Source organism: Corvus kubaryi, unplaced genomic scaffold, assembly GCF_017639235.1.
Source record: "Corvus kubaryi isolate FWS band 111438036 unplaced genomic scaffold, C.kubaryi_AGA036_p1.0 37256, whole genome shotgun sequence".
In the NCBI taxonomy this organism is placed as follows: Eukaryota; Metazoa; Chordata; class Aves; order Passeriformes; family Corvidae; genus Corvus; species Corvus kubaryi.
In genome coordinates this window covers 6,835,911-7,056,431 of record NW_024581076.1, presented here as the reverse complement: position 1 = coordinate 7,056,431, position 220,521 = coordinate 6,835,911, and the positions used below count along the sequence as shown (strand labels likewise).

The window sequence follows — 220,521 nt, the reverse complement described above, 5'->3', positions numbered from 1 at the left end:
AGGAGAGGTACACTTTCCAAGGACATCCTGGAAGAGCATGGCTATGTACTAAAAGAGCTGCCCATGCCCATTTTGACATAGAAAGCGTAAATTATATGGATTGGTGTGAGTCAGGCTGGTCATGTACTGGCAAAGCTAAGAACCATTTTCATCCCCTTTTGTTGGTTCCCCATATCATTTGGGATTGATGTTTGTTTTGGGGGTCGGTTTTGGGGTTTTTTTTGTTCTTTCCTGCTCCTTCTAGCTCCACAAGTAGGGGATGTCACTAAAATCACCAAGTTACCTTAGCAGGAAAGCAGCCTTTATGTTTCTCTTGGGATATTTCATGCATATCAGCAAACTGAAAATAAAAAAGGGAAGGTCTCATTGATGAGGACAATCTGAGGCCAAAAATATGAGGGAGACAGCCATCTGCACATTATTTAAGGGAAGTGCAATCATAATCATTCTCTCAGGCACCTGTAAGGCCCTTGCAGGTGAAAAAAATGTACTGCTTTTCAAGGGAGTACAAATGCTTGAGGTGCTGCAATGGTTAATAAACAGGGATATTACATGGGCAACCTTTATCATACAACACATTGTCATTAAAGTAATTATATTGAAAAGGAAATGACTCTTTGGGTGTTATTTCTAGCTAGATGAGGCCCTGGGATTTGCCCAGAGTGTGTAAATCAGGATCAACACAATCCCTGTAGGAATGTTGACCAGTAAATTAAACCGAAAATAAAAGCTGAAGAAGAACAGCTTCCTGGGCAGCATACAATAAAGATGGGGCTTGGCCCATGACTTAGTATATATTTTATCAGAACCATGTGTATCCCTGTTATGCCCTAATAAATGTGCCACAGGACAATGTGAACTTTGAGACACACTGGCACAATAGTTTCACACTGAAGGACTGGACATAATTTCCTTTTCCCTGCTCTGAACTGCTAAATAGTCAGAAGGCAAAAAGAGTCTAATTAGAGATGTGAAGGTTTGGAAAGGAACCAGAAATTTTCAAGAAGAAAACCCTCCTGCTTCCAGTCTGCACCACAGTGTTTGGGCAGCTGTCTGCCATGGAAAAATGGAAAAGAAACTTCCTGGGGTTTTTTTTTTTTTTTTCCTTCTCTTTTATCCCTTCTGAATAATATTAAGACTGAGCAGTTGGACTTGTTCTTGTACAAATCTTCAAACTAACGAAGTACATAAAATTTAGGTTAAAATTTCAGTCAACAGTTCTAGTAGTTTCAGACTCTGGTTTATTAGTGCTCAGAAGAAAAACTTGACCTATGCCAATATTTCAAAAGGCATAATTTATATGCTCTACAGGAGAGGCAGTGATTGTGATTATGACCTTCTAGATGATGACATGCACTATCAAAGAGACTGACCTTATTCTGAGTTTGGGCTTTATATCTAAAGCTACTCTTGGTCAATAGGATGTAGTGACAACTATCTCTATTTTCAAAAAAACCTTATTTTCAAACTGCATTATCTTGTGAGGCATCTAGTGACACAAAATTTCTGAGCCCTGTAACTTTAATTTTCCTCTTTGTTTATTTGTCCGTAATGGATGGGGTTTATGTTTACCCATCCCTTTCTTCTCAATTTTTACCTTAAAATCATGTCAATAAACAAAACATACTTAAATGTATTATAGTGCACAGCTGTAGCTATTGCAGGAGAAGGGACTGTCATAATTCAAAGTAATCAATTCCCATGTATTTATTTCATAGTTTTATCAAACAGTAATTTTTATATGCTAGCTAAATAATACACTATATTTTCATATGCTAGCTAAATAAAAGATTCCTCATTTGTAAAGGAATAAGTACAATTTAACTCTGTTTACTAAGTGGTCAGTTACTAAATATATGTCATTTTACCCTCATAAATAAAGATAAAACACTGTGATTAAGACTAGGACTTCCAGTCCTTACATTTCCAGCACTGACACACGTCTCATTCTTTCTATCTAATGTCTCTTGAGTCATCATTTATAATCAAAGAGGGTGCTGATGCTACTGGGTCAGAGAAAGCATTCAACAGATGAGAGTTGAAAGATTACCCAGTAAAGGAGAACCTGGTCCATTTCTCCCTGCCACTCATTCATCCGGTGCTCTCCACTGTGGTCACATCTAGGGAATAGATAGTTCGACATTACCTAATTTTGGAAACTCAGCAGCCTGTTCCAATGCCTGGCCACCCTCTCAATGAATAAATTCTTCCTGATGCCCAACATGAATCTCCCCTGGTGCAGCTTGAGGTTATGTCCTCCTCTGCCATCAGCTGACTGGGAGAAGAGGCCCACCCCACCCCACTACAGCCTCCTTTCAGGAAGTTGTACAGAACAATAAGGTCTCCTCTGAGCCCCCTTTTCTCCAGGCTAAACACTCCCAGCTCCCTCAAGCTGCTACTCACAGAACTTAAAATTTTGATTTATATTTTCATAATATTTCTATTACTGGGAAAAAAAAAAAAACCCAAAACCTCTTTTTGGTGGCAAACACAGCCTTGAAAAAGAGGACAAAATTTAAAATCCTCTACTGCAGCTAAACATACCGAATGTTTAAAGTATTTTGCACCTTAAAATGACACATTCCACTTTTTCAAGGTCACTGAATCAAGAGGGAAGGTGACTGGAGAGAGAACAACACATGAGTTCCAGATGTCTCTCCTAAAGCTTTTCTGCCAGTAGGAGACGAGCTTTCCCTTTTGCAAAGTGCAGATGCGTGGCCAGGTCCAGAGCCACCTCCCTTCCTCACACATGACATACACATGGACCTTGAACATCATCTGAACACACAACTCCCACAGAAGTCAGCAAGCACAGGGAAACTCAGGCCTCAGGTATTTATTGCATGTCTAACTCGGCATCACATCATATACCTTAGGCCACGTCCTACAGCTGCTGCAGTGAACCGATTTCCCTGAGTTCCCCCTGGATGGGGTATAAGTAATGAATGGTCCCAGAACTGATCCAGCTTTGACCAATAGGTTGGATCACAAGCCTCCTCAGATCTCTTCCAACATGAATTTTCCTATGGTCCTAATGTTCAGGTTCCGTGGATCTAACTGCAAGGGTAAGAAAGGGTGGTGGAGGAAAGATGAACAGCAGAGAGACAGAGGCTAATGTTTAAACCACAACTGATGACGATTTCTTATCTTTCAAGCATTAGATTCTTTGTGCTAGAAATTTCTACCTCTTCTTCCTGAACATGAAATCAAAACTAAGTAACTGATTTTTGCTGAAGATTTTCCTGGGGATTATTTGTATTCTAGAAGGTGGAAAGACAAGGCAGTAGAATTTTGTTGGAAATCATTTATCATTCAAGTCCTCATACTCTAAACAAGCACAAACACATGCATTTTTCACCTGAAGTCTGAGCAAATGTCCTGTTTGTCCAGTTGTGGTGTACGTTTTCTTTGGAAATCTAGAACTAAAGAGGTTTACAAACCACTTATTTAGTTTGATGTGCCTGTGTGCAAGACAGAATACACCCTTTTGGGCAGGGATTTTTGAACCTGAAGTAAATTGTTTCCTCAGCAACTGTATTCCTTGGAAACAGAAAACTTTCCAAAATAAGTCTTTGCACTGGCAAATATGCGCAGCTCCGTGAAAGCTTGCGAGTCTGCAGGGCACTGCTGTAGCATTTCAATCTCACTTGGAAAACAAACCTCAAAAAGCCAGAAACTACTGGCTCTCCCCTGTGTGTTTGGCCAGTAACTCTTTCAATGATTTCCAGGAGAAAAGACCTGGCTTTTTTTCTGTCCCAAGGCCCTTCTGAATACCTGGGCTCCTCAAGATGGAAATACGACCTTGTTATCTTAAATAGACATGCATTTCCCCTGAAACCGCGCCCCCTTCTCCCCCCGGTACCTGCTGTTACCTTCATCTCCCTTCCCCTCACGCTCTCCCCCTGCAGCCCCAAGCCAGCCCCTGGGCGGCGGGAGGCGGCCGGGGGTCGGATGGAGGCGTCCGCTCTGGGGCGGACACAAGCCTTTCCCACCCCTTATTTTGGCTTTTCCCTCCTCACGTTGGAAGCCCCGCTCGCCACAGCCCCCTCCGCGGGGCGCAGCGGCGGGGATGGGCGCCGGGCCCCGCCCCGGGTTCCCACCGCCGCCTCCACGGGCGGCCGGAGGAGCGGGGCGCGGGCGGGGGCGGGCGAGGGGCGGGTTAAAAGCGGCGGCAGGTGAACGGGGAGGGACCTTAAAGCTCTGGGGCGGCAAGGCTGGGGGTGCCCTCTCCGTAGGCATCGGCAGAGCCACGTTGATCCGTGCAGCCCGGCCGCGGTGCCGGGAGCTCCCGGCGGGGTGACTGCCCCTCAGCAGCGGGCGCCGCTGAGGCAGGTGAGGGGCGCGGCGGGCAGGGAGGGGGCGCGGCGGGGCAGCTGCCCCGGGCAGCTGAGGCCGCACTTGTTGCACCGCAGCGCGGGGCCGCGGCAGCGGAGCCGGGAGCTCTGGTGGCGCTGCCCGCCGGGGAGGGAGCGGGACCGGGAGCGGAGCTGCCGTGTGCGCTGCTCATTCTGCCCCGGTAGGATTTGCTCTTGTCCCGCCAGGATTTTCCCTGCTCGGCATGGACGCTCTCCGCTTCCCGTCCCCAGCTTGAGCGTCACGGGGAGCGCTCGAACCCCGCGAGCAGTTTTGATTGGGAATGCTCATGTCCGCGTTGGTTACGCGTTTAACTTGCAGCGAAATCTGTCTCCACCTCCCACCAGCTCTCTGTAAGCGCGTTATGTGAAGTACGTACGACCAGCTACAATACCAAGCAAAATCAAGGCTCCTGCAATTACAGGTAATTTGTGACACGCCTACAGATGTTAAGAGAGCTGCGGGAAGGTAAACAGCTTGCATCAGTAAAACTGACAGGTCCTGTGAGTGTCTGATCACACACTGGAAACATTTCTTAGAATTACAGGGGGAATAGGAAATGAGGTGTGAGTCAGAAATAAATGTATTTCTCAGTATCGGGGCTGGATAAGATCGCACAAAGAATGAGTACTTAAGGCCTTGAATAAAACACGAAGGACGTGCTGGAGTAAGGGCAGGAGTGCTTGCTTAGCTCCTGGCACCAGCTGGTAGCTGGGCATATTCTGGGCATGACTGTTTTTTTCCGTCATCGGGCTTTCCTAGGCTGGGTGTTACTTTCACAGTCTCTTGTGTTTGAAGAATCTCTTCCCTGCCCTCAACAGAGGAAATTACTTCCTTGTCTTGTACTCCATTAGTTTTCACCATGTAGCCTGGAAATACTCTTGAGAGAACAGGCAGAGGGTTGAAAGAAGTAAGTGGCCATTTGTTTTAAGAATGCTCTTTTAAACCCAGTTTTTATAACTTTGATCATTAATGGGATTAATGTCTGTGACCTGTATGAAATGATATGAGGGTTTGGGTGTGAATTTAGTTTGGTATCACCCTAGTGTGTGTGTGTACACTGAGTCAAAAGCAGAATGAAATGTATTTTCATCCTTGATTTTGTTAAAGGAATTAGGTAATTCCTAATGTCTCTTGGCCTCCACTGCTCAACCTGGGAACTCTACTTGCCAGATACATCCTTTGAAGAGCCCCAGTGAAAAGAGAGTAGGCAAAAGGATGTGCATATGATTGTTAGATCTGTCTTAGAGAACAAGGCAATGGCGGGACAAGCCTCAGCCTGGAAGAAGGAGGTACCTCCATGTGTCAACTAGGCATTGCAATGTAAATTTCCAGGTGGGCTTTCCGACGCATTTCCAGAGCCATAAGATTACATCTGTACTGCATGTGTCAGGGTTTCTAGGAGACTTCAGACAGTCCCCTGAACTGTCAGTCTCATAATTGGTAGTACGATGTATTGCAGAGCTTAAAAATGGAACAGTAAAACCCCATTAATTAAAATATTTCTGTGGAGAAATTGATTGTGTCCTGACAGGGCCAGTTGTCTCAATTTGCTGAAGCTGAGCCTCTGAAGCCTCTGACAGTGTTGCTGTTTTTCATCCCTTGATGCACAGCCCAGGTAGATTATTTGGGCAGCCTCATTTATTTTGTGCAAAAAAAAAAAAAAAAAGGTAATTGTACAGTGGAAAAGGTAGCAGACTCTCTCAGTAGCTAGAAAAATACGAGCACTTTGGGTTACACATACAAGTTCTTCGTAACAGTCATTGCATAACTTCAGTGGGTACTTGTGAGTAAAGAGGATGCTTTTACAAGCCTGATTCTTGTGAACAGTTTCAATTAAATCAGTGGTCCCAGACACTGCGTGAAATAGGAGCATGGGTTGAAGCTGTTTTTTCTTTTGACGTTTTCTCTTGTTCTGTTCCTTGTTGATTTTAATTGTTATTTAATGATGACTGATGAGGTATCTGCAAGGAGAACTGTGACTATTGTCTGGCTAAACACCAGTTTGTGTAAGGAAAACTTGAAGTGATGATATGAGGTGAGATAACGTGCTGTCAAAACAACAGGAATGTGGAAAAAAGATAAAAGAAAGTTGAAACGCATTCTATTCCTTATCTCACAGCTGCATTTCTTTCTGTAATAGAGTTTTAAAAAGGAAAAAGTTGCTTTTGACTTTACTCTTGATGAATGAAATAACAAAATACATGCTCAAGGAAAAGCTGCAGTGCGGTATAAAATCTTAGTGTTTGTAAGTTTAGTTAGTGTTTCCAAAAGAGTACAAATTCTGTGTGTGAAAGAAGACAGAGTCTAGCCAATTTTGGAGGAAAAGAGAGATTTGTAGACAGAATGTAGACATTTGCTTAGGTGTAGGGGGATGGAAATACGAATTAGGTAACAGGCTTTAAAAAAAAAAGAAGAAAAAGCAACATAAAAATGCTGCAACTATAAAGTTATTTTGATGACCGGCAGCAGGGTATAGTATCTCTAAAACTTTCTTTAAAATATGGGAAATAGGACACTTGTATCAGCAAAGACATAGTCCTTGGGATTCGGCTTTCTTCCAAAGCAAGAAGCTTTAAGCACGCCTTGAAGGAAAGGTTTACAGGAAAACCAGCTGAGATGGGCTAAATTCTAGTAGGACTTGTGCTGTCTTGTTATGCCTTCAAGTGTAACTTCTGATTTCCTGTTTTGTATGAGTGGAATGAATTTTGTGCAGAGATATTCTGGAGATAGTAATCCTTCAGTTACACTTGCAGGTGAGTGAGATAGATACGGATATTTCCAAGCATCCTTGGAAAATAACTTAAAACTTATGTGAGAGCATGAATATGGGACAGTCATAAGGGTGTCATTGTGGGTAGAAACTGAACCCTTAAATGCTGCTGATATTTAAGTAGCATCATTTTTAATAACATTTAACCACATACAAATTGGGTCCTAATCTGTTGGGTTTCTCTGGGTTTAATTAGAGCAAAGAATGCCTCCTGTTTTCCTAAACTTGAGTAGAAGGAAAGAACAATGCTTGCAGTGTTCAGACCTGCAACTGTCAGAGGTTTCCTGTTTCTGATTAGTCTTTGCCTGTTCTTGTGTCAAATCAGATATGCTGTAATCCCTCTGTCACAGCTCTTCTCCTCTCCAGTTTCCACTCTGATCTGGAGATAGATCTTCAGAACAAAGTTTAAGAGCTACTAGAGAGAATTGCACAGGCTTTTGCGATTGTTAGACTGCTGCTTTGATCTTTTTCAGCTTTTTAGGAAAGAAGTAGAGTTGTTGATATTCCAGAGTCTTCCAGCTGCATACTCCTTGAAGTTTTTAAAATACTGCTGTAAAATTAAAATAGCTGGAAGCTATCTATTCAAGGATTTTAGTTGTCAAGGTATAAGTTGAAAGCTTTGTCTTCTTGCATTTTGGACTCTGCATTAAAGCTATAGCAATGTAGGGAGCTGCATTCTTTTTCAGGTGTCAGAAACATCCTGGATGATTGAATTCAAGCTCTGTGCTTTCAGCTTTGCACTGATACTTATCTGTCTTGGTCCACTGAGCCTGTGAAGCTTGTAATTGCAGTGGAGCATTTCAGGAGAACAGCCCTGGGAGATGGTGAGATTTTTGTTCTCTCTAGTGTAATGTCTGGGAAACTGAGGCATGGGACAAACTAACAAATTAGGTAGGAAGTCTGAGCTAGTTTGTAAGTGATTGCTGTAGCCTGTGTACCAGCCTTTTTTGGTGAAATAAAAGGATGCTGTCTTTTGGAAGATGTTAATCTGTATTTATTAGAAGCTTCCTTGCTTCAGCCTTGGCAGTGCTGCTGTTCTTGTGGTACAGCACCAAAACTAACTCAGTGATAGGAATAACAAAATCTACACACTAGCAGTTAAGTGCTTGCTGTAAAATTGATGCCAGGTTGGCATCAGGAGGCATGCTGATGCAAAACTGCTGAAACCCAGACTAGTGTGTTCTTCAAATCTGGGTAATGACACAGCGTTATACAGCTCTGGGACACCTCAGTGCTGGTTATCAGCCCCTATATGAGCCACTGCTCCCAGTGCAACTGTTGAGATGAACACCTGAAGGGAAAGTTGTCTCAGCACTGCCTTTGAATGCATGTTAGACCTCAACATGCAGCAATACTTCTTGTGCTAAGGTGGGTCATAAAATAATTTTGGTAATGATTTTGCATCTGTTCGTCTAGATGTTCTAAAGCTTTTCTGTGGCTATGTGAGTTACCTTTGTCCCCAGCTTGGGAGGTAGGCAGGGACACTTGAGACCAGTGCTTTTTTGCTTAAAGATTATCTTGGTTAATACATTCCCACATGGGATGAAGTGACTTTTGTCTTGGCAGACTGCTGATCTTTTATCAGTATCTGGATATACTGCTGAAAGTGGTGGAATATCACACCAAACTGGTAACTTCTGGTACACTCTACACTAAAATTTGGATAGAACTGGAGTCATTGTGAACACCCTCTAAATTTCTGTGTAAATCCAGTACGGTAAATAAGTTGGTATCCCAATTGAAAGCGAGAAGGGTATAATCTTACTCTGAATCTATGCATACATTAGGGGTCTGTGGACCTCTTCTTGAGTAGGTCTCCTTGATGTTCCTGTAGAATAAGCAAATATTGTAATACTTGCTTATGACTACTTTTTTTTGCTTGATAATATCCTATAGCAGAAGCACCATATATGTATATGATAGAGACATATCTTCTGTTGTTTTTTCACCTTCACTGTATTCTAGTTGTGGATTTAGCCACTGACTAATAATTTTCCAGTATAATAGTCTTTAGCAGAGGAAAATGGTGTCTGTTAACAAGCTGGCTGTACTCATAAACAGGGCAGCTCAGTGATAATTGTCTTCGGTGTTGTGAATTGCAGGGATTTTCACTGGATGTATGCACCGTGCTGTGATTGCGGTTTAATGTAGGCTTACAGGAGCTAGCTTTAAAGTAGAAGGCAGTCTAACCATGACAACACAGAGCTCAAAATACTGCCATAAGCTGTAGAACTACAGAAACAGTTAAGCTGTAGTTCTTCTCTTGCTGCTGTCTAGCTTACTAGTGAAAAAACCCCAAACCAACAACAAAAAAACTAAACCCCAAATGAAACGCCTGCTTGTGTGGCTAAGTTGTGTGATTATACAGAACTGTCCCCCTTGTAACTTAACTTTTCAGTCGAACATGATGATCTTTTATGATTGTTTTCAACTCTTACTGTAACAACCATATACCATTGTGGCCCTCTAATTGTTGAAATGAAACAGAAGATGCTGCTGGTAGTAGAACAGAGGTCTATGCAGAGGCTTGGAAAAGCTTATTTTCATGCCCAGTTGCAATTTTTGTGAAGGAGAATTTAACACTTAATGCACTCCCATGTTAGAAATTATTCTAAATGTGTAGTTATTCAACCTTGCGAACTTCAGCTGTCTTCTGTTGTTCCCAGTTTCTTCCTTTTTAATCAATCCCTATCCTCATTCCTACTTTACATTTTTTCCCCCAAATTCACCAAAGCTTTAATTTCTTTAGTGTATTCTTGTAGTGTGCTGTACTTCTAAGACCAGCAAGCTAGGTAAGTCCTTGGCTGTCTACATACTATTTCTGTAAGCATTTGGCAGGATTTGCTCACACAGAAATAGTATCTGAACTGGCTCTACAAAAACAGAACTTACCAACCCATTAAAGGGATGTAATTTTCCTGCTTTCTTCTCCTTTGGTCAGCAAGACAGTTAATATTTTACTTGCTAGTAAAAAGGAAAACAAGTATTTGAAAGAAAACCTATGATCAAGGTTCTAGTTTTTGAGTGAGTAAAGAGTAAATGAGCCATCACATCAGTACAGGCAGCCCTGATGGGATGTTTAGTTGGAGTGATCTGCACTGGTGGCTTTAATAGTGTGAAGGACCATACTTGCCTAACTTAAATTCTGCTTGGATCACTGTGTCTGTTTATTGGAGAGGGGTGGACACTTTGGCAGCGTCTGAATTGCCTTCATTGGATCCTCTAAGTTGCGCTGAGGAGAGCTGTTTAAAGCCAGCTAGTAGGAAACACTGTGTCCGAAGTATTTGGATGGAATTCAGGCTGCCTGGATATGGCACTACAGTCTTACATGTGCCACCTTTCAGGGAGAAGATAGTGAGACTTCACTGGTGTCTGATCAGTGCCTGTAGCACTCTGGAGTACTCCAGAAGTCATATGACTTTCCACCAGTGTCGAAACAAGCCTGAGAGGCCATGAACAAGAAGGGGCAAAGGTTGGTGACTTGCTTGGCAAGCAGTGGGAAGAACAGTGGATGGTGGCAGGAGGAGTTGAAGAGATAGCCTGAAGATTTGGAAAGGTATGTGGGAAGGGTGAAGGGAGGAGTGTTTGGGCAGATAGGAAAGAGAGAGGCTTTTTTTGGAAAAGAGGTGCCACTAGGAGAGTCCGGGCAAAAGACTGCGTCTTCAAAGTGTGGTGGCTTTCTCTTTTTTCTTGACCCAGATACAGATGTGTCTTTGCTAGAATTGAAGGACAGTTTTTTGGCTTAGCAAGCACAATGTACTCTCAGAGAAGATGGAGCAAGTCAGATTAAGAGGAGTGTGTATTATCCTCAGCATTAAAGCTTTGCCAACCCTTCTTCCCCACTGACTGCTCGTTCTTACCCATGCTTTGCAATTTGCAGCCTGGAGTTTTTGTTGGGTTTTTTTTTTTGTTTGTTTTAATGAAGCTGTCCTTTTCAGATGATCTGTGGGTCTGTGCTGTAAAGCAGATTGGTGAAATGGATCAGGTTTAAAAAAACCAAACCAACGAAAACATATTAGTCCTAGGAAGAAATTATGCCCAAGTCCCCTGCTTTATAATGCACCTTCACAAAGTCACAGTAGATGAATTGCAGTGTGACCTCAGGAGAAAACAGGGTTAGGGGAGCTTATTGAGCTGACTGACTACACACTGGGTAACTAGTATTTTGAATCCTCTTCTGTACAGGAAGGAGAAAACAAATCCATGTAAGTTATAACAAAATGGCATCAGTATTGGTGTGCAGTGAGATGTGAAGCTAAGAAACAGGGTTTATGAAGAGGGAATATTCAGGTTTTTCTTCACAGCCCTTTCACTCTGTAAGAAGATGGTTGACAGGCAGGGAGAAGATGATAGAATGACTGAGAAGAAAGTAAGGACTCTGATGGAGTTACAGGATAGGTGAATAATGTGTGTAATACCACAGTTTACATGGTGCCAGTCTTCTACAGGATTTATTTTCAAATGTTCGTAAGTATTTCTAGTCATAATACTTAGTTGTAGTGTCATTTTATAAGTAGTTTAATTGCCATATGTGTGTAATAGTAACAGAGAACACTAAGAAGTTGTAACTGTCCCTCTGTTTAACAATGCAATAATTGCCAAGGCAAATTCTGGAAGAATTTTCTTCAATCAGGTGACAGAAAAAGGGGTGGAAGCAAACAATTAAGAATCCACCTGATATGTTTAGTAAGTATCTCTGGTATTAAGGGTCTTTCCTGTGTCCTTATAGGGTTGTTAACCTACAGAGACTTTCTGTAACTGTATGCTAATGAAAAAGAATCTTTATTCTTGGAAAAAAAAAGCCTAGCAGGATAGCAAGGTAAGTCTGTTTCAGGACTGTTTTCAGTCAGATACAGAGGCAATAGCTCAAATAGATTCTGCATCCTGAAGGAGGCTCAGGAAAAGTTCTCTCCAATCTTAGTAAGATCTTGGGCCTCCCCCTTGGTTTTCACCTCCTGGAGTATAACCCCGCACAACCAGCAGGATCTGAGGGAAATGTAGTTTATTGAGCTAGTGAAGGGAGATTACATTTAAATCCCAGTAACTCAAGGAAAAGACACCATTGTGTTACGTAACAATTAAGTGTCCTCATTTTCTCTGAGCTGTTGTGTACTTTGATACTGTGTTACTGTATGTGACCTACTGATTATATATAACTCACTGTAAACCAGAAATGTTTTTGACATTACTCAGAATGGGAGTGTGATGTGGAAGACAACTACAAAATAGCGTTGCCATTTTCTTCCTCATGCAGCGTGATCCAACTCAGAGTCAGGAAAATCTTGTGATTGATATGATGACCTTTTTGCCAGTAGCTGCTCTTTAAAGCAACTTTGAAAAGGTGATTTTGCTTACTGGTGCCTTGTGCTGTAAATGCCAAAGAAATACTCTCTGAGATACAAACAAATTAACAAAGTTGTGAAATAAAAACCTTCATGAGGAATTTCAGAGCCAAGAGATCTGTTAGCCCTCTTAAAGGGTCCTGGCTGATAGGCACAAGAAATGCCAGTTTCTTGAATACACAATAGCTTGCAAACTAGCTTTCTGTAAATCCATCTGAACGGGAGGGGTGTGGGGAGATGGGCTGAAATGCCTCTGAATGCTCTGTATGAAACGCTGTGGAAGCTGTGGAAACCCAGACAATTGTGGTATTCCTGAGGAGACAAAAAGGTGAAATCTTCAATTTATTACAGTCATGGTACTTTGTAACTGACCTGCTGGAAACTATATGCTTCTGTTGAAAAAGTGTCTGAGCTACTGCTAGCCTGTTGGAACTCCTCAAATGTTGACCATAGCACTCTTCCAGCCTGTGAAATATCTCCCCTATTCCAGGACTAATTCTGTGTTATGAGGGGAGGAAAAAACCCCAACCTGACAGCCACAAAGGAGTCCTTGTCTAGTTACCTGAGGCCCTTTTTGTAGTTAGTGGAGAGAAAAGCAATTTTGGTATGAATCTTAAGCATTGATTTTAAGTATCCAGCTTGAGTTGGATAATAACCAAGATTTTACCTTCGTTGTTTCAAGGTAGTCTGGAGTTTGCTTTGACTAAGCATGCAGTCACACTTCTTTTAAACTGGTGGACACAGGTTATCCAGACCTTCTCATGCGAGTTGCAGAGCATTAGCAGCAGTTACTCAGGGTCTGTCTTTATTGCTGGAATGTACTCAAATCATTATTTACTCTCTGAAGATAAGGATAAACCAATCTGCCTTGATTTGTATAGGAATTCTATCTGTCTAACATGTTATTTTTTAACATAACATCTAGCTTACTTTTGGCTGATACCTTTTATTGTTTTGTTACTGTTATCAATCTGCTAAAAGTTGTATCTTTTAATTTAAGGCTGTGTTCATCATTTTCGCATCTGTCTTTCTTAATGTGGCATTAGCAAATACACCTAGAAGTCAAATGAATGTGGTGCCATGTGTGTTATCCAGTAATGAAATATTACCTGCTGCTATGTGATTAGGTTATTATTTATGACTAGCTGTAAGTAAGTGCACTGCGTCAACAAAATGTTACCACAGCCAGTGGATGTGTTACAATTATGATATTGCCTTTATTTTAAACCACATGCTTGATGGTATTTGTTTCCTGTCTTGATTAATCTTAGTTTTGTATATTTGTCTTGTCTTGTCAGAGGATTGAAACGAGACAATGGATTGGGGAGCTCTGCATACCATTTTGGGAGGTGTAAATAAGCACTCCACGAGTATCGGGAAGATCTGGCTCACAGTCCTCTTCATCTTCCGTATCATGATCCTGGTTGTGGCTGCAGAAAGAGTCTGGGGAGATGAACAAGATGACTTTGTCTGCAACACACTTCAGCCTGGCTGCAGAAATGTTTGCTATGATCACTTTTTCCCCATCTCTCACATCAGACTCTGGGCCTTGCAGCTGATCTTTGTTTCCACACCTGCACTACTGGTGGCCATGCATGTGGCTTACAGGAGGCATGAGAAGAAAAGGCAGTTCAGAAAAGGAGACCAGAAATGTGAATACAAGGACATCGAAGAAATCAGAAAACAGAGGTTTCGTATTGAGGGCTCCTTGTGGTGGACATACACCAGTAGCATCTTTTTCAGACTGATCTTTGAAGCAGTCTTCATGTATGCGTTTTATTTCATGTATGATGGGTTCCGAATGCCTCGCTTAATGAAGTGTAATGCCTGGCCCTGCCCCAACACTGTAGACTGCTTTGTTTCCCGACCTACTGAAAAGACGGTGTTCACTATTTTCATGATTGCTGTGTCCAGCATTTGCATTCTTTTAAATGTGGCTGAATTATGTTACTTACTGACAAAATTTTTCCTCAGAAGGTCTAAAAAAGCTGGAAATTCGAAACAGCAACCCAACCATGAGAATAAGGAAGAAACCAAACAAAATGAAATGAACGAGTTAATATCTGATAGCTGCCAGAACACAGTTATAGGGTTTTCAAGTAGCTAAGGTGGTGTCAATGCTGATGTTCACTCTTTTTGGAGTGAATGTTTTATTTAAAGGCTGCAAATGAAATTTGTTGTATGAAACAAAGTTGGGTGAGATTTTTATGCATAGTGTCAGATGTACACGTCTGGGAAAAAGTCAGGGCAGCCTAAATACGTGAAAATTGTGTAAGGATTAAATAGGAAGATACACTTTCCTATGAGTACCCTTACAAGCTGACTTTGACAAGTGGGAAGCCCACTCCTACCTTCACGCTGACACAGCTCCTGAAAACTAAATGCAGCAGCAATAAGAACAAAATTTTCCAAGCTAGGTATTTCTAGTATTACATGATGTTTTGTAATAGTGATAGTTTTTACTTGTGAACTGATGATTAAAATATTTTTCTAAAATCTAAGATTCCATGTTACTTAAGGTGTTATAGCACACAACTGACTGTTTTGTTTCTTAACCAGGCATATGCAGATGAACCCTGTAATACCATATTCATAGGGAAGAGACAGCAATAGGCTACATACATCTTCACAGCTTTGCAAGTGCTGCTTGAGTCTGGACAGGTAGCTTGAGATGCTTGCATACCTGCTGCTGGCTGTAGAGGAATTGTATGAAAGCCCACCAGTGTGGATAATTGAGGTAGCTAGATTCTGAGTGCAAAGTCATGCCTAAAAACAGCACAAGAATATAGTTACAGCCTATGTAGACTTGTTTAAATATCTAGCAGACCTCATAATTTTATCAGTCTTTTAATTGCTTACTGCCAGTTTTATAGCAACTTACGTAAGTTTATGTAGATGTTTATTTCTCTAATGTATTAGCTGTATTTGTTTCTTTATGCTGTATCACATCATGGAACTTCTTTGGCTTTGATTTGTTTGCTTTTTTTGTAGTAGACTGATGGTGCTGTTACGAGACTAGAGGCTGTCTGGTTTCGAGGACATGGAAAAGTATTACTGGAAATGGAGCAAGTCTTCTGAATAAAAGGCAAACACTTTAACCTTTCCTAGAGAAGTGAGAGTCTATATGTGAATGCTAGGCAAGATTTTAAGTAGGAACTTACAAAAAATTTTTTCAAGTAGAGACAGTACATCCAAAGTGCACATAACCCCTAGACACCCCCCATTCCCCTCCAGGGCACTGATGCCCTAATTCTGTTGTCCATAATCTAATGGAGATACGCAGGTAACTGAGTGCATGGCAATATGTGCTTGTGGGAGGGTACTCTTGTGAAAGCAGGGGAACCTGAAAGAGCACAGTGCAAGACCCCAGCTATATTGTCTTGTGTGCTTCCTATTTTGGAGCACTTCTCACCAGCATGGATACACTGACCTCTGTATAGCTAAGGTTTGGGGGTTTGTTTGGTTGTTGTTTTTTTTTTTTTTTAATAAATGGATTAGCCTCACTGTTTTTGTATAATGTAACTGCTCTTCCAAGGGGCATAACAAAGAGCAGGTATCCTTAGGAGCAGAGATTGCAGAGTGCCCTTTTCCTCATGCTGTTGTGTGGTAACACTTCTTACAGGTGCTGGCATAGCTCTGTGTGTGTCCATGCTGTAAGTGGGCTTGGGTAGGTTGGTCATTTGTGACCAGTAAAACCCTGACACAGAGCAGGCACAAGCAACAGGAGAGAGAAAATACCTAGAGTCAGCTCTGTCCCTGCATGAGGGCCTGAACTGAGCCCCGTCATTTATCTGTTCTCTTCCGCTGGCAAACTCCTGATCTTTCCTGCCTTCACAGCACATTTTCTTTTTCAATCACTGTTGTGAAAAGAAATTGCTGCTAGTCTTCTGAATGTGTCTACCAGCAGGCTCGAGGAAAAAGTATACACAAATATATTAGTGTATGTTGTTCTATCTGCAGATTGAAGGAAGCTGTTCCCTTAGGGTCAGGAAGGTGGGTGCTCAGGTTGTACCTCAATGGATCACCCCCAGTCTTCCCAGGGGCACAAGCATTGTGGTGGTTTCAGGGTGTGGAGATACAGCTACTCCTCTTCCAGGACTGTGTTTCATGGAACAACTTGAGACTTGACTTTCATCTGGGACATGCTGTGGATCACATACCATATTGTGAATATGAATGCAGATCACTTAATTATTATGCTTGATTGTGTCTTACCTCTTTGGTGATCAATTTGAAATAGCCCTAAGCTGAATGCCAGTAAACCTGTGCAACACCTTAAGCTAGATACGTTTTCTTCTCATGGAGGAGGGGTTGTTTTTCTTGGTCTATGATAAAATGCAGACCTGCAAACCCCCAAATGGGGATATGATGATAGCTCTCTCTATGGTCTTTCTTGTCCTGCTCACAAGTTTTCAAATAGTGAGTTCTATTCCAGCAGTTAGTTTTTTCTAGAACGTCAGTTCCATGACTGTTTTTCTTTCCATCCTGAGTAAGTGGGCAAAGTTTCAGTGAAGAAATTGTCTGCGGTCCTTTGTAGGCCAGCACAACTCTGTGTGTGGCTGAGCTGTAAATGGATTTGGGTTGGCTGGACATTTCCTGTGTGGTAGCAGGACCTGGTAAGGTGCAGTCTGGCAACACTGCCCTGTTGCTGTGGTGTCCTGGCAGCCAGATGGGTTGGGAACAAATGTGCCAGTCCCTGTCCAATCTACACCAAGGGCAGCTGTAAATCAAAGAGCCAGAGCTGATCCAAGGCTTCACTAGCACTAAGCCACTGATCGTCTCAGCAGGCAAGACCAGTTGTGAGTGATGTGTTTGGCTGGAATATTTCTTCTCATTCTAATTATGGACACTCTCCTCTGAAATATCGCCTAACTTCTGTTACTGCCAAGGTGAAGTCCCTGACAGTTTTAGTGCCTTCTTTAAATTATTCCTAGTAGAGGGCATCATGATGAAATGACAGCTTCAGTAACTTGTTTCTCAAAGTCAGCTTCCCCCTGCCTGCTGCATTTTGTGGCCTCAGCAGAGGAGGCAGCTGCGTTTAGTAGGGTCGTAGTTAACCCTTTCTGCCGGGAAAAGCCAAGGTGCTTTTCTTGGTTTCCAACTTCCTGTGTCTTCCCAGGCTGGCTGGGGCTGCTCTGAACTGCAAAGCACACCCGCCCCCAGACATTCTCTGTGCTTGCCTTTGCTCCTGCCCTGCAGCCATCCTTCTGGGAAAGGGTCTCCCCAGCCCTCTAAATCTCTGACCCACTGGTGACTGGTTTGTACTGTACTGGCACCACCATCCTCCCATGGGAGTTCAGCCAGTTTTTCTCTGATGGCAGCTGGCTTAATTGTCTCTGCCCATCCCTGATACAGCTCCCCACCCTGTGATTTCTCCTTTGTTATGCCTGGGGCAGAGATTGCTTAAATTGGTTTTGATGCCAAATGATTAATCAGAGCCTCTGGAAAAGCTCTCTTGCAAATTCCCTGCATGCACTCCCACCCTCTTGTCTTGCTTTCCTTTCAAATAGGCAGGAGCCCTGACCACCTACACGTGCAGCAGTACTGGCTGCTGGACTATTCCTATTACACACCACAGCCCTTGACTCCAGCACCACTGCACGCCCTCCTCCATCCTTCTCTCTTCCTCTCAGCCCAGTCCCATTGCAACTTTGACTCTTGTTTTTCCATTGACCTAGGCCTTTCCCAGCAACCCTGCATGCCAAAGCTCTAAAAGCAAATGAGACCAGTTGTGGGATGGTCTTAATCTACTCTCCTCCTTTTGCACAGTCAGGCTGCCTCCCCTACTCGAGGTGCTGCAGCCATGGGCTCTTTGCTGCCAGGTTAGAGTCACTTTGGCTCCCCAGCCCCTCTGCTGGTGTGTGTTGTGTCAGCCCACTACCTCACCCACCCTTGCCCTGCAAGGACGTGCTGGGAAGCGCTGCCACAGCCAACATGAGGTAGACCTCTGCTCCCAGCTGCCTGGTAGGTTTTTCTATTGCCACTGATATCTGTATTCCCCTCACTGAGTCAAGGCTGTGCTACAGTCCTGCTGAAATAAATCTATTTCATAGAACCAAAAAATAGTTTGGATTGGAAGAGACCTTGAGAGGTCATTTAGTACAACCCCCTTTCAATGTGCAGGGGTATCTTCATCTAGATCAGATTGCTCAGAGTCCCATCCAACATGACTTTGAACCTTTCTAGTGATGGGGCATCTACCATCTCTCTGAGCAAACTGTTCTGGTGTTTCACCACCCCCATCGTAAAAAATACCTTCTTTATATCTATCTAGTCTGAATCTGCCCTCCTTTAGTTTAAAATCATTACTCTTGTCCTATTGCAACAGGTCCTGCTAAAAAGTTTGTCACCATCTTTCTTATAAGCCCCTTTTAAGTACTAAAAGGCTGCAAAAAGGTCTCTTTGGAGCCTTCCCTCCTACAGGCTGAATAACCTTAATTCTCTTAGCCTGTCTTCATAGGAGATGCCTTCCATCCCTCTTGATCATTTTTTAGAGCCTCCTCTGGACCCACTTCAACAGGTCCACATCTTTGCTGTACTGAGGACCCCAGAGCTGGATGCAGCACTGCAGGTGGGATCTCACCAGAGCAGAGCAGAGGGGCAGAATCCCCTCCCAGGCCCTGCTGCCCACGCTGCTTTGGATGCAGCCCAGGACACAATTGGCCTTCTGGCCTGTAAGTGCACATTGACAGCTCATGTCCAGTCTCTCATCCACCAGCACCACCAAGTCCTTCTGCACAGGGCTGCTCTTAATCCCTTCATCCTATTGATACTTAGGGTTGCCCTGACCCAGGTGTAGCGCCTTGCATTTGGCTTTGTTGAACCTTGTGATATTCCTATGGGCCCACTTCTTGAGCTTGTCCAGGTCCCTCAGCTGCACCACATAGCTTGGTGTTATCTGAAAACTTGTTGAGGGTGCACTCGATCCTACTTTGTATGTCTGATATGACTGATGGAGATATTACAGAATGTTCTGTGTTAGAAGAGACCCACAAGGACCATAGAGTCCAACTCTTAAGTGAATGGCCCACATGAGGATAAAACCCACAACCCTGGTGCTATTAGCACCATGCTCTAACCACCTGAGATAATCTCAGTGGCTCAAATGAAAGGTCATCTGGTTTGAACCCCCCTGCCATGGCAGAGGAAAGGGGATATTAAACAGTCTGGTCCCAGTATGGAGGTGGTCCCTGAGGGACACCATTTTTTACCAATCTCTATTAGGACATTCAACCATCGACCACTCCTCTTTGGATATGAGGTTGGGATATCCCAACTCATCTACTGAACAGCATGCCCATTAAATCCATCTCTCCATTTCAGAGAGAAGGATGTTGTGAGTGGACTGTACTATTATAAATGGAGACAAGGGGAGAGCTTAGACAAATCCCTGCCTTTCGAGGTTTCTGGCAGTAGACAGCAGCTTTATTGAGGCAGCCAGCTCCCCAAAACCCACTCTTGCTCACAAGTTCTTAATAATGACCGATCAGGCCTATTACAACATGAATTATTTATTTGAACAGACCAAGGAAAACAGACATAAGACTTTAAACAGGCTCTAAACAGACTTACTTACTACACAGGATAAACAAAAGAAATACTACCAGTAGATAAAAAAAATAAAATACACGATAAAGGTACCTATATTACAGCTAGCAAAGAAATAGTATAGATTAGGAGCCAGTGTCACTTACCAACAAGTGATAGTGGTGTGCAGAGAATCTCCTAATTCCTCTCAATCCCCAGGGAAGTATCTCGATGCCAACATCTTGGTCATCAAGGAGAACTCTCCACACACTTAGAGAGTGTATTAAGATATTTGATTTAATGGAAATCATAGTGGTCTTTTATAGTTGTAAAAATGCTTGTCTATCAGTCACTTTATTTTTTGGTTCATCTTTTCTCAAGCCAAGACAGGATGTTTATTGCTGGCTAAGGTGGTTTTCAGCCGAGCTAATTCATCCCATGACAAACCATTCTGGCCTGACTTTAGCCATATGTGATGGGGAGATAAGTTTCTGCCGTATCAGGGGGTGAAAGGTCCTGCCACAGTACCTGTAGCCCTTCCCGTGTCCGTTGATGTAGTCACCCCCTCACAGAAGGCCGCTGGGTTGGTTAGGCATGACTTGCCCTTGGTGAAGCTGTGCTGGCTGTTTCAAATCACCTCCCTTTCCTCCATGTGCCTTAGCATAGCTGTGCTCTCAGAAAGCATGGCCTCTGAAGCCAGAGGGACTGTCAGAGCTGAGACCCTATGCCATGCTGGCCATTGCTGTCCCCTCAGGTGGGCCTGTGGGCAGAGACCATCTCCACCTCAGCAAACTTCCTCATAGGGACATTGCATCAGGCTGCAGTGAGAGCATGACTGGTGTGGCAGCCTTTCCCCTGCCAGAGGCAGTGTGTACACCCATTTCCCTGAAGAGCGCCTGTATTGGCAGGCTTGTATTTCTCAGCTTAGGCATGTAAAGGTGAATGGCCTCCTTTTCAACTTCCACAGAAGCCAAAAATTGGCTTTCAAAAAGATATGGGGGTGGGGTGCAAATAACACTTCTGCAGTTTCCCACCCGCTTGGCCCTGCACCCCAATACTGTTCTGGAGTACGACTGCTTCTCCAGCATGCACGCACAGCCGGGTGGCTCGGGTGGGCTCCTCCAGAAAGAAGCACCCAATGCTGTGTCTGACACACAAAGCAATGGACAGGTGGGTCCGTGGGAGGAGAAGACAGGGAGAGGTTCTTGCAGAGTCCCGACTCAGCTATCAAGTCCCAGCAAGGCTAGTCAGCACCCTGTTTCATCCCTGGCAAAAGGTGTATGGGTGGGAATGCTGCTCGCTGCACCTTGTCACAGCTGGCTGCCACCCGCCTGAGCTGCTGGGACACCCATCAATGCCAGAATTTGTACTTCAGCCTCCTCACGCCCGCCGATGCTGTGAACATCATGTTGGCCCTTTCTGCAAGCTTGCAGATGTTTCAGGGCCAGATCCAAAGCTCCTCACTGTCACTCAGCAAATCCATGTTGATTCCAAGCAGGCTTGGGCCAGGCCCTTAGGAAGGGTGTAACTCCTTAAAAACACTGCAATACCACCCAGACGCTTTTGCACTCTCCTTTTGCAACTTCAGGTCCCATTTCACACAGCAGCTGCTACCTCCTGGCAGCAGATCTCCAAATTGGATACGTAATTCCCAGTTCAGGCCGTGCCCACCCACTGCCAGCAGTGATGCTGCCCTGGTATTATGCAGGCCAAAGAGCCTACACTGATGTGATGGCTCTCACAGCCATTTTAGCCATTTCCAGCTTCTGCTAGTGGCTGCAGAAAAGACTTTATTACTTAGAGGAGGAGGGGGAGAGCTCCCTAGAGTGTTCTGGCTTAACAAATCTGAGGGCCTTTTTTCTCTGCTGTTTTGGATGTTGGGGAGCCATTTATTTGTGTATGAGCCCATGAATCAGAGAAGCTTGGATCAGCAAGATCAGTAAAGCAAGAAGGTTTTACACCCTGCTGGCTCCCGACCCAACAGGACTCTTGGACCATGGCAGTCAGGCTATTTGACTTCCTTCAGACCCAGAGACAGAGCTGGTTCTGCTCCTAACAATCCAGAGCAGCACGGTGCAGACTTTCTATATTATCAAAACCATAGTGGAGTCCTGGCCAATCTAATTTCTCCCAGTATTTTACGCTACTATCCCCTTGTTACAATTTACATGATACACCTCTCAGGCAAGGGACCAGTCTCAGTGATGTCTTTGGGACATCTGGGAAATTTAGGCAAGTATTAAATAGCAACAACAACAATGACATCGAATGACAATAACCTTGAGAAAGAATCCTTTGATGCCACTTAGGATATATGAAAAGCCTGGAAAGAAAAGCAACTGGTGAACTCCGTGGCCCAGGTAAAACTCCCTGTATGTCCCTGGGACTGAAGTTCACAACAGTGAACCTGGAACCCTTTTAGCCAGATGTGGGTGACACAGGAGGGAAAATTTAATCCTGTTATTAGGGATGATAGCTTGTGTTTAATTAAAATATTGTCCAGGTAGGCACACAGTGTGTGTTCAGTTGGGGATAATAAAAAAAACATTTGAAAGCATCCAACAGAGGCTGTCTGAAAAAATTGCCACACTCACAGTTACTCAATTTTCTGGTAAAAATCTTATCTGGTAAAAATTTAGCTAGTTCACCAGTCCCTGCAAAGTTTCCCAGGGCAGATAAGGCTTGTGCAGTGAGCCAGAACACTCGTGTCTCCCACAACACAGGTGTCCAAATGGGGCTGAACCCAGCTCTGATCCCACAGTTCCAACGGGAGGAATAATGAAAATAATAGTTTGTATTGACACAGAAAAAGTGTAGCAAAATGTAGGGTTCCCAGCAAATGTTTTAAACGCTGGATTAAGGACTCAAGTTTTCTTTTGGCATCTCTGATAATTATTTATGTTTAAAGGGATATTTTCAGCAGAAGAGGCTGATAGAAGATAAAATCATTAGATGATGAGAGAGAATTAGTTTGGATCAGAGAAGAATTAAGGCACATTGGGGAACAATCTTTCTAGCAGTCACACTATGGTAGGTGAAAAATAAAATTAACTTCAAGGAAAGATTTAAACTCCTCATCCAACTCCCTAGTTTCCAGTGGCCTGAACAGCTTCAGGAACAAGAGTTGCCTGGGCTGGCACTTCAGTCAGCTCTGCTCTGTGCCCTGAGGTGAAAGAAAAAAAAAAAAAACTAAAAATATTTAGATGTGTAAAGAAAGAAAATTGATAATGAAATAGATAATTATATCACCCAGTTGTGCTGGCAGGTGGGAGGCAGGTTCGGCTGCCCTGGGGGTCAGAGACATAAGGGGGCTGCTCCCAAAGACACGCGTGATTTCTGGCACAGAGCTGGAAGGTGTGCCCACACCCAGCAGAGGTGAGAAGTGATGACCAGAAACACCTTCCTTTTTCTTGGTTACTGTAAAGAGAAAACGCAGCATCAATAAGAGTAACTTTTTCACTTGTTCACAGACACATGAAACTGATAATCTGGAACTGCATTTACTGTGTATTATTCCACAGGAATTAGAGATGAAAGGGGAATGCCGCATAACTCAGTTTTCCCTCCTCACAGCCTCGATTCCAAGCTTATTTTTGTGTTTATGCACTGCTTATTGTAAAGATTAAAGGCATCCTGGGGCTTCCTGTGGAGGGAGAGCCTGACTTGCCAAACTGCCGCCCACACTTTCTCCCTCTGGTATCTCCCTTGTTCTTCCCAGCACCGAGGTGGGGTTGATACGGAGGTTATATGGGGTTACATGGAGAAGCCCCTTGTCTACCCATCTGGTCCCTCCAGCGACACCAGAGAGAGGAGTTGTGGGTGAACTTGCAGGCGGTAGTGGAAGGCGCCCAGTGAATACAGTGCCTGAGGGCTGGGTGGCAGCTGGATGGGGGTTTCCTCTGTTACAGCTCTGAACGTAGGTGTCTGAAATCTATTTAAATCCCATCAAGTATCTAAATAGTCTCTTGGATCTCGTCCCAAAACCTATCCAACCCCTTTATCACTGTGTAGGGAAACCCTGATTAGCTAGCAAAGGTTTTGGCAGTCAAAGACATCCTACCAGCTAATCACCAACCAAAGGGAACACTTCACAGCCTCTGGAGGACCGACCCAACCCATACAGCTCTATGTCCTCGGCACCAATGGTCTTGTGACATCACCCGGTTCACACACAATTCATCAGCTTAACTTACTCCTCAGCAAGCTAACTCTCACTTTTTTTTTTTTTCTTTTTTAACCGTTCTGATATTTTACAGCCTCATTCACCAAAGAGCTGGGAGGTATTATCCAACTGACCACTGAAGAATAGCTACCTATTAAACATGATTAAAAGCCAGCAGTAAATGCATTATTTCTTCATGAATCTGTTAGAAAAATAGGGAGAGAAGTTACTTTTTTCCACACTCAACTAACCAATGATAAAAGGTGAATATTAAAATGAGATGTCACACAGCCCAATCTGCAAATCTGAAGCACAATCAAATTCACCTGGGTCATACTTGAGGTGTATTTGACTTGAAGAATTCTTGAAGAATAAGGGCTACCTGATCCTGCTTGAGCATTTCCTATAGCAGAAAGGCTGCTTTGATTAACTAAATTAATTTTATATTTATCTTGATAAATTCCTGTGATAGATATATTTCAATTAATCTGAAGTTTGGATACATTATTTTAGCTTATTTTGGTAAGCTGTCGGTGCTGCTAAACCAATTTGAACACCGGATAAACTCTCAGCACTAACCAAGCCCAGCAACAGTGACAGCAAAAGCCCAAATACTTGTTATTTTGGGTTTTAACTATCATTTTCAGAGGGTGGAGGACACCACTGACGATGGAAACATGTTGCTGAAGTGATTCCTTTAGACTGCAGGGTTCAAACCCACATCTCCACCTAACCTCAGGAGAGAGAGGCGAGAATACCCCCCCCACCACTGGCACAGCTCACAAGCCCTTGCTAGCTGTCCTGGGCTGTGGTATAGAAATGTAATGCTTTCCAGAAAGTGATGGATTTCAGAAATCTGGCCACTAGCTTCTAGGCCTAATTGGAGAGTATTTAGACAACTTACCCCATCTCTTCCTTTGCTCTCTGGAATTTCAAAGGAATTTCATTGCTCTCTCAATTTCAACAAGCTGTTTTATTCCTGAAGCCGGACTGTGGCCACAACTCTGTCATAGCACATGTCAAAAAAAGCAAAAGGAAAAATAATAATTAATTTAGCTATTTTTAGAGATCATGCTGTGATTTTCACATCAGCAGGCAGTTACATTACTGGGTAGTGCTGGAAGTGTACTGAATGCCATAGAAAAGGAAAAAGAGATGCAAGTACAATTAACCGAGCCAACTGGAGCTATACAAGGGCATGAACAATCTTGTTTTTTATGTCCTTATGTTTTTCATTTCGTGTCTCTGAAGTTATAGACATGCATGTGCGTTTTGCTGACTTACAGGCAAAATACCTGTTCCCAGGACATACAACAGGCTGCACAACAATGCAACATGTCTTGACACAAGGAAGAATGACCTCACCTGAGGCTGTGGGTTGCAGTTTGGAAATAAAGTGTTTCAACAGCAATTGCAGTCCCTGACAGGAACTGAAAACTCTGCATGTTCTGATCTTGAATGGAATTTCCTTGTGGCTTCGCATAAATGCTACAAATCCAAATAATTTCCAGTAGATTCTATCTCTTTTGAAATAATAGAAACTACAGCAAGGGATTCATGAGCACACTTGCCAGACACTCTACCCATAATGACAAAATATCTAGCAGTAAAACACCTGGTGTGGTTTAGACCTGATTTATTTTACACTTTTTCCACAAACTAGACATGAACAGAGTTGCTGTGAGGTTATTTCAATCCCATTTTTCCAATGTCCGGACAATATTCCCTGTACAACTCAGGACATCAGCCAGCCCACACCAGGCAAATGCCAGCAGGAGCACCGTGTTCCTTCCCCACACTGGTCCCAAGAGGTGAGCCTCACTGTGAATGCCTCCTGGTAGTGCCTGGTCTCATTTTGGTTTGGAGCCTCACAGCCTGTGGGTCACCAAGACCCAAATTTACCTCTCTTCCCATCCCTCTCAATTTTCTCTGAAAGCCCAACGTATTTGGGGAGTGACTTTTTCCTTCTTTTTACATTTGTACACTTAGCTATGTGCCAATACAGCCAACACCCAGTTCCTTGTGCTGCCTTGACCAGGAAAGGCTTCACTGAGACGGGACCGCACACACAGGTTGGAGAGGAGAAATTGAGGTGTGTGCAGCAGAGGGACTGTGAGTCTGGGGCTGCTGCTGGGATCAGACACAGCAGCATGGGGCAAAAGTGCTCTGCCAAAAATGTTGGGAGTTATACTGGGGGTCTCTTGTGACACTCCAGAATGTCTGTGACCACTTGGGAGCAGGTACACAGGGGGTGCAGGGCAGAGCTAGGGCCAAGTGCAGCTGAGCCAAGAGGGACGCTGGTAAGGAAGCCTCAGCTAACACAGCTCTGCATGCACTTAATGTGTGGGGTCTGGGCACTTCCCCTTGAGCATGCCTCAAACAATTCCAACCTCTTTTTCAAAATGCTACCCTTTTATGTAGTCAAATAACAAAGGAACAGATTTTTTTTTTTTCCCCTATTGTCCGTTTATTCTGCCACCCACCATTTATTCATAAAAATGTCAGTTCAAACAGGAACCACCTAGCAGCAGGCATGTGGTGGTGCTGAGAAAGAATCTCAAATAAGGAGCAGCAACCTGGCAAAAAAATGTATTTCTTAGCAAAAGAAATGATCTACTGATCCATTAAATTATGCCAGCAAGTCACCAAGCACCCGTTCAGCTGGAGCCCTTGACTTCTAGCCAGGTTTTAAGTACTGAAAGTACACGGATAATGCAAACATTGCAAAAGACAGTGGTTTTGTTGGATGTCCACCTTTCCCTGCCTGAAGCAAATCCCTTTATGGTGTACTTGAATAAAGTAAAGAACAGAGGTAGAAACATTCCTGACCCAAAGGGATTTGGTTTCCTTCTTTTGGGGTGCTGGTTGAAAGGGATATTTCATGTGTTTATCTGGAGTTTTTGTAATCCTGAATGCCTGCATTGCTTGGGAATAAGCTCAGTGACCTTTCTGAGGAGATTCTGTGTAGGTCTTTGTAATTTCTTGGCGTGATATCTCTGTTTCTTCCAAGTCTACAAGATCCCTTCCCACAGATCTCTGCAGTGGGCTCTGCTGGGACTCCTGTGGTTAGCAGCATGATGACAAGCAAGGAGGAGAGACACTGGTACCTGGAGCATTATCTTCCCCGGGGCTCCACCACACAGTCCAGAAATAAGGGACTCCTTCCTCATATCCATTCAGCAGTAATTGCCGATCCAATCCTAAATGATCTGGTCCCTTTGGCTTGTTCCAAGTCCAGCTAATTCAGTCTTTGTGTAGACTTAATAACCACCTGAGCTCCTTTCCCTGGTTCTGTGTAGCTAAAATGCACCTGCAGCTGCAGAGAAATCCTTGAGATCTTTCAGGGAACATCCTGGCAGTTTGCAGCTTACCTTCCTTTCAAATCTGACAGTACAAGTCTCCTCAAAAATGCTTTAAAGTCACCTTCCACCACCCAGTCAGACCCAGGGAAAAGCCTTTCTTCTCTCTGGGACTATTCTGCACACCAGAGACTTCTTGGTACCCAAGAAAAACAAACACAGAAGTGAAACAAGTTCTCAGTTTCTCCCGCCTGTGGCAGCTGCTGACAAAAAGACTGGGGAGAGTGACAGGGATGAAAGGACACTGTCCTTTGGGCAAGGAAAAGGGGGTGTGAGAAAAGTCAGGATTGGGAAGAAGACATGTACATTTTGTAAGGATGTCAGGAAGAGCCTAAAATAGCAGATAATTCAGATTACTTGGGCAAGAGTTCCGGGGATTTCTTTATCAGCAGCCTTTGTACCCCAAGGATACTGCCATGTTCAGTGTTCTCCACCTTTTATTGCACAGAGCAGGGGAAGAGCCAACATACTTAACCCTTTCCAACCTGTTACAGACAAGAGCTATGAAACTGATGAATACAAAACCACCACTTCACCCTTCCCATAACTATTCATAATAATTTATACTGTCATAAATTATTGACTCTTTTAATAAAATACTGGTTCAGTCCCTAGCTGTTATCTCCAACTGTCATCCCAATTTATCAGTAAGGGTCATAAATTATAAGAATTGACCATTACTTAGCCCTTAAAAATCAAAAGTTCTTCTATTTATACCTAACATTTGTTTATCATCTGTAGAAATGCAGGAAAGGAACACAACAAACCAGAAACACTTGGGCAAGAAAAGGGTCACATTGGCCCATGAACATTTTATTCAACTGCAGAATAATTATTTTAGTAAAAAAGTTGTTGGGATTTTCTTGTTATTGTTTGATTTTAATGTTAGCAAGGTATCTAACATTTTCCCTGGCTTAACTAATGTGGGTTTTTTTCAGGTTTTACATATCAAATACACTATCTGAGACTTGTGTGACTAGTCTGGAGTTTGCGTGTACCATAGAACTCAGAAGAGTTCTTCCAAGCATCAATGCTTATGCTGTAGTCTAGCCCCACCCCCCCCCAACCCCCAAAGAAGCATGATTTACCTTCCTCTGACAAAGGAAAATGCCCTCAGCTCAACAGCATTTTTGTGTACTTTGCTGTTTGTTTTTTTGTCTGGTTGTTTCGTCAGCAGAATCATGCCAGTAAGCTGACTTCACTCCCCACTCTGCTGGTAACATTTCCCTCAGGTACATGGTGGCGTATAACCTGGATGTATATCCTTTTTTATTAAAGACTTAGTGGCCCTTGGCCAAACAAGACTTCCTGAAGCCTACTTCAGCTTCCTTTATTATTTCCCGTACAAAGCAGAGCCCCCATAATTTCTGTTAACTTTACAGCTCTAAATTGTTCCCCATTGACCAACTGCAGTCAAGCTTGAGTGTGCAGCTGCCTGCTTGGTTTCTGTCAGGTCAGGAGCTCTCCTAATGTTGCCTTTGCACAGGGGCACCAATGCCAGCTTTGCACACAGCTTTGTGTGCTTCAGTGCCCAAGAGCTCTTCAGGTGCTGCAGATTTTGCCCCATCAGCACAACAATCTTACTCTGTCACCCTGTGTTCTTTTTTAATCGCCTCCACTGAATATAGATGGCTGCCGAAAGCCAGCAGATTTTGAGCACTCTCGAAATTATGTGCATAATCCCCTTGCAATGTGCTAAGTTTTCTTCCCCCTCAGTGGCAGTGGAGCCCTTGCTCTTGGATACTCACAAACTAAGAGAGAGCCACTTGGCTTTGCCATGTGAAGGAGTTATCTGATGGGATGTGTGGCAGGTGTTTCACAAGTAGTTGAATTGCCAGGAAAAAAAGTTTTAAAGTGGGGAATGAAGAAAACCTAGGGAATGAAAAAACAGAGTGGTCATTTGAGAATTTGACTTGTCCTTACTTCCTGGGGCACAGCCTGGGTACATCCCAGACAGCTTCACAAGCATGTTCTCGGGGGCATTGCTCCAGGGAATAGCACTGGGCATGGGGATAGCACCCAAAGGGCCCTGGGATTGTCACTGACTGAGAGCACCATACAGACACATGACCTCCAGGTCACAGCTGTAATCCAGCACAGATCTGTTGGTGGAACATGCTGGTGTGGTCTTGACCGTAGCTTCTGTCTGGAAAGCTCTTTGTAATGGTCACTGCTTTTCTTAATTTTGTCAACAGCATGAGATTTCAACTGCATCCCTTTAGTTCCTCATGACTCTTCCTTCCCAACTCCTTTAAACTCACAGTTCGAGTCCTTTATCTCTGAATAGTTTAGCAAGAGGAAGCGTTTCCCATTATATATTTGCATGCAAGAAATGACTTGGTTGATATGATGCATACATAGGTGCAACCAGGTCGTTACTGAATCATCCTATTCTTGTTTTTAATCTGATTCAGGACTTGAATTTCAGACCTTGGCAAACTGCCGGATCAGTCATGTAGTCAATGATTTGAATATTTACAAAAGGAAGAAGAGAATGTACTTTATCTGGATTAAATTAAAACAATGCAAAAGATGTGAATCCAGCCCACTTTTCATGGAGGAATCATACATCATTCTCAGATAGTGCCTGCTCTCCCAACCATTCCCCTTGAGCTCCTGTCACTGAGTCAACCCACACCAGATATTTTAATCACAACGCTCTCCACCCACATCTTCCCCTTCTCTTTGTGGGGTGTGTAGCATCAGATCTTTTCCTGTTGTTGGCATCCAGCCTCTCCTTAGGCTTCACTGGTACTACCCTTTCTATTTAGAAGCTTTTATGGCTGCTCCATCAATCCAGCTTTTAGCAATTTCTCTCCCCAGCCTCCAGCATTTGTCACTGATATCTCTCATTGTCTTCTTCCCACCCTTATCTGTGAATAAATGCGGGTTTCTTCTATTCTCTGTGTGCTCCAAGAGATAGAGAAGAACAAAACCTCCTCAGATAAGCATCAAAGATTAAAAGTGTTCTTGGCACACCTGAGAAAAGTTTGCCTGAACTCTAATAGTGCCGTTTACAGACATGGAATATGCATGGCAAAGGGCGGGAGTTGGTCAAAAGTAAGGTCTGCCCCTAGCTCTAGCTGTGCCCTACACCCCTCTTCTTTGGGGAGAGATTATTTCTGAGAGACAGTGGAAAGCATCTCCCCAGAAGCAAAGAAAATCACAAAGCTCCTTTATAGACCCTGCTCTGCCTGTGCCTGGCCTTGTGGTGCATCTTTGTGACCCTCTCTGTGAAAAGGTATCACTCTCTCACATGAAACTCCCCACCCTATCACAAAACTTTTTTTTTATGACTGGTAGGAAATAGGGGTCCTACCCACCAGCTCTGTCTTACCCGTAAAGGGGTTTGAGCCTTGTGCACTTGTGGAGCTCAGGGCAGTGGAGACTCTGAGAGCTGCAAGGCGAGCTGGGGTGAGCCAGCTGGGCCAGCCAGATGCTCCCCTGAGGGGACAGGCGGCGGCCCTGTGAAGGTGTCTCTGGAGCTGCAGGGCTTGGACAAAAGACCTGAGAAGTTGAGGGAAGCACACTTATCTATTCTAATTAGGGAGAAAAGGCAAACAGCTACTACAAAGAAAATTCTGGTTGCCACAGGGGGTCGAAACAAAGGATCGGGCAGCTATGACACTTTAAAATGTGTCTGTTAAGTGTTGTGTTAAAGTGTCTTTTTTACAGCTGGACGAAATTATGAAACCTGTTTAACTTCCTTGTTATCCTGCACAGCCAACAGAAAAGGCAGAGCCCATGCTGCTTTATGAAGTAAATTTGGAAGATGATTTTGAGGAACTTCTGGTGGAAGACACCTCTAACTCAGAGAAGTAAACCAGGGGCTGTGTCCCTCTCCAGAAGTCTCCTGAATTGAACTAGGCAGCGAACATAAATGAAGGTTGATGTCTCCTGTGCTGGTTTCTTTTATCAGTGATCTTAAGCTTTGTCTGGCAGAGAAGCCTTCGGAGACTGTAAGGATCATGGGACTGATGCCTGTGGCCAGAGAACTGAGAGTCTCCTGCAGCAACATTGACATAAACCAGCACCTTTGCAGTCCTTACATCAAGTTGAGTTTACAAAGCACACTGAGTGCTGTTTTCACACACAGAGGAGCCTCTCAATCTCTGATCCTCCTACTATAGCATAAACCACAGCAGTATTTTTATCACATTAATACTTTACTGTAAAAAAAGCTGAAAGGTAACAAAGAAGCAAAGTATTTATGTCAAACAATGACAGTTTGTTCTTTGCAAATAAAATGTTCCTTGAAAATGACACAAGCCCATTACTTCTGTGTGGGGAGGGAGGAGGCAGAGTTGTACCCAACATGGTGGCTGTGTAAGCTTTAAGAATTCAATGTTGCGTAATAGACATGGAAGCTACGGCTTTATGGATTTGAGCTCCTACAACCATGCAGTTTTATTAGCCAGACCTTGCCAACAGCACTTCAGGCATTTTTCTACAAAATACAAAAGCTTATTTCTTAAAAGGCTGGGAGGGCAATTAAAGTGAACATAATAAAAATGACTGGGTGCCTATTTCACTAATATACATGTAAAGATATTGAAGGAGACAAAGTTATTTACTCATGGGCTAAGCAAGTACGGTATTTCTGGTCATAGAATGACTAAAATGAGTGTTTGAACAGCAGAGGCAAACTGGTTACACATGCTGAGTTGAACTGGGAAGGTGCTTTTATTGCTGATGTTAGTGCAAAAATGTCAGGTATAACATGTTTAATCCGTCCTCAAAGAAATGAAAACTATTTCCAAAGCATGGTCTGAGTCTGTAGCTGCATTTCCAGATGATTAATGACAATTGTGCATGACAAGTAGCAAGTAAGCTGCTAGGTGTTGAAAGAGCCTCATTTGAAGCAAAAGTGGTGAATAAGGAAGTTGCTACACACATGAATCAGCAAAAATCAAAACGTTTGTGAATTATAAAAGTGATGTTTTGTGGTAATCAAAACTAAACCTGACCACAAGGAATAGCAGGTCTTATCCATGTAAGTGGATAATAAAATTGCAAGTGAACCTGGGCATCTGCTGATGCAAACCACACAGTGTGAAAATTAGTTCAAAATACATCTATTGAAGTGTATGGGTATATATGTACCCCAGGAGGTACTGTTCTAATTTTTAACAATGCTTGGGAAAGCATCTTGGTCTGACTATGAAAAAAATCCACTTACTGTTATAAAGTGTCCGAAAAATGAAAATAAGTAAATAGGAATTACTAGAAAATGATGGTGAATGCTACAGGAAGCATTGCTCAGTGAATTTCTAAACTGTACAGGTACTTGGACTGCTCTTGTAAAAAAGACACACAAAGTTGTGATGAGAATAATAAAGATATGTAACAGCTCCTGCATGGCACAGCTTCAACAAATTAGGCCTTTCAGCACAGAATAAAAAGGGTGGAGAGAGGATATGACAGAAGTTTATGCACTTTTAAAGGAGATGAGCAGAGTAGAGATGAGCAGGAGATTAGCTATTACTCCCAAAGGTGAGAAGTCAGGAATGTCCCATGAAATTATCTAAGAGTAAGTTTTCAGGAAATGAAACTTCTTTTCTCTTTCACCACACATAATTAAGCTATGGAGTTAATTACTCCAGGATCATGTGGATTTATATATATATATATATGGGATAAATATTAAGTACTTATACAGTATTTAAGCCATATACAGATGACATCAAAACATAGTTAGGCAAAGCAGAGAGTGAAATAAATGCTATTAAAAGTACAGATCCAGACAGAGCCTCTGGAGGTGCCTGGGGGCTGCTGAATGCAGAGATGTAGACACAGTCTTTGGAAAGCCATAAGGAATTACCAGAAGATGATGCCAAGATTTCTGCTAGTGTGAGATAAGCTAAAACCTGTTTCTGAGTTGAGGAAGTTAAAACAATATTTATTTTCCTATTTTTATAAAGCTTTTATTTCCGCTTTACTTTATGATCCACAAGAAGCAATGTTTTGTACATACACAAACACTTGGTAGCATTCACCAGTTTCTATGCTCCCCCTTCCTTACAGATGAACCTTTACAGATTCCAGAGTTGTTAAAACTTGTCTCTCACATCTCCTGCCAATGAAACAGGTGTTAAGAAAAGTGTATGCAACAAGTCTGCAACCCTGGATTTATGCTCTGTCAGAATTCCTTGCTAGGATTTCCCTCTCCTTCCCAAATAAAGCATTACATACAAGAGCAAGCAAACAAAAATCAAGGAAACTAAAAATAGCACTCAGCTTTAACAAAGATTTTGTTTGGTTGTAAATGAAAAATGCTGTGGCAATACTGAGCAACACGAGCTGTGAATTTCTTCCAAGCATTTACAATTATTACTATCAAACCTGGGTATCATTTCATAAAACATAGATAACTATTCAAGATCTTTCTTTTTAGATTATTTAAAGATCTTAGATTTCAGTGAAGCTTTTAGTACTCTCACAGCACCCTTCTGAACAAAACGTCCAGCACACAGCTGGATAAACATGTCATGCAAACACAGTGAGCAACTTGTTCACAGGTTGGGCACAAAGGGTTACAGTGAAATGGGTAACATCAGACCAGTGACCTGTCACTACTGGGATTCCACAGGGCTCCATCTTAGGCCCTGTGCTCTTCAACATCTTCACTTGAATGCAGGACTCAAAGATATACTAAGTTCACCAATGATAGTAAATTGGGAGGAGCTGTCAACTCCCGTGAGGGCAGAGAGGCCATGCAGAGAGACCTGGACAAATCAGAGGGCTGGGCAATCATCAACCAGATGACATTTAACAAGGGAAAGTGCTGGATTCTGCACCTGGTATGGGGCAACCCTGGATGTACGGACAGATGGGGAATGAGATGCTGGAGAGCAGTGCTGCAGAAAGGGACCTGGGGGTCCTGGTCAGTGGCAAGTTGAACACGAGTCAGCAGTGCCCTGGCAGCCAGGAGGGCCAACCCTGTCCTGGGGGCACCAGGCACAGCATCACCAGCTGGACAAGGGAGGGGATTGTCCTGCTCTGCTCTGCACTGGGGCGGCCTCACCTCGAGTGCTGGGGGCAGTTTTGGGCGCCACAATGTAAGAAAGATACTACACTGTGTGTCCAAAGGAGGGCAACAAAGACGGTGAAGGGTCTGGAGGGGAAGCCATACAAGGAGTGGCTGAGGTCTCTTGGTGTGTTCAGCCTGGAGAAGAGAAGGCTGAGGAGAGACCTCATTGCAGTTACAGCTTCCTCATGAGGGGAAGCAGAGGGGCAGACATTAACCTCTTCCTTTTGGTGACCAGTGATAGGACCTGAGGGAATGGCCTGAAGCTGTGTCAGGGAGGTTTAGGTTGGGTATTAGAAAAAGGTTCTTCACCCAGAGGGTGGTTGGGCACTGGAACAGGCTCCCCAGGGAAGTGGTCACAGCACCAAGCCTGACAGAGTTCAAGAAGCATTTGGATAACACTCTCAGGCACATGGTGTGACTCTTGGGGTGTCCTGTGCGGGGCCAGGAGTTGGACTTGATGATCTTTGTGGGTCCCTTCCAACTCAGAATATTCTATGATGTCCAACTTAATTTTCTAAACCTCTGAGAGCAAAGCCAAATTAACTTTGTCATTTTGCAGGTACACACACAAGTTCAAGTTTCTAGTAATTATTGTCTATACAGATTACTAGATCAAGTTTAAACATTATTTAAGTCCCTACTGATGAAAGCATCTCTACTTCCAGACACGTGTCACAAAAACAGGCTTAGTACTAAGTGTAACACACAGAGCTTTACTTCAGTATACAGTAACAAACACAGCATTTTCAGCAGTACTTTACCTACTCAGACAAATTTTTATTATTTTTCCTACACATCCTTTTTAACACAGCATTCATTCCTGGTAGGATTTTTCGTCAGTGTTTTGAAAAGCCAAGACTCTTTACTAAGTTGCAATCAAGCATCATTTAATAGAACTCATTCTTGGTTGGATGCTTTGGGTGAAGTGCAGACTGTGTGAGGCAAACCCGAGCCTGAGAGCAACACTAGGTATACTTTACAAGCGAAGCCCAAGGTAAGGGCTTGTGGTGCTGATGCAAGTAATTCATGCCTGGCTGGCTTGGACTTTGTCCACAAAAGCTTTCCTTAAAGATGGGGCTTAAAGGGTACTATAATAACAAGAAACTTTTGTTTTGTTTTGTTTTTTTACTGTGAACAACAGAGCTCAATCGCCAGACAAGTAACACCTAGTGACAGATCTTCACACGGCAAGTAATTCGCATTTGAGTCACTCTTTACTTCCTGCTAGATTACTTTTTCCCACAAAAACAACTTTAACCCCCACTCCCTTTGCGCAGTAGCAGTGGAATCAAGGCTGTGCACCCTAGTGAGGATTTCCTTTTCAAAAGAAAAACAACCATCTTACTTCTATCCTGCCCTTAGCTGCCTGATGGCCTTGTCATCCATACATCTGGCTACCAAGATCCATTTTTCATTATCAATTCCTTAGCTAGTTTACCTATTCCTTGTCTTCCAAACTCAGGCCTTCTAAGAAGGTCTCTGAGGTTTCGTTCTCTAGCTCTACCTCTCCATAGAGAAAATCTATGGGAGCTACGTTTTATCTGACCATTGCCCGAACTTTCTCACGGTGACGATTTCTTCCAGCTGCCACGGCTCTGGGGCAGTTTCGGAGTGTCCCGCGGGACTGGATTTCCCTCCGGGACATGTCTTCTGCCAACACTTGGCAATCAATCCCGGTGCAGGGCGGTATTTGCAGGGTACCGGGTCCGCTCCGCCCGATGCGCGCCCTCTGTTCATGGACGTCCCGGGCGAACCCGAGGGCGCTCCGCCGGAGGGTACCGTCCCCAGCCCCGCTCCGCCCGCAGCCGCTCCCGCCCCGCGGGCACGGCAGAGCCCAGCGCCGGCGGCCCCGGCTCAGCCCCCCGGCCCCGCCCCGCCCCGGGTTCCCACCGCCGCCTCCACGGGCGGCCGGAGGAGCGGGGCGCGGGCGGGGGCGGGCGAGGGGCGGGGCGCGGGCGGGGGCGGGCGAGGGGCGGGTTAAAAGCGGCGGCAGATGAACGGGGAGGGACCTTAAAGCTCTGGGGCGGCAAGGCTGGGGGTGCCCGCTCCGCAGGTACCGGCGGACCTGGGAGCGGAGCAGTGCGGCGCCTGTCGCTTCCCGCGTGTCCTGCCCGCGCCAGGAGAGGGTCCGGAGCAGCTCTCGCGTGTCCTGCCCAGGTGTGCCACTGAAGGTCCAGAGCGGCTTCCTCGTGTCCTGCCTGGCCGTGCCAGGTGAAGGTCCGGAGCGGCTCCCGCGTGCCGCACCAGTGGGATCGGGATTGTGCGCCCCTCCGAGTGGGTGGCGATCCGTGTAGAGTGCCCGAGTGGGGCTCGGGTCGGGGCGGTCCCGGCGGGGCTGCGCTCGGAGAGGAGCACTGCGGGGCTGGGGCAGGCACGCCGCGGCCCCGACCCCCGGCAAGCCGTGCTTGGGCGGGCGCTGTCAGCCCCCAGCCCCGGGACCGGCGGGGTAGCGGGCCAGGGGCTGTGACTGCGGCCGGCCGGGACGTTCGGACCGCACAGCCTGTCCCGGGAGGAGCCGTTGGACCTCCGAGCCAAAGCCGGTGCTTGCCAGCTGTGCCCGCTGACAGGAGCGGACGGCAATCCTGCTGCTTGCCACCGCTGAAGGCTCGCAACCGCGCGGGAACTCGGCGGGACAAAGGTCGGCGTGGAGGGAGGGAGAGGCTGGGATACAGCTACTAACCCCAGAGTGGAGATTTGGAGTGGTTTTCAGTAATGGAGTCTTGGTTGGCAAGTTGGGTGTCCGGGTAGACAGGCTCCCTACGGCCAATTGCAGTGTTTCTGTCGTGGCAGATGAGCAGGGAGAAAAGTTTTTCCCCCCCAAATTTTCAGCACTGATTCAAAACTGCAGTGTGAGACGGCATTTGGAACCTGTTCGGTTCAGCGATATGCACTTCCAGTACTTTCCTTCAATTCTGATTAGCCTCTTGTGAAGGTTTCATTGACTATATTTTAATGACTATGCAACAGACATGAGGAAATTCTTACCAGAACGATGCAGGTATCTGATCATAGCCTGCAGGTTAGATCAGTGTAAAACGTTGCATAAAATGATGCCAATTTCAGCAGAGACAAAGCATGAGAAGTCTCAGGAATTCCAGCCATCTTCTCAAAGTTGTTTTTTTTTGCCTTACCCAATTTCACCTTTCCGCATCACAGTAAATCTGACCTCTCCCTCTTGCCTCCAGGCTTGTCCGTACAAGCTAGGCCCTCGTACCACGGGTATGTGCTGGGGCACGTTTGTCCTTTGGTTGCAATGTAGCTACATGAGGGTAAAAAGTTCTTTTCTCATTCTGCTGTGTGAGAATGAGAGGTTTTTGTAAGCTTTGGCCAGTGTTGCGTTGCAAGGTACCACCTCTGTCCACAGCACACAGCCAGTGCCAAGAGGAGATGGAGCTCTTATCCACGGCCTTGTGTGGCTTTCCCACACAGCACAGTTCAGTCTAGCCTTGAGAGATGATGAACCAGCTATGCAGGTTCCCAGCTTGGGTTTCAACGTGTTTTGTCCACTTCAGTGATAGTTTCCAAATGGCTGCAATCAGTGAAAGCTGAGCCTTGAGACTGAAGTCTGAACTTCAGTAAAACTTGCTTTCAAAAGGGGAAAGAGTGTGGATTTTAGTTTTTAAAACTAAAAGGAAAACTGAAAGGAAAGCTGAAATGAAGCTTCTCTGAAGTTTGACTATCTGTATTCTGCTGGAGTGCAATGGCATCTAGAAAATCAACATAAACTCTTTAGAGCTGAGGGCTTTTTCTTCTCAACTCTGTGACTCTGCTTGCCTCCTTTTTTGGATGACCTAGCAATAAATGTGGAAGGGCAGGCTCTGCTCTATCCGCCTTTGTCTGCTGGTTTGTGCTATACAAGCATGCGACCCGGACAGAGCTGGCTTGAGGCTTCTCACCAGTGTTGGCAAATTCAAACGTTGTACTTTTGAGATTAAGGGCCTTGTCTGAGCTGCAACAGAAAGCCTTGGAGGCCTGCTGGAGGTGTCTGGGTGGAGCGAGGACTTCTGCTGAAGAAGGCCAAGTAGTACTTACCTCCGAGACAAAGCAGCTCAGCCTTCTAGGGCTGTGGTGTTGGTAAAGAAATTCTGTAAAAAAATACTAGAGGCAGTTCTCTTTTTCAGAGGTCTAGATCTGATTTTTCACAATTTAAAAAGTGACCATTCTGTGTATTGTGTCATCCTGCAGGTAGAAGGACACAGAAAAGAAGATGGACTGGGGAACTCTGCAGGCTGTTTTGGGAGGTGTAAATAAGCACTCCACGAGTATCGGGAAGATCTGGCTCACAGTCCTCTTCATCTTCCGTATCATGATCCTGGTTGTGGCTGCAGAAAGAGTCTGGGGAGATGAACAGCAAGATTTTGTCTGCAACACACTTCAGCCTGGCTGCAGAAATGTTTGCTATGATCACTTTTTCCCCATCTCTCACATCAGACTCTGGGCCTTGCAGCTGATCTTTGTCTCCACACCTGCGCTGCTTGTGGCCATGCATGTGGCTTACACCAGGCATGAGAAGAAAAGGCGGTTCAGAAATGGTGAGAAAATTGATATTGAAGAGCTAAAAAATGAAAAGATTCACATTCGGGGCCCCTTGTGGTGGACATACACTAGCAGCATCTTCTTCAGGATCGTCTTTGAAGCCGTCTTCATGTACGTTTTCTATTACATGTACGATGGCTACCAGATGCCTCGCCTGGTGAAGTGCGATGCTTGGCCCTGCCCCAACACTGTGGATTGTTTTGTTTCTCGGCCCACTGAGAAAACCACATTTACTATTTTCATGCTTGCTGTATCTGGAATCTGCATGATGTTGAATCTGGCTGAGTTGTGCTACCTAGTGATAAAAATTTGCATGAAAGAATCCAGGAAAACAACAGTTTTGAAATAATTCCCCAGTTTCAGGATTTACTGGCTCCCCATTTCCTTTAAACTTTCTTAGGTGTAAGAAAACAATAAACAATATTTTCACACTCAAGGAAAAGGATAAAAATATGAATGTTCATTTGTGTTTTAAAAATGATAGCCTCTCTGGTAAGCTGATGCAGAGGCAGGTTTTAAAGATCATAAGCTAATTCAATATTCCTGCATCCACAATTACAGAGAGCAGCCTTCTGGCACTAGCTTCTTCAAGTATGCCTACTGCTGGGATCCTGTTGTCACTTCAAAAAGTGGGAGTGGAAAGGACCAGAGAAGGCTCTAGTGCCCAAAGGAGATCCAGGAATCACAAACACACTGTTGGCTCAGATGCGAGCCAGTAACAAAAGTTTTTGGTTTAAAAGTGGGGTAAAGGATTTTTGGGGCATATTACAGCTTTTGAAAGGAAGAAGACAGGGAGGTGATTGTGTTTGTAGTAGGTGTCCTCTCTAAGTAATCTGGAGAGCAAGGAGATGGTGTAGGAACACAGATATTCTGGCAATGCATGCTATCAGCTTTGCTGGGCACCAGCATCTTTTTTTGTTTCTCATCTTCTTGCCTGCACTGAGAAGCATTTCCTTAAGGGTTGGGGGTGGCCAGTTTCAATTGCCTGTGAATGCCATTAGGTCAGTGCTGCCTCTCCATAGTCACAGAGACTGCAGAAGTGGGAGGAATGAAGTTCATTTTTCATTCTCTTGATCAGATGAAAAAAAGGAATGTCACCTCTGGGAAGGTGGAGGCAGTGCAATTGTCTTCCTCCTTCTCTTGTTCTCCCCCAATATTTTGTTAAGAATCTCAGTACAGCAGACTTTATCTGATGAAGAGACTTTTTACCACCTAACTGTGCCTCACTCTTCTGTACACTTTTAAAACTTCCTCTTTTCAGTAAAAACCAAGAAAAAAGCGCCTTTTTTTGTTCTGTTGGTTATCCAAAAGAAGTGCTTCAACTTACAGCATAATATCCAGTGCTCCTTCCATTGCTCCTTTTATTCTGCCTAGCCTGCACAGCTTTTCTTCATAAAACCTTCTCCCTATCTAAGGTACCTTTCAAATGAGTTGAGCAAACCACTCCCGGTCTTTCCGACATTCCACATTGTGAGATTAAATCACCATTCCTTTTCTTAGAGTTGGTCTAGCAGGAATTACACACAGCTTGCAGAGCTAAAATAGCAAAGGGACCCACAAAGTTCACGTTGCTGTGCTCCCATTGAACTCACTTCTAGAAAGCTGTTTCTCCTCCTTAGCTTTAATAAGCGGCTTTTCCCCAGCTTCTCAGCTTCTCAATTTGTATTCATCTTTTACTGTATATTTAATTTTGTCACTGTTGGAATAAACAAAGCTGCATGAATTAAGACCCATGACCCTTCACTGTGCACTGAAAGTGGAACATAAACAGGCTTCCATTGCTTGTGAGCTACATCCAGTGTTACAACTTGACTGCAGATGGAAATCTGTCATCTAAGAGGGAAGCAAGAAAACCATAAAAACAACACCATCCTCAGAACCATGAACAAAAAGATAGACCGTCATTCATAATGAGCTGGACTGGAAACTTAGGCTGTGAAAACAACCTCGATTCAACTCCAAAGAACACAGTTTGGCACATATCAGGTTTGTGCTTAACACAGTTCCTGCATTGTTTCATGTACAAGTACAAAGAGAACAAACTAGTCCCAGTGCTCTAGTATTACATTTCTTTTGTAACAAGAATTTTTTTTTTTTTTCTGAAATTATAATTAAAGCACTCTTGTGTCTGTTTTCTGTATTACTTGTATGTGCTGTGTGTTACCTAATGTGTCTAATGAAAATCTGTTTACTATAATGGAAAATGTCTGCACCGATACTATCCTTAACAGCCAAGGGTAGGGTAAGGATTTTAGCCTTCTGCTGCAGGTTGTTGTTTCAATTGGTTATACTGCCTGTTATCCTGAGGTTTCCTGGGCTCCTAGTGGAAGGTCACATATGTGCTCTACTTGAAATAAATACACTACTTAAGACAGCCTTGCAGCTGGAAAAGGCCAGTGATACCGGCTCCATAGGGAAAGAGTTTGTTTTCCCCACCTACCTCTGAATTTAGCTGGAACTTGGAATGAGACACCAAAACTGTTAACACGCACACTATGAAGTTATCTTCAACTAGCAGTTTGACAAACAGATTATCAGACAGGCAAAAAAGATAGAACTGGGGAAAGTTTTTGGATGTAGCCTAGCGAGGGCTTTGGTCCAGGACTGCAACATCAGGCAATAATAGCTCTGAGATTTGTTTTCTGTGTATATTTAATTTGACTGAATAGCTGCTTTGCATGCAAAAAAAAAATCAGATACTTTGTAGGAACATGGGAATTGCACCTATTTCTACATGTGCTACACTGCTTAGCTGACCTTCTACTGATTGATTTCATACAGATTAAAATATATTGCTGTGTTGAAATTGTGTGTGTTCTTTCCTGAAATGCACTAGTAGTGTCTGCATTTCTGGTACTTGGTTCCTAGGCTTTCCTCAGAATAAAGATTGCAAAGCATGTTGAAAACTTAAGCAGCAAATCTGAGGTCATGACTGTAAAAGAGGCTGATTCCTCATTGTTCAGTGTCTAGTGTAGCCAGGATGTAAAGTGTCTAATAATGTGGTATCAGAACTGGGAAGTGTAAGAATGGGACTGTCTGAAATTATTCCTTGACTGAAATTGCCAGGAAAAACCACCATTGACTCAATCAGGTTAAACTTCCATCTAAAACCTTGAAACCAAAATGACAAACGTTTGTCAGAAGAGGAAGGAGGTGAAGGGAAGCAAGCTTCATGAGTAAGTCATGGACCCAGACACAGAAAAAATCCTAACTACCTTGGGAGAAAAGGAAAATCGGAAGTATAAATCTTCTGTATTTATGACTTCTGGATATAGAAGTACCTTTATTAAAGGTTTTCTTAGATAAAAATAAAAATATCCTTTGGTTGTTTACAGGTATTATGAGCCAATGTACTAAGTTGTATCTGATAGGACAAATATCAAAGAAATTATATGGTCAATACATAGAAGAGCATTCCTGTACTATGGAGGTTCAATTCAAAATAGCAACTGTTAAAAGCTGCTTTATTTTGTAAAAGGTGTACTGCAGCAGTAAGCAACAGCTAAGATCACTTTGATAGAAACTAAACTTGGTGAAAATTAATCTGTTTTTTTCCCTAATTATAATTTCCTCACCTGAAAATTAGGCTAATGGGTTTTACCATGCAAAAAAATCACGAAGATTTGCACTGTATTTTTGGTCACCTGTTCTGATGTTCAGGACAGCCACTACCCTGACAGCTAATTACAGGTTCATTTTTCAACATCTTATTATCTACACAGTCATTTGAACCTGTTTGGAGGCAGTGGCAAGAGTAATGGTAACTATTTGAAGCTTAATGAGCTAAGACTAATGGTAATGACTTTCAAGACAGTTCAGAAGGTACCTACACTTTTGTCCCCATCTGACCAACCTAGCTTGTCACTGCTGTTTTCTCTTACAGAGTATATTTCTCTTTTGTAAAGCTGGCTTTGACCTGGCTATTTTCTAAATAAAGTTTCCTAGCCACCAAAAGAAAGTCTTTATAACCTAGATTTGGAAATGCATTGATCTTTAATTTGGAAGGCCCAGATGAGGAAACTAGTCACATCTCAGACTCTCCACCTCTGAGAACATTCTGTGCTCTTGCTATGGTTGGTCCCCCATCCTACGACAGATTTAAATGTCAGAATTGGTCACATCATTGCACTTCTCCCTTTTTCTGAGGAAAAAATTTAATCACTGCCACTAACTCAGAGATTATTTCACATCTATCTGCTCTATGTATGTGAATAGCCAAATCCATTGTATTTGAATTAGCTATTTACTAAAAAATATTCTCTACAAGAATACCACCAGGTAGACAGATGCTTGCATAAGTCTTTGTGGTAGAGGAGTGATACAGTATCAGTATGATATACAGTTTAGGGAAGTATGTTTTCAGTGAACTGAGAGAACTTGCAGAGTTGAGCCACGAATTACTGCATGTTGTAGATGAATGTTTTGAACAGCAGCATATATTCTGTGTGCTGCTAAGAACCAGCATTTCGCTCTTAGCCTGGCACAGTCCCCAGAAAAGGAATACTGCAGTGTGTGGTGCAGACACACTGGTCTGAAGCAGCTGGCATTTTTCGATGGACAAGCTGTGCTGGGCAGGTTTACTTGCTTATGCTGTTGTCACAGCTATTATGGCAATTTAGACATGTCAGCTAGGAAGGACAGTAGCAGGCTTAAAACTGTGTAAGTCGAGATAATGGAATCTGGTTTAAAAGTGTTCTGCAGATAATCTTCCATGGAGGTTCAATCTTTATGACAACACATAAAAACTCCCACACCACTCAGCGATCCACACATTAGCAGGAAGAATGATGCACTTCTGTTGTGATGATTGGAAAACTTGTTATCTGTTTGGTATCCAACTATCAACATTTCCTTTGTCACAATACTTGATTTGAAAGTATTATGGCAGTCCTGGTACACAGAATCAACCCAGACTCGCATTGTTCCTGAGTTTTCCCAATTGAAAGATAAAGGTGACAACTGTGTCATGTTCACAGGGATCAGAACAGTTTAATCAAGCATTGTTTGTTAAGATCATTGCAACAGGTGCCAGAAAAAATATAATTATTGTGTGGTAAAGATTTCAAACCTATTGTATGTTGCATCATTAGTGTAATGTCTGCTTACAGTTAGTCATGTCCCTGCCCGAGGTATTGCATCCTTTCCAAGGACTGAGTGTTTAATATACAGTTTAAACAGCTTCCACAATCTGCCCAGCACAGATAAACAAAACCAGTCTATTCCCTTGCCCGCATACATGCACACAGACACAGAGCAAGCAGCAAACTGACTACATCAGTCCCTCATTATTATCTGATAGAAGACTGAATGAGACATTGCAACATGGATTTGTCAGGCATAATTTCTGCCTATGCCCTGATAGAAGCTTTTGTGTATTGCAGTAAAATAGTTATTAAGGACTCATTGTCAGAGCATCAGGATCCACCAAATGGGATAAACGATATGCAGCTGGGAGGAGCTGCAGGTACATGGGAAGATAAGCTTAGGATTCAATAAGATCTTTATCACCAAGAGAAATGGTTTAACAATAGCAGTTTCAGAAGGTAGGAAGGTCTAAGTGCTTCTATTGTGAAACATTAAGCATTTGCAAACTGTCATATGGAGACCTGTTCTGAAGCAAAGAACAGTTTTGTAAAGGAGAGCTGGAGTTTGTGGAAGATCATCGGTGGAACATGAGACAATAACATGATTGACTGAAAAAACATCATAGTGGTACCCATTAAAGGTTTGTCAAAACCAGGATGTTTGAAATTAAGTTTTCAGTCTTGTTAGCACCCAAAAGTCTATTTGCCAGTGCAGGGTTTGTCCAGCACGATCTCTGTCAATGTGATCCCTTTGTGCAAAATTTTAGCAATTGTAATAAGACATTTGTGTGCTGCAGTATATTCCACCTAACTAAGTATATGAGGTGGCATTGTGAGTAAATAAAATTCCAATTTATATACGTGAAATTGGTGATGGAATTTTTTTTTTTCTCCTCAGCACAGTTAGTAAAAAGCTCCTTATGCCTTGGTTGTGTGTATCACAAAACAGGCATCCATCCCAACAGGAGGAAGATGGAAACCCAGAACGCTGTTCAGTTTTGCTGCCCATTTCACTATATGTGCAAACATTGGTGACGTTCACTGAAGCCTGGTCTGCAGCCATGAGATTATTTCCCACCAATGGCATGCCATTTCTTGCTACTGATTTCTTCAATTCCAAAGACCTCGTGCAGCAGTTTGAATTTTGTAGAGAAATTTCTAATTTCTATTTCAAAGCAAGATGCCTATTGCTGTTCCTTTCTGTGGAAGGCAGTAATTATTTGATACCTTTACAAATTCATCATACATGACACCCAGGTATATTCCTGGTAAAACGTACCATATTTGCTCTTATCCTGAACACAATGAAAAACAACATCCTTGTTTAGAAGCCTTGGTTGTGGTTTGGCACAATCAATTGCCCACTGGCAATACTAGTTTAGGGCATTAATACTGATGTCATTCCTTCCTGCTCATTCTTATCCTGTCTGTATCTCTCTCCCACTCAACACGGTGCCTGTACTCCAGGACCTGCACTGTGCCAGCTCAGTTGTTTGCACAGCTGTGCTCAGCACTGGACTGGCCCACTGTTTTAGCTGATGAAGAAACAGATGTTTTGCTTTACTGAATTGTTTTTCAGATGGATTAATTCCTTGACCTGCCTTACAGGGAGGCCATATGAACTTCCACACTGACAAGACTGCGGGGCAGTAGGCCATGGTGTTGGGCAAGAAAAGCAGCAGGGAGTGAGCGGAAGGGGTGGAGGGAATAGCAGCATGAAGTTATTTGCTGCTACACATGCTGCAGTTTCAAACCACAGCCTCTGGCTGTGTTTTCCTGAGTGACTGCTACTAGAAAGGCAAAAATCTTAAATGCCTGTTCTGCCTTTGCTGCTGTACCCTTCTGTGCTCTCTATTCACCTCTCCTGGCCCAGCTGCTCAGCTACTGGCCATCTTCTTCCTTGCTCCAACACAATCTTTCCTCAACTTCTGTATGAGTAGATTTAGCTCACTAACTCAGCAGTGAACTGTCGGGGTCTCCTCCCCTGCCATGGAGCCCTGGGAGAGGGGCCCTGGGCAGGGGGCACAGGGTTTCCCTGCCCCTGGTCAGCCTCATTCCCCATTGGTTGGTTTGTGTTTCCCTGTGTGGCCAAGGACCCTTGGGTCCCGTGACTGTGGAGCTCCTGAGTACAGCCCTGGCCATGCGGCTGGAGAAATAAACATCTCTGAAACATCTACCACGAATCTGTCCATATATACTTCTTCTCCACGGGACTCCTGGTTTGATATATGCATGTTACAGTAATCCCCGCTGCAACAACTGGTGTAGAATGTGGGCCGACACCGATCCCTGAGAAAATTTGTGAGTAAAATAACCACTCTAGACCTCTCTCTTCTCATCTTGGTTTGGATATTCTCTCTGGACTATGGAAGAATCGTGGGAAATGGGGCTCTCTGAGCCACAGAAAAAAAATGTATCTAGAAGTAAAAGGAATCCTTGAAGACCAAAACAAAAAAGTAATGCAACTGGGAGATCTAGAACATTTTTTCATCTGGCTTTTCAAAAGGTTCTCCTATATTTCTCGAGACTTACTTTTTGATATCGAACCTCCTGTATCCTGGGAGGGGTGTTTCTGGGACGAGATATGGGATAAGTAAGGGATCAAAGAGAAGCTTTCTGTGCATACCTTATAATCAGGGAAGCTCTTGAGGAGCATTTGTATGGTCCCACTACCCCTAAAGCAGAGGATCATACTTATCCTGTGGCCGAGACCGTGCGGCCGCCATCCCAGGAGCACATGACTGCAGCTGTGCCAGCGGAGGTGCCTGCGCTGGATGCGCCCGGCCCCCTCGGGAGCGCGCGCCTTATCGCAGACCCCATCCCTGTCTCGGGGTCCCCGGCCATGCAACCATGAGTGAGGGAGCGATGCCGCAGGCGCCGCGGGTGCTGTGGGCCACGAGCAGCCAGGAACCGGGCATCGGCGTGGCAGGCCGCTCTGAGCACACGGCTCGGAGAGCCCTGCGGAGGGAGAAGCGGCGGTTTCCACAGCGACACGAGAAGCCGCGCAGCGCAGCACCGAGCCGAAACAGGGCCGCTCTCAAAGCAGCGTGGAGTTGGCGGAGCGGAACCGCTCACAGGGCATGGAGCCAGCGGCGATGGCAACGCGGGGCCGTGCAGAGCCCAGACACGCGCCGGAGCAGCGCCGCTCGGAGAGCGCGGAGCAGCCGCAACGCAGGGACCCGGCCGAGACGTCGGAGTCGGCGAGGCGGCGGCCACGCGGGACCAGCAGCCACGACGAACACGCAAGCACGGGATAGGAGGAGTCGTAGCCACGAAAGTCACAGGAACTGTGAAATGGTACAATGTAAAAAACAACTATGGATTTATAACACAAGATGATACAGAGGAAGATCTATTCATCCATAGAACTGCCATTAAAAGGAATAACCCTAAAAATTACCTGCAAAGTGTAGGAGATGGGGAAGTTGTACAATTTGATATAGTACAAGGAAAGAAGGGTTTACAAGCAGCAAATGTTACTGGGCCTGGAGGTATTCCAGTCAAAGGCAGCCATTATGCACAAAATTATAAACAATATCCATCCCAGCAACTTCCCTACCCACAGCCTACTTCCCCCTTTTACCCTATACCCAATATGAATCCCTTCCTAAGTTTACCCTATCCCCAGTTTATTCCTAATCCGTTTTTCACCCCATGGCTTCCCTATACAATTCCATTTCCCTACAATTCCTCTCCGATGCCGAGGGGGGGATGAAAAGGGGGAGGGAAGAAATTAAACCCTCTCCTGCCTCAGTTTCCCCACAAAGCATGCTCAGAGTTCTGTCTCCCTTCTGTCAGCCCTAAGATGTTCCACAGAATCTGATTGGACATTTAAAGACTCAGGAGGGTGGCTTGTTTTGTCTTGAAACTGTTCTTGTTATGTTTATCCAGTTGTTTTCATTCTCCTTTTATTAAAATAAAACGGGTGAGATGTTGGGGTCTCCCCTGCCATGGAGCCCTGGGAGAGGGGCCCTGAGGGCACAGACACGGGGTTTCCCTGTCCCTGCTCAGCCTCGTTCCCCATTGGTTGTTTTGTGTTCCCCTGCGCGGGCAAGGACCCTCGGGTCCCGTGATTGAGCAGTTCCTCGGCAGAGCCCCAGCTATGCGGCTGGAGAAATAAACATCTCTGAAACATCTACCACGAATCTGTCCATATATACTTCTTCTCCACGGGACTCCTGGTTTGATATATGCATGTTACAGTAATCCCCGCTGTAACAGTGAACTATTTGAACTCTGCATTTTAAATTTGTTTTCTTCAGCTCCGATTTCTGCCAGACTTGTGGCAGCAATCAATGTGTTTCAAACACCAATATTTTTATTTCATATTTCTGTCTGCAGTGTCAGAAAAAAAATAGCATAAAACCATGACAGAAGGATAGCAGGCATAATTCCTCTTAGGATTCTGCATGTCCTGTGTCTCTCTTTTTGAGTCTTCCTCCTAACAGATGCCTGGCTTGTGCAGTTATAGGTCTTCCTTTGCTACACCTTACATGGAGCTTTTGTTTTCATGAAGATGACTGGAAAGCATCTCACTGTTACGTATCCCAGAACAATCAGACTTTTCCTTTGTTCTTGTATTAGAAGACTTCCCACATTTCCAAAGAAAAGAACCAGAAAGGACCAGAGGAAGTTGGTTCTGGTGGGCGAAACACCAGTCTAGAGTCCCAGTGCTATTCTCAGAACCATATAATCTAGGACGAAATATTTAGTCTTCCTGTGCCTTCATTCCTAAAAACTAGAACTCTCAGTGTTGTCCTAAAAATTAGGAATAATAATACTTCCTGACACCAGTTCTTACGCTGCGTTCTCTGATGTGCTTGGCAGTAATGTCGAACAGAACAGAACACTAATCACTAACTGGTACAATAATAAAATAGGAGATCAAACTACAACTTCAGTCTTTTTATCGCCATGATATTTATTATTTAATTAATTCTAAAGTCCTTTGATTCATCCATGTAGAAAACAACCAGTGATTTTAATCTCACTTCAAGCTGTGCCTCCGGAGCTAGCAGTACCCTTTCCCAGCATTTAAATATCTTTAGTGCCATCTTCTGTAGGGCAGCAGCATGTCAAGTGCAATTCTCTTTATTGACATACCATACAGTGCCACAATGAGCTGAACTGACGGCATTTGTAGCTCTTTCTTTAGGCTGACTGCGTGGACAGAACTGCTGTCAGCACTGCTGAGCCATGTGTCACTTTGGCATGGCTTGTTTATGACTGATGACATGTACCACAGTTTAGGGGTCTTTCCACTAGACTGTGCTTGGATGCACAGTTATGTAAGAGTGATCCTCTTTTGTCTTTCAAAATAGATGTTTAAATTAGAACTAGCAAGGGGTAAAACGCTGTTTTGGATCAATATTGATCTGAAAAAATCCATTTTTCTTATTGGGCAGCATCTCAGGTTCAGACTAAGATCAATCAAGAAATATCTCCTTAACTTACGAGATCTTTTTATCATTTCACAAAGCTTGGTGTCTATTTTTTTTTCCTTTCCATGTACCTTGTCATGAAAACCCGATTCATCTAATCTTAAAAATACCTGCCTGACTGCTCTGTCTCCCCACTTCTTGAATTCACTTTGTTTCTGTGCCAGCCAAATAATGTACTGCTAAATATCTGTCTACATGTGGAACAGGGGTTGTCACCTGTGTGGAGGTTTGGATGGAAGACAAAAGATGGTACTAAAGAAGATAATTAATCCCTCTCTGGAGACATTCAAAACCCAGTTGGACACGTTCCTGTGTAACCTGCTGTAGGTGACCCTGCTTTGGCAGGGATGTTGGACTGGATGATCTCCAGAGGTCCCTTCCAACCCTAGCCATTCTGTGATTCTGTGTTAATTAAAAGGCTGAAAATTTTGTAAGTGTGCATTTTAATGTAAAAATTTAAATGTCACTTTGTGTGCTGCTGTCTAGTGTTAATGAGGGAGGGAAAACATAACGAGGACTAGCAGTGCTGTGCAGCTTTAAAGGTAAGTGAGGAAACTAACAGGATGGCTCTTCCATGGAAATCCTTCTGTCAGAAAGTCCACATGAAGAGACACCATTAACTAAATCTGAGCCTATCTTCTTTCTGAACAAAATCCTCAGAGAGACAAGTCCTGCTTTTTCTCTTTCCCCATTGTTTGGCTACAGAACCTCCTGTTAGTGTATGATTAACAAGTAGCCCTCCATATGTCCTCAACATGTTTTCATGCTTGGGCTTTCACCAGTACATAATTGGTTCCTTACTTTTAAAGCTGCTTTCTTCAAGTTTTCCTCATGGATTTTGCATCCTTGCCTGTCCCGTTTTCTACAAATGATCCAGAGGGTTTTGCTGACAGACCAAACCTCTTCTTGTATGAACCCAGAAGGAAATTCTTGGAAAGGAAATTGTTAGCTGATGGGTGTAGTCCTGTGGCAGGCAGGGACTGCATCAGCTTCTCCTTGTTTGAAATGTAAAGGATTCTACCATAAAAACCTTCTGTAGCACTACTAAAAGGATGCTCTAGAATTGCCTGCCCCCTGAGTAAGAATATTTTTCTTAAAAAAACAGGTGTCAAGGCCGGTCTGTACAGATAGTGGGAAATACCACTTGAAACTTAGAGAGAGTGAAAAAGCCATCAGAGAAACACCAGTGCTTCATGGTATTAAAACTTTTGTACAGATGGTTGAAAATGAGAGATCTCTGTCTACTTCTCCCTAAAATCAAACCTCCTGCGCTTCAACTGACATTATGAGCTGAGAAACTTCACTGCACAAGGGAAGCTCTAATTTTAGGAGTTACTGGGGCTGCTGGGATTCCATCCTGTACCCTAACATGGCCTCTCATGCCCCACTGGCTTCAGGATCAACCCTTTGATACTACTACACTTACAATCATGGCAGCACTGTGTTTCAGATATATCACCCATCTCTGAACAGTCATTTGTCCTTGTGCCACCTCAAGTGCTTAGGGTCAACAGTGATCTTCCTCTCTAATGCTTTCAGCTGAAATATTTATAGGGACCAATCAAGCATTGCAAGAATACAAGAACATGGGCATGGTCGGATTCAGTTTCTCAACAGTCCTCTGCTACACACAGCCCCTCAAAGAGTCTCAAAATTTTATGGATTTTTTTTTTTTTTACTAAATAAAGCCTTAAGAATGACTGGTGTGGTTCTGGTTCCAGCTCTTTGTAGAGTGGCTATCAAGAGAAACTCATATGTTACTGCTGAATAGTTGTTGAGTCATCATACCACTTTAAGTCATTCTTCCATGGAATCATAGGATGGCTTTGGTTAGAAGGAACCTGAAAGATAGTTCCAACTCCCCCTGCCAAGGGCCGGGGCACCTTCTACTAGACCAGATTGCTCAAAGCCTTATCAAACCTGGCCTTGAACACTTCTGGAGATGTGTCATCTGCAACTTTTCTGGGAAGCCTGTTCCCAGGACTCACCACCCTCACACTAAAGAGTTTCTTCCTAATACCTAATCTAAGTCTACCCTCTTTCAGTTCAGAGCGATTCCCCCTTGACCAGTCACTACCTGCTCTTGTAACAAGTTCCTCTCTGGCTTTCTTGTAGGTCCCTTTAGGAACTGGAAAGCTGCTGTATGGTCTCCTTATAGCCCCCTTTTCTCCAGGCTGAACAGCCCCAACTCTTCAGCCTGTCTTCATAGGAGAGGTGCTCCAGCCCCCTGATCATCTTCATGGCCCTCCTCTGGACTCACTCCAACAGGTCCACATCCTTCTTCAGGGGCCCCCTGAGTTGGACGCAGCACTCCAGCTGGGGTCTCATGAGAGCAGAATAGTAGGGGAGAATCACCTCCCTGGACCTGCTTTGATCAGAACCACGTCCCACTCTGCTTTAGATGCTGCCCAGGCTGTGTGGCTGTTCTTCTTTCTCTGGGGCAACACTACAGAACACACAAAAACCTAACCAAAACATACATGATAGTAATATTTTTGAGTACTGATGCTGAAAATGTCAAGAGCTGCTTTTAGATAATAACTTTCGGAACAGTGACAACTGATCTGTGGTTTGGGGTTTTGGGGTTTTTTTCCCAACAGTTCTGCGCACAATAGCCTGACAGCTAATCCTGACTGAGGAGGGTGTGAGGGAAAGAAAAAAGGGGATGGCAACCCTTTGGGGCTCTTCATGCAGGAAGCACAGGCAGCCACCTGCGAGATTTATCTGCTCTCAGAGAGAAAACTCTCCTTGTGGTGAAAACCTTGTTCGGTTGTTTTGCTCAGGTGTCTCCGACACCTCACGGAGGGCCGTGCATTCGGCGGCAGGGGCGAGGCGCCCTCTGAGCGCGGGGCCGCAGCCGCACCCCGGCCACAGCGCGCCCCGCGGGCGGCGGCACCGAGCGGGCGGCGGCTCCCGCGGCGCTGCCTCCGCCGCAGCCCGGCGGGGCGGGGAAGGGTTTCTCACGCTTCTATCCTCAGCGGGGAAGAAACTCTTTTATTTCCCAGGAAATCCCGCGGAGGTGGGATGGGTCATCTGCACAGTGACAAACATTTCAAAATCCACGCAGAGCCTCCGCTTGGAACCTCGCGGGTGTGGAGGGGCTGCCGGCCCGTCCCGTGTGAAGCCGCGGCGGGAGGCGGGGAGGGGAGAGAGGGAGGGCCGGGTGCCCGGTGCCTTGCGGGGCGGCCGCCAGAGGTGCGGGCGGGGGAGCGCGGGCAGCCACAGGCAGGGCGCAGGGCAGGGCGCTGGGCACGGGCTCCCGGCGCCGCCCGCCCCGCCCCGCCGCTTCTGCCACAGCCCCAGCAAAGTTTGGGGGCGCCTCTTCCTCCCGCTTAAACGACCTGTGCGCCATCGCCGCCCGGACTCTTCCGAACGAGTCGCTCCTTTGCTGCTTAAAAAAGCCTTCCTCCCGCCAAGCGTAAGTAGAGCGAGCCTGGGCTGCGCCGCTCGGCTCCAGGCAGGGACGCGCCGCCCGGCACAGGGGACGCGGCCGCGGGCACGCTCCGAGCCGGCGCTGGGGGCGGGAGCCTGCCCGGGGCCGCTGCCCGCTTGCCGTGTCCCCCGGCCGTGGGATGGGCGCCGGGGAAGGGCAGGGCGGGGCCGAGCCTGGTCATCCTGCTGAGGAGGAGTCGAGGCAGGAGCCCTACTGCTCTGCATACCTTTCTGAGAGACCCCGGCACTCTGTTCCTGCCTCACCGGGGGAACTGTCTGCAGGCAGCGGCGCTCGCAGATGGGACGGTAACTGAGCCTGGTGTGGCAGGGAGAAGTGTCCAAACGTCACCAAATACTTCAGAAGATGCAGTGGAGGACAAAGCAACAAGTATTTATATCCAGGATTGTTGTTTAGGGGCATGTAATATCTTCTTAGAAGTTGCCACTAACATGTGAACATTGATGTGCATTTCAAGCCAGTTTTGTACTCGGAGTAAAGTTAAGTCTTAAATATAAAGCAGAGCCAGAATTTCTTTCAGCGTTGTAAGTGGTGCCACACAGAATGATGGAGTTCACGAACCCAAGATGGTTCCGGGGTTCCTTGAGGTGAGCTCTAAGTTATCTGGCCCATACAAGCACTTTCTACTGATAGTAGAAAAGGCCGGGTGGCCTCCCTGCATTGACCAGACTTTTACCTCACTCTGTCCACATCTTTGGTCTGAGAGTTATCAAAATGTGCCAGTTACTCACTTGTTCGCTTAGGACTCAAAAGTGATGCAAAGGATTGAGATGAATAAATATTCTTCGGAAGGTATGAAGCTTGATTAAGTAAAAACTTGCCAATGTTATAACCAAAAAACTTGTTTCATTTGTGTCTTTTTTTTTCCTGTAGGCAAAAAGTATTTGGGTTCATTGCTGATGCACTGAAGAAATCATATAAGCCTAGCATGTTATTAGGAATCCTTAGTGTGTTTGGTCTTTAAGACACTGACATAGATATGAAGAATAAATTGAACTGAGTAGCTAGAGATACTAGAGGTATTTAAATTTACCCTTAAGGTAAATTTAAAGGGAAATGAAAGAATCCTACTAGAACATTTTAGAATTAAACTAGAAAAAATTTAAATGGTTTTCATAGTACAAAAGTGTGCTTTAAGAAGTTTGAACAGGGTCTCCCTTGCAATTACTGTGTCCTCTCAGATGGATACTCAAATGTTGGAGTCCCTGGTTCTCTGCAGTGAAAAAGGGTCTTGAGTGTTTGAATGCCAGAAAGGCTCTTCTTTCCTTTTTACATCTGGGGCGGGGGGCGGGACACTCCTCACTGTGCAGTTTTTAGATCTGTGTGGCTGATGATATGTGGGCACCTGACAGCTCTGTCTCATTCATGCTTCACTCACTCGGGATGTAGGACTGTTGCCCTCATGCTCCACGGCTGTTCCGCAGTCCCCTGGTAGCTCCACACCCTTCACGCCATTTGGCTTTACTGGTAAGTCACTGTCTTTTCATTCCCATGTAGAGCTCTAAGTGGCATTTGAGTATTCTGGGGGACAAACGGGGTTGCTTTTTGTTCCTGTTTTTCTCCTGTGGCTAACAAATCAGGGCAGGGGTTTGTTCCAGCAGGGAAGAGAGGAGTTTCACAGGTGGGGTGTAGCTCTCCTCCTGGGCTCAGCCCTGCACTCCTCGCGCTTTTCCTTTACTCAGGCCAAACTTTCACTCAGAGGTCAAGTGGAGTCAAGAAGAAGTCAAAAGAAGTTTTGCCTGGGATTTAAGGAGGAGGCTCCATAGCAGTAAAGTAAGTTCAAGGTAATAACAAGATCAGTCAAGGAATTAATTTTTAACAAGTGTTTAAAATATAACGAGAGTGGTGATAGATGTGTCTGAAAGTATGACACTGGGAGCATGAAGAAAAGTATTTTTAAAATCCTCGTTTAAACAAGTTTATAAAATGAACTGTGAAACCTCTATTGTGTTTTATGAAACACTCACCGTTGTGTTTCATATATTTGGACATGGCCAAATACCATTAAGTTTCACTGGAAATTATAGTAGCTTATTCTGTGCCAGCATATATGCCAGTTTGTCTGGAATTACATGGTCACGCTACAGACTTTTCTGCAGGATGACTGCTTTTGTCTGATTTAAATTAGCAGAGTTAAGAACCTGGTACTAGAGGAGATGCCCAATTGTTTGGTGTAAAAACAAATAAAATATTGCAAGTTGTTTTAACAGTTTTTTTTTGCCATACTGCTTCATAAAATGTAGATAATTTAGAAGAAAAAAAAATCTAAATCCCAAGTTTTTAGACTGTCCAGAGAAATCAAGGAAATTTGGGCTGAATTTAAGAAATTGTATTCAGACAAGGATATCTGTTAGGTTTCTAAATATTTGTTTTGGGACGTTTTTAGGAGGTACCAGTATAATGAAATTGTAAATATGTCAAGTGTCATAATCTGGTAATGTATTTAACACAGCTGTGTACTTATTTGTGTGCATATGTGTATATAAATACATAAACATATACATGTTTGAGTAAAATTATAAATAATAAAATGTCGAATTCTGCACACCTAATACATAGTGATGAACTTCTTCAGTGATGTCATCTGAAATAAAAATAACTGGCAAATTTGTGTTACATTATAATTATTCCTCTCCTGCAGAGGGATTGATGTGACATTGCAGCTTCTAAAGTTTATTCTCGCTTGCCTGTTCTCTTTGTCACGTGCAAAGTGTGTTTGTGCATGTACTAAACTAGTGATTAATAACACAATATTGATTCTTAAATGCCATGCCAATTTTTATGAATATCCGTTTTTCAGTGTTGGTCTCAGAGGAATGACTTTCTAATACAAGAAACACAATACAATTCAATACACCAAATAATATTCAATACACCAAATAATACAAGACTCAAGTTCTTATTAAATGATACAAAGTTCATTAAGTCCTTGCTTTTCCTACCGTTGAATTAGATTGTTTTCTGAGACAGATTCTCTGTCATTCCCTTGTGGGTATTCATGGACATAATGAAATGCAGATAAAGATGTTTCATTTCTTAATCTGCATTTTTTTCCAAGCACAAAAAGAAAAAATGTCTCCTTTCACAATCCATATTGAAGATTAGGTCTTAATAGTTGCCTGTCTCTGTATTTCAGCAGCACTGAAAGTAATACTATATAGTTGAAGTTTATGTAAAACTACAAAAGCAAGCTTGGGATTATTCTCAATTAAAATATTGAGTTGTGGCTGTTTAAATTTAGATATAGGTATTGTTGAACTCAATAGTGAAAAATCAAATATTCTGAGAGCTTTGTGAACCTTTTGTTTTCATTTGATGTAATTTAAACATTATTGTATCAAGGCACCCCTTTACAATTATTGGTCTGATTTTTGGATGAGTTACATTTGCCTTAAGAATTGCTCACTGAAGAATGTATTGACATTGAAGAAAGACACAGGACCTGGATTTCTGGGAACTCTCCAGCCAGTGGAGATGTGTAACTTTGCATTGCCCTTGGAAATTATGTCCTTCCAGTATTTATGTACTATGGACAAGACACGTTTCTGGTGAAGGCAACAGTTGCTGCAATTCATACCAAGAAGTACACTGAGGTTTTTCACCTCTGTGAAGTTAAGATGCTGTGAAGTATCTGCTCGCAGGTTAAACACCTTCTCTTTGTGTGCAGGATGATTTTGCACACTCTGATATACAGAAATAAATCTTCTAACTAATGTAAGCATTAGAATAACTTTTTTATGTGTATCCTTTGAGAAGTGCATTGTGTCATGTCTCTGGTGTCCTGAATTATCTCAGCCTGGGCATTGCTGACCTGTAGTAAAAAGAAAAAAATTCTTGAGTAGTATTGGTGAATGGAGAATGATTCAGAATAAGTTAGATGGATATATTATTTGTCATCTTTAAGTTTTACAGATTGTTATTGTTCTTCTGCTAATCACTAGATAAATCCTCAGAAAAGCACAAAATATCCTGTTTTTATTGTAGCCATCATTGCCTATTGATCTCTGTAAGGGATGCACAACAATGTGCCTGTAGGGGACAAAAATTGGTACCTTACAAGTGCAGGGCAACTTTTTCAGGAGGGCAGACCAACTTCATTCTTTTTATGCAACAGAAGGTAATATCAGTTTTTATAAAAAACCAGTATGTGGCCTTTGTGGCATTGGATACAAGGGTAAGAAAATGGGACATGAGTGCTGAATTCAAGAAGATTTAATGGTCTATCTTTTTGCTGGTTAATAAACTTTCTATTACAAGTATTAGTAACAAAAGAACAAACCATAACTTTGACTGCTGAGCTGCCTATTTTGTTTGATCTGAATGGAAAATAAAGTGAGGCAGAGAGTATTGAACTGAGAAGCACAGAATAATGTCAAGAATAGCAGAGAAAGGAAATACTGAACTTAGGTTTGTGCTAAACTTCTTTAATCCATCAAATATCACATTGTTCATTTTGCTTTTCCTCCATTTTCCCACTCATAATAAGAACATGCCCAAACAACAGTTTAGTTCTGTTCAAACCTGGAACTAAACTGGGTATATCTTCAAATGGTTTTGAGTAAAAAACCCCACAAAATTAATTCATTATTCCCTTAAAAAATTTTATTTGTCAAGATTAAAATTACTTAACCATCCAAAATATTTTAAACATTATAAAATCAAGATTGATGATTAAATTTTAAAATAATATAAACATATTAAGACTATAAAAATACCATAAAAATTTATTCAGCTTTGGGCTACTGTTTTAAGAGGAGAAAAAATACATTCTTCAAAAAGAATCTGAATATATGTTAAAAATGTTTCAGGACTGTGAACATACATACACAAAATCAGTATCTCATTTTTAGTATCATTGTTTGCAGTTTATCATGTTATGTTGGAAAAAGAATTCACTTACATTAAAGGGAATGTGGTTTTGAAGAATATCAAATACGTATTTTTAGGGGGAGGTTTTGTTCAATTAACTTTGTGGGATAAAAAAGTGAATTAGTATTCCAGGATTTGCAAAACTGCAAAATACTAACGGATGTGTTATTGCTTTTTGTGTGAAAGCATACTAGTCTGCAGTTCGAGGTATTTCATTGCCTCACAGTAAAATCAAGTTATAAATAAGTGCCTTAAATAAGTTTAATTTCTTTAATTGCCTTAATTAAAAGCCTGAAAGAAGTTCAGAACAGACTTTGGAAATACTTCTTTTGGAAAAACAGTGACATAATTGCTGGAAATTACACTCATATAATGATGAGAATAGTATACTTTTTTAGGTGTAAATTCTTAGCTGTGGTGATGAACACCTTTTCTTTTTCTTGGGAATTGTAAGACACCCAGGTGTTTGGATAAGAAGTATAGGTATAGTAAGAAGTAATTAAGTTATATTTATAAAATATTCTAAGATTTTTAAACAAGAAGATAACTGCCTTTCTCATAGTGGTTTTTTTGTATGCAAATTGTTAGAGCTGAATTACAATACAAGTATTTCTGAAGGTATTGAAGTTACTGAAAGCAAAGTTTTTTATTTTGTTTTCGGTTGAAGGTTGACATATAAAACATAGGAGTTTATCAGGAGAATGAAATGTACTTCTTACATATATTCCAATATTCTTACATATAATCCAGTTAGGAACAGGCCCAGGATAACAGAAGTGATACCAGCAGATTTCTCCTGTTTCTCAATTGGAGGAAACTTGTGAGGAATCTGATATTAAAAAAAGTCTTGCATTTTAAGCCTTTCCAAATCAGCAATTGTGTCTCTGCCTAGAATTGGACTTGGGAGGCCCATCATACATGAATTGGTGGAAGCTGCTGAGAATATATGCCAGTTGTTTGTCACAGAAGTAAGGTCATAGGATGTACTTTTATTTTTTTCCAGGAAAATCTCTGTATATAGTTGCCGAAGTGACCTTGAGTTTGTTGTTTTGGTTTTTGTTTTGTTTTAATGATGTTGCAGTAGGTATGATTCAGTAACACCAGCTGCCAGGACAGTAGGGGAAATGGCATAGAAACCTTTTCACCGTTTGTCTCAGAATTTCTCATTCTTCCCAATATTTCAAGTTATTAAAATGTCTGGATTTTATTAGAAAGAAACAAATTTGAACATGATTAGGCTTTGAGAACATGCTTGTTGAGTCGTACAGATTCCAAAATTAAACTCTAAATTCCATAGGTTTTGAGTAATTATTTTTCTGTGTTTGTACAGTTCAAAAATAACAGAGGCCTGAGACATTACTAACGTTCTGAATGCTGGAATAAATAAGTTCTGGTAACAATAAAATTATTAGAGTTAGGCAAACTTCACATCACACTCTGGATACCAGTGCAGTTGCGTTAATAGTAAGATTATTCTGTTTATTTGGTCTGATTTCTACCTGTTCTTTTCTAAATATGAGCAGGAGCAGTTAGAGCCATCTCAGACAGAGGAAGTAATGTTTTTTAAAATATTTAAATCTTGTAGAAATTCTAACTTATGAATCCTTCTTGCCAGTTGTGTATAGGCACTTAAGCCTGTATGGGCTCTGCGAGAGCACTAAACATCTCCCTTCTGTGCTCACCAAAGCCTGTGATTGCATGGTCCTGGGGTTATCTAGTTCTTAATGTATATGTGCAATATTCTGCAAAAGCAAGTGCCCTTAAGAAATATCATTTGTTGAGGATCAATCTGTTCTGCCCCAGTGTTGTGTAATTATAAGATGATTTAACGTTGCTCTAATTGCTCTGATGTTCTTATTGTAGGTTAGAAATCTGAAACAATGGGTGACTGGAGCTTTCTGGGGAGACTGTTAGAGAATGCGCAGGAGCACTCCACGGTTATTGGCAAAGTTTGGCTGACGGTACTGTTTATCTTCAGGATCCTGGTGCTGGGGGCTGCTGCTGAGGAGGTCTGGGGAGACGAGCAGTCGGACTTTACATGCAACACTCAGCAACCTGGTTGCGAAAATGTTTGCTATGACAAAGCCTTCCCCATTTCTCACATCCGCTTCTGGGTGCTGCAGATCATTTTTGTCTCCACTCCAACCCTCATCTACCTGGGCCATGTCCTGCACATTGTACGCATGGAGGAGAAGAGGAAAGAGAAAGAGGAGCTGAAAAAGAAGGGAAGTGGCAAAGATGGCAACTACCCAGTAGCAGCAGCATCTGGCAGTGGTGGTGGAGGAGGCAGCAATAACGTCAAAGATCCTGTTGTCAAAAGGGGGAAAGAGAAGCTCCCAATCCGTGATGAACGTGGTAGAATCCGTATGGGGGGTGCCTTGCTCCGTACCTATGTCTTCAATATCATATTCAAGACACTGTTTGAGGTGGGCTTCATTGTGGGCCAGTACTTCCTATATGGCTTCGAGCTAAAGCCAGTCTACCAGTGCAGCCGCTCACCTTGTCCACACACTGTGGACTGCTTCATCTCAAGGCCCACGGAGAAGACCATCTTCATCATCTTCATGTTGGTGGTGGCCTCAGTCTCCCTGCTGCTGAACATGCTTGAGATATATCACTTGGGGTGGAAGAAGCTTAAGCAGGGCATGACAAGCCAGTACATCCTTGAGATGCCTGTTGCAACAATGACACCAGTTATGGTAACAGGGGAATCCAAACCTGTTTCCCTGCCACCACCAGCACCACCTGTGGTGGTCACAACTGCCACGCCGGCCCCTGTTCTGCCTGACACCCGTGCTGTCACACCACTACTGGCCCCAGTGACCATGGCATCATACTATGCTACAGCTGCTCCAAGACCACGGCCCCCCTCCAACACGACATCCATGGCAAGTTACCCTCCTGCTCCACAAATTCCTGAGGAGAGGCACCGTGCTGTGACTCCCACACCCATCTCGACTCCCGTCACCATCCCAACCCCCATGCCCACGCCCACACCAGCTGTCATCAACTACTTCAACAGCAGCAGCCGTGCCCTGACGTCCGAGCAGAACTGGGTCAACGTGGCAGCTGAGCAGCAGGGGAAGGTTTCCTCCAGCTCAGCAGGTTCCTCTACCCCCAGCAGTGTCCGGCATCCCCTTCCCGAGCAGGAAGAGCCACTGGAGCAGCTACTCCCACCCCCAGCTGTGCTGCCCATTGCTGCAGCCAACAGCGGCAGCAGCACCAGCCTGAGCGGGGCGAGCGGCAGTAGGTGGGATGTGGAGGGCGAGGTGGAGCTGTCGGGGGCACGGGCCGTCTCGGCTGCCTGCACCACGGTGGAGATGCACGAGCCACCACTGCTTGTAGACACGCGGCGCTTGAGCAGGGCCAGTAAGTCGAGCAGCTGCAGAGCCCGGTCAGACGACCTGGCTGTGTAGGGCGGTCGCCCCTGCTCGGGGGAGCAGGTGGTGGAAGGCAGAGTGGGCAGGGGAGCTGCCCGGGGAGGCCAGGCCTGGCGTGGGTGAGAAGGCCTGGGCTTCAAACTTAGACGCTTGCTGTTTTTGCACTCTGTGAGTTGTAGTGGGGAAAATTATCAACATTTTCTAATAGGTCAGAGGTGACCGAAGCGCAGCCTGTGGGCCAGGAGACCAGTCCCACTTTCCTTCACGTTCATGGCAGATCCCTCAAGGGCAGCCATAGGGGAGGCCTGCACAGATAGCAGGTGGTGATGGTAGCTGGCAGTGTGCCCTGAGGCTGCCTTTCATCCGAGAAAAATGTTAATATCCCTAGTGCCCATGCACCTTGCTGTCATCTCCCTCTTGCCCTTGCCTTCACTTCCACTCGTCCACAGAAGCTCTACATGAGCAGATGCAATGACTTACTTTCTTCCTCTTGAATCTTACGTAGCCCTATGGCAAACATCAGGGTGGTATATTGCCTATTGGCATCTGTCGTCTCTACGGACCAACTTGCCATATTAAAGGTAACTCAGTTTCTTCCATATAATATGACTTAGTGAAGCCTTTGTGCTCACAGCAAGTCACCAATGTGCTCCTCGGCCAGGCAAAGTTTAGGGAACCCCTGGAGTAGATTTTTGAGGTTCTTCTTTCCATATTTTTTTTTTTTTACTCTTGACCTGTTAGGAAGTGTTTGGTTTGACCTTCTATCCAGTGTTTGCCAGCCATGATCACACCATGTTTATAAGCCTGCAAATATGTTTGAGCATGTTTGATTATAATTTTAGCTGACTTCTAAAATTGCTTACAGGAGGACAGGAATTTAAACCACACCTTGGAAATTATTACACAGAACAATTTCTCTTCAGAAAGCAAGGATTATGATGTCAATACACTGTGGCCCCATATATTGCCCGTGGACAATTAGGATGAAGTACAGCTCTGCATTTTAGACTATTAGATATCAGCTTAAGTTTGTTGGAAAAATGCTTTTTAGAAGTAAACTTGAGTGCTTATTTTCAAGTATTTGAACATTTTAAGAATAATCTGTAGGTTTAAAGTTACTTGACTGTGTATTTAATAATTTTAGTTTGATCTTTGATCTTACAAGAAAATGTAAGAGGAAAGAAACTTACTAATGGTGAAATTCCCAAAGCAACATTATTTCCTGTTGTGTACTCTTTAACATCAATCTGTAGCGTCCTCAGGTCAGTGAAAACTGAATATTGTATTGCTGAAAAGGTGGCTAAAATACCTGGTCAATGTGGTGGCTGAAGGGTCTTTTCCAATCCCACTGAAGTCACTTGCAGGATTTCCATTCAATTTAACAAGAAGCAAGATTTGGGAATGGATCTTGCAGGCCTTACTCAAGCAAAACTAACATTCACATGAAGTTTAGGCAGCCAGATGAAATTTAGATTTTGGGCCTTAGAAAAGACATTGAAATCCTCCTTTTGAAAAATGTGTGTTTCCCTTAAAAATGGGTAGAGGAAAATACTGGTTTGTTTTTTTTTTTTTTTTGAAGGTGCAGCTTTTCTTACAACAGGCTCTGTCCTTTATTTCCTCCTTAACAAGATGTTAGTCAGAATTCTGCATGCCTGATAAGGCTCAGGAGAGTTTTGGTACAAAAGAAATACAGAATTAGGCCCAGCTTCTGTTCTAAGCAGAATCCAAAAGAACTGAAGCTTGGAGTCAGTCCTGTTGCTGCTATAGATCGAAAGTACTGTAACTGGAAAAGAGCAGTCAAACACACTGGGATATCCCTTTGTGTCTTTGAAGTGTTTGGCCTGGCAGTGCAGTCCTTACTCAGGCAAAGCAGGGTCACGCTGTAGCAAGTAGTTAACATTGCCAGTTATTTCTGCTGTTATATGTTTTCCTGAGCATGCTTATTTTATTCAACAGCCAAAATATATTCCCACCACTCAAGATTAAACATTTTTACTGCTTTCTGAGTAGTCACAAAGAGCTTCTCATGATCAGAAGCACTGTTCTGCAGCCTTTGGGCATGTTGTCTCATGATTTCCTTGTCCTGCTTGTGTTGAACCAGGTGAGGAGAAGTCCTTCCACTGCCATGGATCTTAAGGGCAGGCACTGCATTAAAAATCAATGTGTAGTGGTACAATAAAGATATTTATTAGTAGGTATTCAGCTTCAGGCATGCTCTCATGGATTTTCTGTGTTACAAGCCATAAAAACCCTTTCTGCAAGAAAACTAAAAGCCAAGTTTTGCTCTCTGTTGTATCCATGCAGCTGTGCTGAACATAGACTAAACTTGATGAAGTTGCCTAGGTGTAAACAAAAGCAAAGATTAAGATTCAAAATTTTTAGAATTACTAGCATCTATAATAGCAGTTCTTAAAGTTTTGATAAATGCCAGTTAACTATATTGCTGAAATAATGCAATATATGCATCTCTGTATTTTAGTACATCAGAGTTTATAGGCTACATTTTCCTTCCTTCTATGCTTCTGAAGAATGAAGTCAAAGTCTTTCTGGAGTGTGTTTATATAAATCAGGCCTCCTGGAATGTGTGCTTTTTTATATCAGTTCGTGAGAGCAAAACTGATGTTGTTTGATGGGGCTCTGCATCTTGCAGCCCTTACTTTAGTACTACCCTCACGGAGTATGTCCTGCAGGATTGCATCCATACTGTATATAAAAAACAGTAACAGAGATAGATTTAACTTAGGATCAACTGAGACCTAGTCTGACCTTTTCAAGTTAATGTGTGCGGTTAGACCTGCAGAGAGTTCAGATGCTTTAGTGGAATATATGGTATTTTCAGCTAGAGTAACTTCTGGAAAGCTCTAAAAGATGATTTTTCCTGTTAGGTGAAGCTCGGGGGGAGAAATGTAACTCTATTGCAACCCCTAAGAGAAGTCTGAGAGAGCAGCCTCTGCATCCAGGCAGTCCTGGCCTGAGAAAGCAAAGCTACAACTCACAGGTTGCGCTTTTAAGATCAGCTTAAGTTCCATCACGTAACTATGCAGCGTCAAGCCTCTTCATTACCTGCAGTTTCATTTGGAGTCCAGTAACTGTCTCTTCATTTAAGCCCAGGTAACTGTTTTGGCAGAATTCCTCAGTGCTTACAACTGCTTGTAGTTGCCGCATCACATCTGGATTCAGATTTGTTGAAAGAAAAATCTAATTGGTGTGGCCAGTTTTGAGGACTTTACTCGTGAATTATCACTGAATTCAACATCCTGTGAGTCGAGTGCTGAATTCTATGCAGAATTCAGCAGTTCTAGAAAATATGTGCAAACACCCACTGATTTGCAGAATAGAGTCTGTTGGCAAAAATTATCCTCTAATTTCCGAGTTGTTGACTCTTTCACATCAATTAATTACAAAGTTTCATGGGAGTTGGTAGCAAGTGATACCCTGGTTTAGTATATGGCTGTTCAGGCCACAATTCTGAAAGACCTCAGGTGCACAGCTAAGATGAAACCTGTAGGTAAGTTATCACAAAAGCAGAAGTCAGAACAGAATCATGCCTGATACTAAGCAGACTGAGTAAAACCCCCCCACATTTTTGCTCTTTGAGTAATTGTCGGAAAACTTGTTCTCTCTTACCTGAAGTTAAAAAATATGCTGAAAAAATAAAACTGAAAAAAGAAAACTGAAAAAAGATACTCTTTGAACAAGTTACCAGGTGTATGATGTACTACTCTTTTTGCAGTATATTTGTCATTCAACAAGGCATTTAGAGCTAATTAAATGTTTGACATTTTGCAGCTCTTAATATTATTTTCTGGTATGAGTACATAAGTGTAGGGTCAGTAAAATAATAAAAGCAAGCTTTAAAAATCAGATCACTATTTAGGTCCTTTTTTGGTTAGTCATGGGACTGCCTCCTCAACTGCTACAAACTGTTGTATTCCACTGAGTTCATTTGGTGACATCAGTCTGCAGGAGCAGAGTGTTGAGCCCCCGGGTCTTTTTGTTTCCTACAGACACTAACACCATGGATTTGAACAGGCTGGGTTTTTTTTTAATCCAGATGTTTTACTTTGATTTTTATTGTGAAAAGTGTGCCTTGTAGTTTTGATTTTCGGAAGTTTACATTCAGTTTTTGATTTCAGATTGCACATTTGGATGAAATAAACTGCTTTCTAAGTTTACATTTGTATAAGAAGTAAAAGAATGACTCTGCCAATGTGTTAAACTTAAAAGAGAAATGTCTTACTATAACACAGGAACTCTTCAGACATAAGGCAGTACCATTAAATTTAACCTGGTCACTGATCCATAGTATCAACTTTCTCTGTGTAATTAAAATACGGGTGTTGGATATATAGGGAGCACACCATGGAAAAAAATATTTTTCATCATGAACTCAATTATTACCAAATAAAATAAGGTTCATTATTGTTCATATGCCTTCATGTGTGTTTAGAGCACAGTAACTAGCTGTGACATGTGTCCCCTATGAGCAAAACTTGCAGCCTGGTTTAAAATTCCGAACAAAGTATTTGTGGATAAACACTGCACTGTTACACTGTAGAAAATTTTACAAAAAATAAATGTTTTTCTTTGTAGGCAAAAATAGGGTCTAAGCCTGGAAATACAATTTCATGCAAGTTATTTTAACTTTTGCAAATAAGACCATTAATGGCAATGGGACTATTTGCATAAACTAAAACCACTGATGTGATAAAGAAATTGTAGATTTGCATTTTAAGTTTGCTGTAAGATGCCAATCTAATTCTAGAATTTTTAGTTCTTGAAGAGTTATGCAAGATGCGTGAGCATATTTTAAGGTGGAGAATACATTGCTATTTGCATTGCCACTATTTCTCACAGTTAAAGGGTTCTAAAGCATGAGAAAGCTTACTCAGAACTTTCTTGTTGCTTTCTGGATGTTTGTCTTTTACATGACAGAATCTGACAACAAACATAACAAGTTTTCCGTGCAGTCAGGAACTTGTAGTAGCAATAAAACCAGCAAACAGTTAACAGTACTGTCTTCAGAGAAGTGCCTTGTATATTAAATTCTGCAAGAAGCAAGTTGATGTAAACGTTAATTTACCTCATATGTTTACAAAATTGTGACTAAATAAACTTTTTGTACCACAGCATTGTCTCTTCTAGATTAAATTTTGGTTGTGTAGATGGTCTTTTAAAATACTAATGTGATGGAACAGTTAGCTCCCTCCTGTTATTCACTTACACTGCTGCTTTCCTTCATCATATGAAGCACTCACTGAATTGCACCTCATGGAAAACTGGATGTTAAAACCTGTTTCTGTGCAGAACTCCCAGTAGCTTCAAAGGAAGTTCACAGCCCAGAGGATACATGGGAACAAGACCCAGTTGAGCATGTGCAAGGGTGAAATGCTAACTACCTGGACATCAGTGGGAGGTCTGCTTCTGCCTTCTGCCAAATACAGGTTTCACTTTTGGCTCCTGCTTTGACACAGGAGTCACTGTTCATCTCGTCAAGCGTGGCATTGGCAGCGACTCCCACCTTTCCCCCCAGTGCTGACTCACTAGCTTTCATTTATCCATCAAGCTGCCGTGCCATGAGATTGTTACCTATGAATGCATGAAGGATTTTAGCGCAGGGAAAATGTGTCCTTACAACGTGGGTTGTCCACTACATTTGAAATTTGCTGATTTGGCCCTTATAGGAACATTCACAGTTTAGCATGCAGAAGTGTAACTCAATTCTGTACTGCAAATGTACAATGTAGTAAATGCAAGTTAGTCTGAACATTGTATAGTCCCATGAGGAGGCCAGGGCCAAATTTCTGTGAAGTTTTGCTTGTGGAAAGCAGCAATGTGCGCAAGACTAAGTGTGTCTTCCAGAAGTGCTAAGTACGAAGGCTTTGTAGAACTTTATTTTATCTGCAGCACTTATATGGACCTGGCAGGTCATAGTTTCTGCTCTGTAGTACTGAGTGCTGCTCTCTCCGGAGAGTACAGTCAAGCATATTTTTTTGGTGCCTCCTTGTGCTCAGGCAGTGCTGTCTCTGCTTTACATGATGTATCCATATGGTAAACCAGACTGTTCACTATCTCTGGTGACTGGGCAGAAGTAAAGCAAGCTGACAGGTGTATAATACGGGTAGTACTAATGTGCTTAGCAGTAGTAATAAGCTAAGGAAGTGCATAAAGTGGCCTGGTAGTACCAGCTGATAACTCACTTGCCTCTGACCAAGAACATTTTGCTACAAATATATCTGGCATGCTTGCTATTTAGATGCATATTCCACAATTTTGTCGCTTTGAAGAACAGAGTACTCCCAAGGGAGCTGAGACCGTCAGCTGATGCAGACACAGCTCAGTCATGGACTCTCCCTCACTTGGGATGCAGCCACACTGCTGTCACCTTGCTTACGCTGTCTCTAAAGAATTTCTGTCTGGAGTATGAGATACAAATGTTGCTACTCTTGATGTCTGAAGGCCTTTGTGATGGTGTGGGTGCCTTTTGCTGCTACATGAGCGAGGTGGCTTCGTGAGTTTCTGGAGAAAGAGTGAAAGGTGTGTCCTCTTCATCCACAGCTGTGTTAGGGCGCCCTGAAGATTCTGGTAGTAATGAGAAGAGGTGTACTGGGGGGAATGCTCTAACTGGCTCCAGTAAATGTCTGAACAGTTGTGCTGAAAGCCAAATGAGGGGCATTCCACACATCCCGGTACTGCTGCTGCTGTTCCCAGGGATTTGGCACAGAAACAATCAGCTGGGCTTAGCAAGAATTATCGGTAAGAATGGGCTTTAACTAACCTCATCAGTGTTTCCCCACACTGTAGCTGGAATAGGAATGAAGTCAGTGATGGCAATACATGTTGCCTCTCAAGGAAACAGATGTCAGATAGCGAGATCTTAATAGGTCTGACATTTTGATCACTTTTAGCAACTGGATGTGCATCAAGTCTAATTGTCTTTGTGTCTGTTTTCACCAGACAATAGAGTAAGCAGATGCTTATCCAAACCCACAAAACTGAAGAGAGCCTTCTCATAAAGATGATCTAGGAAGACTGTTTTCCTTAGAGTGTTGTAGTCCAGGAAAACAGGGTGTTTGAGGAAATACACATTTTAGCACATGCAGGTATGTGATATTATGCCAGAATTACAGGTGTCATTAATTACTGTTAATGCATTAGTAGGACAGTTGGATTGCACCAGCTGTTCTTCATTGTATAAGTATTTTTTCATTTTTAAAGAGAGATTAGTGGTACATAGCAACAAAATACTGTTCTTCATGGGTAGTTACTTTTTTTTCTTTTCCGTGAAGTATGTGATCTGTGTATCTTTGAGTCACTAGTGGTAGTACAGTGTCTGTCAGAACTATTTTTAGTGCCTAGAGGAGGGTATCCAATGTGTGGGCTTTTGCCATACCTTGTTTTTAAGGGCGACTGTCAGCACTTATGACGGTGGCTACAGATGTGGTTGAGGTGCCTGGTGCCATTGACAGTGGCAATGAGCAGACTGACACCAAGGTCACAAAAAGCTGCCCAGGCTCACTGTGTTTGCATCACTAATGTAGCCAACTCTAACCTGTGTGTGGTGGGCACCTTTTTTCAGCCAGGTCTCCGTAATTTTAGAGGTTGCCTCCTGAGGGAAAAAAATCAAGTACCTGTAGTTCTTCACCCTCCTTATTTATTTGTCCTGTGAAAGTATGATAAAATATATTAAAATGTCCAGACCTTTGCATTTCTAAGCAGAATGAGACATGGCTCTTTAAAGAGTTCCTGTGCTTTCTAGGGAATATTTTTGAAAATAGAAAGGGCTTCACAAGTTCAAACTCTCAAAAAGACAATACATTTTTTGTTGGGATACATTTTTTTTGTGTTTGCACAGGATCCAACAAAGTCAGTGAATTGATGGAATAAAGTGAAATAAACCTATTTTCCATGTGAGAATATAGATTATATGTCTATACTCAATTTAATGAAAACTAAAAAGGAAAAGCAAACAGTTATCAGCTATCATATATCTCACTCCACTGTTTGAGAAGATTAAACTTTCTAAAGGTTTTGGCTTTAAGGAATGTTGTGGTCTTCTGAACAGAGACTAAAGGATAATTATGGTTGAACTATCCTGCCCTACAGAGGAACCTACTGTTTGCTTTGCCTGTCTTATGTAGAGGGGTTTGCTATGTAAATTCTGCACAAAATGCAGAAGTAAGCAGCTAAGGAGGTTTCGCCTAAGCAAACTCATCGTGTTTGTATTATGGATACTCTGAGGGGAAAGAATTGTCTTCGTTATGAGAGAAAAACCTGCAGCAAAGCCAGAAACACACATGGATGATTCTCTGGATTTTCTACATCCTGTAGTATTTTAGATTCTGTGCTCGATTAAAGTGGTGAAGCCCAATGCTTCAGGAGCAAAATTCTTGGCCAGGAGTCTACAAAATAATGCCTGTACTAGTGACTGCTGTGTTTTGGGATTTTGCAGCATGGAGAAGTGTGCAGTCTGCACCAGCCTCTTGCTGTGGCCTACATGAGAATTCTGTGTTTAACTTTTGGGATGTATTTTTAAAATCTCTGCTCTTTATTGTTTACAGGAGTGGACCTGTTTTTCAGCATTTCTGTGGCTGTAGGTGGAGCTGCAAGTGCCTGCCTTTGAGTTGCTTCCATGCCAGTCTCCTTGCAGCAGGCAGCATCAGTCTTTCAGAGCAGCCTGACAGCACAGGTTGCTCCTGACTCATCCAAGCTGTGGGCCTTAATTCAGGTTCAGAACTTAACCTTAATACTAGGAAGAAATTCTTGTCTTCCTGTGTAAGATAAGAAATGCCTCAGTAATTCTTGCCTTGTCCATCTTTCTGTGTTGTTTCCCTGTTGTGGAAGCCCAGATATCTGGGGGTCTCAGTCAGCACTGTCCCTGCTTCTGTTGGCCTGGTCTGTGACATAAAAGCTCATCATTACAAAAAACCTGTTGGTACTAAGGTCAGATGACATTTAGAATTTTTATTTCCCAAGATTAAGATTTCAAATCTGAATACAATATATGTTAACATATTCTTGAAACCAAGCCTGAAAAGTTTCCTTTGAAGCATTTTAAATGATCAAAACAGTGAGATGATTGTTTTGGTAGCAAAATTTCATTTTGAGAATCAGTTCTTTTTTTCTACTTTAGATTATTTTAAAATTATCTTGCAGCATGGGAAGGGTGTCTGTGCCTCAAGCAGCATCAGGCCAAACAAAGCGGAGGTGGTGATTTCTGATTTCTTCCCTCTAGGCACCTAAATTTCATTTACAGTTGTGTTTTAGACGTGTAGTTGTTATTTTGAATCTTATTCCTTCATCCTTGAGTTCAAAGTTTTCCTACCAAGGATGCTGAAGGCCCATCTCTGTAGATGATGCAGATGGGAAAATAATTCCATTGCTGCTCTGTAAGTTGGAGAGAGTATGGACTGCTTGCTGTCCATGCGTAATGGAAAAGCTTCAATGTATTTGCTTAGATGTTGAAATATCTTACAGCTAAAGCCATGACCTAACTTTCTAACAAAGTTTTGTATATCAGGAATTCCTTTTCCCTACAGCTGCTGTAGCAAGTCGTGCATGACACTGAAATGTGCATTACAAGTGTTCTGGTGTATAGGAGAAGTGCAGTGATCTGCATGTAATTTGGGCAGCTGTCTTTATTTTCAGCTGAAAGAATTCTCTCAGTTGCAACAACGTAAATCCAGTATAACTCCACCACACCGGGGTAACACAGATAAGACTTTCTTTGTGTTTAAATGACTGCAGTGAACAAGATCAATTGCAAAAAGAATAGTTCTTTTTTATAGAAAGATCTGCAAGTTTAGTACATAATGGGCCAAATTAATCTCTGTTGTAAGTACACTCATTTCAGTGGTGTTGCAGCAGAAATGAATTTAGCCTGAAGCAACTTTACAATAACTCATATATAAGCATGCCCAACTAAATGTATTACACTTTAAACAAACTCAGCATTGTCTGGAGCACAGTTGGTCTGCTGAACCTCTGAAGTTAGGAACTAACCATTGTGTGCTGAGTTTGTTTAGACAGTACCATTTTTGTTCAATTGGCTACATCCGCGGTATTTTAGTGACAGCAGGAATGTTCCCTCTGGCTACAAAGTGACATTATAGCTGTCAGACACAATTTTTATTCTGGGATGTTTATGCCTTAACTCTTTTGTGCACTTAGAAATAATATTATAACAAAACAGAGAGAAAGAAATAGTTTCACCAATTCTGAAACGTTTAATTCTTTGAGTTATTCCTTTAATTCAAAAGGCATTGAAATGCTCTTATGGAAGAGACCTCATAAGTAATACAAGTAGTCAAAGAGTGTGAAGAGTAAACCCAATTAGATCCAGAAAGTATTAATTCAGCTTTCAGTAAGTTAACGTAACATTAATTTTTCTCTGGTTTCAGGCCTGATTTCTGTGTAGTTTTCAGTTATAAATGTTTTGGTACCAGACATTGCTACATTTGCTGAATCCCTCAGCCAACAGTGAACAACAGTGGTTTTGGAGATCATTGTCTGTTCAGACTCCACCAGAGGAACACATGGGCTGAATGTTTTAGGCAATCACTATCTGTCAGAGTTGCATGAATGCCTTTTGCTTCTTCATGTTTTTGCCACGTTTTACACCATCATCTGCCCTGACCAAGAAGAGTTTGGCTTTTTTGTGTTTGTGACTCCCTTACAGCCAGCCTTACATCCTCCCTTAGCCTTCCCTTCACAACACTAAATAAGCCCACCTCCCACAACCTCTCTTTGGGACTCCAGGCCCCTGACCATCTTGACTGACCATTGCTGCGCCTTCTCCAGTTTCTCCACATTCCCCTTGAACTGAGGGCCGTGAAACTGGACACAGTACTCCAGGTGTGGCCTCGCTGGTGATCAAATAAAATCAAGCAGTTTGCCCTTATTTTCCTCCTTGAGATGATAATTCCCAGGGCAGCTGCAGCCTGACAGTGAGCACTCAGAGAAGTATGCACTGAGCTTTCTGCTGGAACAGGAGTAGATTTCTCATTCATTCACAGGTAGGTTTGAAGTAGCCCTTTAAAAGTCTTCAGCAGCAAGAAGAGGTCAAAAACAAGTGAGCCCAGAAAAGCGTAAACTGAAAGCATTGCATAGTATATACTAGAAGAACTAGGCAACAAATACTCCTGTGCAAAACCGAGTTTTTACAGGTGTTTTTTGTCATGGCTAGGGCCACATTTGGACCTATTTGTGCTGTTCCTAACAATAATCTTTGCACTTAGAAGAATATAATCTTCTATGCTGTGCATTGTCCATTTTCCTGCACTGTCTATCAAATGTCCTGCATCTCCTCTTGGGTTCATTGACTGTGTGGTGGTCAGATACCCAGCTGTCACCTTATCAGATACAGAGATTGAGGTATGACCGAAGAGCTGATTATGACAGTGAGGTCAAGTCCAGAGCTGGCAATGCTGCTTTTAGCTTGATGGGTTTGGGACAGAGGATGTGACTGCAGAAGTTCCAGTAGGCCAAGGGTGATTTCCATTTTTACTTAGTTGTCCACTCTAAGAATAGTAAGGGCATGCTTATCACTCTGGATATTTATAGGGTTCCCTACAGCAGCATAGTTTATAAATAGCTAGGGATCTCATGGCAACTATCAAAGAGAAAGGAAGTTAGTCTTTCTCAGAGTTTAAAAAGTTGCTGCTTGTGATGCTTTTTGTATGATTAGAGCTGCAACCACAGTGTCTGTGGTCCAGCCGATCCGTTCAAGCAACTTGCTCACACCCGCCTTTTTTTTAATACTGTTAACTTTTCAGTACCCTGAGACAATCTTACTCAAGGGGTTAGTCTCATCTTTGCAATGCCAGACAATATTTTCTTGCAATTTGCAACTCTGCTTGCAACTTTGCAGAGTTGCAAATTGCAAGGTTAATGGCCTCACTGCACTGACATGTTTGGACTGAGCTGCATTCCAGCCTCTGGCACGCTGGCAGCTTGGCAGATTTTTCTCCTGCATGGCTACTGTGACAACCTGGAATTTAGGCAGGGATTAAAGTACTGATTGTTGCTATGACCCAGAGATTCTTGGGAGTTCTCAACAACATTGTCCCACACATTTAGAGTTTGGCTGGGCAATGACCAGGGTGTACTAAAGAGGGTTGGTACTTCAGAAATATTCTGTTCAATGGAAAGGTCCCTACTGACAGGGACAGAGACAATATGCCATGAAGCTTGGGGGACTACTTTTAGTGACTGTAGTTGCTAGTTATGTAGAAATACATTGAATACAACCAGGAGATCTCTTGGTGTCCAAGATCCTGGGAAGTTCTGATACTGCTGGCTGTGGTGTCAGAGTTAGTTTGTTGTTCACTTAATGAAATGTCAGAGCCCTCTGGAGACTGGGTTTGTGGACTCTTTAGCCTTGGTACTGGTTCCGGGTGCTGGCAGTGGCAGTCTAGGCACTGAGGCCATTGGGCAAACACAATGTCCTTGATCTGTAAAGAGAGCAAAAGATCCCAGGGTGATAAGTGCTAAGGTTTTGCATTGCTAAACCTTTTTCCCTTACTGTCTGACTCCTTGGCATCCTGGAATGAGATGTAAAATCCTGTCCCCCTTTCAACCAGCCACTGAGGGCAGTGTGGCTGAGGGACTTCTTACCACTCATGCTGAGGGCACTGTCTCTGTCTCTGTGATGGGTCTCAGGTAAACGTCAGCAGAAGTAAGGAGGCTGTAATGTAGAGAGTGAACAAGCTGCTGGTGGTGATCAGAACACGTGTTCTGAACAGCATGGACAAAGGCTGATGTGCTGCATCTGGTGCTGTGCTGGTTTCTATGGATACCATGAGACTGGAGGTGCCCTGCAAGCCAGATGCTGGAGGTTGGTATATTGTCTGCAGTGACTTTCTGCTCAATATCAGGCCTTTGTGAAAAGCCTGAGGTAAAGTGACAAAAGGTGATGTTTGAACCACCATGCTAAGTATTAGGAAGTAAAACCCTACTAAGGAAGAGGGGGAAGATGTAGAAGATTGATTGGAACCAACTTCCAGAAGGACTGGAGTCCAGCTTTGTTGGTACAAAGTACCTCACCCCCAGTTAGGGAATTTGTAGGCACTCCCTGAAGCACTGACAGTGGGAGCTATGTTGATATAGCCATGGGATCTACATAATCACTGACGAATTCATTATGAAATGTAATGTTCAGAAAAAGGGAACTTATTTCTCAGTGTTGGCCCCTAACTCATCAATTTTAACCAGACCACATGCTATAAAAGTGATCCTCATTTTTATATCTACAAAGGAATATTTTGATAGCAGTATAACTTTCTGCAGTGCAGAAGGGCTTTTACTGGTTTGATTTTCCTTAAATTGTATCATGTGTTAAGAGATTTAAAAAGTCTCATTTAAGAGAAGCAACCAGTACTGGGGCTGGACTAAGATTCCGGGTGAGGTTGCTGAGAAGCCAACAGAGGATCATGTGATCACATTCAAGGATGTTCCCAGCCTGCTCAGTCTCTCCAGAGGCACAGGTCACTGCCTCCTGACTTCACAAGAACAGCTGAAAACGTCACACTGACAGACTTCTTTAGAAACCTCATCTAGACTATTCTTTTTGACTCCTGCTGTAACTCTGCTTATTTCTCCTCCCTTTCTTGTCCATGCATGCTCTGCATTCTCATCCCTTTACAGTTCTTCCCTTGCCTGCTGCTCTTCTACCTTCACCTGAACAGCTCAGAGCTAATCCAACATCCCCATCCTTCTCTATTTATGCTGGTAAACACCATAGCCATTCCCATTTCTGTCCTTTCTGCCTGACACTCATCCTCACTATTTTGTGATGTGTCTGTCTCTTCTCCACCTTCTCCTGCTGTCTCTACAACACCAAATTCATCTAAAAATGTCACTGTCGGCTCCAACATTCCCCTGTGCTGCTCTTTGTAACTCATTCTTCCAGATAAACATCTCGCCTTTCCAGGAGTCTTTTGGCTCACTTCTCAAAATATCCTTCCATCAGATTTCTTTTTTCTCATGAAGGATCTTACCAGTCCCTGCAGAATATAGCCCAACTTCCCCCATTATCCAGCTTATATTTCTTCTTCCTCTACTCAACAGCCATCAAAAATGCAGTTTGTCTTCTGCTCTCTCCTTATAGTAACTGCATTTGCACATATGGTCTCCTGACCTCTTGTGCCCATTTTATTATTCTTCTTCACTCATCTCAACCCATTATCTTACTCTGTTTGCCTATCCTCCAGCTCCTTCCCTATACACAACAAGCTTTAGCACATTCCAGCCTGTAAAAAAAAGAAAACCTTTGGGTCTATACTTTGATGTCTGTCACCCACTTTCCTGTACTTTGAAGTTCAGTCACTGCAGTTCAGAATTTATTCCTGTAACTGTATTTTTTTCTGTCTCACTCTTGCCTCCCTCTACTCTGTTTTCCTTCCCTACTGCTAACACATCACACATATCAAGCTGCCTTTAATGCCCTCCTCCTGGCCAAAGCCCAAAGTTGTTCCTTCCCACTTACACTCTTCAGCCCCTCAGGAGCCATTCTCTTCTTGAAATTTTGTGCTTCTTTCTTTCTGAAGTTCTTTTTTCTCCTTAACCTCTGCTTACTTTGCTAGTAAGTCTTCCAGATTTCCTTTCAAGGAGTCATCTCTTTGTATGAATTTCATGAGTCCCTTTTCTTAGTGTCCCACTCTTCTCTTTACAGACCATGGATTTTGGGGAAACTTCTTACGAACTTAACTATCGTCTCCTTGAGACTATCACAGATCCTCAGAGGACTTTCCAAGTTAAACTTCAGCCTGCTAGATACATAATTTTGAAGATGCTCATCAGTTCCAGCTCACACAGCTTATGACCTTCACTTGCAAGCATTTTAAATTACTAAACCATCCATTTGGTTGCTTACGGGCATTATCTGGGTTTGCATTTTCTATGGAGGTGTCTCTACACATTTTTACAGCTGGGCCCTGCCTACACTGTGGGTAATACAAGGCCTGATAAGGGTCTTTCTGTATAATATTTCTTTGCTAAGTCTCGCTCACCAGGGTGGGTTGGCACCATCAGCCCTGTAACAAAAGTTAAACAATCTTTTCTGCTGACTGAGTTGCCAAATTTAGACCCTGTGAAGGCCCAACAAGAAGTTTTCAGGATAATGATGATTTCCATGTTCTGGTGAAAGTCAATGTTGATTTCTGCTTCTAAATGATCTCCAGCTTCTTGAAATTCCTGCTTTGAATCTGCTCATCAACTTGAAAATATGAGTTACTTAGAAAACGGAGAGATCAGTTTCGCATAGAAGCAGGTGCTACTCAGCCTTTTTCTAGAACTAGCCTTCATGTAAATGTGCTTATGTATTGATTTAGTTTAATGCTACTGTGTACCTTCCTTCAGCATAATTTTAAGCAGAATTTCATAATCAATTTCTTGAGACACACTTAAAATACAGTTTGAAAGATAACTGTCTAAAAAGGTGTAAAATTGAAAGGTGCAAACTTGAAAGGTGCTTGGGTTGCACTCTATAAGGTCAGTCATGAAAAATGAAGCAGGGCTATGCATATTAACTATCTCACAGATAAACACACATGATGAAAAGATCCAGATGTAGAAACCTGTTTGGTTCTGGGACAGATTCCAAGGACAAACAGAGCACTTTGCCTGTAAAAATAAAATATTTTTTCCTGATAGATTGGCTACTATCATCCAGACATGGCAGACTGAAAGCATACTTAACCTTCTTCATGGCTCAGAAATTTTTTTTCTTTGAATGAAAGCTTTCATTAAACACTGAGTCCTTGAATTGACTGTTGTTCTGGTTCTGGTCTTAAGGTTATTTTATTTCATTTTCTGAGCCATCTCTGCATTCTGCTGCAGTCAATAGCGTTGACACATCTCCATACACTGGAATCTGCTCACTTCAGGATGCTTATCTGCCTGCAGCAGGAGCCCTGTTGCACCAAGTCCCTGTGCCACAGTGTCTCTGGCCAGAGTTTCTTCTAATTGTTTGCTGGGTCTTTCTGCATTTTCCCCCCTCAATGATCATGGAACAGATCAGTGGGTATCTTACTGCCTCCCTGGACCAAAAGGGGCAGGCTTGCAGAATACATCCAAGCTTGACTTATAAACATTTTGTACTAGAAGAATAACAAATTACTATCTGTGATATGCACAGGGAACTTGCTTATATTTAACTGTTTTCAGCTACTGGCAAAGAATGAAAACTTTTGCCTGCAGGGAGTTCTAGCTGCTCTCCTCACCAGGATTTTGTTCCTCTTTGATGTTGCAGACAGAGCCCTCCATCCAGCACTTGGCTAGTGGGATGGTCTTTTGGCCACCAGTGGTCAATTGAATTTTTCAAGCTCTGCTTCCCAGGCTAAGATGCCTAATTTTTACATGTAAGAAATGAAATTCTGTCTATTAGTGTCAAAGTGCGATTTATTACCTGTCCTTATGCATGCACCAAATATGGATAACACCAAAGAGAAGAGCTAAAGGGTTAAATACAAAATAGTAGTCACCAAGCAACTATTTTCCCTTCTGTATGGAGCACTGTGTTATCACTGTGCTGCTCAGAGATAGGCGTGAATGACACAGTGAAGTGGGCCCAGGAAGCATAATCCGCTTCCTGTCCCTTTCTCCTGCAAGCTCAGCTGCTCTGTTTAAAGAAAGACTGCAAAGTACAGGACACCAAGCCAGAAAAGCACATTCTGAGTATCACAAATCCAGCTGATTGTTGACTTGACTGAGCATTTTCCTGTATGTCTGAGTTCATATCCTATGACAAGGAATTGCAAACTGTTGGTGTACGTCAGCCCAGTGTTTCTGAAGGCCACTACTCTGGCTGGAGCAACCTTTTCTAAAAATGACCCCCTGCCAAGACTAGATTCACACTGCAGGCAAGCTTTGGCACTTACTGCCCTTCTTACGAAGTAAGTGCAGTACTTTACTTTTATATGACTTTTCTCCAAAACAATTCCCTAGCATTTTAATGCTTTGTGCTCAGTGTTAATCCAACAGCTATGAAGCCTCACTTCTCTTAGCAATGTCTTCATGTTAACCTTGAGGAAGTCCTGTCACTGCCCAGTATGTCCCTTACCCCATCTGCAAAAGGGACCCATGACATTAATCTGCCTTAAGAAGTGCTTTCACATCTGCACATGAGAAGCTTTATGTTGTACAGAGATACTTTAACTCATGGGAAAGGATGCTGAACTTTTAAAAATGGACTATGGTAATTAGTATAAGCTTTCTCTTCCATGCAAAGTACAATAATATTTGAAATTAAGCAAATGTGATTTAGAAAAATTGAATATGATGGGCAAAATACAAGTCTGGCAGAAAACAGCCTAAGAAAAAAAAAATTATTTCTAATCAGAACACTGCTGATTCTGTATGTCACTTCATCCCTTACTACAGCTCTAAAAATCCCTGCTATGCGTCTATTGCTTCACTAACTAGCTACAGACACCTTGAAGTGTGCCATAATGTTCCATGACATTTAACATAGTCATCTTTCATATGAATTATGTGTCAACAAATCCCTAAGATACAAGCCAGGGTAATTTTAGAGAAAAGCTCCAAACTGAGGAAGAATTTGAAGACCTTCCATGAGCAATAGATGTTCAGTGTAACAAAGAAAGCACCGAAACACGACTGAGGGGGACGGTTCCACATGGCAAAATGAGCTGAGAGACAAATTTGTGCTTCTCCAGGCTCCTTTTGTCCATCCTGAGGAGGAAACTTAGTGTGTTACTGGTTATCTGTGTTAACTGTTGTTTCATGCACCAGAAAACAGCAAGAAACTTTCCACATTTTGGAAGACTGCGTTTTGTGGGATCTCTCAAGAAGGGAGGTCTTATTTTTGAAGAATCCCTACGTCTGGCATAAAATCCAAGCGCAATGGCTTCATGAAACTGGGACAACTAACACAGACAAAAGGAGCTTATGGTCATGTCTCAGGAGGTTACTGCTGAAAATGTATTTCACGATCAAGACAACTATTTTTATAATGTTTAATTGATTCTGCATTCTTAGACTGTCTTTTAGATCCTATTAATGCTGCCCCAGAATCTTTGAGAGGAAAATATCTACCTACAGTTGGTTTTCGAAAGCAATTGCAGATGGTCATCTGTTTTTGGAGGATCTCAGAAAGTGGAGAAAAGTGCTTTGGAGTAGGCTTGGACATGAGTTAGACCTTGGACAGGATGGCACTGGGGGCTGGCAGCCTCTGGGCTGTGGAGGTGACTCTTTCCAGCCTGCAGCAATAGAAATGGTGCCCAGCTGTTCGTCTCCCCAGTCCTATGCAGATGTTGACAACTTGTTGACAGTGCTAGTGATGAGGTCAAGCACTGAAAGTGCAACAACACTCAGTCCTTCACTCTTTCTCCTCTGTTATGCCAGCACTTGAGATGCCAGCTGGAAGTACTCTGGACTGGTGTGGATGAAAGAGGATGCTTCTGGTCTGTTGAAGAAGACTTCAGCTTCATCAGATTGCTGTTCCCAGTAGACAGCAACTTTCAGCTTTGACAGAACACTTGAGGGAAAATGGTTAACATAAAGAGAAAGCTGAAATGTTTTAGTATCTTTATGGGAAGTTATTTTGGCATTGGATTCAGATGGTAAAATATAATGTTTCCTTTGATGCTGTGCCACATAGAGGGGGATTGGAGATAATTTCTCCCAGAACAAACTAGCAGTAGATGCTGCACAGATCTGACTGGTGTGCTGCAGCTACAGGCTGATGTTAAACTAGAACACCAAGAGAGACTGAGGGATGCAAGGATGAATAATGCAAAGACCAAGAGATGCAAAGACATTGAAAAGATGCAGTGATGACAGATGTAAAGATAGAACAGATGACAAGTTGGATGCCAGCACATGAGGTTTGGAAGTTATGTTGTGGCTACTGCCCAGAAAAGAAGCTGTTTCTTTCAGCTTTACTTTTACAGAAAATAAAGAGTTATTTGAATGAGATAAAAAGTAGAATGTTGTAGCATTTTATCATTTTGATACCTAAATCTTATTTAACACTGTTGTGTTAACTACATTGGCCTCATGCAGGTTGCAAATAAATGTCTAAAACTGCTAGAGACAAAGCAAACAACATCATTAGGGCAATTAGCACAGGCTGTCCTGGCACTTGGCACTTATTTACTTGAACATGAACACTACCATCTTTTTGTTCATAGTCTGTACACAGGATATCTGCTGCCAGGAAGATACTTTAAGATGGAACAAGTTATTGCTGTTTTAGACAAAATAAGTGATGAACAAAAGAAAACCACAATCCACAATTGTTTTCTGAGAAAATAAACCTGGTCCCCTTTTTCTAAACTGTTGGTATATTTCAATTTCTCAGTTGGGTTTTTTGCTGGTTTTTTTTTTAAATACACTCTATAATGACAAGTCCCAAACAACCCCCTAAATTCATTTTTGCTTGAAGAAGCACATGAGGCCACACACAGCTGTTGTAGGGTTTCTGTGCCTCCATCCTGCCCCAGCCTGAGTGGAGGCGTGTTAGAATAATTTCAACAACCCCCATTCAGAAAAAGATGACCCTGTGGTCAGAAAAGAGAGTCAGAATATTGTAAACAGGCAACTAAGTCTCCTGCCCTGCCATGATCAACATATTTTTCAATTTAGTAATCTCTGAAGATTTTGCAGAGGATCCATTCTCTCAGAGATTTTACTATCAATACCGCAGGCTTTGCTTTGCCATGAAGAAAAAACCCAAGAGAAAATGTTCATTTGCTAGTATTTGAGCTTGAATTAAATTTGCTGGAATTTTTATTTGTATAAGCCCCACAATACTTTAGAACAAACAGACCCAGATAATTTCAGGAAGAATCCATTTAGTGTGAAATGACTCAACGTGGCAAAAATGCCCATGATGCAAAGTCTGATTCTCCTTTCACAAGTTGTCTGCATAGGAACCGTGTGTTTGAAAATCCAGGTATCTGCAAGGTCTTTATAAAATTATACCACTTCCCCCTCTCCCAGATTCTCCCTTATAGGAAGTTTCAAAATGAGATATAACCATGAAGAAGGCATGTGTGCTGAACACTGTCCCAGTAGCACGTTGAACAAGTGCGTTAGTGGACACTGGTGAATTATCTTTAAGATGGAAAATAGCTTTCCAGTTTATGGGTTTGATCTGGAAGTCTTAAAGGCTTCTTCACATTTCTACAAGACTGGGATCAAACTGAAAAATTATATGTCAAAGGAATAAAACTGCTTTTAAAATATAGCCAAAAGATGTGTTTCCACACTCTTAATTTTTCCTTCTATGCTTTGTATGTATTCACATTGCCAAGAAAATAAAAAATTATTCTGAATTTCAGAAGAACTACCTGCTGGAGACCTGAACAAACTTTCCTCTGCTGGGGAAAGTAATTATTCTGCCTAATTCTGGTCCTACCTGGCTTTTCCATGTACACAAACCAGAAATCTCTGTTGTTCATCTTTTCACACCTCAGATACAGTCATGAGTCTACCTGATATTTAAGGTTTTGTATGTCTGTGGTCCCGTATGGCCTGCTAGGCTCCTACTTTTCTCAGAAAATGTCAAGGAACAACAATAGCCCCTTTCCTGGTGTCTTGGCTTGAAAGACAGGTGTCTGCTAAGGAAGGCAGGAGCCTCCCTTGGAATGGCAGATGTGACCCCCCATCCTTCTGAGTTATTATAATTTTGAAATCAAGGGGCTTTTAGGCAAAGATGTGGGAAATAGGAATGACAGTTCTTTACTATTATATCTGTATGTGTATAACAAGTCAAACAAACGACAACAACTATGGCAGTAACAGCAATCACAAACCCAGTCCCAGCCTTCTCGGCTGTCGGGCCCTTTCCCCTCGGGTGCAGTTCCGCTCGCAGCCGGCAGGGGCGCTGGCGGCTCCCGGTGAGCAGGGCAGGTGCGATGGTTCCCCCGCGGCTGCAGGGGGCGCTCCGGAGCGAGCTCGGGGAGCACGCGGCACCGGTGCCCTGGGATCCCGGGAAGGGATGGGACAAAGGCTTCACAAACCCCTGGGCAGCCGATCCCGGTGTCCGGCCGGACCCTCGGGAACAGCAGGCTGGAACGGCAGGGACGAGCACAAATCCTGGGTGGCAGATGAGATGTATCCAAACTGCGGAGCTGTGGTGGGAACCCCCCGGAGGTCAGGGCAGGCAGGGCGAGCACGGCTACAACGTCGCGAAGGCTCAAAGCAGCAGCAGGGCAGGGTGGCCATGGCCCAGCTCCCAGCGGGGCAGGAAAGGCGGGCTTGGGATCCCGGGGCTTCTCCAGCAGAAGAGGAAAAAAAAGTAGTTGCAGAAAGCAGCCTCCCTCTCCGTCCAAACGCCGGGGACCCACTGTCTGCACACCCAGGTGAAACAAAAGAGTAGCCAGATGCACCCCAGCCCCAATGGCTAGCTCTTTTGTTTTTCTGAAGAACTCAGAAATTTGTCCCCCTAGCAACACGTATGGGGAAAATGCCTTTAACAGAAAAAAACTAGGAGAACTCCTAAAACCCCAACACCTGGAAATTCCATGTGCTTTACTCTTCCTTCCCCAGAGAGATGATCATGCCTGCTATGACTTCTGAAGGGCTCACTCAGAAGTCCAAGAACAGTTGTCAGTAAAGCCCAGAGCAGTTCATCAAATGCAGAGGATGACTGGACTGGGGAATTGCAAGTAGCTTTCTAACGGCCCATCTACAATAGACAAACATGTTTCAGGGCACAAACACATGAAAGTCTAGTCCTCAGGTCACATGTCTTACTCCCACACCCCATATTCCCATGTGAAGGGAGGAACACAATCCCGTTCAATGCTGGTTGCTGAAGTGGCACACAGCTGGTCCATCCCATTCAAGCAGGCTCATCCAATAGCCAATGGGGAGACAGATAGTGATTTACTCCTCAGTCCTCTGATGCCCCAGCGCACGACAAGCTCTTTATTTTTCCCGTGTTTTCCTCTGGCAAGTGCTTTCCTAACCTAGGGCAGAGGTATCAGAGGTTCCCCAGGGTTGGTGAGCCATGGGGAGGAAACCCACCCAACTCCCACACAAGGATATAGGACCTCAGTATACTTTAGGAGAAATAGGAGCAATCCTTTCCTAAGGTCATATTTGTTGAATAAATAATTCGCTTTTCTGGCTTGTTTTTTTGCTTGTTGCCATACAGCAATCACAGTTTTAGGGCTTTGCCTTAGTTATGAGGCTCTACAGGCATCCTTCCTGCCATTTAAACTGTTCATACTGCTTTCGTTAATCACTGTTTCACTAAGGTCAGAGGTTTAAAAGACACTGATATCACGTAATGTCCCCACCCAACATCAGCAGAATAGAGCTGCCAAGAGCAAGCCAGCTGGATGTGAAGGCCATGGTCACTGTAAGGACGTTATGTGAAGCTGCCTACAGAGCAGTAAAATGCTTTTCTCTGAGAAACCTGTGCTGAGGCAAAAAGGTGCCAACTGCTGAATGATGAAGACAGGCCTTTCTAGTTTCCTGTGTAGTATCTGGGTTTGTAAGCTTCTGCTCACATGGAAAACATGATTCTTGCTCTTGAGGTAACAAGGATAAATCACCAGGTGTCCTCTGACATTTCCCTTCCTCCAGTTTCAGAGAGCAGCACCTTGCCTTGGACATTAGTTCTCCTGGGAGCTTTGAAGGCAGAAAATGTTGCGTGCTGACTACGCAATGAAGAACAAACTGTTGTTCCACTCTAAATGAACTTTGAGTTGTTCAGGGAATTTTTTTTGTCCTTGACTGATCTTCCCTTTAGCTCCTTTAGGCTTTTCCAATTCTGTGTTTTCAAACACAAAAAAATTTCCATGTTGACCATTTAGATGGGGCACTGTATTGCAATGTTCTAGCAGTATTGTCTTTAGGTCAGCAGTAAATCATGCAACTCCAGGATGTGGGAAACTGTGGACGTGATTTCTGGTAACACACAGTAGTATTCCTTTCTTGTTGACCTTAATTTCCCTTTCCTTCTAGCAGAGTTGTGTGAAAATGTTTCTGATCTGAAGCCACATTCTGAACTTGCTTTGCTGTCATCACTATAAAGGAGGCAGAAATCAAGCAGAGAAAGTACTGTGGGCACAGCAATCAGCAGCCACATTCTTCATTCCACCCATGCTTTTTGCTGGCTTATCCCTCAAGCGCAGAATGTTGCACCATGCTCTTGCCAGGTATTCATGAAATAATGGTAGAAAGGGGTCCCCATGTATGAAAAAGGGAAGTGATACATAGCTGACGTGAATCGTATTGCCTCTCTGCAGAGCTACAGATTTTCTGATGTGCAGCCAGGTCTGTGTCTATCTTCCCTAGTAACTCCTGTTTCACCATAGACATCCTGTCTGCACTTCCCTGTCTCCAGGGAACACAGTAGTTCTCTTGGATTTCAGAGTTTTTTATGCTAATTTGATGTAATGATTTCCTCTGTGAATTCTGGTGCATATGAATGCTATTAGTTGCAAACTTTGTAAATATATTCTTAAAAGTATTTGATTGTAGTCAGCATAAAAGACATCAAGAACTTAGGGGAAATTTTCCATATACAATCAACATAAGAATGATTTTATGATTGTTGAACTAGAGAAAGGCTGAGACACAGGTCTAGGCTCCAGCTTTGCTGCTGGCTCCCTGTCCAGCCTGAGCTGAGTTACTCACTGTCTTTCTCTACAGAATTATTGCTTTTTTCTTTCCTTCACACTCTCCTGTTTTGTCCTGATTTCTCAGATTAGAAAAGCCTCAACTTTATAATACTCTTAATGTGCATTTGTAAAGCTTGAATGTGAGAGGACAGTGAGGTGCAGCTGTGTTATTCATGATTACTTTGTCATTCTTATGCTTCACTTGACAAGAAAGACAGTGCTACAGAACAGCCAGTTATATACTGGTTTGATTTGGTTTACTTATAGCTCTTCAACAGGCTTAGAATAGCAGGAGTCAGCAGAAGCATGTAAGCAAGAAAAAAGAATCCTTTTTCTGAGGATGTCAGCCTACCTTGTCTGCTACAACAAAAAGATCATACCTTCAAGAGGAAGTAATGTTTGACCACTTGACAAACTTTTATGATATGCGTGGCTTGTTAGGAGGCACGTTGGAGCAGTGGATGTTGCCTACCTAGACTTTAGTAGGGTTTCCGACACTGCCTGGATCTGCAGACAGTGAGGTGGATTGAAAACTGCCTGAAGGGCTGGACCCAGAGGGTGGTGACCAGAGGGACCTAGTTGGAGGCCAATAACTAGTGGTGTCACTAGGGGTGTAAACCAGAGAACAACAGCATTGTTCTCTGGGTTACACCAGCGTATCTTCTTAACATATTCATTAATGATCTGGATGGTGGAGCAGAGTGTACTCTCAGCTTTGCAGATTACACCAAACTGGGAGAAGTGGCTGATAAACCACTTGGTTTTCTGCCGTCCAGGGGAACCTTAACAGGCTGGAGAAACAGGCTGGAGAAACAGGCCAGCAAGAACCTATGAAGTTCAACAAGGAGATGTGCCAAGTACTGCACCTGGGGAAGGACAACCCCAGGTTACCAACATATGTCTGGGACCAGACAGCTGGAAAGCAGTTTGGGAGAAAAAGACCTGGGTATGCTGGTAGACACCAGGTTGAACATGAGCCAGCACTGGGCCCTCTCAGCAAGGAAACCTGATGTTATCCTGGGCTGCATTAGGCAGAGCACTGTCAGCAGGTCACAGGAGGGCATCCTTTCCCACCACTCAGCCCTGATGAGGCCACACCCGGAGTGCTGACTCCAGTGCTGGGCACCCCCAAACAAGAGAGACGTGGAGTTACTGGAGAGAGTCCAACAAGGGGCCACAAAGATGATAAGGGGATGGGAGCATCTCTTCTAGAAGGAAAAGCTGAGAGAGCTGGGACTGCTCAGCCTGGAGAAGGCTCTGAGAGATTTTATCAATATATATAAATACCTTAAGGGAAGGTACAAAGCAGATGGAGCCAGAGTTTTCCCAGGGACTGAAGAGGCAACAGGCACAAATTGAAACACAGGAAATTTTCTCTGAACATTGGGAAACACTTTTTTTTTACTATGAGGGTGATCGAGCACTGACACAGGTTACTGAGGGGTTATGAGGTTTTTATCATGTGGAGATTTTCAACAGTCATCTGGGCATGGTTTTGGGCAACCAGCTCTAGGTGGCCCTCCTGGAGGAGGAGGTTGAACCAAGTGGTCTGTGGAGGTCACTTCAAACCTTTCTGTGACTCTGTGAAAGGCTGTGGAACAGAACAATCTCTGACAATGCTTATATCATCTATCAGCAAAGATTCTGTAACAACAAAGCCAGACAATAGTAGGCAGAACTTTCTTTCAAAAACTAAGAAAGGGTTAGTGCAGGAATGGTGACATGCTCTTATTCATGAAACTGAAGCTCTGGAAATGGAAGAAACTCTTTGTCACTGCAGTGTTGTTCCCCATAGGACACTCCACCATGGTACACCTCTTCCAAATTTAAATCTCCCGGTTCATATACTTATAAACCATTTCCTACAAATCTATTTTACAGCACAAGTCACAAGGATTTTTTTGCCAGTTTTTGTCTTAATCAATGCACTTTAAACCTGTGAAACCAATAATGTCCTGGTGCTGAGGTTCCAGTGATACACACGGTCATGGAAGCCCAGTCTCAGGGACACCAGTAGCTTTATAGCAACATTCAGTTAAAATCTGATTATTAGGGAGCAGGGTGATGAGATGAGCAGTGTAGATTCCTGCTCCAAAAGGCTGAGGAATCAGGGCTGTGCAGTGCAGAGGGGAGGCATGACAGTCTGGTTTGGGGTGACAGAAGGCAGAGGAAATTATAGCAATGCTTTTGTGCTTCCAATCAGGAGTTCCAAACAGTTTAAAAGGCTATCCAGAGAGACTCTGCCCTCAGTTTTATTATCAAATAATTTTACCTGGCTGCTGGATATTTGAGTTAAATGAGTGCTTCCCACTGATACTCCCACTTACCCCCTGCCAGGAGCTATTGACCTTTCCTAGTCCTATGAATTAAACTACTTAAGAAATGAACTGAATTAGTTATAATATAAGTAGGATATATTCAGCAAATCAGCTCTATGGTCTAGAGCAAAAGATCTGGGGTGGCTGGGCAAGCTGGCCTCCACTTTGGTAACAGTGTTGTAACCATGATTTCTGAACGATGATGAGGCCCTGGAATGTCTCACCATGTTCTCTTCAGGTACAATTCTTTTTGACTGTCTTGAACACTAGAAATATTTTTTCATATATTTACCTAGAAGATTGGACAGACAGTTGAAGATGTATCAAAATTGACAGTATTTTCAGACTTTTCCTCTGGCATTTTGGCATGAAACGAAGTCTATCACTTAAGAAAATTATATTTAAATAACCATTAGAAATCCTTTTAGAACAGAATTGCAGTTAAATTTTTTGTATTTACACTTTTAAAAACACAAATTAATTTTTAAAAACTTTTTTAGCATAATAGCCAAGTTTAGTTTTCACTTGAGCTCAGAGATGCAGGTGGATACTGACTACATATCCCCTTTTCAGGGGATAAATCCTCATGTCCTGAAAAGACACTTGTTCTAACCAAAACCATCTGGAAATACTTGCACTTATTTTAACTTCAGTTTTTCCTAGTTATCTAAAAAGATCACACTGTACTTGCTTAAACAAAACATTGAAAAATGCAGTTGTCATCCATTCTATTCCTCCTGTAGCTGAACACTTTGTTGTTTTATAATAAATGGTGACATTAGTTCATATCATGTGATTAAAAAGGATTCATCACACATTAGAGCCCATAATCGCAGCCTATAGTCTCATTTTAACATTTATCACTGGCATATCCTACTTGACCCTGCTTACTGCAGCACTTCTATTATGCTGTCTAAAAGGACAAGAGGACTGAACAGAAACGAAAATGCAGGGGTGAACATTGCTTTCACACTCACAGCTATGTGTTCAGTACTGTTATAGCTCTCAATGAATAGAAGAAATCTGGAGTCTGGCCAACGCTGCTCGATTGAAATCTCCATCTTCCAAAAAAAAAAAGTCCTGATGAGTTTAAAATAAAGTGACCAGCTAAACCAGTGAGCAAGAACTTTCTTTCACAGAACTATAGGACACCACTGAAGACAACCTGATTTAATATAGTATCATCTCCATACTTTATGCACTATCACTGTTTAGTAGTGTTTATTTTCTTTCTTGGCACACTGGTAGAGTATGATGAGGATAAATATCAAAAGGTTGAAGGTTTACTGATTAGATCTTTTTGTCTAGGTTTGTAATAGGTAATGCAGCATTGATGTACTGCTGCATGTACTGCTTAGGAAAGAAATCAAGATATAATAAAGCAAAAATGCACCTTAGGGGGTTAATTTTGTTACAGATGATATGCTGATAACAACATGAAAATAATTTTCATGTCTTATATTGCGTGATAAGAACAAGTAAACCAGATCTTTCTTGGTTTAGCTCTTTCTTTTTGCTATCTTTCAAGAGATCTGCATATCAAACCAATGTGAAAATAAAAGGTAGCGAGGTGCTGCCTGAAGTTGAGTAAAACAGTTTAGCTAGAGCTGAACCACTGGCAGGTTTGTGCCGGGGGCTGCTGAGGCCAGCGGAGGGACAGGGAGGCTGCTGCTGGCGCTGGAGGGCAGGCAGGGAAGGAGGGTTTCACCTCCAGCCCACAGGACTGGTACCACAGCCTGTTTGCCTTGTGTTGTGCCAAGAGCTTCCAGATAGAAATACAGTGAGAAAGCCCAAGCTCAAAAGAGATCCCAGCCTGAAGGTTAGCCTGGACATTTCTGCTCCTCTGCTACTTACACTTAGTTATCCTTATTTGTCTTGTCCACACTGCTTTACTATGGGCTCTGCCACCGACCTCTCCATGCGATGGGGCTGGCTTGGGGCACTGTGGACATTGTTTTCCCGGTGCCTCAGGGCTGGGGATTTTGTCTTGATTTTTTTTATTTAGCATATTTAGAATAGCCTCATAATAGCAGGTCTGAATGAAAGCTGATAGCCAAGTACATGGTGTGGCACAGTGGTGAGGCTGCAGACATCCCCCTGCCCTCATACCCTGCTTCTGGGCCCAAACACATCCATCTGCACCTTTCCAAGCTACACCTCTGGTTCAGCCAATTTAACTCATCTTCTGAACCAAATCTTCTCCAGCTTTGCTGAAATCCAGGTGGTTCCCCTTCCTGAGGGAAAAAAAACCCCAATCAATCTGAATCACAGATTCAGTTTCTTCTTTTTGAAGCCCTACTCCACAGCGTATTCCTCCTCTCTCAGTTGCTTGTGTTTTCTTCTGTGACGCAGAGACAGTCTGTCCTAGTGGCCTCTTTTTCACTTGGCAAAAACAAGGTAGGCTCAGGCTTTCCCCAGATCTCTCACAGCCCTCAAAAAATGTGTACAAACTCCCTTGTGTGAAAAAACCACATGAGACATCCCACAGTCCAAAGTATTTTACATCTCGCATGGGGGACATTGCTCAGGTTTTCAAATTTAAACAAGATCTTCTCTGCTCATTTTGCAGAGACTGGTTATCCTGCCACAGACTTTTTTTTATATTGTTGAACATACTTTTCATTATATCTTCTAAAGTACATTTTTCAGGACTGCCTTATAGTGGATCTCTTTTATTCTTCCTGTGTGGCTGATAATATACTGCCTTTGCATAGTTTTCACAGTCTTGTTGAACCTCAGCTCTCCTCCTACCTGGATCCAGCCCCTTTGGCCAGTCCCATTTGGCTCACACCTGGGAGCATGCATAGGGTAACACATGAATAGGGTCAGGTGTGGGAATCAGCGTGACCATTCCTGCAGCTGTCAGAGGTTCCCTTCCCATGGGAAAGGAACCTGCCCACCAAACCTAGATCCTTTTGCTGGCTACCACAGAGATCTGCTGTTTCTTCCAGAATCCAGCCCCCACTGGTGCTATTTTACCACTGAATCAGCACTTACTCAGCAAAAGTAGTAGTTAAATAGTTAAATGATCATTCCAGCACTCACATAGAGGTAGTTATTGTACTATCCAACCTCCTCATATGCTGTAGCAGCCAGGCCACTAAGGGGAATTCTGTTACTTTGGTTTTCCGGTTTTGATTTTGTTTGCCCGCAGCCATACAGAAAAGCCACAGTGCAGCCAGCGCAGGAAACTCAAGCTCATATGGGCTATTACAACAACATGATGTGGTATGGCTATCATCACAGAAATAATCCTCTAACAAGCCTCCATGATAGTGGTACCGAACAAGTAATATTTCATTAAAAAGGAGTCTATGCAGCAGTGGGGGAAGATGTTGGGAAACTCTTTTAACTTTAGCACAATAGTGTTTGATCCCTATATCCATGGTTAATGCTTATTTTTGTACCATATAGTGCTTAGTACAAATGACAGAGATTAATGTGGCTTTGTGTTAACTCCCTACATCTGTGACTAGTAAGTCTTGTACCAGTTAGAGCTTCCTTATTTACTTATATCAGTGATTAATATGTACTAGCAGATTACTTGGTTTTGAAAACAAAGATAGTGTGCCAAAGAAAAGAAAAGTGCATCATGACCTGACCACATATTTGAGATACTCTCAAGGAGAAAAGATTTGTTAGAAGATCTGGAACCATGAAAGGGAAATTTAGGGAATGGCATGTTCCCAAACAACCGCCAAAGACCCTCAAAAGACCCCTACTCATATCCAAGTTAAGTCCACAGATATAATTAGCATATATGGATGTATTCAGGAAATGTAATGAATATGTATGTAATAGAAATGTAGAGAATATGTGTTGGTTTCATGAATATAACCTGGTCTGTTAGGCTGCTGGGTGTGCACGTTAGGTGGAGTGATCTCCACGCACCCAGTGGTTTCCAAGTAGACTTGGTCTCCCAACACCTCTCCTTCCATGCTGAGGGAGTCAGTGATGAAATCACTGCTGCTTGGTTCAGTCCTCCTCCACTCCAGGCACCTACACACCCTGTGGCTGGGGGTGGTTGCAGGCCTCCTGCAGTGCTCTGCTGCCTCACTTCACTTCTCTCTTTTCTGTCAAATTAGAAAGAAAAGCATGCAGTGTAAAATTCCCGTCACTCTCCAACTGCTTTTTAATCACATATTTTTGTTTGAATATATCTGGTTAACATTGGCTTTGTCTTGCCCTGCTTTATTATAGCACATCCATGTGCCTGGAAACCAGCAGCACTGAAAATAAAATTCAGGAAAGTAAGAGAGTTGAAATTAGATAATTATTTTCCCCCTCAATCTTAAATGAAATTGATTTTTTTCTTGAAATCTTTTGCTTGTTAACTGTACCATGTAATTATTGTATCTCATTTCACTTTAATATGAAACTCTCTGGGACCTGCATTGTCCATGTTTCTGAGTTTTCACAGAGTTAACAAAAATGTGGTTACACCAAGCTTTCATTGTATGTGGTGTCAGTGATGTGCTGTGGGCTTTGTTAGGCACTGGCTGTGCACGTGCCCATGTGACCATCTCAGACATCTCACACAATGGCATAAAAAGGCTCTCGTCTTGTCAGCAACACCAAATTTGTCAAAAAATGAAAGAAAAAGACTTCAAACAATTGTCTTCTGTTGAAAGAGCATATATTTTACTAAAAGCTCTGATTTATCATTTGTCTTTTAATGCTTTTTTGCCTCAGTGAGAAACATGCAATGGCTGCACTGTGGTCTGCCTTCCCTCATGCATCACCAGCTAATTCAGCTGGCACTGCCAGTGAGATTCTTTTAGAGCACTTGGAACACTGCACAACTGAAAATTATGATGAAAATTACTACGAATTATGGAGTAGCATTATATAAGCTACCTGCCTGCTGACATACATTGTTTCTTCTGTGAAGGTGACAGATGAACTTCTAACCCAAGACGTATGGAAGTAAAACCTGGCAGAGTTTTATATATCTACAGCAGTATACAGTAAACAGGGTTAATTTTATTCCCTTTTACAGGGAAAACACCTGATTTAATTCTTACTGTAACTGAGAAACAGAATCACCATCATATTCCTGCAGATCTATGTACAAAGATTATGGAAGCCGTTATCACTGCTCTCCTTTCCTACAGCCACCACTGGGTCAGGACATCTTAGCAGCAGGTGATACAGCTTAAAAAGGCTAAAAGACATGTAGCATTTTTGTATTTAAGAAATACTGTTTGGCATTGGGGGAAAATGTAATTATTACACAAAATGCTTAGCTTGAAAATACTATTTTTTGTTGAAAGAAAAATGTTAATTTGTCTCAGGTATGTTACACGTGCTCAGAATTCACCAACAATTGTGATCCCAGTGGGATAAACTGCTTAGAATCATAGAATCATGGAATTGTTTGGTTGTTCAGAGCCCCACCTAACTGATGAATCTTTTCAGCAATGAGCTATCTACCACCTCTCTGGGTAACCTGCTTGTGTTCCACCACCCTTATTGTAAAAAATGTCTTCATATCCAGTCTGAATCGACTCTCTCTTAAATTAAAAACGTTACCTTTGTCCTATCACTACAGGACCTGCTAAAAAAATTTGTTCCCATCTTTCCAATAAGCCCCCTCAAGCTCTCCTTAAGAGCCTGAACAACCTCAGCTCTCTAAGTCTTTCCTCACAGGACAAGTGGTCCAGCCCTGAGCATCTTCATAGCTCTCTGGACTTGCTTCAACAGGTCCATGCCTTTCCTGTGCTGAGGACCCCAGACCTGGATGCAAACCCAGTTGCTTGTGGGCTGAAAATGATTCATGAAAAGATTGGCTTTCTGTGCCTGATCTCCTTGCTGTACCTAAATAAGGTTTTTCTCAGAAGTTGAAATATTGTCTTGATGAAAACATTTGGTTTTCTTGAGTTGGACCCAATTACTAGGTACCTTGCTGGGCATCCTGGGTTAAGTCCTTCCTTTGACCCTGGCAATTCTTCACCTTTCTTAACCAGATGGAGAAACCACAGGACCTTTTACAGACTTGCTATAGTCACGGTCTCACTCCCGTGTTGGTTACCTTCCTGAAGCAGGAAGTTTGGATCTAATGATTCCTCTAGCAACAGTTCAGCAGCGATTGTCATGAACTAGAAACAATGGGCTATAAATGCTCATTTCAACACCTTTTCAAAGAAAAAGCAATCCCAGCCCTTAAAGGCTTCCTAGAACTCTCCCTGGTACCTGTGTTTGCTGTAAGATACAGTTTGGGAAGCTGAATGCTGATTCCTGCTGGGAAGTTGAGAATCACACAAAAACAGGTTGTAGCAGAGCTTCCAGAGCTGCATTCAAATGAGCCAGCTTATGTCAAATACCCTATCCCTACCATGCACTCCTAGGGTCTGGCAGGAACACCAGTTAGGGGAGCTGGCAGGGTTCTGCCAGAGGCATGACGATCAGGAGTTCTCAGGCATGGCTGGTGCAGCTGCCACTGCTTCACTCTTTGCAACTGAGACATTTTCCAGCAGGATATCGGAATTACTCTATTAGTGAGAAGGAACAGGAGCAGCCAAACACCAGAGCAAACAAAGTGGGCTGGCAAGGTGTTTGCCAGGACAGGCACATCTGGAGGCAGCAGCAGCAGCACAGCACCTCAGCCCTCAGCCTCCTCCACCAGACCAAAAGCAGCCCCCATTGGTGCATCTCTAGTACATGGTGGCAGTGAGGATGACAATGGCACTAAGAAATCTTTTCCTCCTGGTAATTTTCATCTCAGAAGATGACAGCAGCAAGACACAACTCCCCTTTAACTCGGGAACCTCCTTCACTATACTGGTAACAACTATACCTTTGGGAAGGCAGAGCACAGGACAACTCATAGATGATCTTGTTTCCCTGAGGCTCTTTTTGCTCACCTGCAGAAATCTGTCCCAAGATGCTGCTGAAGGAGTAGAAGAAGGTAGAATACTTGCTTAGAACAAACAAGCAAGGGAGAAGTGTCACTTTCTTGCATTTAAAAAAAGAAACTATACATTATTTCTGTGATGGCTCTCCCGATGCAAAAATACATCCACCCTTACACAGAAGACTTAGCAGTGTTCCTCCTCTCAGAGATCCCATCCCAATGGATTACTGCACAGTAACAAAACACTGTGGAGGGGACATTGCTCTTCTTGTTGATTTTTATTTCTTTTGCTCAACAGTTTGTTCTAACATCCCTTGCTATTTACTTCCTCTCTATTGAACTCAAACAGTCCAAATCATTCAGCCTTTCTTCCAGAAAATCCCTTTCACGCCTTTGCTGTGCTCAGGTCCTTAGTAAGTTCAGTAGCTGCAGCACTAAATCTGGCCCCTTGTTAAACTGACTGCAGAGCCACCAAGGAATTTCAGAACCACAGAATATTCTGAGTTGGAAGGGACCCACAAGGATCATCGAGTCCAGCTCTTAAGTGAATGGCCCATACAGTGATCAAACACATGACCTCAGCACTATTAGCACCATTCTCTAACAAACTGAGCTAATCCCTGGTATTTCACAGGATTCTCTCCTATTCTGGTACTGAAACGTAACCCACCAGTGGCCTGTGGTTCTGGAAATTTAGTTGATGTGAGGAGTTACTGAACCTCCTCCTCTCCTCATTTGTGGGATTCTCTAGTTGAAGCTGGAGAAGAAACCACCTCGTATCTTGACGAGACACCAATGATACAGATCAGAAAGCCCTCCCTTGAGGGTGAACACTCTTTTAAAATATGCCAAAATACACGTTGGACACCACCTGTGGGGATGAAGTGGGATTTTATTATAAGAAATACTTCCTGCCTGAAGGACCTCAGAGATGTCTGCTTCCATAGGAGCTGTCCAAGATACAGGAACATATATATGAACAAGTCTGTCCATTGCTAAAGGAGCCTGGGCTTCTATCCTCCAACCAACCTGAACTGAATGGACACACTGGTAGGGAATTCAAAGGCCTTTTCAGTTCCCTCAGCTCACATTAGGGCCAAAGACTGCTCTTCCTCCTGTTCTCTTACAAACTTGTCTTTTCTTATTTATTATGTTTTACAACTTTCACCTTTAATCCCTGTTGGTCACTGATACAGAATTCATCAGGGGGGAAAAAAGGAACAAAAAAAAGCTTTATTTCTTAAGTTAATAGAAATCAGATTATAAATCTTCCTGTATTTATTCTTTTGATTACCACAATAGAGTTGTTACATACTAGTGTGGATGTCACATCTGGAGCTGGAGAAAAGACAAATAGAAAATATTTTAAGATATAATGAGGAGAAGAGATTTTTGGAATTAGTTTTTTTCCACAGGTACTGAGGTTGATGATTTTGCAATGATGGTGGGCCCCTTCCTTTCCCTTAGTGACACAGCTTTATCCTGAGCTGAAAAGCTCTTTCTTCACTTCCAAGTAGGGTATTTAAAAAATAAAGATTAATTAAAGACTAGAAATGCAAATACTACGCATATTGCCTTGTATAATGCATGCTGAAAGCAGAAATAACCTTCATGACTGGAAGTAATCTTCGTGACTTACTCAGCTAACATACTAAGAAATAAAACAATTTTCCATATTTTAAACTGGTAAAGCACCTTCAGTGTTTTGGCACAAATGAAATGTCAGCAGTTTAAATTACACAGATGACAGGGATGTTCCCATTCCTTTGCCTGACAGGACACAGAGGTTTCAAATTTCATGAACCAGAATTTAGTAGAAAACCAGAATAGAGTAGGTACTTGCAAGTACCTAGGCACATTATACATGACACAACCCACTCATGCTTTGAACACTTCCCTCTTCTGTGACTGTGAATCAGGAACAATTATTTCGGTAAACAAATAATCAAATACATAAATAAAGGAGGAAGATGCTAATAAACCTAACTCTCCTTGTACTGGGCAGGCGACCCATCCTTGAGGAGCTCTTCTGAGAGAAACCAAAGCAGCCTGCTCTTCTGCTTGGGAAGACCTAGCCACCAAAACCTTTTTTTTTTAATATACAAACTGAAACCCAGGAACGGTCATAACTCAAAGAAGGAGCTGGTTTAATGTTACGTTTTGTTCTTTCCAGACCTCTCAAGTCCAAACTACCATCTCTCCTGCTTGGCATCCATGGGCTTTGCCTTCCAAAGCCTTCACCTCCTGCACAGTTGTAGGCACCCAGTGACAGAGGGACACGCATTTTCAGTATCTGCACTTCCATCAAGCTCACACCCATTTGGACTGAGGCAGGTAATATAAAGGAAAGATTTAAACCTGGACAACAATTCTAGGAAGCTTTCAGCTCTCACGTCAGGAAAGAAAGCAGCAACTTTGTTGCTGCCTTGATACTGTCCCCTGCCCCAAGGCAGGGTGGCAGCCAGGAATGGCCCTCACCAAGCACCACACGCCACCTCTCTGGGAAACGCCACATTTCAGAGAAATCAAAACTCAGATCATGTTCACGTCTCATTCATACTCACATTCCTGGAATTTGAAAAAGGAGTTGAATAAGAAATAAAAGTTGAGCTTGATCTTCTATTTTCTTTTTCTATTTGTTTTTTGTGAACATCTGCAGGAATTGCTCTGCTCAGAAGTGTTTCCAGGACTGGCACTGACACTGGTTTGCCTGGGTAAAACCATGCTTCATGAGGGGAGCTGCAGAGTCTGGGCACTCATGTCATAGCTTTTCCTAGCTATGACAAACAAGAGGGCTACTCCATGGCTCCTTGACAGCAGTCACATCTCATACCCTCCTGCCAGCAAAAGAGGAAATGGCTGATGGTGTCCTTGAAGGATTTTTCCAAGAACTCTGGTATCTTCAGAGACTTTCTTCTTTCATTTCACACACCAAAAAAACCCAAACCAAAACAAAACCAACCACAAATAAAGGGGGGGGGGAAAAAAGCACACTGGAGATGGAAAAACATTTCATGAAACAATCAGTACAAATGCTGCAATACCTCACTAGTACCTGGGACACAATACAGAGAGTTAACTGCATCCTTCCTGACTCGAATTATGCACTTGCCAATGTGCCATGCATGACTGCTGTATAGTAGCTTTTTGCCATAAAGATAACTAGTTCTTGGGTGAGGAAACAATTTTCTAGATATATGTATTTGGAAATACCAACACACCAATTTCCTGAAAATAAAACTAGCCAGACGAAACCATTTTAAATACATACCTCTTTTCCACATCCACCATGCATATAGCAATGCTGGGTGAAAAGCTTTGAGCCAGGCTATGTGGGAAGTTGTAACAGGTGTCAGAAGCTCAGAAGGCCTCATCAGAAAGTACATATTAAACCTGCAGCTTTTAAACTCTGGTAGTGGTTCAGAGTGGACACAGTCAACCTTTTCTGTCCTGTTTCCCTGTGCATTTGCTCACTTCTCTTGCCACTAGCCTGTCTAGTGACCATCACATACCTCTCCCCCTGCATCCCAATGCACTTACTACAACTAGCGTCCCACTCAAATCCTTTTTGGTATTTTGCCTGAGAGAACTGAGCGGAGAACGTGGCTGGAGAGTGCTGACAGTAGTCACACATTTTCCATCATAAACCAACAGCAGGGAACTCTGAAGTGACTGGGAGCTCCCTGAGAGCAAAGCAAAGAGCACAAGAGACCCCCCCAGCATGGTGCAGGCCCTATCCCTGCGAGCAGCAGAGCGGGAGCACTGCTCACCAGTGCCCACAGATGGCTGGGGTGCTCCCAAGGCCGGGCTGCTTGCCAGGGGCTGCCAGCTCCAGCCGGAGCAGCGCGACGAGCAGGCACCGATCCCCGCGTCACTCTGTGCCTCCGGGAGAGGCCCGCGGGTCAGAGACGCTCCTCAGCGTCACAGACACAAACACCAGCCTGAGCTTCAATGCGAGTGCCCCATCACATGCTGGTCCCAAGTGCTTGGTCTGTGTGCTGAGGCTTTTGCGTTTCAACACTTCAAATTCAAAGCTGCCAGAGGAAAGATTTATTTCTCACTTGGGAAATGGGAAATTGCCACATATAACTGAGCCCCTGGGGACAGCAGGCCACACTCACAACCCTCACGAGACACACAAACCCTATGGTTTAGTTCTAACCCTAAACAAAGGGTAGCTCAAACTTCCAATGCTTCCAAAACATCATTAACCTTTGGTGTTATAATCCAGAGACTTGTTTCACCTATGACGACCAAACACCCTCTTACATCTCAGTAACTTAAGCTCCCATTCCACTTACTCTGCAACATACCCAGTCCTGCACATAACGTGCATTATATAATGCACAACGTGAGTGCAACAAACTGAACAGTGGATACTTTAAAAAATGGAAATTAAAATATCTAACTGCTGTTCCTAACAGTAACAGACAAAAAAGGGGAAGTGTAACAGAAAAAAACCCTCCTAAATAATAAAAAAGGTCAGCAAAAATGGGTATGGGATGAGTTCCTACCACCACTCATGCCTTTTTCTCTTCCATCTCACACACCACCTCCTTGTGGGACTGCAAGGTTTATGGACCACCTCTTCTGTTTTCCCCACCTATTTATACAGCCTCTCATGGGACAGTCATAGATACTAAGAAAACAAATTTTGCTGCACTGTAGCATCCCAGTGTGAGTACTTTAAAGGTAATTAATATTGCACACAGTGAAATTATTTCACAACCACAACCTCTTGTTCAATAAAAATCAACTGTCATAATTTATGCTTAGTTCCCTAATTAAAAAAAGCTGCATTATTCTCATTGACTGAACACAGTCAGAGATAAAAAAGATGACTAACAAAGTAAATTTGTTTTCTGCACTGCATGAATTTTTCACTGTTTCTCACACTATATTTTCTATGTAATTTTCTTAGTGCTGCTGTCTAACTTTCTTAGTGTCTTAAGGCTACTACTTCAGCTGGGAATTGTTCAAAACTTGATCCGACAGTAAGGAGATGCAGAGCACATGTTGGCACGACTGGAGAAGTTAGGAAAACCCCGCCAGGACTGGAGTGCAGGGCTGTGTGTGGAGAGAGTGGTGCAGTCCCCACATTACATTTCTCAGAGCTCTGACAGAGCTCACAGGGATGGCCACAACAGCAAAGGTGCCACTTCACACCCTCTTACGGAGGAAAGTGAGGGCAGGTTTCTTACACACATCACCACCTGAAAGCTGTGTGCCTGTGTAGAACAGGGCATCATATTTTGTCCTGCACAGCAGTGCACATGTAATGCCTTGACACCAACCTTGTTCTAGCCCAGCTGCTGACAGTTCTGACGAAGAAAAAAAAAAAGGATTTGCCCTGAACTCCTAATTATTATAAAATTGCATGTCTTTATTTTTTCAGAACTAAGGTATTTTATTGCATTTTGCATCACCATTCAAATTTAGGAATAAAATGCATACATCAAACCATGATGCAGACTTGACTGCGATATCTCTGCAGTTTACAATGTTCAATCTGAACACATGAATGACTTGAAAAACATTATTGCTGATGATGGAATAGCTCCATCTTCTGGAATAAAAGTTATTTTCTTGACAACCATCTTTGTATTTCCAACATGGATCTATATATAAAAATGCCTATTTCAAACCCCAACTTGGATATTTTTACTGATGGCAGACGAATCTTGAGTAGAAAATGGAAGGATTTATGACAATAATGTGGTTTCTGATAAAATTTAGGAAGCATTAATTATTTCCTCCTGATGCTGAAAATGCCTATATATTGTTCCACATGCCATACTAAAGTCTGACCTTACTATTTAAGAAATAGCTTTAATCTGATTTTGAGAACAAGAATTTAAAACTCTTGCTTAAGACAAAACACCCAACACATATACTTAACTTTCAGCTTCACATTAAAGGTTTGCAGTTTCACAAAAGTGTGTTTGTGATTAAACACTCTTGTAATCAGGGAGCAATTGATGCCTCTGCTGAAGTACCCAAAGTCTGAACTATAGAGAGGGGGGTGCAAGTGATCTTTACTGCTATTTATAAAAACACTTAAAGTTATGTTTAAATGAAATATTTCAAATTTCATTTTACACAGGTAATTAGTAATGATTCACACATGTAAATTTAACTTATGGTCAAGTCAGGTGTTAAAAAAGCTGGAGAGACCAGAACAAAACAATTACTACAATTCCTGATTTCATCCCTTTTATGTATCATGGGCATATTCTATGGCTGCTGTTTAAAAAAACACAAGTGTTAATGAACTAAGTTCTTACGTATTCACTCATAAAGGGAAAAGTGCATTGTAGCTGATGGTGATCTACTCACTGGTGCTGTGTTGTATTTCTTGATTTCACAGGAAAGGTAATACCACCAGAAAGAAATGAAAAATTAAACATGTACATTTCCATCTCCATTTGAAATAGTGGTATATCTAAAATTAATACATACTCACAGACACACCAGAATTGCAGAAATTTAAATAAACTTGTTTAACAAAACAAAGCAACTGAAGCTTTATTTATCTATATAGGAAGATGCATCCTTGTGTGCATTCTTTTAAGCTATGGAAAATGAAAAAGCCATGCAGCCCTTGCAAGAAATAAATCCTCAGGTGGTAATATATATACAAAGTTTCTCCTTTAGTAGATGATTCTTCTCAGCAGATAATTAATGCCATTTAGGAGAGACTTAAGCTTATGAGTACTTTATAGTAGAATATTCTACTACATTTTTTCAGTACAATAGCAAAACCATTGCTTGAACCACCATATTGTTTGCATCAGTTAAATAAGAGCAAATAACAAAACTTGAGCATTTAAACATGTATCTTGAAATCAGACTACTTAGTAAAGTAAGCACAAGGAAAGGATATAGAGCAAATGAAAGGATTTTTCTTCAAGAAAAATTATCTTTCGACTTGTTGCAACTTCGCATCTCATATGGCTTTTGAATGGAGGCATTAGTTAAAAGAATTTTCCCACCCATAGTCAAGTATTGACTGTATTTAAATACAGCAATGCAAGGACAAACAGAAGTTAAAAATTTACTATACCATATTACTTCATGTAATATGGCATACAACCCCTTTCTATAAGGCTACAAAGGACAAATTTACATTAATATGAGGTACTGGCATTTATGACTGGAAAAGTAAAGATGAAAAAAGATTATACAGCATTGTCATCAGACATCTCTTTTTTTTCCTTTTTCTTTTTTTTCCTTTTTTTTTTCTTTTTTTGAGGGGCTTTTGGTTTTAGGTTTTTTTTTTACAAAATACATGTCTTGATGACCACATGCTCTAAGCTTATATTCATTTATTTTTACATATATATTTTATTTGTGGGGGCAATTGAGAGAGAGTCACAAATAATGAAAGGACACTAAGGTTTTAATAAGGGCAACAAAAAAATGTTTTCACCAGAAAAGATTCACATTACAGTACACCAATATGGACAGCATTCTCCTTTGTCTATTTTTGGTACATAAGATGGAATCTCTCTACATAACCTTATAAGGCTTCAGTAACTAAAAAGTAAAAAAACCTATTAGTTTACAAGTCATTTAAAAATTCTGAAAGACACAGCAAGTTCTAAACTTTAGTAGTGCTACCCAAACACAACCATCCGGCTTAAGAAGCCATTAAAAGAGCCTCCTCCAAGGGAGCTTCCAACAGCAGAGTTGTGCAACATGGATGTATCTTACTACAAGGGGAAAAAGAATTACACATGGCACATTCTCATTCCTACTTTGCAATGTAAAAAGTTACAAACATACCTAACCAAATAAATAATTAAAAAAGAATCTGAAATGTGTTTGTTATGTATCCTAAAACCACTACGCAGAATAATGGAGACTTTCACTCACAAACTATTTACATGGTAATACCCAGGTGAAGGTACACACTGCTACAAAACTCATAAAACAAAGGGTAAACTTGAAATGTTTTCCGTAGTAAAGGTCTAGCAGCATGACTATATCTAATGCTGTTTGTTTTCTTGACAGTTTTTGGAAGATTGTTTTAATCTATGTCTTCATCCAGTTCATAATTGTCTTTATCATAAATATCTTTTACTAAAAGAACCCGTACGAGCATATTTTCCAAAGTGTTGCGGTCCAGTGAAGTGGCAGTGTACCAGATGGGGCTCTCCGCGGACACGGAGCACTCTGGCTGCAGATAGAACATGTCTGTCCTTTGATTCAGATTCTGTGGGCTACAAGGAAGAAAACACGGGGTTAGAAACACAGCCTCACAGGACAAAACAGTATGTTAGCAGTTCCAGTATCTTGCACAAACAAAACTTTAACTGTACCTCGGCAAGTTACAAAAAAACCCCAAAACCAAACAACCCCAAAAGAATAACGTGGAGAAATGTGCTATTGTTGATAGAAGGAGCCGTGCCAGGTCTGGCCCAAGCCCAGCCAGTCCCACATCCTCAGAGTCCCAGATACCTGGGACTCAGCAACCACACAAGAGACAACACATTCTTCAATAACCTGCAGATCCAGGACTTGCTAAACCAGAAAGTACCTTCCATGATTTGCAAAGAGGCCCAACACTGACATCAGTAATTGCTCACACAATCACTGGCTGACACAGCTACCTCTGAATGTAGAGCCTGGCGTTCCCTTGAAAAGTCAAGGATGGTAGCTCTGAGATGCACAGAAATGTAAGCATCTAAAATCCCTCCTCCTACTATTTAAAAGGTTGGTTGTTATAAATCTTAATCCCTTAATTCCTTACCCGCTCTACTATGGAGTTTCATCCAGCTCAGAAACATTCTCAGACACTAGAGAAGACTTCTTTAAGGAAATTCTAGCATTAGGAATGGAATGGAAATTCCATCCATTAGGCAAGTATCAGAAAAGAATTTTCAATTCTGGATGTGCAAGTGCTCACTCAAGCTCCCTCCTTCACAAATACTGCAGACTTCAGGAGTCAACTCTATGTCATGTTTCTTCAGTAAAAAGAAGGACTTTTACCAGCTCACCTTCCCAAATTGGCTGATAAGATTTCAGGTGCTGCTCTTCACCTGCTGGGGTGATTGCTGGCTTGTTCTGCTCTCACATAATTCAGATTAAGAGTCGGATAAGAAGTAAAATATGGTTGTTTAAGATATTCTAATAATTTAAATATTTTAAACTCCTCCCTACTTTCTTGAAACAACATTATCTTTATAGCAACAAGCAATCATAGAATCACAGAATCAATTAGGTTGGGAAAGATCTCCGGGATCATCGACTCCAACCTGTGGCCCAACACTGCCATGTCAACCAGACCATGGCACTGAGTGCCACATCCAGTCTTCCCTTAAACACCTCCAGGGATGATGACTCCACCACCCCTTCTGTGCAGAAATTCCTCCCAATGTCCAACCTAAAGCCCCCCTTGTGCAGTTTGAGACTATAATGAGACAATAGTACAACATTTCATATCTATGAATGAAAGCATCCTGAAATTTCAGCTGCAGCTGTCCACTGGTTGCCAAGTGTATTTCAAACAGCTGGCATTACCTAAAATTTTACAATACTTTTTACAGAGTTAAAAATTCCATTAAAATTATTTCAATAAAATTAGAAGCAGAACCAGGAGAAGCAGTCTGCTGCTTTAGTTAACAATGGTGACCAATGTCTGCAAGACAGCATGGCTTGAAACCACATCATAAATCATGTTCCAAATGGGTTTAAGAGCACTCTTTTTCCTAAAGCTGAAATGTTCCTACTAAAGAAAAAAAAAAATTATGTGGTCTCTCCCCCAGTAACCGTGTAGCTCAGTCCAAAAATTCAACTTTTTAATGACAAATCCTCTCCAAATCATGAAAGAATTGAGTGAAAGCAAAATCCCCCTGCAACAATCAGAATTAACTAAGTTTATGAAAAACATGTGGTGGTTGCATTAACAGAGCACAAGCTACTCTTCATTTGTTTCTCTGTAACATCACATGCTAGTACTTCTGCTGATGCTGTGTGAGCTCATTCTTCACCTTTAAGACTACAGTGCTGTTTCCTAACACACATTGAGTCTCCTAGTTAATTTATTGTGTTGTATATACAAGGTGATTTTATTTCTTTGGTATCACTTTTCCACATTTCCCTTAGAGTTACATAAAATCTACACTAAAATCAGTCACTTGAATGGCTGTTACAATTAAGGAAAAGTACTTTCCAAGAAATCTCATTTTCAAGCTTCCAAAACACTTAGCTACTAATTTTTTTTTTTTAAGAGTTGCCTAAGCTTTTTGTTTTAATGTACTAATTTCTGCTTCCTTCCTGCACAATTAACTGGGAGATTGGAAGGAAACAAGCTATTTCTAAATACTTGGGTTACTGCCAGTAGTAGTTTTCCTACTACAATATTTTAAACATGCTTCCACACTAGGTACCTCAAAGCATCTACATTTCAGATGCCTGATAACTTAGAATGAAGCAAATCCATTGTCTTAATCCAATTCTTACTGAAGAGATGGGGATCTCACAAACAAAACCCTCAGTAGCAAAACCTAGCAGATCCCTTGCTGGCAATTCTCTGCAGAAATACTTGGTATTCCCAGGTAAGAAAATTGAATTGTATTGTCATTTCCAGATGGAGCCCTTGACAATTAACACTGAAGTACTTCACTGTTCCCATACTTTCTGCACATCTTGTCCAGACACAGAACTGGAGACATCAATACTTTCATTTCAGTATTTTTCAGAACATCTTGATCTCTTCCCTTTGCTTGAGCACATTTCATGTTGCACCAAAATAGTTCCTTTCTGTACCTGGTTTACTTTAAACCCTGTCTGTATTACCCTGTATCATACTTACCTTTTAGACAGATAGCACTCAAACATTTTCACAGGGCATCTAGCTGGATCAGATGTGTTTTCAATTTGTTCAAATACTGGCACATCATCTTCGTGTTTCCTTTTTCCAGTAGCAATTTTATCTTTAAGAAGAAAATCAATAAAATCTAAGCTATAACTTGAAGTTATTTCACATTTCTCAGTAAAACTCCCCATAAGTAGCCCACCAAGTACCACAAGGCGGTCACCACAACTGTGCAAATCTGCAAACTGGAAATGCCACCCACAGCCACAGCAAAGTCACACATGGAGACCAGTGGGCGCAAATTAACGCCAAGACCCTGCAGTCCCCATGGACCACATGCTCCAATCAGAGATCTGGGAGCTGAGAGCAGCTAAACTTTATGCAAAGGAAGAGCCCTGGCTCCTGGCCCGGTGCCCAGATGTCCCTCATCAGTGCCATGTGGATACTCCTACAATACTAATTTTGAACGGCCATAGTACCTTCATTATCAGCTCTGCACAGGGAAGACACTTGATATCGAAGACAAGCTTTGCTTTCCATTGTTAGAGGATTTTTCTTCCACTGTCTAAAAACAGTGCCAAAAGAAAGTCTTAAGTGCTGTTCCACTGTTTTCAGGCCAAAATATTTAGTGTTAAAGTAGAACAGAGTATTCAAAAGAGCAACAGGTGAATGTGATCCTAGCTGTTTAATCCTCCAGAGGTAATCTTCTTCAACTCGAGAGAATATTGATCCTTGAAAAAAAAGAATATTAGAGAAAATACAGTGGATTAGCCCATGAACTGTAAGGTGCAAAAAAATCAATTTTTTTTTACTGTGAAATGTAACAAAATTCTCATGACAGAAGCCTCTGATAAACTTATTTAATTATATGTCCACACTCCCCAAACCCACCTGTTAAAGACACAGACACTCACTGAGACAGTGGGAATATCAGTACAGGCAATTTCACAGAAAACACATTTCTGTTTAGTTACAACAGCATTGCTGACATGCAGGTCTCTTGTGCTATTTCATAGAAATGAATATTCAAGGGAGTAACCTTAATTCTGTCATAAATAGCATATTTTTGAGTTCTTTTTATTCTGCTCAGGTTAAGGCCTCCAAACATAGTATTTTCTTCTTTCTTTTTACTAATGGATCTCTCACTTGGAAAGCACTCCTGGACCATAGCAGGATACAGGAAGGGCCCAACACAGAGGCTCTCTGGGCTGTACTGAGAGAAGCTAATATTGAGAAAAGAAAGCGAAGGATCTGGGAAGGACAAGCCCTCACTCAAGAGAGGATTGTGAGAAAGATAAAAGAACAGTTGATTCTGCAGTTCAGCACCAACACTGGTCTGCTGGGAAAAATTTGCTTTCTCCATGAACTGATGATCCTTCTAAGCAGAAGACTCCCAGCAAAGAGTCCTCCTAATCCAGCTGAGAAATGCTAAAATACATCACTTGCTAGTCCAGTGCCTGCCTGCCTGCCTGCTTCCATCTGGGAAAAAAGATGGGCAAAAAAGTATGTTCAGCTCAGGTAAAAAGTACAGGTCAAAGAGCTTATTTTAAACTTTCTCTCCTAAAAATGGATAGTCAATTTTAACAGTCAGTGGCAAAAACAACTCTCGTAGCATGGATTACCCAGAAACAAGACAATGAAAAAGAGGTACAGTTTTAAATTATATCTTAGAAGACATCTCTGTAATTCTTCATCAACTACTATTGCAATGCATAACATATAGATATATATATATGCCTTAAGAATACACAACTATTTAAGACATGAAAAACATACATGACCAAAAAGAAAATTACCATCTGGAAGGATGCTTGGTTGCCAGCTTCGAAGGATTTTATTTAATTCCTGTTCAAATGTCTGGTAGATTGGATCAATAAATATGTTGTCTTTTCGATTACTTCTATATAAATACTACAGAAAAGAGAGAGAGACAGTATTTACAATTCCAGATTAGAACAACTCATGTGCTACAGGGTTCTTTTTTTTATAACTGTGCAAGCATTGTACTGCAAAACAGTATCTAAAAGTAAAGCTACGCTACTTTCCAATATCTAACAGGTAATAGTTACTTCCAATATAATTGTATGCTGTAAATTTCTAACTGGATATGAATCACAGTTTTATTACAACTAACATTCTTCTCTAAGATTTCCTGTGTGCAACATTGTACCAGTGAATGGGGAGTCATTAAAAAAACCCCAAACCACAAACAATTTATCTTTTCCTCCGCCTAGGCCTTCAAAAAAAAACCAAAACCAAAACCAAAACCAACCCACATTTAGCAAGGATCTACCACTTAAAATGTGAACTCCAGACAGTGACAAAAGCATCTTCAACACAAAAGTGGGAGGCAAAAAAAAAAACCCATATATTTGTGGTAGTAATATATAACAGTGCAAGAAAGATGATAGGATGGTGCAAGGTGCCAGCCTATCCTGCAATCTAATTATCTTACCCCTCTTGACCTTACAGACAGAAATTCTTTTGAACCTTTACCAAGAATTAATGGCTGAGGACTACTGTTTGGCATTATTCTCTCTGGAGACATTTCTAAGAAAGGGAGGATTGGCTTCTTAAATTTTCCACTTCAGCATTATCTTTGCAGGAACATGCCTGTTGTTAGTGAATACAATAAAAGTGACAGACAAAAAACGCATTTGCTTCTTGAAATGGCATCTAGTTCTGTACCCATACTTGAAATCACATTAGACACAACACTCATTTATAACAGGTGATCATGGTTCAGTGTATCTTGGCTTCCTTATCTTTACACTTAATTATATAATAAGGAAAAATGGATGAGTACACTTCCCACAGGTTTTCAACTACATTTTCATCCAGATAACTATTTTATATGATACATTTAACTAATTCCTCAAAGCACAATATTCCCCCAAATGTGCTTGTTTCTACATACACTGGTTTTGACTTTATAAAGCAATTCTAAGCCAGATAATACAGCTTACTAAAAGCTTCATGGTGTTTGCCCCTCTGTTCTCTGGCACATTTTTTCTCCATGTATTTTTCTTTTTCTCCAGTTTGCTTTAAACAATCACACTGAATGCTGGCAGTGAAAATGAAGTAAGACTGAAAACCAGTTCAAAACCAATTCACATGCAGGCCTGTGAGAACTCATCTACAAATATTTCTTCCCAGTTCACAGTAAGTGTTGACTAAACCCTGGCATCCCCAGTAGAAGTCTGAAGCCCCTTGGACCACCACCGCAGAGTCTGCAGAAGGACAATGTTGTGTAGCAGGGCAGATTCCAACCTATCCCCCAAACCTGCAAACCTTCATTCCCAAACCACAACGCTGTGCTCTGCTGCTCTACAAACCCTACAGGGGCAGGATCAGCGTAAGCCATTCCCACCTGAGATGAGCTCTATCGTAACAGCAGCGCACGGGAAGGAACTGGACATGTCTCTGAATCCCACAGCAGAGAAGAACAGGCTGAATTGCTGCCCACAGTGATTTTGTCTGACCTTCAGACAAACATCTGCTAAACTCTATCAGCCCAAATTTTGCCCAAACAACTCCATTACCAGACATACAAAAAACAAGAAAAAAAAAAAAACAAACCCCAAATCCCAGTAATCCCAATTAGGGACAAAGAATGAAGGCCATGATGCAACAAAGGAGCACAGCAGGCTAACACCTTCCTCTAGATGAACCCTCTCCACCAGATGCCTGCCTGACCATGCAGCAGCCTTTACTTCTAAGTGTGATATTTTTCAGGATCACTCCTTCAGAGTTATCAAAACCATTATTGAACCACTTCTGTCTGAAAGCAGAACAATTTCAGCTGCAAATGAACCTGATCTGAGAAACTGCACCATCTGACTCAGGGACCAGTTTCCTGGAACAGATTTTACAGTGCCTCATTTAGGAAAAATTATTTTACAAAATTTAAAAAAACCCAAGAAAACAGCCAGCTTAGGACTTTGAAGACTCCTGGGCTCAAACCACGTTATATCCATGAGGAAAAGTTCCAAACTGAGTGCATATTTAGCCACAGTGAGTGCAGTAGTGCTGGTGGAAGGGGAAAGTACTTTTTTACTAGCCTATGGCTCCTACATTCTCTTCTTTTGAAGACAAACTTACTCTAAGTTAGCAAAATATTAATGATCTTTGGCCCAACTATATCCTTAAACGGCACCATTTAATCTCCTCTGAGCCCTTTCCAAGTTCAACAAAGCCAATACCTTTTATGCAGTACTAGACAATTTATTCTCTTTCAGGGAACCCACATCGGGGTTGTCAGATGGAAAGGACAAAGCAAATTCTAGAAGGCAATGGAGTTTTTTTGTTCATTGTGACAACTACATTGCATTTAGTGTACCACTAGCTTGCTTAAGCATGTTTCTTCAGAGGGGTATTAACACACCCCCAAATATTCACCATTAGCACACAGATGATGGCTGCCGCCCTTCACAGCTCATGTTTCTGTCCCTCACTTGCTGTCTGCCTTTGTGAAATGCAAACTCATCAGAACAGGGCACATCTTCCTACCAGTCTCACCAGCAGTGGCACAATTTGGCCAACAAATCAGGGCTGTTAACATCGCCTGAGTTAAATACTAGACACTAAGTATAAGCAGTAAAATCACAGTAAAATGACCACATGTTGCTCCACTAATGTTCCAGCATTGTGTATGTGTATTAGGGCTCATGATAATTGTGTTTACCACACAAATTATGGTTCTGAAGAGCTGAAAAAAAGACGTTTTATACATAACTAGCTTTCATGACTGACAAAATAGACAACGTCAAAGGTACAAAGAGAAAGACAAAAAAAATGTTATCTGAGTTTCATTTTATAAATACATACTTCACTCTGTGTATTGTTTATCTGCTTAACACGAGTGTTTTCAATTCAACAGAAAGGTACAGAGAGACAGTGTATCATGCAAGTGCAGAAGCAGAAAGCTAGCTGAATTTGAAACGCCTTGTAGCAATATTGACTAAAAAGCCATTGACTAAAATCAAGGTTTGCTTCTCAAATTTCAACCATAAGGCAAAGGTAGCAACTAACTCTAATTTTGCACACTTGCAACACAGGAAAATTACTATTTTACTATTTATTTTTAAAATATTTCAATTAAAAAATTTGTTACTTGATTCAAGTCCTCTGCCTCAAGTATGGAACAGTTTAAGTAGGATTGCAAACCCTGTGAGCAGCTTGCTTTCCACATCATACACATCTTTTATTGCCTTTTAACGTGAATGAATTTTTCTGTGCTCTCAGCTCTGAACACTGCTTATTTTATCTATGTTTTGCCTTACGTAGCAAAAATTAAGACAGCCCTCCCTGTTTAAAAGATAAGCTGTGAAACAGATTCTCTTATTATCTAGTGATAGGTTACTGCCTTCACATACATCTAACCTGACTCCTTCCTACCTTGTTCTGTGTGAGACAGTCAACATAGCAGAGTTTCCTGCACTCTATCCTGCCTGTCCACAGTCTGCAATACTCAGTAAATTAGACCCTCCCCAAAAGACACTTAATTTAGGTTGTTTCCTCTATATGCTAAGTAACTGAATTAGTAAAATGCTTAGAGAGCATAGCATGCCTTGTTTCATTCTGTTTTTACATTGGACATCTTTAGCAAACAAAATGAAGCACAGCATTTGAAAAGACTATGTAATTTTTGACTAGGTTAATTACTTGCTTTAACCCAGCAAGAAACTTAAAATAATTACAATGTACCAATTTGTGTTTGAGTTTCCAGGATGGGTTTGCAAACTCATTTCCTACACAGACAGCTTTCTACAATGTGATTACACAGCAGCCTGATCACAGCCATATATTAAGAGTAGCTCCTAGCCAGCAAATCCATGTTATCTCTACTCTTCTACTGAAATGGGTTACAGTCAAATCAGCAGCTCCATTTCCCATCTCTACAGCCTCTACTAACCTCCTGAATTCCAAGACACAGATAATAGATGCTGTCAGGTGCATAGTTCTCTCCATTAGGCCTTCGAATTTCATTGACAAAATGTGTCAACCCATAGTTTAACTCAGCTGAAGTATGTGATAATAGATCTTCCTTTAATTTCACAGACTTTACTGTAAAATAGAGAAGAAATGCTACATTATACAACAGAATTGTCACACAGCGAAGGTGGGATGGGGTATTTTTTGACTGGAAAACTGGCTTGATGTCCTCTCCATTAACCAATGCATGAGACTAAAATGTACTAAGCAGTTAAAATGTTAGGTCTGTATTAAAACAATCAAGGCTCCCACAGTAAATTCTTGTTAACCCAATGCAGTTAACACCTGCTAACAAATGTACTGTCATGCACAGCTCAGTATGACACAGAAGCAGCCCAAGATGCTGAAGTGAAGCCAGTGGTGCAGAGGGGCACCTTCAGGGGAAACAGCAGTTTCCAAAGATCCAAGAGCATAACACAAGGGTGCTGAGATGCGTGTGGCAGCTGAAGAACAGCAGGAGTAGCAGCAATTCCCCTTTTCCCTCACAGTACAAATGTATACAGAGAGGAGAGCTGCAGACAGAGCAGCACGGCTCCAGGGCATCGAAGGCCACCTTGTGCCAGAGCTCCACAGCCAGGTAATGCCAGTCTCAGATGAAGATCTCCTTACAGGATAAAGAGTAGGAGGATGTCCCTCCCTTGCCATTTAGAAGCCCAGAAATGGTGTGAACTCCGAGGTTAAGTTAGAATATGAGAAAAAACAGGATGCAAACAAAAAAATCAGAATGATCACAGAAAATCAGAATAGCCAAGAAGGTGCTGTCCTAGCTTTCGTGAGAAGTGTGAGACCCAGCATTTTGAACCAAATAGGGAAAACTAGAAAAAAAAGACTTTGTCAACTCTGTGGTGAAATAATATCAGTCATGGTGGGAACATTAGGGACATGAGAAAAATTCTATCAAAAATTCCAGCTGAGAATCACACGCGTACGGCAATTTTCCCTTGCACGCAGGAATCTGGATGTGAGACTTTTGGAAATACTTACTTGATTTCAGTTCCTCTAATTCCGGAAGCTCTTCATCTAAATACCGAGACTTTACCCAGTGCTTCCATGCATTTACCCCGTAGGCGTATTTGAAGGGAAAGCTGCACTCAGAGTTTTCAGAGCTGTCATCGTGCGACTGGTACTCCGACACGGCCTTCCTCTTCACGCCCTGCCGTCGGAACACAGAGGTTAACGCTGCCAGCAGCCCCACCAGCAGGGACACAGAACCTAGCACAGCCAGATGCAGGCCAAAGGGCACACTGAACCTCAGGGCATTCACACAATTTCATCGTGTTAATGTGCAGGGAACAAAAGATGCTACAAGTCTGTGTCACAGGCTCCACTCGTAGGCTCAAAAGAACCCACCAGTGGGAGGGCCAGCACTGGTCCCAGATTAAAGCAGGCCCAGCAGTGGATATGTGGATAATGTCCAGTGGATAATAGTGAAAGCTTAGACTCCAGATTTGATACTAGAAGGACACATTTATTATTAGAAAGCTTTACTAGAAGCTGACTGGTTTTTTTAAAGCTGCAGTATCTGCTCAGTTATTGGAACAAAACCACTTCAGCTTTGTGCCAGGCATAGGAAACTATTTCTTGGTAGTGTCCTTCTAAATAAAAGACTGTGGCTAATTGCTATGCAATGTCTAAACTAAGATTGACTAAAAATAAAATCTGGGAAAAATACAAGCAAATAAATTTTTTAAACTCTTTTATAAAGGAAATGCTATGGCTCCCATTATAAACCATGGTAATGTTTTTCCATCTTACTATCAAATCAAACCAAGACATCTTTGTTCAAAGTAGAAGGTAGAAAAGCATTGCTAAGAGTACAGTAGGTATATACACAGTGCCACATTCCATCAACAATTCTGTCACTGTGAAGCAAAAATAGGATCATAATTTACAAATCACACTCCTATCAAATCCAACAGTTATCTGCAACAGACAAACCACTGAAATAATTTTATTATTTGAAATGTATCGTTTTATGTCATAAAGATAGGATATCAGGTATGAGTAGACAGTAACACGCTGTAAATCAGTAGGAGAACTAAAAAAAATCCACAAATATTTTTCCTACATAAATTTTGTGTTATTCTTGATATTTTTTAATAGCATGAAAAAATTACCTTCTTTTTGGACCGAGGCCTTGGCTGTTCCTCATATTCTTCACCAAAAACAGGAGGTAACAAAAACTCATTTTCTGTATCAAGCTCCTCAGTTGCTGAAAATACATTAACAGAAACTTATTTCTAAATGTCTTTTAAATAACACTGCTTTGATAAAAACAAATTAACTATATTGGTGTGCCTTAACATAAGGCATCCACAAAGGCACGCATATAAACACAACTAAAGACTGGATTTTGGTACGAGGAAACAAACCTATTCTTATATTCAAAGTAAGACAAAGCTGCCAAACTGTAAGACAAAGCTGTCAAATAGTTTATTTCTAAGTAAGTGTTAGAGGACACAACACTCAACATTTCAACTATTATCTTAAGTAGCTACGGCAGCATCTCTTACTGTAGACTCTTACATAATGTTTTCTGCCCAGGCTGTCTTTGGTATCAAGAATTTTAAGGTACAGTGAGAACGAGCAGCTATGACTGGACAAAATACACATTAACTTAGTACATGCAGTTCTGTTCATGTATTTAGATTATTTCTATTCATGTTTTGTTATTTCATGTAGCACATTACCCTTGGTTTAAAACATTAAGAATCAGAAGGCAAGCTCCTTCAAAGAAACTGGTTTTAGTCTATATTTATACAAGTGGTAGAGGTCTAGCTCACGATGGATATTACAGTTAAGTTTGGTAAGCAGATGTATGGCAGTACGTCCAAATATTCTTTTTTTAACATTTCAGGGGTAGGATTGAGGACTCTATTTCAGGCAACGCTGAGGAATGAGACAACATATGAATGGATTTAATGTTTCAAGTCCCACTTTTGTTTACTTTATTGAAGATGGTTCAACCCTCGTTTAGCCATCAAACAATGTTTTCACTCAAAATTGAATGTTCTTCTGATAATCTGATTTCACCACCTTATTTCTCAGGATAGCTTTCCAACTGGTGCAGATGAACTAGCACTTACACACAGAGATTTCAGAACTCTGCCCCAGACTCAAAAGCAGCACTTCTCCTGATACCACAAAGAATCTTATCTCAGAAGCACTTCAGTGTAATCAATGCTTCTTTCTTACAGACTGCTGCTACTTACTACTCCAACTTGCTTATTTCTTTTCTTCTATGGTTTTTCTTCCTCATGTACCCAGTCTCACTTATAAAGTGGGTTAAAAACCTAGTATGCATCTGACTAGTAAACTTCCCAAGACTAAGGTCAGACTAACCTGCAGGCTTTCTCTTTAAATTAGGCATAAAGTAAACTGAGAAACCCACTCTGGGCATCTACTGCAGCTATCTACAACACAGCACCAAAGGAGCCTGTCAGCTCCTACAGAACCTACCCAGGCGAGGTAAGAGAGTCGTGTGTCCGAGAGAAGCTATGTCAAGAGGGGCAGTACCTACAGCCAGAAGCTTTCTTGGATCTTGGATTGACTAGGGTATGGTGTAAGGAAACAGACACTGTTCCCTGCATTCTGTAGAGTGGTAGAAATTGTACTATATAACATCAAGAGTTTCTTTCAAGAAAGGTCTCAAAGTTGTGATTTTTTTCCTAATTCAAATTATGCTACTGTTTCAAATGCAGATAGGGACATTAACAAGATATTAAAAGGTAAAACACAAGTGGTGTGCAGCATGCCAACTTGCAATTTTCTAACAAACTTGAGTGGGAAATTGACCCTTTAGTAATTTGTTCTCTAAACCATGAAAATACCTGGTGATTGAAGAATGCATTCATTCTTCATATGCTATCCAAGTCCTTGAGCCTTCAAAATAACTTTCCTAAATCCATGTTCAACCCAAATGATGCAGTCAAGTTCTTTGTGAAAGGTTAACTTCTCCTTTTCTTTGCAGTGTTTCAAATACTGTATTTAGAAAGATGGAAGAACTAATTCAGAAGTCCCCTATCTTACAAAGGCATGGCAAAGTTTTACCTAACAGTCAGTCAAGTGGATCCTGCAATCAAGTAAAGCTCCTCTGAAAGGATGATTAAACAAGGTTCAATGGCTATCCACAGAGTCATAGTATTTACTAACATCACAGAAGAATTACCTCTTGGAAAGTCTATTTCAATATCAAGGTCTGGCTCATATGGAACATCAGGCAAGCTTGTCCGTGACTCTGTTTCTGAGTTTAGTAGATTTGACTCAACTATCCCACCTGTTTAAAAATAAAAAGGAAAAAACCTCATTATTATAACCAACACATGGGTTAGCCAAATGGTGCAGACTTATAACTTTATAAGCTGAGTTGTTATAAAACTGATTGTTCTGCTCACTACATTTTCTTGTTCTTGGGATCTCAGATTTACTTCTCCCATCTGATTTCCTTCAAACATAAAAGATACTTACTAGCCCATCGTTACTCTCCATTAAGGTGAGTCAGCAAAGCACATATATAGAAAATCAAATACTGGTGAAGCTGGATCATATCAACCAATCCCAAAACTCAAAAAAGCTTGACAAACCTGACTATCTATTTTCCTACCTGATCCTGTCACAACAGAACAGACTTTCAAGTCTGCTTTTGTAGGATCTGTTTCTCAAATAAGGCATGCAGGCAGGGAGAAACAAAGCTTGACCTCTCTCCAACTTCTGGCAAACACTGATTTCTCCACATTCAGTCTTCTGCAAGCGAGCAAGCTCTGATCCCATACATCTGCTCCTTTAGCTAGCTGTACTTCACAAAAGAGAGCAAGGAACTGAAAATGACAACCTTGCAGTGCTAGCAGAAATGTGCAGTTTTAGTAGGAGAATGGCAATAGATTGGAATACAGTAAGCCTCCTGGGACTGCAGCTCCACTGGCCTCCTGTATACCAGGCACAAAGTGTAAATTCATGTAATTTGTCAACAACCTTGCAGAAATCTGTTGAAAGAGCTTGGAAAATACCTTCCAAATTACACCTGAGTGAAGGCAAATTTTCGTGGAAAGATACAGAAGAGACTTGAAGATTTGGGCAGGCCGAGCCAGGGAAGAAGAGCAAAGAGACATGGGCACTGAGAAACTATAACTACAAAGTATGTGGGACTTTTTGATCTTCAGATATAAATTATTACGAGAATAATGTGTTGGCTGTGCTCACTAGTGCTTACTCTAAATCATAGGCTTTTCAGTTTGCCACACTTTGCCAGAGAGCAGGTGCACAAGAAGCTGAGCGGGAGCATGTCCAGAAGAGTTGAGCTGAAGTGTCCAAGGGGTATCCCACACCACACAATGCCATGCTCAGTTTATCTATAAACTGGGGGAAGCTGGCTGGGAACCAGCAATTGCTGCTCAGGAACAGGCTGGGCAAGGGTCAGTGGGTGGTGAGCACCTATATGGTGCATCACTTAGTTTTCTTGTGCTTTATTCCTCTCCCTCCCCTCTTTTACTTGTATTTACTAGTATTAGTAGTATTATATTTTATTTTGTTTCAATTATTAAACTGGTCTTGACTCACAAGGTTTACTTTTTTTCCCAAGTCTTCACCAGGTGTGAGGGGATTAATCAAGTGGCTGTGAGGTACTTAATTGCCATCTGAGGTTATAAAGCACAATGCAACTTAATATAAGACCTCAATGACAGCACTGTTGTACTAGAACTTTCCCTAGAATTAAAAAACAAACCCAATCCTCCTTTTCACACATGTCCCCCAGCACTCCAAATAGTCAAAAAACTCATCAGGAAACTCACTGGCCACATCGGAAGTGTCAGCTTTTCCAGCATGTTCAGGTACCACCCCTGACAAGTTCAGTAGTTCAGCTTCCAGAGGATCTGAGGGCACTTTTCCCCTCAGCTCTTCTATTGCTGCAAGGATTTTCTCAGTGCTATCCAGAGTAGTGGGCAAAAAAACTGGAACTGGCACCTGTGCAGACAGGGAGGCAGAGATAATTAGAAAAGAAAAAATGCCACAACAAACCAACCAACAAACAAACAAAAAAAGATCTATACTCCACGTCTGAAAGACAGAGTTGATACAGATTAGAAACAAATCACTCCAGTGTGAGCTAACAAAAAATGCTGACAGGTTAAAAACTCAATATGAAGGAGCTAAGAACAGAAGGGAAAGCAGGAAAGGACATAGGGGGAAAAAAAAGACAAAATATAGCTGGTCAAAGAAAGAATGGTGTAAGGAAACTTCCAACCTGTCTGATTATAACCTCAGACTAACAGTTTGGACAAATCAGCATCTTGTTTTAGTAGCTTGTTTGTGAAATATGGAATTTTAGGAAATCAGGGGTTTTTTTCACCATTTGGACAAACTTAAGTACGTAAGTGATAACAAATCAAACTTAAGGGTTATTTTCTTTTGCTGCCACAAGGTTCAGGTTTTGGGATTTTTTCCTTTGCCTTTTTCCTACTGTTTATCCCACTCTGCCATCCTTCCCCAACACAAACTTTTCAGCTCCTTATTACCAGAACAAATCTTGCTGTTAAAGGCTTATTTAGCATTTTCAGCAAACACAGAAGTATCACTCAGAACTGTTCCTAGAAAGTTCAGCAGCACAAGATTTTCACACTGGAAGCAGGCAGACAGGTCCTAAAGAACAATCAGGGAATTAAGTGACACTGTCAGATTCTAATGCTTTTTCAGTAATTAGCACTGCAGCATCCTGTAATCCTTTAGAGGGACCAGAAGGAGAACAGCCAGCAACACAAGGTGGTCCCACACATGCATGTGAAGGGATGCCAATTTTAAAATGAAGTTCAAGTCTCACTTACAGGAACTGGAACTGTGGTAGGAACAGGAACATTTTGACTATACATGTTCATAGGCACCGGAATGTAGACTGGTACAGGAATAGGCACTGGGACATACTCTTTTTTCCACTCATCTTCTACTAAAAGAAAAAGGAAAAAGGCAATACTGCCAGGTATTTAAATATGTTTTACACCTGTCATTTAGTGAAAAAGAAAATCAGAATATTTGAAATATGTTAAAAGACAGTAACAGTTAAGAAAAAGCTGCAATGAAGAAATTAGTTCTAGCACAGTTCAGGAGTTACCTGTCTGACAAGATTTTGTCTGCATATGAGGTTTACAGTATGTGGCTTTCGTCATTGTCAAAGGCTTGCAAAGAACTGCCTTGTTCTTCATTTCTCTGTTAGGTGTTGGAGAAGGTGGTGGAGCTGAGCCCTGCAGACAAGCAAATAAGAGAAGGTGATGCTGCACCACACTGATTCCAACACAAAGTTCTTGACTTAATGTATCAGCTGATACTTTCCATAAATGAGATACTGAAGAGGAAGCTCACAGAAGCACAACACAACAGCACCAACTACTATTCTGTAATTGCAAGCTATTCCACATTCCTAGTATTGAGCTGCCACTGCCAGGATCATAACAGGAGTTGTACTTTACTCGGGGCTAGCACTTCTGGCTCTTTTCCTTTTTTTTTCTCTCTCTCTTTTTTTTTTTTTTAATTGAAGGTACTCTAAATGTACATTCTTGTTTAAGTGAAAGTGCCACTTAAGCAATTTTGTAATACACAAAGTAATTTTAGCTGTAAAAAGAGTTTGTTATGAGCAGCATTAACAAACTTTAGGCTCAAGACCTAACCTTCTTGAATTATGCCATAGTTGAAAGATCACTTTTTTTTTAACATATTTCTGAATAAAAATTCTCTAAACACTTAATTAGTACCTAAAGTATGAACTTCGAGCTCCCCCTGCTGTCTCTACAACAGTGACAACGAATACCTGGGAACACCCCATAATGTTCAAACTGAGTCCTTACAGTCAAGAAGTAAAAAACCCTCTTGCTCCAGACATGGTTTTTGTACCCTAGTAACTCTTTTAGAACCGTTTTTGAGAAACAAACTCTTGGTTTTATTTGGTCATATGTAGGAAGACTAGCCCCGTATGTCCTTTGAGATACAGAAAGAAAGCCCAGTCCCAAGAACACCAACATGCTCTACCAGGTGTACACTCTCTAAAATATATTAAAGAATACCTTATCACACATAGCTTTGACACAATCTTTAAAAATTTATGGATTGAATTAACATCATGAAACACAAAATACTAAAAGTTTTTAACATGACAGCTTAGCTTGTCTGATGTTTCTAGTTACCTACCAAATTTTATTTTCTGTGTTTTTCATAAATACATTTATATTGTCACCAAAAAATTTCCACTTAAATCTAAGATTTATATTTAATGCCTATTTGCATTTAAAAGGCAAGTCTCTGAGACCTTCCATGCAACAAACAAATCAAATCAAAACTAAGTTTGAATCAAAATACACTAAGCTAACTGGAAACAATATTAATAGTGGTATTTTTGACATGCTGAGAAAAACTGAAATTCAGAATGAAGGCTCCACTGATGATCCTCACCCTTCCAGACAGCAATCCTGCAAAAGGTTATGCTTCCCTACTCTACAGCAAAGTCAATCAGACCTTGAGCACCTAGAGAATTCTACTCTTGGGAAGGATAAAATTTAAGACCTCAAGACTTATTTTCAGCTTTTTAAAGCTGAGCTACCACCTTAATATTCCAACTGGACAGTGAAATTCTCTTCCCTTTCTATACTCAATAAATACACCTAATCAGACTAAACATGTAGTAGGTTGAAACGTGAGTAAGACACATGGTTTGCTGATTAACTTTTAAGCAACATTTATATGCACAGCAGATGTAGAACACATGGCTGATGATTTAGTTTCCCAGAAGACACTGAAAAGTAAGTATGAATATTTGAAATTTTTATTTCAACTACATGTGAAAAAGACTAAACAGCTTCATAAATTTAGCTTAGGATCATTCAAAGACAGTAATTTTTGGTTTTTAATGGCATCCCTCTAATTCAATGGGATGTCACATTCTAAGTACATCTAATTATGTTTGGTATATATATAGAGAAAGAGAGAGAGAGATAGAGCTAGATATGTGAGTGTGTTAAATATATGTACTTACTGTTATTTTTGTCCGGGGGGTTTGACAGCCCTGATCTAAAAGTACAAGGAAACACTTTTAGAATTTTTTTTCCCTTTTTCAAAATCAAAGCAAATTTCAGTAAGCAACTCAAGATAACACCTGTCACCAATGTAAGATTAAATCAAGAGAACTCATTAGTATCATACTGCAGGTGAGAAGTGCACACAAAACTTTTCCTTCATGGACATCTTCCTACTCCGGTATTGAGCCTTACACAAAGGCAAATGCTAAATCAATGCTCTAGCCAGATGTGAATACAGCCTCTTTCAGAAAAGTAAACACCAAAATGTTCAGGTATAAAAAGGCTATACAAAGAAGCTGAGTTGCCATAATTGCATTAATTTAAAAGCTGGTTTATTTGAACTTTGCCTGACGTGCCATTTAAACCACACAAACACGTATTCAGTGCCCATCAGCAAATTTACACAGTACCTATTGCCAACAGAAAGGAAAAAAAAGCAATGTATTCCTCTTATCTAGATACTTTCATTCTATTCTCATTCCATTTCCATTTCACTTATTTCCTTTAATTCCCTTTAATGTATTTATTTTTTTAAATTCCTAGTCCATTTATCTGTTCTCTGTGACCAAAAGGCATTTTGAGAAGTGCTTCCACAGAGCAAGTAATGACAAACTGGAGGACAGTGAAAGAGGAAAACATCTTCTGTTCCCATGATGATACAGCACTAAAATTACACTTAACGCAGAACAGCTCAATGCTGCCTCTGATGATAACACAGAAAAGGATAATCTCTAATGCAGTTTATTATGACAAATAAATAATCCATGCAGCTTTCAATTTTTCCTTTAAATGAAGCATCTGCTTTGACACTTCTCAGCCCTAAAGCAGCACATACCATAGTGCAGGTTCTCGGGTCCTTTCTGGGTGGCCAGATTCGGTTCGTTCTGCTGACAGTAGAAGCGGAGCAAGCAGTGCTGATCGCAGAAATGTTTCATCTCGCCGCGCCACTGCACCTTCTCTTTGAGGGCTCCTTGAGACTTACAACAGTCACACCGTACAGCCTTAATGCAAAGGAAGAGTTGCACATTTTTAAACAGGCCTTGGGAAAAAATTATTTTTACATTTTAAAAGGCTACATTTTTAAGAGTACTGAGGATTAAGTACCACTCCACAGTTAAGCCTCACTCATGTACAATAGTTAAGCTACCTTTTCTCCAATTGTTTGCTGGGGGTTAGCACCCAGAATAAATCTGCTTTGTTCTATTAATTTGTCACTATGTAAAAAAAAAAAAAAAACCACCTCATTTCTAAACAGTCATCAAAAAAAAGAATTTTGTGCATCAATTTTAATTAATTTGATTGAAGCCTTCTGCAAAACAAGAGCAGAAAGTGACAGACTCTTTAATGATTTTATTGAACCGAGGGTAAATACAAGTTGTTTTTTCTCCTTCCAAAATCTGGCAGGTTTTGTTTAAAAAAAAAATCAAAAGTTTTAAAAAGTTTAAAAAGTCACCAAAAGAATCACTTCTCTAGGTATCAATCATCGTAAATATTTGTTATATTTCTGTTATTTTAGTAGTTTGGCACCAATTTTAGATTCCAATTCTTTAGTTTATCCAAGTTTCTCTATGACTTATAAACATCAATTCCTCTCAAAAAAAGACGACTCCCCAAAATTTAGTTAGCATGTAACTTGAAACTCTAATGTTTAAGTAATATATCTTTCATCAGCTTGCATATTATTTTCATGAGGCATCACTAAGACAGACATTGTTTTTCTCCAAAATAGATTCTACTGCATTTTATCTTCCATGCTGTAAATTATTATCTGAACAGTAGTAGCCTCAATTTCACATCTTTAAGTAAGCAAATAATGGTTTGCACTACAGCTTGCCTCGGTATTGTTTGCAACCTCCATCCTAAAGCAGACCTTAAAAAATTGAAAGCTTTAAAGATGCTCAGGAATCCAAAGTAAGCCAGCTAATAATACAGCCAGGAGAGAAAGAGGGAAGTTATAATATATGCAACATAAAACATTAATACATAAAACCATACACAACATTGCAGTTATGCACAAGGCTCTGATGGCTTAAAAAACAACAAAAAACAAAACAAAGTCCAACTGTAGTTTTTGTGACTCCAGAAAAGTATGAACAGGCCAATTAGTTCAAATTTTAAAAATAATTCAATGTTTAGTTCCTTCTCTGTATTTGAACAGTGTGCCATCCTCTGGCAGTGTAAGAAACTCTCAGTTGTAATTTTCAAGTATTTAAAGATGATACATAGAGAGACTTGTCTCTAACAGTATAACCAGCTTTAAATTGGGAGCAATTAAAGCTGCAGCTTCAAGATCACCTCACACTAAGCACCAGGTGGCCCTGGAAGAGCAGGTAATTCTCCTCCCTCTTTTCTGTGCAGGTAGCAGCAGCACTTATGTACCTGTAAGGCACACAAGGTCAGAGACCTTACAGCACCGCTTTATCCCCAATTTTTGTTATACTTGTCACTTGGACTTTCCACTGATGCTGATCCAGAGTTCCTTTTGCAGATCATCTCAGTGGGACAAAAGAGCAAGTAAGCTGTATTCTTGGAAAGGAAGAAGATAAAATGTAGAGTGTTGCCAAAATAGTCTAGATTTAATCAGTTCAGGAAAGCTGTGAATTCACACCTTTAAGGCAAATGCAACTTCCAAAGCCACCAAAAGACTGAAATACCAGTAGAAAAAAAGAAGTATAATTCAATCTAAATTTAAATCTCAAACCCACCTAACACTGATTAAGAACGACAGCTGACTCACGTACAGAAAAGCCCATCTATTCTGACCTGCTGCACGCTGCTTGACTATCAAAGCACCACTTTCTGCTCATTTTTCTCTCCTTCAAAGAAAGAAAAAGGGGTCAAATCTTGTCAAATCCAGCAACTACAGCCTTCCTACAGCAGGGCCTGTTGTGATAGGACAAGGAGAAATGGTTTTAAATTGGAGGGTCAACATAGATTAGATAGAAGAAAGAAGTTTTTTTAGAATGAGGGTGAAACACTGGAACATGTTGCCCAGAGAGGTTATAGATAGGGAAACTTTTAAGGTGAGGTTGGATGGGACTCCAAGGAACCTGATCTCATTGAAGATGTCCCTGCTCATTGCAGAGGTGTTGGGATTAGGCAGCCTTTTAAGATCCCTTCCAACCCAACTATTCTGTGATTCTCTGATTCCTGCAACTGTTCTCTCCCTCCCCTGGTTTGCTTTTATATTTAGGCTCTTGAATAAGTATATTATTGTCTTTCCTGGGCTTCTACTAAGTTATTTAGGTGAAAAAAAAAAATTGGTTTGCTTCCACATGGAAATTACTATTCCTCAGGAAGCCTGAGATTCTTCTATAGTGACGCTTCACTTCTCACCTCTACATTTGCTACACTTTAATTCTACTATTTCCATAATGATGCTTAGAGTCAATGTTATATACCCTTCCATGCACTGAAATTTCCTGCTACCTTCTTACTCACCCACTTCCCTGACCATCAAATTTATTGAAAGTGAAAATGAATTAATGATTTTTGTGACATGATCCTTCCTTCCTTTCCTTCCCTCCCACCCTCCTTCCTCTTTTCATTTGTCTTCCTGGGATACTGGCACTAAATGTTAATTGAATCTACAAAATATCTGCCTTCAAGTCTGGTTGTCTCTGTGTTCCAGAAAGCCCATCTCTGCTTGCTGTGCTTGCACTGCACAGAAGTCCTTTGCCACTCAGCACTACTTTTTGGTACATTTCTTTTCCCATTACTTCAACATGTTCAAATGGGCACGGCGATTAGTATAAATCACTAATGTTTGCCCCAAATTTGGGTTAAAGAACAAAATTTTCGTATGTGGGGCTTTTGTTTACATTTTTAACCCTTCCATCACCTGTTCCTTATGTTTTCCAATGGCTTTGGACTGCTATTAACTTGACTCAATCTTAGCTGTCTATTCCAGTTTCAACTACAGTAAATAGGAAACAAAGGTTGTTCCCAGAAAGCGAGTGATTATAAGAGAAAGGAGACCAACTGTTCTGGAAAGAGTACTTACTGGAGGCTGAGATGGCTAACTAGAGAACGGCTGAATTCCGCCAAGAGAAATTCCACAAGGCTGTCTTGCTGTCTTTACCATTTTGATTAATGCTGGCTGCACTTTCAAATTTTACCACTGCTGGCAATTATTGCTGAGCTCACCAGCCACGATAATTTTTCTTTGCCTCAGACTGTAGTTCCCCACCTCCTCCTTAGTCTTTGCTGAAGACACCTGACCGCCACTGAATAGAGAGTCATCACTGCACATGCCGAGTCTAATCAATTCTCCACTGTAGCCTCAAATGACCTGGGTGCACTTCAGCTGTAGTACTGTCATCAATGTTTCTCAATGTATGTTTAAAGAAACAGATTTCTGTGCTGTTCTCAGAACTGTATACTCTTTTTCAAGGTAATTTCAGTGCTCTAATATAACGTCAAACGATTCAAACTCTCATCAAACATCAGGCTACTAGAAGATTTATACTGACATTTCCCAGGCATTTTCTGGATTAACATTCAAACCGCTGCATGCAAGTTTACAGGAGGAGCACTAAAAACTCAGGGAGCTAACCTCAAGACACCCAAAATCTTGCCTCTTGTCTCAGAGGTGCATGGACCCCTTGGAGCAGAAATTTCCTCAGAACTTGGCACCAACTGCAGCGGTTGCCCAACAGACGATCAGGACTAAAACTGTTCTTTTACATTCCACTGCCTCATATTAAGATTTAAAGGACTCTTATCTAAGTAAGTCTAATGAACTTTCAATACTTCTAGATAAGTTGTTGCTTCTACCATTGCTAACTTCTTTCGACTTTCTGAGAAGCGAATTTTGGCATTCAGGGAAGTGCTCCCATAATACTTGATTATTTTAAAAGGTTACAATGTTTTTCAGATAACACTACATGAGAAAGATGTGTCCATAAAAAAAAGTAGACAAAGAAGATGGAGACAAACACTTGTTTAATGAACACAATGATGATGTTAAAACATTGCTAGGTTATTACTACTTATTTCTCTTAATGTATACATTCATTGAAACTCCAAAGTAACACTGAACATTGCATAAATGAGACAAAGCTCATACATATGTAACTATTCTTTTAAGAAGCTAACAGACAAAACAGCTAATGAAGTACAAATTCAGAGAATGGTCCTTATCTATTTTGTCTTCCTATGTTTTGATCATTGTCTATTTTGGCTAGGTAAGAATATGAGCTAACAATGCACTACCAAATCTAAGGTATCTGGACTGACTTTATTATAAAGTGGGAGAAGTAACCAGCAAGGATGTAAAGAAATAAAAAAGAGAATTTTAGCAAAAGACAATTTCCCAAAACCTATTCTATGTCTTTCCCATGTAATAAATCTCAAGCTTTTATAAACAAAACTCAATTACATTAAAGCTTTAAGAAGCACTTGAAAAAAATTACAATCAACAATTCTTCATAAAGGAACACTAGTTCCACTAGCAAGTGTAAGGTTCAAAAAGTAGAAATATCTAACATTTCAGCATCATCAAAAGTATCAAAAGTCAATAGTTTCCAGCAAATCTGTTTAAATTGCCTTTTTATGACATCAGATCTAATTTTCCTGTAACACAGTACCAACAGCATTTAAGGAGACTTCACGGGCCAGTTATTATCTTATCCCATGAATCAGGATAATCTGAAGTCTGAGTTTTCAAGTGGTTCTCAAAGCTGAATCACAGTACAAGCTTCCACAGAAGCTTAGGTACATGAAAGTAGTTTGCTATGCACACCTCCAGACTACATTCTTTGCTGAATGACCAAAAGATTTCTAAAGCACACCAAAGATTTTAAGTTCTCTATCAGAAGGCACTTTTTTCACAGGGATAGATTTCTCCCACACTCTAAGTTTTAAGGCATATAGATAGAAAAAATATTATTGTATGAAGTTAATATTTTAGTTAAGAACTTTGCAGCCAAGCTTTGTCACCCTGTTTTCATGTGAGACAAAAGAAACACACTGTGATCTTCAGTAGTTTTCTTTTAGGAATGTCTAACAGGACCCTACATACATTATTCAAAATAAAGAATTTACAATGTTTGGCTGTAACATTTCTGGAACGAGACATTCCAAAATATCTGTCTTCATATTCAGTTCTTTTACGGTAGGTAGGTCATCTTGAATTACAGGACTTGTATCTAGCCCTCTAACATTTCAAGCTTTTTACTGCCTTCCAGGCTGTGTGCAGAGTTTTGGTGGTGATGAATTTTGTACTGTCTTTTTTTTGCAATTGCATCCACAGTGTAGTTCTTGTTTTGAAATTATCAGTGTAGCTTTCCAGGACGTTCACACCAGAGATCAAATATTTTATCCATGGCATTAATCGCAGGTTAAACCCAGTCCAATTTCATCTTTTCCTTTCAAAAAATGTAAACAAAAAACCTCTTATAGTGAAGTCTTTGCTGGTTGTGCTTCACAAAGCAGTTAAGCATCCAGAGACCCAGAAACAGATGCCATCTGTTTGACTTAAACTTTTATTAGAAATCCATTTGGTCCTTCTTTTTCCTTTGGCATCCTTTCCATTGGGAAATACTGAACAATCAAAGCCTCTGCAGTTCAAACTGTGGGAGAAGGGAAGAGGCAAAAAAGGAGGCAAAAACAGGAGCAAGAAAAACTCCACTAACGTCAGTGAACTCAAGGTATCCAGATGCTACTAACAGTGTTTTCAACATTCTGAATACACATTTAAGAAGTTTTGACAAGAAAAATGTGGTATTAACTGAGAAAAAATCGGAATTGTAAAGTAACAAATATACATAGTAATTGCTTGTTTTTCTCTAACTCAAGACTTCCTTGCCAAACGAATTAATAAAATCAGATGACAGAAATGCTACTCTAAGATCTACAGAAACTCAAGTGATGAAATTAATACATTTGCTTATTCTATAGCAAATGCTTTGCTGAAGTAAGCCATATTTGCTGCACAGTCCTTGAGATATCCTCACATGTGCATTTTCGGTTTTTTTAATTGTGGAGCTCTCGTCAAAAATTCTGAGTTACTTGCCTTGTAGTACCAGTCCTGAAATTTTTTACAGCACTCTTCACTGCAGAAATCTCTCACTACACGATCAAGTTCCTTAGTTGCTCCCTTTTTGCACAGCTGTGAGCAGTAATTACAAGTAACACATCTCAGTCCTAACCGTCTTGCAAAGTCTTGTTTATATAGCAGCTTGCAGCCTGGAAACAGATTTTAAACATTAGGAACAAAGTAATTTTTACAGAGAGATATCACAGTTAAGAGTTAAATCGAAAATTAAATGAATACAACAACAGCTAACAATTGGGGCTTCAGACAAATTCAGGTTGCACAGTTAGACTACATTTCAAGACATTTTTACCCGAATACCTTCCCTACACAATTCTATGGTTTCCTGTGATGCCTGCATCTTTTTCAAAAACCCTACGCTGAATCTTTGTTTATCAAATCCCTGAATAAACAGTCAGGAAAAAAATACATCATTTTCTTTTAATACAGACCCATGCAAAAGCATTGACTTGGAGTTACATGGCTCAGTTACACATTCTCAAAATGCTAGAGATCCAGACAACACTATCTACTAAAGAATACCTATCTTCATGTATCAACTTAATTTTATGACTACCCTTATTTATATGAATGCAACAAACCACTTAACTCATTAATATTTAAGAACACTAATATGTACAAGATGACCTAAGAACTGAGGCATTTCTTTAAAAATGTAACTATAAAGCAAGCAATGGTCAGTAGTGAGAATTATGCAATGACAGGAAATTACACATGAAATTTGTGAAGAGTTTGTATGTAAATTATCTTTTTTTTTTCACATTGGGGTGGGGTGGAGGTGTTCATTATTTTGGTTTTGGCTGGCTGTTGTTTTGTGTTGGTGTGGTTTTTGGTTGTTTTGGGGTGGGGTTTTTTGGGGGGTTTTTTGTTTTTTTCATTTACTATGCAGTCATAATTTCAAGGTTGCCATAATGATAGCTATATTCTTCCGTGATCTGATAGTCCCTCAAGCAATTTAGAAAAGACATTCTAACATATTAAATGCATTAAAAGGCTAATATTGTAGCTATTATATAGACAATTTCAGAATATATTGTATTTAAACTACCTCAAATCCAGCGCCTATTCAGCTGAGGCCTAGATCATATACTACACACCCCTGTAACTGTCCTAATTTTACAGGAGAGAACGGAATGAGAAGATGAAATAACTGTCTGTATCAAACACTGGAGGGACAAGATAACATTTACACAGACCTTTAATCTAAGGTACTGCACCTGTTTTTATGATCTACCAAATATCACAGTATCACCCAAGACCAAAACTCAAGTCTTCCAAGTGTCCGCTCTGCTGGGGCATATATATACAATCTAACAGACGCAGACCTCTGTACTTCTGGTAAGTTATGAAAGTCAGTATGGAACATATATGCTGTACTTCCTCTGCCATACAGAATATAAAAATACTGTAATATATTCAGTAATTTCAATTATGTGACTTCTGCTGTTGTCTATTAGAGAAGAACTCATATGTGTGAAACTGAGATACTATTTTTAAATCACTAAAGGCACATGAATGCAAATGGAAGATGCAGCAGACTGAATCTTCCAAAAACAAAAGGTTATTGAGGAACTTTACCTTGCAATGCAACAAGCAATTTGTTAGTAATGTCAAAACAGACAATTATAGAATATTGCACAAATAAGACACTGTAGCTAATCAGTTTTAAAGTGGTTTTGTTGGGGTGGTTTTTTTGTTTGTTCTTTGGGTTTTTTCTTTTAAATTCTATATCTGGTTCTCTAACAACAGAATAAAGAAAATTACTAGCACAGATGGAAACTGGCATATCCAGCAACTATCCTTACAGTGCAACCGATTTGGACTTTAAATACATTGCTTTGAAGGAAATAATCCTAAAGATAACAGTGTGTGCAAGCTATTAGTTAAAAGTACCAATTAAAAGCAAAACTTCTCGCCAGTATTTTTTCCTGCTGGCTGTATCTCTCATTATTGCATGGAGCATCATATTCTTCCCACTTCTTTAAAATCCAGAGATATCTTAGTACCACAATGCATCCTCCTCTTCAGCTGTCTCTTAGAAAAGCCACCCAACGCTGCATCACCCTTTCAAGACTACAGACTAGTAGTACTCCTCTACTACCAACCAGGCAACCTATGTCCACTTGGCTAAATAGTTTACAAAAAGGAATGGACAAAAATTACATTCTTCTTGGCTGCTGAACTACAGGAAGTAAACTTGAAGATGATGCTGCTGTTTTATTAAAAAAAGTTATCAGGTAAGAAATTTTCCACACTACAGTCAAACATCTCCCACATCTCTGTAACTCATGGAAAATAATGATCAGTGAACATTAAGTAAGGGGAAACAAAAAGTCAAAAATTCCAGCCCTTAAGACCTAAATGCTTGGAAAAGATGGGGGTTTTTTTATAGATCACTGACTGCAGGGCTTCTTGCTGAAGGAGGCCTCTACAGAAGATAAAAAAATCCATTTTTATAAAACTTCAGATGTTGACGGGAGACTGTTATAACCCTGAAGAGTGCTAAAGCAGAAGTCCAAAGACTTTCTTTTGCAACATCATGAGCAAAAATCTACAGATTTGTCTGAAACTCTTTTATGTGTTTGTTATAGGTAACTTAATCTATAGGGCCAGGGAAAATTTAGTTTAGCTTCAAGATCTTGTGACTTCAAACAAAGAGCAACCAAAATGCCTTTCTTAGGTCCTTAGTAGTCTGCAATCCAAGATACACATTTTTATTACAATGCTATGGGTTTGGACTAAAAGAGTAAGACTTTCTTTGTAAGGAAAAAGTTATTTGCCTTTGGCAAAACAGATTCTAAGCTCAAACAACTTGGTCTTCTTTTGCTCAAGAGAAATCCAGAATCAACATTAACAGTAACACCCATGCTAGCTTTGTAGATGTGACCATGAAGTGAGCTTTGATTTACAGCACATTCTGGATGAGTAATACAAAAAGCACTGGTTGTCTGACCTTTCTAATATCAACACTAGGATCCTGAGGGTTTGTTCAACCTAACTCCCCTGGGGACTTGGGGTTCATGAGTATAAGCACTGCCTAAAACAAACAGCTGACAGTCCCAACATTTCGAACAAAAGGATCCGAGAAAAATCCTAAGTCCCTCAAGATTTCTGATACAGCACCAGACCCCCAAGTTACAGTGTGATCAGATGGAAACCTCTACTGCTTTAAAGTAACTCTGAGAGAAAACAGCTCTTACTTTCAAGAAAAGTATAAGCACAGTTTATTTGGCTCAAGCTACACCAGCCTTTAATTACAGTCTTTTTCAAAGTTCTAACATCATCCCACGAGTTGGCTGTCTCAGAAAGACCCCTAAGGACCATTTTCAGAAGTATCTCCAACTCAAAATCTGAAGCAAACAAAAAACATGTAGGTGAGCATCTGCTATCTTAACATATCCTTAATTATGCTATTAGAATTCTGGCTTCCAAGCAAAACCCAACACAAAACCTATCCCTTAAGACCCCTGAATTTTGGTTCCCCACATAAATGGCAGAGAGAAGACAACAATCTAAACACATGCAAGAGAATACTGCTGGCAAGACAACACCCAGGCAGTTCCTCAAAACCTGTACCTCAGGGGAGCTCCAGGTTAGGAGAACTTCCTTTCTCTTGGAAGATCCAAAAACTACCAGGTTCAGCCCTGCAGAGTTGTCCACAGCAGAAAACCTGCTTCACTTGACTGACTGCAGACCCAGTGCAAGCAAGCTCCTAAGAACACGATCCTATTCTACCAGCACCACCTACCTGAATGACAGGAAGTTCAGAACATTTCTACACTGCGTAGCTGCGTAAAAAGGAATGCTGAAGCAGGAACAATCCTGAGTCCTCAACACCAGTCCCTTTTTACCACAGGGAATAGTATCTTTTATAGAAAGTAACTGTTCCATCCTAAAAGCAGTTAGTTTTTTTACCTCTGAAAGGCTGTCCTTACTAATCTACCTTTGTCCGTCAAGGACCATGCAAGACTTGCTGTTCTCTCATCTTGTAGTAACTTCAACTGTTACCTGTTTTAGAGAAGAATAACAACAGGCCTGTAGCATCGAAGCTACATCTCAGAAGATTTCTGGAGCTATGTTCCACCCAGATCGTTCTGCTGTATCTCCCTCTGTACTGATTTGCATGCAAAACCTCTTCCATACCCACACTGCTATCACCTACTGTCTCTGGATTCATAATAAACATCATTATTTTTAGGAAAACAGATGCAATGTATCCTAATTCTGGGTTCTGCTTGGATTACTGTTAAAGTAGACCCGACCCTCTCTGTGTACAGAGAAGCTGTGTACATCCCTTCCTTCCCTGTCTTCACTTTAAGAACCTTTTATTATTATTCAATCCAACTTTCATACAACCTCAGTTTATCCTAGTATTTCCTCATATTAGGTTACTATCCTCCTTCCATTCTCCTTCTTCCTACTCCAATCCAGTTACTCATGTTTTGCTTATTCTTAAATCTTTTCAAGTTGATTATTCTTTCAGGTTAGTAAGAAGCATCTTTATAAGCTTTCTTCTTTCTGTGCTCATAATCCCAGCATGTTAAATTGCATCACCCCTTATCTGCAACAGCCAGTGCTGTCTTTTCTTTAAAAAGTATCTCAAACCTCTTTAAAAGATACAACAGTGGAATTAACACTGAAGAATTATAATCCAACAAGGACCACTGGTGTTGAACAATGCACAGGATTTCACTTGATATTTACCCTGTTACAAATTATCTCTCCAGAAAGAAAAACAAAAATTTTAAGACTCAATACCTGTACAGAAAATTTAAATGATGTTGCCTGAACACTATCAATGTTCTCCCTCTACAGACAGAAGGAAGATACACATAATCTCTTCCACAGCATAGTTCTATCTTTCCATTTCTCAACTACAAGAACACTGTCAGAAATGTCAACATCCAGGTTAACAAGTTAAAACTGTCAAGTAATTTCAGAAGAGATGCATCCAAAAAGCACTAATTGGAAACTACATCTACAATGAGACTACTCCACAAGCAGAATACTACAAGAACCAACTGTCCAGCTCTTCCATGTGCATTTATCTAGGAGGTGCAGAACTATGCTTTCCTTCAGCATAGTCAAGAGCCTTCACTTGGTGCTTCTGTAGCAAGGGAGCCTGTTAAATATTTCCCAAGTGACTTTTCAGAATTGAATATGCTGTCCCTTTTGCCTTAACTCATTTTTATAAGCAAAAAAGATTATTTTAGCTTTTACAGTAACAAAATTTGTTTGGAATAGTCATCTGCAGTTCCAAGATTTAAAACCAGACTACTTAATCAGATTACATGGCCTGAATAACTGTGCTGTGCCATCAGAGTTCCCTGAAGAAAACTGCCCTGGCTCAAAGGGATGCCAGGGACGTCCCACTGTAACTTCTGTCCATAGCAGTCAAAGGAGGTCATAGTGTCTCAGAAGAGCCCAGGCACCTCTAAATCCCTCCAACATTCACTGCTACTTTTCTACTAACCCAATTTGTGAGAAAGGAATATCTTCCTGCAGTAACAATATGACTCTTGCAATTGTGAAAGACCATTTTTACAGACAACGCATTTTGCAGTATTTAAGACATGTTCTGCTTTTCACTTGTCTCCTTTTGCCAGGATATCCCAACTCGGCACCAAATAAAACTTCAAATGAAAGCCACAAGGAAACTGACATTTCAGGTTAGAATTTATCTCGAGGGACACTGCCAAAAGAAGTGGTCATGAGCAAAACCAAACTCAGCACCACAGAAAGAACAAGTTATTTCAACATGGTAGGCCTCTATCAAGAGCTGTAGAAAGGGACATAACAATTCTGTGAAGCACAAATCCACGAGTGTGTAAAACAGTGATTTTGTACTGTCTTCAAAAATTTCTGTATGCTAGGCCAAATTCTGTACATTTTGATTTAAAAGCAGTATCGGTGTCTCTAAAACAGATAGTTGCTAATGTAAACTATTAAAAAAGTTGTGTTTAAACAGTTTCTGTAGCTCTCACTTTAAAAATAATGAGACCAAACATCAGGAACAAAGAGATTCATGCAGGCTTGATGGCAACTCCCTTCGTCTAGAGGGAGACAGCAGCTCGGCACGGCAGGGCCAGTGCACCAACTCTTCCTTGGCCCACCCAACAGAGAAGCCCAGCAACTATAACTAAGTCTTAGCAATACTTCATATCACATGTCAGTTTTTAAATTTTTTTTTTTGCTGTTTCTAATAACAAAAGGAATTGGTATAAATATGAGGTGGTATCCTAATTGATTGTGAAACACTGATATGTAAGCACCTGTATAAAATTTAACACACACGTTTAGGCTATCTCAGTATCTGTAATATTTTCATGTAAATCTAAAAATTCATCAACTAATAATTTCATAGTATACTTTACCAAACAATCCACTGTGCAATAGTGGTTGGAAAAGTCCCAACCTAAAATCTATAATGCTTTAACTGAATATACACTCCTTTCCTAGAGGAAGGTACAATTAATCGATTTCCTAAATTTATTTTTCCACTTATTGGCTTTACAGTGTTTTAAACGAGGTTATCCCTACTTAGATGAAACATCAGAGACGTTTTCAGAGAAAACTCAATGTCTACACTGAGTTTCATTTGCAGAAGCCGTAATTCCCAAGAAGTTATTAGCATGCTATCAAGGTGATAGTACAGTTGCTAGTTTCACAGCTGTCTATTATCTGTATTATCCATTTGAAAAGAATTCCCAAGCATCAGATAACTGAGTTACTCCACAGCTTAATGACCTTCTCCTGCCTAGAAGCAGACTACCAGATATGAATCAGTGTTATTAAAATTTGCATTATAAAATTATTAAGCCTGTGTTGTTTAAGTCATAGCACTTAGTTCTACTGGAAAGATGAATTAACTAAGTCTACAAGTAAAATAAAATTATGGTGATACTCATCATAAAATAGTTTCATTGCTGGATTGCCAAAAACTGATTTGTTCTGCCAGACTCTCAGAAGGAATAACAAAACCAAAACAAACTCCTCTCCCCAAAACCCCCAAATCCAGTAACTTGAAGATTTCCTCAGGATTAAAAACTTGTACAGCCTATCCTCAATTGTCACTCATGCAACTATGCATACACAAAAATCCACAAGCTACTTCTTACTTTAGCATACATAATATGTATCTTATTCAATTTAGATACAGATATTTTGGAATGTAGCATTCTAGAGGCAAAACACCAGGACAGTTCAATTTCCAAAGCCTCAGCACCAGGGGAAAAGTTTAAACTCTTACATCTAGTCCATTCAGGTTGTTCATTCCCCACATAGCATCTGATTTTTGGACAAAACCAGAAAAAACATACTATACTCCATGAAAGAATTAATAACCATCTTTAGCACAAAATCTATGTCAGTTCTAATTACACCTTACTGTAATGGAGGTTTCAGCTACTCCCTGCACATATTTTTAAGTGTCTCAAGAGAAACATATAAAGAAACAGAGTTGGAACAAAACCGCACAGAAATACTGATCCAAGAGGCTTTAATGTGAGTTCCAGGGTTTGTGTGTAAATATATACTGTACATGCATGTGTGAAAAAAACCCCTCAGGTATAAAGAATGGGAGCAATGACGACATCTTCAGTACTCCAGCTGGGCAGCTGGAAGCAGTCAAGAGATATTTGTGGTTGATCTTATATATGCTTTCCCCTCAGTTTGCACGAAGACGAACATATAAGTACACTTGCGGAAATTTCAACACATATTTAACTTCTGATTTTATCTAGGAGCCTTTTCTAAACACTCCCCTGAAAATTCCCTGCATTTTTCCTTGAGAGTTCAATTTCTTCCAAAAATGCCAGCAATTTTTTTCACTGAGTATCTTTGGCTATTCCTTCTCAAATTGTGATTACATTGTCTTCTGATGAAGAATAATTGCATGCTCAAAAATATAATCTGTGTTGGTGAGGTTCCTTGAACATTTTGCAATATTAAAACCAGAATGGCCTCCATATCCAGCAAGCATTTGGTACTTGTACTGGTTTTGTTATTTCACAAACAGTTGGACATGTATCTGGAAAAAGGCTTTGAAATTAAGGACAGATTGGTTATGTTTAGGTGCCTGGAAAAGGGGGAAGAAAAATCTATCATGTCTGATAATGGAACTTCTATTTGTTGACCTCCACTCAGTCCACCAAAAGTCCTGGCCCTCTCCTTCCCACATCAGATCTAAGCACTATTAATTCTTGGATTGCACTATTTCTGCAGCCATTGATGACAACTGATGGTTTTCCTTCAAAATAAATGGTCTAGGGTTCCTTCAGAATTTCTGTCCAGGTCACTGGTTTATTTGCAACAGGAACACATACAGCTCTTTGTCATATGCATCACAAAGTACACCTCACCTACAGCTGGCAGGTATGCACTGTATTTATTCAAGTTACAATCTACTTAATGGTGTTTTTGACTATCCTCTCTCTATTACTCAGTGGTTCAGATCATCACAGTAAGCTGATAAACTTTGTCTATATGGTAACATTTTGCATACTCACCCTCATAAATACAGTATTTGCTCTTGAGTTGGCAGTCCAGCACCCGCAAACTCAAGACCCACACTACGACATCTGGCAACAGATTCCCCCCACTTAGTATCTATATTTACACAGGAGAGACTGTTTTTATTTCTTTTCTTCCTCAAATTTTCCAATAGGAAACAAGTCCTCACTTACTTCAAGCCTCCTCATACAGAACTAGTAATGGCATAGCTGGCATTATGAATCCTACTCATTTCCTTGTAACAGCCACCAGGTTTTAAAATGAGGGAGTTGCAAATGTTCACACTAATACAACCATATACTTTAATCTCCAGAAAAGCATCTTGCTCTTGTTTGAATGTATTCTGTGGAATTGTTTCATTCACAGGAACAGTTCCTAGCTAGAGGTTGCTGAGCGATGCAACAATACACTGTGAGGCTGGGCCTTAATTTGCCCGTTTTTTACTCTCCAGCTATCACTTCACAGTCCAGAACATTCTTCAGAAAGAAAAGATTGCAGAGTCCCGAGTTGTAAGGGAATGGCATGGAGGAAAGCCTACCTCCAGCCCTGCATTCCAACCCTCTCCAGCTTAGCAGGATCCTCCTACAAGTAAGCTGGCACATCTGCTATTTAATCTGCCTGAAAGCAGAGATCTTCCACAGGTCTTATCAAATGACATGGAAAATGTTGTTCTTATAACTAAAGAAAAAAATATTCACCATATTTGTGAGTGATAGCTCATCCAAACCTGTAGTTAAACTTCTAAGATCATGATTAAATACCAGTATCAAAGGAGAGCTCACCAGAAGTGGAAAGGATAGGTCCTTGTTAACTCTATTCTGCTTTTTCTATTAAAGCTGTGCTTTAATGCAACTTAAAAGAATCCTAGGCCCATAGAGTCCCCTTTTAGTTTGTTTTGTTTTTCAAAACTCAAGTAATCAGTCAAGCAAATTGTCATGGCAGTAATCAACACACATCAACAGGCATCATTCAAGTTATTGCTTAAGTAACCATTCTAAGCCAACGTAGAACTTCTACTGTTGTACTTAACTTAGAAAATACTAACAGAAGAGAAAGCTTGGTGTTCATCAGTGCAGTTAATGCTGTATATGCACTACTGCATACATTTTAAAAAAAGAATGTATAACTTTTTGTGCATATGTATATATGCAATGTGCATACATATGTGTATGTATTTATACACAGACACTGAAGAGTGCTACCCTTAACCTGTAATAAGTGGTGAAAAGCTCTAAAGGCAGCTCAGATAAATTAAAAGGTACATGCACTAATAATAACAGGTACAATCGCTTCAGTAATAGCAATGAAAAGACTTCTGATTTAGCCTCAAGTAAGTACAACAGAATGAGTTGTTACCTTATTTTAACATTATATATTAACAAAGTAAGTCAACTGCAGTAGAACAATGACCAGTACCTCAGGAAACAAACCAAATACATACATACATACCTTCACTGCAAAAGGGTCTTTTGATACCAGAGAAATTCACTGTTTCATGGAGCGTTTTCTCTTCTTGACAGTATTCACAGTATGTAACTATGCAGTGCAGTTTCTTATAATCATCAGAACATGCTCTGCTGCAGAACTGATACACTTTGTTCTAAACGCAAAGTTGCAAAGCATCGTGAATAAGGTTAATGGATAAAATATTAAATTCTGACTAGTGCAACTTGAAATAATAATTGCCATTAAGACAACTTATAAAGTAAACTGAACTGCAAACACATGATCAGGATATGACTTCTAATGCTAAAATTTGTAAATCCAAATTAACCTGACAGTGCTACAAATACTCATCATTTCACATGAAAACACTGAACAGAAAGTATGCCACTCAAACTTAGCATATCCTCTTTAGATACTTCTCTCAGTTCATAGTGAAGTGTAATAATGGTCTATCATATCTACAATAACTGAAGATGAAAGCAGATTTCAGATTTACAGCTGAGAAAATATATTTTTCTTTAAATTCCACAGATACTACTTATGAACAAAGACATTCACTTTCATCCACACTGAAGTTAAATGATATTCTACAGAACCAGGTAGATTTCAACTGAACTTTTTAAAGAAGCTTCAATACCTTATAAAATAGCTAGAAAAACTGTACTAGAGTTCTAAGTTTAAATTTTTAAACACATCATCATTCTAGTAATAACAACACCAACACCCCCCCCTTACCTCCCATTCCAGTACTTCTGGCTTTGAACAGAAAGAACTTTTGCAATAATTACATTTCAGCTGAATATCACTGGGAGAGACAAACTGACCATTTGTTGAAGACTGAACACTGAGAGTCTGAAAAACATAAATACATACATCACTAAAAAACAGAGTTACTTTTAAAATGTGGGTTGCTTTCAATTAAGCTTACAGTGTTTGAGAATTTAGGAGTTTATTTAATAAACTCAAGAGCATTTCTGGCAAAAGCACAGCAGGTTGGTTCTTTACCTTAATTCCTTTTCCCTTGTCATCTCAGGTTTTCCAATTTTGAATCTCTACCCTTGCTTCCACCATAATTACTTGAAGTCATTTTTTTTTTTTACCTTACCTTTCTACTGTCTTTTATTTAAGGGTAAATACCTTTTTTTGTAAAAATTAAGAAAATGTATCCCAAAACTGATTATTTTTGTTAATCACAAAACATGTATTTTCAGATAAATACATTTCACAGCTGGCATTATTTTAGTGACAAACAAAGACCAAAAAACATTTTCAAATCCAAATCTCACCAAGGCAGATGATATATCAGCACCTTACGTAAGCATACCACTTGAAAATACAAAATACTAAAGTAAAAGGCTTTCAGTGAGAAAACTCACATCTACTCAGATTAAGAAAAAACTAGCTAACAGTCCTAGGCAGTCTCAATCCCATGGCAGAAAGATGCAATTATTCACACAGCCAGCCCCTAAACAATTCAGGGTTTGAAGACTGAGAAAAATACTACAGATTGCACGTGCAGGTATGAGAATTTAAGTCTGTAACTGAGTAATTTCTTTAATGCATTTCTGAGGCAAGCAGTAGATAACTCAATTATACAGTACCTGTGTCTTGCAGTATGTCTTATATGTGCCTACAGAACACAGTCTTTTTGCATATTCCCTGATTAAGCAAAAACTATTGGTGTATTACAGATGTGACGGTCAAGACAAAAAATTTGAATCAGTAGTAATCACAGACACTTGAAGAATCCAGAAAAAACTTCTTACACCTGTCTTCTCAACTAACTTTCCCACACTATTTGCAACAAAACAAATATATTTAAAGACAAGTTCTCTTCAGGCAGATTTGTTGCTACCTCTCTAGCATATAACAGTGAGAATTCAAAACATTTCTGTTACAGGATACTTTTCTTCAGACTCTCATGTTGGTAAGGGTTCACCTACACTAAAAAATAAATAAAGAATTGTGTTGAGACTTATTGCTGATATAAACCCTGATCTGTGCTGGCCATGCAAGCACCATGATTTTATGCAGATGCATTAATTCTGTATCAAGAGTTTGCAGACATTAAGTAGTGATACACATTTCCTAATCACAAGCAGGACCCGAGAACCAAATGCCAAGCAGCAAAAAGATGACACCTTTACCTCAATGGCCCATTGGCCCCTAACAACTTTATATATATAACTTCTATAACCACTTTTTTCTGATGCCCACACACAGTATTATCGCATTTTTCCCATTATATCCAGCAAACGTCCCTGTGGCTGAGGAAGGTTTGCTTCACTTTGGCTGCTCTAAATAGCTGAAGACTTGCACTACCACGAGAACAACAAAAGCATTTTTAACTGCAAGGTCCAACCTGTGCACTTCAGCACTTGCAGGTTTCTTCACAGAGCAAACACCATGTCAACACCTGCTACTGTGTGGGTTATGGAAGCACAGTGATAGCTCTTGTTGAAAACAAGAAGGAATCAGGAAGCAAGTATACCCAGCACCTCCAGTTCAGGAATGTCCAGTTCACAATAAATAATCAGTAGCTTATTTTTCCCTAAACAGCAAGATCTTCAACTGATCCAGTAAAAGTACCCATTGAATTACTGGTTTAAAACAACACACCTTGGGAACAGTTCTGTCTTTTAACTCTGCAATAACATCCTCCAAGACAAAGCGTGGAAGATTCAGTCTCACTACCACCATCTACCAAACAAAAATCACATAAAGCAGCTGTTCTCTCTCTTTTACTCTCTTTCTTACAAGATCAAATGCTCTTACAGGCTGGTTGCTCAAAGAAGAACATACATAAACTGTACAACAAGCAGCTCAACTGAATCTTTCCAATATTTCAATACATTAAAAGAACAACTAGCCAGAAGCAAAAGGTTATTTGTAAGATAAAATTATAATCAATCCTAAAGTTCTGTAAAACAAACTTACCCATTTCTAAACCAAAAGGACAAAAATATTTGCAGAAGGGAGGAAACACAGGCCTGAAATAGCAAGTATTCTGTTCTGAGAAGGATAACCCTTAAAGAAAAAAGTCTAGGAAGAACAGGTACAGCAGGAAAAAGGGATGAATATGAAGCCAGAAAATTAAGACAAGAGTTATCTCCATTAGTAAACACTGAAAAATACAAAGCACCATATTAAATCAACCATTTTTTCAATTTGGATTCAATGACTTACATGTCACTTAGGTACAAAAGAAGCCTCAAGGGAACACTTACAGGCCACTGCTCACATTGTGGTATACCATCCTTTCCACCTAAACACTAAATGAACAGGGGAAAGAAGGTGTTCTCATACATTCAACTCCAACCTTATGGTGAATACATTTTATTCTTCTACACATTGACTATACAAAAGCTATCAAAAGTTAAAATCCAGCAGTGCTGGTAGAGCAAACTAACTGTAAGCAAGTCACCACCTGCCCGTTCTTGGTCTTTACCGAGAACTCACAGACTGCAAGGCTGCTTCAATTAAACTCCACTACAACACAGATGAGAGATCCACATGCAGCACTGAGTGCAATAGAAACATGAGCACAGGGTCTCAGTAAGATCACAAACCCACAATCAGCACTAAATGATCTGGCAGTTCTATTCAAAAATATTGCTTAATGTTGACTTATGTGCAAATCCAAGAAGGCCCAGGTTGAATTTGTCATTCACTGGCTGTATTTGTTCCAAGAGCTCTTGGGGATGCAATTAATTGTAAAATCATGTACAATAAAGTAGATGCTAAATGAGTTTGCAAGAAGTATTACAGGTGTGTCATTACATACTAACAATACACAGCTATTCTGTTAATCAGTTCCACTGACACCTACCAAATTGGTTATGATGGAACCACAGAACATGGCTACATGATAAGAGGTCCTACCCAGGACCCAGAAGCAATTAAAAGACTGATTTGCTGTCCAGCTGACAGAAAACAGCAACGTTCAGTGACAAATGGGAAAACCCTGCATGGCTGTAACTGTTGAACAACACATGAGGAAGCAATTACCAATTATCCAGCATACATCTGGGAAGAATGTTTTTACATACAAAAATTGAAACATATTCTTTAAAAATATCCTTTGATCACCTAGAGATTAATGGCTACAACACATTTCACTTTAACCTTAAGCCATACTATAACTATGATGCTTTCAACAAGCATAGCAGCCTCATCCAGAGTGCATGTCATTAGCCTTGCAACACTCCAGTTTCTAGCCACAATTTAAACTAGTTTTAAGCTAGTTTTGTCCATGACTGAGGCTCTAACCTTTCATTTCAGAAGCAATCACTATTCTCCATGGCAGACCTTTGTTAGTACTACATTCAATATGAGAATTTTGTTACAGTATTTAGTACCAAAGAGGCTAAATTGGTTGATCTTCAATGCGAAACAGCAAGGCTGACATCCATGAAGAGGCTGAAGTGGTAAAAGTAAGATGAGCAGTGATACTGCTTTGTATTTTCTAACAATATAAAGCAGAAACCGGTTGTTATTATCCAATTTTGTAAGTTTAAGACAGCAGCTAGTGTTAGCATTATGGAACAGTACTTTGATCAAAGAAATTGTTATGAGCCAGAAGCACCTGCTATGTTAATCGTAACTCTCAAGCCTGTATATATAAGCAAGTTAGTTTAATATGCAAATACTTAAAACAAACACAGGCACACAGATATTTAGGGAGGAAAAGATTTAACACAACAGCTAACCTGAAATTTAGCTACACAACTGGAACTGCAAAAGTTGTACAGTTTTCCATCAGGCATTGTGGCTTGATATTGAGGTAAAGAGTTTCGTTTACAAAAGTGGCAAATAATTTCCATACCTAAAAGAAAAATGTAGTTTACAAACAAAATAAAACAGAAAATAATAGGGGGAACAAAAAAAAAAAGAGTATTACAGGTCAGCCCTTTCTAGTTTTTCAATGTAGAAAACTAAGATGTCTTCCAGTCAGCTTCTGCAAGTCACACAAAACAAAAGAAATAGCAAATTTGATAAATACTTTCACTAAAGATCAGTACTAAATATGAAAATACACCTTTGTCCATAAAATTCACTGGAGCATTTTCAACTTCAAGTTGAGATCTGCTTTGTATAGTGAAGAACACACGTTTTGAGTTATTTACCAGATCAAAAACTTTAGATAGAGAGTACCTATATGCATTATAACTACCTCCCTTCTTATCCACCTCCTACTTGCCTGAAAAAAAAATCAGGGTGGGATTCATACAAGAATTCAGAGAATATTAATTCATATGCAAAAAAACCCTGCACTATCATTCTGTGACACATCAGAACACATCCTTCAGCATTTTTTTCACAGGAAGCCTTAGGACAGCTGAAAATTCTTTCCAACATCATGAAAAAAGGCCAGTGAGGAAAATGAATCCTCATGGGTAATCTACTGGTATTCAATGGAAGATGGTATTTTTCTTTTTTTTTTTTTTTTAAGAAGTTAAAAACTATAAAGCCACATCTGCATAGACTAACTGTAAAACAAATGCACCCACCCCCAGTGTTCAAACTTAAAAAAAAGTCTACTCTTAGCAGTGATGAAAATCCATCATCCTTTTCACTTACTTTGTGATTTTGCATATTTTGATTTGTGTGTGTTCATGCATACAGTTGAGCAGTATGGCTCCATATATCCATTAGGTCCTATGCACTGAGTCATATCAAAAAACCTGCACTGAGCTCTGCAGCCAGTACAGGATGTTAATTGGCCACACTTCTAAAACATAAAACAAAGCAAAACAATGCATTAGTTAAAACTACGCTTGGCTTTTGACTTAAATTATGGTCTAAAAAAACACAAAGGAAAAGTTCTATTTCTGTTATCTGCTTCCTCATCAGATCCTTCCTATATGAACCCTCCTGATCATCCTCTCAAGAGCATTTAGCACTATGGTTGGGTCTTTTACTCCTGGGAAAACGCCAGCTGAAACTAACATTCTATGTAAAGACACACACACATATACACACCCCCTTCAAAAAACTCAAACCAACCAAAAAACCCCAACTCCATACCAAACCCCACCACCTGCAAACTGTGAACTGTGGTAAGAGCATGCAGCAAGTTGTGCTGAGCTGAAGAGTTTGAAGAACTCTTATTTCTCTCTCCTTTTTGACAGGACAATGGTTGTAAGGAAAGGAACAGGAATCTGGCATGGCTAATGTGATTCACAGAATGGGTAAGCTTAGAAAAGACCTTTGGTCCAACCTCCCTGTTCAAGCAGGGTCTTCCCAAAGCACATTGCACAGGACTGCACCCAGATGGTTCATGAATATCTCCAGTGAAGGAGACTCCATAACTTCTCTGGGCAATCTGTTCCATTGTGCAGTCGCCGGCACAGCAAAGAAGTTATGAATATGAAGAAAAAATAAACTTGGGAGAAAAAAAAAAAATTGTATCTCAAATCCTCCAGACAGGAGGAACACACTGCAGAGTTTCTATGCTGAACTGTGACTCCATGAAGCTGGTAACAGACTCAACTTTGACATCTCTCAACACAGCAGTCAGTCCATCAACAGTTTTCCACAGAACGGAACAAACGCGCTATAAAAAGCACAGAAAAGCTGCACAGAGCAGAAATGCCAATGACACAGTCAATATACAAAATCAATAGCTCTGATGTGCTACATGTATTACATATGTCAAAGTCAGGCAAATATCTCAAGCGCCATAAAGCAAGTTGCAGAACAAAGTATCTAGACACCTTCTCTGCCCATAGAAATTGTATGGTTTTGACAGTGACAGAGAAAATTCCTCACCAAAAACGATGGGCCTCCTACTAGACAGACTCTCACCTTATTACGTATTAGAAAATCTTCACTTAGGCACTTAAGATCTCTTCCCTTTTAAAGAAATTATTTTTGCACTCTCTCTCCCTCCTCTTTCCCTCTTCTCAAAGATGGAAGGGGGAAGGAAAGGCAAAGCATGTTTCATAGGTGCTTCACCTTGTTCAGAGTAAGAGAAACTTCAGAGGATATCTTTGCTCTTCCTATTTTTCAGTACCCAAATTTGAGAACTAGTTAAATCCAATCTTACAGAGCTAGAGGTGAAATTTATGGGTTTATAATGTCATCTTTGCTATACTAAGAACATCCACATGTAAACATACAAATCCACATGCCTGTGACACAAATTGGATGTAGCACCTTGCAGAGACCAGTAAAACTTCCACACAACCTCACAACTTCCACATGCTGTTTTGATGAAACCTTTGCTGGGGATGTCCTCCAAAAAGGAGTATCTGTCAAAATACTGAACTCTTACCTAGAAGAGGGTATAAAATACAACTCTAGGATACTTCCTATTTTAATTTTTTTTTCCCATTTGCCTTTAAACATGTCACCCAGGACATCATTACCTTCCTAATCAGCCACAGTACTGACAGAATTCACACTAAGTACCAAGACCAAAATGTAGCAGTTACACTGTTCTGTGAGTTGGAGCTATTCTGCTGCTATACAGTCATCTCCTCTGGCAGGCTAAGAGACAAAAGCAGGGCATCTATAAAACTCTGAGTTATATTACCAGTAACAATATAGGAGGCTACAACTTACATAGGACTTCATTTCTTGGAACGTATTTAATGGACAACCACCATAAAAAAAATCTGCTTGCACAAATAACCTCGGTAGCTCCAGAACAAACCAAAATGTAAATCTAGAAGCATTGATGCAAATATGCTGGCAAATAACTAAGAGAGTTCAGCAATATAATCAGAAAACAATGAAACTTTCACAAGCTCCACATCCAAAAGAGAAATCCAACAGAGCCCATGGTGACTTCAAGAAACAGCAAGACAAAAGTACAAGTTTTAATTAATAAATTTATAGTAAATTGATCAGAGCATAATTGGAAAAAAATTCATTGTGTCAGCAAACTACACGTTTTGACAAAAATTCCTTGAAAGCAGAAATAGCTTTTGCTAACCAGCATCTCAAATTCCTCATCATTTAGGTGATGTCAAGAAAGGATCATGCACACAAAGAACAGTGCAACAGCATGTCAATCACTTCTGAATTTCATACATCCTCAAAACACTGGAGTTGTTTACTGACTTCACCCTATCTCTTCCAGATTTAAAAACAACAAGAAAAATTTTTATTCATATCTAGCAAACCTAGATCTAATTTATCAAGAGAACAAAGAATATGAATTTCCAAAAAACATGCCAGCTATGCAGATGATTCTGTGGGTAGGAGCACAACAGTAATAACAAAGCTCTCACTTTATTCTTGTAATAACAACTAAAAAGTATGTTTGAGCATTTCTGCATTATTAGAAATTTAAACATATTGTTACACAAGTGAAGAAGACAGGACAGAAGCTTAGAAACCCCAAACCCTCCTTAAATGTATGGCTCCTAAAATATTGTAATCATTATCTCCCTCAAGCTGAACATTTTTCTTGCATTTTTATTACTCTTTCCAGCACTCCCTAAACTTCCAAGTTCAAATATTAAAATCATTCAAAAAAACCAAGGAGTACAACACTATTATTAAAAAAATTTAATGCATACCTGAAAGTACTTAATCAGTATTATACACGTGTCTCAAACATTTATTCTTTAAGAGCCTAGCTCAGAGACTTCCTTCATTGACAAAATACACAGAGAACCTCACTACATCTCTGATGTTTTTGAATACCCATAATGCAAACCAAGAATTTTTTTCTGTTCATCAGTGTGAAATGAGACTCAAGTTTCTCAGCTAACTTACATTTCTACTCTCAAATTCTTCCCAACATATTCTCTTTAGTCTCTAAGAACCTGCTGTACTAACTTCATTCTGCAGAAAAACAACATATGAGAATCCCTGCTCTTGAAGTACCTACCCTTCTAGCTGCCATCAACAGAAGATTCACAAAACTAAGGAGAGCTACAGTAACACAGAGGGTCAAGGAGCATTCTTATGAGGTAAGGATTTTTGGCCTGGAAACAAGATAATTTAAGAGAATAATGACAGAACCAAAAATGGTATTATGTAGGGCACTGTGGATCAACTGCTCAGTGTATTTTCTAATATTAACAATTATGCTAAATCACATGGATATCAACTAAAATTTCAAAATAAACAGGAGGCAGATCTTAATATAACAGACAGCAGATCAGCAGCACCTCTTACCAAAGAGAGTCATGGATGGAAAAACTGTTTGTATGTCTTCACAAGGAGACTGGACATGCACCAATTAAAGAGATTTGCCAAAAATAGCATACAGGAACATTGCATAAAGTTCAAGAGATGCCCTGACCTCCTGAGAGTCAGAAGCTAAGAGAATGCTCAGAGGAAAATACCCTAAGTTCCTGCTCTGTTCTTACTCTTCCCTGCATCCCTGCATGCCCACTTGTATCACTGCAGGAGTCTCAATCCCTGATGAGGACTGTAACAGCTTTCTCAGGTTCTTACTACAGCACATTTTTAATTTAATATTTTAACCATCCTCAAGGAAAAGTGGGTTCAGAAAAGAAATTAAGAAAAATGTAAAGCTATGTCAGTGTTGTTGATACTTCATGGCAGGATACCAGATCTTCATTGCCAGCAGAAAACCAGAACAAAATACCAAAATCTTCACTACTGACTAAGTAAAGACAACTGAAGTACTGACTAAGTGAAACAAAAAATGCAAAACTTCCTGAGTCTTTATTTTAAAAATCACTGCTTCTTTGTTTCAGAAGAACAAAATCACAGAATCATATAGACTGGAAGAAATCTCCTGAGGTCAAGTGCAGCATCCTGCTCAAAGCAGGTCCAGATGTGTTTGCTCAGGATCTTGTCCAGTCAAATCTGAGCATCTCCAAGGACAAGCACTCCAAAACCCCTCAGGAGGATTTCACCATCCTTACAGGAGGGGGGGAAAAAAGGAAAAAAACCTTTTTTCTTTATCTAACTAAGTTTCCCCTTGTTTTCAAGCTGTCTCTTGCCTTTCTTCCTTCCACTATGCAACTCTTCTTAGAGTTCAGCTTTGTCTTCTTCTGTCTCCTCCCATTAGATAACTAATCCCCTTAAAGCTTCTCAGGGTTGAACAAAGTAACACCTCCTGAGCCTGTCCTACTACGTCACATGCTCCAGCCATCTAAACATCTTGGTAGCTCTCCATGGAACTTCCATCAGTATGACAGTGACTTTCATTCTGTCAAATCCAAAACTGGCCATGGTACTCCAGATGCAGTCTCAAGAAGGATGGGGGGGTGTGGGGCATGAAAATCACCTCCCCCCTCCTGCTGGCTATACTCTTGCTAATACAGCAATAGGTTGCCCACATAGGCTGTGGAGTCCCTATCCTTGGAGATACTAAAAACTGAAATGGATGTGGTCCTGGAGGACCTGCTGCAGGTGACCCTGTTTGAGCCAGGGGTGGACAAGACAAGCCCCAGAGGTCAGGCATTCTGAGACAACCCAGGACCCAGCTGGCCATCTTTGCTGCAATGGCACACTCCTAACCCCAGTTCAGCTTCTTCACTGGGATGCCAAAGTCTTTTTCTCCAAAGCGGCTTCCTTGGCAATTATCTTCCATTTCAGATGAAGCATTAGCTTCATCTTGTGCTCCCCACATGGTATTCCAACAGTAGAGAAAAATACCTCTTCACAAGACCTAAACAAACTAGCTTCAGCTTCATGTTTCCTTCAAAGATGAAATTAACACCAAACCAACCTGCAAGACAAAGTATCAAGCATTTTCCTCCCATGTACAAATTCACATCTACAGCATCCTATGAAAACATGCACATTTGAAAACTGTAATTTTAAGTAAAATTGAAGTTAAAACACAATCAAATTAGTAAAGAAAACTGTATCAATTACTAAGTACTAATAAACTAAGCTAATCCAGAAGCAAAATTTCAAAAGAACAAAGGCCCAGTGCCCTCTGAGGGGAAGCTTGATGCACAGTAGTCTGACTACACCTCTCCTTCACTACTCCACCTAGATTCTGCATGAACATGACCTAATTTTTGTTAGATCCTATTGCATGTTTGACCTCTTCCAAAGCATAAAATCTATAGTAGATGCAGAAGCCTGAATAATCTTGTTTTATCTGATTCTAAACTCACTCATTCTTTTACTCACTCATACTTGTTTGTATATCCTTAGAGACTTAATCCTAGGTCTATTTCATGGTATGTATCTCATGACAGATAAAAGACATAAAACAATGGGATATGAAAACTCCAGCAAGTCACTAGTTCTAGATATATTTCAAATGTCCCTTCTCTTCACTAAGACAGTGTTCAACACAAATGGACAACTACAAAAGCAGCTACCAAAATGCAAGACAAAGCAGATGAATGTGACGTATTCCAGAACTGAAGAAATCGTTTCAACAGAAATACAAATTCCTGGAAATCAAATTCACTTAGAGGGTTTTTGAGGAATTTTTATTCTTGCCACTATAAGCAACTATGATTTTAGAAGAAATCCTGATCTTCCTTTACATATTACTGAAAGGATCATGTAAGCTGAAGTCTAGAGCTCTTGTTGCAATGTACCCCACAAAGAAAAAAGATCTAACTCCAAAACAAATGTCAGACCAATAACATAACTTCATGGCATATTAGAAGCCTCATTTCTGTTTGCAACTGAAACTAATGAAAACCTCTGTTCTTCAACCTCCCAGCTACTTCAACAAAGCTGTTAGTGCCTTGAATCTAGGTATCTGTGCTACAAACTTTTATTCTTGACTGAAAAAAATACAGTATAATCTGCTTCATCTGCCTTGACAAGACCATGATGAAGCACATGCCAGCAGTGTAAGAGCATTCTTGCTACTTCTCCCATGCAAGGGCCAGTCAACAGAAAATATCAGAACAGCAGCTGATTGCTACAATGCTATGTAGCAGCCCAAAGATGTGCTTCCAATCTAAGGAAATGCTTCGTAGTTAAAACTCCATGGTAAAACAGATTGTTAAATACTTCTCAATCCAGGCAAACCACCCTGGTAGCTTTATGAAGTAAGAGGTTTGGATTAGAATTAAGAAAAACACCAGGAAATTCCAGGACAGACACATAGTATGCCTATGTTCAAACAGAAAAGAAGACAAAATTTTCTGTAAGTAGAAAACCAGATATATTCACTACATGGAATTCTATGATAAAAGAGATCCCTCAGAAAGGTAATCAAGAAGATAGCAGCTAAACTACTTCATATTCATTTGAAAGGATGGTCTGATGGATCCAGAGGCAACATGCATGTCTAAGAACCAGATATAAGCAGAATCAGGTATCAGCAAAGAAGAAACTGTGTAATTTATTTTCTCCTAAAATACTGTACCCAAATCATCTCTCCCCCAAGAGTAACACCTGTAAACTCTTCCTCAAAAGCATTTGCCCAAGTCCTAAGAGCAAAGGATGAAGCAATTGCTTCTGTGGCCCTTGAACACCAAGTGATTTATGTTTACATTCCATCAGCTGAACTCTGCAAACAGCTAAATCGGTAACTTGTACAGTACTTTTCCTTGGCATCTTGAACTCCCAGTGTTGTCTTTTTGCTGGTTCTGTTCTCGCTCTCAAGACATGTGTCTTCCTGTCTTTCAGAAAAGCAAGTTACTTCTACATTAACTGAATGTTTCAGCTGTTTCTGTTCTGCATTTCCTCTCTTCCCCTCAACCCCACCCAGGTAATTACTCCAGGTACACCAGTGTATGGATGTGGTTATATCCATCATAACTGTGATACCTAGTCATATCACCTCCCTTGCCTCCTCTTCCCAAGAATCTCCTGTGTTCCTACACAAATCACACCTCACAATTTTCACTGACCTATGTAGTTTTCTTCAGAACTACAAAGCCATTTTAACATTTCTGAGGGATCCATCTCATTTTATCTTCTAAAATACCGACATAATAGTATTCTGAACAGTTAGGATGAATGATATTCAGATGTCTAAGGAATCTGATTACATCGTTTTCATTGAAGAGCAGCGAATTCTACAGTTGGAAGACAGGTATTTGGAAACAGCAAAACAAATGGTTCCAGAAAGCAGGAGTAAATAACCAGTAGAAGAAAAGGTAGAAAAGGAGAGTTTCTAAGACTTAATTTGCATCAGAGATGCAAGAAACTTGGGATCATAAATACAAAGAGGTCTCAAAAAACCTCCCCACATCATTAAGCAGGAAGAAAGAGGAAATTATTATTCCTTGGTTGATAAAGATTTCTGTCTTTTAACCATGGTAGATAGGGTAAAAAGCATCTAGCTACGTCCAGGTGTAATAGTGTGCACTTCTACAGTATTATCAGAGATTACTTAATACCAAACTGACTATTACCTGAAGCAAACAGAAGTGGTTTATTGTATGAGGAAGAAACTCCGCTATTAAACCACAGTTTGATCTGGCTGAAACCACAAAATTTCTCTTTAAAAGTGACCAGAAATTAAAAAAAAAAAAAAGAAAAAAAGCACCAGTATTTCTAACATTTCAATGTAAATGGGCTGTTCAACTCTCAGAATTACTGACTTTGTCCAGAGTGCTTACTCTTGAAACAGACACTTGGAAATTGGAGTTTATAAAACAGTAACAACAGCAGGAAGTGGTAGATTTTGTAGTTACTAATACTACCAAGATAAAAAGGAAGACAGGAAGGACACTCTGTCTTAATAGCAAAGAAGCATAGAAAAAAACCCAGACACTGCATGGGACAAGACAAAGTAGAAAACTCTAGATGCTTCCACTGAAGTGCTAATTGACAGGACATTCTATCACAGCATCTTGGGATATTTAAACCAGTAGGTAACAATACACTTTATGAGACAAAGTACAAACTCTACATAAGCAATTAATTGTTAGCTGCAGAGCTGATATGCATATTATTGTATAAAGTGAAGGCTCTCAAGCCCCTGCAGAGAGATAAAATAGACACATGAGTTTTAAGAGTTTCACAAAAGCAGTTCCTTGGCAAGGAGCAGAAACCGAATAAGGAAGCACAACTGCCTAGGTGGTTTTTTTTCTGTTGCTTGTAAGTGAACAGCTTACAGGAATGGCATAGCCTTGTTGAAGCATGTTCAGTACTAAGTCTTCACCTAATCAAGAAGTAACCAAATGCACTTTTATTCAGTATTGAAAAATTTTCACTAGGTGAAAGAAAAGACATTGCAAGCATCCTCTCCAACTAGAAAAACTCTTGTTAGGCTTGCATTCATCCAGTATCACTCCAGTCCAGAGCTATCAAACAGCCTATGAAGAAATAGCTGGAGCTCCTTTCCCTCCCCATCCAAGCCCCCATCCCCCTTTTTGGTAGTAGATGAAGACCATCATTTTTAAGAAGCCCCCAAAGCAAGCAAATCCCAGGTCACATTCTAAGAATAATTTTAGTTACTGAAACAAAGTTTAAAAAGCAAAGGAACGTTTTAAACTAGCAAGGCAGTAACTACTTTCTTGGTAGAATCTAGAGCACTGTGGACTGATCAGACAAGGAAGCAAACAGACACGAATGCTGCTTTAGCTTAGTTGGAAAAGCTGAAAATTAAAAGGTACGGTCGGTTGCACAAGCTAAATCACAGGATATTCCACTTGTTCTTTAAAACAAGGTTGTCACGTCTGAACCTAAATCCAGCAAACCAGGACACAAACATGGGAACTATCTTGGAAAGGAAGTCAACTAATTTTGTGAAGACAGAAAACATAAAATAGTAGCAGAAACAGAAATACTGAAACAGCCTAGGTATATGCTTGTGGTTAACATGTCTTTATGGCAGGCATAGTTGAGGTCACTTCCAAGTTGGTGCATACATACTAATTTGCAAATGATTCACTAAAGTAATTTTATTAATGGTTACATTTTAACTATATGAAATGTCTGCTCAAAGAAATAAGGTATTTCAGTATTTGTACAATAACACAATTTCAGTCACCTCCTGTTCAGATATAATTTCATTCTCTTCTTGTGTGGTTTTTTCGATTGTTGTTTTTTTTCATTTTGTTTATTGTCATTCTTTAAGTCCCTCTTGACTCTCTACATGTGAAGAGTTTGAACCTCAGTGCAACAGTTAGAGTGTATAATCTAGCAATAATTATCATCTTCAGGTTTTAAAAAATATAAACACTTCTAATGAGAGTTCTGTTTTCATATTTTATCTAAATTGTGACACTTCTTTTTGGAGAAATGATTTTGTCATTGTTTTATCTTTTTTTTAAAAGCCTGACTTGCACTTAGCTGTATTCACAAATGGCTACTGTGTCACAGAGCAATTAACTTGCTCTTGCATATAGCTACAGTGAGCACTGGTTATATTATGCCTATTATTTTCTAATTATTTCAGAAATTACTATTTATATTTCATGACTTTGTAATACTAAAAGACAGCTGAGCTCTGCAATCACTTCAAGATTTAGGAAAGAAAGAAAGCCATGACCTCTCAGAAAATCATAACAGATAATGCAATATTAAAGATTATGTGTGTCTCGTTTTTAAAGCAGGTTCTGAAACTGGTACATAGGAAACTAAGTGCATGAATCACCTTGAAGGGTGATTTAGGACATTTAAGAAAAAACATACTCTCCATCCCAGGAATACCTCTTGTTTCTTACTCCCAGGAACAGTTTAAAGAAAAGGAAAGAAATACTTTGCAGCAGACAGATTACTTGCAGTAATCCAATTACTTGTCATTCTGAAAGCCACTGTAATTTTTATTACCCACAAGTTTAATTTTTTCATTCCAAGAAAAGAAGAAAAAAATGTCCATGATGAGTTATTGAAAAATTACGTGTTCAAATCAGTGAATTATTTATTTTTTTAAATTGTGATTAAGTATATAGATAGGTACAATGAGAAGGAGTTTTCATTTATTACTACTACAAATGTATAGCAATATTGATAGGTGCATGACATTTACAATATGAACTGTTTAATACAAAGCTCATACCAGTAAGACCTATTTATTTTACAACTGTTTGTAGGAAAACATTTGCTAAAACTCTTACGTCACACACAATAATTAGTTGTACAACACAATGCTGGAATCAAATGACATCAACTTTTTCTGTGTTATTTCTTTCGTTTATTTCAGTATGTAATATTGACTCTCCCAAAATCTCTCCTTCAGCAGTTCTCCTTTAAAAGCAAGATCTAGTAATTTCCAAGGAAACAACTGAACAAAACAACCCATAATTTACCAATTGTGGCCCAGTGGGTTGTTGGTTACATTTTCCAGTCTAAATTTCTTTTCTAAAAAAACAGAACTCCCTGAACATACTCAGCTCAAAAAAACTAAATAAACTTCAAACCTGAATAAACCCTGCTAGACAACTAAATATTCTTAAGTATTTGTGTCCTGAGCAACTCTGGACACCTATAGCATACACTAGAAGAACTTCCAGTTTTATAGCTTGACTTTCATACACTCACAAAATCACAGAGTGGTTTGGGTTGGAAGATCATCCAGTTCCAATCCCCTCTGCCATGGTCAGGGACACTTTCCACTAGACCAGGCTACTCAGGGCCCCATTCAACCTAGCCTTGAACACTTCCCTGGGCAACCTGTTCCAGTGCCTCACTACCCTTTACAGGAAAGATTTTTTTCCCAATATCTAATCTAAACCTATTCCCTTTAAATCTAAACCTGTTCCCCCTTGTCCCATCACTACGTGCTCTTGTAAATAGTCTTGCGTCATCATTCCTGTAAGTTCCCTTCAGTTACTGGAAGGTCAAATTAGTTCTCCCTGAAGCCGCCTCTTAACCAGACTGAACCACCCCAACTCTCTCAGCTCCTCCTCATAGGAGAGGTTCTCCATCCCTCTGATCATCTCAGTGTCCCACCTCTGGACTCATTCCAACAGCTCCATGTCCTCCCTGTGCTGGGACCCCAGAGCTGGATGCAGCACTGCAGGTGGGGTCTCACCAGAGCAGAGCGGCAGAATCCCCTCCCTGGCCCTGCTGCCCACGCTGCTTTGGATGCAGCCCAGGACACCTCTGGCTCTCTGGGCTGTGAGGGCACATGGCTGGGTCATGTCCAGCCTCTCATCCACCAGCACCACCAAGTCGTTCTCAGCAGGGCTGCTCTTGATCTGTTCATCCCCCAGCCTGTATTGATACTGGGGGATGCCCCAACCCAGGTGCATCTAGCACTTGCTCTTTGTCCTTTATCTGAACTTCTGTAAAGCCTTTGACATGGCTGAGATTCCCATGCATCCACTTCAAGCTTGTCCAGGTCCCTCTGGATGGCATCCCATCGTTCAGGTGTGTCACTGCACCCTCAGCTTGGCATCATTTGCAAACTTGCTGCGGATGCACTTGGTCCCTTGGTCTATTCCTGAATGAAGACAAGAAATAACACTAGTCCAAATATGGACCCCTGAGGTCACTTGTCACTGATGTCTATCAGGACTGTGAATCATTGACCACTACCCTCTGGATGCAACCATCCAACGAATTCCTAATCCACCTAACAGTCCACCTGTCGAATCCACCACTTTCCAATTTGGAAAGAAGAATATTGTGGGGGACTATGTCAAAAGCTTTACAGAAGTCCTGATAAACATCTATAGCCCTTCCCTTATCCACTGATACAGTTTATTCCATAACAGAAAGCCACTCAGTTGGTCAGCCAGGATTTTCCCTTAAGAGCTTCTCTTAATAATACCCCAAACTCCTCACTCCATGAATATTTGAAAGTTACCAATTAAGAATTACACATAACCACCATTCCAACACAGATACACACAAGCACTCAAATTAAGCTTCTCACAGCCTATTATAGTTGCACAGTACCAAATATTTTGATAAAGGAATTAAGAACTTGCTTGCATAAAATCTGCTGTCACAAATGAATGAACCAAAACGTTTCAATTTTAGATGTTCTCACAATAATGCATGAACTTGACACTACTTGTGAAGATTCTTGGTACTGCAAACTGCTCCTCCTCCCCAAATTAAACCAGAACATACAACTTGCTACCCATATCCTTCTCATTCTCAAATACATATCTAAACACAAAATACAACAATATGTGAACAAATACAGTATATTCTGTCATTGAAGTACAAATTTATTATTCAACCTCAAAATTCCGTGTTCATTTCATAATTCCATGTGCAGTGTAAGTTACACTGGTGGTGTGGGAATGTCTCATGTTCAAAGTTAATCTCCTGCACTTTTGTTTCTTCAAGAGACAGTATTCAATGTTTCTTCAAGTCTTTCCATGGCTTCTGGGCATGCCTACGTTTTTAGTAGCTTGAAAACCTATCCTGTCCCTGTTGGTACAGCTGTGGCAAAAAAATAACGCTTATGTTACGTTTCCAGTTAGGCTGTTGACATATGCACGTTTCCAGCTTTGCTCTTTACACACAGCACATACACAGGAACAGCCATCCCCAAAAGCATCAGAGCTCAGCAGCCAGTGAGAAAATACAAGCACACCTGATGCAACATTAAAGAACTCTGCAACACAGCACTGCAACGCCTCTTCTCTTGGACCACTGGTTTCTTAAAAATGGGAAGAGATGAAGAATGAACCCCAAGCAATGTGCAGCATTGGGGGCACTCATATTCAAGTGTGCATTTCAAAACCAGAACCAGAAATTTCTTGCAAGTAAAACAGCACTGTCATACTTCATAACACCACCCCTGTAAACTCAGTGCAGAACATACCAAGTAAAAGTACCCAAATAATAAAAAAACCTCAAGTTCCCATATTCTATATCCTCCCCTGAAATATTTGGTATTTCAGAGCTATCCTATTATACTGTAAATACTGTGATTAACATTTAAACCTTCCAGCCAGCATCAGCAACAGTTCAGAGGTAAGCTGCCACTGCAATATGCTGAAAGACATCATCATCAGATTTCTTGATTTGGAATTATTTTTAAACACAATTACTACTATCTTAACAGTCTTATAAATAAATTAAAAACAAACCAAGTAAATAAAATGAAAGCATAAAATCTAACACATGGAAGGATGAAAGTAACAATTTTTAAAACCCTATGCTGTACAGTGGAGATGAGACATAGTACAAGTACACAGCCAAACTGTAATCAGTTAGAGCTTTCCCACAGCAATGTCCAATCTGTATGTTCTGCATATTTTTTAATATCTCAACTGCATACAAGTGAGCTTTTAGATATAAAAAACCGCATAACTGAAGGACCAGTAAGCCTGTGTTGTGCTTGCTATTAATATACTCCAGATAGACCCAATAAAAAGAAATAGAAATTATTAACAAAATTTATTTTCAATTGCATTTTCATTAATAAGTATTGCTATTAAAGCAACATCAAAAGGAGACAGCAGTAAAAGGTCCATTGCAGATGATTTTTTCTCACTGGCAGTAATTTCTTTTTTAGAAGTCTTTGTTACACATGTCTTCTTAGGAGAAGTAAACCCATGCTATTAGTAATAGGATAAACTTAAGAAGTATTCATGTTTATTTAATTTTAATTTATAGGTAAAGAAGTCATTACCTGCTTGTATTCACCAACGCAGTTTTGGCAGCAGAATCTTTTCTGCTGACCATCAATAGTAAGGACATTGTTTCCAGCTCCTTTACTGGGCAAATACTCCCCACAATGCTCACAGCAATTCATTATTAAACCATTTGCCATCCTGTATCTATTGAAGCAATGGTCACTGCACAGCTTATGAGTCATATTTTTAAAGCTAACTTCATGACGAATCTAAAAAATAAAAATAAAGAAGTATTCTATCACTAGACAAGCACAAAGTTGCCTGAAACTAGCAGACCAGCCAGAAGTCTTACATTCAAATAACTAGATTATACTATCTCACTATTTAAAAACCTGAAATGACCATGAAATACAGAGACACAAACGGATGTTCCTGTTGTCTCCAAAGTTCTAGGAAAAAACTCTTAGACTCATCTACTCTTTCACCTAGAAGGAAAGACCAGGGGGAAGGATGTGGTAATTGTGTATGAAAGCAGAAGGTCAATTTATGCAATTTTATAAAATGCTCAATTTACAGGTGAAGAACCTCGCATATGCTGTGTAAAGTAGTAGCCTGAACTATGCTGGGCTCAATAATCAAGAAGGCAACAAGAATAAATAAATACATTAATGAGATTTCGAAATTACACACATTCTACAGATCTCTAAAACCATCGGCATTATCTTTCAAAACATAGAGTAAAAAATAGGTAATACAGTGGGTCTTGACATTTTTTCATCAGCAATTCTTTTATGTGGGAGATCTGTGTTATAATTTCAAGATTCTATGCCTAATAGAACACATTATCAGCAAAAGGCACTTCAAGTTTCTGAAACAAATATCCAACATCAACCTCTTGGAATACTTTCTTCCTTCAGCTGCTCTTTGTGAATATTAAGCCTGCATATTTTAATATCTCACAGTGTCTGAAAACACTGAAGATCTTACATTTTCTTATTTTCAGTTCTCTTATTTCAGTATATAACTATTAATATGTCATTATTGAGAAAGACAAAAAACAGTCAACCAGACCTCAGTTAGTTTACCACAGATCGTGCATCTTGATTTATTCAAGGCTCCTTTTGAGGGATTCTGTTTATCTTCATAGAAGGATAAACACGATGTACTGCAAAACTCCTGGAAAGACTCACTTGAATCTACTTGAGCAACAATGGTACCTTTCATTGTTGTTATATCTCTGAAATAAAATTAAAAAAAAAAAAAAAAAATTAAATAAATCATGTGCTTGTTTATAAACACATAAATAAACAAGAACACTTCTCATAAGATTCAGCCTTCCTTTCAATGCTTACATTTCAAAACAGTTTTGTTTAGCTGTTGGTCACAGGATGACTACTAAGTTTAATAATATTTTTACAACTACTGTAAGTAAGTCTTTACTATGTAAACGCCTATTTTTTTCTTTAGAATTGGGTTATTTTTCCCCATTAAATTATTCTAGAACTAAGGAGTAGTAATGTACCATTAAATGCAGTTATGGCAAACCCAATTTTACACAAAAAACTAACATGGCAAATTTGAACTAGCTCTTTTGTAATGGTTTTTTCTTTTACACAAAGGCTATATGTAAGTTTCATATGAAAAATTCCGATTTATAATAAAAAGTAAGTCATGGTCTTTGTTTGTAGGTAATTCCACCATTTCCAGTATTAATCTCAGGACAGGATGAGAGGAAGAGAGAAAGCTGTTTTCTCATATTTCTCAAACTCATAAACACAACGAAAAAGCTTAAAGCTCTACCACAAATGTGCCTAGAAATTTTTAACATTCAAAATTTTTAGACGTTATTTCCATCATTACTTTAAAGTTCCAAAGCATCTGAGCAGTTCATGCAGTTGTCCATGAAGTTGTGCCAATTTCATGCAACTTAAACCAGAAATAAAATCAATTTGAAATCTAACAAACTTTGTTCTAACCAGGCTTACACTATCCCAAACTAATATACACCATATTAGAAGTAAGGAGAAGAAATAAAAGCCTCTTCCTTTGCCTTCTAAACAAAAAAACACACAAAAAAATCCAAAACCTATTACTGACATACAGGAAATGCTACTGGGCAGAATATATTAAAAATTTGATTGGGCACATCTGGACCACCAGTTGGAAAACACATGCCCCACGCACTCCTACCTATAAGCCCTAAAACTAAGATGGATAAAAAACACTGGGAAAATGGGGAAAATATATGTTTCCCTAGACACACTTCCTTGAAAATAAACTTGTACAGCCCCGATACAAACACCTGTAAGCCTCCCTTCTTCCATCAAGGGGAAGTCAGCAGAGTTTGGCTTGACCCTTTAGAGAACTACTGAGATCTGTGTCAGGGAGTGCTATCATTCCTGTTCAGCAAAACAAAGGCAGAGCTCCTGCTCTGAGGAGCTTGCTACTTATGTAGTTACAGAAGAGTCCAGAGGAATCCAAGAAAAGGGATTGGTAATAAAATACCTAAGAATTTTGATTTTTCCCATTGGGTTATATAGAGGAACAGCGCTACATAGGAACAATTTAGTGCATATACTACCTTCTATTTAACTGTGATTGAGTAAAAACTGCATAGTAGTGGAAAAGCAAAGACTAACATCACCTCATAAACTGTCAAAGGTGACTTCACAAAGATTTTCTGGAAATTAAATACACTAAAACTATTTTAAGTAACCTCAAAAGCTAGAAATAGGGTATTTTCCTCATCATTCAAAAATAAAGCCTTTCCATTTAGGGCAGTTTTGTATGTAGCCTTTGGCAATATACAGTTTAAGTATCTCCAAAGTGGCAGGGGAGCATGAATTTACCCATGATTTCAGTCAAATAAAAAGATTTGTCTAATCTTCATCTTTACATATCATGCAGCTAGCTGAATATGGTAGTCACCAGATTAGGTCTAAAAAAAAATAATAGTGTAAAACCACACAATAAGCCAACAGAAAGAGCAAGGATTGCTTTTAACCAGCCCTGTAGAGGGAAGGGTTCAGAGAATTTGAGCTTTTATACCTATTTTTAAAAAGCTAGACTATGTTACATTTCCTAGGTTTTTAGAGTACCAAGGTATGAATATACAGGATACTAATGTTTACTACAGCTTATTTTTACTGAGTGCCAAGGACAAAAAAAAAGACCAGTATCTTGCATCTGAATACTAGCCACTAATCCACCACACTGGACAGTGAAGTAAAAGGTTTTTTTCACTAGTTTAAATCTGTGACTGAGCAAAGACCACGCTCTCCAGAGCACACAATAACAAAGGCAGTCTTTATTACAAGCCTTCTTTAGTTCAGCAAGAATTCATCCTTTCACCAGCATTACTGCAGTGTGTACCAGACTGAGAATATGAAAAAGTGCAAAAAGCTCAGTAAACAGTACGCTGAAAGAAAGAGACAGTACAGCTATTCTGTACACTTAACACTACAAGAACACAATTACAGAAGAGCTGTCTTTGGCAATACCACGTCTGGCAAATCATGAAAAACTGCAGGTCAAACCTAACCAGTAATTTAGAATAAGCCACTTCTAGCTATGTTTGTCACACTCTCTGTACTGCCCACTTCAGGTATCTTCAGCTACAAAACTGCCAGTTGCCCTGCTCATGGGGAAAATGAAATCCAAGGCTTTTCCTCTCCCCATATGGCCAAAAGTGGACTCTCCAAGTTTCTTCCAGCTTCTTTCAAGTATCACTTTCTCATCCTTTTGAAGCCTCTTGATTTTACATCTTCATCTATCAAAATGAGTGCTTTCTACACAACACAAGGTCCACTTTTTTCATAAAGGACTTTATATATGAAGTATATCTTGTCACAAGGTATGCCATAACTTGGACACCTTGTCTTTAAAAAAAAGAAAAATCAGCTATTTTTAGTGAACTGGCTTTCAATAAAACAATATCCCAAACTCTTGAGTTCAAGTACTGGTATTATTTTGTTAGACACAGTGAATTCAACATTTCCAAACACTGAAGTGACACTATATAAAGCAATTATATAGTCAGATTTTTTATCATTAATGGAGCAACTCTCATGCATGCATGAGAATCTCAATAGTACTGGCTTTAGCTGCTAGAGTAAAACAAAATAAAAAACTCACTTTCTGCACATGACACAAAGTTTCTTTGGAGTGGGTTTGTGTGAAAATGATGAGAGGCAGGTAGTGGAACAGAAAAGGTGAGCTGATCCTTTCCGCTGATACGCAGTCTGTCCCTTTTGTAAAGGCTTTTTGCAGTTTGCACACGTGACTTTAACCTGCTTAGAAGGCTGCTGCTGGGCAGAAGGCTGGAAAATTTGCTTAGGAAGTGATGCTACAGGTGACAAGGAATCCACACCTGGTTGTTTCTGATTCCTAGGAAAGGAAGCTGACTGGGATATCCAAGAATCTTCAAGACAAAAAACCCAAACAAACATAAAAGTAAATTAAGAGACAGATACACATGTACAGAATAGTATTCACAGATGCATGATCATAATCTTCCTGTTGGGACTGACAACAGAAGAAAGATATTTTAAATTCAGGTTTAATGTAAAAAATCCTGTTTGATGGTACCACTCTCCATTGCTACAAAGCTTCAGAACATGAACAAATTTCATGATGGTCCCATCCTGCATCTACCGACAGGTTTTGCAGATTTCAATTCACTTGCACTGAGTTTGCAAGCTGGCAATTTTATCTTCAGACAAACAAGACTGAATTTAAAAGAAGAGACCAACAAAATACACAGAATTTCTAAACCAATGTTTGAGACAAACTCTGCAAATTTAGAAGAACATGAAATCTGAAATTTTTATTAGTTATTTTGTTCTAAAGCTTTAACAAGCGTGTGTCCAGCCTCAGTGGTAAACCCTAGAACAGGGCCTAGGCCTAGAACAAGGTCCTAGTCCAGCCTGAAGCAGGAGAACTATATTGTATAGTAGTGAGAGCAAAACACAATGGCTCCACATCCAAGATCTGCATCTATGTAATCGATTCCTGTAGAGTTCCTGGATTTCTCAATAACCTTTCCAATGTAATGATAACCGTTAATGTAGCAACTTGCCAAGTCATGAGAGATACAAGTCTTCCTCAGTAGAAATCAATTAACCTAGAAAATAATATTTTCTTAAGTTCTGGCAGTACACAGATCCATGTTCCCATATTTCAGACTCTACTACTTTTCTATCTGTGTTTTTGGAAAATAAACTACCATGGAACGAAGTCATATTTGCCCAATCTTTTGTAGCATAACCTGTTACAGGAGTAACTCACATAATATGAATGTAAGCAAAGTATTTTCTCTGAAAGAAATACATCTAGAAAGATCATATATTAAATTACATGCTTCGTATCTTGGTCTGGAGCAGAAGATACAGTTCTGGGGAGAAAAGAAATCTCCCAATAAAATGTTGTTTCTAGGCTTTTCTCTGAAATTTAAGCTTTCATTTAAAGTAATCATCACCAGAATTTAGAAATGTTGACCTTCTCAAGACTACCACTAATAATACATTACTTAAGCATGAATTAAAACTGAACACAATCAATTTTGCATTATAAAAAACATTTGCACAGATTCTCAATAGTGTGTCAGTTATACCAAATACTGTGACAGCACTTGAGACTTACCTAGCCCTGAATGTCTTATTGCAGTGATTAAGCGTATTTCTGGAGTGTTATTACAACTAATATATAGCTAATACCCAAATATAAGAAAGATGATTTTAAATTCTGTGACTTCAGATAACAAAAACATTAATCTACAGACATGAGCAACTGCCCATATCTTAAGGGACATGATTTGGTCCATAATCGTTCATTGAATAGAAGGAACCCTTTCCTCCTATTTTCTGCATTCCTTTCTTTCCCCAAAGGATTTTATTAACATTCTGATGCATAGCTTTAAAACCCATGTAGGGACAAAGTCCCAAGAACCCTTGTTAGTGCAAGAAACAACATCTATTACTTAGCAGGTAACAGATAATTTTCTGCTGTGACTTTGTAGCTGTCAAGGGTGTCCTACTACTCAGGCATTTAAGGCAAGCTAGAAATTTACCTGTTGTAGCGCTTCAGGGTAAACAGAAGAGCTGGAACGAAGAGGTGAAGGGAAACGACACAGAACAAAACACATTTTTCTTTAAAGCATTAAAGAGGTTTACCTTTGAAGGCTTCACTTACGGAGAAATATTCTTACGAATATCCTTACTGACAAACTAAGACAAGCTACCAAAGTGCTTAAAGTTAAAACTCATTTGTGTGCCCTCTTCCAACTTTTCTATACTTCTACTACTTCAGATATACTAACATCCCAGTAGCACCTTAACACCTCAAAACATTTGGAAATTCTCCCCTTTTCTCTTAGATTTCAAGTGAAAACACATTGTCTCTCTTATCAGGAACGCGCAGCACGTGCAATAGAGCTACATCTGCTGTAATTCCAGTAGCACTCAACTGCCACTCATGAGAACTTGAGTTTGCTACTCATTTGGGTTTGAAATTTTCACCATGACTAATACCTAATTAAGGTAGGTAATAATATCTCATTAAGGTTATTTCAATTATTCCTTACTTAATCTTAAGGCCTCAGATAGCCTCCCTCAACATTTTGCTGCATTTCTCCTTCCACAAACATACCAGAAGAACACCTAAAGACCTTGACTTTTTTTTTACTTTTTCCATAACCCATCTTCACAGATGCCCATTTTTATATTATGCCTTTTCTTCACATCTTACTTCTCAGCCATGTTACCTCCTTTAAGTTCTCTACAAAGGATCTGTAAAATCCAGTTTTTATGTCCTTGAACTGAGGTGTATCCCACTTCCTTAGTTAACTCCTAGTGAGTTTCCAAACCTCACTCCCTTACATCTTCATCCTTCAGTTTCCTACCTGCAACTCTGTAACGGCCAAGTTTATGAGACTTGTTTCATGTATACCGTTTCATGTTCAACTACTTCTTATTGTTACAGCTTTTCAGGTTGCTCCCATTCTTTCTTACTCATTGCTGCTCTAAACTGCTATAAAAATTATCTTTTCCTATAATTTGTACCATTTATTTGCAGAGCCATTTTGGAAAAATTAGATCTTTTTCAAAAAGCTGAAAAAAATGTGTCAGTACAACTTGGGGCAGAGGTGGGAAGGAAGACTGTACTTAAGTTCTATAGAGGTATGGAGCTCTTGAAACATATTGAGCTACATTTGCATTAATAACCTGGTTCAGATCAGGACAATTGCAAACTGTATCCTCAATTTACGAGATGTTGGCTCTTTTTCTGGAGCATTTTTGAAGCACAAAAACTAGATTCCATTAAAACAAAATCTAAGTTCCAGTCCAAAGCGTATCTACATGCACTTCATCTACTTGGACGAAGACCTTTCACATGGTCCCCCACAACGCTCTTGCTACTGAATTGGAGACATATATATTTGAGGGATAAGGAATTGGGTGGATGACTGCATCCCAAGAATTACAGTTCATGGCTCAATGTCCAAGTGGAAACCAGTAACGAGCTGTGTCCCTCAAGGGTCTGTACTGGGACCAATACTGTTTAGTATTTTCTTCAACAACACAGAGTTAGATTAAGCAGACCCTCAGCAAGCCTACTGGTAACATGAACTGAGTGGTGCAATTGGTAAACCAGAGGGGATAGTATGCCATCCAGAGGGACCTTGACAGCCTGGAGGAATGAGCCCATGGGAAACTCAAAGCTCAACAAGGCCAAGTACAAGGTCAACCAGGGCAATCCTCACTATCAGTACAAACTGGGGGCTGAAAGGATTGAGGGCAGCCCTGTGGAGAAGGAGCAGGGGGACTGGTAGATGAAAAATTGGACATGAGCCAGCAACATGTGCTTACAACCCAAAAAGTCAATCATATTCTGGTATGTGGTGATTCTGTCCCTCTTCTCTGCTCTGCTGAGACCCCACCTGGAGTATTGCATCTGGCTCTGAGGTCCCCTGTACAAGACAGAAATGGGCCTATTAAAGCAGGCACAGAAGAGGGTTACAAAAAGTGACAGAAGGCTTGAACACCTTTCCTGTGAAGAAAAGCAAAGAGAGTTGGAAGTTGTTCAGTCTGGAGAAGGCTGGGGAGACCGTATTGCAGCCTTTCAACACATAAAGGGGGGTTACTGAAAAAGATGCAGTGACACTGTTTACTGTAACAACAGGACAAGAAACAGTGCCTTTAAATTAAAGAGGGTAGGTTTACACTGGACATGAGGAATAATTCTTTTATAATAAATGTGGCAAGACAGGGCAACAGGTTACCCAGAGAAGCTATGGATGCCCCAACCACAAGAATGTTCCAGGTCAGGCTGGATAGGGATTTCAGCAACCTCATCCAGTAAAGATGTCCCTGCCATGGCAGGGTGGTTGGATTATGTGATCTTTAAATGTCCCTTCCAATCCAAACCATTCTATCATATGTACTCCAACGCTTACTGGGGACATTAGGCTCTAAATTAACATACTGGACAGAAGTTTTCCTGTTATGCACCTACTGCTTCGTACAGAGTGGAGGTACTTAGTGAAGGAGAATAGACTAACACTGATCCAGAAGAAATCTTCCAAACCACATATATAATCACTGAATCATTTAGGTTGGGAAAGACGCTCAAGATCATCAAATCCAACCATTAACCCAGCACTCCCTCTAAACCATGTCCCTGAGTGACACATTTACACTCCTTTTAAACATCTCCAGGGTTGGAGACCACTTTCTTGGGCAGCCGGTTCCAATACTTAATAATCCTTTTGGTGAAGACATGTTTCCTAACGTATTATGTCACTGAGCATATTTTGTTCTAGTTACAGATAACTAACTAGTCACAGATAAGGTAGTGATAGGCATGAAGGGAACCAAGATCTTTCATACATATTAAGCTAAAAGACTAAGCAGTGCCACTGCGAAACATACATAAATCTAAAACCCTATAATCTAGTATTTTACTATTTCTTTTCAGCCTTAAAGGAAACATTCAAAATGGCAACTTACCAGGATTATGATGGGTTACCGATTCTCCATTTTGAAATACATCTCCAGCCGCATTCATTCTACCAGGATTGAAAGGTCCTACACCAGTCTTGGTCTGTGAAGTCAAAGATGGGGTGTATGTTTGCAAATTAACACCAAAATTATTTGACTGCAGTCCGTTAGATACATCTCCCAAGCTGGCATTCTGCAGTGACGTTACATGTGTAATCATTAGGTTCATGTCACACCCATCAGCATCATTTTCTAAATGACCGTCACTGACAGAGCTCATAGCACCTGTTTCTAATGTAGTAACATTAGCAATCTGAATTTCAGAGTCTGGTTCTGTGGTTATACCACTATTACCTATTCCTGAATTTACCTTACTTCTTGAAAAACTGGAAGCTGAGAATTCCATTTCGTTGGTTCTATTTTTACACTCTGGAAGCCTTCGTTCATTAAAACTGGAAGTATTCTTCTCTTGTCCTTGACTTGTTTCAATGTCTTCTTCATCATCAATAATAATAGTTTCACTTATACTCCCCTTTTGAGAATTTAAGTCTTTTGGAGAAGGAAGCATTTTGCAATCATTTCCTTTAAGTTCTTCATTTTTTGATGACGTAAACGCAGTGTTCCTTTGGTCTGCTACCAGTGATGCAGAATTTTGCGGAGGTTGTATAGGTTCAATAAAAACTACATCATCATCATCTTCTATAGGCGAGTTTTGGAATTTATTAGGTCTAGAAACTAAAGAACTCGGTGGCCCTCCAAATGTATTTCCTACATTTGCAAGACCTGCTGCCATGGTGGTATTCCCTAGCAGACTAGGAGTATGTTGAGACAAGTCTAATCCTCCCAGAGGACTCGTGTCCATTCCAGATCTGCTGTTTGAAGAAAAACATAAAGCAAGAAAAAACCACATCCAACTTCAGAGTAAGATAAAACTTTCCATTAACAGTTCTTAACAATAACTACAGAATTAATAGTTCCAGCTTTTATTTTATTTTCTTCCTGAGATAACATAAAGAAAAGATAAAAGTTTTTCTATGCTCTTCTTTGAATATCTTAACATCCATTAACTTTCTAATTCTGTACTAGCAGAAAAATACAGTCACTACACATCACAATGTTTTATCAATACATACATACACAGGAAATAGAATTTTCAGTGCTATTTATTACATGATCCTGATCTCTCAGTCCCTTTCCCACCCCACATATGCACGCCATGATCTTCTAACACTGCTTTTGCTAGACTGCAAAGCAAGATCAAGAGCTAGGCATACAGAAAGAAAAACTGAATTCCTGTTAAATTTCGGTCCTATTAAGAATGTTAACAACTTTGAAATTCAACTGATTTTCCCCCAACCCCATGCTGCCTAAGCTTCTTAGGTAGCCACAAAATGACTGGAACAAAGGAGTAAGGAAGAGATATATAGGCAACCCTTGCACATGACAGGAATAGATATATTACTGAGCAGCTCAAAGTGGACAGCAATCCCTCATTTGTAGCCACTACAGACTGGCAGCTCATTTGAAGTCCTGACTTATTACCTCACGCTCCTACAACTTCCAGTAACTTTGTCTCTTCTCTTTTTAAGAGCAAGCAGTGTTTATTCAGACTACTTCCCAACAGCTACTTTGCCTGGGGAGATCTGTTTGCTTTTCATAATTGTTCAGTTTGGGGAATCTGTTCTTCGTAATTGTCAATTCAACCATGAATTAAAAATGATAAAAGTCACCTGGATATAATCAAAGCTAAAGGACCTAAGATTGCTCTAAAAACCATCTTTTTGAAAGATCAGTAAGTTAAACTGATCTTGCTATAATACTACAAGAAAAATACAGACATAATTATAATTTGGGTATGTCTTGGAGTATATGCTGATGTGTGACATCACTTAGTTTTTGTGCAAGGTTAGAAGTAGCTTTCTGTGGTTTTTTATAAAATCTTTATATAGGAAGGTAAATACATGAAGTAGAAATATCCTGCTCATCTATACTTACCCATCCAGAAATCCACTGCAATCTGTTTACCTTAATAAGTTGCTCCAAGAACTTTTATTTTCTTTCCTGTGGGGAAACTGCTCTTGTACCAACTTGCTGCCCTTCACAAAAGTAGTGTGGTCTGAAACAGGGTTAAAACAAACATTAGCTATCTAAAACGATTTCCTCATCTCAAGCATCATCTGCCAGCTATGTTCCTTAAACTGACTTCCTACTAAATTTACAGTTTAAGTTCAAACCTGACTTTCAGCACTGTGATCCTACAGTAAGAGAGCATGTGAGCAGCAACAGTACTGTTTGAGATCTTCTACTCTGTCACATCACATTTCCAGAAGGCTTTATAGAGGGGAAAAATATGCCATGTTTGGTAAGAGACAGACACACCTAACTGCAATTGAGTAATCAAACATTAGAATTAAGTAGTATATGTGTAATAGAATATTAAGGAAATAAATGATTCAAGTAAACTAAGAAATGGAGAAAAAAATCTTAGCAGTTACATTTCCTTCTTTTCTATTGGGTCAACCTCCTTGTTGCCTGTAGCAGAATACACTATGCTAAAATTAAAATATAAAAGGAAAACTGAAGAACATAAAATCAGGCCTACAATGCAATATAAGCCTTACACTGCTAATAATTTTCAACTTGTATATATGCACTGCAGTGATACTTAGTGCAGATTCAGGTATCCATAGCCTGTATTAACACATGTGATCACTCACAAGAGACTGAAAATGTTTAAAGTTCAAGCCTCTATTTATTCTTCAGGTTTTATAACAGTCATTAGGTTTTCCAGACTTGGCAGCATTTTTAAAAGAGAGAGCAAGAGAGCATCAACTTGTGTAGTAATCTACTGTTTGAGGACAGCCTTAAAATCCCCAGACAGTAAAGATGTCCAGAGGAATAAAGCTCCAATATTCTTCTACACATTTACACTATTCAAGCCCTGTTGCCCATTAACTGAGCAGGGGCTGGGGAGGCAGGACAAGGACCAAACAGTAAAGCTGTGAACCAGATTAATCCTAGGAGAGGCGACCACCTTTTAATTCCTTCCTATGTTAGCCTTACAGCCAAATGCCATTATGTAATAGCATTTGAACCGCAATAAAGGTAACACTGAATTGGAATGAAAAAGGTTTTCTTACAAAAAAAACTTGCATTATCAATGCAGTTGGCTTGTACCTCCCTGGAAATCAGTCAGTTACACTGACGATTAATTTAATCCAATATTCTCTTTCACCTATTTTACTTTTTCCTCTAGGGCTGAATAATTTAGTTAGATTTTTCTGCGTCTCAGCTTCTGCTGAAAAGAATTAAGTCATTTTTTAAAGTTTCACAGTTTTATTCTATATATTTTCTTTCTCTACAAGGAAAAAAGCATCACAAGCACATAAAGCTTTTAATAAAGTTTTAAATATACTTGAACAGATGTGAGCAGAGAAAAAATGAGACTATGCCAAGACTACACGCCAGGCCTGACTCAAAACCTTTACTATTCCTATTTTCACAAATCCTTAGTAGAGAGACAGACTTGGGCTGTATTATAGTACATGCACGTAATATGTAGCAAAGTTAAGACTCAAAACTTGTATCTTTTTGCCTAAATATATTTACTTATTCCACAAAGCTCTGAGGTTTTATTGAACTGTACCGTTAAGTATTAAAAAAATTAGAATTTATGTTTAACTACCAGTGCAAAGTTGATGCCTTAGGTTTTGCAGAAAAACCAATGCCTTGAAGTGGCCACCTGAAAACAGAGACTACACAAGAATAAGAGAATAAAAGGAGGTTTTTATTTTAAGGGCCTTCAAAGGTACACCCTGGGCAGTCAAAAGGCCACACCCAAGACGGACACTGGTCATGGGTTCTTCACACTTTTAGAAGTTTGGTCCATTTGCATATCAGGGTTAATTCTCCAATTATAGCCTTAGTTAATGATGTAATTACCCCAAGTTTGCCCCCCCTCTTCAAGGGCTTTTAGTTTACACATTTTGGGGCCTGGGACAATCTAGGTGTCCTTGGAGAGCAAACCTAGAGAGGGTTGTTACGTCTAACCAGCATGAGAGAACAGCAGCTAACAGGTCACATGAACTTTAAAGTTACACACTGGGCAGTACAGGGTTTGAAAAATACAGAAGTTAAAACCAAGGGCATCAAAGTCATAAGCAAAATCTGCATATACTTCCCTGCAATAGCTCCTACCTCCATAAAACTAGAAAACAAAATCACCCATAAAATGTGCAAAATGAGGTAGCTTGTTTTCTAGAAGTAGGAGCAGCAAGGAGAAACACAAAGACAACGTAAGCAATGTCACAGTCAGTATTTCTAAATTAAAAACTACCCAAAAAGAGTGACTTAGAGTGAAAAAAATAGGTTTAGAATGGAAAACTAGGAGAAAACTCACACCTCAAAATTGGCAACAGCAAAAGATGCTTTACAATAGAAATACAATTGTTAGAAACCTGTGAGACTGATTAGACTGATCACTGGATGAATTGCTGAGATTTGGGGGGAAAAGCAAAACTGAAACAAAAAAACCCCCAACCAACCACCAACACAAACCCCCAACCCAACAACAACCAAACCAACCAACCAACCAATCCCTCCCCTGCCAAACAAATCCCACAAAAACCACAAACAATCCCAACCAACAACAAAAAAACCAACCCACAAACTAGTGAGACCTAGTCTGCAGAAAATGCATGTTCAATACTGCTGCAGAATAAGCCCAAGGCTTTGTAGTGGTACGCACACACCAAAATTTCAGATGGACAGAAACAGAAGCACTACCAATATTCAACAGCCCTTCCTGAATCAGGCTTTGTCTGTCCCTCTTAATTTAAGCTACATCACTCACCTATTAAAAGTCTTCACGCTGAAATAAATTACGATCCATTGCTATGTTCAAGGCTTAATTGCTGGAAGAAATAAAAGGCAAAATGCAAGCACTTCTTTAGAATGATGACAACTACCACAGCTCTTAAGACACCTAAGTAATACTTGTAGGTCAACTCCACTGACGAACGGTAAGAGAGTTAAATTCACGAATTGCAGAAATCCAGGTGATGTATATGACTACCTGTCTCGGTTTTGAAAGACAGGTGTCTGCTAAGGAAGGCAGAGGCCCCCCTTGAAGTGGCAGATATAACCCCTTTTCCCTCCAAGTTATTATATTCTGAAATCAAGGGCCTTTAGGCAAAGATGTGGGAAATAGGAATAACAGTTCTTTACTCTCTCTATATATATGTATATAACCAGTCAAACAAAACAACAACAACTCTGGCAGTAACAGCAATCACAAACCCAGTGCCAGCCTTCTCGGCTGTCAGGCTATTTCCCCTCGGGTGCAGTTCCGCTCGCAGCCGGCAGGGGCGCTGGCGGCTCCCGGTGAGCAGGGCAGGTGCGATGGTTCCCCCGCGGCTGCAGGGGGCGCTCCGGAGCGAGCTCGGGAAACATGCGGCACTGGTGCTCTGGGATCCCGGGAAGGGATGGAACAAAGGCTTCACAAACCCCTGGGCAGCCGATCCCGGACTCTCAGGAACAGCGGCTGAAGCGGCAGGGACGGACGCAAATCCCGGGTGGCAGATGAGATGTATCCAGATGGGAAAAGCCCACGGAGGCCCAGGCAGGCAGGGCGAGCAGGGCTACAGCGTAGCGGAAGCTCAAAGCAGCAGCGGGGCAGGGCAGCCACAGCCCGGTCTCCAGCAGGGCAGGGAAAGCGGCTTTTGGGGTCCCGGCGTTGTTTCCAGCAGGAAGAAAGAACGGCCAAAAAGAAAGAAGCAGCAGCTCCTTTCTCTGCAGCTTCTCTCTCTGGACGCTCAGAGCGAACTGACCCCACACCCAGGTGTAGACAAAAGAGTAGCCAGGTCCGCCCCACTCCCCTTTTGTCTTTCTTAAGTACAGCTATTTGTCCCCTAGCAACATGCATATGGGAGAAAATTCCTTTAACAGGAAAAAAAAAAAACCAGACTAAACTAAAACCCCAACACTACCTCAAACAAAAAAAAAAAAATTCAACTCCACTTTAACAAAAGCAGAAACTGGAATTCAAATGCTTTTACCAAGTGCCATTAATAACCTGTGGAATGAAGGTGACAGAAGGTCACAGTTATGTACACTTGGAGCAAAAGCACAAAAATCAAAAGGAGTCACTGAAATCTGGCTAAAACTACAGTTCCACCAAAACAGGGCATTGGAAATAGACATCCAAAGTAGGACCAGCATGTACAACTGCTTCCATATAAAAGCTGTAAGCCAAAAAATAAAAAGAAAAAAACTTGAAAGACTACTTTGGAGATAATACATAACTGAGACATCTTCAAATGTGAACAGACAAACAAAATTTAGGAGACAGTATCCTAAGACACAAATACAGGAACAAGAAGAAAGGGGTTTATTTGCCTCAGCGAAAGAAAACTACTTTCTGCTAGGAAAGCACAGTATCATAACTAAATTATTTACCTCAACAGGTACAGGGCTACATTTAAATTCCACATCCCAAGCAGAAGAAACAGCCTATTAATGGTAGACCATCAATCACTTCCACTCAAGTGACACCATGGGTGAGATAATGGAAATGAGACTGCAAAGTAGTAACTGAAGATTTCAACTACTGTTGTGCAAACTAGGGGGTTAAAAAGCAAAACCAACCCACCAGTGAATGATGGGCCAAATTTTTACAACAGAGCCAACTTCAACTATCTAGAGAACTCTCTGAAGAAAAAGCAAATCCTAGTCTAACTCTGAGCCATGCAACATAGTTCAAGATGCAATTATCCAGATAGCACTCCAGAAAAGCATATTTAAATTCCATGGGGAATAAAAAAAAATTAAAAATACCTCATTACTTCAACATCTGGCTTCAGAAAGAACAACCTCAGTGGGAGGAACAGAAATAGAGCAGTTAGAACAAAAAGCTTGAAAGCATGAAAGCATTTTGAAAACTCACCATATTATGCATACAATCAGTCCAAAAAGACTCCAAAAACCCCATAACTACTACTGTCAGGAAGTCTCTGACCTACAAAGGTGCTGGAATTGTACTGGGGGAATGTTTCACACACATCTCATACACTTTTTGGTTAGAAACAGGCTACTGACCTATGTCAGAGCAACAGTTTGTCTAAAATCCCAGTTCTTGTCAATTTTACAATCGGTAAAATTTTCCAGAAGTAAAAGAATACCCAAGAAGCCTGAACTGGAAAACACAGAATAAATTCTTTGCACTGATGTTCAGTAAGGAAAAGATCAGGGAAAATCACATCTAAGCTCTCTTTCTAGGGGTCAGGTCAGAGGAAAAATGTTGCATCAAAGTGCTAACACAAGAGGATTTTAGAACAAATCACTAGGGCCATGTGGCAGTCACTTAAGATTTCTGAAGCCATTTTTTATTTCAGTATTTGCAACCAATTACTTAAGCAAAAGGTGAGAACAATTACTCAGACTACAGTCCTATCTCTATCACTAAATAAATTGACAGAAACTACAGCTGAATAAATATACACAAAAAAAGGGGGGGGAGGGGAGTAACATGGATTTTGCAAATAAAAGGTAATGTCTCTCAGGACTACTGCTGAAATCTTTTGAAGGGTTCACATACTTTTTGAGCAACCCTGATTAAACTGCTATATCCCACTTAACTTTTCCAAAAGGCATTCAAACACTGTACTCACTGAAGACTGCTGTGGAAACTATCTATAATAAAGATTTTGAGAAAAGGTTCTCTGAAGGATTTGTAATTATTTAAAGAGAAAAATATCACATGTTGTTTGTTGTTATCACAATAAGGACAAGTTACCAGAGGGGTTCCAACATATCAACATATATAAGTCAGCCAAAGAGAGTGACTCCCGAAATGAGTGCTTGCTAATCATACAAATCTGTTCACAGCAGCTGAAAACAGAAACTGATTGTAAAGCAGTGTGGTAGGCAAAATCACTAGTGATAAATGCAAGGTAATGAACGGGGGGGAAAGAATACACATAACAATTTAATGAAATAAATGCATTGATGACTTAAACACAGTGGACCAAAGGCAACTCTACAAAATTCTTAGCCAGCCAGCTGAAAACCAGAATACACCTGCAGAAAAATCAGGCTATAACTGAAAAGCTTCTATTCCTAGACATCCTGGTTGCAAACAGGTTACCCAATTGTCTATTTGCCTAGTACAGCAATTACTCTAACCTAGTAGAGGAATAATTATCTTCTTGCATACAAAAGAAATACCACTAGCCTCATGGAAGCTCAACCCATTTATCCAAAATCTGGATTTCAGCCTATGGCTCTCAGGCTGACTGGAGCTGGGGGATGGGTGTCAGCATTTTGGTAAAAGGTTAGAGACTATCTGAACATGTCCCAGTGTTCTGTGAGGCCATCCAGTTCTAATGATCAGTTCCTGACCCTGACATTCATTTGACCATAACATCATTTATTTCTTTAATTCAGCTGCTTTCTAAAGTTCCTATCCTTATTAAAGAAAATCACTTGTTATCACTTGACTTCTCCTAACTCTGATGATTACAAGCTCAATAAAGACTATCTGCAAAGCAGCTATCAAGAAGCTCTCCAGCTTAATGTCTTGCTACAGTTCAGGAACACTCATTCCCTACACAACCAGATGCAACCTACATACCACAGCCTTCTTGGGGTATGAATCCATGAACCTAGTGACTGGTTGAATGTATGCCACAGTTCACCCCAAAACCAAAGCACACCACTCCAATTAAAATCACCTAAAAGTAGCACTTTTCACTGGAATTGAAGCAAACTAGTAACCCAACTATACCCACATATAAGAACTGAAAAGTGCTAGAAAAACACAAGTAGCCCAGCATTTTTAAAGCACTGCAATTTAAGCCAGCTTTAAGCTACTACTCCAGTCTCAATTTGGGCATACTGAATGATTGATACTGTGTATGGAGAGACTCCTACCTATGTGAATAGAACTCCATGTTAGAGAAAAAGCAGTTGCAGGGCCTTTCTGGGTCACTAGATATAAAACTCTTAACACAGGCGACCACATAAGCTGTTTTGGTTTGTGGTTTCTTTCCTCCTTTCCTGAGGGGTGTATCTAGTCATCAGCCTTAGCATTTTTACGTTCAGATATGCCTTGGACATATGGTAGCTCTGATTTACTGTTAACTTTTACATCTCTAACAGAAGTTTTAGCACTTTTGAAGGTCTGCCTAGTTACCAGGTCCAGAGTCTCATTGCTACGCTATTATGCAGCCCAGCTGTTTCTGCAACCACACACATAGCCAGACAAAAGAGACTTTCCTGCTGGAATCCTTTCCAGCCAGATCAGTACCCCAAACCAAAAATTTCTGTGCAAGAATACTACAGCTATGCCTGAAGAGATCAAGGTTGGTGCCACAGCTCTGAACTTCAGCACAGAGATCCTTCTAGCAGACAGGACAGTCACGACAAGCTGATGGCCATAGACAGAAATGCTCTACCCTGATAGCAACTACCATATAAAACACTTCAACATGAATGTGCTAACTGACAACACAGCAAGCAGTGACAGGCTGAATATTATAACAGGTCAGACTGAGTTTTACAACATGTATATCTACTGGTCACACTGAGTAGTGTATCTGAAACGAGCAAGGCTTTAAGGAAGCCTCAGATACTACATTAATGCCACAATGACTCAACTATTTCATCTGCCAGTTTCACATACAAATCATGCTAATGAGTTCAATAGGAATACTTGCATATTTTGGGCTAACTCAGGTGCAAGTATTCACAACACCAAAGTAAAACAAGGGTCTTAAATTACTATATGGGCTTATTAAAGAGTCTGAATAACATTTAACACAAACCCATCAATGTATTTATATTGCTGGTGTTTCAGAACACAGGTAAGAGCTTTCAGGAAAAGGATACTAAGTTTAGGTTCACAAATCTAATTTCTCTATTTGCCTGAGTACCATCACTACAAAAGCCTGGTATATCTCATTACTTCAGTCTTGAGACACTACTCTAGAATTTATTTTCCAGTAGGTTTGGAGCTGCTTCAAATTTAATTATTTCCCCTCATTTTGAAAGAAGTTGTATGGATTGAAGAAATTAGCTTACTAAAAGTCATTATGTAACACTCAAAATGTGTTTGTCACGCAGATTTCATAGAATTCAACAAAAAAAGCATATGCAAAGATCTGTAATCCAGCAGAGACGGCAACTAAGAACAGTAAAAGGGCAAGATCTACTTAGTGAAATATTTCAAAGCAAGTCAGAAAATTTTGGTTTTATTCAAAAGAGTAACTATATACACACAACTAAAGCTTACCAAAACCATGCAAACTTTGCTATCTTCTGAGCATCTTAACTGAACTGCAGCCACAATTGTTACATGTGAATCCTGACATCTGTTTTCCAGCTGATGCTTCCAGGAATATTTGAATAATTTTACTTAACACAGCCTCTTCCTTCAGTCTTCCTACTCAATGAATGTTAAGAAATGCTTCCTTGCATGCATGAACAGAATCAAAATTCAGACTCAACCTCAAACTTAATTCTATGAAGGGGTATCCAAACCAAGCACCAGTAATTCTCAAGATTACTCATCAAAGAATGAGCAGAACGTGGCACAGGAATTCATGGCAAATCAAAATCATAATGTTGACCAGCGCTGTTTTAGGGCAGCCATACTGACATGTATCACTTTTAATGTATTTCATGGCTGTTTAATCTTGGAAAGATACTGATCAGCAAGAACATAGCACCATTTCTAGCCTTAAAAGCCATTATGTGTAATGCAGTAGGACAGTAAATTTTATCTCTCTACTACTCAAGCAGCAAGATGCTGCTTAAGGATGTCCTTTATTATAAATGGAATAGAAAGGTGAAACAAGACAAAGAAACAAAGGACCCACAGTAAATGCTTATCTATTACTTATAGCCAAATGTCTATCTATTTCCAGAAAACAGGCAACGCTAGACCACAGCAACAGACTAGAAAGATGGCTAAGTGGAAAGGAGTACAGAAACAGCAGAGAAACACTGTGCTAAAGATATGAAAACAGGAAAAGGACAAGTAAAATCCTGAGAAATAAATAGAAAGTGGCATTACTACAGCATGCAAAGAGGTAAAATTGTCATTTGATGGATCATAACTTTAAAAAATGTAACACTTAATAGGAAGAACAAATACTGAATGGCTAGATCAGACACAGACCCGGGAACAGTAAACTAATTTAGATGTCAGGCCTGGTCAATAGAACACAGGCCATTGGTGTCAGTGGGTCACAGCACACATTTCAAAAACATGCCTTACTCTTGCTCCACAGGGAGCAATGAAGATTAATTGCGAATTCAAATCTATGAAGGCTCTACGTTTTTCTGGCATTTCAAGAAAACCCAGCATACACAAATAGCACACAATTGTTCAAATTTGTCAAGTTGAAGAAATTGGGTGTACAGCCAATCATATATAAACCAAGCAAATGTGAACGAACAACTAGAGACAGGAAAGAATAGAACTCTCAAGAGCAAGAATGTTCCAGTGTTTGATTATCTTAGCTATTCACAATTTTTTCCCTTGTTGCTACTTATGCCCATTACCTGCCATTCTATCAATAGGCATCTCTGAGAAGAGCTTGGCTTTGTCTTCTCCGTATTTTCTCACTAATTAGCTGAAGACAGCAGTAACCTGTCCCTTCAGCCTTCTCTTTAGACTGAACACACCCCTCTCTCTCAGCTTTTCCTTCTTTGCTATGTGTTCCAACCCTCCAAGCTGATGGCCTTACACTGCACTTACTCCAGAATATCCATATCTTCATTAGGATGGAGTCTAACCAAAACCAGACCGAACATTGTAGATGTGTTCTCTCAATATCAAACAGCGGGGAAGAACACCTCCCCTTAAACTGCTGGCTGCAGTCTTGCTTAATTCCGTCCAGTATGCTGTTTACATTCATTCTGCTAAGGTGCACTATTCATATTTAACTTGCTGTTCACTAGGACTAGCCAAAATTGTCTTCTATCAGCCCAGATTGTACTATTCCCAAACATTCTGGAAACAAAGACACTTTTTAACTGTCAACATGGACTTTTAACATTATTCTTCATTAGTGCTTCTTCTTAATTGGTTGGGTTTTTAAAATTTTTATCTTTAACTAGCATTCAGTCTACACTCATATATGTGTAACCCATGAACAAGTAGCTCTGCCTGGATAACTGGTATCCACCATGCCTAATGGCACACCATTTCTCAGCGCCTGATTACACAAATCTTTTTGACTAATGCTTCTAAAATACTTTAATTTTGCATATGCTTAGAAAGAGGAAAAACTGTCATGCCATAGTTTGTAAATGAACAAGTTTGCAGACAAACCATTTTCTTTGCCTTTAGCAGAACTACCTAACATCAGCTAATAGCCTCAACCAGATTTTTCATCCCTGAGAAATAATCAAGTATTGGCTAAAAATCTAGTATTTTGGGCCTGGTATGGACAAGCTTCTTCAACACAATTTATTTGCAGTGATTAGTACTCAATATATCTAGTAATTCAGAACAAAGAAAACTGAATTCAAAAGAGTAAGTAATGTTTTTGCTATATGTAGGAGGGAAGCCCATGTAGACTACGACCAAGTAAACAGACAATGAAGCTACAGCATAACAAAGGAAAGAAAAACTTATCACCACAAACAAAATGAGATAGAAAGGGAAGTGGGAGAAAATAAAAACAGCCACAAAATAGTTCAAGTTCTATATGAGGTAAGGTTGACGGGAAACGGGATCCAAGGCAAGAATAGATACGGTCAGCAAGGCAAGTATGATAGGTTTTCACAGCTGCACTGGCTGGCTGGCTGCAAGTTACATTATGCAATCAAGACTCCAGGTTACCAAACTGTTTTTAAAATGTAAAAGATAGTCTTATTTTTAAATAAGATGCATATTGTATTTGCTAAGACCACAGTTCCACAACTACAAACCACATTCAGTCTTGGACAGGCCTACTGTGGTTTTGAATTCCTGTTCCTTTCTTCCTTTCTCCCTAGCTGTTTAAGGATTCTAACAGCCAGTCCGTCATGGGAGCTAACACGGTAGAAAGCTGAAACAGAAAAAACCAAGAGCAAATACTCTACACCTACATAGCTCCGCACCCCCAAATTTCATTGTGATGATTCATGGACCTAAATTGACTCCCAAAATTAAAAACATAAAACAATCAAAAATGCCAGAAAAGGCTCGTGTTGATACAAACAGGAAAGGACAATGACAAACCCAAGTTAGTCTGGTTTAAATGGTCATACAACCAAGGATATATACCTTAAATTTAAACCCATGAAAAATATACAAGGTAGTATTTGTTTTAAGCCAGTATTTTGTCTTTTGAGACCAAGTCTGCAACTTGAAGTATATTCTGAGCCTTAAAAAAAAATTCTATTAGCTTTCCTAGCGGGGAGCTTTTCAAATCCTCCATGAACTTTTGCCTAAAAAGGAGAAAGTGATGCCACAGTAAATTATTCCAACTCCTAGTTATTGTACCTGCTGAAAGGCTACACACTGTTCCCTGTTTGATTTTGTACTGCTTAGGCAATAACTGACACTCAGAAATTCAGCCTTTAACACTGGGGATGGAAAGGGAGATGGAGGAAGCACACCCAATTATCTAATATGTTATTGGACGCACAGTCTCTCCTAGATCAGGATTAAGTCACACCCTAATCTAATCTCTTTTAACTGAGGAATAGACTGAGTTTATGAAGTCTGTTAATAGAAAACATGTTTTCCACTCCTTAAGTAATTCTTGTGTATCTTCTCCAAACTTTATGGCTCTTTTAAATTACTAAAAAAGCTGAATTTAGTTCAGACCATTACTGTACTATACACAGTTTTAGTCAGACCATCTCTGTACTTCTATTTGTTAATTCTTTGGATACAAGTATAAAAAACGATCGTCAAACACAGTGACAATGGCAAATATCCAATTTTTGCTTCTGGTAAAAAGCAAATCACCTTTGCTGCGCTCTCTGTTTTCCGCCATTTCTAAATTGTGATTTTTTTTTTTTATTACATGGATTACAAAGGACTTCTTACCTGGCCTCTCTAGATATTACTTGGCTTCTTTAATGAGGCATCACCTACCAGAACAAAACAATTTCCTAAATGAACATTTTTTTTCAAAAAACAACCACCCTCACAAGAAAACTACTGCTACAACTACTACTACTAATTATTATAATAAACAAAACCCCAAACATGCACACATGCAAACACTAGCTATAAATTCAAAACATGTCTGGTAAATTCTGCCAGCTTAATAAAAATTCTTAAACATTTATAGATTGGTATATTAATGATCAATTGTTGCTCAAACAAAATGATGACATTATTTCAAGTATAACACAACACTAGGTCTTCTTCCCCTTTCCACATACACAAAAAAAAAAAGCAAAAAAGGCACCAATACCACACCCATAGATCACAACTGTTATCACAGACTCCCAGGAGCCAAAGCTGTAGACCACATCATGCTAGCCACTGTGCAAACACCGAGTACAACTGTTCAAAGAGCAAACAATCTAAACACAGGGGGCAACAGATGGAGAGAGACAAAAATGAGAATACAAGGAAACAGCACCACCATAAACAATGGTTACAATTAGTTCTTGTTCTAAGGATGGTGTGTTTGAGTCCCAGGGTGACAGGAAAGGTGGTGGTTTGGTTTGTTTTCAGTAGGCTTTATTTCCTAAAGCCAGCTTCTTTTGCATTAACAGGTTGCAACTGGCTTGCTTGTAAGGGTGCACACACAGAACTTCTCCAAGCATGAGGAGCATCACAGGAGAATGAACGAAATTGTTTAACTGCCCATGATGCCACTTCCTAAATAGCACTGACAATCTCATTAACAAAAGGCAGATAATATCCTTCACAGTTAAATCCCAACATGAAATTAAAGGTAAATAAAACCTGTTGGTTTTACAGCCATAAAATACAAGATGCAAAAAGACCAGACAGTCAAAAGAGGAGTCCAGGAAAGCACTCTGGTATAGGCTTCTGAATCCAAATCAACAGAGCAGGATCGTTCTTAGCACATCTGTTAAGAAAAGTTGTTACCACATGATACAGAGATGTAGTCACGTAATTTATCAACACAAATAACAAACACTTAATTGCTGATTAACAGTTAAGACACCACTTACTATGTGGGAGAAATCTACAGTCTGTTAAAAGAGTGTGTGCTATGTCTAAAACCAGGGCTAGATTATGGGCCTGAACCAAAGACCTCATGACAATGCTGTCTACAAGCAAGAGCACAGAGAGTTTTCCTGTGCAATAGTAGCCTCAGCTAAAGGTCAGACATCCACAAAGAGAAGTCACAAGCACACACGGAGGTTTAGTTAGTTTAGAGGGCAGCAAGCCTGGAAGAGACTTGAAGGTCATCCATACAGGGATGATAGCTGAGTTTATTAATGAGATGAACAAAATGACTTTAGAGAAATTCGATGTAGTACTAGGAGTAAATACCAAGCTGGAAAGATTTTGCACAGATCTAAGGAAAAGGAACTCTTTGCAAAGAGAAGGTTTTCACCAAGGTTATTTTCAAGGAGAGGGGAAAAAAAGCAAAAAAAAAAAAAAGCACAGTTGCATTATGAGTTAACTAAAACGAATTAACTTTTTTCCATGTTCAGTGTGGTTGCACTGCACAGAAGAGCTTAAAGAAACATAAGGTGCCAATTCACTTCCAACAAGTCTTCAGGAGGAAAACAAAGACATCCATGTTTCTTGGATTGACTGTGAGCTGTAAGCAGCCCCTAATTAATAATATTTGGCATAACCCATACAATTCTATGTGCATGATTTTCTATCTTCTTCCAACACCACCTTTCACAGCAAAAGATTAGAGGCAACTATATGTAGAAACCAACACAAACTCTTCTATAATGCCACTGATCTCTCCTAATGATCTGGCCTAGCAAAAGTTACATCAGTAGCTCTGATCAGTTGTCCCATCACTTAACAGCATGTGCTGAAGCATACATCGCTACTTTGTACAAACTATTCCATGGGGGAATGGTGGAACTGAGATGACATCCTGCTCAGCATGTGTTGGGAGTAAAACTGATGAGCAGGGACTATGCCTCAACACACTTCTGTACAGCACTAGGTACACAGATTTAGGTATTACTGCCTTTGGAAGCTACAGTGATGCTAACTGAAGGATTCTGATAGTCTTGTAAGGGTTAAAAAAGCCGTACAATAAGGTTCACAAACCTTTTCAATAAAGAAGTAACATATTATACATTGCATTTTTTAGAGACCCAAACCCATAGTTTTGCACAACAGCAAACACCATTAAGTAGTCTTATCTCAGACAACCTTAAAAAAAGCAAACAAGCCCATCAATACTGACACTCAGTATGGCTGGCTAGAGCACTGACAATCCCCGAGTGTTTCAAACCAGTACTGCAGCTACGCTGTTCAGATCACTGAAGACTTGCTTCTGCACCCCACCTCTGTGATGAATCCCTGCTATCCCCGTCAGATTATTCTCTAATAGCTGATGGTGAGAAAGGGGCAGAGAAAGAAATTATGGCAAAGCTAATTCAAAAAAATTTAGGAAATATGGACAAAAATTAAGCTAAGCACTTAAACATGAGGACAAACTCACAAAGTACAAATGCCCTCTGAACCAACAGCAACTTGAAAAATATGTTGGCGGCAATCTTGTCACTGAAAACTGTCATTTGAACACAAAAATTAACAATCTCTGTAGATTTTACTTATGTTGGACTAATAAAATCTGTATTACAACCATTGATTGAAATCATTTTGTTCTGACAGCAAACTGAAGCAAGAAAACAACTTTCATTATTGACATGTCCAGTCCATGAGATACTTCAGGTGAAGGCATGAGAAACCCTCAGTGGACCCTGTCCATAAAGGACAGTCACCAATCGCATCTATTGCAACTGTTGATGTTCTCATACGTACATATAATCAAACTCCTGGTGTGCATGTGCCCTGTTGAACTCTAGTGGCATTGAGTTTCACAGAATAAATATAAAACTGATAGCTTCTAGAAGTTCATGGAAAGGAAAAGCTTTAAATTGTCAAAACCATTTAAGTATAAGTAAATGGCATTGAAATCATAGAATCATTTAGGTTGGAAAAGACACTTAAGATCAAGTCCAACCATTAAACTGCATCACCACGTTCACCACTAAACGATGTCATTAAGTTTCACATCTACACATCTTTTAACTACTTCCAGGGATGGCAACTCTACCACTTTCCTGGGCAGCATGTTCCAATGCTTGCCAACCCTTTCAGTGAAAAAAATTTCCCAAATATCCAATCTAAACCTCCCCTGGTGCAACTTGAGGCCATCTTCTTCTGTCACTTGTTACCTGGGAGGCCAAGCCCCACCTGGCTACAGCTCCCTTTCAGGCAGCTGTAGAGAGTGACAAGGTCCCCCCTGAGCCTCCTTTTCTCCAGGCTAAACACCCCCAGCTCCCTCAGCTGCTCCTCACAGGACTTGTGCTCCAGACCCTTCCCCAGCTCCGGTGCCCTTCTCTGGACACGCTCCAGCCCCTCAATGTCTTTCTGGCAGTGAGGGGCCCAGAACTGAACACAGGATTGGAGGTGTGGCCTCAGCAGTGCCCAGTACAGGGGGACGGTCACTGCCCTGGTCCTGCTGGCCACACCACTGCTGATCCAGGCCAGGATGCCATTGGCTTTCTTGGGCCAATGTGCAAACGCTGGATCATCTTCAACCAAGCCAACCAGAGCAGCAAAGAATGCTGCTTAACCATCTGAGTAGGGGCTAAGGGATGGAGATTCCCATGACAGCAAAGACACAAAGCCTTTTCATGCATTAGAAACCACAGAAACACCTGAGAACAGTCACACAGGAAGCAGCACCTCTCTCCCAAAACAGGTTGCAGGATGAATAGTCCCAATGAAGTGCATTTACACCAATGCACACAGCATGGGCAACAAACAGGAGGAGCTGGAATCCACTGTGCAGCTGGAAAACTATGATATAAAAATCAATATAGTGAAAAGTGCTAACTGAAGAGGCCATAACATGCAACTGCATTCCAGAAATCCCACACTTCTTCCTTCTACCTAAAATTTCTCTTAGAAGTACAAACTTACAAATCTTGGTCCAAAACAAAGAACGTAAATAGTAGCATCTAAATCGAGTAGATTGTTCATACATCAAGTTGGCATCTAGTGCCAGCCATATCTGCCAGCAGCACATAGGGCAGGCTATAAATACGGAAGACAAGCTCAGTTTCCTCTGAACTCTAATGCGTAAGCAACCCAGTCAGCCACACAAGCATTCAACTACTAAGATAAAATCACTGAAACTAAGTTAAGAAGAAGTTGGAAACACGTTCAGCTGTGGAGTTAAACACAATTTCAGTGGACGCAAAACTCCACTGCAACATATGGGGGTTTTAAGACCCTCATGAGGCAAGTATTACCTCAAACTTCTCAGAGGACACTCCTGAGTGGTCTTTTGAACGCTTGTGAACTTCAAATTTCAATCCCTTTCCACAGATCAGTTGAGTTCATTGTTATTTGTGATGGAAAAAATAAACAGTTCTCCATGAATAGTGAATTTTCCATTAGTAACAATTCTTGATACAAGTTCTTAACAGAATTCCCCATACTGCTTTTGTTGCAGGGTATACCAATTGAGTGCAAACTCAAACACTGTGACAGAACTTCAGTAATTCTGTACTTAGTCCTCAAAACCAAAATGAAAATGTCTTAAACAACACAAGACCATTCCTGATGCTGCAGGACCAAAAAAACCAAAACCCAAACCAAACAGCCCCAGCAAAAATCTGAAAGACATACCGGTTTTGTACCACATTCCTCTGTATACTTGAACAAGCTCTACAGAAGACAAAGAAACTTGCTTTCACTTTTTCACTGCCACTTTGACATTCTTGCTGATGCAAATCCCTCTTAGCATGTTATTACAGGGTAAGCAACAGCAGAATGCAATCATATATTTGAGGTCAAAGAAGATTAATAACAACAATATAAAGCAAATTTAGTAGATAATAAAGTGAATTTATTGCTCTAATTAAGACAGTCTTCTATTAAAACAACTTACTTAGTTTAACCACGTAATAACGTGGCTGAGGAGTTTGGTTCCTAGAGATGACCTTGCAGCACTAAGCACCAAATACATTCCCTCCCAGAGCAGCACGGTCCCATCACATGCCATAAGAAGGCTGTACTACCATCATCACAGCTGGAGGAGGACAGTGTGCCACCTACCAGGATGCTTTTTTTTTTTACTGCATCTTAGTAAGGTTTACTGAATCTTAGCTATATGGCTGTTCTTGGCAGTATTCTTATCTTTTCATAAGCAGCCACACAAAGCGGCAATAATTTTTGTCAAACCAGATCCAGTACACAACAGTCCCCCTCCTTCCAAAGCATTATTTGCGTGGATTGCTCCTAGAAGTAACTTTTTTTGACATGAGGGATTGGAAAAAACAGAACAGCTGTTAGACTGGAACGCATAATGAATCAGAAATAAAATCGGATGGTAGCCTTACATCCAAGACACGGTAGAGTTAAAAAATTACGATTAAAATTTTTAAACTGCAGTAGCAAGCCAAGGTTTAGAACAGACCACTTTATTAATGACAACATGCCACGCAAACTCTTAAAGAGTCTTTGGTGTGGTTCATAATTTTATATGCTTAGAATAAATCCAGACCTGATGCCTTCCTCCTAAGCGGTGAGGTTTTGCAGCGAACCACTCATTCTTTGTATACGTAAGCCACCAAAAGTGACAAAGAAAGTTGCAAGCTTTGCGGATCTGGAAAATCTACCACGTAAAACAGCAAGGGACAGAAATAAAGGAAAAAAAAAAAAAATTAAGATACGAGTGGTGGGGAAGACTGCAACACCTGAATCCGGGCTGTACCCAAGCGAGGGACCCAGAGCGCAAGCCAGGCGCTGCCTTTTTGTTTTGTTCTCGGGCTGCACGTTCCCAGCGGAGCCGCCGCGCCGCCCGCCGGCGCCTCTGGCGGCACAGCCCGCGCACCGCGCCCGGGCCCACCGCGGCACCTCCCGAGCTTCTCCCCGTGCGCTCACAGCCTCACTTGCTCCTTCGTTGCACTACTTGGCCATTTCGGAATCCCCCATGCAGCTAAAAAACAGCCCCATTATTAACAAGGGCAGAAACTAGAGTCAAGTTACATCCCAGTCCTACCCACAGGGATTGGCAACCAGCCTCTCCTTTAGCCAACCTAACACCCAACAGAGAACAAAATCTGCTCTGAAAATCCCACACAGACATGCACACACCACAAATGCTCGCTATTGAGAACCTGTGGGTCTCCCCAGTGTCCTCCAGCTTTTTGGGGAAGGGACAAAGTGGATGGCTCAGAAGCTCAGCCAAGGAACCCAACAAAACCACCCAAACAAATCTGCGGGTGTAGAGAACCAGTCTAATTGCACAAAGAGACGCTTCTCCATCGCCAACTGCTGGGTGATTTTAAACTTCCCATGCCTCTTCTTAGCCTCGAGATGACACGCAGGACACGCGATTCGAGCAATGGAGTGGGGGGGGAATTCAAGATGGCTGAAGGTGTCTAGTCACGGATTTTCATACACGCTCCAGAACTCTAGAGGGCACCCGAAATATGCCCTCCTCCTCCTCCCTCCTGAGCCGGGTAACGTGAGCAGCGGCAGCAGCCCGTCGTCTGCCTGCCGGAGTTGGTATTGCAGGATGTCTGCAGCAGCAGCGCCCACCCCGAGGAGGAGCCGCCTCACAGCCATTACTGGGGCTTCGCCCCAGGGCAGCGGATGCTAGACCCAGGAATTTCCCCACCCAGCCCTGGAGGGACCTCATTCCACCCCTGCCCCCGGAGAATACGAGGCGGGGGGAATGGTTCAAGCCCTCCTTAATCATGTCTAGCAGAGGCAGAAACAGATACACAAATAGCAGGCACAATGGAGCTCCCTCTCCTTGTTGGTCTCTGCCAAGCCTGCACCAAACTGGGCTGGAGCCTAAGGGAAACACACAGGGTTAACACGGGGCAGCGAGGATCAGGGAGCGCCCCCAAGGAGCGCTTCCTTCGCCTGGCCAGGGCAGGTACTGCCTCCATCACTCACCACTTCCCCTTAATCCCAACCTTTCAAATAAATAAATAAATAAATAAATAAATTCACTGCCCTCCCCGGGGGCGGTGGGGTACTCCTCATGGCACACCCACGCCGCTTGTCCCCGCTGAAGGAAGGAGGGACAAGGAGCCCTCCCCGGGCGCCGCCGCACCGGAGGCTTCTACGCGCGAGTGTGGGGGACAGAGGTAGCGGTGGCACCCACGGCGGGGAGCAGCGAGTGTTACCTGCGAACTTGCCCTATCAGCCCTGAACCGGCGCCCGGGGGGCCGCGGGGCCCTCAGCGGCAGCGCCCCGGCAGCGGGCGAGCGCCCGCGCCCCCCGCCCGTTTGCGCGGCAGTTGCCCCCGGTCTCGGGTTTGCCCCCCTGCAGTCGGCCGGCAGCACTGCCGCCTCCTGTCCGCCATTAGAGGGACCCAGCCGAACAATACGGGAGGGGAGCAGTGGCGGCGGCAGAAGCGGCGGAGCGCCAGGCAGGGGAGGGGAGGGAGGCACCCGCGGGGGGGGCGACGACGGCGGTGGGTGGGGGAGGTACCGGGGCAGAACAACAGCCGAGGGCCCGGCGGCGAAGGGAGGGAGAGAGTTAAAATAGGAGGCGCTAGAGCAGACCCGGCCCTTCCCCCAAATGCCCCTGCCCCCCCCTTCGGGGCTGCCCCCGGGCGCCCCCCATTTACCCCCGCCGCCCCCCACCGTGGCGCGATGGTTATCCGCGGGACTGTCCCCGGTGCCGTCCGTGCCCCCGCCGCCAGAGGTGGCGGCGCGGCGACAGCACCGCGGGGTACTTCGCCCGGGTAGCTAGGAGGCACGGCGGCTGCTCTCCCATCCCCGCCCTGGGGGCAGCTGAGCGCCGCCAGCCCCCCGCCAGCCCGCCCCGATGAGGCGCAGCGCCCCGCGCCCCCGCCTTACCCGACTCCCCAACGCCTGCGGGCACGGACCCCCCCCGCGGGGGACGCACGCACTCTGGCGCTACTCCTCCGGCGCCTCAACTCTAACTCGGTCCAGTCCCGGGCGAAGCGCAGCTGCTGCCGAAGGGGAGGAGGAACCGGGCCAAGCGAGCTCGGGGAGATCCGCCTCCTTGCCCCGGCATTGGCTTTCCCAGAGGGCGGGCTCTGGCGCTGGGCTAGCCGAGTGGGTGCACCGCCCATCCATCAGAGCCGCCCGCAGCCGGTTGACCCTATAAACTGCCAATCTTCCTCCTGGCCATGCTTGGGGTTCTTCCCACTTTGATCCATCAGGTTTGAGGAACCCGGATAGCTGCCCACCGACCGGCTCGTTAGCGGTGCACGAGGGTCGCGCTGGTGCTCCCCGCGCCGCTCTTTGACAGCGGCAACTTGTAGAAGTTCTCGGTGCCGCCGAGCCGGCTGCGCCCCGCCGGCCGCGGGCAGGGTGCACCGGCCGTCTCGGCCGTGCGCTCGGTCCCTGCGGGCGCCACCGCTCCGGCCGTGGGGCGCGGGCTCGCCTCTCCCGCTCCGTCCCCCGCCGCCGAGCTGTAGGGGCTGGCAGTGGTTCTCCGAGGGGTCCCACTCCGCTCCTTCCCTTCCCGAACGAGGGCTTTGAACCTCGGGCCATTCCCATGATGGACAGAACATGGGTAATGGAAGCGTTCCCAGAGGGAAAAGGGAGAATTCACGTCTCCCAGGGAGGGCGCCTGGCCCGCGCCCCCGCAGCCTAACCCGCCGGGCAGCTCCTCCTGAGCCGAGGACGCCTTGCTGCCCCCGCCCGCCGCGGGGGAGGGCGCCATATCAGCAGCCGATATGGCTCCTGGAGGAGCTGCTGGTGGTGGTGGTGGTGGCAGTGGTGGTGGCGTCCTCCATTTTGTCGGAAGCCGCTGCGGGAAGCTTGGTACCAATTCAAACCAACGTGAGGCGCAGCGGGGCGTCCGTTTGAAGAGCCTCCGTCCGGCTTTCCCCCGGGAAAAGGAGCCGGGTGCCCCCGGCAATGCACTGGGGTAGGGGATGAGTGCTCCGGCCAGGCGCCGGGAACCAACTCTCCGTCCGCCCTCCGCCAAAATGGAGGATGCGCGCTTCCCTTGCGCGGCTCCTTCCCCCTGCGCTGGCCATGGCACCAGCGCCCGCTCCTTCGAGGACCAGGGGAGCACAGCCGCCCGTCTGGCGGGGCTGGTCCCGCTCTGCCCCATTCACCCATCCTCCTCTGCCCAGAAGAGGGAGAGAGAGAGCGCAATACCCGCCCAGCCTCTTCTAGCTGGGATCAATCCGTGCCAACCACGCAAAGCAGCGTCCCCCGGGGAGAGAGAGCCTCTTGCGTGCGCGCAAGGAGCTGGGTTTCAGCCGCTGGCGCCATTTCCAACCCGGAGCTGGAGCCTCCCGCGGGATTAGCCTGAGGGACAGCCTCCCTCTCGGGCGGCGCAGGAGTCATTGAAGGGATGTCTCCTTTCTCCACCACCTTTGATGTGTTTGACTAATAATTTACATGTGTGGGAGAGACCAGAAATTTTCTATCATCCATTGTCACAACAGTACATCTAATTTCTTCCTAATGATGCCACCCGGAGACACAGGCTCCAGTCAACAACTCAAGCCAAAAGCTTCTCCGGCACCGTTAGTGTATGTTGTTGAGTGGAATTAATGTGGGTTTGGTTTTGTTGATTTTGGGGGCTTTTTTTTTTTTTTTTCCCAAGACATGCTGCTCATCAGATGAAGCTTGGAAGCGCTACTTGGTGGGGGGGTGGGGGGGGTGGGACAAAGTTACCTCAGGGCTGGCAGCAGCTTGCTCATGCCTGCAAAAAAAGATGTGAGGTGATGGCAAAACAGCTCTAATACAACCACTGCCAAGGAAGGAAGTGCCATGGAGATGCATCATCACTCATTTTGAAGGTCTCAAAGATGCTCTATAAATTGATAGACTTTCATCTGCAGTATCGCACTAATCAAACTAATTACGTAACCAGAGAGCTGTTGAAATTTCAACATGGAATCCCATTCAGTCCATCAAGTCAGCTGGCTCCTGACCATCTTCATTATTAGCCTGGAGTATCTTCTAGGTTGGTAAAACTCAAAGGCATATTAAGTTGTCCTACAGATTACATATTTGCCATCATTCCTAGTCATATGTATCAGGAAGATGTCTTTTGTTCTACAATAGTTCTTATCCATAAGCATTTAAGTTCTCATGAAGTTCAGAAAGAAATTCAAGAGGACTTAAGCACCAGCAATGGATGGTAGAAAACAAGTGTTTTTCTAATTAAGAACACATTAAGAGAAACCTATCACTCTTAGTAGTCATTAAAAACGTACCTGAAGAATCCTTTTCATCTTACCACTGCCCTAGCAAGAGACATTACCTAACAGTATTATCCAGGACTATTATGTAGCAATAGAAGATTTTCATTAATGTTTTAGATTATACAGCTCAAACAAAATTTAATGGTTTTGCTTGCACTTTTGGAACTGTATGAAATGTATTTATATAGTAAAGTTTATGACTCCAGATAACTGTTGTCCCCCTATAGACATGTAACCTTAGTTTTAAATTCCTATGTTCAAATATAGCCAAAAATAATTAAATCCACCATGATTTTTCCTTTATTTTTCCAACTGACATCAGGAAAAAGGACAAAAAGTTCAGGCACCCATGTAAATTCCTCTTCCTCTATAAAACCATGTATAATTCAGATTATTTTAAAGAATAATCCACATAGAGTAATTCTTTTTATGGTTTGAAAGAGTTAGCATCAGCTCAAATGCTAAGCAGCAAAATCTCTTCATGAACACCAGAGAACTGAAGCATATGTATTTATAGGCTCCACACCACTGCTTTCATGGACAGGCCTGATGTAAGTAACCTCACTAGAAAATGTCAAATGTATGGACTGGGAGTAGATAAATTCAACAAAGCTGAGCCAACAGTTTGTTCATCAGCTTACAAGAAGAGTGACATCCTTCTCTCTGTCATGGAGGAATATTGTCTCAAAAAGCAGTCAACTGTATTTGAACTGAGAAGGAGTAATGTGATATATTTTGAAAAGTTTACGTTTGAGCAGAAATATTAAAAACACTCACCAAACCAACCTTCAAGTGATGCATATTGTATTGTAAGAACAGGATGAATATAGTATAAAACTACCTCCTGCTGTCAGCATTATGTATCTATGATAAAGATTAGTGGCATTTGTTCCAGACTTAGAACAACTTTACTTTTGTCCCCTACCATTTCTTCCAGTATTTCTCTTTCTTTTCTGTCCTTAATCTCACTTCTTTGTCTACTTATCCTCAGTCCCTCTTGGCCATCACAAAGAAGAAAGATGTGAACAAACTGTATAGGTTGATGGAACATGTGTCCTCATAGTCATGGCATAAAGGAATTCTGGTCTGCTAGTGTTTGCTCAACACAACTTCAAGAAATAGTTGTGGGTGGAAAAGAAATTAAAAAGACAAAATCAAACAAAACAAAAGAAAGTAGAATCTTAAAACACCTATCATCAGTAACAACTTCATCATTTTGGTTTCATTATATAGTACTTCCTCTACCGGTGTTCTGATTTTTGAGTTTCACTAGGCATAGCAGCTATTCTTTGTAGACTAAAGCTCTTAATAAAAAGATACTTAGGAAAAAACTCTTCACTGTGAGGGTGGCGAAGCACTGGAACAGGTTGCCCAGGGAAGCTGTGGATGCCCCATCTCTGGCCATGTTCAAGGCCGGGTTCGATGCGGTTCTGAGCAGCCTGGTCTAGTGGAAGGTGTCCCTACCCATGCTACAGGAGTTGGAACCAGATGGTCTTCACGGTCCCCTTCCAACCCAAATCAATCTGTGATTCTATGATACCATATGTGTGTGTTTGTACTCTACATAACAGAACCCGTAGAATTTGTAAAAATTAAAATAAAAATGCTTTGTATGGAACATTACCTGTGGTTTTCGTTATGGTTGTTGAACTACATATACATTTCATAGTATTTATAAACAAATCAATATATATCTATAAGCAGATTGCATGCAGCTGTTTAATTTGCAGTTTATTTAACCAAAAGTGATCTTTCTAAAGGTCAGATAAGGAGACAATATATCCTATCCTATAAGATAATTATTCATTGCATAATATAATATGCCTTCAAATTACCTTTATGCGACATCCCATATTTAAGTTTTGGAACAGTAAATAACAACTTATGTTCTGAACCAGGCAACTTCCCCACAGAAGACATTCCAATACTGTAAAGACTTAAGAATGCAGTACCCAACAAATTGTTCTTCTGAAATAATTTTAAGGGGGTTTACAATAATCAACATAATCTTTACTTGCAAAGTAATTTTTATTAATTTTTAAACATTTGAGGGTTTTAGATAACTTTCTTGTATTAGTGGAGAAATTATATTGCAAAACAGAATGTAGGATCTTCAAACTGGAAGACATTTGCTAGGTCACGGAGTCCACTATCTTGCTATTACAGGAAACTCTATCTTATAATCCCTTGCAGAAACTTTTCAAGCTCCATCTTAGTGGTAGCTTGATATGTTTACCCCCTACTTCTCTCACAAATCTGTTCCAGAACTTCATTGTTTTGGTGGTTACAAACCTCCTTCTAATTTTCAGACTAAACTTATTCAAGAATCCATTTGTTTTTGTGCCAGTGTTCATCCTTTGGCTTAAATAGCTCTTCTCCCTCCCTGGTGTTTAGCCCTGATATATTTATAGACAGTCATCATATTCCCTCTCAGCCTTCCTTTTGCTAGACTAAGTACAGATTTTTTAGTCTCTTCTTGCTCAATGGATCTTCATTCCACTGGTCATTCTACTAGGCTTTATTGCTAGCCATCCCAGTCTGAACTCATGTCTGAATGTGAGCTCAAATTCCCATAATAATCCATTTTAGACTAAATTACTACATTGTACAGTAGATCAATATTTCCATGTCTCCATGAAATATTGCAGTCTTGGGTGTGTACTTGACTTTTTGCATAAGTACATTAGATAACCACCATCTCTTCTAGTGCTATCTATGTTCTTTTCTACCACTCAGTTACTGGGAAAGTTTTCTGGTAATAGCAAAATTTTTTTAGCCTCCAAGTGCGTGACCTTGCATTTTGTATTATAGCAGTTTGTTTCCATTAGTTCACTCATCATGGTCATTCATTGTTTTTCCATATGACATCCCACTGCAGCTATGTTGATGATGCTGCCTAGTTTTGTGAAACCAGCCACTGCAATAAACTTATTTGCTCTTCTTCACCAAACAATAAGATAAATCCCAAGAATAACTCCCAAGGAAATCTACTAGAAGACACTATTCATTTGGATACTCTCCTGTTTGGTACTACTTGCTGCCATTTCCCTCTTTATGCTCTGGAAAATATCACCTTATCTCTGTGATTCTCAGTGTGTACCCAAACTCTTCTGCTACTCAGTCCCTCTTTCCTTGAAAGCTCTCTACTTAATTATCCTTTTTATGGACTATCTTAGCACCTGCCCCTTTAAGAAAGGGCAAATAATTTTAATTTCAAACTTCTGAGCTCCTCCGTTCGATTAACTTGATTAACTAGGTCTTATTTTACCAAATTTGCCTTATGAAATCAAGGGGTTTAGATACAGACTTGCTTTTGTTTTCTTTCCATGCAATTTACACAACATCAACTTTAGGATCATTTTCTACAACCAGTTTTTCTATACTGTCCTGTTCTCAAACTGTAAGGCCAAGTCTAAAATAGCATGATTTCATGTTGGTTTAGTGACATTTTCCTGAGAAAAGCTGTCAGCTATGACATTCATCTATATTTGGGGCCCTGCCACCATTAATAACATTTGTTCTCCAACCTACTAAATCAATTAAGTAAAAAAAAAGGCAAATAGCTTTTTTGCCACTTTAGTGAGTTGAAGTGACTTATGTGTCAGCCGGGTACCAAAGCCCCCACAAAGACAGCACAGAAGAGTGTGCAGCCTGAAGGAGGAGAGAATGACTCCATTTCAGCAGAGGGAGTTGTTGCATGAACCTAGCTTCTCATCTTACCATAACCTATCTTTGGAGCAGCATCTGTGTATATATTCCTATATATAAAGAAAATCCCCTATTCTTTCTAAATCCTATTTCTTTCTAGGTTTTCACTAGTGGATCTGCTAGTCGATCTCAAGAACTGTTTGATCCCAAGTATTAATCAAGTACTGGATTTGGTAATTTAAACCTTTTCTGGTTTGCTAAACAAGATCTTTCTGCTTAAGAGGTTGAAGATCTCCTGTGGGTTGTGTAAGAACAGTGCTGAATGAAGGAGCTTCTGTGTACCTTCACCTTCGTTTCTTTCCATTAAATCTGGCATACAATATTCCTGTTTTTATCCTGGTATTTCTCATACTGAAGAACTTGATCAGGCTCCGTGGTTTCACCACAAGGAAGTTGCTGCATGATAAAGCTGCTGCCAAAAGTAGCAGTCCTATCCTCTCCTCAGTGACTGGCTATAAATTGATGTCACCTTTCTGTGGTGACATGAGCATTCATGCAGCTAAAAATTGGCCAATTTTCAATTGGGCCAACACATTGATCTCTCTGCACGTGCAATCAGATGAGTGATAGTGCCTGATAAGGGGGTGCAACGGGAAGCACAGGGGAATGATGTATATCCCATTTTTGAAACAGCACTACTAGCCTGCAGAAATTGAAGTGATGCTACATATATATAAAGGAATGAGTAGATTTTGGCTGGTGACCTGGCTTTTGCTTTATACCAGTAAGATCCACAATGTAGTTTTTAACTGGTTCTTAGCAGTGTTTAGAGCTGTCTGAGAGAAAAAAACAAACTTGCAAAATAAGAAATTGTGAAGTGAATTTTATTTCATAATGCTTAAATTTGGTCAGTTTTTAAAACATTCTGTAATATGTTTCTTGTAGTAAATCTAATTTAAAAATCAAATTATTAAAAATCGTAATAAGATTCTCTTACTGCAAATCACTGTGATGATAGTTTGGCACTATTTTGATGTGTGCTTCATAGACAAAAACTGGAAAAAAAAGTAATTTTTTGGTGAACTTTTTCATTTTCAAAGCAAAGCCATTTTTCTTCAGTTTCATTTAGTGTCTGAGCCTGTTCTAGCAATGAACAAAGTTGCTTTTTTAGGCAACTTGTCCTTTCCTGTTGGATGAGGACTGTGCCATAGTCAACAGTACCTTCAGGTTGGATTAATGCACTGCTCTTTTATATTCTAAAAGGCCATTTGGAAAAATGAGTTAGGGCAGAACACAGTCAGGGCATTTACTAGAGCACCTTTCCACCACAGCTTTGTTAGACTATAATGTAGATGGGTGAATATTCTAAACAGAATATTGCCAGGAGACTCAGAATATGTCCTGCACAGAGCCTCACAAAATGAGAAGACTCCAGCCCTACCTTCCACAAATACAAGATTTTGAGATGACACTCACATAAGACTCCTGACTGACCTGACCATTTCTTCCTTTAAAAAGACTACAGACTTGGACTTTGTCTTGTGACCAGAAAACCAAAATTCTCACTCTTTAAACATCTGTCATCATGGCGCAGCCTCTTTTTCACATACAGAGGTTTTTTCTTCCTTCTTTTTATTAAAAGTGCTTTATCCTCAAATTTAGACCCCTCATTAGTGCACTGCCACCCCCAGTGCTAAATCTATTGTGGTCTTTTCATTTTTGTCATCTTTCAAAAGTCCATCAATTCCTTTTAACTTTCTAGTGTCTCTTAAGGTACCTTCCCTTCAATCTCTTGCTCTTACTCTAAAACTATAATTTCTTCACAAACTTTTCTTCATTTAGTTCTAAACCATTCTCGTTCATCATAAAGAAATGTGTTATACATGAAAAAGAAATTGAAGCAATAGAGACTTCGCAAAGTCTAATGCTTGCAGGTTAGGAAGTGCAACGTTCCCTACATTCCCATGCAAATTCAGTTCTAAAAAGCCAGCTGTGAAAATCACAAGGAATTTGTGACATGGCTGTTAAGGACTGCCTTCCATACTCTCAGCTCTCTGAAGCTGCGGTCTCCTCCTATCCTTGAGTCCCACTGCCTGTGTTCAGCTCAACAGGCAGCTCCTTGTCCCACTTTGTCAGCTTATGATGATTCAGACTCAAAAATCCCCACCCTGTGATCCCACCTTTAAATCTGCTCCTATGCTTTCTACCCCTTGAACTAATTATTAATTGACAATGCGCATTTGAGCATATGCATTATGTCACATTCCTAAATTGCACTACTACTTCTTTTTCACATTACCTCTGTCTCAGTCAGTATATAAGGTGAATGACATTCACAAATATCCTCCTGCGTTTTGTTTATACCCATCTTAGGGTATTAACATCGTGCTTTTTTTGAGAAACGCCATTCCATGGTGTAAATAATTTTCTTGGGATGGTGCAATGCTTGATGCATGTATGTGCTAGGGAACAAGAGCGTGGAGTGAAAGTGCAGCCCTGCAGAAAGGGACATGGGGGTTTTGATTGAGTCAATAATGTGCTCCAGAGCCAAAAGGGCCAGCTGTATCCTGGGGTGCATTAGGCACAGTATGCTAACAGGTCAAAAGAAGTGATTATCCCACTCTGTGCTGGTGTGGCCTCACCCTGTGTACTGTGTGCATTTTTGGGCTCCATGACATAGGAGGGATATAAAAATATTGCAGTGTATTCAAAGCAGGGCATCAAAGATGGTGAAGGGTCTAGAGGGTAGGACTTAGGAGGTGCAGTGGAGGGTTTGTTCAGCTTAGAGGAGACTGAGGGGTAACCTCATTGCTATCTACAACTTCCTAAAGAGTGGGAGCAGAGAGGGAGGTGCTACCTCTGGTGTCTGGTAATAGGACATAAGGGAATGGCTTCAAGCTGCATCAGGATAAATTTAGATTGGATATTAAAAAGTTCTTCACTGAGAGGGTGGTCAAGCACTGGAACAAGCTCATGGCCCCAAGCCTGTAGGTGTTCAAGAAGGGTTTGAACAATACTCTCAGATACATGGTTTAACTTTTAAGTTGTTGTGTGTGGAGTCAGGAGTTGAACTTTATGATCCTCATGGGTCCCTTCCAACTCAGGATATTCTATGATTCCATGGTTCCTTTGACATCTATCACTAGCACATGACAGCTTCACAAACATTAATGCATTTATCCCCATTTTATACACAGAGAGCATACAATTAGTGTCAAAAATATGTGTTATTTTGGCTGCCTGTTTTGGATGGCTATGTTTGTCAAGGATATAGCATTTATTTCTACACTTTATTTGGCAATCACATCTGACGTCAACTTTGTTTGCAGTTGAGAAGTCTTCACAGCATGAGGCTGGCTGCCCAGAAAATGAAAAATACTTATTTCTCATCGCCTGTCCCAAAACTGAATTAATGAGCTTCAGCCTCACACAGGATCTATTGAAACAAGACAAGGAGATAATCCAGTTGTTCAGGAGATATTCTTCTGTCCAAAGAACACAACTTTTCCTTAATGAAATCAGGTGCCTCAGTCACTGTACTCTGTAGCTTTTGTACTAGAAAAGATAAATACAGAGAGTCATACAATCAGCAGGCTACTTCACATCTTCTTACTCTGAACACTAGATGTCCTGTGTACTGAAATAAGTGAGGAATGGCCTGTGGTACAAACAGAATGTGATCTCGCAGATAAGAGACTGTGTTTTCCAGGAGTTTGAATTAAGTTTTCACAAGTAACATGAGTTTGAGTGCTCTCTATTTTTTGAATGTTTTAATGTCTGTATTCTTAAAACTTTCCAAATTACTTTTAGGAGTTAACTAATCCAGAAAAACAACCATCAGAAATTCTGTCTTGTTGAAGCAAATTTATATCTCTGGGGCTCCTCCAAAAAGTTCAAAACTCACAAGTGTGTAGAACAAATTCTGGTGACATAAGCTAATAGCAAATGAAAGCAGGAGAAAAATATAATCCATAAATTCTGTGCAGCTCGATCATTTGGGAGAGGTTGTCTCTTTACCAGGTAACTCAGGAATCCTGGATCCTGAGCTGCATTCAAAAGGACCATACATTCCTTTTTCTTCTCCATCACTACCTGCCCTGCAGCCCATGTCTCAGTCTTCCATTTTCTCACGTCTTAACTTCCAGTTTGAAGATGCACATCCTGGCACATTTGAGGCTTATATAATAGTCTCCTGTCTCTTTGAAATGTTGTTCCAGCTCCCACTCTTTCCTTATCTCAGTAATCATTCAGTCGCTTCAAGCATATCTTCTGACATTTATGTGTTCCAGTGCCGTTTCACTGCTCTCAGTTCTTGGCATTGTGGCAAGCTGTTCAGGAATAATGACAGAGTTTGGACCTCAGACTGGAGCATATCAGTATGTATGTAATTTAAGAATTTATCAGTCATAAGCTAACTTGTGCAAACAGAGACTTTTCAAACTTACGGGAACATAAAAACATAAAAGCAGTCAAACCAAAGGTTTGTTTAGCCCAAGATCCCATCTCTCACAGTGGCCAGTGGTGGACATCTAGAGAACAGCAGAAGACAGCAATAGAGTGATACCTTCCAAATATTCTCTCAGCCTCCATCTTATCACTTTTGCAAATATAGGTCAGCAAATAGAAATCAGGAGGGAGAGAGGTAGGAAACAACAGGTTGCGTAATTGCCATGGATCATAGTCATTAAATACATTGGTTTCAAGGTTTCTTTTGGAACAAACAGGACATTTTTGTGGATTTCTATGAGCTCTGTCCCATGGCTTTTGGTTAACATTATGTTACATTTTAAAGATTTGGGATTTCAAGATGCCCAACCTTGACCATATTATCAAAACAACCCACCCAGCCCAAAGTCACTGTTCTGCTGGAGAACAGTTGATCCACTGAGGTAGGTGGCTTGTTTCTCAATTAGATACCAATTAACTGCTAGACAAGGAATCACAGAATCACAGAATAGAATCATAGAATATCTTGAGTTGGAAGGGACCCACAAGAATCATCAAGTCCAACTCCTGGCCTTGGTGGAAAAAGGACTGGCTGGTTATGTCAGAATAGAGAGATGCTGTGAGATGGTGGAGAATTGATGAGGCTGATTCAGCAAAACCACAAGCTAAGCCACTTGTTCATCTTGCACCTGAGCTTGAGCAAGGATTAACAACTGAATGGTGTCTGGGCTGAAGCAGAGGGCCCACAGCCCAGTGTTGTCTCAGTGAGGTGCAGAAAAGCACCCACGTCTCTGTGCCAGCCCTCAGCCTCACTGCCCCTTCACCGTGCACAGCAAGCCTTGGTTCAGATCTATTCCTCTGAGGAGACAATAACGGGAATAAAGATCTGGTGAAGGTCTGATGGCTGCCACTGCTGCCCCAGACGTATGGAGGAGCATACTGAAGTTCCACAGTGCTGCCTTTTTTCAGCCACAAGTTAGGTAGCTCAGTTTGATGAAGGTAATCAACACCCTCATTATCCTTGTTTACATATTAAAAACCACACCTACCAATACAAAGATAAGAAAACAGATGTCCCCCTACCCCACATCTATGATGGCAGCAACAGGCAGCCAATGATTTTTGACTACAGTCATTCACCCATTTGTCCAAGTATAAAATTGATATTTGAACTCCTCCACTATAGGAGGACAAGAACACAACCCCACTCTGCAGACAAATCGATGGGCTTGCTCATCTCCCCTCCCCAAGGCAGGCATAACTCTGCGTTAAGATTTGTGTCTCTGTGTTGGAGCTTACCTGGGAACACTTGTACACAGAGGTATGCACTTATATTTTGCAGGTCTAGTGCAGTTATCAGCAATCTAACTAGAATCTATAACCTATTACTTCAGTAAACTATGCTATTTGTGAAGCTGTGATTTTGAAAGTTCTTATTCAATGTGACCAGACTTATAGTGTTGAATTGGTAAACTACATTATTCCTGAATCTATGATTTGTGAATGTTCTTACTGAATGCAACCAGACTTCAGTGACTAATTGGTCATAAATGAGAAATTAAGCTCAGCTGCACCAAGCCTCTCTGATCTCTAAGGACTAGTTGGAATGCAAGGGGGTTTATTTTCTGCCAAATTTCATATACTTACTGCAGTAACTCTGCACAGGACAACCCCAAGAATCATGCTATGTGCCTGGGAGCATTGTTCAAACAATTATTTGACTGTGTCAGGCTTGGCGCTGTGACCACTTCCATGGAGAACCTCTAGTGCCCAACCACACTCTGGGTGAAGAACCTTTTCCTTATGTCCAGCCCAAACCTTCCCTGACACAGCTTCATGCTGTGCCCTTCGGTTCTATCACTGATCACCAGAGAGAAGAGATCGGCACCATGAGAAGGTCTCCCCTCAGTCTCAGGAGGAGGTAGAACCTTGATGTAGCACATGAAAGAGGAAGCTTACAAGCTTACAACCTACAGGAGAAAGTTTCATCTGAACTTAAAATATTGTTTCTGATAAATCCCTTTATAACAATGCCAAATGCCACAGATTTTAACTCTCTGCAGTATAGAGACCTTTATATAGTATATAGACCTTTAATTTAATTTAATTTAATTTAATTTAATTTAATGGATAAGTGTCAACAGACACATTTTACTGATTGAAGAAATTGGGTATGAGACTCACTCTCTAGTTATGTTGGTAAAACAGAAGTAAAAGCGTGGAACAAGTAAAACTGTGAACACACCTATGAGGAAAGATCCTAGGCTGGAAATTGCTCTACAAAGATACTCTTCAACAACACACAGTGTAAAATGGCTGGAGATAATTAGTGGAAAATCTCCATTATGAAGAGCTATTCATCAGGAGATTACTAGGGAATCAGAGAGCAAAAATTAATGTAATCATGTATTTCATACAATCTGGGAATGGGAAAGAAATGAGTTTCAGAGTTTTCTTGCGCTATACATGATTGGCCACTGATAACAGCAGCAAAATTTATGATGGCATAATTTACAGAAACTCTTGCTTTAACTTTTGTGGGGACCCAAACGTAAGAGATGAGAAGTCACTTTCCACTGTATACAAGAGTAGCACATGTGATCCAGTAAGACATTTATAAAATGCAACTGGAGGTCTTCGTTGGTTTTGACTGTGGGCCACTTAGTTAATGCTGTTAATCTGTGAACATGTCCTTCACATAAAATGATATAATCATTTAGTAAGAGAGTGCAAGGAATAAATAGACATTTTAATATTTCTACATGCAAACTCATCAGCTGGAAGAAATTTTACCATCTTTAGAGTCCAGGTGCTCTATTCTGGCTACTCCCAACTGGGTCACAGTGAAATATGATGCTTCAGCACTGTCTTGTAGGCAAGAGGATCATTACAATCCTTAAATTTAAAAAGAATAAAATATTAAGAGGTGGTAGGAAGTTATATTACAGCTGTACTTGGCAAAGTTGTGGACTAATACTGAAGTGACCACTGGCTGTTCAGGGTAGTTGATGCTTACTAATTCTAAACACCCAATGTCATGAAGCCAATCTGTAGTGACACCGTGGTACTGAGAAGCTCAGGTGATTTTAGCTTTCTACAAATCCTGACTTTACTTAACATTTCTCCTACAGGAAACTTATATTTGGTAGTACCAGAGTACCTTGCTCCTTGCCTAAATGTGGAGGTCAGATGTAATAGAACAAAAAAAAAAAAAAGACGCAGGCTGCACTGGAACTACTTTTCAAGACTTGGTATGGATTCTTCATCACTACAAATGTTTTAAGATTTTTTTTCCCCCTAAAAGTTGTACTATTACTCACATGAGAATTAGTTCAGAGAAAGTCTTCATTCTATGTTGTTTAGGCACCCAAGGGTCTATACTAGAATCAGCAGAGGAGAGACAACAGCCCTTCCTGGCCTTCTGTAAGTAAAGCCATCCTGGATATCCTTTTTTCAATAATAGGGCCCAGGTAGTTTAGCTAGAATTAAGAAGACAAATGGAAAAATGTCCTGTGACACTTGAAATACATATGGTCTAATCAGTTCTTCAGAGGAAGACTGATGAGTATCATGTTACTTTTTATTTAGATGTGATTATCATAAGTAGATGGCACATCAAGGAATAGTAGAAAAATTCAGAATGTAGAACTGCTAAAGAAGACTTACCATCACTTTCTTGTTCTTCTGCTATAAAAGAAAAATTAAATTTTTTGTATATTCCTTAGAATATGTATCTTTTTATTTCTTTGGAAGTAAGTAGGATTGTGTCAAGAAATAACTGACTTCATTACCAGTTTTTGTTCTGGAGGAAACAAATCAACACCCAAAATTGTAGGGAAACCCACTGACTAAACAGAGGTATTGTATTTTCCTCTAAGCAGCTTTGTGTTGTTTGTTTTGTTGTTTGTAGCAATTACTAATTTTGGAGCTTTTCAAGCATGATTAAATTCTAATATAAACATAGCAGGAAAAACTTGTGGTTTATTTACAAAGAGCAGTTAAACAGTTGACCAGTTATTTCTCCTGAACTGGGTTGCATTTCTTAATTCTAATTTTCCTCCAACAACAAACAGCAAGAGGCTTAATTTTCTTTACAGTTACCTAGATGCAAATTCAAACAGATATTTTAACTTAATTACATTGTTGTCAATGTCTAAATTTGCTAGACAAAATAATCTGATTCAGACATTTTTGTATGGATTAATGGGTGCATTAAGAATTCACTGCAGTTCTGTATGAAGTCTGCCACTACTGTGAATATCATAATCACAGTAAATGTATAAATACAATGTGGTGATTTCGGAATTAAAATGAAACTATTTTACTAGAACTAGAAGCAGAGAGGTAAACAGGAATTTATATGACACAAATGAAATTAATGTCAAAACCTTTTTTTTTTATTGTAAGATGTGCACTTCTGTAATAAACATTTCTTGGTGTATGGAATAGAAGTTCAAAGTGGTTTAATTTTCTTTCTTTCACTGACTCAGAGGTGGGTTCAGAAGCTTCACAGAATTGCTACCCCTCCCAATTCCCTCAGTTCTAAAAACTCTAAAGTAGGTGCTTCTCAAGTAATGATCACTTTTAAATTTCAGACTAAATGTGATTCATGTAAAAAAAAATAGAGAGAAATTACGGCATTTTCCTGTTTTAGTGTTCTCACTTTCCAATTGTCACTTAGAAGCTGATGTACTGAATATTCTCAGTTGTAGACCAGCTGAGGTAGTGATTTTCTTGTACGCTTGGCATTGGCCAAGGAAACCATGATTACTCTTTGATTACTCTTCTTTGCTATAAAATGAAGGAATTATTTGATAATAAGTGATCGTGAAATATTCAACCATGTTCATAATTTTAAAAAATACTCCAGAGAAAAATGGAATTAGCTAACCTTTTAGAAAACATCAGTATGAAATTTCTGCATAGCACAGGACTTTTGTGCAGGAACACAATATTGCTAATTCAGTGTATTTTGCATTATAGAGAAAGAAACGTAGAAGTTAAGTGCTTGGACAGTACTCATTTTATATGCAAGATTAATAATACGGTCCTGAGATCAACTTCCTTTGCCTGAAATACTGCGTATTTTTCCTTACTGGCTATTCATAAGCATTGTTCCAAGTTTAGTCTAGCCAAAGTCAATGGATATTGAAAGCAGAATTTTGAAATTAAAACACTTAAAATCGTATGTATATTAACAGCTGAAAATATTTCCATCTACTATTTCCCAACAAGCAATAGAACATGCAAACAGGTCACAGCAAAACCCACAGGTTTTCATTGTAAATAAGATGCTTAACTCAGGAAGACAGAACTGTCAAGGGATTTAACACATTAAGTAGTCAGTCAAGTGTATGTCCACTGACAAAGCTAAAAAGAACCAAAGAAAGTTCTCGTGCATGCAGAGGGCTGGCGTGATTTGGTCAAGAACAAGTGCCACTAATGGCATGGCAGGGGAAACAATACAGGAGCAGAAAGCAAATCTCAAGAATACCAGTAAGGACTCAATAACAAAAGCCAGGAGCATGATTACAACTAAAATGCAAAGAGCAGCAAAGAATTGCAATGCTCATGAAATGTATGGGCTAGATGTCCTTAAAAGCAGAGGCAAAGCTCTAGGATCAGCTGCTAAATTGTCCACTTGTCAGGACTTGATGCAACCAGCTACGGAGCTGTTTAGCCCAGAAAGTAACTCCCGGGGCAATTTCACTGGAGGATACAATAGGATGTGAGCCTTAGCACATTGATGCTACTTGGATTTCTCAGTGGCACAAGTGAGCAACAGCACCTCTCAGCTCCACAATGTATTTTGCAGCTGAGCATGGTTTTAGAGGGAACAGAGTAAAGAGTTTAAAACCAAACAAAGTAGAAATTCTGCTGTGGACTTATGGCAATATTTCCACCTGAATATGAGGAAGAACTTTTTTACTGTGCATGTGACCAAGCCCTGGAACAGATTGCTCAGAGCAGTTGCGAAGCCTCCCTCACTGCAGATATTCAAGAACAATCCTGTGCCACGTGCTCTAGGATGACCCTGCTTGAGCAGAGAGGTTGCCCCAGATGACCCACTGTGGTCCCTTTCAACGTTACCTATTTTGTGATTCTGTGAATACCACTTGAAAGGTTAATTCCATAATGAAAATCTGGTTTTAGACACTTTGACTATATAGTATGATTTGCTAAAGTTTGTTTCTGGGAATTTTAGTCATTGAAGCAGCTCCATTACTTAACACTCGGTCAGAACAGCTACATTCAAATGAAACATTATACAGTAGAGAAAAACTGAGTTGGTTGCAGCAGACCAAAGTTTTCAGTTGCCCTTACATTTTTGTAATCTGAAATGGTGCTTTAATATCATAGTACATATTTGCATATAACTTGTCATCCTCCTCTAGAGACAAGAAAAGTAATATTTTAAAATATCTTAAGACGATATTGAAGGCTTTTATATTTTTAACTCTTACCTGTGTAGAACACAACCATGTTTACATTGAAAAGTTCTGAGAACAGAAGTGTCACCAGTATCACCAGGTGTCACCAGGAAAGCATCTTACTTCACCTATACCTAACATCTACAAATTTTAATTTTCAGTGTTGGAGACAGCTCCTTTGTAGAGTGACAGCTGCATCCAGATGGGCTCTTTTATCCACCACTTCATAAAAAGAGTCCACCTCAGCAGGGGTGCTAATGTGAGACTGGGTGAGAAGTTGGGAGGGGTTCAACACAGACTTTCTACCCTTCTTTGTAATTGCAAAAAGGAATACCTAAAATAGCAAGTGTCCCATTAGAGAAACAAATGTTTTCAAACACTTGATAATAAAGAGATAAAAAGTAATGAGCAGCGGAAAGTGGACTTCTCACCTTTGTATCAGTGATGGCAGGTGAGATTATCAAGATACACAACTAGAAGTGATTCATCTGTTGTGTATGGCACAAATGGAATCCTGTGGAAACAAAGAGGTGCAATATGAAATCAAAAGTGTGATAGTGATGGCTAACATAGATGTTATTATGTTGAGGAAAAAAAACCAAACCGTACTCCATCTTTATTTGCTTAAAATTACAGTTTAGAATGTACCAAAGATAGTGTGAAGTACCAGAACAGTTATTCCTGGCAAACTTACCTCTGTGAGTAGTAAAAATGACACTCATTACAGAGGTAGTGTAGTATCTTCTGCAAATAGAAATTATAAAGTCAAGGAGAATGACAACAGCAATGCGTGTAAAAGAAACTGTCTCGCACCTTTGGGAATGGCTAATTACTCTGCAGCAGGCTGTTCACATTGAGTGACCAGAATGGGTCAGCATGTGACAGTATGCCGTACCAGCTCTGTTTAGAACATCAGACAAATATTCTGGCACTTTTCAGATACTGATCAGAGAATGAATAATTAATTCCATTTCAACTACTGTGCTGTATCTTTAGGTGCAAAAGGTCTAAAATAATGTTTAAGTATTCTATGGAATGAACTGTAAATTGTGAAAGTAATAAGGCCCACAAAGAAGAATTCTCTGAACAGACAATAAGTTACAATGGCTCAGTTCACATATGAATAGTTCCAGCTGCTTTTTGAGGAAATGGTATCAAAGTGACACATCAGCCTCTTACCCTCCTGCCATGAATGGATTAGTGAAATGATTCATTCAGCCATTTGAGAAAGCAATCTGTGCTCCATTCCTGCATGGTATTAAGCTAGCTAGCTCAAGCTAGTTACCAACACAATAATCTTCTGTCTGTAGAAAGGCACTCTGGCACTACCCTTTGTAGGACTTAAATTAAGACCTCACCGGGATGTCCTAATCCTTAATGTACAGAAGGATACTGAAAATAAATGTTATGACTGAATAGTTACAGCTAAATCATCAGAACAAGCAGCTTTCATGTTGCAAAAAAAACAAAAAAACCCCCCAAAAAAAGATATTTTGGAAGCATTTGGAAAGGTGGAGTAATTAGGACAGAGACTGATCCCATCCTCTGCTTCACTAAGCTGAAATCTCATAGAACTAATTAGGTTGTGAAGAAGATATGGAATGTTAAGGCTGAAAGAGATCTCTCAAGGTCATGTAGCCCATTGCTGTAACCCAATGCAAAATGAATTATATCTTTATCATTCCCAACCCGCTCTTTAAAACTTAAGTTAGCTTGGTTTTAAACAACCTCTACAGCCTCATTAATTGCAACACCTTCAACATTCAAAAGTGAAAGGAATAAGAGAGATTTGTCTTTACAAACAAACCATGGGTCTGCTGATAGGTAAAAGCTAGATACTGAGAGGTCAAAGAAACAATGGGAGGAATTCCACTTGATGCCTTGAGAGGCTATCTATAAACAGAGACTAGACAAGAATAAGGGAATAAAGGTAAGTATTTATTTGAAGGGCCTTCAAAGGTACACCCTGGGGAGCCAGAGGCTACTGCCAAAATGGACCCCAAGATGGATGACAGGTCACGAGTTCTTCACACTTTTATAAGTTTGGTTCATTTGCATATCAGGGTTAATTCTCCAATTAAAGCTTCAGTTAATGATGTAATTTCCCCAAGCTTGCCCCCCCTTTTTTGAAGCTTTTGGTTTATACTTTTGGGCCTAGGATGGTCTGAGTGTCCTTGGAGAGCAGGCCTGGGGAGGCTTTGTTATGTCTACCTAGCATGAGAGAGCAGAAGTTAACAGGCTACAAGGAACTTTAGAGCAACACACTAGGCAGTACAGGATTTGAAAAATATGAAAGTTAAAATCTAAGGCATCACAGTGATTGATGAAAGGAGTGAGAGGGATTTGTCTTTACAAACAAACTGTGGGTTTGCTGATAGGTAAAGATGGATGCTGAGAGATGAAAGAAGCAATGGAAGGAGCCATAAATTCCATAGGAAAAGAAAAATGGGGGGGGGGGGTATACATTAGAAGGGAGTCTGTATTAAGCAAATCGGGAAGCCTGTACCTCTCAAGTACCTCAGCCAATGGGGAAAGAGAGAGGGAAATGCAGTCGGGAAATTAGGATAAATAGGAGGCTGCGCCCTCCAAAAATTTGAGAGACCCCAGGGGAATGCCCCATGGCCTCTCCCTTTATTCAAATTAAATAACAGGACTCCTCTGTCTCTTTTTTGGACATAAACCTCTGGTGTTTGTGGATTAATTTTCCTGAAAAAAATTTTCTCTATCATCCAATTTGAATATTTCTTGCTTTTTCAGAACAAATATAAACAGACTATATTCCTAATTTCTTTCAGTCCTTACTTTCTACAGCTCTAGTCATTATTTTGGTTTTCTCTGGACTCTTTCTAGTTGATACATGATCTTGTTCAGAGCCACTAATTGAACATGGCATTGCATTAGATGAGTCTCCAGATAATTTCTCTGATTTACTTTTTTGAATTCTAATCCTGACTAAACACAGCTAAAATCTCTTCCATTTCTGTGCAAAGTTGAAGTTTCTATTTAACTACTCAGGTAGTTTTTGAAATAGTGAAGAATACTGAACCCTGGCCCTGCAGGAGTCCAGCGTGTATGCTGTCCAGACAGTCAATAACAACTCTATTAGTACAGTTTTGCATTACAGTAGTTTCATTCAGGTCGTCTTTCTCCAGGTTATTTATTAGGCTCTCACATACAGGAATATCAAACCCATTACTTAAGTCAGTATACAAAACATCAACCAGCTCTTCATCTATAAAACCAGTTAATCTGGCACAGAAAATAATTGAGCTACCTTGCTATGATTTGTTTTATGCTGGCTGTAACTTTTGTTCTTTCTGATTCTTACAAGTCGTTTGTTCCAGTATTTTTACAGGAAAAGACTGGTTTATCATTTCCTGATTTATCTTTCCCCATTTTAAATGTTTTCCCTTTTCTAATCTCTCATTACTTTTTAGAATTTGTCAAAGCTAGCTGCTAACTACTTCACCTATATCCTAGACAGAGGTTTCTTAGGTGCAGACAGTTTGAGAGTTCAAAATTCAAAGTATTTTCTAATCTACTCGTGCTTATTCTTGGCTGAATACTTGGTCCTTTAGCTATGGGTCTTGTGCTACCCTCTGATTGCAACTGATCTTGATGGTAGAAGCTGATGCACAAAAAAGGCATTGAACTCTCAGATCTGTTAATAACATTCTTGTGTATTGATCAGTGGGCTAATTATTTTCTTAGCTTGGTATTGCTAATGTATTTAAATTTTTTTGGTGTGTCTTGGCCTCTCTGATTTTTGTACCTTTATATTTATGCTATATATTTTTCTTTCTTCCTTGGTAATTTGACCTATTTTGCACTTTCTCTGTGTTTCCTTGTTTAAGAAGAACTAATGGTTTAACCAGGTTGGTCTCTTTGTACAGTTACTGTCTTTCCTACACAATGAAACAGTTCACATTTGTGTACATACATTATTGAGGAACTGGTAGCTTGCCCACAATTTCTGCCTGCTTTTACTTCCCAAAGATCTTGAATTCCTATTTTCTATTTCCTCCTTCCTAGGTTTTCTCCTAATCTCACATTTTAAACCAGTTCCTCAGTTGGTTAAAAATGTATATTGTAGAAGATTCCTTCAAGGTGCTTTCTCCTGCTGCATGAAAAACTGGACAGTCTGTGTCCCATTGTGTTCTTTTCCCAACAAATAACAAGCCTAATTAATAATCTACATTATTATCAAATAGTTGCTCTTAACCACTTGCCTACATGCCCACAATTAGTTACAACTTTCGGGTTGCTGGTCTGTGATAGGTTCCCACAGTGGTAACACCCATACATATTTCCTTTATTCTTTGTCCTGAGATCTTCAGCATAAGATGTCCCTCTACCATCTGCAGCTCATAGGAAAAATAAGCCTTTGCTTGTTTCCTTATCTATGTCATTTAACAACAGGTTTTACCCCATTCTAGTTCCCTGAAAAATAACACGATCTGTTACTCCAATTTTATGATAATTTGAATCATGTTTTGGGATTTAAAGGTCTTTAGACACAGTCATATTTAAGTGGAGAAGTGAGGAAAGGGGGTGTTCATCTTCTAAACATCAGGTGAAGACTGAAGATTCATGAGTGCTTATACTAAGCATGAATTGTCAGGGGTTCTGTTTATTTTAAGATATCCTCATCATCCTGTAAATTTTTATACTGCAAAGACTCAGCAGATTCCCTAATCCTTCTTATGCTACAGTGGGGGTCAGCAAGTTCTCAGCCGAAAAGACCTGTCTGATAAATCCCAGTGCAACATCCATAAATTTCTGGGGCATCATCTCCTAGCCCTTGAAGCAGTCTATGGACTCAGATATATCATGACAGGGGATTCCAGCTTTGCTGTGGGTTCTCTGCTGGCGTAGTGGTGACAGGAGCTGCCTTCTAGAACATCCTGAATTGGAAGGGACTAAAAAGAATCATTGAAGTCTAACTCCTGGCCCCAAAAGGTCACACCCAAGAATCACACATGTGCCTGAGCACCCTGTTATCTACTCCCAGACAGGCCTCAGGGAATGACTCCACTCAGGAACAATGAAGTGACTATAGGAATCCCCATCTCCCTTCAGAGCAGAAGCAGGAGCAGGAAGGGGTATGCATAGATAGTACTCCTCTGTAGCCAAGCTATTCATGTGCTTTAGTCTGAAAGAAGTAATCTGTGAATTCTTTTGTTCACACAGCTCTTTCACTAAGTGGTTGTTTCCTCTCACAGCTCACATTTCTTATTTAGGCTTAGAAACGACACACCCTCAGTCAGTTACACCTAATTTATGATTGCAGTATTTCCTTCAGAACCACATGACTGGAAATTTGCTTTTTAAGTTTTAAATACACATCCAAGGGTTTTTTTAGAACATTTTTGCAGGAGGTATACAGCAGGCACTGGGATATAATATCTATGCTTTAATCATACCCTAGATAAAGTTAGCTCTCAATGTTCCAGAAGAACTCTAGAATGCTTTATTCGGATCAGGTAGATTTTCTATCACGTTATTTGTTGGGCTAAGAATTGAATAATCAACTGATTTTTAAATGTGACACCTGATAGTTCCTAATGAACTTACTGGCAGCTGTTAATTACTGTTGCCCAAAATCAAAGTATGCATTTAGAAAAATAAATATGGATAAAAGACACTAATTCAAATTTCCATTAGAAAACCGACAGTTTTAAAGGAGCTATAATATAACTATACAATGAGTTACCACACCAAACTTCCCTTGCACCCTAAGAATAAATAATGAACTTTCCATGTAACACATTCTATTATGAGAAGGAAAATTTACTTGAAACTGTCCCTATTTAAGTAATTTTCACAGTGCACTTGCTCAGAAGCATTCTGGTTTCTTTAATCTTTCTCAATCTTTATACAGTACAGCCAAAATTGTTACTCGGGTGCTTTAATTAAAACCAAACCAAACCGTCCAAATTAAATCCAGTAGGTGAATTTTGAAGACATGCTTCCACTGCTTGACTGTCAATGGACACAGAGAGCCCAGACTCACCTTCTGACCTTTAAAGACATTCTGCACAGAAAGAGGTGCTAGGCTTCCTGAAGTTGGCACCTCTGGAGAGTTTGCAGGCAAAAAAAAAGTTGCACAAAACTTGCTCATTGGTCAGCTTGACCAATGCGTTTCTGCACATGCTCCAACTGTTCACTATAGAGGCAATCTGACATTATCATGTCAGGTTCCTCTCATGGGTGTAATTTTAAACAAGGTATTAATCTTTAGTTATCTTTGGACAACCTTCCCCTCTTATTCCCAGTCTCACTAGACAGGAGGTGATCCATCCTTGGCTTGTCATTCTTGTGGTATCTTGTCGTGATTCTCCACTTTGAGGACCAGAGTATTGGATCACAAACATTGAAGCCAGGTGATGCAAACTCCTGAGCTCACACAAACCCACTCCAAAACTTCAAGTGTGTGTAAAAATGTGAAGGTTGACTCTGTCCTAGAAGATTTGATGTTGGATCAGGTTATTATCAAGCTACTTTTGACTCCTTGCAGAATGAAGCATACTTTGGCCTCCTATAGACTGTATGAAAAATGACAGCCATTATAAAAGAGGCTGTATCAAGTGCTATAGTAGTGTGATGGAAATTCAGTGTTTTATTCATGCTTGATCTGTATTAAATCCGAAGTGAAAAGTGATCCACTATGCACAAATTTGGAACAAGATCTAAGGCTTCTCCTGGTCCAGGGAAATACTTCAATGAATGACCAGGATGCTTCATGCACTCATTATAATTACATATAGTTTTATTTAATTACACCTCTGTTTAGGTAAAACATCCCTTTCATTATTTTTCCCAGGACTTTTAAGGGTAGAAGACAAGCTAGAAATAGGTCCTTCTGAACTAGTGGATCTAGATACTACTAGGTATTTGGCTATTACACTTGTGGCTATATAACTTGAATATTTTGGGTTGAAGCAATTTTAAAACACATATCAGTGCTGCACAGCATTAGGATTTTTTCTCCATCATCTGGAATTCAGAACTAGTCTGCCCAACTTTTCAAGTCAAACAAATTTACTAAAATAAAAAATACAGGAATAAAACCAGAAGTTTTAAGATGAAAGCTTAATTGTTCTGACAATACAGTACATTTTCTATAGGTAAGATTGAACCAATTAGATTGCATATTTGACTACAGTAAAAAAACAGGATTCTAGAGAAATAATCACAAAATTGGGAGACATGCACCAGCTTCAGCTGAGTAAATGAAACTATAATATTCTGCCACTTAGCAGTCAATTAAGTAACCACAGTTACTTTTTACTTTACAGTTACTCACAGTCAGTATCTGGAAGGTGAGTAGAAATGGATTTGTAATTGTTTAACTAAGAAGAAATGTATCACTTTAAAAAATAAATTGTCTGGAACACCTGGTATTTGGGATACTAGGTACATGTACCAGGGTGTCTTTGTAGGTAGGTAGACAGTTGTGACCAGTTCCATACAGATCTTTAAACTTGCTGAATCAAGACAAATGCAAAGGCAGGACACATACTCCTACAAAAACATCAACAGTAGCTCCAGTCTCCAAGAAAAAGCAGGCTGATGAATGTTCTTCCTTCATCATTATTTCACTGTGCAGCACAACTAGCTGACTGCGTAGTGATGATTTCCAAACCACTTTTTACTGTAATTCCTGTCATTCTACATCAAATAACTTTGCATATCAAGAAGGCTTCTGTAATCTCTGAAGGTATTTTTTCACTGAAGACTTCATTCAAGCTTGATCTCTCTATGCCATTCACCCATTCATTTAAAGCTACCCAGAGAGCAAGTTTTGCAGTTCTATTGCTTTCCACAAGTTTAGAGAAAGAATAAGAGCTACCTTTGATGTCCTTACTGCACTCCTTTGTATAATGTAACCTTTTTCTACATTTCTACAATGTGCTCAGTTTTCCTTTTTGTACCATTTATTCCTCTGATCCTCAAACATATCTGTTGGAAGAAGTAGCAGATTCATACCAGAATATGGAATATATATTTTTAATTCTTGATTAACCAAAACCTTTATCACACTCTCAAAATGATTTGCATCTGAGGATGCTGGGATAGGCTTCCCTGGAGTGATTTTGAAATACAAAAAGAATGTTTTATAACAGTAAATACAGTGCTTCTTGCAGGCAACTCCTCTCTAGGTTAAACATTCACACTGGACAGACTGCAGTCTATGTTCACAGATTTATGTGTATTTTTCACCCATTTTGCACAGTATGGTCTTCTGAAAGTTCACTTGGCAAGAAACAGTTTTTGCTAAGTATAAAGTGTGAAATCTGGCAATAAAGTTTTAAATTAAACCCAGCATTTTTCAGCCTACATATTCTGGCAACTGCTGTCTTACTAAACAATATAAATTTCTAGCCAGTATCATGTGTAGTCTTACAGCCATGTCCACCACCAATTTTTCAGAGTAACATTCTCATAGCTACTGAGATACCAGGTATCACAAGGCAACAATGGATGGGCAGGGATGACAACAACTCCTCTGTTGAAGATATGGAGAATATGACCCAGAAGAAAGAATAAATTGAAAAAGAATGTACTCATTCTTATGACATTATTATCTTTCAAATGTATTGCCCGTTGGATAAGTGTCTTGTGAGAGTAAATACACCAGGGGGAATCCTGGCCAAGTCACCATTAAGGTAAGCGATGCTCAGTCCTGTTGGCAGAAGAGGGCCAAGATGTCTTGGGAGACAGTTCTCAGCCCTGACACTTCCAGGCATGAACAGATGGATCAGTGTAGACTGAACCTCTTTACTATATATATAAAGAAGATGTGTCTGAGTACTTAAATGCTTTTTGAGTACGAATCAGTTACAGGATTGTGTAAATCGATTACTTAGTCTACAAGTTAAAACTGATTGTGTTGGAACTTATCTATACAATGTGTAGCCTTAGACTCCTGACTTTTGTCCTAATATGGAAACGAGGTGGATCGTTCAGACTCCTGCACTGTTGAAAACCACTGGGACCTCCAGCACTGCATTCTTCCCGCATCCCGTACGGGGCTGTGCTCCCTCAAGGACCGTTTCCCAGTACTCCCAGAGGCGAAGCAGCGCCCTCTGCAGAGGACAAAGCCACAGTGCACCAGCCCTCTCTAAAAATAGCATCCAATTCCCATACTTCTCAAAGGGAATGAAGCCACTGTTGCCCCCAGGCCTCTATTTTGACAGTTCTGTGGCCGGTGGGTGGGCTGGGCCTGCCCATGTGCCAGGGCAGTGACCTCAGTCCACCAGGAACAACAGCACGGGCCTAGAAAATGGCAGAACAAATCAGCCCGCACTCTCAGGAAGAACAGGATGTGCTGGCATTGTGGAAGGGATTAATTATTCATTAGGTTCCTCACTGGTGACTTTATCTACCGCCTCTGCTAAGCCTTCAGTTACAGCAGAAAATAGAGTAATTCAGCAGGGAGGTTGACTATTGGCGCTAAGTAAGTATTTTAAAAGGCAACCTATAGTAGCATATTTGCTAAAAGATGAGGGATGAGGATAAGAGATATGCAGTGGTATGTGAGGCTATAGGGATGTAGTATAAAGGAGAGAATTGCCATATACATAACAAAAAATGTGTGGTTTTCACACATGAAAGAAATTTCCACTTCAACCTGGCAAGTGCAGCTAGATCTCTTGCGGTTTGCATAACCCAGCTCCTTCTCCCAGCTCGCACTGCTGCTCACTCACAGCCAATTTTTGTGCTGATTGAAGCATTTTTTCCTTTTAACACTGTTCATCCTTCTGTCTTTTATGGGAACATTCACTGAAGTGAATGGTGTGGAGGGTACTAGTGTGTAACCCATGCCAGAGATAATAGCTTCAGCCCTCAGTGTATTTTGATATTTTGACCAGCCATCTCCCCACCATCCAAGCCTCTCTCTCAGGCATCTCCCATGAACAGCAGAAGCATGAAGCAGTGATGGTGATGTTTCCATGCTGTTGAATGAAGATTTTCATCCTGTCAATGCACTTATTCTGTCGTTTGGCACATCCTGGTTCCTCACATTGCTCACACATCTTCTTTCTTCTTTCCTTCCACATAAAGGCAGATTATGTTGCATTTGGTTTTCCATTGTCTGTGTTCTAGACTTGGCTTTATTTGTCTTGATGGGTGCGCTGGATGTCACTGTTCTCCAGTTATTTTCCTTTTTGTTCCTATTATTGACCTGTATCTGTAGCTTCCTTATATTACCCGTATAACAATGCAGCTTGGAAAGGTTGCTATTTTTCAGTGTAAGAAAGAGATGGTTGTACTCACCAAATGCTTAATTGTGTGTACCTAATACCAGGTCTTTTTGTCTTATTATAGCAGGAAGTCTCCTTTGCCTTATCTTCTATAAATTCAAACATAATCTTCGTTGTTCTTTTTCTATTCTTAATTGAAAATAGGGAATCTGTTCTCTACTCAGTCAACTGGTTACCAAACCAAAGCTAATCAAAGCTAGTCAGTTTAGTCCCTGATGGTTCAAAATTGATTAACAGCATTCCAGGTCTCAACTTCTCATATTCTGTCTTGCAGCTGTCTGTATGGCCAATTTTGCCTGTGCTCAAATTCTTCCCAGTGCAAAACCACTTACATTCCACTGCAATGCACGGTAGTACCTTGCCTAAGTGTGGCCACCAGCCAAGTTTAGGTGACCTAGTTCAGGACTAAATCATATAAAGATCCCAACTGGTTAAATAAGAAAGCAAAAGTAAAAATAAACACAAGGAGGTGATTATTTCTTAATATTTTTTTGAGCCATGAGAAATACTGAGAAAGAATACATTTTTTGACCCAGAGAGCTGAGGCAAAAGTAATCAAGTTATTGAGATATTATAAGCAACCCTCTCTGACCAGACCTATTTTCTATACACAGGCTCAGAGATAGCTCAGAGATCCCTTCACACTTGGACCCCAGGCAGTCTATTCTCTCTTCCCATCAAACTGGCCTCTCCATTTTAGGGCTTCGCTGAAGCCTGACATGTCTTAGAAAGTGTGTGCACATGTCTGAGGATGCTCTCCTCACTGTGTTCTGCATTCATCACACTCAGCATAGTGTGTCAGAACTGGGCTAGTTTAAGAAAAAGTATCTCAAGTGTTCTGGCTGCAGTTCTCCATTGAGTATCCACCAAATAAGTTCATCTGCAAAAAGCTGAATTAGTGACTTTTTGTGACCTTATAGTTCCAGGTCTGATTATATCTAGAGGAATTGGACACAGGACATTCCAAGACCCTGGGTTCCAGGTGCTTCTGCATCGTCACAGTTTTTTCAAATGTCATGCCATTTCCCATATATACAACAGAGGCATTCATTCCTAGCCTAGCTAGGCTCAGGCACATGGGTCCCACTGTGCAAACACTGTGGGCTGCTGGGTTTGCATGTGGTCTGCTTTGTACATGGCAAAGTAGGTTACATGGAGGATGCCTCTGTGAGCACCAGATGATCATGTGAGCAGATTTGCAGAGTCAACGTATGGGTATCTGGCTTTGAGGTTGTTCATTTTTTTCTTTCTGGTCCTGTTCCTACATTTGGTCCTTTGCCTTATAAAAAAAAATGACCACAGTGTCCCAATTTTTCTCAGAATTGGAACATCTAATGAACATCACTTGCTTTGGGGATTTGTCCTACTCACATTTCTGCCATAGCATAACTGGGATTCTGTGTGTGATAATACACTAATAATCTTGGGAATTTATACTTGAAGAATTTCTTTCATTTGAGATTTCAGAGTGCTTAAAAGTTAATTCCTATTACATTACATTACCCATGTGAACTAAGTAAATATTTTCCTCGGTGGATATGATGAGGATCATATCTCAGATATGAGATGTCTCAGCCTACAGATTGGTAGGCTGTATGTCTTGTGGCCTTATTTTGGAAGGTAGTACGTACTTAAGGCTTCTACTGATTTTAGCCTCTAGCTTTTTAAAATACTGACTTAAATAAATTGACCTATCATCACACGATGATGTGTTAAATGTGTTCACATCAAGTATCTGCCTTTGGTCTGACATTCAAACAGAAACCCTTCTTTAATTCCCTTTACAGTCCTTAATATTGGGAAAAAATATACCAGGAAAAAAAAGACAACCCACCACAACCCAAACCAAACAGGATCTCACATATGTGTCTCATCTAGAAACTGGTAAGGTGTGTTGTTATGTCTTAAATTTCTGTATGGGAAAGTACAACTTCTAACAGATTTCTTCATTGCTGAGCAACAAAGCAATCTTGCAACGCTACAGATTTAACCAGTGCAGGAACTGTCATACAGTGTGAGGAGCACCACCAGGACCTGTGGGAGCAGCTTATTCCAACCTGTAACTAATCAGTCACTAGTGCAGGGAAGCACTCATGGCAGCAGTTCCCTGCTACTAGGCTTAAAGGAGATTCCAACAGGAATAGTAGCTGTCTGGTTGGAGGAGAGTTGTCTTTAAGTGCAAGAGGTTTTCTTTGAGACCACTGTATCACTGCAAGGCTGCCTGACCTTCCGGCATGTACAGCAGTTTACTCTATTTGTTTGCTGAATGAGCTAAACTGTCCTTGAATTTACTCTGGGATTAGAGCTTGTTTGAGAGATTAACTGGGGAGCCTGTGGCCTTCTTTATTGCGGTCTGAAAGATATATATATAGATATCAGGACTATACCACACAACTTTGGACTACAACTTTGGGCAAAAAAAGTGGGTCTATATTTAAAAATTTTGCTAAAATTTTATTGTTAATTTTACTATCGTGATTCAGTGCGTTACATTCATCAACTCCCTGCTTGGTAGCTGAGCTACTTCCTTGACCAAAGGAAGCTCATCCAAAGATGAGCTGGGAGCACAAAATAAATGCTCAGGTCTCATTTACTCCAGCCTACAATTTCAGCTCAAGTTCACTTTGATGAACAGTGTACTGGAAAGCTGTTCTGAAACTTACCTGAAAGATGACTGGCATCGGGATAGAAAAACTTTAGGCTGTAGCAGGATCTCCTCAAATGCCTCAGGCGAGGTTTTTACACGAACAGACTCTGTCATGTTCATGAAGGTGGATACCTCCAAATTCCAGACATGGAAAGAGCTAGTACTTTAGGGAGTGCTTCTTCCCTCCCTCAGGTAACAGGAAGCCTCCAACAGGTGCTGTTTGAGATGAGGCTGGAATGGTAATACCACATTTATTAAGCACCAATGCTTGCTTAAACATCCTTTCTCTTGCTCCTCTTCTCCCCCTCCTTTTATTCTTTCAGATGGATTAGTTCCCCCATCCCATTCACATGTGGCTGTATAAGCAGCAGTGTAATGTGTCAAAAAAACCCTGCAGTAAGAAACAAGACAGGGACAGTAAAAAATGTCAGGTGAAAAAATGGAATGGAGACTACAGAGCAGTGTAAGTGGTGCTGCTGGGCATGGCCACACTCACAAAAACTAGATACCCAGAGTTTTGGGGAGGAAAAAATCTAAAAATGTTTGACATCTGATCTATGTGTGGTATAATTTTACACATGCGCCTGAATTGACAAATACTGGATAGCAACTATTAGCAAGTTCAAAACATCTTAATGCCATGTTATGTAACGTGAAATTAGACTTAATTTTCTGATACCAATTTTAATTAATCAACTTTGAGATTATATATTTTGCATTACTTTTGTTGTTGTTTTTTTTTAAACAGTAAAACTGTACATCTGCTTCCTACATTTACTTCCGAGACAGGTCAACACTTTTCTCTTAAACATTTGGCACGAAATACCTGTCAAAAATAGTACAATGAATAAGACAGGCCTTGAGGTTTTTCTAATATGGCAGTTCCTGAATTCCTGCGTGCTACACTACAGACAAACCACATTCCATCTTAAAAAAAATTTTTTTAAATTTAAAAATTAAAAAAAAATTAAAAATTAAAAAATCAAAGTTAAATATTTTTAAAAAGTGTCAAAACAATACTCCAATTCATTTTTTGTTTCCTAATTTTTTGTTAGGCAAAAATTTTAAGTTATTGAGTTTTCAGGATGGTAAAATATTTTGACCTGTAGAAAATGCTCAAAGATTATAAATACTATTTCTTCTCTAGCTGTAAGAGTGATTGACAGATATGAGTGAAATCCAAGAGGTTTAGTTAAAAGTATTAGATAAACTCCTGAAACTGAGTTCACACATTCCTAATTCAGTTTAAATTTCTTCCCTTGACAAGTACAAAATTCAATCCTGGAACTGGAAAGCAAAAATAAAGACCACAGAGAAATGTCTCATACCTTTTCAGATCATAGTCACTGTACAGACTATGTACAGTAACATTTTCAGCCCCAGTGGCATTGTGGAAGAGTACGTCAATTCACAGAGAAATAGCCTTATGTCCCAATTTGAAAGGAAAACCAAAAGAAAAAAATACTGCACAAATAAGAATCATGTAAGAAAATTTACAGAATGCATTAACTTAATTGGAGAGGATACAAATAATCAAATGCAAGAAATATATTTTGCTACGGATTGTAAAAGAGATGATTTGGAGTAAAAGAGAACAAAAACCCCAACCATTGGCCATCTACTGTATTCTACGGGATCTCCAAGTGAAGCTCTACTGCCTGATGTGCTGACAGGACATGAAACAATCATTTAGAGATAAATTAAGGGCTGAATATATTTGGGGAATACTTCCTTAAGTCTCTGACTTCCTGCTTGCCTTAGTACTTTACTGTCACTCTTCTACAGAAAAGGTAAAGACAATATGCTAAAAATATTCAAAAAGGAGTGCATTGTATGCATTGATTATATTAGTGGAGAAAGTCAGGTAACTTTTGTTGAGCCTAAATGTCCATCTGACAAGTACCTTCACAGACAAATATATTTTCATATATTTTCTGTCCTTGTTTCCTTGAGACCAATGTTGTTTCAAAGAATACTACTGCCTAGCCAAACATGGATAATTCCAAAATACAGGTCTTCAGTCACATTAAAAAATCTATTAATATGGCATGAATTTAGGTGACTACTAATCATATTAGGTTAGGTTGTACAGATTTTATAAATGTGATTCATGTACATTTCAATGAATGTAAAAATAATGAAAGGATGCTGCTGAATTCTGCTAGTGTTAAGAAAAGAGAACAGAGAAAGGCGGCTTTCCCACCAGGTTTAAAAATAGGAAATCCAAGTCGTGCTGTCCATCTGGAACCAGAGACATGTTATTATTGTAAGTTTGTGATGTTTATTTCCACTTGAATTGTTCTATTAAAGTGATAATTCCAGTATTTGTCACCAGATGGCACTGCAACGACATGATCTCGTAATCACTCCTCGTACTCCATTAGTGGCATAATGAGGTCATCCCCAGGCAATCACAAAGAATGCATGACTGTTTCAGATTGCATTAAGCCCCTCTTCCTCCACTCCGTTATGTTTGCACCATCAGGCTTGCTGGCACAGCTATGACAGTTTTTAATATTCTTAGCCAACTGGAGTTTGTAAGAAAAGCTCGGTAGTGGAGAACCAATACCTACCTTAAAGTTAATTTGCCCGGATATTGCCATGAGCAACACTGAAGGCAAACGCTGTCTTTAACGGCAAGAGATTAAGCTCCCACCTGTGTCAGGTCATGCACAGAGGTTTGCCTCAGTTCCCTGGCCTTGCAATTCTAGATAGGATCCCAGCCTCAGGCTGTCAACCTATCTGCCTATCTCATTCCCTATTTCTTCAGTGCAGTATTTTGTGTTTTCCCTTGGTTTCTCGAACAGAGCATCCTCTTCCATGCCCTAATTTGCCTCTCAGTTCTAGTGCTCCCTGATACATTCTGTCATGACCTACCACTGCAGTTTGAATTACAAGTACTGATCCTAACTGTGACTCATTGCAGATTATAGGAAGTAAAAGGAAATAAACCTGGGAGTCCGGAGCTGTGTTGAGCACTAAGCTACAGTTGCCTTTTGAGAAGAGTTTCAGCACTGGAGTGCTGGCATCTGAGCAATCACATTGAAGTTGTGCAAGGGTAACTACAAATAGTTTCAGATTTTTCTTTGCAGATCAAGATGCGTACCATTTTCAATTTTGCAGCATTAAAAGCTCTCATGGCTTCCTTTTAGAGGTCTGATGCATTCCTGGTATTCAACAGGATGCAGATATTTGGTAGGAAAGTAATGCTATGATATAGAATATTAAAGGCTAGGAGAGTTCCTTCTGACTATCTCACATGGCACATGACTGGATGGTGTGTGTTTTGGAAATACAGCCAAAACTCCTGATAGCATGAGCATGTTAGCATACACCAAACATAACCAGTCTCTGTAGCAGACAAAATGAAAAATACTGCTGATTTTCACAATTCTGTTCCCTTTTTTTGCCAATAAATGTTCTTATCCATAAGGGAA

At 40.7% G+C, this 220,521-nt stretch overlaps 4 protein-coding genes across 27 annotated transcripts; 3 read left to right on the top strand and 1 right to left on the bottom strand.

Moving 5' to 3' along the window:
* Positions 1–4,176: 4,176 nt before the first annotated feature.
* On the top strand, positions 4,177–15,571 carry LOC121662596 (gap junction beta-6 protein). Of its 6 annotated transcripts, none has more exons than XM_042023909.1 (3): positions 4,177–4,332; positions 4,701–4,777; positions 13,767–15,571. In XM_042023909.1, exon 3 carries the CDS (start codon positions 13,784–13,786, stop codon positions 14,573–14,575), a length of 792 nt encoding a protein of 263 aa, XP_041879843.1. In that variant the 5' UTR covers positions 4,177–4,332; positions 4,701–4,777; positions 13,767–13,783; the 3' UTR covers positions 14,576–15,571. The 6 variants fall into 6 exon arrangements, with proteins under 6 accessions (XP_041879843.1, XP_041879844.1, XP_041879848.1 ...); XM_042023910.1 differs by having other exon boundaries at positions 4,675–4,777; XM_042023914.1 differs by lacking the exon at positions 4,701–4,777 and having other exon boundaries at positions 4,177–4,328.
* A 20,979-nt stretch (positions 15,572–36,550) lies between these two features.
* Positions 36,551–41,108, top strand: GJB2 (gap junction protein beta 2). 3 transcript variants are annotated; one of them, XM_042023907.1, is made up of 2 exons: positions 36,551–36,703; positions 38,732–41,108. In XM_042023907.1, exon 2 carries the CDS (start codon positions 38,754–38,756, stop codon positions 39,429–39,431), a length of 678 nt encoding a protein of 225 aa, XP_041879841.1. In that variant the 5' UTR covers positions 36,551–36,703; positions 38,732–38,753; the 3' UTR covers positions 39,432–41,108. The 3 variants fall into 3 exon arrangements, with proteins under 3 accessions (XP_041879841.1, XP_041879839.1, XP_041879840.1); XM_042023905.1 differs by having other exon boundaries at positions 36,551–36,757; XM_042023906.1 differs by having other exon boundaries at positions 36,551–36,763.
* An 11,708-nt stretch (positions 41,109–52,816) lies between these two features.
* Positions 52,817–66,436, top strand: GJA3 (gap junction protein alpha 3). 8 transcript variants are annotated; one of them, XR_006015335.1, is made up of 4 exons: positions 52,817–53,025; positions 54,448–54,525; positions 54,741–54,831; positions 59,906–59,990. XR_006015335.1 is itself a non-coding variant. In XM_042023902.1 (4 exons), the coding sequence occupies exon 4, from the start codon at positions 59,808–59,810 to the stop codon at positions 61,341–61,343; it is 1,536 nt and encodes a 511-aa protein (XP_041879836.1). In that variant the 5' UTR covers positions 52,817–53,025; positions 54,448–54,525; positions 54,758–54,842; positions 59,791–59,807; the 3' UTR covers positions 61,344–66,436. The 8 variants fall into 8 exon arrangements, 7 of the variants coding, with proteins under 7 accessions (XP_041879836.1, XP_041879835.1, XP_041879832.1 ...); XM_042023902.1 differs by having other exon boundaries at positions 54,758–54,842; positions 59,791–66,436; XM_042023901.1 differs by having other exon boundaries at positions 59,791–66,436.
* A 34,138-nt stretch (positions 66,437–100,574) lies between these two features.
* Positions 100,575–187,472, bottom strand: ZMYM2 (zinc finger MYM-type containing 2). 10 transcript variants are annotated; one of them, XM_042023889.1, is made up of 25 exons: positions 187,309–187,472; positions 170,150–170,210; positions 167,293–167,413; positions 165,307–166,166; positions 160,436–160,721; positions 157,373–157,538; positions 156,358–156,570; positions 142,539–142,689; positions 141,668–141,783; positions 137,694–137,810; positions 136,962–137,112; positions 126,960–127,132; positions 120,780–120,945; positions 119,902–119,936; positions 117,991–118,120; positions 117,707–117,825; positions 116,678–116,849; positions 115,057–115,164; positions 113,006–113,100; positions 111,873–112,041; positions 110,809–110,960; positions 106,691–106,805; positions 105,374–105,625; positions 104,892–105,012; positions 100,575–102,297 (listed from the first exon to the last, which is right to left on the bottom strand). In XM_042023889.1, the coding sequence occupies exons 4-25, from the start codon at positions 166,157–166,159 to the stop codon at positions 102,105–102,107; spliced, it is 4,053 nt and encodes a 1,350-aa protein (XP_041879823.1). In that variant the 5' UTR covers positions 166,160–166,166; positions 167,293–167,413; positions 170,150–170,210; positions 187,309–187,472; the 3' UTR covers positions 100,575–102,104. The 10 variants fall into 10 exon arrangements, with proteins under 10 accessions (XP_041879823.1, XP_041879825.1, XP_041879824.1 ...); XM_042023891.1 differs by having other exon boundaries at positions 165,307–166,169; positions 167,323–167,413; XM_042023890.1 differs by having other exon boundaries at positions 167,323–167,413.
* Between the last annotated feature and the right edge of the window lie 33,049 nt (positions 187,473–220,521).

Coding starts and splice junctions, on each gene's coding strand:
- LOC121662596 (XM_042023914.1), top strand. CDS start 13,784: ATGGATTGGGGAGCTCTGCATACCATTTTGGGAGGTGTAAATAAGCAC.
- GJB2 (XM_042023907.1), top strand. CDS start 38,754: ATGGACTGGGGAACTCTGCAGGCTGTTTTGGGAGGTGTAAATAAGCAC.
- ZMYM2 (XM_042023889.1), bottom strand. CDS start 166,159: ATGGACACGAGTCCTCTGGGAGGATTAGACTTGTCTCAACATACTCCT. Junction 137,113..137,693: donor CAGAAGTACTGGAATGGGAG/GTAAGGGGGGGG, acceptor CTTTGCGTTTAG/AACAAAGTGTATCAGTTCTG. Junction 117,826..117,990: donor GACAAAATCTTGTCAGACAG/GTAACTCCTGAA, acceptor TTTTTCTTTTAG/TAGAAGATGAGTGGAAAAAA.
- GJA3 (XM_042023904.1), top strand. CDS start 59,808: ATGGGTGACTGGAGCTTTCTGGGGAGACTGTTAGAGAATGCGCAGGAG.